General features: G+C 41.9%; 1 protein-coding gene and 1 pseudogene across 1 annotated transcript; one reads left to right on the top strand and one right to left on the bottom strand.

Moving 5' to 3' along the window:
* Window positions 1-49,007: 49,007 nt before the first annotated feature.
* SPTLC3 (serine palmitoyltransferase long chain base subunit 3) lies at window positions 49,008-169,300 on the bottom strand. The gene is made up of 12 exons (XM_061622566.1): window positions 168,883-169,300; window positions 124,628-124,819; window positions 122,507-122,661; window positions 114,639-114,787; window positions 109,058-109,182; window positions 100,853-100,946; window positions 94,784-94,889; window positions 85,454-85,673; window positions 83,122-83,248; window positions 66,099-66,234; window positions 55,967-56,096; window positions 49,008-50,960 (listed from the first exon to the last, which is right to left on the bottom strand). Exons 1-12 carry the CDS (start codon window positions 168,991-168,993, stop codon window positions 50,847-50,849), a joined length of 1,659 nt encoding a protein of 552 aa, XP_061478550.1. The 5' UTR covers window positions 168,994-169,300; the 3' UTR covers window positions 49,008-50,846.
* Window positions 169,301-210,233: 40,933 nt separating this feature from the next.
* LOC133384692 (5S ribosomal RNA) lies at window positions 210,234-210,350 on the top strand (annotated as a pseudogene).
* Window positions 210,351-288,358: the final 78,008 nt, after the last annotated feature.

The raw sequence follows: 288,358 nt of genomic DNA, 5'->3' as shown, positions 1-288,358 counted from the left end.
TTATTGCAGTACATACATTGAGCTTTCTAAAAATAATACTATGGAAGTCTTGTACGTACAAGTCAGGTACTCTTGCACAAGACCTTAATCTTCAGTAATCTTTCTTTCAACAGAAACTGATATTGCTTCCCCCCCCCATCTCAGTTTTGCCCATTGTGAAACATAACAAAGGGTGCTTCCAAACTGTCGCTATTTTTCAGGTGGGATTCAATCTCATACTAGCAAATTCAGGTTGTGCACTTAGAGCTGATTTAGGGGGTCTTGCACAACAAACCTATTTCTTCAAAAGATTTAAAGTTTTTGCAATGATGTGAGGGGAACATGCCCTGGAAAGTGTGAAATGACACTTGCTTTGGTGCAAATGCCATCTAATCTCCCTGCAAACAAATTAGGATGACTGCTCTGTGAACGGTCATCTGGAAGCGCCCTGGTAACACTTCCTATTGCACACTTCCTTAGACTTTGTTTTTGAAAGGTGTATACGTGCACAGGTAGAGAAATGCGTCTGCATATGCCCAAAATGGAAAAAGGGGGGGGGAGGGAAACACATTCTGCCAAGCCACTAATGTGGACAGCAGCCGGAACATCCATGACTGAAAAAGCAGGAATGTGGGAAGCTAATATGCCAATGGTGCCCACAGAACAATGATCCATTTGCCATGTAAGGCCCTCCATGTGGAAGCACCCCAAGAAAGACACCGGTCTAACTTTTCTCTCCTCCTACCCCCAAATCCTTTCTGGCATTCCAGTTTTCCCCAGGATATTTCTCCTTAAACAGTAACAATTCTGAACGGCAATGTTTACATCTACTTTGTTCGACACCATAAAATGTAAGCCCAAGCTCTTATTTCTTCCTTTCTTTTCCGGGATAATAATATATTTTCCCCTCATGGTTAGGAATTACACATCAACAGAAAATCCAAGAACTCTTTACAGAGGTATTAAGTGAAACACAAGACCCTGGAATGCCTTGTACCTGTTTTGGGGGGCTTCAGTGAAGATGAGGGCTCCTTCACACTGACTGGGACAGCCTATGTTTGTCCCAGTAGGCATGTAAAGAGTGAAGAAAAGGCAGGCACATAGGCATTTCCCTTTTCCATCTGCTCTGATTGTCAGTGGTTCTCCAGGCTCTCAGCAGTGGCGCAGCTAGGTAATTTTAGACCCTGAGGTTATGGTCTTACAGGGGCTCCCCTTTAGATGGCCATGTGCATGACTTTCATTGTGAAGAATACAATTAACATTCCCACTCTCCCAGCCCTGCTGCCCTTCCGTGCTTTATAAGTGCTCCTGCAGTCCTGGTGTATGTTAGAACAAAAAACAGTTTGGCAATCCTGACCTCCCCCCCCCCAAGAATACTCTGAGCATGTGCAGTTTTGCTTTTTAAAAAACTCACTTAGATCATTTATTATTTATTAGATTTATATCTCGTCCTTCCAGTGGGAGCCCAGGGCGGCAATCATAGATCATAGCACTATCACAACTACAAGAACAAAGTGTAGTTTGCTTCTGCTGCCCTGATGCTAAACACATTTATTTTGGAATAAGCACAAATTTTGGGGTGGATAAGAATATAATATTTTTTTCTAAATAAGAAAGGATGCTGCAGAGACTAGCGCCAGTCCCGTTGGGTCCCAGTATTTCCACACTGGGCCAAATGTTGGGGTCATCTGCTGCTCTCAATCGGGTGGGGAACATTTTTCAGCCCAAGAGCCACATTATCTTCTGGGCAACCTTCTGAGGGCCACATGCTAGTTGCTCTTGCCTTTGTACAATAGGCTTGTTTCTACACACACTCCTCCATCCCTCTCCATCCTCCATCGCGATAAGCAAGACGCACGATCAGAGTTCAAGGACTCTTGATGTTCCACCCTGCCCCTAAACCCTCAAGGGTGCAAAGCAGGACTGGTGAGGTTTGCTCAGGAGGGCATGTGGCCTGGGGAAGAGTCCTGAGGGCTAGTGAAATGGATCACATTTAGTCCCTAGGGCTGAGGTTTCCCATCCTTGCTCTGGTTGGTCATCTAGGGGCACCTTGGTCTGTGGTGTCCTGGACTTCAATCCTGAGGTCCAGCTCTAGCTGTATCACTGGGTCTCAGGCAAGTCTTTTGCATCTCCTTTTAACTAGAGGTATGAGGGATTGAACTTGGGGCTTGCTGCCTACCATACATGTCCTTGCCACTATCACCGTCCCAAGATCTGTGTTCTCAAACATACAGGGCCAAACGTGATGTGGACCCATGGGGGAAACGTGAGTTGCTCACACACCTGCCATACAATTTTATTTATTTATTTGATTTATATCCCGCCCTTCCTCCCAGCAGGAGCCCAGGGTGGCAGTGTACCCCTACAAATGCCTCAGACGTATGTGCAGATTGAGTTCAGTGGGACTTACTTCCAGGTAAATGTGTGTAGGATTGTAGTGTCATTCTTGTAGAAGTGGAGGAGCTGAATTTTTTTATGTTAATTGCTTGAGAGCATGGGTGAACAGAGAAGTAAGGCAGGCAAGCTGGGGGGGTGGAGGCTCAGCTCCCTTCACCCATGCTCTCATGCAGTTAATGTAAAAAAATTCTGCTCCTCTTCTACAAGAATGACACTACAATCCTATTATTGCAGCTTGCCATTTTCTCATTGTTGCACAACTAAGGATTAAATGCAAGCCTTTAAGGCTGTACATTCATGATGGCATCGCACTTACCTGGAAATAAATACCATTTAAGCCAGTGGGTAAATTTTGAGTAAATATGAACAGGATCAGGCTACTTGGATGTGAATGGTGTTGACACTGTAGCTATCAAACACAGGACAAGCTTTTGAATCCTCCTGGCACCAGCAGTAAAACGTAACTACCATGGTACATAAGACCTGTAAACCATTGTGATTACAGCATATGTGACATTCCTTTGAAAGCTTTGATTTGGGAGAGTAAAAAGATCTCCTTGATGGTTAATATCTAACATATTTACCTGCACAGATCCATGCATGTGAATTAGCGATGCAGTTAGAATTGGCTGACTTGAGTTAAATGTTGTAACAGAAATTGTGTATAGTTCAGTTGGCAACTTGAAATGCATATAGCTCAGTTTTTTAAAGGATACAGGTCTGGAAAAAAACACTCATATGCAAGCCCAATTCAAAACTATTAATCTTTTTAATGGATGGCATGTATAGGGATGAAGCCTGTGAATTTCAATGTCCTCTCACTGATACAAATATCCAGAAATAATTTGGGCAGTCAGTGGATTAACACAGTATAAAAAATAATGGACTGGCTCCTCTTCTCCCAGGCATTTTAGCATGTGTTTTAAATTGCTTTTTTAAAATGTGTTTTTAAATTTGTATATTTGTTTTTAATGTTTTTAATTTTTGTAAACCACCCAGAGAACTTTGGCTATGGGGCAGTATACCAATTAATTAAATAAATAAATAAAACAATGTTTTCCACTATTAATTCTTGGGATCTGATTTGTTAAGCCATCAGGGTCCATTCAGTCCTATGTTTGCATGCCTTTTTAACCACCCTCAGTTTCACCCAAGAATGCTTGGCTTCTATTCTGCAAAAGAACTCTGGTTTTAACATGTTTACTGATGGCTAGTTTTGGAATGCATCTGTAATTTCCATGCATGCAGAAATGGCTAGAACAACACCAAGTCATAGAGGAATATGAAAATGTGAAGGCTGATACTTTCGGGCGGGGGTGGTGGTGATAACCTGTGGCTGTCCAGATGTTGGACCACATCTCCCTTTGTTCCTGAAAATTGGATGTGCTGGCTAGGGCTGATAGGAATTCATATCCTGTAACCTCTAGATGGCCACAGGTTAGCTACCCCTGCTTTAGGGGCCTGACAGAGTCCTCCACTGTAATTACAAACTCACTTCCTTGGAAGTAAGTCTTACTGATTTCAAAGGAGCTTGGTCCTCAGTAATTCTGGTTAATGTCATAGACTTTACAGCACATATGCGCAACCTGTGGGACAGAGGCCGCATGCAACTCTCTGGGCTCTCTGTGACTCCCACATTTCCCTGTCACTGTAAATTGTTTCCCACAATCTTCTCCAACAGCTGGAGCAGCCTTCCATTGAAATCAGTGCCTAACCACTAGCTCTCCCATTTCCTGCTCATTTTCAGGGGCCAAAAATAGATGCTCTACCTGGTGCACTCCATGGTCAGCCCTCTGAGAGCAGATGCCAGAGTAATTTCTAGCTGACACTCCAGGAGCTGCACTCAGAGAGCCAGCCATAGAAAATGCCAGGCAGAGCATCCAATTGAGTCCCCAGGAAATGGGCAGTGCTTGTGGCAGGGTGCTGACTTCTGCAGACAGTCCCTGTGGTTGCCACCCTGTGTCATCCGAGGAGGGAGGAAGGCAGAAGGAGATCTGGCTGGGCTGGCTAGCTGGGGGTGGAGCTGAGAGACTTCTGGGGGCTGGAGAGGGGATCCCATGTGTCTGTGCTTGTGTAAATTGGGGTGTGTGAGTGTGTCTGTGTATCAGAGAAAAATGAATTATATAAATATGGGTGATGGATGAATGAAGGAGAAAGGTGCTGGGGATCGCAGAGGGAGGGTAGCTGGTGGTGGTGTGTGTGTGTGGTGTGTGTGTGTGTGTGTGTGTGTGTGTGTGTCCAATTATACAGCTCCAGGCCACTTTTCAGAGGGAGGCTAGCTGTGTGTGTGATGCTCAACCTCCCCAAAGTTTGCCTGCCCATGCTTTAGAGCATGGAACCACTTAAGATTATGTGAAACAGAAGTGCCAACCACTGAATTTAGTGGCATAAGACTCCAAGATAATTTTGTGGAATGGTGAAATAAGCTATACCTTAGCCATAAAATACAACACAGCAGAAAGAAGATCTTGGTGAAGCTCCTTTCTGGTTCTGGGTTAGCGGGGGGGGGGGAGAACTTGGTGTGTGTTACATTTTATTTTAAGGCTACACATTGGTGGCTAGAATGATGGAAAGATCATAATGTATACCAGCTTAAGTGACAGCATGATGGAAAAAACCCTCCTCACACATATGATGTGCAGCTGGGTTCTGGGTAATGTAAATTCACCATGATGCTATGAATCAAAAAAACATCTTTAATCCATCTGAGGCAGGCCTGTTTTTGGCATGCATTTCCGGATGCAGCATTAACTTTTATGTGTCAAGATGTTGTGCAATGACAGTAAAGGACTGTAGAACATGACTGTGGGCAGTCACGAGCTGGCAGTTCTAAACTGGATTCCCTTATTGGGGAAAAAGTGTGACTCCACATTGTTTCAAAAGTATTGTTATATAGAGAAGAGTTCTCTTGTAGATGCAGTGCCAGCGGCATCGCTAGGGTGATTGGGGAGAAATGGAAAAACACTTAGGCAACCAGAGACAGTATAAACAATAAAATTCTGCTCTGTTGCCTTATTGGATAACCCACACATGGTGGATTTTGACTACGAATCAAAAGCCACAGACATGATGAGTTTATTGACACAAACCAACGGACCAGAGACCATTGTTTAAGGGAGTTGTGCACCCCTTTCCTCTGCAAAAAACAAAACAACCCCCCCCCCAAACAAAAACAAAACACAGAGACCTGTTAAAAGACCCTTGGCTATAGTTTAGTTGATTTGCAGCTGCAATCTGTCTGCATGCCGGTTAAAGCGGAGTACTGGATTGAAGCAGTTTTGCAGTGAATACCAGGCTTGGGGTGGTGTTCATCCGCAGGAAAATGATTTAGCTTCCCCTTGCATTGTAGTCCTGATCTGGACTGGGTCTCCTGCAGCTGCTCCTTCTTTATTTATTTATTTAAGCAGCAGACTCCCAAGAACAGGATCCAAGGATTTGTTTTAACATCACATTTCACTTGATTCTTAAACCAATGGAATTAAAGGGATGGGGACCTGTGGCCCTTCAGATGCTGTTGGACTCCAACTCCCCCAGCCCCAGGCAGCATGGCCAATGGTCAGGGATGATGGGAGTTTTCATTCAGCAGCATCTGGAGGGCCACAGGTTCCCATCCCTTTAATTCCATTGGTTTAAGAATCAAGTGAAATGTGATGTTAAAACAAATCCTTGGATCTAAGGATTAAATTAAGATAAATCCTTGTGTTCCATTGTAATTGGTTACACTGCCTGTATTTTCGACAAAGTTTAGCTGTGAGTTTTCTAGTTTAAAGAGGTTTGTGGCTCTTACACATTTCGTGCTACCTTCTGGAATGCCCCAGAGAAATGTGTTTATATGTGGCATTTTATTACTTTCCTGGGACTCAGAAACAGGTCCGCACCATACATTTAGAGCGCATGAGTTTTCCCAAAGACTAGTTCATGAAGGCTGCTAGGAATTTGTCTGAGGGAAAAACCACAGTTCGCAGGTTTCTTTGAGGGAAGTTGTGTGCTTTAAATATGCATTGGATGTGCTTTAAAAGTATGGCATCCCCACAGTTAGTTGCAGAAGATCTGTTTTGTGTTCATCTTTTACTTGGGAGAACTGGTCCAAAAGGAAATGCTGGGGAAGGCATCCTCATTGGATTAGAATAATTAGATCCTACAAATAAGCATGACCTTCCTCTCCAACTATTCTGCAGTATAGCCTAGTTCCACGGTTCCCAACCTTTATTAGTACAGGACCCCCTTTATAAGCTCAAAAAAATTCATGACACCCCCCGCTAATTGTAATTTTAGCCTCTGTTAATTGAAAAAATGGTGTGTGGGATATGGAAATATCTCTTTCCATAAAAAGCTTCCAGCAGACAGGGAGGTGTTGCTTTCTTTTCTTAATGCAAAGGTTCATCAAATGGGTATCCCCCTTCCCCCCACACACACAGTCTGAAGATGTACAGTTCTGTCTCCCAACACCAGTGGGTTACAGTGTTGGACTAAGAACCAGGTTCAAATCCCCACCCAGCCGTGAAGCCCACTGGGTGACCTTGGCCCAAACACAGTCTCTCAGCCTGACCCATCTCACAGGGTCGGTGTAAGGATAAAATGGAAAGGCGGGGGGGGACTTTGTGCATCACCTTGAGCAACTTGGAGGAAAGGTGGGATATAAATGCAATAATAAATAAATAAATACATTTCAGCTGCAGTATGTGGACCCCATCCTCAGCCAATCTGCTGAACTTTTTAAATAATAATAATAATAATAATAATAATAATAATAATATAAAAAAATAGAAGCAGCAATGTGGTAGTGGTGGGGATCCTAGATTGTGAAGACAGAAGGGTGGACAAAGTAGGAGGGTTAGTGCTTTTAGGCCTTGGGGTGATCATTAGAACTGATGACTTGGTTAGTGTGCACTTGGGGAATGAGAGTGGAGCAGAAGAAAGATCAGCCCACGTGCACACACAAACACACCTACCCCTCCTGCAAGCATTTGCAGGCGTGCATACATTTGGGCAGGTGGGAGAGAGGATGCCCTAAACTGCCGCTGCATCTTGGAGAGAGAAATTGTAGTGTAGGTGGAAGAAAGGGGGGACACTGGCGCACACACTTAGCCTCAGAGATAGGAGCGAGCAAATCCTGAGCTTCCTCACTGCTCCTTGGTTCCGTCTGGGCCGAAGACAAGATCTGGGTGGCCTCACATAGGAATAAATTTTAAAAAGAGATGGCAATGAATCAGGAGCCAAGAAAGGCAGGCAGCCTGGCTACCAGGAAGGAGGGAGAAAGCAGCCTTTCCTTGTAGCCTTGCTTCTTTTTGCTTCATGAAAAGCCCTCTCCTCTCGTTCTGAGTAAGGGTGTCGTCAGCAGTGCGAGGAGACGAGAGTATGTGGTAGTAATTCCCTCTTCTTCCTGGTAGCTCCACCCTCAGCCTCCTTTGGCATCTGCCATGTGTTTATAGGCAGATGCCTGCCCTTGGCTCACCTGAAAAATGCTCTGGGGCTTCAGCAAAAGTCCTCCCCTCTCGTTTGGAGCAAGGGGGAGGTGTTATCTGCAGTGGCAGTGGGAAGCAGACAGTGTTCAGGGAGTGAAGACATTTTTTTAAAAAAAATAATTTGTTTCTTTACTGTTTGTGGCCCCCTCTGGATTACTTTGTGCCCCCCCCCAGGGGTCATAGCCCTCAGGCTGGGAACCACTGGTCTAGTTTAAACCTGGAGCAAAATGAAGTGGTGGAATCCTAAGTGGTTAAGCAGACTGTACTAAAAATGATACTTTCCCATCTGTAATGTTACACCACATTAAAAACTCATTGCAAGGGTTTTGTTTTGGTTTTTTTAAAAAAATCCTAGCACATATGAGAGAAACAATCTAGTCCAGTATCTGGATTTTCTTTGCTCCTTATGGTGCTTGTTTTCTGCTGGTAGTGTGCGTGTGTGCATATCCTTGCTTAAAAGAGAGATGGAGAGAAGGGGAATATTTAAAAAAGCAATCCATCTGTAGCTTGAAGTGGTACAGTCCACTTGACTACCTCATTTTCTCATTCTGCCCTGTGCTTAGATCAGGCCTACATTTCTGAATGCCCTTCTTTCTCCCTTTTCATGCTAGTTTAATATATGCAGGGAGTTTCTAAAATTGGGCTATTAAAAATTATGATACACACAGTATCCACCTGCAGTCTGAAGTGGTACAGTCAAAACTTTTGTTACCGCAGGTTTACCACATGATATAATGTGTGGAATGGCTGTAAGACAGAATATTCATCGGTAATGGGTTCATAAATGTATTTTGCAGGAAGCTTGCATTTTGTTCTCCCCTCCTCCCTGAAGAAAGACAAAAGTAAATGTATTTGGAGTCTAGCCCTGAGACAAGAAGGATGATGAAAGCAAGATTATTGTTGACTATAAAGCTCTTGTTTATTTTGTTTCCTATGATTACTTAAGAATATGTCTCATTTAACTGAGGAGAACAGAGACATCCAAAACATATGGATAGCTAAGTGAATGCTTGGATAAACTCATTATGTACACTTAAGTTACACTTAAATGGGGTACTTTGAGTTTAATGTATCTGAAGTGAAAAGCAAGCTACAAAAGATAGACAAATGAAAAGCACCCTAAGGAGGCTAAAGTTCTGAGAGGAGGAGAAAGACGTATCTGGAACTACCTAAGGGGGAAAGCAGCACATGTGACGTTCTCCATGTGAGGCAGATTTTGATTATTTTGAACATCTGAACCAGAGGCTGTGCACACATAACATTTTATTCTAGAAGCCATGGACACTACTTGCCTATTCTAAGTAGTCCACACACAATCCAGATCTACTGCATATTTTTTGCCCCTGAAAAGCATTTCTTGAGAGATTGGTTTCATTCTGTAAATAAAAGCTCGTTGCAGATTGATTCTGCATTACCCTGCAGGGTGTCCATATGAAAACCATGGAGGGTGTATCCACACCTGCCCAATGACATTGTAGGTGGACATATGCCAAGACTAATCTCCACTTGGTTCTTCATTCACCTGGGGCATGTGCAGGGAGGAAAAGGTGTGGATAACCTAATCAAGGAGAAGGGTTTTCAAAGGTGTGTCACAACCACCCTTGTGGATGGTACAATCAATCTAGACTGAAAGCAGCATGTTGAGCATGAGCATGAATGGTTTCAGATTGAGGAAAAGGCACGTTTTGTGCTACAAATGGGTTCACGTTAGTGTGTACTCAGCCAGAGAGCCAATTCCAAAGATGCGTTGGTACTGCAATACAAACCAGAGGGTTAATAGCAAAGGGGTAACTTATCTGTTTGTTGATTGATCTTAAGTAAGTGCTCCTACAGGCAAGTACTGTAGATCTTTAGAAGGAAGATGCAATCCGGATAATGTTAAGCCCATGTAAATCCTATTAAAATAAAACAAATGGAACTTGAAAGTGTAGAAAAAGGTCAATTGATTTTTTCTTCAAAAATGCTAGGTTACAAGTGGTCATTAATAATGCTCTCTCCCCACACCCATTTAGTGATCTCAGTTTCTACTATAGAGGAATATGCATGAAAAATATTATTTTTGGAATGTGAGACAGAATGGACTTCATAGGAAGATGCATGAAAGGGAACAGTTCAAAAGCTGGTTTTCTTGCCCCTGAAGGGAAGGAAGGAAAATGTCCCATCACCAGAACCAGCACTTTTCAATGTATTTATTTGTTTTACTTTTCAACAAACGTTGTCATCTCTTTTTTTAAAAAATGAAAAAAATTATTTATTATTTATTTATTATTTGATTTATATTCCCCCTTCCTCCCAGCAGGAGCCCAGGATGGCAAATATACAAGGCTCAAATATATGAGATTAAGTACAAATAGAGCTAAACATACAAACCATAAACTAAATACACACAAATAAAACAAAATATAAAATTACTCAACCCAATAAAACAACTATTATACTACTAATCATAGCAGGTGCAAGGTTTAAAGCAAGAATGATCTTGGGGGTAAATGGTAAAAAGTGAAGCGTTTCAGGTAAGCCAGTGTTCTTCATCTATGAAGACATAACTCCCTAGAACTATTACTTATTGTTCCTTATTCCTTTATTCTATGTTCCAAGTGCTCAAACTAAGAAGCCAGCATTACAACACCACTATCCTTAAAGTACATACTGACCAAGGTTGCACGTAGACCTTCAGGGGTGCCCTTGCAGCTGGACATAACTTATATACTGGATAAAAGTGCACCCCACCAAAGCAAAGTGTCCGTCCTTTCTCAATTTAATAGTAATGCCTTTGTTTGATGAAACTAGGGGAGCTGTGGATTTTGTGAGGTATTAAAAATTCCCCAAATGAATCCCTATGTTCTCAAGGGATGAAAAGACAATCAGATATATTTACATGGCGGTGTCCTACATTTTGGTAGACTGCACATATGCAGTGAGGCAGAGAGTGTCACCTTTCCTGCTTCTTTCTTACTTACCTGTCCTTTATGTCTTCTCCTTTGTGCTAAGTTTATTGTTTTGGATGCTTTTCACCACAAAATGACTCATATGTGTGGAATTTAATTCCTATTGTCTCCTCCTCATCTCCCTCTAGCAGCTAGGAGACAGAAGGACAGATTAACTTCAAGCTGTATAGCTGTTGACATACAAACATGTATACTTAATAAACATTAACAGGCAGACATAAGAGGACTTGAAAACTAATCTGACCCTGAATGTAACAAAGCTCACTTTATGCTGCCTCATTTCATTATTACCAGTCGGAGATATCTTTTTGACTTCTCCTATCTCTTTGGTGCCATGGCTGCCTCTGTGAACCATACCCCCTAAATGGTAGGGGCATTCTTGTGTAATGGACTGCTACATGGTAGACATGGATGTTTGTAATAGAGATAAGTCATACAAGTTAATGAAAAGTGTACAAATGTTATTATTTGCATAAAAACAAAACTGGAATTGTTTATTCAGATTCCTGGTGGTTGTTGTTTTACAGAATTATGGAGATGGAAGATACAAGGAAGTGTCATTTATGAAAGTATGAGGAACAGTAATTTATATTATCCAAATATCAAAGCAAAAGTCACGCTGCAATACATCAATATGAGTTACATCAATCATGATTGCAATACATCAATCAAGACCTAAAAACTAATAAAGTTTCCTCTCTTATTAAATCATTGCTAACTTCATCATCATTAGATTAAAGCATCATCAAGTCAGTCCAACTAAGCGAAATAAAGTTAACATTCTATCTCCAGTAACCAAGAAAAAAAATTGTCAGGTCTACTCATCCTTGAAAAGTACCTAGTTTTACCCTTCCTAAACTACCAGGAGGTAACGGCTCTTCCAGACTACTTGTTTATGAAGTTTTCATCTTGATTTATTTGCACAAAATTTACACAAATGTTGGAATATGGGTGGTATTCAACTAAATACTTGCACTAGCACAATTATTAGCACTAGCCCAACAGGATTTTCCCCCTCTTCCCCCACCCCATGCACCCTGCAACATCCCCCAATCTGTTTTGGAGGCTTGCGGAAAAACCCAAAACAAATGTAGGGGATGTGCGGATGTACACCCCCTGAGACTGTAAACACACTTGTAGCCTCATTCATTCATTGGCTATCACTTGTGGCCGAGTAAGATTGTCTTCCAAGATAAGGTCTTTAACGGTGGATCTGTAAGTGATTGTGGAGGCCAATTCTAGATCTGCATAGCCTCCCACAGTGAGGATATAAGTTTCCAGATGGAAGACAGTCACGATGAGGATTTGCTTGACGTGCCTTCCGCTTAGCTCGTTTGTCCCTTTTGCCCTGTACTCGTGCTTCTTCAAAGTCCATAGCACCTTTGATAATAGCCGACCTCCAATTGCGATGCTCATGGGCCAGAGCTTCCCAGTTCTTGATGCTTATGTTACATTTTTTTAGATTAGCTTTAAAAACATCTTTAATCCTCTATTGCAGTGGTTCCCAACCTGGGGGCCGGGACCCCCAGGGGGGCCGCGAAGTAATCTGGAGGGGGCCGTGAACAGTAAAGAAATGAATTATTTATTAATTTTTTTAAAAAGTCTTCAACTCCTTCTACACTGTCTGCTTCCCGCTGGTGCTGCAGATGACACCTCCCCCTTGCTCCAAACGAGAGGGGAGGCCTTTTGCTGAAGTGCCAGAGCTTCTTTCAGGCACACTAAGGGCAGGCATCTGCCTATAAAATACATGGCAGATGCCAAAGGAGGCTGAGGGTGGAGCTACCAGGAAGAAGAGGGGATTACTATCATTGATTCCTGTCTCCTTGCACTGCCGCTACTGGCAACGCCCTTACTTAGAATGAAAGGACAGGGCTTTTTGTGAAGCAAAAAAGAAGCAAGGCTGCAAAGAAAGGCTGCTTTCCCCCTTCCTTCCTGGCAGCCAGCCTGCTTCCCTGGGGGGAGGGGGTCACAAAAAATTTTCAGCTTATAAAGGGGGTCCCATGCTCATAAAGGTTGGGAACCACTGCTCTATTGCTGTCCACCGATACTCCATTTTCCATCCTTAAGTTGGGAGTAAAGTAGCTGCTTTGGAAGACTGCGATCAGGCATTCAAACAACATGGCCAGTCCAGCGAAGTTGATGTTTGAAGGATCATTGTTTCAATACTGGTGGTCTTTGCTTCTTCCAAAACACTAACATTAGTCCAACTGTCTTTCCAATTAATTTGCAGAATTTTCTGGAGACGGGTGGTAGAATTTTTCAAGAAGTTGGGAGTGGCAACTACAGCAAAGTGCTTCCATTAGCCATACCTGGAGGGGGAACAGGTTGATCTGCCGATCAGTTGCGACATCTCTATGAAGCAGCATTTAAAAAAAACACTCAAGCTGTTCCCACCAAGCTTTACTGTAAAAAGAGGTGGGGTTTGAATGGTGTCATGTGTCCCTGTTTTCAGAAGAGAGAGGTGGAGAAACATTGGAACAGGCAGAACTGAGTGTGTTTCTACCCTGAGTCTGGTCTTTATTGAGCATTCATTCTAATTTGCAGGAAGGTTATATGACAATGAACATCCATCATGATTTGATTGTGGAATGTTTCTATGTCTTCCTGTTAATCATTCATTCATCCCACACTTTTCTGTACATTTTCCCATAATTTCCTAGCCACAAAAATTCTGTTTTTTTTTTAAAGGTGGCTTTGTTGTGCAAGGGTGGCACAGTGCTTTAATCCATTTTGATTGTACAAACTTATATTTCCAGGATGCACTTAAATCCCTCCCACAAAATACTGACAGTCTGGAGGCCACCCAAGTCAGTTTTAAACCTTGCATCAATTATAGTTTATTTCCTTAACTGTACATAATTGATGGCGTTTCTGTCGTTTTCTAATGTTGGGCTATCAAAATTCTTGCAACCATTATTAAGTAACAGATTAATTCAGCATCCGTCTCTTAAACCAGCTCTTCTAGGCTACCATAGGCTCTAAAAATGAGATCATTCCCTTTGGGTTACCCTTGCTTTTAGTCAATATTTGAAACCAAAATAGTTGAACTGTGCATGTACCATATCAGCCATACTATGAGTGCAATGCCAATAACCAGATGATTGCTCTGCAAAAAATTGCCTCCACGTTTGATATCATTTAGTAGAGTTCTAATTAAGAGAAGAATGTGACAGAAAGCTGTGATGGAGAGGAAACACTGCAGAATTATGAAGTACTGCCTGCTGAACAAGAGTACAAATTTCATTTTCAAACATTACCTCCATAGGCAAGATGTCTGAAGACTTCCTTTAATTATAAGCCTTTATATAGTGCTTTTTAAGTGTTCAAAGCATTGCATTGTGGCCAAGGCCACTTGTGTTAATGTCTGTTCTAAGATAAACTGTTTCCCCAGTCAGCTTGGTTTTGTTTCTCGGAAGAGAAAATATGGTGGTGGGCCAGGGAGAAAATGATTGTGCATTTAACTTTATGGAAAAACTGAGGCAACAGAGCTGCTTGGAAGGACGGGCACTCCCTGATCCACCCCAACATCCCTTGTTAGTCGCACAATCCAGCTCAGTAACATGAAGACCACCCCAAATAATCTGATTTGCCTCATGACTCAGGGTACACACAGAGCTGATGCACACCCCTAATGTGCACATGTGGGGATTATGTATAGCTTTTAATAAAAAAATTCTGCACAAGTTGATCATCCAGAAAAAAGTTGGTATTCTAAAAATATCACTGTTTCTGTTTTACATCTCGTTCCCTGACTGTGAGAGCTTCAGCAGCAGCAAGGCATGAGTAACTTCAGGTCTGCATAGTCATATGGTTTGGATGTTCCGCAGGCAATTCAGATACATGGGTTTATGCTGCTGCATACTAGTGAGGGTTCGTCACTTTTCATCCTCTCTTCTTTCCACTTAGCTTGATTGCATTAATGTTTAAGAAGCTGCACAATTAACCCATTGGATTTGACGCAACAGAATACTGTCATATCTTTAGATGACTTTAAAATCAATTAGATACATGAGGGGTAAACATGGACTCCCCATGTTCAGAATAATATACATTTGGATTCCAGTGGACACCATGTGGGTACAATTCTTGCATACCTGGCAATGCTAATGTCCTTTCCTCCTATAAACCACAGCAGTATGCAGCATAGTGGTATTCTGAAAATGTGCAAGTACAGCAACTTTTTAAAAAGTAAGGTTTTCCAGACTTACCTGATGGTAGTTGCCCAAGTAGACAAGCAGATGCTCAATAGCAAATGACACCTGTAGCACAATCTGTCCCACTGCAGAGCTCCCACCTTCGAATTGCATGGTAACATCATGGTAGCATTCTAGATATGAAAGTCACCATATAGCTTTAGGGTGCTTCCAGACAGGTGTTTATTGTGGGATTGGCATTCCTTATGCATACAGTTTTTTTTGCAGCATCTGCACAACATCATTGTTGGTAAAATGCCAATCTGCATTTTCTCCTGTTAAATTCACATTTACCCTTTCCACAAAAAATTGGGTAGGTTAAAAAACAAACAAACAAATGCCAGTGACCCTTTTACAATATTAAGACCCCATCTGGAAGCACCTAAAGTCCCATGTTTTTCAACAGAGATGGCTTCTTGCATTATGGTTCTCTGCCACTTGAGCTATGGTTGGAGTATCTCTGCAATTTCAAACAGAGTGCCTCTGCTCAACCAGAAATCTTCCAGCATTTATAGTCCCAGATTCAGAAAACAAACAGCACCATGATGGCTGCCCAGTTGACAGCAGTAATGGGAGTCCTGTGAATGGTGGGTTTTATTCTCCTCCTCCTCCTATGGATCACGTATCCCTGTTATGGCTCAGACTATGGCACTAAATTACTCCAATTACCAATTGTCTCCTCTTCTACCATCTTCTGAAACTCAACAGATGTGCAATCAGCCAACTGAGGTAAAGCAAGGAATGCCGTGATGCAGAGTTTTAACAATAGGATCAGTGCTCTAGATTCTGTGTCATGCATGGAACACCATGGAGGTAATCCCAGACAGTATCTAAAAATGTAACTGCAATTCTATTGGTTAAACGCACACCACACACACACACACACACAAAAGATGTGTATGTAGGCACGCACAAGTGTACTTTGCAATGAGGAGAAGGATAACCAAAATGAAGCCTGGCAACAACCAGGCCCAGGTTGGGCACTGGTCGAGGGCCCCTGTGGCTGAGAGGGGCCCCTGTGGCTGGGGCTGGGAGGGTGGAGCTCCCACTCTGTGATCCATGCCATCATTGGGCCGCAAGTGCGGTCACAAATCATGCCGTGTGACCTGATGCTTGCCTGGATCAAGAAGTGGGAGCTCCACCCTCCCAATCAACACCTCTATGCAGCTGCCGTGGGCTTAAATAGGCCCAGGTGTATGACCTCCTGCCTCACCACACCTGCTATCAGCCAAGATGGCAGTAGGGGCATCAACAGGTGTGTGCATGCACTCAGCAAGCTAGTGCACTGATGCAGAAATGCAGAAGGTGGTGCAGGCTTAAATAGGCCTGGCCTTGTGACCTCCCGTGTCACTGCATCAGCCAGCTAGCGTGCTGCATGCACACACAGTGCACTAGGGCACTGATGCGGTTAAGTGGGAGGTTGAGCAGCTGGACCTATTTAAACCCACGCTGGCTACGTAAGGGATGCTGAGGGCCTGTGGTAGTCTGGTGCTAGCCCTGACTACAACCCATCATGCTCCACTCAAAGGGAAGGGACATAGCTCAGTGGCACAGCATCTGCTTTGCATGCTTAAGGTCCCTGGCATCTCCTGGTAGGACTGGGAGAGATTCCCGGTCTGAAAACATGGAGAGCTGCTGCCAGTCAGTGTGGACAATAGTGAGCTAGATGGACTAATAGTCTGACTCAGCATAAGACAGCTTCCTGTGTTTGGACAGGATAAGGCAGGAAGCACACTGAGAAAAGTGGGGGAGACTATCACCCCTGCTGCAGTGTGAAAGATGCATTGTAATCCTGCATGCAGCCAGCTCCCCCCAACGGAAAAACAATGGATGGGTCTGGGCACACCCTAGGTGCTGGAGGCCAACAAGAGAGGAGACCTATTACCATCTTTCCCTGTTCCCAAAGATGCCTGGCCACAGTTAGCCAGAGTAATGGATTAGAGTGGTCTTTGGTCTTTGCTTTGCTTTGATTATGGAAATCTATTGTCAATAACCATTAAATACACTATGCCTTCTTCAGTCTGTCCTTGTTTTTCTCGTCTACTGATATCAGCATAGGCAAATGTTATCTATTAAACGTTAGCCTTGTTTTGCTCTTCAATTACAGTGATTTATAGGGGTGGGGAACCTTTGACCCATGGGCTACGTTTGGCCCAGCACAGGTCCCATTTTAACTTGTGAGGCCATTTTCCCCAAAACCAACCCACCTACCCCACACCTGACATCATATGTGACATCAGGCGTGGGGCAGGTAGAGGCCTGTCTGGATCAGCTGTGCAACTGAGTTCCTTATGGGGAACTCCAGAGCACAGTCAACACCTAACAGTTGCTAGGTGATAACTTCAAGCCCTGCGTATCAACAGCATTTCAAAACATCTTGCGAGACTCTTTGCAAGCTCTGCCATGGTGCTCTGATGTCATTGTGATGTCAGGGTCACCCACTTGTCAAATTTATGATTGAGGAGAAGGATCTGGCCCATTGACCAAATCTGGTCACGTCCCCCTGGATTACATAGCACAGCTTTTCATGGAGACTGCATGTGTCTAAATTTATGTCATCCCATCAAGCCTAATTTGATGGCATGGGGGTGCATAACTGCCACAAGCTGTGTCTCTCTCACACAGTTCTTGATTAGCATGTACGGTACTAAAACAAACAGTAGCAGAACAAAAAAGTACATGCTCCACTTTCTGTGTCCAGCAGGAGGCTGGTCTTACCTCAGAAGTAATGCTACATATAAAAAGTTCTAAGTAATGTCTTTACCAAGCAAATCCGTTTTAAATGTGTCCAGAAAATCTCTAAGCATCTTCTGAGGGGATGTAGCAAAAAGTGGACCTGTTTCATGCGTTATGTAGAGGTCTATGCACAACAACCCCTCCCCATACAGCTGTCCATGCTCAGTGAATGGGTGTCAGTGGCAGGGAAGCCCCACTGCTCTTTCAACCACATGGAGCTCCCTTCACATGATTACTGCAATTAAAAAGTGGAAGAAGCAGTCCTCTTTTGTTGTGCAATATTCCCTAAAGGTGGTGTGCAGATCACGTATCTGACTGGATCAACTTTCTGCAAAAGAATTAGAAACCACACAATGCATTTGGGATACAGACAAAAGAGGGAAAATGATGGATTAGCCTCACAGCCCAATCTTAACCTGATTTCCTCAGCAATAAATTCCACTTGAGTTCAATGGGATTTACCTCTAGGTAAGTAATATCTGCAGAGGCCTGCAGGCCAAGGCAGGAAATATGGTTGTGGTTGTGGCTAGGCCTGTTTTACAAGGAAATTCTTGGCAAAAATAAGTTCCGTCAGGAGCAGGACTAGACCATGGCTTTGAGTAGATCTTCCTAATTTTACTGTATTATGAAAAATAAGGGGAAAGGGATTAACAAGCTTTAAACAGAAACAGACATGGTAAATGTGGACAGTGGGAGAGAATTAGCCCTGTTCAAATTGCTATGCAAGTGAAATAGAACCCTGAGGGGCTACTCTCTGTACCATGTGACTGAAATTGCTGCATTGATACATGGGGATTTTTCAATATTTCTTTTACTACAGTGAGCTGCTCCACTTTCACAACCGGCAAATAAACATAATGATGTTCAAGACAAAGTGTCCGACTTCTGAAAATGGACTAAAACTCTTTTCCTTCAAGAAGTAGATCCTGTCTGAGAGGATTTTGTAATAACAAAGATACTAATATTGTTTTAAAGTGTTTCATTTGCACACCAGATGTTTGGAATGAGAAGATTCCCCCTGTTAAAACTAAGGAAAACGATGAAAGTGTTATAAAGAAAAGAGGGACAATGGGTGTTAAAAGCATTTGACAAAAGTGGTTTTGGAAGTTTTGAAGTGTGCAAAGTTCTAGTATTGTTTTGTAAATAGTTTTCTTTACTTGTTTGAAGTCTAATGATTTGAGGAATTCTTTCTGCCTAAAGATCAGAGGGTTTAGCAGTTGAATTGGTCCCACAGAATGAAAAACATACAGCAAGTGTGATTATACCTTTTATTAGACCAGTCTGTTAAACTCAGTCCTCTTTTGGTGGTTTGAGGACATGCATGCACAAAACGTTGTAAAATGTGAGCTTACTTTCACTGAGGTGCTGGATCTGTGTCTGGTCTAGACTATATATCATGTCCAACTTCAAGTTAGGGGCTAACATGGGCCATGGCTGAATGCTCCTCCCTCCATCACAGGTAGCTCAGTGGTAGAACCTCTGCTCTACATGCAGAAATTCCTGAGGTCAGTCCCTGCCATCCCTAGGCAGGGTTAGAAGAGATCCCTTGTCTCAATCTCTATAGAGCAATCAGTGTAGACCATGGGTTCCCCAAATTTTGCCTCCATGGGCTACTTGAAAATTGCTAAGGGTCTTGGCAGAACACCTAAAGATTTTTCTGCCTGTTCCTGCAGTTGTAATGTGCTGTACTAGACACTGCCTGATTTTTAATTGTATTTTATTACTTCTTTTGTTTCTCATATTGCATTTTATAGTATTACAATTTGAATTCCATAGCACTCAAATTGTAATGCAATAAAATACAATACAAGAAATAAAAGAATCAATTAAAAATCAATATGAATATTTAATGTGGATATGCTGTGGACCACCTGAAAGAAAGTCGTGGACTACTTGGTGGTCTGTGATCCACAGTTTGGGAATCCCTGGTGTGGACTCTAGTGAGCTAAATGGACCAATGGTCTGATTAGGTATAAGGCAGCTTCCTATATTCATTTGTTCACAGTAAACACAAAACTTTCATAGATGAGAGAACCAGCGCATTAAAAAGAAGGCTAGACTAGAGCCTTCATCCCTGGCATCTAGTTTTCTTTGTGGAGGTATGTGAGTGTATGCGTGTATAACAGCATGCAGTTGTTCAATGAGCCTCTACCTCTTGTTTGAGGTAATACAGACCAGAAAACAGGTTTACCATCTAAACTGAAATTGGAAACTAGGCCTCAGTGACTGGTATGCATTGGTGGCATTATGCAATACTTTCATAAGCAGTCAAACTTCAGGGCTATGTCACTGCATTGTGGGCAAGACATTGATTCCCCCCTTTGCAGAATTTTAGAAGCAATGGAGGTTAACAGATGAGAAAGAACGCTGAACTCTCACCTTTGCTCAAAAGGGAGATTCAATAATTAATATGCCTATATCTGTTTATAAAGCTAAGAGGCTTTCCTAAATAATTCCTGGTACTTTTGAGGGATAAGACCAATGTCAGGTATGACTGGTGAGGGGTGATACATGTCAGCTGAAAGGGATACATTATGCATATAGGAAACTCCACCTTATGTATTGGGTTGCTTGCTATATATGGAATAAAATCTGGAATATTCTGTGTCACACATGTACAACTATATAAACCTGTGTGTCCCTGGCTCATGAGGAAGACTCTCCAACTGTCTCTCCTGATGTACATCAGTGTTCTCTTTATTGCAATAAACTTGTCCAATCAACTGCTTCTCCTAAATTTGATTGGTGACATTATTTTCCTTCCACACAGGGGAGGCAGGTTTTCTTGACATGTTGGAAAGAAGTAAATAACTCTGTTTTACTTCCTAGAAACAGATCAGGATTTAACCTGCAGTAGTACCAAATCCATACAGCTAGAGGGCAAGACTTGCAGGTTTCATTAAACACAGGCAAATGGGCCCTGAAATAAACTTCGAATTGGACAGAGAAGTGTTCAAAATGCATTGGTGGGTGTCTTCTTCAGGCCAAGTGGGATGGGCAATGAGGACAGTTGCCTTATGCAAGAAACTGGCAAAGCATCAATGGCAAACAGTGCCCTTCCCCTGAGCATGGAAGAGTGAGGCAGAGACCAGATGATCACGTCAAAAGACTGCTGTTGTAATCAAGGCTAAATTGATAAAGAAGAGGGAGAGATACAGTCCCCATTTCCTAGGACCCAGCAACTGACTGCAGTCACTGCACCATCTTGCTTTTTGTGCCATGGAAGCAGAGCTTTGCAATGGAGGAGCTTCATACTAATGCATGGATAGATATACAGGGAGACAGAGTTGAGGTGAAGAGTGAAAAGGCCACAGGCTGGATAGTGTGTTTCTGGTTCTGCCATTCTATAATATTCATGAACTGTGTTGTTGGGATCCCTTTTTGATTTAATATTTCATTTAATATTGGTCTGTTCGCTCTTTCATACACACTTTAAAAACACTTCCAGGATTCCTGATGAATGCTAAGTGCACAGGTCTCTCATAATTTTTAAAAGTGCCTGGACTGGATGTCCAGTGAGGGGGAAAGGATATAAAAATTATTGGGTGATGGACACAAGCTCAAGCCCAGCTTACTGGATCCCCACCTTCTCCTGACACACCAAACTAGTTTCTGCACCAATGTGTGTATTTACCTGCCAACCAAATATAAATCTAGTCCTTGAAAGCTTATACCATAATTAATGTGTTGGTCTTTAAAGTACTACAAGACCTTTAGCTAGATATGCATGAGATCATGTATACTTCTCAAAGTGCTGTTTTCTATACAGCCAAATGGCACCATCCATGCACAAGAGGGAGGTATCAGCAGGTTTTGCAGAAGTAGCAAAAATATTAAACGTAAACGCTAAGTATTTTCCCCTCCAAACAGCCAAATGAGGACTGAGCATGCTCAGTGGGCACAGAGAGCTGACTAACTGTGGTGCTGAAAGGGCAAACTAGGAGGGAGGGGAAGCGGAATAGAATATTCAGAGCAGGAGCACTTGGTACTGCAACACTTTGCTACAGGTCCTATTTAGAAATGCATGTTCTTCCTCTTCCCCCATCACTTTTATTTTGTGAATTAAATCACCAGTACTGAGTACTGCTGCATTAATTTTCTATATAAGATTTCAGCAATAATAGCATTCTTTTCTAATTTGTACCCAAATCCTTTCGCCGTCTTTTTTGTGTTGAGTTTTGATGGTTTCCTCTTTAATAACGCATTTGACAACATTCAAATAATGCATTTGATAACATACCAAAACACTCAGCGTGAACTGCTTAAATGGTTTTGTGGGCTGCAGCAGGATTGTAGATGGCCCCAGAGAATGTTGGGTAACATGTAAAGGGATTTTTCCTCCTCTTTGAAATCAGTGGTGCGTTTAAGAGTGGGAAGATATAAAATAGTGGAATGTTGAAAAGGTCTTTATTTGCCATTCTCCTTGGCTGTATTCTTAAAACTTAATGCCATGTAATAGAAAAGTGCATGGATGGTCATTCAGAAATATTTTAAAGGTTTATTGGAAACAGAACTCCTTCAGTGGCTTGCCCAAGTTTGATAGGAAACACAAAGAACTTTTACAAGCAGGGCCGGTGCTGGCGTGTTCGGTGCCCCCCTGCAAATTATAAATCGGCGCCCTTACCTTTTATAATTGTTTTTTGTTCATTTTTCAATTCAAATGTTATAAAAAATGTAACAAGGCAAATAAGGACAAATAAGAAAATCATTATGGAGTAGGAAAATGTTTTGTGTGAATAGTAAAATAAAGTAAAAAGAAAATGACCTTTTTGTATTGCCTTTATGCAAAGATACATAGTTACACAAATTTAGCCTTACATGCTTTCATGTTTGTGAACTTATGAATTTTCATTCATTGGCGAACTTATGAATTAGTTCACTAATCTTTAATTGGGAACACACATCATTTTCACATCCTTTCCTATTGGGAACCAATGGGTTTCTCCATATTCTGTCCTTACAGTAGCCTCTTGTCCAGAGTATAGGTTGCGCATCAGGACAAACAGATGCTGTGGCACCCCCGTTTTTTTTAAAGAATTCCATAGTTTTTTGTGATCTACACAATCAAAGGCTTTGCTGTATTTTAAGAGCAGCTTTCAACTCACATTCTAAAATTTCTGGTTCTTCATAATATGGTTCCTCCGTGAATGAATCTGTCATCCTTGCAACTCTTTTATAGAGTTCTTCAGTGTATTGCTTCCATCTTCCTTTTATTCTATCTCAGTCAGTCAGTGTGTTCCCCTGTTGATTGTTCAACATCCCTACTCTCGGTTTTAATTTCCCTTTCATTTCTCTAATCTTTTGGAATAGGGCTCTTGTTCTTCCCTTTTTGTTGTCCTCTTCTATTTCTATACAATAACTATTGTAATAGTTCTCTTTGTCCCTATGTACTAGTCGCTGTATTGTTGCATTTAGGGTTCTAATCGTATTTCTGTCTCCTTTTGCTTTTGCTTTCCTTCTCTCTTTAGCCATTTTAAGAGTATCTTCAGTCATCCATTGAGGTCTTTCTTTTTAACAAGAGGTATTGCCTTTTTGCATTCTTCCCTGATAATGTCTCTGACTTCACTCCATAGTTCTTCTGGTTCTCTGTCAACTAAGTTTAAATCCTCAAATCTGTTCTTTATTTGATTGTTATATTCTTCTGGGATGTTATTTAAATTGTATTTTGGCATTATGATTGCTTTGTTGTTGCTCTTTAGCTTTACTCTGATGTTCGATATGACCAGTTCATGATCTGTACCACAATCTGCTCCTGGTCTTGTTTTTGCAGAAAGTATGGAACTTCTTTATCTTCTGCTCCCAGTTATATAATCAATTTGATTCCTATATTGACCATTTGGTGATATCCACATGTACGGCCGTCTTTTTGGTTGATCAAAAAGGTGTTTGCAAGAAACAAATTATTGGCTTCACAGAACTCAATAAGTGTTTCTCCTGCCTCATTTCTGTCTCCTAAGCCCCATTTTCCCACAATTTCTAGTTCTTGTCTGCTCCCTACTTTTCCTTTCCAGTCCCCCATGAATTATCAGCACATCTTGCTTTGGTGTATGATCAATTTCTTCCTGTACTTCTGTGTAAAATCTCTCCAGTTCCTCTTCTTCTGTGTTATGCTGTTGGAGCATAGACTTGGATGATGGTTATGTTGACTAGTTTTCTGTTAAACCTATTAATGGGGGGGAGGCAAATAAACTACAGGTAATTGTCTACCATCACCATCCACCTTCTGCTGCTTGTAGTAGCTTCAGGTGGGTGGGAGCAATTTAAGTCAGCAAAGCCACACCTAGAGAGAACATAAGAACTGAGCCCTGTTGGATCAGGCCAATGGCACATCTTGTCCAGTATCCTCTTCTCACAGTGGCCAATCAGATACCCATAGGAAGCCCACAAGCAGGATCCGAGTTCAACAGCACTCCCCCCTCCTGCTATTTCCAGCAGCTCTATTCAGAAGCATACTGCCTCTGGCCATGGAGGCAGGACATAGCTACCATGGCTAGTAGCCATAGGTAGCCTTATCCTCCATGTATTTGTCTAATCCTCTTTTAAAGCCATCCAAGTTGGTGGCCATCACTGCCTCCTGTGGAAGTAAATGCCATAGTTTAACTATGCTCTCTGTGTAGAAATACTTTCTTTTTTCTGTCCTAAACAGGAGTGTAGTTGTCCAGGGTCTCAGGGAGTCTTAGACCCCTTACTTTTTGGGGAGCAGGTTCCCAGCAGGGGCCCTGTATCTCCAGCATCATACGAGCCAATCAACTTGAAAGGGGAATATGTTAGCCAGTGAGAAGAGTCTTCTAACATGCTTCCTTGCCCTTTACTGCTGATTGGAGCCAATCAGAGTGAAAGGAGGCAAGTCAGCTACTGAGAACACTCTTCTCTTTCTTGCTTATTGGCTCCTAGGGACTTCTGTTCTTGTGGGAGAAGGTGTTAACAAGGATGTTGTTCTCAACCCAGCAGCAAAAAAAAAGGGGAGGAGCATGGTTGTGACTAACATGAAGAGACCCCACACCTCTGAATATGCCACTACACTACCGGTCCTGAAACTTCCAACATTCAGCTTCTTTGGATGTCCACAAGTTCTAGTTTTATGAGAGAAGCAGAAAAACTTCCCCTTCTCAATGCCATGCATCATTTTATACACGTCTATCATGTCACCTCTTACTGACCTTTTCTTTGAACTAAAAAGCCCCCGATGCTGCAACCTTTCCTCATAGGGGAGTCCCTCTATCCCTTTGATCGTTTTGGTTGCCCTTATCTGAACCTTTTCCAACTCAATAATATCCTTTTTGATGTGAGGCGACCAGAACCGTACACAGCATTCCAAGCGCCGTCCCACCACGGAGAGAGAAAGGGTTGGCAGATCCTTCCCCAGTGCTGTGACCCTGATCTAAATCCCAACACCGGCTCAAACAGCTGCTTTAAACCAGAGACAAAGCGATTGATCATGCCGGTTCCGTCTAGTTTGGCCCTCAGAAGAAAGCTGGAACCCAGACGCTTCACCGAAACCTGGCTGCTCAACTGACTGTCTCTGCACATGCCCAGAGGCACAGGTTCATAGAGGCACACATTTCTGAGCTGAGGGTCCTGCTGTTTGAAACGCGAAGAGGCCCTGCCCCCAATCTCCCCAAGGTACAGGTCTCTTCCCTCCCCCCCATAACCTTCCCCATCCCTCTCTCCTGATGTCGCCTCCGCTCCTGCCTACGTGCAAAGCGCAAACCAGCCGGCAAGCAGCCTCTGTCGAGTGAGAAAGACAGAGAGGCCCGCACGCCCCAAGGCTGCAGACGGCTGCCGAGGGGACGCGCTCCTAGGGCTGGGATGAGGCACCTCCGGCATTCCGCCCCTCATCTGCTCTGGCAGACCCTGGATAGGCAATGCTGATGTCAGGAGTCTGCCTAGGACTTCCGGGAAGGGTGACTTAGCCTGTGCCTGCTTTTGAGACGGGCTCCTGCCTCAAAAGAAGCTTATTCAGATATATCAGTCAGATTTTTTTTTTTTTTGACTGATTAAACTTCTCCCGGGTAGGGAGAAACGAAGAGATTAACCTCAAAGCCTATTTTTGTTGGGACGACCAGATCTCATTAATTTATGGGACGAGGTCCAGCCGACGAAGGTGGGACGGATTTTCAACAACAAGCTCTATCTGATAAAGCGAACGTTCATCTTATCTTCTAAGAGAGAACGCACTAACAGGCAAGCACCCTTCTTTCTATATTTTTCTTTTACTTGACTTAAATTGTTGCTGTTTAAAAGAGATTTGCCAGATTGATCGGTTTTTGACATCTCACTGGGGAGCCATAACTTCTCTCTGCTACTCACTAATTAATAGCTTATCTCTGTTTTTGTTGCAAAAAGCTGTCCTGGATTTGCATTCTAAAGATATACACAGAAGAGGGATTTCTATTCCAGATTTTTATTTTGAAGAATATTATATTGTCTGAGACTACTCTCTTTTTGGTCTATTTTATTTTGACGAATCTGTTTCCTGACGACCATTAATTGTTTCGATCCTGGGAACTGCATTTTGTTTACTTAAGCATGGAGAGATAAGGCTGTCTGCTCTGTTTATACTGTGATGTCACCAAGTTTGGAGTATTAACCCAATTGTTGCTGAAATAAGAAGTGGTTTTCCTATATTTTTCTTTTAAAATGGCAATTAAGAAAGTGGCTGAGAATCTGGAAATAACTATGTTTCAGAAAATAATGGATGAGATTGAGATAACGAAACAAAACCTGCGACAGGGTTGTAAGGAGCTGAAAATTGAATTGAGTAAAATGAAGCAGGAGATTAAAGATATAGGGGTCCCTGTGAGAGAGGTGACCCTGGAAGGGGTCCCTGTGAGAGAGGAGACCCCGGAGATTGGAACAAACGTGGAACAGGAAAAAGATTTGGAGTCTATGGACTTTAGAAACAAAATCTATTGTTTGGAGACACAGGAGATTAAAGACATAGGGGTCCTTGTGAGAGAGGAGACCCTGGAGACTGGAACAGGGGTCCCTGTGAGAGAGGAGACCCTGGAGACTGGAACAGGGGTCCCTGTGAGAGAGGAGATCCCGGAGATTGGAACAAACGTGGAACAGGAACAAGATTTGGAGTCTATGGACTTTAGAAATAAAATCTATTGTTTGGAACTCAATGTTATCTCTGAAGAAATTAATGAAGATTCTAGAGATAAAGTTATCAATGGCATGGATAATCTTCTGGACTGGAATGATGTGATGGAGCCCAATATAGAGAAAATCTATGGAATTAACTGCAGCCATGTGACAATGGAAAAACTTTCAAGAGATGACCCAGTGTATTTTGAAAAAAAGAACAGAGATATGATTTTACAGCAGTATTTCAGCAACCTATTCAGAATGGATGGCAAGAAAATATTTGGGATAGAGGTAATTCCCATCAGACTCTTACTATATGACTATGGCTTTGACAGCAAGATTATTATGGAATACTGATAATGGAAGATTGGATACTGAAATTACTGGACTTAACAAGACTACTGAAGATGGAAGATGGAAAATGGAACTAATAGGGATAATAGAACAATGGCTACTGAAATTACTGAACCTAACAGATTCTGATGTGATGGATTAATTGAAATGTTTATTTTGACTATGGTTATGACAATAAGATTATCATAATTAGTAATGAGATGGATTAATCGATATGCTTATCTGGAAAAAAAAATGATAGATATATTTCTTAAAGAATTGAAACCTCTCTTTGACTTTTTGTGGAAAGAATAAAGTAATGTTTATGAGATTTGATGATTAAGTAAGATAACTACTGGAGGAAAGTGATTTTATAATATGACTTAAGAGACAGGATTGTTATATATTATAGACTTATAACTGATTTGATCTTTGACAAATGGGAAGTCAATATTTTACTCTTTATTTTTTATTTTTGTTTTTTTTTTCTTTTTTTGTTTTGTTTAACTATTTCTGATTTTGTTTTTTGTCTTTGAATGTTTTATGATTTTGTCTTGTATGTTTTATGAAAATCTGAATAAAAATTATTGAAAAAAAAATGCAGGTGGATTGTCTCATTTACCTCTAGAGGATGAAAAATCTGAGAAATATGCATCAGATGGAGTTTTTTTGACATGTTTTCTCTCATGGAGATTGAGAGTCTTCCTATCACAGCAGAGATGATACAAAGAGAAACTAGGAGAGACCGTACACTGTCACAAGTCTACACAGCAACCCAAAATGGATGAAATGAGCAGCAGAAATCTCTGTTCATGGAGTTCTATCACCGCCATGAGGAACTTACACTTGACAGTGGTTGTATTCTGTGGGGCTAAGGGTCATCAGTCCATCCAAGCTAAGAGCTTGAGTGTTGCAGGAGCTACATGTTGGACATATAGGAGTAGTAAAGATGAAAGCATTAGCGCATAGTTTTGTTTGGTGGACAGGAATAGACCAACAAATCAAACGGCTTGTAATGAATTGTTTGGGTTGTCAGCATGTCCAAAAGATGCGAAAAACAAAAAGAGGAAGAATTGAAAAAGAACCCAACTAAAGTTTCTATTGTAAATCAAATTAAAATGTTACAGAAACAAGTGTCAATGTTGACAGTTAGAGAAATTGAAAGGAAATTAAATTTTGCTAAACAAAGGACTTTTGAATTTGCAAATAAACCAGGGAAATGGTTAGCATATAAATTAAGAAAAGAATGACAAAAAATCTTATTTTAAAGATACAAGAAGAAGATGAGATGTTGACAGATAATGTAAAAATCCAAAGGGTTTTTCATCAATATTATTCAACTTTGTACAAGTGTCAGGAAATTCCATCTGAAAAAATAGAAGAATATATATCTAAACAGAATTTGCCTAAAATTACAGATTTTCAAAGACAAGCTACTAATGGTCCTATTACGTCAAGAGAAATATCTGAAGCTATAAGTAAAATTAAATTAGGAAAGGCGCCAGGACCGGATGGACTATCAGCAGTGTATTACAAATGTTTGGAGGAGGAACTCTTATTACCTTTACAGTATACAATGAATTCTATTTTGCAAGAAGGGAAGATTCCGGATAGTTGGAAAAATGCTAATATAACATTAATACCTAAAAAGGAGCAGGACCTAACCAAAACAAAAAATTATCGGCCGATATCTCTATTGAATAATGACTATAAAATTTTTACAACGATTTTGGCAGAAAGAATGAAAATAATATTGCAACAATTTATTCAGGAAGATCAAGCGGGGTTTCTACCTAAAAGACAATTACGTGACAATGTCAGGAATGTTTTGAATGTGTTGGAATACTTAGAACAACGAAATGATAAACAAGCAGCTTTGATCTTTTTGGATGCGGAGAAAGCATTTGACAATTTGAATTGGAAATTTCTGTTTAAGGTCTTGGAACAAATGGATTTTGGAGATAATTTTATAAAATGGATTAGATCTATTTATACATCTCAGAAGGCACAGATAATTGTTAATGGGGGGTTAACGGAATAATGTGAACTACAAAAGGGTACAAGACAGGGATGTCCATTATCTCCTCTTTTATTTATCTTGGTCTTGGAAGTGCTGCTTAGAGATATAAGGCAAGATAAAAGGATCTCGGGAATAAAGATAAAAAAAGAGGAATATAAATTGAGAGCATTTGCTGATGATTTGATAATCGTATTAGAAAACCCTTTGGAAGGAATTAATGTATTGATGGACAAATTAAAAGAATTTGGACCGTTAGCAGGATTTAAGATCAACAATCAAAAAACAAAGATGTTGGTGAAAAATTTATCTTCAAGGGAACAAAAAGAGTTGATGGACAAGACAGATTTTAAAATAGAGGAAAAGTTGAAATATTTAGGTATTATTATGACAAATAAAAATTCAAAGTTGTTTCATAATAATTATGAAAAACTATGGACAGAGATCAAGAAAGACTTGTTAAGATGGGATAAATTACAATTGTCATTAATGGGCAGAATATCCGTGATAAAAATGAATGTATTGCCGAGAATGATGTTTTTGTTTCAAACAATACCTGTAATATCCTCTGATTTACCTTTTAAACAACGGCAAAAAGATATTTCTAAATTTGTTTGGCAGGGAAAAAAACCAAGAGTTAAATTTAAATTATTACAAAGAAAGAGGAGGATTGGGACTACCAAATCTGAGACGTTATTTTGCTGCCTGTTGTTTAGTCTGGATAAAGGAATGGATTTTATTGAGGAATAAAAGACTTGGATTTGGAGGGCCATAACTTGAAGTGGGGATGGCATGGATATCTATGGTATGACAAAGTAAAAGTTAATGTGGACTTTAACAATCATTTTATAAGACGTCCTTTGTTGAAAATATGGAACAGATATAAACCAAGGTTTTATTCCAAAATACCATTATGTGTCTCAAGTCAAGAAGCATTTTATAGAAGAGAAATGGCTGGAAAAGAGAAATGGTTAACTTATCAAGAACTTTTAGAAAATGTACATGGAGAATATATAATGAAAGAGAGAGAACAACTGACAAAGGAAGGATATAGTTCTCAATGGTTTGCCTATTTACAATTGTTAGAGAGATATAAAATGGATAAAAAAATGTATGGGTTTGAAATAAGTAAATCTGATTTTGAAATAGGTTTGTGTACAAATGATGAAAATATAATTGCAAAAATGTATAAACTCTTGCTGAAAATGGATATGGAAGAAGAACAAGTAAAAGAGTGTATGGTAAAGTGGGCAAAAAACTTTGGTTATAATATACAAATGGATCAATGGGAAAATATGTGGAAAAAAGGCTTGAGATTTACATTATGCTATAATCTTAAAGAAAATTTCTATAAAATGATGTATCGTTGGTACATGACTCCAGAAAAGTTGTCAAAAATGTATAGTAATGTTTCTAATGTTTGTTGGAAATGTAAACAACAAGAAGGATCATTTTATCATATGTGGTGGTTGTGTAAACAGGCAAAATTATTTTGGGCACAGATAGGTAGGATGATGCAAAAAATTCTAAAGATAAATATTCAGTCAAAACCAGAATTTTTTTTATTGGGTTTTATGGATAAACAAATAGAAAAGAAATATGGAAGAATAATATTATATATGATTACGGCAGCAAGATTATTATATGCACAAAAGTGGAAAATGGAATCAACACCAACAACGGAAGAATGGCTATTGAAATTAATGGACTTAGTACAGATGGATAAATTGACATGTTTACTTAGAGAAAAATTGACAGATACATTTCTTAAGGAATGGAAGCCTCTCTTAGACTTTTTGTCGAAAGATAAAAATGAAATGATGACAATGGGATTTGACGATTAATTAAGATAGACTATGGAGAAAAGTGATTTTGTATGTATTAAGGGACAGGTTTGATATATATTATATATTTATAGCTGATCTGTGACAAATCGGAAGTCAATTTTTTTATTTTTATTGTGTTATGTTTTTTGATTTTGTTTTGTTGGTTTTATGAAAATTTGAATAAAAATTATTGTAAAAAAAAAAAACAAAAGATGCAAAAAACAGCCCCACTTCAACCATGGGAATGGCCTGCCTTGCTCTGGCGGATAATTCACATAGATTTTGCAGGACCATTTCTGGGCACAATGTTTTTAGTTGTGGTAGATGCAAGTTCCAAGTGACCAGAAGTGGTTCCAATTACTTCAACAATAGCAATGCATACCATAGTGGTAATGCAAGACCTCTTTATTGTTTATTTATTTATTATTTGATTTATATCCTGCCCTTCCTCCCAGCAGGAGCCCAGGGCAGCACCTCTTTGCAAGAACAGGTGCTCCTGAACATCTGGTGAGTAACAATGGACTGCAATTTGTAGCTGAACAGTTTCAGGCATTCCTGAAAAAGAATGGTATTAGACATATAGCATCAGCACCTTATCATCCAGCTACAAATGGACTGGCTGAAAGGTTTGTTCAAAGCTTTAAAAATGCTTTGCAAGCGATGTCAGGGGAAAACATCACGTTAAACCAAAAGCATGCAAATTTTCTGTTTGCATACTGCAATGCTGTACATGCAACAACAAACCAAGCACTTGCAGTGTTGTTCTTGGGTCTTACTTTGCATTCAAGGTTGGATCTCCTCAAGCCCAATTTCAGAAGAAATGTTCAGGACAAACAACTGAAACAAGTTGAGCAATCTTCTCATGAAGAAACACTGCACTTCTCAATAGGACAACTTGTTCTAGCAAGGGACAACAGAGGAGAACAGAAGTGGGTATCTGAGACAATCAAAGAAAGGACTGGACCACTGTCTTATACTGTAGAGACTGCTCCCAACAACATTTAGAGATGACACATTGAGCAGTTGAGGAAATCGGGTACAGAATAAAAAGGTAGCAGCAGACATGACTGGAGTTCCAACTGCAAATTTCTGAGTCACCGCCATCAACACCTGCCCTCGAAGAAGACATTCCTCCAATGGTTGCTCCACAGTCACCAGTACTACCAGACACATCAAGCATTTCTGCCTCTCACTCGAATAAGAAAGCCACTACAGCGCCTAAATTTGTAGAGACAATATGGATTTATATTCTGCAAGAAGGAATGTAGTGTATTGGGTCAGTGTTATTATGACTGTGATTGTTTGAGTACATCTTTAATCTATTGTTCTGCCAATGATTATTTAGGGCTGCATGGAAAACACATTCAGGCATGCCCCCTGTGGGTTTTTCTTCCTGTTCTTTCTTCTTCTAGAGCAGCCTTTCCCAACCAGTGTGCCTCCAGATGTTGTTGGACCACAACTCCCATCATCCTCAGCCAGCATTGCCAATGCATTGAAAGGCTTGCAGGAAAGCTAGTTTGTGTCATTGTCAGACCCACCAAGTGGGTCTTTCCTAAAAAAGAGATGTCCACAACTGACAGGGTACGAATGGCATAGTCCTGACTACAGAACCAAGCTCCTGAGGTGGAAGGAACAACCCTTGTGTGATGGGTTCTTTAGAAGACATTTGTCTTGCTAAGAAAGACTGAAGACCTATTTCTTAGTCCATGTACCCATCTACTGGATATTTAGCAAATAGGAGCACCCATCCCATTTTGCGGTTCCTTCCCCTCTTATGATAATTAGATGGTCTGTATTCCCATCCAAAAAGCTGTTTCTTTTCCATCCACAAGAGTGGGGTATGTGTGTGTAGTATATATATGGCTTTGCGACCAGCTCGGTGGACTTGGTTAATGGATGGTCTATAAAATATATAAATAAATAAAATAAATATACCCTATCATTTAAACAGAGAAAAGGTCAAAAGATAGATGATGTGGCTAAGGATTTTAGGTGGCTTTTTATTAACTTGAGAAAGATCTAGTGGGAAACATTGGCTTTCAAATGCTGATGAAACTTTGATTTTTTTCAATGTGTTGAGGGAAATTATTCAAGACACTGAAAAGTTTCCACTGAGAAAGGTGTTTAGAACTTTTGTGGTAGCATTGCAGACCTGGCTGATTCTTTGGGCTTCTATATGATTTTTTAAAAATGCCTTGGGAACAGACAATTAAAGTGAGAAAGATTTAAAAGATTAGAATCTCCCTTCTCAAGCAATCCCCCTAATCAAATTACAATGAGAGGAGACTTGTCAAGAGAAAAAATGGTTTGCATTTTATTCTAAATGAATACTCTGCCCTACAATTCACAAATTGACTCATTGTACATTCACATTGCTGTAGTAAGAGGATGCATTCATCACAAATTATGACAATGTCACCTATCTAGAGCACAGTCTAAAATCCATTCTTGACAGTTTTTATCTTTCTCCTAGAGGAAGCTCCGCCTGACCCCTATGGAAGGTCAACAGCTTAATTATCGTACTCAAGACAAAGCTAGTCTGTGCACAGGAAATGAAAGCTAAGTAGAGGCAGTTTGAAAAAAAAAGACATTTTCCTCTCTTGAAAGAAATTAAACTTGCACAATCCAATATTCTTTTCATCCCAAGCAGACCTCCTGACTGGATGCTAACTGATGTGGATCGTGCAAAGAAAGGAAATGCAGAGTCCTTCCTGCCTCTGGAACACAAGAACTGTGGCTGGGTGAAGCTCTTCGGGAGTCAGCCCCATAAAGGACTTTGGACAAGGAAGGGCTCAGCTGGTACAGCAATCATGGTGTGTACAAAACTAATTAAGAGACCAAACAAACTTTGCTGCTGGCATCTGCCTATGTGCAAGGGACCACGTCACGAGGACACAATTGTAAAAATGTGTGGAAAGGGAGCACTCATTCACAGCCGCCCCCCCCCACCCCAACAATGGACATATCTGTTGCTTACATTACTGGGCTGAGGGAAATGCACTCTATACGTGCTCACAAGCAAGCTTTCTCTTATTATTCCTTCACATATGACTGGGGGCATTATTGGGAGGGAACCATACCAGTATCTTAACACAAATGTTCCTTTTGGAATGCAGTCACCCCATTCCTCAGGTCTGGTTCTCACATTACTCGCACAGTCGCACTGCAGAAGTCACCAGTCCCTAAGTCTCCATCACTGAGTCCAGGCATTTTGTGTCAATGTAAATATTAAGCAGCTGGAAGTGAAAAGGGAAGATATCCCAAGATCTTCCAAATGGGAAGTGAAATAGGAAGTAGCAGGGGCATGGTAAGTGGGTAGCCTAGAGGACCCAAGTGTCAGGTCTTTTCCACTGGGCCTTCTTTTTTTTTTTTAAAGTTGCTTACAGAGCAGCTTTTCCTCTGAAAATCAGCCTAAATCTGGTGGAAATTTCTGGGCATGCTCATTAGTGCCTGAAGCCGAGAGGTAAACATCATAGCATTAGCACATCCAAGTTTTTTGAATTTTTATTCCCTCCTTTTGAAGAACATTATGCTTAGCATTATTTTTCTCTGTTATATGACTTCTGCCCTTCTAGTAAAGTGTTTGGTCGTTAAGCATGAATTTGGGCAGATGTGGCCATATGGCGGGGGGGGGAGGAGGAGGAGGAGGAGGGTGAAATCTCCATCATAATAAATTTACAGTTTATTAAACATAAAATTTAACATATACTCAGAATCCACATGTGGGAGGGGATTGTTCTTTACATTGTGGTGCATTGCTGCCGGCAGTGGAAGTAGCTTCTGATCTGGGGAGAGGGCATAGCTCAAGGGTAAAGTTCATGCTCTGCACTTCAGATTCAAATCTGGGATTCAATCTTTGGCATCTCCAGTTAAAATAAGGTACTGTGTGTACCTTGGAGTAGTGATGTGCAAATCTGACAATTTTGACTTATCTCAGTTTCTAATTTTTTTCTACTCTTCAGTTTTCCATATCATTTTGCATTTTTAAAGTCCCCATAAAAATTAATCATTTTACTGTATATTTCTCCCAATATACACATTTTCATATGCAATTTTGCTTAATATACACATTTTTGCAAAGCAATTTCCCCTAATGAAATGCATTTTTGTATGGTATTTTCACCAATATATGCATTTCCCCCCACACTTTACCCTAATATATGTCTTTTTGTACACATTACTCAGCTGGAGAGCTGCACTGCAAAATTTTGAAAAGTGCGAATTTTGAAGGATGGCTGTGTTTCGGTTTGCATATTATTTCAGAAAGTTTGAATTAACTAGAATTAATAGTTAATTATTTAAGCATTTACATTAAATGCAAAATGAATAAAAATTCTTCCCCATCTCTTCCTGTTGGATTAAGAATGAACAGGACTAGCTGAACCCATGGCCTGACCTTCTAAGATGAAGCTTCATGCCATACATGAGTGTTCATGAACTAGTTCAGCCTTTCCCAACCAGTGTGCCTCCAGATGTTGTTGGACTACAACTCCCATCTTCCTGACCATTGGCAATGCTAGCTGAGGCCGATGGGAGTTGTGGTCCAACAACATCTGGAGGCACACTGGTTGGGAAAGGCTGAACTAGAGCATAGGAATGCTCTCTAGAAAAAGCACACTTAAATCAACTTTCCTGCCCCTTATTTTTTTAAAAACACTATTCAACCCAGGCATCTGTGACAACCACCTTGTACACACTTGTCTTGTGGCAGTAAAAGGTGCTAAGTAGGAATCTGGATAAAGCAATAACTTTGAATCCTGCTTGGAGAACTGAGAAGGGCTTCTTGCATTTTGATCCCAACATGTGATGTAAAAAGTATTTCTGTTTATTGGGAGTGCATTAGGTGAAATCAAGTTGGTCTGAGTTTCCATGGTTAATGGTCCTTGATGTGGACACCTCATAGTATAGACATCACTCTATACCAGTGGTTCCCAAACATTTTTCCCCATGGACAACTTGAAAATTGCTGATGGCTTTGATGAACCACTTAATGATTTTTCTGCCTGTTCTAGCAATTGTAATATGTGGTGCTAGATGCTGTATGATTTTTCATTGCATGTTTATTGCTTCTTTCATTTCTTATATTGTATTTTACTGCATTACAGTTTGCGTTCCATAGAATTAGAAGTGTAATGCAATAAAATGCAGTATAATAAAAGACGCAATAAAAATACAATGAAAAATCAATATGAATATTTGATATGAACTTGCTATGGACCATCTGAATGAGGCCCACAGACCACCAGTGGTCCATGGACCACAGTTTGGGAATCCCTGCTTTATACAGTATAGGGTGGCCACTTACACATCAACAAACAAATAGGACAAAAATAAAATAATTTAAATGTATAGCTTAAATTAATTATTTCTAAATTTTAAACAGAAATGCATCTCACCATATTGGGGAAGAATGACCAGGTGATCTGCATGCCTGCTCAGTCTGCTGTTCAGCTGCTAAATGTTGATGGGCAGCTTCAAGGCTCTCTTTGTTCTGGGGTCTTTATCTTTAAAGCAGACTTGGGCTAGGCAACCCTTCAAATAGAGAACACCTTCTAACACAGGACTGTCCTCTGTAAAGTGGGACACATCACTGTCAGTAGCTTGTGCCTGTTACTTCTTCCCCTTACAAACAACTGTAGAGGAGCAATTTTCACAGACCTGTATCTTCCCTGACTTGTATGTGACAAGGTAGAGGGCAAGGCAGAATATACACAAGATGTTCCGAGCTAGCTATAGCAGTTTACCCTTTACTGCAGCAACCACTAACGTCCAGCAGAAAGAGACAAAACATGTTGTGCACTGGTGATAGTAATTTCCCACTGTTCAGATAAAAGAGGAAATGAAATTAAGCTTGCAAAAGCTCACAGCTAGAAGCTATAAAACACTGGTAGAGATCCTATGAGGTCAGAGCCCTCTACGCAGCAGCTTCACACTGCTGTCATTTGGAGGCTTCTCCGTGTGTGCATGTTTTCTAATTACCTTGATCTTCAATAAAAATTTCTTGCATGACCTGGTCTCCAAATACATGGTGGATTTCCAGAACAATTACCTGGTGCCGTGACTCAGATCCCACACCCTCTTATGTCTGGAGGACTGTGGACTGCTTCCCATGGAACCCCTGGTGCGCCAACTATTAAGGTAAGAGACCTGTTAAATCTCTAAAGTGGGGTTTCAGAGGAAGGCTGCCCATAGGCTTTGTACCCATGAGGGAGTGCTGGGTTCGACCTTTTATACAGACAGATCAATGCAAGCCTGAGGTGCCTATAATTAAATCTGACTGACTAACTTTCTGGTAGCCTGTGGAACTGCTTCTGAATTCGGCCTCTCTGGGAGAATAAGTATGCATAAACAGAACACAACGCCTGCTATTCCCATTGCCTGAATGCATGAATGAGCCCTGATTATGTGGTTATCTGGCATTGGTCCAGTGCAAATTCTGAACCCATTTGCAGCCGCAAGGGCAAATGAGGAATGAATAGTTTACTAGAAGATCGAGAGGTTGAGTGAGAAAACAAAATTTATTATTTTATCTTCCTCCCTTCCAATGCATGAGTCCCATAGCTCTGCCATCCAAGGAGGCCTAGTCTCGGTCGAAAGACAGGGCTACAGCTAGGCTTCTGTGACTTTGGGAACTTCCTTGTGGGTCTGTCACATTCCCTTCCATTGTCTCTGAATGAGCCTGGCCTTGGTTGAAAGACAGGCCCAGGACACATGAGATTGGCCTTGGTTGACAGATGAGCCCAAGATAATTGTACCCCTATTCTCAATAAGCCAATTCTTTGTTTGTGAGAGTGGTCTGGTCTAACAATGGGAACTGGACAGTCTAAACAAGTTCCAGTCCCTCATAAAGGGACTCTGGCATATTATATGGAACCAATTACCTAGAGAGGTAGTGGGCTCTCCGACACTGGAGGCTTTCAAGAGGCAGCTGGACAGCCATCTGTTGGGAATGCTTTGATTTGGATTCCTGCATTGAGCAGGGGGTTGGACTTGATGGCCTTATAGGCCTCTTCCAACTCTACTATTCTATGATACATTATTCTCCTAAGGCCTGTAAATTTCTGGAGCAATGAAACTGGTACACCAGGGATGACCCGGTTAAGTGGTTTCCGGTTGAAGGGTCTTTTGATCTGGATGAAATAGTGTACTTGTGAGATACACTGGAATCCCGTGGTTCCAAGACGCCTCAAACTCAGTGCAACACATTTGTTGACTGGTACCAAGAAGCTTCTAAAAGACGCATGGAGTCACAGACGCGTAGTCTTCGAGACTCCCAAGAAAAGTTAAAATTGCAATTGAAACAAGCATGGGAGAAATTGGCCTCTCCCCCAAATTCAAATTGTAACTGACTATACCCATCCCTGATGGGCCCCCCATCAGTTGTTCCTTCGGATCCAGAGGACATCCTTGATTTGTATACCAACTTGGCTGCCATGGGACCTTCCATACCCTGGAACTCCAGCTACCCCAAACTTCAGAGCCAGCTCCTGAACATTCCTATAATTTGAGACCTAGGACAACCGCATTGTTCCCCTTGCAAGAATTGTCCGGTAATGATCCAGATGGGGCAAATGTTATCACTGTCCATGCTCCATGGACTCGAGGAGAACTGTTAAATTTGGCCTACTGCTTTCCAAAGATTCAAGAAGCTCCTGATAAGTTTAAGGAGGAATAAGAGACTGTTATAAATTGTTACAATCCTACGTGGGCAGGTATTAATCAACTCCTCCATTCTGTATTACCCTGAGAGACTGTTCAACACCTTTGTACTGCTGCACAGTGGCCAGAACAGGATCCCAGTACAGGGTAACCATTGATTACTCATAGAAAACCTTTTCTCCAGTCCATTGCCACCATTTGCCCCAGAAAGGCAGACTGGACCAAAATTAAGCCTTGCAAGCAAAATAAGAGAGAATACCGTTCTGACTATTTGCAGCACCTCAAGGACAACTTTGAGAGACATTCTGGCATGGATGATCCTTTGCAAAATACACACCCTGCCTTTGCTTTGTGCTTTGTAGAAGGATTGCTGCCTAAAGTTTCTGATCAAATTAAAAATGTATTCATTACTTGGGAAGGCAAAACTTTGATGCATTATTGGCTGTAGCCATGCACTACCACAAGAAATTTGAAAAAGTTAAGGAAGATGCTGAATGTAAATTAATGGCCCTCCAAATCCAATAAATTCAGCAGAAAGGAAGGGGGCACCACATGGCAGAGGAATTCCAAGAGGCTTCCAGGGTTGTGGCAGGACCAACCCCATGGGGCCCAGCAAATTCAGGACCCAATGCAATTATTGTAAACAGGAAGGACATCCTACACCTCACCCTGTTTCTATTCCCTTGTCTGTTTTTATTGACCCTATCTCTGAACAGCATGAATTTCTTCTTATCCCTTCCTCCCCTGTAAATCTTCTTGGGAACAATTTGTTGTGTAAATTGGGGTGCACAGTCTATTGCTCCCCTGATGGCATCCATTTGGATGTGCCTGAACAGCAGCAATGGAGTGTTTTGGCTGCTTTAACAGAATCTGATGAGTCTCAACCCTACACTTCCTTGTTGCAACAGGAATTGCTGGATAAGGTTTCTCCACAACTCTGGTCTGCACATGTCAATGAAGCAGGCCAGATCTTAAGTAGAGAACCTGTGAATATTACCGTTGACCTAGTCAAACCACTCCCATGCGTACCTCGGTATCCCGAGGAGGCTGGGGCTGGCTTTAAACCTATTGTGGCTTCTCTACTTGAACAAGGAGTCATTGTTACCACTCACAGCCCATGTAACACCCGTGAAGAAGCCAGGGGCTGATATTACAGGGTTTGCTCTGGGCATTCTCACACGTTTCTCATGGAGAAAAGCATCAACCTATAGCTTACTGCAGCTTTCCTCTAGATCCTGTAGCTCCTGGACTGCCACCCTGTCTACATTCAGCAGCCTCTGCTGCTCTCCTAGTCAAAAAGGCAGAGACCCTTGTTTTAGGTCAGCCCCTCGTTGTGGCCGTCCCACATGCTGTGACTGCTCTATTGCTTCAAAGCAAAACTTAGCGCATCTCTAACTCTAGACATACTCGATATGAAAAACTGCTTCTATCTGCTGCTAATGTGACTTTCACCTGTTACTCTGTTTTGAACTGCGACCTACCTGCTCGGATGCAGAACCTCATGACTGTCTTACTGTTATTGAGCAACTGTTAACCCCTTGCCTGAACTTAAAAGATTTATCATTGCAGGATCCTGATCTAATTCTCTATACAGATGGCTCTTGCTTGCAAGATGAGAAGGGACAATTGGTTGCAGGCTATGTAGGCCCTATCCAATACCAGGTCTTAGAAGCTTCCAAAATGCCAAATAGTAATTCTGCCCAGAAGGCAGAGCTTTTCGCCCTCACTCCAGCCTATGTCCTTGTGAAGGACCAGGCTGCCATCATCTACACTGACTCTAGATATGCCTTTGGTGCAGTACATTATTTTGGACAGTTGTGGAAACAGAGAGGATTCCTCACTTCAGCAGGAACACAGATTAGTAATGGTTGTTATATTAACACTTTTTGCAAGCTCTCCTTTTGCCCTCTACTTTTGCCATACCTTTGCTTGTCTGACCCACTCAGTGGCCCACAAAGGGGGATGATAGGTACAATACAGCGTGATTGGTTTGCCCCCAATTTTTCGTCTATGACACAGCAATACTGTAGCACATGCCCTACCTGCTTGGCTCATAACTTTGGACACCAGGTCAAAACCATTTAGATAGCACCCCTCCCCATGGGGCTTGGTTATGAATCTTCAAATGGACTTTGTACAGATGCCTAAGTGTTGTTCCTTTGAGTATATTTTAGTTATTATTGACATGTTTTCAGGTTGGGTTGAAGTATATCCCTGTGTCCAAGCTGATTCCATCACAGTGGCTAAGAAGCTCCTGAAGGAATTCATCCCTTGGTTTGGGTTGCCTTTGATACTGGACAGTGACCGTGGAACATACTCCACAGGCCAAGTAGTTCAACATCTTTGTAAGGCCCTTGATATATAGCAGCATCTACACTGTGCATTGAATGATGAAATTCAGACCTTAAAAAAAGGACAAGCTGTCTAAAATTTGTGCTAAAACTGGTTTGAAATGGCCTGCCTCTTGCCATCATGTATATTTGCTCTACTATGAATTGTAGACATGGCTTAACACTACATGAAATATTGACAGGATGCCCTATGCATATGCCAGCCACCCCTGCATGTGCACAATTTGATTTACAGCTCACTGATGAACTCATGTTAATTATTGCAAAGCCCTAATGATATGTGTCAGAACTATTCAGTCACAGGTCCAGGAAGGCTTGCCTCATCCAGTGGAAGGTCTGTGCCATTTCCTGGAGCCAGGAGATTGGGTGTATGTAAAGGTCCATCAGCGAAAGAATGCGCTCCAGCCCAGATGGAGGGGTCTCTTCCAGATGCTGCCAACAACGAACACCACTGTTAAGTGTCAAGGACACCAGACATGGGTTCATGCATCAGACTGCAAGAAGGTATCACCACCATTGGACCAAGGAGCAGCAGAATTTCGGCGTAGACCTACACTCCCTGAGGCCCAAGATAAAAACCCTCAGGATCTCTCACTGTCTAGTGAGGAGCAGCATAAAGGCACACCTCATTACAGTCTCTGACCCAGGCAGAATAGCACCAAAGTGCCATAGTAACATGCACCAAAGTCCAGCAGTGAGCCTAGTGCCAGCTGATGAAGGTGAAATTTAGGATGAAGACACCCATGAGGTCATCCATCATTTTGTGGCTTCCTGGGTTAGGACTCTTGCTGTTATTCCAACCTAGGAGCACACCAAACATGGAATGGGACAGGGGAAAGGAGAAGTGTATAACAATATTCCAGAATTTATGGAAATTGAGATGCCTGAAGTAGGGGGTCATGCCAATGGCACAAAAGGGAGAACATGTGGAGCAACAATTTCCACATCTTCCCCTGACCTGTATGTGACAAGATAGAGGGGTGGGGTGGGGATATACACCACAAGATGTTCCAAGCTAGCTACAGCAGTCTGCCCTTTACTGCAGTAACCACTAACTTCCAGCAAAAGGAGTCAAAACATGTTGTGCACTGGTAATGGTAATTTCCCACTGTTCAGATAAAAGAGGAAATGAAATTAAGCTTGCAAACAACAATCAACATGACACAACAATCTAGCCAGAGTTAGGAGGACTCCACTGTCTTTCTCAGGGCTACATATAGTTGTTGAGATAGGCAACACATTTAATATTTCCCTACTATTAAAATGGGATAGGTTTTGCAGAAACTCTGTGAAGATTAAGCATGAAGTAAAAGTAGGCGTGTAGTTTTCTGGGGTCTTGGGTTTTTTTAGACCCCTTACCTTTTTGGGAGCAGGATCCCAGCAGGACCCTTATGTCTCCAGTATCCTATGAGCCAATCAGCATGAAATGGGAGTGTGTTAGCCACTGAGAAGGGTCTTCTAGCATACTTCCTTCTCCTTTCCTGCTGATTGGAGCCAATCAGAGTGAAAGGAGATGAGTCAGGCACTGAGAGGACTCTTCTCAGTAGCTAACACTTCCCCCTTTTATGCTTATTGGCTCCTAAGGATGTATGTTGTTGTGGGAGAAGGAATGAACAAAGATCTCATTCTCAGCCCAGCAGCTTGTAATAATAATAATGAGGGGGAGAGAGGGCATGGTTGTGACTAAGATGAAGAGACCCTGAACATCTGAATTTGCCACTACACTACTGGGTGAAAGTTTCTATCCCAATGAAAAATCATTTTTGAAAAGCTGAACAAAGAAAAAAACACATCAAAAATAGGAGTTCATCATTTGTCCTTGCATCCAGTGTAAGAAGTTGTCTTCCAAAGATGTTGTTCTTCATGTGTCATACAAGCAACATTGAGTTGAATTGTTTATTCACTTAATGCAGAACATTATAGATGTTTTGTTTTATGCTTTCCCCTATATGCTATGCTCATATCAACAAAAGCCCTATTCAGGCTTTCAGCTGAATGTGGGAGGCCACAAACAGGCTAAGACTGCACATGCCAGCCCTCAGCCTCTTGCATGCCACTCCCCCATTCATTTCTGACCTTTGTCTATTCAGCATGCAGGGAGATTCTAACCCTGACTGTGCAGAGAATACTAAGAATGTTCACCTCAGCACAGACTCTCCTTTCAGAGCTTCATGTTGTATGATCATACTAATTGGGACTGTCCCAACATGCCATTGGCCCAACACATGTAGCAGGGCATACTCTAGATTTGGTTTTTGCAACTGGACATGGAGATGGTGATCTGAATGTGGGGACCTTACATCAGTCCCTCTGTCATGGACAGATCACTGCTTGCTGAAGTTTAGACTTACAGTGGCTTTTCCCCTCTTCAAGGGTGGGGGACCTATTAAGCTGGTGGATCCGGATGGTTTCCAAAGGGCTCTGGGGAGTTTTCTGGCTGATAGGGCTGGCGCTCCTGTCGAAAACCTGGTTGAACTGTGGAATACAGAAATAACCCAGGCGGTTGACATGATTGCTCCTGAGCGCCCCCTCCTGTGTAGAGCTCATATGGCTCCATGGTATACCCTAGAGCTGAGAGCGATGAAACAATATAGGAGACGGCTTGAGTGCAGATGGAGACGAACTCCTGGTGGATGCAGTTACACACTGGTAAGTGCCTATGGTAAGCTGTATTTAGGGGCAGTGAGGGCAGCAAAATATCCAATATTTTGCTGCCACTATCAAATCAATCTGCCGCCCAGCTGAGATCTTCAGAATTGTCCAGGGGCTATTACACGCTGGCAAGGACATGGTAGAACCATCTGAGGCCCACTGTAATGAATTTGCTAGGCACGTCCAGAATAAAATATTTAGCATCCTCCAGGACTTAGACTCCAGTGTTATAGCAGGTGAATCAAGATGGGGTATCCAGAGCACAGCCTTGTCCCGATTTCTTGGATGAGTTTCAGTTGGTACAGCCTGAGGACGTTGACAAGGTGCTTGGACAGGTTCGTGCAACCACTTTTGTGCTGGATCCTTGCCCTTCCTGGCTAATAAAAGCTAGCAGGAATGGAAGAGCTGGCTGGGCCAGGGAAGTGATTAATGCCATCAGCCCCAGGGATTGGGCTCGTGGGAGTTGTAGTTCAAAAAAGTAACTTTTCCAAGCTCTGGATTCACGTGGTGATGAAATGCCTTGTGCTACCATTTTACTACAGTGAATGTGTTATTACTAGTTAATATACATTTGCCATTTATGAAGGAGTCAGAGTCAGAGTCGGACAGTAGAAAAATAGAGGAGTTGGAGTCGAAGGTCTGGCATACCGACTCCACAGCCCTGCAGGGAAAACACAGATATTTGCACTTCTGGTTTTTTTTTTCAAAGGAACCTACTGCAGCTGGTAGAACAGACTGAGCATGTGCGGTCAAGTAGCAACCAGAGGGAGTGGAAATGTATAATTAGAGGGTGAGGCCACAAAGAAAACAGCAAGACTAATCCTTCCCAGAGGAATGCCTACTTGTGTGAATGGGAAAAACCGATTGGCAGCTAATACTGAGCAAGAACTGCGGATGGTGCAAATCAATAGTGAAGGTAAGTTTACTTGCTATGAAGAAATGTTCCCATGTAGATGAGCCCTAGATGACTTTCAAGGTATCTTCCAATTCTTATCATGCTGGGTAGATAGTTTTGGTTGCCAGGTTCTTAACAACTGTAATTTCCCAGTATTTTTGAGCTTAAATAAACATGGAAAGCCATTATTGTGTTAAACCAAAAGGTTTTTTGTTAACTGAATTTGATTGGTTTTTTTTCCCAATTAATTTTTATTCAGATTTTCAAAACCAAAACAATACAAAAAGAAAAAAAACACAAATCAATAACTAATACAATAAAAAAACAAAAATATTGACTTCCGATTTGTCGTAGTTCAGCTATAAATCTATAATATATAACAAGCCTGTCTCTTAATAGATTATAAAATCACCTTCCTCCAGCGGTTATCTTAATTGGTTTCAAATCTCATTAACATCATATCATTTCATTCTTCCACAAAAAGTCAAAAAGAAGTTTCCAATCTTTGAGATATATGTCCATCAATTTTTTTTCTAAATAAACATGTCAATTAATCCAACTCATCAAGTCTACTAAGTCCAGTAATTTCAAATCGCTCTTCTTCCATTATCCATATTGGTTCCATCTTCCATCTTCCATCTTTACGCACCCAATAATCTTGCTGTCATAGTCATATAATAAAAGTCTGATAGGAATTTCCTTTATCACAGATATTTTCTTGCCATCAATTCCGAATGTATCACTGAAGTATTGTTGCAAAGCCGCATCTCTGTTCCTCTTTTTTACATGATACACTAGCACATCTCTTGAAGATTTTTCCATTAACACAAAACAGGGATTAATTCTGTTAACTTTCTCCATTTCAAGTTCCATCAAATCCTTCCAGTCCAGGAATTTTTTTGAACCGATAATATCTTTATCTCCAATCTCTTCAATTCCTTCAGGGACAGCGCTGATTTCCAAACCATAATATTTGTCTCCAGGATCCATCACAACCAGGAAATCCAAATCTTTTTCCATGTCCATATTTAATCCAATCTCCATAGTTTGAACCTTGCCTTTAATTTCTCTTTCATCCTTTTTTGGTTTTCCAAATCTATCTTTATTCTCCTTTCTCATAGAATCCTGAATTTCTTTCAGCTCCTGTCTCATTTCATCAAATTCAATTCTCCACAATTGTCTATTATTTCTCAATTCTTGTTTTATTGACTTAATCCCATTCATTATTTTCTGAAACATGTCTAAAGATAAAGTCCCTTCTTGTACATCCATGATCTTCTTAATTGTCATTCTTAAAGCCAAAGGAACTAAACTCCTTCAATTTTCAATGTCCCAAGCAAAGAGCAGTTTATTTCTTTATCCAGTTATAAAGGAGTTAATCTTTCAAACCAACTGGCGTCACACTCTAGACAGCCCTTATCTCTTATATGCCCAGAAGTGCAAAAACAGCTTTAGTTCACAGCATCCTAATGACTAGTAGCAACGAGAATGAGCAGATTGATCAAAAAAAAAAAAAAAGATCAGAAAAAATAGTCCCAGACATATATTACACAAAAGTCTTATAAATCAAAAAGATTTTTCTTTTCTCTTCCAATCAGAAACCCCTCATCCGTTGTAATCTTTACAATGCCATTTTCCATGTCAGCTTTTTGCAATAGGAAAAAGATAGGCTATTTTTATTTTCCTCCCCCTTAGTTCCGTGAGTAAAAAAGAAGGAAAGTTTTGTCTCACCCAGGTTTTCTTAATTGCTGATCCTTTGACAAATCTCTTTAGCTGTATAGATAAGAAAGTGATAAGCATAGACAGGAGGATGCTTGTCTGTTAGTCCGTTTTTTTAAAAAAGGAAAAAAAACGGGACACTTATTCAGCTGAGCTGGCTATAAATCCTCGCTCTGTCCGAGCTGCTGGAAGACCTTCTTTCACAGATGATTCTGACGAATTCCAGTCTCCCACAACCACAACAAAGCTGTGTGGGAAATCTCACGTTTCTTCCTTGTCCGGAAGAAATTATCCCCAGTCAAAAAAGACCCTTCTGACTGGATTTAAGGCTGAAAAAGTTTCATCCAAGACGGGAGCCCGTCTCAGAGCTGCACAGGCGGAGGGATCCTCCTGGGAAGTCTGAATTTGATTATGTTTTGAGAAAGCTATGCCTACAATTCTATCATTAAATTAACTTGAAATTGAAAATAAAAAACTCAATTTAAAAAGAATGGACAAAATACTTTCATTAATAAGAAATGGCATACCACTTTGAAGGGCGAGAATTCACATGCAATTTCTCTTGTGTCTTTAATGTATTTGCCAACTTTTACAAGGTGCTGCTGCTTCTCTGCCTGAAACACCTAGTTCATTGGGTGATATCAAGGTGTCATGTTGATCACCCTGGCTGATTTCTGCATGTTGTATGGTTATTAAAGTCTCAGGAGCAGGCCCAACTGGGGTTTTTCAGATCAGTTGGCAAGCCCAGCCTTTAAATCAATCAATTCAATTCAATTATTACGGTCATAGACCAGCAGAGTTCATATAAAGCACATAAAAGATAGTTAAAAGGTAACGTGAGAGCAATACAGTTTTGTAGAAATCTTTCTCAGGAACATAGCAACATTTCCCCCTAATTTGCATTGAGGTCATAAAAAACTTAGAAACCCTTTCAGTGATACAAGAGGAAACATCCCTTAAATGAATTAGAACCAAAGTTGTGGAGTTACTTCCAGAAAAGGCTGTTAATACTAAAAAATTAGCTTTTTTCTGCATTCCTTATACATGTTGCAATACAAGAGGACATGTTCAACAGATTCTATTGTTCCAGCACCACAGGAACATATCAGTTCCTTAATCAGGATCTTGCTAAATAGTTCTTCTAATACTGCTGATAGCAACACATTAAAGCAAACAAGGAAAAATGCTCTTCTGTACTTTGGAATGGTTAATGTACGCAGATATGAAGCTGCAGTGAGTCCATAGTTATTAAAATCATTACAGAGTAACAGAACAAGATTTGTTAGCAGTTCTTCAGTACTGTGGATCTAAGTCTGTCTTCCAATAACAAGAAGTTGGGCCTTCTGAAGCCCATAGTTGTCCACAGCTTCCACCCAAAAGCCTAGCCTAAGTAACATCTTCTCCATCTCTCTCATTCAATGAGTAACATAGGAATCTGAAAACAGTAAGAAGAGATAATTACCAGGAACTGCCAGGAAGTGTAGTCGTAGCCACCATTTGAAGGCAAAGCCCAGCTTTTAAAGGTTACAACAGAAAAAAAATATTAGCGGATAAAGCACAGAGTCACATAGTTGTCCCCTAAATTTTCCTCCCTTTTACTGAAGACTCTCCTGTGCCTTTAAAAGCTGCCCTTCAGAAATCCAACATCTGTGCCCCCCAGAAATATTTTCTTCTCTCCCTATGCCTCTAAAAACTGTATTTATATCCTGTGATTTCTTCTCCCTGTCTCCTTTCACTCTCAACTTCTAACCTGTTGGGATATCTGAACTGTAAACCGTACTTCAAAGCTGAGGCCTGGTCTATCAGTACTTTCTTATCTCTCTCTTCTTCTACCCACTGACCCCCACATACTTTTTTGTCCCTCATACAACCATTCTCTGTCAATATTCCAGTAGATCCTCTGTCATTCAATCTCACTCCATTTTCCATTCAACTCCCCTCCCCACTTAATCGTCTCTCACAACAGGTTTGTACTGAACATGTGCAGGGGACACCCTTCTGAACTCCCACTGAAAAACAGTGGCCACAGAAATGACCTTTTAATAAAAATTGCAAACACTACACTAGAAAAAAGCACATACTAGATATTCTTCTTGATCTAATACAACAAACTTTCCCCCAAAAGATGGTACAATTTTTTTTTTAGGAAAAATCACTCCAGAAAAGTCTAACAGAAGAAAAACACACAGAACCTGTCAACATGCCAGAGTCTCTTGTCAAATGTTTGACTTGTTCAAAATAAGCCATTTCTTAGCCTTTCTATCCCAAATTCAGCAAGGATTATCTTCAAAACATACCTCTTTTACATTGCCAAGTTTCAAGTCAGTCTGTTGAGCCATTTCACAACTATTAACCACAGAACCTACTCCCCCCCCCCCATTTTTCATTATAATGGCAGAATTCCAACCCACCGTAATGCCATGATCATGGATGGGCCTATAATACACACATGCACACGTGGAAGAAGGGGAGGAGACTGAGATGTGGGAAATTATTTTCTTTATAAGAGCAGCACTAGCCTTTTGGCCAGAGCATCAACTTGGCAGCGTGCCTAGGGAGAATTCAGCCATACCTCCTCTAAAATGACCACTAAAACCAGAATGTTCTATGAATCCTGTGCATTGTAGATCATGGCTCCAGATGTTTCCTGTGTAACCCACTGCTATCCATCAGTGGATGAATGTCCCTCCATTCAAATTTCTAAATAGAAATTAAAGTTATATGAAGAAAGAAGCCAACTTCAAAAATTAAAAAAACCAAAAACATATTTTAATCTTTATACAGTAGTTTTAGTATAATGGACAAACATGGGCCTCTATAGTGTTTCTCAAGTTCATTTGCCAAAGTGAACAATCATACAACACTGTACAATTCACTCTCCACCCCCCCAAATACCTTTCTGAAGCAGATATTCGATATTTTGGAATCTGTTGCGGCCCATTCTTAACATTATAGCAGCACGGAATGTTATTAACTTGAACAACAAAAAGGGACCTCATAACTAATCAGCCTTGCTTCATCCTCAAAGCTGCTTTAACAAGCAGGGGAGTCAAATACTGTAATTGCTATTCCACAATTTAATTGTTCTGTTCTAAAATCTAATTTTGCAGCTGTGGGTTAAGTGGATACCACAGCTTTCAAGAACATGAAAGCAAACTACATCTGTGCAACAGAAAGCTACCAATCTCTTGATCGGATGCATTTACAGTGCTATCATATATTCCAGAATGGTTTGCAGCTCTCTCAAAGCTACAGAAATGACTTTCAACCAGTTATTTTATTATTATTATTTTAACATACTACACAAAACTACATCTTAACTGCTTAGACTGGAGAACTTCACATATAACCCAGTTGGAAGAGATTTTCCTCCCTATTTTCCCATTACTTTTGGCCCCATTCATTTGGTGCAATGCAAGTGCTACTTTCACTTGTTCTTTTAATCTTCTATGCCCTTTCCAGAACATTAGTTATGTTCTTAAACCAGTTAACATTTTAAACATTTTTTAAAAATCCACAGATACATAAATCTCATAGCAAAACAAGAATGTTGACCAATTTATCTCCAACTGTGTTAAAGTATACGTATAGAATCAGCACTATAAAGAGGACTCGCATTTTTCAATTTAACAGGGCAGGACCCCAAACAACAAATTTGAGTATCATATATTGTGTAACTCACAGCCAAAGTAAGCTTATCAAGCCTGTAAAGTAGTTCAAGGAGGACATAAAATAGGCTTGTAAATGTCAGTTACATTGTGTGCACCACAAGGGAGGGTGTGTACAGTGTGAGAGTGAAACAGGAAAGTTAAATGGTTATTAAAATTGTGCATGAAAAGCCTATAAATCTGCTTTAAGATCAAACAAGTAAAAATGATTTTCTACCTTTAATTTTAAGAATTCAATGCATCAACTATGTAAGAATGAAAATTGACTTTTTGTGGTTTACACTTTCTTCCCACATTTAATTAAAAACTTAAAACATTTTTTGTGTGCCAACAAACCATCTGGCAAAGAGAAGTAGCTTTTCCCTCCCCCAGAATCTTTTGGCAGTAATAATTAATGTTAAGTGAGTAAGGCCTTGAATGACCACTGTCTCCCACTGAGGCACTTGTTAAACTAAGAGATGTCTACTTGCCATTGCCTCTGCCAAAATTCACATGTTGAAATTGAGGTATGCTGTTCTGCAAGTGAAAGCCAGTTTAACAAGTGAATTTTTTCTTCAACCAACATACTACATTCCAATTCACTATTTAAAAAAGTTTATTGTAATCATAATTAAGAACTATCCAAAGCCTGCTCATAAAAAGGCGTGTAACAAAGGCTGCACAGTAGCAATTGACTTAATGAAGTCTTTTGCATCCAATGATAATACTAGAACTCATATTTCTTGGTAGGGATCTGTAGCAACCATATTCCAGTCTCTTGCACACAGAATCCAATCCGGTGAAACACACACAGTGCTTCTCTTGGTTCAATTACTGTGAAGCAAAAACTGTCCTTAGAAAAGAAGAAACACATTTCTACTGTTTAGGTTCCCCTTTTTCCCCTCTTGTAACATAATGGTTTCTCCATGGGAGGGAAGCTTAATCTTCAAGTTCAAAGCTTGTTTCATCACATAGTTCAGGACGAGATGACCTGAAGTGCTGGGAATATTTCAGCTGCAAAAAATCACCCAGTTCATCTAGAGCATCGAGGACCTGTAAATACAATTGTACTATATTAGAAGAATATAAAGCTCCTCTCACTTCTGCTTAGCATAATCAACGAAGTGTCACACAAGCAAATGATTTCACTAATAAAAGAACTAAGACAACTGGTGAATCCAAATGAAATCCATAGTGTTTTATATTCACAGCACTATTATGAATACAATAGTGACAGACTCTGGGTCTTGTATTAACTAGACCACGTAATGAAGAGGTGAACATTGTTTTTGATTCTGATGTTTTGTCCAAATCAAGCCTATAAATTTTCACTGAGCACTTGACATAAAGAGATGGTCTTCAACTATAACAGAGCCCAACTGCTATCTGGCTTCTCCCACCTGAAAATAGGCTGCTTCTACTTCAGGGGTGAGGAAACTTTTCTGGTCAGAGGGCCAGATCGTCATCTCCCCAATCCCTGGCAGGCCAAAATTGACCACCCACCTGTCACTCACCTGATGTCATAATAATGTCAGGTGATTTCATTTTTGAAGCCCTGATTTTTGAGATTTCATAGTGAGCCTGAAGACATGCTCCAATCTGCCCAGGACTGAAGGCGCACTCTGATCAGACCTCTGTGGTCTGAAGGACAAGGGTGGAGGGGATTGAAGGCATGCTCCAATTGGCCTATCTGCTCATGAGCTGATGGGAGCATATCTTCAAATGCCCACCCTCACTAGTGACATCAGCTGGTGGATGGGTGGGTGTGGTTTGGGGAAAATAGCCTGGAGGCCAGAAGTTCCCCACCCCTGCTTTATTTCTTTATTTATCTATTTCCTTTAAAAAACATCAAAACGGTTTACAACAAATAAAACCCGTATATTAAACACTATTACAAATACAGTAAAAACATCAACTATTGCAAAGAGACACCTTTTTAACTGTCAGCATAAGCCTGGTGGAACTGAAAGATTTTCAGCAGGGGTTTAAAGGTTAAAACAGAAGGCACCTGCTGAATCTCTGCTGGCAGAGCATTCCAGAGAACTGGGCTGATAACACTGAAGGCTCAATTTCGTGTCATGTTAGATGAGCCTCACCAACTTGGAGGACAAGTGCCACTCCTGCAGATGATCTCAGAGATTGAGCTGGTATATAACGGTTCAAGTGGTCCCTAAAGTACCTGGACCTAAGTTGATCAGATAGTCTTTAAGATATCTTGTACACAAGTTATTAAGGGCCTTATAAATTAATACAAGGACTTTGAATCTGGCTCAGTAGTAGACAGACAACCAGTGCAGATGTTTTAACAATAGTGTCACATGTTGTCGGCCATGCCCCCAATTAGCAATCTGGTTGCCATGTTTTGCACCAGCTGGAACATCTGAACCAGGCCCAAGGTCAGCCCCACATAGAGTGCATTGCAGTAATCCAGCCTCAAGGCTATCAACACATGGGCTACAGTGGCCAGGCTATCTCTGTCCAGGAATGGGCATAGCTGTTGAACCAGACAAAGGTGGTAAAAGGCACTCCTAGCCACAAAGGATACCTGAGCCTCTAGTGACAAAGATGAATAAAGAAAAACCCGTAAACTATGGACCTGTTCCTTCAGAGGGACCCCATCCAGGACAGGTAACTTGCCTGTCTCCTGGACATGGGAAACATCTATTCAAAGAGCACAGGATTCAAGCACAATTTATTGGCCTTCATCCAGTCCACTACAGCATTCAGACACCAATCCAGAGCATTCACAGTCTCCCGATTCAGATGTTTTAGAGAAATAAAGCATACTGATGGCACCTTGCTCCAAAATTCCTAATGACCACTCCCAGTGACTTCATATAGATGTTAAATAGCACTGGGGAGAGAATAGTACCCTGTTGAATCCCACACCACAAGTACCAGGGGGGCAAGGAACAGTCACCCAATGCTACTCTCTGGACATGGCTCTGAAGTTAAGAGTGGAACCACCATAATACAGTGCCCCCAATACCACCCCACTGAGTGTTGGAATGTATGAGGTTCAACTCCAACTTGGTGGGTTGAGGCTGCATGGGGTTAAAAAGGGTAGCTAGGGAGGAGACCTCTTGGTTGCTAGGGTATACCTGTCATTTGATCCTTGCCGTCTCTCCCCTTCCTGCTAGACTGATATGCAAAGGATGTTGATCCCAGTTCCTTCCCGCCTTCCCAGGACTCTCTCCCTCTCGAGAGGGGAGCAGACATCTTTCCTTTGTCTCTCCCTCTCAACCAGCATGAGAGCTGCACTGGGACCAGTGCAGACTGCTCCAACATAGCTAGTTAGCTAGATATAGAACTCTTTCCTATCAAGCATGTACTTCCAGAATAAAGTAGTTGTTTCTTATTTTGAAGCTTAAAGTCTCTGTCTGACTAATTTGCAGGGAAGGTAGAATCTTAGCAAAGATTCAAACACACACACACAAGCTCGCTCAAAACTCTCCGTTCTGCTACGCAACTCAATAGAATTCCGACACTGAGTTGATCCAGGAGGATACCATAGTCAATGGTATCAAAGGCCATTGAAAGAATAAGCAGAAGTAGCAGGGTCAGCACTCCCCCTGTCTCTTTCATGATAAAGATCATCCATCAAGGCGACCAAGGCCGATTCTGTTCCAAAGCCAGATCTGAATCCAGATTCTAATGCATCTAGATGATCAGTCTCATCCAGGAATACCTGCAGTTGTTCTTGGTCATTATGATACATGAAGCCACTTGAACTGAGAATTTCATTTTCCTCTCCCCACCTCAATTGCTTCTTTAGTTTGTAGTCATATCTGTTAGACTGTAAACCATTCTCCAGTCTGATGGGATCCTGTCTACTTTATTTCTTGATATCATTTCAGTATGTTTTTCTATTTTAGACTAGATTTTTACTACTGATTTCATTCTAACTTTTGATTGTTCTCCCTCTTGATGTGTTTTTATGCAGTAGCAATTGCTGAACATCATTGAAGATATCACTAACAACAACTTGCATGCAGTATTAAGCCAGATCTTGCCACTACCCATTCCCAAAGCATGATGCTTTCCACACCTTCTTTTGAAAAAAGGAGCAATTATTCACACCTACAAAAAGCTCATGCTTCATTTAAAAACAGCCTCAAAGAGCACGCAACCCTCCTACACCAACCATTCAGTACTAGTCAAGTATAAGTGTGCAGGTGAGATGATATTGCTATTAATTTCAAGTTTAAACTGTACTTGCCTAAGAATCCAGAAGGCTTTAGTTATCAAATTACTATTATTTTTATCAGAGTGGTGAAATGTCTCTGGCAACTGGACAACTCTTTATTGCACTCACGTGGTCTTGCAGTACACACTTTTTCTTTATTTGCACTCTTTGGGGCTATGGTCAAAGTGCTTTCACACCTTACTAAAGTCATTGGGGAAAAGGTCACTGGATACCTTTCCATTTCAAGAACAAGCATAACCAGATCAGGACATTCAACATATTGGGTTATATAATATTACAGCTTCTCCTTTTTTGGAAGTTTGTTGTGTGTTCATCCAAAACAACACAATCACAAGGAAATTTGGTGGCAAACCATCTAATAAATGTTTCCTTTATGGATGCTGCAGTATATTAGCTCATCAAAATATAAATGTAACTTGAAAGCTTCACTATCCTAGCATATCCTATCTTAACACCACATGTTGGACTCTAACCCTTTACCTTGAATAAGTCTTATAACTTTTATTGTCATATTAATTTGTCCAAAATTAAAACTGCAAAACTATAAAACACCCCATTATTTCCCAAGTCTTCCTAATAAGATGAGGGCTGTGCTACTATGGTAAGCAAACTGAACTGCAAGAAGTGTGGCTGACAGGCAGCAACAACATGAGAGCTCAACCAAATAACTGAAGCCCATCTATTCTATTTTGCATGGAGCAGAGGCTGCAGTGTTAGGGCCTTAACAATGTAATGATCAGATACACACAAAATTTAAAAAATAAGCAGCAATTCCTCATAAATGCCGCAATCCAATACACGTCTACTCAGAAGAAAGATCCATTGTATTCAATGGGACTTACTCCCAGGTAAGTGTGCACTGGATTACAGCCTAAGTTTGGGATACAATTCAAATTGTAATAGGGCTGGGGAGATAAACATGGCTCACTGGTATCTTATCACAAGGAGCCAAGAGCTAGGTAAAAATGCTCTCATTCCATTTCAGAACTAAAGGTCTAGATTTAGGAAGTGTAAACAGTTATGATCAAAGACACATTATTACTAGTAACTCAGAGGGTTTGTCGTCCCCCCTCATGTTATGTAATGTCCATAGTGAAAGTCTCTATGCTCTCGCACATATTATTCTTAGAGCAGCACTGTTTTCTTTCCTGGGCATGAAAACCATAGTCCTGCAACCATTTTTTAATAGTGGAGCTGCTTGACTACGCACAGCCCACTCCTAAGCATCTTACTTATAAATCAGTCCCAGTAATCTCAACAAGAGTGGGGCTACAGGTTTCATATTGGAGAGCACATGCATAGCCTATAACGTTAGAATGAGGAGCTAGTATTTTAATCCTCTGACAAAAAGAAGTTCTTAATGAACACTGGACCAAAGTTACACACCTTATATGTACATGCTGAATGCTGTGCCATGAACTCTGCCAATATTTGTAATTTATAATTTATTTTTGTATTTGTAATTTATAATGTATTTATTTACTTGTACTTTCTTTTTTTATCTCACTGAGGACAAAACTCACCAAAACTGATTATCACCAATGTAAGTTTTTTTCCAATTTTGTAAAGCAAATTTTAACCCCACACTCACTCTCTGCATCACTCTCTACATCTCTCTGAGGGCACTATCTACCCGCCCAACATTTCAGCTCTTCTAAGCAGTCATCAGTTCTGCTGTTTCTGACATACATACTGTAAGTATTTATTTATTTTCTAAAACATCAAATCTTCTGCAATCATGTGATAAAGTTCAAGCAAGGCAGAGAGTAAAAAAATAACAGATTGTAAGGCTTCTTCTAGATCCCTCCAATATGTAGAGAGTTGATATTGCAAGGCCACCTGCTGTGCTTACCGTGTCTAACATCTCCCGTGTATGAGCAGCTGACACACAAAACCGAGCCCTGGATTCTGTAAGTGGAGTAGCTGGAAAGCCAACCACAACCACCCCGATATTTTTGGCTAACATGCGTCTTGAAAAAGCCCTGGGTAAAGAAATGAGGTGAAACAGGTTATTTCCTTTAAACTGCAGAATGTTTAAATAGGAAATAAGTCTTTTCAGTGCACACACAGCAGTTTGTGAACATTGCAAAGAGAATATAAAATGATGCTGACATAAAACTAACACTCTCCCGCTGAAATAGTTTATTTAAACACACACTGAAGTCACTAGGATATAAAACACACCAACAGAAGTTACAGGCAATATCAGTGCCCTCTGAAAATGTGCATATCATGAGGTGCATGAATCAAAAACCCATTGTAACATTTACACTTTGAATTGTCTGAAGGTAAGCAAAATGATGGCCAGCAGGTAGATACCGACGATGGACTACAGGGACATGACTGACACTTTTAAGCAGTAAATGCAGAGAAGGAAGCAGGACTCTTCATCCCAGTCGTCAAACAAATCACCAGCTAGAAGACGACATGCTTTCTTCTAAGACTGCAACACAGCACCCACTTTAAATTGTTTTACTATACATGCTTTTCTCCCTGCATGCACCCCTCCCCCCAAGGTAACCAGATGCAAAGAGAGGGCATTTTGCCAGGCACAGTTTGTCAGGCAGAGAGATATCTGCAAAAATCCCTTTCTATGCAATGATTAAAAAGTAAAAGGTGCTTGTTCACCTTTCCATCTCGTCACCATCACAGTCTCCGTGTGCATTTTTCACCTCACAGTTTTTTGGTTGTCTGTCAGAGGGGGTGGGGGACTAAATAAAAAGGAAAATGGTGCAACACACCTAAGCTCAGGGTGTAACTTACTCTTGGGCCCTAACTCATCAGCTGAAGACTAACAGAGCAATCCAACTCATGGGAAGGTGGCGTAAGTGGTGCCAGTGCAAGAGAAGCCAGCATAAAGTTCCACCACATCCAATTGCCTTTAAGGAGCTGATGGGTTGGCTGACTGTCAGCTCAGCTAGGAGCTGCTCTCTCAAATACTCCTACCAGGGAGTAAGCCCTCTCCATTGACTTCTATTGTATTTATTTTTTTAGACCAACCTTTTCCCCAGCATAACTTTTGCCTAAATTGGGACCTGCAGGAGCGCTCTGAACACAAGGTGGATGTGGTCTAAGTCCCCTCCCCTGACACTCCCCCAACACAACCCCAGAACCCCCCTTCTTCAGACGTTATACCAGCTTATGCTGGCTTCACTTATGCTAGCCTCAGTTGAGCTGCCTGAGCTGGGCTGAGGGACTTATGCCAGCAAAGACCGGCTGAGCCAGGACCCAGCTGAAGATCAGACCGTTGGTCTCACCTGAAAGGTAGTTTTCCCAGGTATCATACCATCAGGTGGGTAGTGCCACCTAGTGTCCAAAGGCAGGAATGCATGAGAGTCAAAACTTCGGCTGCTCCTTCTGGCTTGACTCCATTCCATTCTGGACAAACTGTACACCAGATCCGGACATCTCTCCACAGACAGAACACTCTCAGCCAGACATTAATATAAAGAAGCAGACAATAATAAAAGGAGCAGTGAATATAATAATATACAGCTTGATTCCGTACAGGAAGTATGCACGAAGAGTGAAGAGCTATAATTCCAGCAAGAACAGCCTTAGCAGTAAATGTAATACAATTTAAAATAAACTGTATTTATTTGAAACATTTGGAAGAATTATTAAACAATGGACAAAATAAGCACCAGAAAAAGCTAGGCAGCTCCCCAACAGGGAGGGCCCTGATGGTATGCTACCTGGGGAAAACGGACCGTTGGTATCACCTGAAAGGTAGTTTTCCCCAGGTAGCATACCATCAGGTGGGATGCACCAAAGCAGTCCCAGTAGGGTGGGCCAAGGCTGCCTAAGATGAAGATAATACCTGTTGCAGAACTCACCTACCAAATGAGGTGTCTGCCAAAGCGTAACAACCTATCTTACAGTGTCTAATAAAGGAATCTGGTGTGGACCACACAGTTGCCTTATAAATATCTGCAATGGGTGCGTTGGTTGTGAAGGCAGCCATAGTGGCTGCCAACCTTGTAGAATGGGCTGTGATGTTCTGAGGCACAGGTATCTGAAGAGACTCATAAGATATCCTGACTACAGTGAAAGATGGAAGAAACCTTAGGTTGAAAAGTAGGATCTGGACGCAACTTCAGAGTCCTTGTGGAAGATGCAGAGATGGCGGACAATGGACAAGGCTGCCAGATCCGATACTCTCCGGGTTGAAGTAACTGCCATGAGAAACAGGACTTTGTACAAGAGCAAACATAATGATGCAAACTTGAGGCTGCAATGCGCTTAAGGACTTTTGGAAGGCTCCAAGAGGGAAATCAATGAACTACAGGCAGTGACAGGAGAGACGCCCCCTTCAAGAAACACTTGACCAAGGGGTGTGTTCCAAGAGAAGGCTGGTCTGATTGTGTGGACAATATGGATTAGACAGCTGAGGCCTGCCTGCGTAGTGTATTAAGCTTTAGTCCCATCGAGAGACCCACATGGAGAAAATCAAGTAGGTGATTAACTTTAGGCCTGGAGATACGGATTTGCTGTTTAAAACACCATGCAGTAAAGGCTGACCACGTGGTTTGATGTATGCAGACAGTGGAAGGCCTTCTAGAGGCCAAAATGGTAGCTACAATGTCCTTAGAGAACCCTGAACATCTCAAGTAAGACCGCTCAACACTCAGGCTGTCTGACTCAACCAGCCAGAGTCTGGATGGCGAACTGGACCCTGTGTCAGGCCCAGGATGTGACTCAGGAACCAGACCAACGGCTGTAGTTAATTCGTGTTTTATTAGGGTAATGTCCAAACAAAGACTGCGTTTTCTCATGAAGCAATACAGGGATACAGATCCTGCAGCATTGGGAGAAAGTTGACAGAGCAAGGGACTTCTTCCCGCCTGTTCTTTAAGAAGGGGCCAAACGGGCGCGCAATCTTTTGCTCCTCCTTCTGCCCCTCAGGTACTGCCCGCCTTCCCCCCCTTATCTCCTGTCTTTTCAGCTGTCTGCGTGTGCGCGGTGAGGGGGGAAGCATCACCCCCTCCTCTTCTGAAGTTTCCGATTCCAGGATGGGGGATAGGGGAGGAGCTGATGGTAAACTGCCTCCCCGCTTTTCGGCTGTGAGCAGCCCTCCCTCTTTCCCCTCTTGCTCTGAGCCTGAAAGAGGGGGAGGCGTGAGAATGTCCAGGGAGGGCTCAGGCTCCCCGTTGCTAAGCGACCTTATCACTGGCAGTTCCTCTGTTTCGTCTTCGCTCCAAAGGGGGGAAGTTCCTCCCCCTCCCCTCTGCCATCCATCCGAATACTCTTCTCCCAACTCTCCGGGATCCAGCTCCCCGGGATTGGGACCCCAGCTCTGCCTTCCGACACCCTGAGATAGCCGATGATGGTAGATGCCACAGTTCCTGGGTCGAGAGACCCAGCAGATCCGAAAACCATGGCCTGCGTGGCCGGTAAGGGGCCAGGAGAACAATTCAAGCACGTTCCTGATGAATCTTCCTGAATGTGCGTCCCAGCAGCAGAACCGGAGGGAAGTTGGGCATTCTGAGACAAGACGAAGATATCAGCAGTGAAAGGACTGAATCGATGGTGCAGTTGATGGAATACCCTGGGATGAAGTTTCTACTCCCAAGGAAGAACCAGTTGTCTGCTGAGCCAGTCTACTGCTATATTGAGGTCGCCGCTGAGATGGTCTGCTCTCAAGGAATGTAGGTGACGTTTGGCCCAGTTGAAGATGAGAGTCGATTCTGCCTGAAGGGTACTCGACCGTGTGCCCCCTTGACTATTCAAATGCGCCTTCATGCTGACGTCGGTACAAATGAGAACATTGATCATGATGATGGAACCCTGGATGAAAGTGGAGGAGAGCCAGATGCACTGCTTGCAACTCCAGCAAATTTATGCTGAGGCACTGCTTGGAAGTCATCCACTGGCCTTGAATGAAGAGGGAATTGTAATGGGCACCCCACCCCAGGAGACTAGCATCGGTAGTAATCCAAAACCTCTCAGGTTCTCTGAAGGGAGTTCCTTTCTGCAGATTTCTGGCCACTGGCCACCAACAAAACGCTGCCCTCAGACGAGGTGAGAGATGTACCCTCCTGTGTCTGGAATTGGCGAAATCTAGCTGAAAAGGTAGCAAAGCCCACTGGAATGGTTGGGTATGGTGGTGAGCCCAAGGGACAATGTGAATGGAAGAAATGAGGAGTCCCAGCACCTTGGCTAGAATAATAACATCCTCCATCCTTCTGGTCATTGGATGGCGAGTGGTGTGAACGGTGGCAGCTATTCTCTCTAGGGACAGAAGCACCATTGCACAAGAAGCATCCAAAATGGTGCCCAGGTGTTGGAGATGCTGTGTTGGAATCAGGTGGCTCTTCTCCAAGTTCACGAGGAAGTTGTGGTCACTCAAGGCGTCGAAAGTGAGACGCATGCCTGAGGCATGGAGTGTGCCCTGAACAGGAGGTGGTCCCAGTAGGGATAGATGTGGATCCCCTGGAGCCAAAGGTATACCACCAGAGCAACCATCAGCTTTGTGAACACCCTTGGAGCTGAAGAGAGACCAAATGGAAGGGCCCAATACTGGAAGTGAGCCCAGTCATAGGCAAACCTCAGGAATTTTCAGTGGCTAGACAGGATGGGAACATGCAGGTAGGCTTCCTTCAGATCGATAGAAGCCAAAAAGTCCCCCTCCTGTAATGCCTCCACAATCAACGCCAGGAACTCCATCTTGAAGGGTTGATGCCTGACAAAGGTGTTGAGAAATTTGAGATAAAGGATTGCCCTCCATGAATAATTTTTGGGGGGCACTGCGAAGAGAATGGAGTAGACACCTGAGTAAAATTCAGCGGGATCCACCAGCTCTATTGTGCCTATACACAGCAACTGGCTTATGGCCTCTGTCATCAGTGCCCGCCTCTTGGGAGAGGTGAAGAGGGAAGACGGTAGGAACCTTTGAGGAGGAAACTCCCAGAACTTTGTTGAGCAATTTGAGTCACAATATCTAGCACCCATGCATCCATTGCTACACGTCTCCAGGCTCTGGCAAACTGTAGAAGTCTACCACCTATTGGGATGACATGATGATTGGTGCTGCTGACACCCTCCACAGCCAGCGGGTGGAGTACGCCTCTGGTGTCCGGAGAACTGATTCTGGTGGCGGCAGAAGAATCACTGTCTGTTCCGATATCCTCTTGAAGACAGAAAATCGCGGTCCCTACCTGCGGGCTGGGAAACCCAAAAGGACTGCTGATATGGGTAAGATGACGATCTGTGGGCAGCTCTGAAATCATCTCGGTTAGTAGTGGCTAACATGGGCTTCCTCTTATCCTTGGGGTCAACGAACACCACCTTGAGGGTCTCATCCCCAGTAGGAGTAGGGGGCTGTGGCAAGGTTGATATGAGCAGTGTTGTCGGCATCCCAGAGGTGTAGCCAAAGGGTGCAGCAAGCTACCACCCCTGTGGCATAGCCCTATCAGCAAATTGTGTTGCATCAAGCAATGCATCTGCCACAAACGCTGCAGCGTTGTGTAGCTTGACCAGGTCATGCGCAATCTAGGCTGGTCAAGCTCTGGGTTGTCAAGTAATTCATCAAGCCACATCATAGAGGCTCTGGTGATTACAGAGGCCACGCAGGAAGCTTGAATTGCATATGCTGAAGCCTCATGGGTTCTCCAAAGAATGAAGTCCAGTCTTCACTCAGATGGGTCTTTGAATTGTGAATCACCTTCCTTGGGAAGAAGAGATCTGGAAACAAGAGCAGAAATAGGCCCATCCACTGAAGGAACTTTCAAAAATTCATGAAGTCAGAGTCTAGTGAATAAAATTTGTTAGCAAATGCTGTCACACGATGTGTCTGATTCCCCCATTCCTCCTTTGCTATTTTATTGAGAGGGTCGGGCACTGGGAAGGAATGAACTGAAAACCTGGGAGCTTTCAGTATTTTCACCCACTTGACTGGAGCTGATGAAGGTTCAGCTACTGGCCCCTCAAGTCCCAGAGTACTTAAGGATTTGCAGAATAAGGTGAGATATTCCAAAGAGTCAAACAGAAGATGCGAGCTCTCCACATCTCCATCTGACTCCCTGCTCCACTCCTCTTCCTCTCGGGTGATGATTGAGTGGATCAACCTCAGCCTCATGGGCATGACAGATCCTGCCTCTGGAGAAGTCAAATGGGCTGGGAGACAAGGCCCGTTGTTCTGAACAAACCTCAGATGAGGGTGATCCTCATGCCTGATGTGTAGGCCTTTGCATCTCAGAGGACATGGAACCAAGCAGCACACCTCTGAATTGGGAGAGAAGTGTCTGGTTCAAAAGCAGACCTTGCAAGAGGGTCACATATGCCACAGGATCCAACTGAGGCTGTGGTGGAGCTACAGATGGTCCAGGCTGCTAAGGTGCAGGGGTTGGGAATTATGAAAGGAGAACTCCCTGGCAAAGGGGCACCACTGGGGGCTGTTCTGGGAAGCCTTCAAATTCTTCCTCCAAAGACTCAGCAGGCAAATGGAAAGCGGCTTTCAGTCTCTGTTGGCTGTCAGCGGAAGTGGCACGTGAAGACTGATATGGTGAGCTCATCTGTTAGCCATCTGTTTAGTAGAAAGAAGTGACTTCTTGGTACATTTGGAGGGGTGTGTGCTTGGAAAGCCTATGCTTAGATGACTTGGCTGTAGGCACGGCCTGAGCTCTTGGTGGCTGCGAAGGGACTAGCAGCTGTACATCACTAATGAGCTGTGGTTCTGTAATTGATTCTCCAGGTGCAGCGAAAGATAGCTCAGCCATAGTAAACACCCACACGGTAGAGGGGAGTAGTACCAGGCAAGATATAAATAGTCCAATGAAGAAGTCCAATAAAGTCACACACAAACAGACTGCAGGGTGCGGTGGAAAAGCAATCAACACACGCACAGGTGGAGGGGTGCGGTGAATTGAGGGAGGCCAGTAGAACATGCCCATAGTAGAGGGGAACGGTATGACCTCAAAGCAGCCAACTCATTCCTTTTTCTTCTTCCTTCTTCCCTTAATTTATTTTTATAATATATGAACTCCTTATTACTTCTTCTCTGTTGCCTCCATTTCCGTGCTTGTCCCTATAGTTCCTTATTGCTTATTTCCTTTCCACTCTATTGCCTCCTTTTCTGTGCTTGTCCCTTGTCTAAGGAGGGGAGTAAGCAGGAGGGGTCAGGGACAGATAGGCGCTGAACAAAACCAGGGACAGATAGGCACTGGTGACTGAGGAGAAGAAAAAAGGTGGGAAAATGACAGCAAAAATGGCAGGCGGAGGAAAAGAGTGGAAAGACAGCAACACAAAATGGCGGCTCTCTAGTGCCTATGAAGAAGAAGACTGCGCAAAAAATGGTGGGAACCACAAAATGGTGGCTCTTATATATTAATTGCTGTAAACTGCCGAGAGAGCTTTGGCTGTTGGGTGGTATATAAATGTAATAAATAAATAGCGCCTATGAGGGAGAGAATGTACCAAAAAAATGGTGCGAGATGGTAGCCGCAAGCTTCTAAAGGCAGTCTGGGGAGGGAGAAGGGAAGCTGCTGCTTGCCAGCTCCAAGGGTGGTGAATGGTGCGGAACCACCACTGCGAGCTCCGGGAAACAGGTGGGGTGGACGAGTAGCCAGAGATCGGAAAGCTGCCGCAAGCTGGTATGCAGCCGCAAAAGGGCGGTGGGCAGGAGATGGAACTGCAGCTGCGAGCTCCGAAGCAGGCAGGAGCTGCCATCGTGAAAGAGCAGCAGACAGGAGATGGAGCCGCAGCTGTGAGCTCCAAGGCAGACAGGAACTACTGCCACGAAAGGGAGGCGGGCAGAGATAGGACAGTTGGAACCGCAGCTGCGAGCTTCAACAGAAGGAGCAGGGCAAAGCCAGTGATAGCTGGAGCCTCAGGAGCGAGCTCTGAGAAATGGGGGCAGGGGAGATGGGACTGAAAGGTAGTGGAATCAAGCCTGTCCTGGATACAGTCCACCAAAATCTCGGGCCCTGAAAGAGGTCACAGCCGCCCAAAGAGCAACCCTGGAAAAGGGAACAAAAAGAGAAGCCTTTACCAGAGAAAAAAGGGTTTTTTTTAAAAAAATAGTGAAGACTAGAAAAGACCACGTTAAACGGAAGAAAGAAAAGAGGAACGACAGAGCAATGACAAAGAACAGACTCGCTGACAGGGAGCTAAGGCTGAAGGATCCCACTAGGACAAAGGCATGAACAGAATGGGGCCAAGCTAGAAGGAGCAGCCAGTCTTGACTCTCATGCATTCCTGCCTTTGGACACTAGGCGGCACTACTACCCACCTGATGGTATGCTATCTGAGGAAAACTGCAGCATCCAACTCCCCTCAGCCCGGCATAAATGCAAGTTGGACTGCACCCTAAAGCTATAGATTTTTCTCTTTAGAGGAGCAAACTATTTATGTACAATACACCAAATTATTGTGAACACAAAGAACATGGGTACAATTATATATGTACCTTTACTTGGGTGCAGTGATGTGGGGTGGAAAATTTCCCCCAAACAATTTTAAACAAATGTTTAACAAACTTGTGACTGTAATACAATCTAAGTGGTTTACAAATAGAATAAAACATTAAAATTATCAAAAGACAATTTAAACAGGTATTTAAAAAGATTAAAAGCTAAAAAGAGAGCAAAACACATGTGAACTGTCTACATGTCTCTAAAGGCTTGCCTGGACAAAAATGTTTTCAGCAGGTACCAAAAAGAGTACAGCAAAATACAGCCTGCATGATGTCAGTACACAGGGAGTTCTAAAGTGGAGGTGCTGCCACACTAAAAGATTAATTTCTTATGAGCTTGGAACAAAAATGTCCCTGTGCTTATTTTTCCATGGAAAACTTTCTGTTTCACAAGTTCATTAGTAACAATGAATGGATGCCAACTGCAAATAAAATATTAGGCAAGCCTGGCAGTTTCAACATTTGTAGCTTTGTTTACTAAATACAAGAGAAGTAAAATTTAGTAAATTTGATAACTCTGTAGCACATCAGAAAATTTTCCAATGCAAATTACCCTAATGTGCATAGGACACCCCCCAAATATTCCAATTTAAATTTTTCCAGAAACCCCACACCATTGCCTGGGAGTCAGTCCCATTGAGCAGGGGGTTGGACTCGATGGCCTACAAGGCCCCTTCCAACTCTATGATTCTATACAGGAACTTCCTGTAAATATACATCAGGTGGCACTGCATATCTTTTACATATGTCTGATAGAATTGAGAAGAGCAGTTTAGTTCACAGTGACAGCAAGAGGTCCTAGCATGCATGTCACTAGGAGCAAGGCAAATCATGTTTGAGAAAGAATTATAATAAAAGTCATTTAGCAAGGGCCTCTTAAATTAAATCAAGTCCAGGAAAATGGCTTAAGTAGTTTCCAGACATAATTTTTTAAGATTACTATTACGTGGTGGAAGTGTGCATCCAGTAAACTGAGCTAGAGGTTCCTTGTTCAAACCCAGCTATTGAAGGTAGATATAGCAGTTCCTTTGAAAATTATGGACAGGGAATGTCTCTCAGTAGCACGCCTCATGCTCTGCATACAGGAAGGTCCCAGATTGAATCCCTGGCGTCCCCAGTTAAAAAAGAATTAGGTAGTGGAGGTTGGGAAATTTTATTTATTTAGTACATTGATATCCCACCTTTCCTCCAAGGAATTCAAGGTGGTGTACATAGTTCTCCCTCTCCTCATTTTATCCACACAACACCACTGTGAGGTAGGTTATGCTTAGAGACACTGTGACTAGTCCAGGGTCACCTAGTGAGCTTGATGGCTGAGTGGAGATTTGAACCCTGGTCTCCCAGGTCCTAGTTCAACACTCTTCCAGCACTCTTGCATCACACCTCTTTCTATGAGCTTGAAGAACTGCTGCCAGTCATATTAGACAATCTGGGCTAGAATGACACATAGTAAGGTGCCATAACCAAGTCAGACTATGTTTCCTTATATTTAATAAGACATTTCTGTAATAAATTCTCAAGTGAAAATCTGAAAACTTTGCATAGCTACCTGAAGCAGTAATAGTTAACTTACCCAATTTTACCAGGTATGAAAAGGAGCAAAGGGACAACAGGAGAATCGTCATTGCCATAAATAATGAAGCCTAGTTCATGTAATCTTCGCCTGAAGTACCTTGTATTTTCTGCCAGCTGGTGGACTCTCTGAAGTCCTAGAATAAGAACCACGAAATCAGTGAATGCAGAAAAATCACACATCTGCTCAGGACAAAAAACAAGATCCAGATCTTTATGCTTCAGGGATGAGCATGTGAAAAATCTAACTGAGATGACTTCAGAAGCCAATACATTCTCATTCCCATAAATTTAAACATCACTGTTGTATTCCCATGTAATTATTGCTGACAAATATAATATAATGAAGGTAAAAGAGCACCCCACAGGGCCAAATGAGACATGTGTCCACACAGTTCACAATGGATTCTTACCTCAGCAGTAAAAGGAGCATGCAGAAGAGCAGTGCTACTCCCCACCCCAAATCTCAAGGCCTTACCTCCCATCAGTCCATTGCTTTAGGCACTTTTCTCTGTTTTCAACCTGCTTCTGGTTTTGGAGTGAAGAAGAAAGAAAGTGCCTGGAGCAACAACTGTGGGAAGCAGGAGGATTTAGTGCCCCCTCTCCCCCAGACTTCTTAATATTATTTAAAACAGACACACCCATTTTATTTATATGTGAACATGGTGGCTATGTGGATGATGGTTTCATCATGCTTAGCTTGACGTCCTACATACTGCACTTCCCTCTTTGCTTTCCAAGCAGAACATTCACTACTTCTCAGTACACAGCACAGTCGATGTATCCTAATTAAAGTATCTGGCAGGAAAAGGTGCCCGGCTTAGTATAATAAATGTTGTTCTCACGTACAAATCCACCTAGACTCCATTCAACATGGGTGAAAAGAGATCATTCCAAAACAAATGTGAATATCCAGAACTATTTTCTGGTTCAAGGACGCATAAATCCTCATTCTGCATGCCTAAAATCCCTGCTAAACCAAGATAATGAGTTTCTATATGGATTACAAAACAACAGTGACCAGTATGAGGTCTTAATAACAGTGTATTCACTATAATACTATCTTTTTGGAATGCTAAAGAGGAGTTTGAAGGCAAAAGACAAGTACATTTCGCCCACTTCAATGTACTCTGCAGTGCTGCAGAGCAGCCTTTCCCAACCTTTGTGTCCTCAGATGTTACTGGACTACAATTCCCATCAGCCCCAGCCAGCATGGCCAATGGTCAGGAATTATGGGAAATGTAGTACAGCAACACCTTGGGAACCCAAAGATTGAGAAAGGCTGCTCTGGGGGTGGCAAATTTGTGCCCCTCCAGATGCTGTTGGATTACAGCTCTCTTCATCTGTTTTTAGGGTCTGCTTAAAACAATTGTTTAGGCAAGCCTATCAATACACACAGATGTTGAGTTTTAACCTTTTTGGTTCCTGTTGATTTTAAATGTTTTTAATTACTTGTTTTTAACTGTTTTTATTTATAATTTTAATATTTCTTATAAACCACTTAGAGGTTTTGTTACAATCAAGTGGTATATGACTGTTGACCATGAGGGGTGGAGCTGATGGGAGCCGGAGTCAAACAACATCATCAGGTACTGCCAAAATCAACTTGGGTAGGATAAAATGTGACAGATAAGGGGTCATGCGTAAGTCTAATACAGAAAAGCTACACATCTCCTAAATCAGGCTATAAAGCAGTCAAACCAAGATTAAATATGTAGCCATTTGATGTAGTGGGGGGAAAAAGTCAACAGAACAGCTGTCTCTTCAAATTTGTTTTGCGGAAAGGTACTCTGTGAATGGGTCCAATGTAAATTAGGCTCTCCAGGTGTCACAAATGAAGTGTGCTCTAAACCTGGAAGTTGCCAACCCAGGCTTGTCACAAGAGGATGCATATGGCATTAATGCGGCTTTCAAGGATGGCTAACACGTATGGCTCCAGATGTTTTTGGACTCCATCATTCCTGACCATTCCCTATATTAGTTGGGGCTGATGGGAGCTGGGAGTCTGACAACATCTGAAGCAGTACAGGTGAACCACCCCGATGTAGCTAAAAGTTAAAAACACAATTAAAAACCCATTCCAGAATTTAAATAAAGCTAAAGTGGACAGAACAAAATTAAATTGAAGCCGCTTGATCCAAAGCCATTCCTACGCTTCACCAACTCAAGAGCATTACATTCTGCTTTTTCTGATGATGCAGTAACCTTGCTATTTCTAATCTTCCAACAGCCAAGGGACTTTTCACTGGATTACTTCTAATGTTAGTTTGTAAGAGACAGACACAAAGCACATGTTTGCAAAAGCTTGCAGGCTGCCTTTGTACATCACAACATAGCAGATCTTGTGGCGTCTCTGATCTTTTTAACAGCCTAACTGCACCACCATATTTCTTTTTGAGGAGGCCACCATCACAATTGTCATTACAGCATTTCACTCTTTCCAGAGCAGCTATCTACGGCACATCCTGCTCCACCCCGCTGCGAATTATTATTATTATTTTACAAAGTCTCTAGAGTTCTTTGTAATTAGCACTTCTCTTAGGCACCACTTGAAGCCAGACTATTTTGCGTTTCCCTATAGAAAATAAATAAATATATCAGTAATTACCATAATCCTGAGGTTTTTCCCTCCATCCCATTTGGTTTGAGAAACGAGGCATTTTAGCTCCTCTGATTTGCAAAGAACACTATGTTGTCAGAAAACTGAAACTTACAGGACTGTAAATAGATTTAACTCTTGGTGCTCATTTCTTGACCACATCTTTCATATAGACACACACACACACACCTGTTAACAAGAATCTCCTATGCACACAGTTGAGATGTTGTGGCAGAAGATAGTTTTAAGGCCCCCATGCAAAACAGGTGAAAGGTGCTATCAAAGCTGATTAAGTAGTGGTATACATGGAGTGAAACCAGGAAAGAGGAACCTCATGCAGAAGCCTGCTCCCAGCCACAGATTGTCCTTGCTGGATCAGGGGAACCCTCTCCTTCAGGGCTGGCCCTACCATTAGTCAGAGTGAGGCAGCCACTTTAGGAGGCAGATGTTTGTTTCTTACATTTATATCCCACCTTTCCTCCAAGGAGCTCAAGGTGGTGAACATGGTTCTCCCCCCTCTCCTTATTTTATCCTGTGAGATAGGTGAGGCTGAGATGGTGACGGGCCCAAGGTCACCCAGCAAGCTTCATGGCTGACTGGGGATTTGAACCCTGGTCTCCCAGGTCCTAGCCCAACACTCTAACAACTACACCACTCAGAAGCAGAAAAAAGGTCTTGGATAACACAGAAGTCTGATCTGTGCACAGTGTATCTTGCCCCCCCCAAGCTAACCTGTTGCCCTCAGGTGCAGTGGAGGACACTGTCTTTCTACATTAAAATGAAAACCAATTGCCAATCCAATCAGCTTCTGTAGATGGAATGCAAGGGATGAGGAGAGAGTGACAGGTAGTAAGTTGTCCTTTGCTTCAAACAGCAACATGTTTGGGGCTGACCCTAGTCTCCTTTCAGAATTTCTCTTCCTGATCCACCATTTTGGAACTTTCCATACAATAAGTTTTTAAAGAACTACAAATATGAATTTGTTGGGTGTGCTCTGTTATAACAAACACATCTAACAAAGTATTTTGTCAAATTATTGCATTTGTGAAACTTTAGATTAAAAGAACATTTAGCAATTAATTTCTTAATTGTCTGTGAGATAACTCTTGCTTTGCTAAGGCTCCTCTGGCATACTCATCTAGACATACTTTTCTAAAAAAATAAAATGCATGCAGAGTAAAACTGCCTCCTTCTCCAACCCCATTATGTATCTTTATTTATTTCTTCAGTTTAAAAAAATGAGTTATATTTGATGGTATGCTCTTCAATACAGATAAGTGGGAAGTCAAAGCTACCAAAACACACACAGCATGTCTGTCTGTCTGGTGAACAGTATCTGGTTTGCTATAGGAGAGTTGCCCTGGACCTCAATACCTCCACCCCTCCAAATATGGAGTATTGATCTTCCTGAGTTGCTGGATGAACTGGCCTAATACAGCACTTTCCACACCTTGGATAGGTATTTTATTTATTTATTAAATTTCTATACCGCCCCATAGCCGAAGCTCTCTGGGCGGTTCACAACAAGCAAAACAGCAAAAATACAATTAAAACCATTATTTCACAGATGAAAACAGTCATGCTTCTTCTAACAGCTCATACCAAGGATCTCTACACAAGTCCTCCTCTTACTCCTTACCCATCACCATAGATGCATGTATTCTGCAACATCCAGTCTTCCATTGGATTTAAAAGCCAGAAAGATGTTTGTTCTTGTCAAACAGACAAAAAACATTGTCTCAGTAAAGGTTATCTGCAGTTCAGAATAAGCCAAAGTATGTGAAGTGGCATGCTATGTATTGTGTGAGGGTCTTAGTGTTTATGCATATGCACTAGAGATGTAATACATCTTTCCTTCATCCAGAGATTTAACATCTAGAGGCTCAGGGGAGGGAGCTAAGCCCTGAATTTCACATTAAAATTTTATCAGGGCATTCTCAAGAGGCAAAAATTTGGACAAAATTAGAAGCAATGATTTACCAGCAACCAGTACCAGAACAGTTACTCTCCTTAATAAAAAAGTGCATGGACTTTCTAGTTAGGAAATGTTCTTATAGGAAGAGATACTTTGGAAATGATCTCTGTCCTTCTGAATGAATGGAAAGCAAACAAAATCCCTAGAAGTATTTTTTATACACAGATCTGGTCACACAGACTGTTATTCTTTGGGTTTGTCATTCAGTTTCCATTTGACAAATCCATTGAGTTAGAGGGCCCACAAATAGCTTAACCATCTCTCCAGTGGCGCTAAAACAAAAACAGCTGTGCCAGAGTAACACACACACACACACACACACCCCACACACACCCACACACCCTTACTACAAAGCTTTCCAGTTCCTAGTAGCAATAGTCTGGGGGTATTTCCAAAAATATTTTCGGTACAAAGGATTTCAAAAGAACTAGGAAGAAACAGTGGGGGATGGTCCATCCTTGAATAGCTTACAGGAAACTTTTAGAGGCCTAGAACATTTTTCAGTACAATTAATATTAAGCTGGGGACTATCAAATTTTAATGCAGATAATAGAAAAAATGTGTTTTCCTCAAAAAGTTAGCAGCAGTTTTCTACCTGGTTTCAGGAGAAGAAAACAAATGGTTAGTTAAAGCACAGATCCATGTTCCTGGCTGTAATGAGAAATCCCCCAAAAGTAATTTGTGTTTACCAGCAGAACACCCACAGCCCAATATTCTGTCCCATGTGCTCACTTGCTATGTGCTAGAGTGCTCTTCTATATAATGAGCCTAGTCAGGTGTTGTCTTTGACTGTTAAGACATAAAATAAGTCCCATTACCAAGATCAGGTTCTCTTGGGCTATGGGTGTATCAAATATCAGCTAAGTTACGAGGAACTACCTTAAAAAATTTAATACCTTTATCAGTCTGTTAGTCAGAAGTGAGGTCTATTCTCAGATGATGAATTTACAGACAAGACCATGAGAAGCACAGGGAGAGAAGGCATGAGTAGTGCTCCTTTAATACTCCTTTCCCCTTTAGGTCCTTAACAAGAACTTTGCAAAAGAGTACCATACCACAGTCCCAACCCTTTTAGAGTTTTCAGACCAGACCCCACCGTCTAATCCATGTCCATATCAGAGCTTCTAGCAAAGCATTTAGCCTGGAGTAGAGAAGACTAAGGGCAAACATGATAGCACTCTTCAAATATCTGAAAGGCTGTCACACAGAAGAGGGCAAAGACTTGTTCTTTCCTGCTCCAGAGCTAGATTCGATTGGTTAAAGTTGCTGGAGGATAGATCTTGGTTGAATATTAGGAGAAACATCTTCATAGTAAGAGCAGTTCAACCAGTGACCTAGAGGGATGATGTGGGTTCTCCCTCACTGAAGATCTTTCCAGCAGAAATTGGACAGTCATCTACTGGGGATACTCTAGCTCTGGATTCCTTGAATCAAGTAGAGGTTTGGACTAGATGACCTCCCAACACTATGATGAGCACACAGTGTGTTGTGGGTGTTTTTAAATCCTACACCAAATATCTTCAAAATTTTACTACCACTGTGAATTGTGTGAAAGAATTCATTATATGAATACCAGATCATTTGTGTATTATGTGCACAAATAGTTTGTGTGTTTTGAGATTGGCAAGCACTCAACACAGAAAGGAAGAACTACTTCAAATGGATGATAGAATGGTGTAAGCCGTTCCTTACCAAGCCTCACCACGTTCCTCTCATTTCTGAATATGTGTTTTGTGGTCAGACCACACACTAGCCTGACTGCCTCCCAACCCGTGTACATGTTCTGCCAAGCTATTTTAACACACAAGAACAGATATTATGGTGATAGGTACTTTGGAAAAACCTCAGTGTTTGAACACGATTACAGACTCACAGCTTGATGTGACTCCTCAACATCAAATCAAGGTAATTCTCCAAGGAAAAAATAATTAAGACTGCTTTGTCTAAACCAGATTTTGAATGTGTGACTTTTAGTAACTAGGTGGGATGCCTTGTTTTTAATTTCTTAGCTCTCTAAAAAATCTATAGCACATGTAAATAAAGTCAGCACTCAAGATGTAGATTCTCATGGTATTTTCATTTACCACAGATATGTCCCAAGTAAACTTTCAACTCATTCAACATTTTGTTGTTTGAAAAAGCCTGAAAGGATGGGCAAAAAGAAGAACTGAGGTGGAATGGAAGAATGTTGAGTGTTTTAACGCCTGTTGCTATTGTTTTAATTGTGGTTTGTGTGAATGCGTTTAAATGAGTTTTATTTGAATGTGTGAGTTTGAATTTATGTGTTGTTGTGAACGGTGTTGTGTGTGAATGAATTTGTCTGAGTATATGAGTACGTGAGTGTGAGTCTTTGTGTATTTTATTATGTGCCTGGGAGAGAGGACCTTGTGCCGAGCGGGGGGACTTTTGGGGCCCCCAATTTATGTAGTGACAGGTAATGGGAGGTATGGTGTTGTGAGGAGAACATGCCAGTTAAGGGGAACTCGTCCCAGACAAGTTGTGCCTGTGCCTTGTTCCGGTCCTCCTCACATCCACAGGATTGTTGGTTGTCCTATCAGCCAGCCCTCGGATCTCCAAGTGTTGCTTCTGAATGCCAGGTCGGTACATAATAAAATCTCCCTCGTCCACGACTTAATTGTTGATGAGGGCGCCGACCTGGCATGTGTAACTGAGACCTGGGTGGGTGATCAGGAGGAGTTACTCTCTCCCAGCTTTGCCCACCTGGGTATATGGTTCAACACTGTGGTAGATCCGAGGGTCGGGGAGGCGGGGTAGCTGTGGCCTATAGGAGTTCTCTCCCGCTCATCAAGCACCCTGTCCAGGTGACGACTGGCTTGGAGTGCCTCCACCTTGTGCTGGGTCAAGGAGACAGACTGGGAATACCGTTGGTGTACCGCCCACCCTGCTGCCCAACGGCTTCCCTAACTGAGCTGACAGAGGTAGTCTCGGAGGTACTGCTGAAGTCCCCCCAGACTATTGGTACTGGGAGACTTCAACATCCATGCCGAGGCTGCTTTATCTGGGGCAGCTCAGGACTTCATGGCCTCCATGGCAACCATGGGGCTGTCTCAATTTGCTACTGGCCCAACACATGTGTCGGGGCATACTCTTGATTTGATCTTTGCCACTGGACATGGAGATGGTAACCTGGAGGTGGGGAGTTTTTCATCGACCCCATTGTCATGGACAGATCACCACTTGTTGAAGTTTAGGCTTACAGCAACCCTCTCCCTCCGCAAGGGTGGGGGACCTATTAAGATGGTCCGACCACGGAGACTAATGGATCCTCAGGGTTTCCAAAGGGCTCTGGGGGATTTTCCGGCTGATAAGACTGGCGCTCCTGTCGAAGCCCTGGTCGAACTGTGGAATACGGAAATGACCCGGGCCGTGGACACGATCGCTCCTGCGCGCCCTCTCCCATGTCGAGCTCATGCAGCTCCGTGGTATACCCCAGAGCTGAGAGCGATGAAACAAGAGAGGAGGAGGCTTGAGTGCAGATGGAGGCATACTCCTGACGGATGCAATCACGCCTTGGTAAGTGTCTCTACGAAATTGTATACAGAAGCGGTGAGGGCAGCGAAAAAGCAATATTTCGCTGCCACCATTAAATCATCTCTCAACCGTCCAGCGGAGCTCTTTAGAATTGTCCGAGGGCTTTTACGTTCTAGCCCTCAGGATATTAGAGAACCATCGATAACCCGCTGTAATGAGTTCGCTGGGCACTTCCAAGATAAAATCTTATGCATCCGTCGGGACTTAGACTCCAATATTATGGCAGTTGAACCTAATGAGGTATCTGGAGCACGGTCTTGTCCTCATTTATTGGATGAGTTTCAGTTGGTACAGCTTGAGGAAGTGGACAAGGTATTTGGAATGGTGCGTGCAACCACTTCTGCTCTAGATCCTTGCCCTTCTTGGTTAGTGAAAGCTGCTAGGGTTCAAACAGCCGGATGGGCCAGGGAAGTGATAAATGCCTCCTTGAGAGAGGGAGTGGTCCCTAGTCGTCTAAAAGAGGCGGTAGTAAGACCACTCCTGAAGAAACCTTCCTTGGACCCAGATAATTTGAACAACTACAGACCGGTAGCGAACATTCCATTTTTGGGCAAGGTCTTGGAACGGGTGGTTGCCAGCCAGCTCCAGGTGCTCTTGGATGAAACCGATTATCTTGATCCATCTCAATCCGGTTTTAGGCCCGGTTTCGGCACTGAAACGGCCTTGGTCGCCCTGTATGATGACCTATGCCGGGAGAGAGTGTAACTCTGTTGATTCTCCTGGATCTCTCAGCGGCTTTTGATACCATCAACCATGGTATCCTTCTGGAGAGACTCACGGAGTTGGGAGTTGGAGGTACTGCTTGGAAGTGGCTCCGCTCCTACTTGGTGGATCGTCTCCAGAAGGTAGGGCTTGGGGAGCACTGCTCAACACCCTGGACTCTCCATTGTGGAGTCCCGCAGGGATCGGTTCTGTCCCCCATGCTTTTTAACATCTACACGAAGCCGCTGGGTGCGGTCATTAGGAGTTTTGGAGTGCGTTGTCACCAGTATGCTGATGACATGCAGCTCTATTTCTCCTTTTCATCTTCCTCAGGTGAGGCTGTTAATGTGCTGAACCATTGCCTGGCCGCAATAATGGATTGGATGAGAACTAATAAACTGAAGCTCAATCCTGACAAGACTGAGACGCTGTTGGTGGGTGCCTTCTTGGCCCAGACGGTGGATGTTCAACCTGTTCTGGATGGGGTTACACTCCCCTTGAAGGAACAGGTTCGTAGCTTGGGGGTTCTTTTCGATCCATTCGTGTCTCTTGAGGCTCAGGTAGCCTCGCTGGCACGGAATGCGTTCTACCACCTTTGGTTGGTAGCCCAGCTACGTCCCTATCTGGACAGTGACGACCTCGCCTCAGTTGTGCATGCTCTGGTAACCTCTAGATTGGACTACTGCAATGTACTCTACGTGGGGCTGCCTTTGAAAACAGTCCGGAAACTACAGCTAGTGCAAAACGCAGCAGCCAGACTGTTGACGAGGACCAGACAGTCCGCACATATAACACCTGTTCTGGCGCGTTTGCACTGGCTACCTATTTGTTTCCAGGCTAAATACAAAGTGCTAGTTTTGACTTATAAAGCCTTACACGGTGCGGGACCACAATACCTGGCGGAACGCCTCTCTCAATATGAACCTACCCGATCACTACGTTCAACATCAAAGGCCCTCCTCCGAGCTCCGACTCACAAAGAGGCTCGGAGGGTTGTAACGAGATCTACGGCCTCTTCAGTGGTGGCCCTCGAACTATGGAATAGTTTTCCTGACGAGGTGCGCCTGGCGCCTACACTTCTATCCTTTCGGCGCCAGATTAAAACCTTTTTATTTTCCCAGGCATTTTAACATATTTTATTGTTGTTAATATATACCAGGCTGTTAAATACTTAAATGTATGTTTTTAGTGTTTTATTGTCATTTTATTGTATTTTTTGCCTTGTATTCACTTTATGCTGTACACCGCCCTGAGAGCCTCAGGCTTTGGGCGATATAAAAATCGAATAAAATAAAATAAAATAAATAAATAAATAAAATAAAAAAGACAAAATGAACATTTCCCATTACTGAACACAATAACCCAGCTGCAGAAAAGCTAGATGGGAATAGATTTCTATGTTTAAAAGCTGCTTACTACTGAGCAAAGGTAAGTATGGCAAGTAGAAAGATAGTGTACTGGGGAAAACAGACACAGAGAGCAATGATTCCAGGGACCTAAAATGAAACCCCAAAGAATTACCCTTCATTTTTATTTGTATATTTATGGATGTATTATAACACATTAATTAATGAATTAGAATTAATATAGCGCGCTAGAATATTCAGGGCAAGCTTTATAGCACCCATGTTATGTAGGTCAACATTATCCTCATAAAACAATAAAGGGGGAACGAAGTCCAAGATCCATTTGCCTAAAGATGACTAATGACCTCATGGAAAAAATTGTGATTTGCACTGGAAACTTCCTGATTTATAGCACAAATCTTTGCCAATAATCTAAAAACAGTTTTCTAGGGCATTGTTGTTATGTGCCTTCAAGTCGATTTCAACTTATGGTGACCCTATGAATCAGCGATCTCCAGTAGCAGCTGTTATAAACTACCCTGTTCAGATCTTGTAAGTTCAGGTCTGTGGCTTCCTTTATGGAATCAATCCATCTCTTGTTTGGCTTTCCTCTTTTTCTACTCCCTTCTGTTTTTCCCAGCATTATTATCTTTTCTAGTGAATCATGTCTTCTCATTATGTGTCCAAAGTAGGATAACCTGTTTCATCATTTTAGCTTCTAATGATAGTTCTGGTTTCATTTGTTCTAACACCCAATTATTGTTTTTTTTGTGGTCCATGGTATCTGCAAAGCTCTCCTCCGACACCACATTTCAAATGAGTTGATTTTTCTCTAATCCACTTTTTTCACTGTCCAACCATACATAGTAAAATCTGTGCCCAAGCAGTATCACTTCATATTGTAGATTTTGGAGGGGGCGGGGGATGGAAAGATTCTCTCTATAAAAATTAAAACACACATAGAAAAATAGCTTGTTAGGTAGAAGGATTCTAGCCTAGCCTTCTCTTGCACATTTGTTTTCTATATACAGAGGATTTTTTCTTCCTTCTTATAGCGGAGCTTTCCATTACGTGAGCCTCACCTCCCATTTGCAATCTGAACTTGTGCAGCAGAGAGACACTTCTTCTCCCCAGTGAAGATTAGGCCTACACTTTGAGACTGCTAGAAGACCTCTTTATTCAGCCAGAACTTTTTTCTCTAAAAAGGAAAACATATCTTGCCCAGTCATAAGATTATGAGCTGTGCCTTAATTGCATAAGGAAATTAAATATTTCTTCAGCCCTTCTGTCATGGTTAATGCTAGTTGACTATTTTGAAGCTTTCCGCACAATTCTTTCTGCTTGAGCTTTCCCAGTCTTTGTGGGGGTGAGAGACAACCTAAGCGAGTTTGGCTCTTCCTCAGCTACCATCCACAGGTGGACAAGAAGAATGTCAGGAGGCTTATAAACTTTATGCAAAGCCATTACAGCAAAGACAGATGGCTCATCATTCATCTCTGTCTAAAAATCCACATTCTTTGTATAAACTGAAGGAAGACAAATTGACCAAGTCCCAAAAATTTGTTCTGTTGACACTGATGGAAGAAATCCACTTTCCAGCTCATTTTTTAACCTGTGTTAAAACATACTAGATACACAGAATCCAGCACACCAAGAAGTTACATCTTTCCCATGCAGAGGCTTTGAAAAAAACTGCCTCATCCAGTTTTCATTTCACCACTCTAAATCAGAGTCACCTACAATGGATTATAACATTGGAGGCTTGATTGATTATGGAAAGCAGGGACCTGCTTACTGTATCCCTTGTAGAAGCCTTCAAAACCAGAATTCTGTTGAGACCCCAGTGTGGATATGCAATTTCTGCATAAGCAGGCTTCTCCTTTCACTTCTATCGTAGGGACAGATTCCATTATAGTGGCCTGGGTAGCTACATAGGAGCTTGATGAGCAGATCAGAACTCCCAGGTAGGAACAGAAGCTGCTGGATCAGCTGCAGGTATGCCAGTTTTTGATGAAAAATAGTTTCATGCTGTTTTAATTTCCTTCTCCCAGATGCATAATAATATACTGTTGATTCTCCTCAAAGGCCTTTATGTTATTGAGCATGATGTCCTTTTCGACTATCTAGCTGGGATGGGAGTCAGAGGCAGCATATTCAACTAGCTCCTCTGCAGCTCCAGAAGACGGTGCTAGGCGATGCGTGGTGTGTACTGTTCCACTGCACTTGTGATAAGGCGTTCCACAGGGCTCTATTCTATGGATCCAGTGACTACATGAAACTGCTGGGTGAAGTCATCTGGAGCTGAGCTCTACGTCTCCATTTCACCTATTCCAGATGTGGCTGTCCTAAACTGGACAGGAAGGAAGAGGATGATTTGAAAGTGGGGGATATTAACATCAGTCCCTTGTCATGGTCGGATCACCGCCTGTTAAGATTTAGGCTTTCAGCATCTTGCAGATGATCTGTCCTCAGAGGCTGGCGGATTCAACTGGTTTCCAAACAGCTCTGGAGGATTTTCCAGCTGATATGATTAGTGCTCTTGTTGAAGCCCTAGTTGATTTGTGAACCATGTGGATGGCCAGGGGCATTGTCATGATCACCCGAGTGCCTTCTTCCACTTTGTAGAGCCAGCTTGGCCCCTTGGTATACACCAGAGCTTAGGGAAATGAAACAAGATGGGAGGCAGCTTGAACACAACTGGAGGAGAACTCCAGATAAATGCAATCGAGCACTGGTGAGTGCTCATTATCAAACCTACGCAGTGGTAGTGAAGGCGGCAAAGAAGGCATACCTTGCTGCCTCCATTGCATCCTCATTATGCCATCCTGCAGAACTGGTAGTACAGGGCCTTTTACATTCTGGCCCAAAGGATGTGGTAGAACCAATGGTGGCTTGCTGTGACTTGTTTGCAAAGCATTTTGAGGATAAAATTGCTTGCATCCGCCAGGACCTAGACTCCATAGTTGCAGCAGATGAGTCTTAAGAATACTCAGGATGTTGTGTTGGATGAGTTTCAGTTAGTAAGGCTCAAGGATGTGGAAAAGGTGCTTAGTTCAGATCCAGGCCAGATCCAGGCTCTCTTGGATGAAACCAATTTTCTAGATCCATTTCCATGAGATTTTAGGCCTGGTTTTGGCATGGGAACTGCCTTAGTTGCCCTGTATGATGACCTATGTTGGGAGAGTGACAGGGGGAGTATGTCCTTGTTAATTCTCCTTGATCTCTCAGCGGCTTTTGATACCATCAACCATGGTATTTTTCTGCAGTGACTGTCTGAGTTGGGGGCAGGCAGTACTTCCTTGGTTCCAGTCCTACTTAGATAGTCATTTTCAGAGGGTGGTCCTTGAGAAATCTTATTCAGCCAGGTAGAGCCTTCCGTGTGGGGTTCCGCAGGGTTCAATTTTATCCCCCATGCTGTTTAAGATCTACATGAAACCGCTGAGTAGGGTTATTTGGAGTACGTTTTCAGCAATATACTGATAACACACAGCTCTGCTTCTACTTTTTATGTGCCGGTGTAGCAGTGGATGTGCTAGATCAATATCCTTCCTTGGTGATGAACTGGATGAGAGCTAATAAACTGAAGCTTAATCTAGACAAGACTGAAGCACTGTTAGTGAGTGGTTCCATAGACTGGCTGGATAAGATGTGGTCCGCTCTGGATGGGGTTACACTCCTGCTGAAGGAGCAGGTACATAGTTTGGGGATACTTCTGGATCATGACTATCACTTGAGGCTCAAGAGGCCTTGCTGCAGAGTATCTTCCATCAATTTTGACTAGTGGCTTAGCTGTGCCCCAATCCAGACAGGGACAGCCTAATTTCTCTTGTCTAAGCTCTGGAAATCTCTTGGTTAAACCATTGCATTGCTTTATACAGGGGGCTGCCTTTGAAGATGGTTTGGAAATTCGGCAGCCAGACTGCTGACTGGGGCAAGTAGCTCTGAAGATATAACACCAATTCTAGCATGACTGCACTGGCTACTAATTAGTTTCCAGGATCAATTCAAAGTACTGGTTTTGATCTATAAAGCTTATGTGGCTCAGGACCCCAATATCTCATGGACTGCCTTTCTCCATATGAACTGCCCCAAACCTTGTAATCATCATGTTGGTAGGTTGACTACTAGCTTATAAACCAGGGTTGATTTGATTTAAATAATGATTTAAAGCACTTCTCTAAAGGACCTAATTTTAATGATTTAAAACACAATTTAAATCATTATTGATTTAATCATTTATTTAATCATCATTTTTAGTAGAAGTACATTATTGTTTAATGTAACCTTAACACATTTTCAGAGATGTAGGTTTTATTAAAAGGTAGGTACACACTAAGCACTATAGCTCAACGTCAAGAAGACCAAAACAATGACAACAGAAGGTTTATGTAACTTTAAAGTTGACAATGAGGACATTGAACCTGTCAAGGATTACCAATACTTTGGCACAGTCATTAACCAAAATGGAGACAAATAGTCAAGAAATCAGAAGGAGACTACAACTGGGGAGGGCAGCTATGAGAGAACTAAAAAAGATCCTCAAATGCAAAGATGTATCACTAAAGTCAGGATCATTCAGACCATGGTATTCCCGATCTCTATGTATGGATGTGAAAGTTGGACAGTGAAAAACGTGGATTAGAGAAAAATCAACTCATTTGAAATGTGGTGTTGTAGGTGAGCTTTGCAGATACCATGGACCGTGAAAAAGACAAATAATTGGGTGTTAGAACAAAGTAAACCAGAATTTTCATTAGAAGCTAAAATGATGAAACTGAGGTTATCATACTTTGGACACATAGTGAGAAGACATGATTCACTAGAAAAGATAATAATGCTGGGAAAAACAGAAGGGAGTAGAAAAAGAAGAAGGCCAAAGCCAAACAAGAGATGGATTGAACAGGGTACTTCATGACAGATGCTACTGAGGTCACGGATTCATAGGGTCGCCGTAAGTTGTAATCGACTTGAAGGCACATAACAACAACAACAACACACTAAGCAATTATTCTGAATTGTTTTCAGATTAATTTTCATCAAAAAATGGGATGATAATTTGGTCATTTTAGTACTAAAGCAACACAAAATTGTGAAGTCATTCAGGAGATTAACCAGGTCCAACGGTTCAATTAATCATGATGTTTTTGTCATGATGTGCCAGAATCACCACCACCAACAGGCTTTTAAATTGTACTAAGAAGACTGTTGAAAAGGAAGACTACTCAGACACAAATTTACTACCCCTTTGACACTATGATAACAGCAGGTACAAGGTCTAAATAAGGCAATTTTAAAATAAAAATGCTTTTGATGACCTTATTTTGAGTGGCAGGGAAGGAATCAAAGGCATGTTTTATAGTTTCTGAAATTCTTAACATTCAGCTGAAAGTGGATGCTTGTACCTTCAGTTGATGCATTGCCGCCAATATGGTGGTATGGATTAGAGCCACTACAGCTTGAAGCATTTCTGCTATGCTCCTTGCACTGCAACAGCCCTTGAAGCTGAAATAATTGAGCACAAGTTCTGAGAACTTGTATATCTATATAGGCTTGCCTGCATGAGCTCCAAATAGGTAGGAAGTGAAAAGGAGAAGATAGGGTCTTTTCTGTTTTTTCTTAAAGCTGAAAGATACTATCATCTTGATAGCCACTGTGCAAAATTGCCCTCCATTGGCAATAATTATTAAATCAAGCATTCCATAAATCTGTTTTTACCATATGTGTTACAAGTTCATATTTATCATTATAGATTAAACACACACTCTTTGAAACGGCTTTAGAAACTATATAATAGTTCTACATACTATGGTGTTAAAATACTATAGAAACAAGGTACACCTATTCTGTGCTAGCATCTCATAGGCCCTCATCTTCAATATTGAAGACTTGTGCCAGTTTCTCATTATGATGGTGCTGTGGTGGCCACTTGGCACAGTTGGATAAAGCTCTACCAAACATGGTGTTGGCCAAATTTAACCACACCAAGCAAAACAGTTCATTTCCTGGTAGATTTCCAGACATGGAAAATATTGGCTCAAACCACAAGGGTACCACTTCACACAATCATACAGACATACAGTGATCCACAATCTTTGTCCCAACTGCCCTGTCTTCATCCAAGACAGTAAACAAATCCAAAATTCTGCAAGAGTGTTCCCTTTAATGGGATTATTCATAAAGATTACTTAGAATATTTTACTGGGATTTGGGGGCAGACTCTCCTTCCCCCTGTGTACCTAGGCTTATGATGTTATGAAGAACTTGGTGCACAATACTTTAGTGACTTGTTTAGTCAGACTAACATTTCTGCGATGTAAGGAGATCATTATTATGCCTTTTCACAGAATCCAGCACAATGAGTTGGTTAGAACACAGTGACCCTGGTTTTGTAGAACATGGTTTATAAAGCCAGGAATGAGATGTTAGACTAATGTGCACATCAGCTTCAGCACTTCAATCAGGTAAAGTAAACTAGCTTCCCTTTACATCCAAAAATGGGAAATTGTCACTTAACATAAATAATTCAAATTTACAACTAAGATCTGGGAACAGAAATACATGGGACCGATGCTTGTTCCTAGCTTCATAAACCATGGTTTACAAAGTCAGGATCATTGCACCTGAATTGGCTCAACAACATTTTCCAAGCAAAGCATGCTTGCAAGGTGTATGCAGGCCAGGAATTGGGTCCCCCAAATGCAAGGATTTGTGTTTTGCTCATAACATGGACCACAAATGATCAGTTGCATTTATTCACAAACGTGAGCTTCTTAAGGTAAATTGATGTTACTCCCCCTTCCATTCTAAACCACTATAAAATGAAATCTTCACAGTCAGCACAATATCCTACCTTGTGTGGTTCCATCCAGTCCCATGACACACTTCATGGCTCTTATGATTTGTTCTGCTACAGAAGGACACATAGACACTGCATATGTAATATTATGGGAGTGAAGTCGTAAGTAGTCTACCAGTTCCTGAAATCAAAACAGAACAAAATTTCAATGCAGACTTCAAAACCTCCTTATTTCTATTGGAATGGAAGTTTGCAGGTGACAAGAGATTTTTGATCAAGAATTGGCTGTATACCCACAGTAACCCAAAATGCAAAATTTCACGTATAACCTAGTTTCTGAACCAATGGCTAAATCAACTACTTGCCTCACTGTACAAGTGAGAGTTTGGTGGCGGGAAGGGGGGACTCTCTCAAGCAATAATCTTATAACTACCACCAAAAAGGCTACAGTAGAAAAAACCCAGTGAATAGCAAGTTATATTTCCAAATTGCCTTGTAAAGAGAGGAGCAAACAGAAAGGCAGCAGAGGATATCTTAATTCCCTACTATCATTAGAGATGCCCCTTCCCATTCACCTTGTCCTCTGAAGAACAAAATTGTAATTCTATGGGTGCATCTTTTGTTAATTTGTTATCTTAATGAAAATAGTTTGATTTTCAAATCAAAATTCCTTTTCCCTCTTGGTTTATGGATTCAGTGTTCTGTTCAGTTGTGAACCCTTTAAAAGAGGGATGGTACTTTCTCCTTCAAAAACAAGTTATTCAGTCTGGGCCCATGTATGTACATAATCAATATATAGTATGCTATGTTTAAGGCTAGAAAGAAGTATCATACTAAATACATGGTGGTTGTTTTTTCCAACACATCATTTCAAATTAGTTTAGTACTAACAAATCAAACCTGGCACAGTATCAATGCCTAATTAAATGATCTGCAACTCAACACCTTCAACCTCGACCTTTATCATTACAGTGCCTGATCATCTCCCCGCCCAGCCCTGATTCAGAGGTAAGAGCAGGGCTGTGGAGTCGGTACGCCAAACCTTTGACTCCAACTCCTCTATTTTTCTACTGTCCGACTCCGACTCCACCCAAAATTGCTTTCAACTCCATAGCCCTGGAAAGGGCTGTAAATGTCTTTTTAAATTGGAAGCTCTCATAGGAGCATTTTTATCGCTGCCTGAATATGCGCTGATCTTGACATCACAGCATTTGTCTTCATCTGTCCATACCCTGACACACAAAATGTTTTCCATCTTGAGTTATGGTGAAATGCTCAACTACAGCTGACTTCATGGGAAGCTTCTTTGACATTTTGAATTTATATTTTAAAAAATTTGTCAATCAAAATTTATTTTGAAGCTGGAGTCGGTACATTTCTACTGACTCCGACTCCACCCAAAATTGCTTCCGACTCCGACTCCACAGCCCTGGGTAAGAGGTTATAAAACAGTGCTAAATTCAGCTCTGTGATAACATGATGCCAAGGGTGACTAACAGAGAAGCCAGTTCAAGTGGTTTCAAATGAAAAATCTGAATAAAATTTCCCCTGCAGACAAAAATCATGCTCACACACAGTTTTACTAATTTAAGCTCAAGCAACATATGTATTTAAAGTTCACAACCCTAAGCATACCATGTAGCCAATATAAATGCATTGATGGTTAGGTATTACCTAATCCTTTGGCAGGACCTGCAAATAAGCTATACAAAACTACACTTTTTCCTGATATGAACAAGGGAGCGGTTTTCCTAGAAATCACATGACTTTTGAAGGCACAGAACATGCCTGCTGTAGACAGCCATTATTAAAACTTTAAGATCAAAAAAATTCAGAGGCATTCCAAAACTATTTGAGAACTAGGTTACCAGCATGCAAATCACTGCAGCATTTCCCCCTTACATCATACTTTACAACATTAATTAGGAAGTGCTTACTGTGAGATACCTGCATGCAAACCACAGGAATGAGATTATTGATATAGCCATATGAATATCAATGACAGCAGAAGCAATGCTTACTGCCAACAGGAGAATCCATATAGCTGTATATTTGTGACACAATATTCAATCAGAAGTATACAATCATAATAAAACCACCTAGAGAGGGAGGGTCCTCAAAACTGGAACAATATTGTATGTGATTCAGGAAAGGAACCTATGTTATGGATGTGCAATGAATCACATGAAGGCTTTCAAATCTAGTGCAAATAGACACTCAAGGATGCAAAAACATGAGCGCCAGCAGGATTTTCTTAGCACCAGGATAGGACATGTGGTTCCTGATTACTGCGACACAGGTACTGCTCAATTTTTTAAGATAAGCAGTGGTTGTTAAGCACTTGAATTTTTGCACATCTGCAAATGCAGATGACTGGAGCAGTTACCTTTCTGCCAGCTATGTATCCCCCAGCTGCTCCAAAGCTTTTGGTGAATGTTCCCATTAGTACATCGACATCGTTGGGGTCCATTCCAAAGTACTCCACGACTCCCCTGCCTGTTGGGCCAACAGCACCTATGCTGTGGGCTTCGTCCAAGTAGAGGTAGGCTTTGTATTTTCTCTTCAAGGCAACTATCTCTGGCAAGCGTACAATGGAGCCTTCCATACTATGAGGGGGAAAAAGAAAACAGCTGATGAATGAGCACTTACGTGATTGATTCAACTGCAGCTATTGTTGTATAATACAGACATTGTGGCACTGATTGCTCCTAAGCAGCTCAAGCCACAGTAGAGAAAAACCTAAGTACACTCATGTACTTGCGAGCAGCTGCTCACAAGAGAAACACCAGAGTTCAACAAACCAAACCTAGCTCATTTGTGGGCTCCTACTTGATCAATTCTTAGGTGCCAACATGGGAAAGTCTCAAAAGGGAGCTCTCTGTTTTACTGATTCAGCAGTGTGTGCTAAACAGGGGGTCTGGGAAGCATGTAAGGAGGATGCCCACAAAATGGGTATTATTTTGATATATTCTAGCTTTATTTTGGCTGTGTGCACTGAGTGGTTCATTTCTGTCCAGTATTCTTCCTAGTTTATGTTGTTGTAGGCAGGGAGGGAAGGTGTGAGATTAAAGCATAATGCGTGTGTATGTACAAATACAATGTGTATCTGCCCCATTTGAAACCTGCTACTTAAAGAGCCACAGGGCTGCATTTAGGAAAAGTATCCTATCTCACAGGCCAACTGATAAAAACATATATCCGAGGGGTGCCACTGTGCACCACTAGAGGACCCATGTGACAAAATGACTTTATTTAGATGCATATACCACCCTCTGCACAAACCAGAATACAATTTACAACAAGCCAAAAAGATTTTTAAAAAATAACAATCCTTAAAAAAAAATGTAAGCAACAACTAAAGAACTATTACCAATAATAGCCCAGGGGTTCTCATTACTCCATTGTTTCCCACTCACTTGTTAAGGTCAGATAATTATTGTTTTGACAAAGACATGCCACGAGATATAACATGTTGCAGTAATGCTAGAATACTGATCAGTTTGGATGCAACATAACATCCAGGCCAAGTGTGATTCATTATGCAAAGAAAAAAATGAACTGTTGGTTCTCATCTGAAAGGTGATTTAACTGGATGCCAGTCCATCACGTGGGTAGTAGTCTGTCATCTGGTGTCCAAGGACAGGAAATGCACTGAAGCTTGTAGCTTGAGGAAGTAGCCAGACGTCACAGGCTTACAGGCCCCAGTTCATTTTCGGACATCGTCTACCAAGATATGTTACTGGAAAAACCTGTGTGCCAACCTGCAGAAAAGGAGAAAAGCGACAGTGGCCCCTGGCACAGGCCACTGAAATGCACAATATCGTGGCCAGCAATGTCCTAACCCAGCTTAAGTCCACTTATGATCATGACCAAACAACGAAAATGGTTGTGGGGAAACACAACGGGAAACTACAGTACTAAACTTAGCTCTACGGTGCTAACTTAGACCTAGGTATCTACTAAATACATACGAGCACTTTGATCTGCCTCTCGGCAGATCCTCCTTCCCCTCCTAATATGGATTGTCACATGTACTGAGAGCAGCTTGGTCCTTAGAACGAATTAGTGGCAATGCCCCGATAAACCGAACCAGGCGGGCTGTGATGGACTGGCATCCAGTAAAATAACATTTCAGGTGAGAACGAACAGTTCATTTTCCCTGGATACCAGTCCATCACGTGGGACATACCAAAGCCGTCCCAGCTGGGTGGGTCAGGGTGAGCCAACTAATCTGTGGAGACAGCTTGTTGCAGGACCCTTCTTCCAAAGGAGGCTTCGGCCAAGGTGTAGCGGTCTATCTTATAGTGTCTGATGAAAGTCGAAGGGGATGACCAGTTTGCTGCTCTGCAGATATGTCTCAGGGAGGTGTTGGTAGTGAAGGCTGCCGTGGTGGAGGCTGCTCTAGAAGAATGGGCAGTTATGCCCTGTGGTGGCGTAAGGCCACTGGCCTCGTAGGCCAAGTGGATGCAAGTCCTTAGCCAGCACGCTAAGGTTGGTGTCGAGGCCTTTTTGCCCAGAGACCTGGGTAAACATCGGCTCCGTGGATCTCAGTTCTTTTGTTCTATCTATGTACACCCTGAGTGCTCTAGTGACATCTAGGCAATGTAACTCCTTTTCCCTTGGGTGTACTGGTCTGGGGCAAAAGGACAGTAGGACCAGTTCCTGTTCCCTGTGGAAAGTCGTATTGACCTTTGGGATGAAGGATGGGTCTGTTCTAAGGACTACAGAATCCTCATGGAAAATGCAGAGTTGGCGTGCGATTGACAGGGTGCCCAGCTCTGAAATGTGTCTAGCCGACGTGATGGTGATGAAGAACAAAACCTTGTAGGTCAGGAGCTGAAGAGAGATGGTATCAAGTGGATCAAAGCGTGGTCTCTGTAGGGCATATAGGACCTTATGTAGGTCCTATGACGGGAAACAGTGGGCGACAGGAGGCTGAGAGATCGCCACCCCCTTGAAGAAGTGCCGGACCAGCAGGCTGCTGCCAAGTGGCTGACCAGAGGTGGTCAGGAGGAACGCCAAGATGGCTGATGCCTGCCCCCTTAGCGTAGTGACCTTCAGACCTAATTGGAGGCCCCTGTGTAGGAATTCAAGGATCTGCGGGGTGTTGGCTTTGGATGGGCAGATTCCCCTGGATTGACATCATCTGGTGAAAGCCTTCCAAGTAGTCTGGTAAATCCTTGTTGTGGAAGGACTACCTCCTAAACAAATGACGTCAATGAGGCTCAACCATTCTGGATCTGGGTGATGAAGTGACCCCTGGGACAGAAGATCTGGCCTGAGGGGTAGTCTCCATGGTTCTTCCATTCAGAGATTGAGGAGTTCCAAGAACCATGGCCTCCGTGGCCACCAGGGGGCAATTAGCACTAGGTGGGCCCTCTCCCCCCTTAAACTTCTGCAAGGTGCGACCTAAGAGGGGCACAGGTGGGAAGACATAGAGAATGCCCTTTGGCCAACATTGTGAAAGAGCATCTACAGCCTCTGCTCCCGGAGACCAATGTCGTGTGAAGAAGCGAGGCAGCTGGTGGTTGTGTTCTGTTGCGAAGAGATCTATCTCTAACAGACCGTATCTCTGCTGTATCTTGGAAAATATCTGCGGGTGAAAGGCCCATTCCCATGGTAGGATCTGCTGTTGACTGAGCCAGTCTGCCGTGGTGTTGGACTCCCCGCTGAGGTGCTCTGCTGTCAGACATGAGAGGTTGTGTTCTGCCCGCTGCATGAGAAGGGTGGTCTCCACCTGTAGGCTCCTTGAGTGAGTTCCCCCCGCCTGACAATGTGTGTCCTCGTTGAGTTGTCGGTGTAAATCAGGACGTGGCTGAGATGAAAATGCTGGTTGAAGTGAAGGAGGGTGAGACGGGCTGCTCGAAGTTCCAGCCAGTTGATGCTGTGACATGCTTCCTCCTCTGACCAAGTTCCCTGGGTGTAGGCTGTGTTACAGTGAGCTCCCCATCCCAGCAAGCTGGCATCCATGGTAATTATGGTCCTGGTAGGACTGAAAGGGGTACCTCCTAGGTGGTTGTCCCACCTTGTCCACCATCAGAAAGACAGCTGGAGTTCCTTGGACAATGGAATTCGTTTGTGTTGGGACCTCAAGATGTCTGCCTGATGGGGAAGCAGGGCCCACTGCAGGGGTCGTGTGTGGTGATGAGCCCATGGGACTATCTGTATGGTGGAGATGAAGAGACCTAGGGCCCTGGCCAGGCTCATGATGCCTGCTGTCTTGTTTTGGTAGAGGGTGGATGCCGTCTCCTTGATAAGCTTCTACTTTTTGTGGAGAGAGGTGCACGAGGCTGCACTCTGTGTCTATCAGGGCCCCCAGGTGTTGCAGCTGTCGGGAGGGGGCTAGGTGACCCTTTTCATAGTTGACTAGGAAGCCGAGCTGGTTGAGGAGCTTCAGGGTTAGGTGGACATGGTCCCGAGCGTGCTGTAGACTGCTTGCCCTCATTAACAGGTTGTCGAGATACGGATAGATATGAACCCCCTGTAGGTGGAGGTGGGCAACCGCAGCTGCCATGATCTTTGTAAATACCCTTGGAGCTGAAGGGCAGGGCCCTGTACTGGAAAAGTTGTTGACCGAACAAGAACCTCAGGAACCTCCTGCGGGAAAGCAGGATTGGAATGTGGAGGTAAGCTTCCTTCAGGTCCATGGAGGCCAGGTAGTTGCCCTCCTGTAATGCCTCCCTGATGGAGGCCAGGGATTTCATCTTGAACCTGCGGTACTTCACAGACCTGTTCAGGTGTTTGAGGTCCAGAATTGCTCTCCAGGAGAGATCTTGTTTGGGAACAATAAACAAGACAAGAGTATACGCCTGAGCCACGCTGAGACTGCTCAATCTCCTCTACGGCCTGGATTTCCATCAGGTATTGCTCTGCGACCGACATGATGAGTCTTCTCGATGGGCCTTTGGGAACCCTGGATGGGATGAATCTGTGGTGTGGGGGTGGCAAAATTCTATTGAGTAGCCCCTGGTGACTGTATCGAGGACCCAGGCATCTGCCCTGATGGCCTTCCAGGCAGGGGTGAATCTTAGGAACCAGCCCCAAATGTCCATAGCGTCATTGATGTTGGCGCCGGCCGCCTCATTTGGGAGTGGTGTTCGTGTAGCTTGGCCTACCTCCTTGAATGGGTCGTGGTTTAGCTTGGTAGTGGGACTTAGTCCATGAGTAGCAGGAGGAGGGTCCATAGTCCCTTCCTCTTGTTGGTTGCCTTCCCGCTGGAAAGGACTGGGAGGAGTTGTAGGGGACGTATCTTCTCTGGCCGTGTCTGTCCTCCCTTCTTGCAGTCACCAGGTAAGGCTTTCTCTTTACCTTAGGGTCTAAAAGCACCTCCTTCAGAGTCTCGTCGCCAAAAAGCTTTGTTCCAGAGAAAGGTCTAGTAGCGAGGTTGGCCTTTGATGTATTGTCTGCATCCCAAGTGCTTTAGCCATATAGCGTGGCATGCCATGATGTCAGCAGCGATGGATCTGGCTGTGAATTGAGAGGCATCCATTGTGGTGTCTGTGATAAAGGACGCTGTTCTATGAAGCTTTAAAAGAGTCTTTCTGGTGCGTTCCAGGTCCTGGTCAGGATTATCCAATAACTCATCCAGTGAAACCAAGGAGGCCCTGGTGAAGGCTGATGCAGTGTTGGAGGCCCTGAAGGAAATGGCGTTGGTCTCGTGAGACCGCCTCACAGCGTAATCCAGCAGATGCTCTGTGGGGTCCTTGAGATGTGTTTCCCCTTCCTTGGGGAGGATAGATCTTGACACGAGACCCAGGACTGGACTGTCCACTGACTGGACTTGGACAAGTTCCATAAAGTCGGACTCTATGGCGTAGAGCTTGTCGGCCAGTGCCCTCCTAGTACGGGACTGTAAATGTAATGTAATGTTTTATTTCTAGGCCACCTTTCGACCAAATAGGCCCCCAAGGCAGCTTACACACAAATAAAAATACAAATACAAAATACAAATAAAAACAATTTACAAAAAAAATTAAAAATCAAACTAACAAAGTCCTAACATCTCTAAAAAAAACAGGAGCAGCAAACCAAAAGCATTCATCTTCCTGGTAAAGGGCAGTCCCCAGAAAAATGTCACTAAGAGCACGGGTGGGGGGCAAGGCAGGTGGAAAAGCATGCCCCTTGATGGTCCCAACACAGTCTCATCCCTGCAGCAGCACCTCTCAGCCTGCAGCTCCTCCTGATAAGGCCCAGGCAGAGGGGTGGGGCAAGGCAGGTGGAAATGCTTGCCCCTTGATGGTCCCAGCACAGTTGAGCAGCTCGAAGTTGAGCAGCTCGAAGAGCGCACTAAGCGAGCTGTTTGTGGTGAAAGCCCGCTAGACTCACCTTCTCAGGGCTCTAAAATGGTTGTATTGTCCGTTATCTGCCTTGAAGGACCAAGGCCCTCAAGGTGTTGTACTGACTCTGGCACGGGTCCCTGGGCCTGCTCCTCCTGCCCCATATATCTAGCCCTGTTTGAGGACTGACTGGTAGCCCCTTGTGGCATGCCTTCCTTGACTTCTTGGCTTTGGGTGGGTCCAACCACGTCGTGATAGCTGGTGGGGGCTGCAAGGCTTTCTGTCCGGCTGGGGGGTAGAGCCTGGTTCACATTAGGCTGAGACAACTGCGCGACTGACGAACAGGACTGTTCTGCACTGTCCTGCTTAGAAGCCATGTAGGAGGGCTGCTCTGCCCACTGCCACACTTGGCTAGGGAGGGGAGAGTGCGCACCTGAAAGTCACCTGGCCCTCTTTCCTCAGTGAGGACTCTGCTCTGCCCGCTGCCACGATTGGCTAGGGGGGAGAGCATATGAAAACTGGATATAGCCTTGTGGTTGTCATCTATTGAGACTTGCTGTGCCGAGTACCGCAACTGGTATGGGGTGGGAACTCCGAGTTCTGAATTGCAGCTGGCTGAGAAGTCCTCTATGGGGACTCTTGTACTGTGTTGAGGCTTGCTTTGCCCAGTACTGCAATTGATATGGGGTGGGAGCTCTGAGTTCTGAATTGCAGCTGGCTGAGAAGTCCTCTGTGGGGACTTTTTCACCGTAGGCCCAGTCCAAGTGGGAGAGTGGAGAGGGGACAGAAAGGAAGGAGGAAGGAGTCAATACTGTTGGAAGATAGTAAAGTGACTCCTCTCATGAGAACAATGATTGAGAGCAAAAGGGGAAAGGTAATATTTTTCCTTTCGTTTTGTATTTATTTATTTTTAAAGACCAGGAGGGGGCGCTGTGACCCTGACTGCCTGGAGAGAAAGCTCTATGATAGTAATGAATGAAAAACAAAAAGAGGAATTATTTTTAACCAGGAGGGGGCACTATGCGGATAGAGAAAACTGTATGGAGCTCTATTACTCCCACCTGAGCTGCTCAGGAGATCTTTAAAAGAAACGAACTGGGGGGGAATAGAGGGACCTCTATTACCCCCACTTGAGCTGCTCGGAAAAGGAAAAAGCAATGGAGGGGGTGGGGGGCGCCACACAGCTGAGTGCTGGATGGTTGAAAACGCTAACGCAGCGCTGCTCAAGATATGCCAGCCCCAGGAATCAGGACAGCTGTCCAGGAAAAACAAATGTGGCCCTACCGCGAAAAAAGGAGGGGAGCTGCCAGACAGCTGATTGCGGCGCTGCCTGACCGGCCCTGGAAATCAACAAAGGGCTACAGGAACAACAGCAGTGGTAGCTGCAGGGGTGGGGGCGAGTGGATGTGGCAGCCAGCCCCAGGAAAACCAAGGCTGCAGGCGACCTCGCCACCCTGCAGGGGATGCCCGAAGAGGAGGCGGCCAGGGAAAAGGGAAAAACTGGCTGTAGTGAATGTGAGGCTGAAAGGGTTCACTAGCATGCGGCCCCCCGGGGCTCCTGAAATTTTGTAAAAAATAAAATGGCGCCCATTTGTGCGAAAAGGAAGGAAGAAAAAACCCTCTTTAAAAAGTGCAAAGAGGAAGAGGGGGCGGGAAGACAAATCTCCACAGCCCACCTCCCAAGGAAAGAAAGAAAGGGGAAAAACGGGAGAGAATGAAGGAAAAGAGTTTAGTAAAAAACTCACGTAGGGAGCAGGACTAAGACATCTGCCTTGGACCAGGACAGGAAATGAACTGGGGCCTGCAAGCCAGCAACGCCTAACTACTACCTCAAGCTACAAGCTTCAGAGCATTTCCTGTCCTTGGACACCAGACTGCTACCCACGTGATGGATTGGCATTCAGGGAAAATATTCATTCATAGCATGTTATTAAAAAAAAGTCAAAACAAAATACCCCAAGCCATGTCTTTCTTACAAGATGGGTTTGTTCTTTTTTATTTTAAGACTCTCAGGATCAAATTACATGTTACAAGATCCCAGATATTTTAGTAATCTGAAGCAGAATGCACAAGCAGGGACAAAGGTACTGACCCTGCTTTCCGTGGGCTGGAGTGAGACTGTCTACAGTGGGAAACCTTTTGCATTAGCGGAAGCTGCGTGTGAGATGTAGAATCCTGAAAAACTCAGGGTTGTACATCACACAAGGAGCCTATAGAAGAAGCTGAGGACAAGTTGTTGCCCTCTAAATCATGAAGTGGGGTATGAGAAAGGAAGGGACAGGGAAGCGGAACCAGCATGCTAGTCTCTACTCCCATGTTCTGTTCCTGGATTACATTTAATGGGTGAATAAGGCTTTGGAGTTCTACAATTCTTTCCTCTTTTTTTAAAAAAAGAACAAAAACAAAGAAAAAAACGATCTGGGGCAGGCTACATCTGAGCATGTGAAAAGTAGACGGGGAAGAAGCTGCTCAAGTCTTTCTCCTTAAATTTTGCAGATCAAAATTGCCCTCCCCGAATTGGTCTTTGCCTGTGGGGATAACATAAGCACTGTTCTTTCCCCCCCAGTACAGGCAACAAAGCAGCTTGCAGATACCAAATTTGATCTAAAAGTGACTGGTTGGCAGAAGATTATACAGCTTCTTTGCTCACCTGCTCAGATGAAGCCAACTTCAGGGTGCTTGGGTTTGAAAACTTCCCACTGAGAAATAACAAGTTCAAGCTTCAGACACTTTTAATAGCCCTCATTCCTTAAATTTTCCAGAAGAGCAACTTCCAGCACCTAGTATCTTCAGCCAGATTTGTTACTTACAGCTTTAGCTCCCCCTCTGAACAACATACACGTTTATTTTGCTAGCCAAAAGGCAGACTGGTACACTTTTTAAAAAAATATTTGTAACATATGTAATCAGTAGTGTAATGGCAAATTCAGAAGTGAGGATCCCTTCATGATAGTCACAGTCACACCCCCTCCCCACTTTTTTTGCTGCTGGGTTGAGAATGAGATCCTTCTTAATGCCTTTTCCCATAACAACAGATGGCTCTAGGACCCAATAAACATGAAAAGGAAGTGTTCACTCTAATTTGCTGGAAAGGGCAAGGAAACATGTTTGAAAACTCTTCTCAGCGGCTAACACTCTCCATTTTCATGCTGATTGGATCATAGGTTGCTGCAGACATAGGGATCCCGCTCCCAAAAATGTAAGGGGTCTAAGACCCCCAAGACGCTGGATGACTACATCCCTGTATGTAATCTCAATACCTTATGTCACTGGGAGAAGAGAAACTACCTAGCCAACAGTATTCATGTTTGCTAAACTTTCATTTTTAATTTTAGCAGTTTGTTATTTTGTATGAACCATCAAATAGTTGTCAATATTAGCTACTGTTTGTTTGAAGCAAGCCAACCTGGAGTCGTACTGGAGTTACAACTTCTACATACCTGTAAATGCCTTCTACAAGAATTAGAATTTTTTTCCATGCTCTCCGGGTTCGAGGCTGTCCATGAATTACTGCGTCCTTCAAAAACTTTTCTAAGTTCTGTACATCTAGTTTTAAAAACACAAGAGAAGACTGTCAAATATTTAATTTCTTTGGGGGCATCTTTAGCCCTCCTTCCTATACTATATTCAAGATACCAACGAATACAGCATGATCAGAATCCATTTTATCAATATTTTATTTCAAGCATATAATGGTAAGGAAGGCAAAATCAAGCATCTGTATAAAATACTCTTACGATCGAATTTGATATTTATTGTAACAATATAAACTAGAAGCCTTTTCTATCATAACCTCTCACTTAGGGAAAAAAATCTGTCTATCAAGCATTAGTTATGTATTAACCTGATGTAATGTGTTTTGGTCATGAACTGGCGAGGCTCTCATAGTCAAGTAAAACAGCAGACTTATTAGACAGTATAGGGTTTGCTGGTTTCTGTCAGACACTGCAGTCGGAGTGGGGAATATTTGGCCCTCCAGATGTTGCTGAACCCTAACTGTTAGCAGCCCCACCAAGCATGGCCAAGGATGATGGGAGCTGTACTTCAGTAACTTCCAGAAGTTCCCACACCTTTACAAGAAAAGACTTCTAAAAACACACACAGCCATGAACACTATTCCAAACGCTGAAATTCTTTCAGGAAAGAAAGTCATTCTTTCTTACAAGTCAATGGAATTGTTCAAATACTTTAGAGGGTGAATGCTTTGCTAGTCTCCAAATTTTGGAAAGCACAGACCGCGCTTCTGTTACTTAGAGTGACAGAGTTACTATCATCTACTCCATGCTCTCTCCCTCACACGCACACACGTAGACGCAGAGCTAGCGTTTACATCTTCTGCACTCCTCCCTATTAGAAGGATTGTCGCCAGGAGTGTAGACGATAAAATGGACTTTGGAAAACTCTTCAAGCTGGTGGTAGCCACTGTCTGAAGTAACATGTACATGGGACATTAGAGAACATTGACCATTCTGCAGTATGATAAATTTGAACCATCTAAGCCCCATCTTTCTTTCTTCCTGGAGCTCAGAGAAATATTTTAGCCTAAGAACCTTGCAAAGTAGGTTAAGCCTGAGACACATTTATTATTATAGGTGTTTTTAATATCACCATTTGTATGAAATTATGAAATATGAAAACGAACAGCATAGTAAGACTAAAAGGGCAGCAAGATCTCAAAAATCAACATAAGAACTATTTTAAAAGCTTGAGAATTTTTTTTCTTAGCATCAAAACCTCATTTGGACAGTTGGGGCATTCCATCAGAGGTAACATTTTGCCTAGGCCAGGGGTCCCCAAACTGCAGTGTGTGGACCACCAGTGGTCCACAATCTTCATTCAGGTGGTTCACAGAATGTCTGTAGATTTGTGGTTGAAGACGGGAGACAGGACATCCATCATATTAAATATTCATATTGATTTTTCATTGTATTTTTAATGCTTTATTTCTTGTAATGTATTACAATTTGCATTTTATGGAATACAATATATAAGAAATAAGAGCAGCAATAAAAGTATGATTTAAATCATACAGCACCTAGCACAGTGCATTACAGTTAGGCAGAAAAATCATTAAGAGGACTGCCAAGACCCTCAGCAATTTTCAAACAGAGTAGGGAGGGGAAGGTTAGGCAACCACTGGCCTAGGCCACCCACCCACCTTCATAGCCAAGCAGAGATTTCAACCCATTTCTCCACAGCCAAATGCAACATGCCAGACGCTATACTACACTGGCTCTATTTGTAACAAATCAATACAATTATGGGAATATTCCATCCTAATACTCCTCATCTCAATATTATCCTCTGCTGTGCACAATTTTTCAAATACCGACCAGATGCTGTACAAAATATTTTTGCTAAAAAGGACAGCATTAGAGTGCACTAAGAATATTCAGCAAATGAATTCATGAATATATAGAGTCTTAGAGCAGAAAGGATTCTTTTGAAAGGTTCTGCCTATGTAGTGAGAAACACTGGAAACTTTTGATTTATAATAAAAGGCCAATTCTAACTATGAGGTATGTCAATATGTTTATTTAAAAACTAGAAAGGATCTTGTGGTATAAACCTTTGTTGACTAGAGGCTAGCTAGCTAGCTATTAGGTGGATTGCACCTCTCAGGAACAAGGAACACCACATGAAAACCTCTAGTAGTATTTTACAAAAGTGAGTAATAATGAGTAAAACTTTACAGCCAGTATTATGGTTTCTATTGAGCCAGGCAGTCTGGTATCAACTACACCTCATACGAAGGCTGCAACCCTACCTTCCTGCTCATCAGCTCCCCCTGGTAGTACACGCCCTGGTCACCTCTCGTTTGGACTACTGTAATGCGCTCTACGTGGGGTTACCCTTGAAAACGGTCCGGAAATTACAACTTATACAAAATGCGGCGGCTCGACTACTTACGAATAGTCGCCACCGGGATCACATCACACCAGTGTTGTTCGATCTACACTGGCTTCCAGTTGTTTTCCGGGCCCAATTCAAGGTGTTGGTATTAACCTTTAAATCCCTATACGGTCTCGGCCCAGTTTATCTTATGGAGCGCCTTCAACGCCACCAATTATACCGCCCGACAAGATCAGCCACTCAAGGCCTTCTCTCAATCCCGCCGACAAAAACAGCTAGATTGGCGGGTACAAGAGAGAGGGCATTCTCAGTGGCGGCCCCCACTCTCTGGAACTCCCTCCCACAAGATCTCCGGCACGCCTCTTCCCTAAATGTATTCCGTAAAGCCTTAAAGACCTGGCTCTTTCAACAGGCCTTTGGGATCTCCGGGGAGGGTTAATTACTGTGACTGAAATGCCTCCTACCCTGTTTTAATATTGTTGCTGCTATATTATTCTCATACTGTTTTTTATTGTATTATTGTATTTTATCTCATTGTGTTTTAACTGTTTTGTACGTCGCCTAGAGTGGCCTTTGGCCAGATAGGCGACACAGAAATTAAAATTATTATTATTATTATTATTGAACTAGCAAGCTATTTTTAGTTTTGGTTTAACATTATTTACTAGGACTATTAACTCAAGCTTTTATCAGAGTGAACTCATGATAATAGTTGGGTGGGAAGGATGACTAAAGATAGTAGCACTATTAAACACCACAAAATTGGAGCTCCAGCACCTGTTCAGCGCTTGGCACCTAGTGGCCTGGTTTGAATGAACATTCCAAGGCTTGGGGGGGGGGTGTTAATAGGAAAAGTGGCACATATCTTGTAGTGCCCTCATGAATTCTTTAAGAGGATTTCTATGCTCTAATTGCTATAAGCACATAACGTATTCTGTAAGATACGGTATGTTATTCAGAAAAGTGTCTGTATTTATGAACAGGAAAGATGGCCCCATGCATAAAGTCATCCTTCAGAATGGCATCCATCAGAATGCTCAGATGAATGTAGCATACGAATGCATGACATTTTTCCTATACAGTGTTAACTTCTACAAGAAAAAAAGGTGCTTGCACTGTCAAACATGAAGCACAAGTGTTTTACTAAGAGCATATTGTTTGTGCATTTAATACACAAAGCAAATGCAGAACAATGCTTTATTTTCAGCAGAGATTATTGGGGGGGGGAAGACAACTTGAATTCTACAGAATTCATTGTTTTCACTTGAGTCCTTTCTGTGTGAACTCTTCTCTTGGAATCTTGTTTAATAGTTGGCCCTACTTTCAATCTCTCATAAGGACAGAGAAAAACTGAGCACAACCAAGCTCTATGGTTGTCATCAGCTGGATATTAATGCAAGTGTCTGGCTCCCAGGTGCAGTTCTGATAATGATTTAAACCACAAGATATAGGGGCTACTACTGAAAGATTTCAGAGAGTTTGCTATCCTAAACAAATGTAAGATGTGTCCCTCAAGGTGGGGTCTTAAATCTACTACCTTGATTTAAACTGGGTCTTGGATTAGACTACACCTACTCCGGCTTACTAAGCACATACATTTGTAAGTCACAGGGTTTTGTAACAGTAAGGTCACAGGGAAATGAAAGAATACAGACTGAAATAATTGCACTAAAGCTTAATGCCATTCAGTCAGTGCTGATGATAATACACACACACATACCCCTGCCAGCTAGGGATAACTTTCCATGCATGACATGGATTCTAGTCCACAAAAAAGTACAGTAGGGCCCCACTCATATGGCAGGTTAGGTTCCAGACCCCTGCCAAAAAGCAAAAACCGCCGAAAAGCGGATCAGCTGTAGCACGAGCGTCTGGAACCTAACCCGCTGATCGCACCAGAGGAGGAAAAGATCAGATCTTCCTCTCCTCAGGTACGATCAGCTCCAGCAGGAGTCTGATTGTGCCAGAAGAGGAGATCAGCTGTAGCACGCTACAGCTGATCTTCCCCTCCTCTGGCGCAATCAGCTGGAGTGGGGGGAGCTCCAGCCACCCTCCAGCTGATCACCCCGCTGGAGCCAAGAAGCGGGGCCCTACTGTACACCACAATAAATCTGTTATGCTTTAAAAATGTGTTATAAGACTTTGCCTTCAGGCAGGTAGTTCAGTATACAGTTTTCAGATGTGCTCATGAAGTTTTACCTGAATCACCAAGTATATGTCACTTTTGAGTGTTTTTTTTAGTTATTTTTGAGTTATTCTTCAGTACAGATTTTCAAATAACTTCAGAGCACAGGAATTATGTCACAACACAGAAGTGCCTTGGTAAAGCCTCATCCAAAAGTACTTTAGGGCTGGCCCTAGAATAAATAGTTGATTGCATGAAGAGTGCCTTTGCCCCCCCTCCCATGGTCAGCCTTGCAGGGTCACCCAGAGGGTTTATGGGGTTTGGTGCAGGTGTGATGGTGTGGGCCACACATCCATGTGTGTACAAAGCTCGAGGCCACATGCGAGAATGACTGCATGCACAGACTACATGTGAGAATTCTCACTTGCAGCTCCTCCTTGCCCTGGGTTCAAGCAGAATGATAGATGTGCCTCATTTGTTTCTTACACGGGGCTAAGGGAATAGGGACTCGATTGTGCTTCTCCTGAGTATCTCTTCCAAATTCCAAACTCCTTCTGTCAGAGCTTCTTTCTGCTTCCTGCGGTTCACTCTCACAGGTCTGATTGTGGCCTGCTGCTGGCCTTCTCCACTACTCACTCAGGAAGGATTCGTCCTGTAAGGCCTGCCTTACACCATTACAACACTTTCCCCTGTAGTAACTGCCTATCAACTGAGAACAACATTATTCAAAATCTTGATCTCTCAGCCCCTGTGCTACTGTTCACACAAGCCAAAACTCGAAAAGCCACATTCTGAGCAGTAGTAGTGCACAATGCAACACAGAACTATCACAGATACGTTTTTTTTTGTTTGGTAGCAGGTCCTACCTTTTGGCAAGTATTCTTTATTTTAAAAAATCCCTTATTTTTATTTTTCAAAATAAGTTATAAAAAAAAGTATCCAGGTGACCTCTTGCACCTTACACCTTTATTTTATTCTTATATTGTGTTTATAGTATTTGAAGTGCTAAGAGTTCAGTAGTGTTCTCTCAAAATAAAATGTGTTCCCCTGATTTGTTCCTAGCGCGAATGACATCGAAGTGGAAACTAGGGGGGAAAAAACTTTAAAGCTAATTGAAGGAAGATCATTTTTATAGTTAGTACCCAAACAACCCATAGAACTTTGAAAAAGGGGTTACAGACACTTGATTTTTGCCACCCTAGCTCACTGCAGAGAGTACATTCAACAAACACAGCCATTCAAGTCAGCACTCCTCTCCTGCTCAGCATGATGCCCTGAGCGATTGCCCAGCTCACCCACCTCCAAGGTTGGCCCTGACCACAGATGATAGTAAAGCCTCACCATGGGTAATTTAAGGACTGTTGTGCAAAACAGCAAAGGTTAGAAGTACAAACACATACTTTAATATCACTAGACTTATTATCTCCAGCAAGTTATCATACATTAATTGACAGAAAATGCCTTGAGTACACCCATCAGTTTCATTCCACTTGAATATCTGTTATCCAACATACCCAGCATTAATACTCACTGTTGTGTTTGAAGACTCTAATTGTAGCACCTGAGAGTCTCGCACCAAGAACAAGTGAAGAATGATTCAGTTCGTCACTTAAAATAAGACATCCCTGTGGAAGTAAATAGTGAATCACAAGGAGTTAGAATAACATCACCCACATCACTGAATTAGCATATTATTAGTAAAAGTCAAAAACTGGGTATTGTTGATCGTCACCTATAGCAGATTGGTACATCCACTGACCTATCTGGTGTATGTAATTGTCATCAATGTCCAATTTTTGACCTTTGATTGACTGAGACTTTGTTAGATTCAGAGGAACCATCTATTTTTGTTATCTAAAATAATGCAAGCAGGAAAGAAGCCAGCTCTGAACATGATTCTTCATGAAGGCAACAACTTAACCTTCTGGCCATCAGGTGACGGCTGAAACAAAGACAGACTGAAAACGTAAGCCGTCTTGTTCCAACCATTCATTCTTAACAGAAATGCAGGCCATACAAGTCTATTTCAAGAGTCCCTTGTGCCCATTCTAAATACTCCTTGGTGGGTTAGTTTTCACTTTAAGTGTGAAAAATGAAAAAATATTGAATGGTCTCTTGTTCATGGATAGCCAATGTGACACCTCCAGATGTTGTTGGACTGCAACTCTCATCAAACCCAGACAGCATGCTCAGTTTTTGGGGATGACAGGAACAGTAGTCCTGTAGAAGTTAAAATACTATCTCCAGCAGTAGTTATTGTCCTAAGTACTAGCAGACAAATAAGAACTAAAGAGCTCAGCAGGATCAGACCAAGTGCCCATGGTCCAACAACCTGCTTCCAAGAGTGCCCATCCAGATTCCTCAGGGAACCATATAAGCCATCATACAAAAATATTCTGCAATGTGCTAAATTGTACCATTGGTCTCACCTGAAAGGTGATTTTCATAGGAAGGGGCCATCACTGTGGGGAATAGTTCCACCTATCGTGCGAAGGCAAGAATGTTTTTGAAGTCAAGACTAGGGGCGTCATGCCCCTCCCACTCTCCAGTTCATTCGTAGCGAGTCTAAAAGAGATATCTAAAAATACAAGAACAAGGCCAACAGGCCCGCCAGGAAAATAACATAATAGTCACATGCATAACAACATGACTCTAACCTAACTACATAACATAACAGAACTAAAAGTCTTGACTTCACTCTTACATTTAAATATAATATGGAAACAATAACATGTAACCCATTGATAAAATCACTAGTCATCCTCCAACTGGGAGGGTCGTGATGGCCCCTTCCTATGAAAATCACCTTTCAGGTGAGACCAATGGTACATTTTCCATAGGAAGTGGGCCATCACTGTGGGATGTACCAAAGCAACCCATATAGGGAGGGACCACCCACATGTTAATCCTCATTAAGAACCTGTTGCAACACTCGTGTGCCAAAAGAAGCATCAGCAGAACCTGTTGCAACACTCGTGTGCCAAAAGAAGCATCAGCAGAGGCATAACGATCAATTTTATAATGCCTTATAAACGAGTGTGGGGTAGACCAGACTGCGGCCCTACAAATATCGGCAACAGGAGCATTAGTGGCAAAAGCAGCCGAGGTGGCAGCTGACCTGGTAGAATGAGCCGTTATACTAGCTGGAACTGACAGCTTCAGGGACTCATATGCTAAAGTAATGCATGCCCTTAACCAACGAGATAAGGTAGAATTAGATACTTTATGCCCCATAGACCTTGGATGAAAGGATACAAACAGAGACTCCGTTCTTCGAATCTCTTGGGTCCTAGACAGGTATGTCTTGAGAGCCCTCCGAACATCCAACGAATGCCAAGCCTTCTCGAGCGGATGGGTAGGATTCGGGCAAAAGGAAGGTAAAACAATGTCCTGGTTGCAATGAAAAACTGAATCGACCTTGGGACAAAAGGAAGGGTCAGTCTTCAGCACAACAGAGTCCTTATGGAAGACGCAGAGGTGTCTAGCAGAAGACAATGCGCCCAACTCTGAAACGCGTCTGGCAGATGTGATTGCAATCAGAAACAGGACCTTGAAGGACAGTATGCGTAGGGGCACAGTCCTGATGGGTTCAAACGGAGGGCGTTGCAAAGCCTGCAGGACTTTCGGCAAACTCCATGAGGGGAACCGATGGACAACAGCCGGAGAGCATAGGGCGACTCCCCTCAAAAAATGTTTAATGAACGGATGTGAGGAAATATGATCTCCAGGAGAGGACACTGAGAGAATGGATGACAGAGTAGACGCATGTCTACGTAGAGTGTTGGGTCGAAGTCCCATCATAAAGCCACTATGGAGAAATTGGAGTACCTGGTGCACATTGGCCTGGGATGGATCGTGGTGGTGGGACTGACACCACTTGGAGAAAGCCACCCAGGTATGTTGATAAATTCGAGTGGTAGATGGTCTTCTCGAGGCCAAAATAATATCAATCACAGCGTCAGACAGTCCAGCTGACCTCAAGTGTCTCCGTTCAAACGCCACGCTGTTAGATTGAGCCAAGTAGGGTCCTGGTGCAGTACTGGACCCTGGGATAGGAGGTCTGGCGTTACTGGAAGTGTCCAAGGATCCATCATTGACATTGCCAGAAGATCTGAGAACCACGGTCGGCGTGGCCAAAATGGTGCTATCAGAACCAGCTGTGCCCTTTCGGTTCGCGCCTTCCTCAAGGTTTTGGCTAACAATGGTATGGGAGGAAAGGCGTGCAATAGACCGTCTGGCCACGGTGTTGTCAGAGCATCCACTGCTTCTGCTGTTGAGTCCAGGTATCGGGCAAAGTACCTTGGAAGCTGGCAATTGTGACTGGAAGCAAACAGGTCGACTGAGAGGGTGCCAAATCGACACTGGAGACGATGGAAAATGGCTGGATGAAGTTTCCATTCTCCCGGGAAGACCTGTTGTCTGCTGAGCCAGTCTGCTGTCACATTCAAAATCCCTCTGAGGTGCTCTGCTTTCAGGGATTGTAGATGTTGTTCTGCCCAGACAAAGATGAGGGAGGCTAAGTCCTGCAGAGGACGAGACCTGGTGCCCCCCTGTCTGTTTAAATGTGATTTTACACACGTGTTGTCTGTTCGAATGAGCACATGATGCAAAGGGAACAGAGACTGAAAATGACATAGAGCCAAGTGGACAGCCTTTAGTTCCAGCCAGTTGATGCTTCGAGATCGCTCTGCGTTGGGCCAAACCCCCTGAACGTACTGGGAGTTGCAGTGGGCTCCCCAACCTATGAGGCTGGCGTCTGTGGTCACGACGGTTCTGCGGGGTTCTCTGAACGACGTGCCCTTGGAGAGGTGTTGAACCTTGGTCCACCAGCGGAAGGAGAGGCGCAGAGCGGGGCTCAAACGAACTTTGCGATGGTTGGAGCTGGCAATGTCCTTTTGAAAAGGCAACAGAGTCCACTGAAGGGGCCGAGTGTGAGCTCGAGCCCAGGGCACAATGTGGATTGTGGAGATAAACATCCCGAGCGCTCTGGCGAGAAGCATGACGTCTGCGGATGTTTGTTGCATCAGGGACCTTGCGATGCTTGTGATGGCAGTGATGCGATCTGGAGACAGGAAGACCATTGCCTGCAGGGTGTCCAACATTGCCCCAAGATGTAGTAGCCGTTGGGTTGGTTGGAGATGGCTTTTGTCGAAGTTGACAAGCCAGCCGTAGGTCTGCAAAACATTGAGGGTGATCATTAAATGATGATGAGCCAGCTCTTCAGATTTGGCCCGTATGAGCAGATCATCCAAATATGGGTAGATATGAACCCCTTGGGTCCGAAGGTAAGCCACTAGGATGAGTAGCACCTTGGAAAATACTCTTGGAGCAGAGGAGAGGCCAAATGGCATCGCTCTGTATTGAAAATGTTGGTGGCCAAAGGTAAACCGAAGAAACTTTCTGTGGGCTATGCAAATGGGTACATGGAGATACGCTTCCTTAAGGTCGATAGAAGCCAGGAAGTCTCCTTCATGCAGACTCTCGGTAATGGAATGGAGAGATTCCATTTTGAACCTGCGGTATGTTACAAAACGGTTGACAAACTTGAGATCCAATACCGCCCTCCAAGATAAATCTCGTTTTGGCACAGCAAATAGGAGGGAGTACACCCCTTCCGATCTCTCAGTTGTGGGAACTGGCTCTATTGCCGCTATGTGCAAGAGGTGATGTATAGCTGTCTGCATGATGTTGTGCCTGGCTGGTGCCCTTGGGCAAGGAGACGGGTGGAATCTGTCTGATGGGGTTGCCCAGAACTCTATGGTATAGCCATAAGTGAAGAGGTCCCTGATCCAGGGGACCGTAGTAAGGCGCAGCCATCGATCTCCAAAATTAAGTAATCTGCCACCTATGGGGATGGCGTTAATACTACTTGTGTAGGCGAGGACCTCCCCTATATGAGGACGATGAGTTGCCCCTGCGCCCTCGGTACTGACCTCTGCCCTGGGGGCGTCGGTTCCAGGAGCCCCTGAATGCGTTGGAATCATAGGGTCTGAAATCGCGGCCTCGTCCTCCTGGTCGCGTTCCTCGAAAAGGAGGGAAATCGCCTGAAGGGCCTGTGGTCGATGTTCTTGACTGTGGCTAGAACCGGTTTGTGGGCGTCTTTTGGATCAACCAGAACTGCCTTTAGAGCTTCCTCACCGAAGAGTAGAGATCCGGAGTAAGGAGCCTTGGACAGGTTTAATCTGGCCGCTGAATCAGCTTGCCAGTGACGAAGCCAGAGGGTGCGACGAGCGACTATTTGAGTCGTCATGGCTCGTGCCCCTAATTGGGTGGCATCCAAAGTGGCGTCGGCCACAAAGGCTGCTGTCTTACGTAGTTTCAATAGTGCTCTTTTGAAGGCGACAGGATCAGGGTTATCATCCTCTAGAAGGTCATCCAGCCACATCATAGATGCTCTGGAGAAAATGGAGGCTGAAGCGGAGGCACGCATGGATAGGGCAGTGGCCTCGTGGTTCTTGCGGAGGGCGAAGTCTATTAGACGTTCAGTAGTATCTTTTAGGTGGGATTCCCCTTCCCTGGGCAAGATAGATCGCGAAACGAGGAGAGCGATCGGTTCGTCTATGCCAGGGACATCTAACTTGGTGGCGAAGTCTGGGGCTAGGGCGTAAAGTCTGTCAGCCATGTTCTTGAAGCGTCGAGCTTTGAGTGGGTGGGCCCATTCTTCGGAAGCTAATTTGGCAATTGGGTCCGGCACCGGGATGTAGTGTTCAGTAGGTGCAGGGGATTTGAGGACCTTGGCCCCTTTGAGAGTTGGAGCAGACGAAGTTGAAGGCGCAGTCTGGAGACCAAGGGTATGAAGTACCCTACGTGCGAGCGGTTGGTAATCTGAGGTATTGAACAAGCGATACGATGTATCCTCCTCATGATCTGAATAGTCGCTCCAGTCGTCTCCTTCAACATGGTCAGTGAAAGTTAACTCCTCCGCATACGAGGCTTCGTCCGTACATCTGCCTCTGGCTACATCGAAAGGATCTGGTGAGCAGGAAGGATGAGCAGCATGGAACGCACGTTGGTCCATGTTGAGTGGGGGTATGGCAGGAACCTGTGGTAGTGACTGCATTCGTGTGAAATAAGCCAGCATGGCTTGGAGTTGAGAGAGGAAATCAGGAGACAGCTGCAGACCAGATGTGTGAGATGTATGTGCCTGGTGGGCTATTGGAACAGATGTCTGAGGCGGTAAGCCAGAGGTAGGTTCGTTAGGCGAACCGTGAGGGGGAAAGCCAACAAACTCTTCCTCGTCAGAGGCAGTAGCAGGAGAATGGAAAATATCACTTATGTGTGTCTGTGCTGTGGTGGTTGTTGGCACAGAGACATAACGAGGGCGCTTTGGTTTACTATGGCTGGAAAGATGTTTTGTCTTAGCCAGTGCTTTGGCATGTCTGGTCTTAGACGTGTTAGTATGTTGTGGCTTGGCTGATTGTGGCATGTCTGGCTGATCTGGCACCATGTGTGTTGATGGTGACATGCCTGGCTGTTCTGCCATCTTATATGAACCTGGGTGCAGTACACTGCCACGGAGGGGGCAGGATGTAAAGACCCGAACTGGCACAGCGTATTACCACGGAGGGGGTAGGATACACTGGCAGATGGCGAATGCACTGCCACAGAGGGGGCAGAATGCACAGAGGTATCAGCGTTAATATAATATAGGCTGTTTAGAGTAGGCACACTCAGATTAGTGCTGTAGGCTGGGTTTTTTTTTTTTTTTTGGCTTGTTCACGGCCCCATAGGGGGCAGGATATGTAATGTAAATCAGATTTAATACAAATCAGCCGCTGATATTAAAGCTCCAGCCTTGATAATGTAATCCAGCCACTAGGATTAAAGCTCCAGCCTTGATAATGTAATCCAGCCACTAGGATTAAAACTCCAGCCTTGATAATGTAATCCAGCCACTAGGATTAAAGCTCCAGCCTTAATAATACAATCCAGCCCACTGGGATTGGAGCTCCAGCCTTGATAATACAATTCAGCCACTATGATTACAGCCACAGTAATGTGTGTAAATCAGTCGTGTGTAAATTAGTCAGCAGCACATATACACAAACGTACGGATAGATAGTCTGCAGGGGAGGTATCCGATAATAAGGGGAACAAAAAGGGCGGGAAATTCGAATTCTGAAAGAAAAAAATGGCGCCCGGAAAAAAGGAGCGGGAAAAAAAATGACAGAGAGGGAAGAAGCAATGGCGGCCGTCGGAGGCGAACTGGGGGAAGGGCTGCCCAGCACGATCTCGCCAAAAACCGCAGTAGCGGCTCCAAAAAATCCCTGGAGAAAACAGGTAGGGGAAAAACGGCCACCACCGCAGAGAGAGCCGCCGTCGCGGTCTGAAAAGCCCTCAGTGGGATTTAAGCCACGTTGCGAGGGCGATCTGAGGCAGAGGGTTAACGGCGGGAGCCGCAGCTGCGAGCTCCCGCTGAGATCGGATAAGCCGCAGCCGCGGCAACCGATCGGGGGGGGGGAGGTTAACAGCGATCAGAAGCGATCAGAAGCGATCAAAAGGGGAGAACCGCAGCCGCGGTCCTTGAGGAAGCCCCCTGGCTAAAGAGACAACTGAGCGGGGGGGGGGGCTAGAAACTGCCAAAACGAAGAGAGCCGCAGCCGCGGTCTCAGAGGGAGCCCCCAATCAAGTCAATAAAATGGACTGAATAGCTCTGAGGGAAGGGTGAGGAAGCCGCAGCCGCGGTCCCTGAGGGAACCCTCAGAGGCTAAACACACACAGAAAAAGAGAAAAGATTTAAAGACAAATACGAGACTTAGCTAAATGCTATGTGAAATTCCAATCTTGTTCGTACGAAGGCAAGAATGAACTGGAGAGTGGGAGGGGCATGACGCCCCTAGTCTTGACTTCAAAAACATTCTTGCCTTCGCACGATAGGTGGAACTATTCCCCACAGTGATGGCCCACTTCCTATGGAAAATGATCGACATGACATAGTTAGATGCACATGGAAGACATGAAACAAAGAAAGACCACTGGATAAGCCATTGCAAACTTTTTGTGCTGAAGGCCCAATCAAATGAGAGCATTCTTGCACATTTATTTATTCAGAGTATTTATAACCAGCTCACAATTACTATCAGTTTCAGCAGGACTTAAATTGGAGAAGTTCCTGGTGGATCTACAGCTTTGCCTATTCATTAAAGTAAAGGCAGGCACTAAAGTTGAATAAGTTTATTAGATCAGCAAGCTCTCAAGCCACAAGTAGGTTCTTCAGGAGAGGTAAAATAAATAGGATTCTAAATATTTCAGGAACCCCGGAGAGCACACTCCTATATAGGTCTGGTTACTATCCACTGCTCACCTTGCCAAAGATCACCACCACTAATCCTTCTTCCTTGAAAGGCTATCCACCCTCCAAATTATTATCACTATGAATTGCATTTGTTATTCACTTCATACAAAAGAAGTGTATCAAAGTGACTTACTAAGATAAAAAACAGACAGGTAAAATCAAGTAAAAGCCAAATTAAAACACACAAATTAAAATACACAATTTCTACAATCATCCAACAATACAGTAAGAACAAGTCTACTTTACCCCCCTGAAAGATGAGCAGCATTGAAGAGGCCAACATAACCATCAAAACCTCACTAAATAAAAATGTCTTAGCCTGGCACCTAAAAACTGACAATGATGGTGCCAGGCACGTTCTCTAGAGAGTGCTTTCCACAAGGCTCTAAAGTTTCTCCGGAGATGAACAGAGCAGTGTCATTCCATAAGCTATTCACTCACCTTCCCAACCAACGCGGGAATGTTCATAGAATTTGTAGCAAAGCCCATGCCAAATGCCAGACATGCATCAACACCCAGGAACTGTGCCACCAGATTTTCTAACTCGACAATTTTATCAAGGTTTCCTGTTGTAAACATTTAAAAATAGTTTTACAGATCAATGCAGACTGTTTGCAAGAAGTAGATTATATCCAGCAGATTACTCTACATATTACATGGGAATTAAGCAACAGAGAGAAAATACAAACTATACTAACTGCTATAATTTAAAAGATCCTGCATACTAACATATCCAAGTGTTCAATTTCAAGTGCTATTCTTCCTCACATAGATGAAGTAGTAGCTATGAGATAATACAGCCTAGGATCTGGTGATGGAGAGGAACCAACTCTGATAAAGTAAGCCAGCAAATCTAGTAATTGTAAGAAAACTGTTCTTTTAGGAATTATCAACTGATAGAATGGGGCTGTGCCTTTAGTCTCACTCTTCCTCCCCTGGAGTTGTATGGCTCCTCTACTCCCTTTCCCTCCTTCAGAATCTTTAAGAATTTCCCACTTATATAGGGAACCTCCACGGTCCCTTTTCCTCTGTAGATGTTCACTATAAAACATACAAAGAGGTCAGAGAAGTTGGGTAGCTAAATACATATCCACACAGCCTGGCTCCAGCCAGAGAGCTAGTAGCTCTACTTGGAAGCAGAAGTGTGCCAGTGCCTCTGATGTCCATGTACTGAGGGTGAATGTACACAAAAGGGATGCCTATGTTGTAAAGAACTTGCTGGGGTCAACTCCCAGGCACTTGAACCCAGCCAAGCACAAACCATGCTTCTCTTACCAGGACTGGGTTAAGCCAAACGCCAACCCTGTAAGGTAGACTGCCACCACCCCTTAAACATGCTCAGCCACTCTGGGCCAAGGGGAAACCCAAAGTGCTTGAAATAGACTTGCCAAGGATTCCAAAAGACAAGAGCCAAAATGCTTGTCTTGGAGCCTTAAGGCAAAATACCCAATTATACGGTAGTCTGCGGCTAAATGGCCAAGATGCTGGATTCAGAGCCAAAATCTCCCTTGCAATGAACACACACTGGTAAATAAGAGTTAGTCTTTATTAAAATAAATTTATAAGTGCAAAAATATAGCAGCAAAGTAATTCCTTACACCAAACACCCAGAAGGTTAGGTAAAATACAAAAACTACAGAGAACTCAATCATAGGACAAAAATAACAGATCTGTCTAACCTATCTACACTCACAAATTATAGGAAGACATGCAGAGTAATTTCATGGTTCCACATCTCCTGCAGAAATGTATGGCCTGGATAGCATCGGGAAGATGGAACCTCAATATCAAGTAACACTGGGATACGGCATTAAGCATTGAACCTTGAGTGTTAGCATCAAGCCAAAATCTTGAGCAACAGACCAACCTCTCAACTCCGCTTTTATGAGAAAAAGCTCAACAATAGCCAGGAATTAATTACCCAATCAGAGGGCTTTCCGATGATGAAATCTTGTAGAGCTCTCGCACCTAATTGGCCTGTGGCCTTGAGGTACCAGTCTCAAGCTGATGTGTTCTCACTAACTGCCTAATTAACTGGATTCAGCTGTGAGAACTGATGGTCTCACAGCCTGTTAGAGGCCCTAATTCAGGCAAGATGCTTTCCTCACATTCTTTGCCACACAACCATCTTTATGAGCAAAACCAGGCTTTATTTACAATATATGCTTAGCTAACTGTGTACGTGCACCCCTTTGCAGACATCCATGCGCAACATATGGACATTAGGGGACAGGGCTGATATGGACATCAGGGGACCTTGTACACATGGATAACTCCTAAATATGGCTATCGAGCATCTGGAAACTGACAGGAGAAAGGAGGTTACAATCATGTTATTATAATGCAAGTTTTTAAGCAATGTAAGGGACAAAGATGGAGCAGAGATTAGCAACTCCTCTTTGATATATGACAAAGCAAGATGAGGAAGACTAGGCCAGAGGACATAACTATAAAGCTACTGGACTCTGCTCTTGGTTTTATTCTGTGGCTATTTTAATTAGTTTTAAATTTTATGTTATGTTTTATTGCTATATTCTCGCATTTTATGTTTTTAACCTTTATTTTGTGAACTGCCCAGTGCGCTTCAGCTATTAGGTAGTATAGAGGTGTAGTAAGTTAATTTAAACAAAAAAAGTTTTCACCAGTTGACAAAATAAATTCGGATAACTTAAGAGACAGCTGTTTGCCAGCATCAAATAATGGTAATTATTGTTTGAACAAAATGTTGTTTAACTAAAATGCAAACAGCATTTATACTTTTAATTTTCATAAAGTGTACTAAATAGCTACTATTTCCAGGTGGATCCAGAGATCCCATGAGCTAAGTTCTACTCACAGATTACTCTGTTCACAGAATGGGGTGTATAATGATTTTTGCTGATCCCCCTTTCCCCTCTATGAAAATCTGCTCCAGAAAATTGGGGGACCCTCCGGAACAGCAAGAAAGGTGGTGCGGGAGGCCACAGGGGGGGAATTAATGAAAACCGCCTTCCCTTCTTCTGTAAGCCTCTGCAGGATTGCAGCCCTATTTGCAGAAGACTCTGGATCCAACCCAATGTATTCTTGAAACTGTATACACAACTTTATAGCCAAGACTTCCCCCTATAGCTTCAAAAATGTAACACCTTTGGCTTCTGGTCCCCACTTTAAATTGGAAAATATGACATGTCCATTGAATTATTGTATGACAAATTAGATAACTGAACACTCCAGGCTGTTCAAATGAATTACCATTTCTGGTAATTAGCAAGGTCACTTTCATCAGGTTAGGAAAGCATGATCGTCTTTGTCATAGGCAAAACCAGTATGACAAACTGAACATTCCCTAACAAATATGTTTCAGGCAATATCAACATTCAGCTACATCTGCATGACAATGGCTCCTGGACCATAATGAAAACCAATTCTTGATTCAGCTTTGCAAAAGCCAAACCTGATTGACAAGGGTGTGCAAGACCAGCCCTTCACTTTGCACATTTCTAATTACAGTGGAACCTCTGTGGGTGGTAGGTGAGGTGTTCAAGAAAAACTATGAGGCACCAATGAGATCTTATCATTGGGGAGTTTGTGACAAGATACACTGGGTGGGGATAAAAAGCCCAACTGAGTTTCATCATATTTCTATGTCCAATTTTAATGCAAAGAGGACAGAACTAACTGAAGTGTGGCTGTTAACAATTTGATTCGATTTCCAAGTCTTTCTAAGGAGAAATCTGCATGATGGTGGGTATAAAACTTGTCACATCCACCAATATTATACTTAGTGGAAGGGTCATAGCTCAGTAGCAGAGCACAGAGTTTGCAAGCAAAAAACCCCCACAGGTTTGCACCTAGAATCTCCAGGTACAGCCAGGAAGGACTCCTGCCAGAAATCCTACAGAGCTGTTGCCAGTCAAAGGCAGCTTCATATGTTCACTGGAGTTGTTGGTTACATATACAAAGAAAGTACTGGGACTAAAACAAGTTATACCAGCTTTCACCAAGGTGTTTGGGGATGTCAGGAGTTACAGAAAGCCAAGGCTTGGAAGACTTTGCCTCATCTTTTCTCCAGGCAAACTAGCTCTCAAAAGGATAGTGTCAAGCAATGGTGGAGTGCTATATTTGTGCTGAAAGTCAAGTCTCTTATAAAGCTCTAGGAATTTCACAGCTGGCAGATTGGGAGTCATATGAACCATTTTTCCCAGTCAGATGAATTATTCATGAGACACCATGGCACATTCACAAATGTAATATTGTTATGTTGTGCAGCAGCAAGAATCTGCTTTCTTCTGATAGTGCAGCAAAAAACATGTTGTCAGTCTAAAGCACCCAGCTGCTGTAAGGAGCTTATTAATTCTTATCTTTGTTAAAAAGCATAGTAGACATGCCACATGACCTTTCCTGACCGATCCTTCCATGTTAAGTGTGTGAAAAAGTAAAATGCTAAATATAGTGTGGATGAGTGAGAGGACTTTAACTCTCTAAGCAAGTTCACACTATGAGGTTAAGATGAACTGATCAGACTCAAAACAGGTCCACGCCAATTTTGCATGTGACTGATATCAAGTCCATTCAGTCCTGTTCTCACGAGCAGATTTTTTTTTTAAAAAAACCATCTGCGTTATCTTATTTTAAAAGGTACTTACAAGTACAACAAAGTAGTCTATGGGCTACTTTTTAAAGGGTATAGTGTGGTTTGACATGGAAGGTCTCTGACAGATGGTACATGATAACCTGCTATTCCTCACAGGGTCACTGTATAGAAAAGAGATTACTATCCTCTTATAAAATACAGAGCTGGTAATAGTCACATTCATTTGATGCATCATTGGGAGGGAGCAAACATTTGATTATACGGCCTTGCAGACAAAGGCAGCTGCAGCAATAGATGCAACATTAACAATGGACTTTTAGATGGTTATACCAGCATGAGTTTGTAACCAATTGTTAACCATGTTAATCATCCCAATGATTTCTTTTACTTTTCTCCAACCTCTCTGTAACACCCGTTAAAACATTTATGTGGCCGTTAAGTCGGCCAGATAGGCGGCTTAGAAATAAATTTTTATTATTATTATTATTATTATTAGGTGGCAGCATTTTAAAAGCTACCTTGATGATTTCCAATTGGATCCTTACTAGAGAACTTTTTTGCTTTGCTAAACTGCATAAAGCAGCAACTTCTGGAACCGGAGGTGGCCTTGTTTTTCAGCCCCTTCCTCCTGGCAACCTGTCACAAAAAGGCCACATGAAATTTAAACTTCTGATATGCCAAAAAGCCAAAAATGACCTACTCAAATGTAGAAACAGATTGTAGCCTCAACACACATGCGAAGAAGGCAATTTCCACAACTGGCATTGACTCCTTTTGGATAGTTAGTATATCATTCATATTGCTATGAAGTAGGATGCAAACCAACCCACTACAATGGGTCCTCAGGAGTTACTGATAACCCAAGAGCTCATTTAGACATACCCTTGAGCAATCATTAGCACGTTATCAGATCACAGCTATTGCTAGTCTGCAGCTATTGCTCCCAGAGTGGTGACTAGAAGAAGAGCTGCCATGAGTGAACAATTATTTCTAGCTATACATCTGTGAATTGCCTGGTTCATATCAACAATTCCGGAATGCAATCATGTGTGTTTCAGTGGATGATGGGCTGTAGCAAGTAGGTGAAAGTATCACTCAGAACAGACCATCAATTGTGCCATGAATGGGGACAGGAAGGAATGTTCAAAGTCTTGTGCCCCCAGAATTCAAACACTATAATCCTGGCAAACTATAATCCATTCATAAGTAGTCCTAGTCGATCAAATGATTAACCACAGTGTAATAGCTTTTGTTTAAGCAATAGGTAGGTTGTTGTAAGAAGAACAGGTAAGAAGAGGAAATAGCCCAAGTGGATTGTTTTCAGTGTATATTTCCTTGCAGTGAGAATAACATTTCAGATCTGTAATCCTAAATGGATTTTTAGCTATTTCTAAAGCAGAGTCACCAAGCTAAAGATCATGATAGAAACTGAAAAAATATTCTCCTTACCCATTTCTTGTCTAGTGCTACATACTCCTGTGCCATATTTATGCAACACAGTGCTCACAGTTTTCAAAGCGTTGCACTCAGTTTCTGCAAAGCCGAGGTAGTTATAGGAACCCATATTGATCACATTCTTCACTGTCCTTCCAGTGAACCTACAGTCAAAGGAAAAACTTGTTTAATATATATAATGTTTATATAATAGATAAAACTATTTTTAAAGTCTAGACCAACATGAGACTATTGTGTTATTAATGCTTGTTCCTATTGCCCTTGCCATTGTTTTGCCCTTTACTAATGATCTATTCTATTAAATAAAGTATATGTGACACACTTTCAGGAAGGGATGACATTTCAGGTAATGAATACGAAATCAGTTTTCACCGACATCAAATGCTCCATAGGTATCCTTGTCCCAGTCTCTTGTGGATAGCTACATGTATAGTTTCCTTGGAAAATGGGTTTGGGGTTTTTTTTGGAGAAGACCATGCACCATTTTTTTGAGCAATGACAGTTCCCTCAAGTTTGAAAAGTAATCTATGAAATTTATATATATTTTAAATAAAAGAGAAACATAACAACAGTGGAGTACACCACTGAAGCCAATTTACATGAGTAGTTACTTCAGAAGTGAAGTCGGAAGCATGAGATGGATGGATCTATACTGAGAGCGGGACAGGGGGAAATCTGTCTTTCCTCCTGCTTCTTGATCTTTCTGTGGCTTTTGATACCATTGGCCATGGTATCCCCCTGGACTGTTTCTGTGATTTAAGTATTGGGAGCATTGTTTCACAGTAGGTTCCATTCCTAATTCAAGGGCCATGTCCAGAGAATAGCATTGAGGGATTGGGTCTCAGCCCCACAGTCTTTGTACTATTGTATGCCATAGGTCACAATCCTGTCACCAATGCTGTTTAATGTCTATATGAATGCTGGAGCTATAATGATTGTTGGGAGCAGTGAGTAGGAGTGTTGGGGCAAAGTGTCATCAGTACACTCTATTTCTGCTTAACATCTGAGTCAGGAGAGGCTGTGCATGGTCTGGACTGTTGTGTGGGCAAAATTGTGGAATGGATGAGGGTTAATAAACTGAGCATGAATCTCAGGAAGATGGAGGCCCTGAAGGAGTGTGGTTCCATTCTCCAGGAGATTGACCATTTCCCTGTTCTCCCTCAACAGGTGAGTAGTTTGGGGGTGCTCCTGGACCAATCTTTCTCAGGTACCCGCAGTGGCTAGGAGTGCCTTTTACCAGCTATGGCTGGAGTGACCAACTAGGGCCATTCTTGGACAGGAATAGCCTGGCTGTAGTGATTCATGCACTGGTAACCTCAAGACTTGATTATTGCAATGAGTTTTATGTGGGGCTACCCTTCCACCTGGACCGGAAGCTCCAGCTGGTTCTAAACGCTGCAGCTAGATCGTTGATGGGGAGAGACTACTGCCTGCATGTAATTAGGTGCTTAAAAGCTTGCACTGGCTGTCTCTGTTGGTGGTTCCCCCATGGCTCAGAATCAATGTTGTGGGCCCAAGACTGTGGAAATCCCTCCCAAATGAGATTAGATAGGCACCCTCCTTGTGAACTTCAGGTGCAGGATTAAGCTTTTTTTGTTCCATTTTAAGGTAGTGTTTGGTTTTTTTGATGATTTTATCGTTATTGCTTATTTTATGCTATGTATGTCTCATTTTTATGCATACCACTTAGAAATGGAAATGATTAAGCAGAATATAGGTTTTTTTAAAAAAAGAACAAAAATCTAATGAGTTACCAAGTTATAATTATAATTTATTAGTTTTATATCACGCCCTTCCTCTAGAGTAGGAGCACTAAAAACACTCTAACAGAAGCACTAAAAACACTCTAAAACATCATAAAAACAAACTTTAAAATGTATTAAAACAAAACATCCTTAAAAACATATTAAAACAAAACATCTTTTAAAAACCTTTTAAAAAAGCTTTAAAAACATATGAAAAAGCAATTCCAACACAGATGCAGACTGGGATAAGGTCTCTACTTAAAAGGCTTGTTGAAAGAGGAATGTCTTCAGTGGGCGCAAAAAGATAACAGAGATGGCACCTGTCTAATATTTAAGGGGAGAGAATTCCAAAGGGTAAGTGTCACTATACTAAAGGTCTGCTTCCTATGTTGTGCAGAACAGACCCCCTGATAAGATGGTATCTGCAGGAGGCCCTCAACTGCAGAGTGCAGTGATTGACTGGGTATACAAAGGGTAAGACGATATTTCAGGTATCCTGGTCCCAGGCTGTATAGGGTTTTGTACACCAAAACCAGCACCTTGAACTTAGCTTAGTAGCTAATAGGCAGCCAGTGCAATTCTGTCAGCAGCAGGGTGACATATTGGCAATACCCTGCCCAAGTGAGCAGTCTCGCCACTGCATTTTGCACAAGCTGCAGCTTCTGGACCAACCTCAAGGGCAGCCCTACATATAGAGCATTATAATAATCCAGTCTGGAGGTTACCAGTCCATGGACGACAGTGGTCAGGCTATCCTGGCCCAGAAACAGTCACAGCTGTCTTACCAGCCAAAGCTGGTAAAAGGCACTCCTAGCAACTGAGGTAACCTGGGCCTCTAGCGACAAAGATGGATCTAGGAGCACCCTCAGACTACAGACCTGCTCTTTCAGAGGGAGTATGACCCCACCCAAAGCAGGCAACTGACCAATTATCTGAATTTGGGAACCACCAACCCACAGCACCTCCATCTTGCTAGCATTCAGACTCGGTTTACTAGCCCTCATCCAGCCCACCATCGAATCCAGGCAGCACTCCAAGGCTTGGATGGGCTCTCCTGATTCAGATGTTACAGAGAGCTAAAGCTGGGTATCATCAGCGTACTGCTGACACCTCTCCCCAAATCTCCTGATGACCGCTTCCAAGGGCTTCATATAGATGTTAAACAGCATGGGGGACAAGATTGTACCCTGCGGCACCCCACAGCACAACTGCCAGGGGGCCAAAAGACAATCACCCAATGCTATTCTCTGAAAAAGACCCTGGAGATAGGATCGGAACCTCTGTAAAACAGTGCCTCCGATACCCACCTCACCAGGTCAGCCCAGAAGGATACCATAGTCAATGGTATGAAAAGCTACTGAGAGATCAAGTAAGAATAACAGGGTCGCACTCCCCATGTCCTTCTCCCTATAGAGGTCATCCATCAGGGTGACCAAGGCCGATTCAGTCCCATAACCAGGCCTGAACCCAGACTGGGATGGGTCAAGATAATCTATTTCATCCAAGAGTACTTGTTATTGCTGTGCCACAACCCTCTCAATCACATTCCCTAAAAAGGGGGTATTTGCGACTAGTCAGTAATTTGCAGACCAATGGGTCCAGGGTGGGCTTTTTCAGGAGCAGTTGGGTCACCGCCTCTTTCAGGGCGGCTGGAACCACTCCATCCCACAATGATGCATTTACCACAACCTGCATCCACTCAGTCAAACCCCCTCAGCAGGATTTAATAAGCCAAGTAAGGCAAGGGTTGAGAGGACATGTTGCTGGCCGCATCATCGCAAGCACCTTGTCTACGTCATCAGGTCGCATCAACTGAAACCATTCCCAAGAAGTTGCAGCAGACATTGCACTGGACACCTCATTGGGGACTACAGTAGATGTGGAGGGGACATCAAGACTGCTACAGAGGCGACTTCCGGGAAGGGTGACTTCGCTTGTGCCTGCTTTTTGAGACGAGCTCTTGTCTCAGAAGAAGCTTTTTCAGTTTTAAAATCAGTCAGAACGTTCTTTTTGACTGGTAAAGATTTTCTCCCGGGCAGGGAGAAACGTAGAGATTAACCACAAAAGCCTGTTTTTGTTGGGAGGACTGGATTTCATTAATTTATGAGAGAAGGTTCAGCCAGCAATGCCGGACGGACTTCCAACAAGCTCTAACTGATTAAGCGACACGTTTATCTTTTCTTCAAAGAAAAACGGACTTTAACAGGCAAGCATCCTTCTTTCTATTTTTTTCTCACTTGGTTTAAATCGCTGCAGCAAAAAGATTTGTCAATGAATCAGCTATAAAGAATTTCTGGGTGAGTTATAACTCTTCTCTTTTATTCACGAAATTAAGGAGGAAAGAAATTGAAAAAGCTTATCTTTGTTTTTATTGCAAAAAGCTGGCCTGGAAGTGCTTCTAAAGATACAAACGGAAGAGGGATTTCTATTTCGAGGAGGGAAAAAAAACAAATAAATTTGATTTATGAACTTTGGAGTATTATATGCCTGGGACTATTTTCTTTTTGGTCTATTTCATTTTGATGAATCTACTTGTTCACGACGCCACTAACTGTTTTGAAGCTGGGAACTAAATTTGTTTTGTATTCCTGAACAAATAAGAGATAAGGCAGGCTGTACTGTCTACGCTGTGATGTCATCAAGCCTGGAATATTAACCCAATTGTGGCTGAAATAATTTTTGTTTTCGTGGATTTAAGAACGGCAATCAGGAAAGTGGCTGAGACCATGGAAGAAATTATGTTTCAGAAAATAATGGATGAGATTGAGATAACGAAACAAACCCTGAGACAGGGTAGACAGGAGATGAAAATTGAATTAGGCAAAATGACGCAGGAGCTTAAAGAAATAGGGGATCTTGTGAAAGAGGAGATTGATGAGATTAGAGATGAGAAAAGAAAAATTAAAAGGAAGATACAAGCCCTGGAGATTGGAACAAATGTGGAATTGGAAAAAGATCTGGAGTTTATGGATATTAGAAACAAAGTTTACTGTTTGGAATTCAACGTTGTCTCTGAAGAAATTAATGAAGATATTAGAGATAAAGTTATCAATGTCTTGGATAATTTTCTGGACTGGAATGATATGATGGAGCTTGACATAGAAAAAATCTATGGAATTAACTACAGATATGTGACAATGGAAAAATTCTCAAGAGATGAGCCAGTGCATTTTGTAAAAAAGAAGAACAGAGAAATGACTTTACAACAATATTTCAGCAACATATTCAGAATTGATGGCAAGGAAATATTTGTGATAAAGGAAATTCCCATCAGACTCTTATTATATGCCTATGGCTATGACAGCAAGATTAATATGGGATACTGATAATGGAAGAATGGATACTGAAATTACTGGACTGAACAGGACTATTGAAGATGGAAGATGGAATTAATATTGATAATGGAAGAATGGCTATTGAAATTATTGGATCTAACAGGTTTGATGAGATGGATTAATCTATATGTTTATTTGGACTATGGCTATGACAACAAGATTATTATGGGATACTGATAATGGAAGAATGGCTACTGAAATTACTGGACTTAACAGGATTATTGATAATGGAAGAATGGCTACTGAAATTATTGGACTTAACAGGATTATTGAAGATGGAAGATGGAATTAACATTGATAATGGAAGAATGGCTATTGAAATTATTGGACCTAACAGATTTGAACGAGATGGATTAATCGACATGTTTATTTGGAGAAAAATTGAAAGATATATCTCTCAAGGAATTGAAACCTCTCTTTGACTTTTTGTGGAAAGAATAAAGTAATGTTTATGAGATTTGATGATTAATTAAGATAACTACTGGAGGAAAGTGATTTTATAATATAATTTAAGAGACAGGATTGTTATATATTGTAGACCTATAACTGATCTGCGACAAATCGGAAGTCAACATTTTATTTTATTGTTTAATTATTTTTGTTTTTTGTCTTTGAAAATTTGAATAAAAATTAATGATAAAAAAAGACTGCTACAGAGGCGAGCAACTTTACCTTCAAAGTGCCTTGCAAACAATTCACGGTGGGCCTCCAAAGGGTCTAAAACTCCATTTCCTGGAGCTGATGTCAACAGATCCCTGACAATATGGAAATATGGAAATCCCAGCCCCATCTACACATAATATGTATGCATGCGAGCATATTTGTGTACTCTACCACCTTCATGCCCCATTCCCCTCCTTTTTTTTGTTAGGCGCCCAGAAATAGTGTGGTTATATCTTCCTGTTTGGTTGTGGGTAGATCTGTTACTTGATAACATTTACACTTTCTGTCTGGAATCTACTACCGATTTTTGTTCTTCTCCCAACAACTCGGGGGGAGTAGATGTGCCCTGTGTGAAAGTTATTGAGGAGGTCTTACTGTTTCCAATTCAGGGGCCCTCAGCTAGGGCCTGACCTGTATCTGAGATCAGGAAGTCCCTGGAAGTTATTTTCTGCAAATGCTCCTACACAATAAATGTGGGTGGATGTTAAAGAGTCCTCCTCATCCCCCACCCCAAATGGCAAATGTATCCCCCACCCCATCCTCATCCCCCACCCCAAGTGGCAAATGCAAAATGTGAAAACTTTGCAAAGAGGCTTAGGCATGTCTCCTGCTGTGCAGGACCTAAAGCCAGGTACTCAGCACAATGGTATACAGAATGGTATACAGAAGTAAGTCTTTTTGTGTTTAATAGGGCTTACTCCTAGGTAAGTGGGTACAGGATGGCAGCCTAGGATTTAGTTTAGGATTAGCATTGGAGAAAACAGGCTTCTTGTGCCTTTAACAGGAGTGTCTCTACAACCAGGACTGACAAAATATAGCCATGAGAAGCATGAGGTTGTCGGGGGGCGGGGGTGGAGAGGGTGAGAAGCAGCAATGATTTTACTCTTTCCAGTTTTGGGCTATGCCATCCCCCCCCCAAGCTTTGTTGTGTTATACCATGCACCCCATGGCAACCATGCTGTATTATGCCACACCCCCATGGCAGCTCAAAATGCGCCCACTGGTCCAAAAAAGTCTCCTGGCCTACTGTAGATTTAAAACTGTAACTCTCTATATAAGGTTAGATTTTTTTTAATATAAAAGCTGTCATTCTCTTGAGGATGTAAACAAAACCCATGTTGCTTGAAAGAAAATTTAAATTAAGACTTCAGTGAGGTGGAGGAAGTGGCATGTCCTAGACTTGAGTGTATGCGCTACTCGTGTGGGGCACTCATGTGTTGAAGGAGGAGCAGGGCTGCACTCTTGGCTCCACCCTCAACATTGCATGCACTGGTATGTTGACCACTCACATCTGAAAAGGAACCTGTGTGCATGAGCAGCTGATCATGCATCAGGACTCCATGTGATCAGGACATCCAGTTGCATGGACATATTTACTATGTGGAGCTCCCTATGTGCAAGGGGATGGTTATGCATAGAGGTTCCTTTTTAGACATCCATACACTGGGGCTAGCAAAGGGACATAATAGCCTGGTTCACATATCACGCTAAACCACACCATGGCCGAGTGTCAGTTTGCAGGCTCCAGAAGAGATCATGGCTGCTTTGCTCCTACCCAGTTGTACTGCTGCTGTGCTGAGCTAAACCATGGTTTGGTTTAGCACGTTGTCCAAATCCAGACTCATGGCTTAACTCTCTTCAAATTAACCACAAGCTGTAACCAAGATTTGTCCTATGTTTTACAGGTCATGGTTTGTTTAGGAGATCTAACCCACATGTCCTGGTTTGGATGACATGCAAAGCCAAACCATGGGTTAGCTAAGCGTTACACAGCCGCAGCAGATGACTGGGGAGCAGCAGCAAAGTGGCTGTAATCTCCTCTCTGGGAGCCCGTATGCTTGCATTAAGACGCTGCTTGGCTATGTGGCCTCGCTCCTACTTCAAATGCGAGTGCTATACAAGTGAGTAACACATGACTTTGGTTGAAACCATTTTCAGTTTTAGGCTTGAGTTGCAATTCAAAGACACTTCATAAAGACAGTATAAAACCTTTCCCAAAATATCTGGCCAGACTTGTGTGTTATCAAGAAATAGATAGTTACATTGACAGCTATAAAAAAAGAGAGAAATGAACATTTTTCTTCAGTGATCATTACCTATACTTACTAGCCTGACCCACCTAAATGTCCAGTTGTAGTCATCTGAAACACGTTCCATGAGGTCAAATTTTGGTCCAGGAGCGCTGCAGATAGGACGGTTCCAATTGTCTCTTATTCTCATGTAGAGATTTCTTGTAAAAAAGTTCTCAAAATCTTGATAAAGTGGTACAAAATCCTAGGGGGGTTTTTTTACAAGGAAAAAAGAGTGTAAAGTTACATCTCTAGGACATCTGCATCTTGTGTTTTTTTAAAAAATCGCTGCACACTTAATTGCATGTGGTCTAATGGTCACAGTGTCAAAGCAGGATCAGGAGGTTCAAGTTTGAATCCCTACCTACTCAGCTTATGAATATCCTTGGGACTTTGCCTAACCTTTCACAGTGTTCTTGCAAAGGTAAAGTGTTTTTTATGTTGCTATATGCAGCTCTGATGTTTTGTGGAAGGGTGGTATATAAATATTTTTATAAATAAAATAAAATAAAATGGGGGTGGGAAACATAGTAAGTGAATTGGGTTCTTAGCCCTGAGTTCCTTGGAGGAAGGGTGGGATAAAAAACAACCAACAACAACAGACACAGTCAGTCTTGTGGTAATTCTGTACTGAAAAGTAAGATGTCTGTTAGATGAACTAGGCTGCTATTTCATTCACCTGAAAGCTGATTTGAATAAGCAAATTTGGGCATTTAGAGTTTGGCAAGAAGCTCTCTTACTTGCTACATTTATATATACATAATATACCTGCCCCCGAAGCAACACTGGTTCATCACTGCTCCCCTATGCTGGAAGCATTCCCTGCCTGATCCATGTACTTGCAAAAGAAAGAACCATTAATACTTCAGCCTACATAAGACAGATGAAAAGGCAACAAGTTATGTAGTCTTTTAAATCATCCTTATTTGTAACTGAAAGGAATGACATACAGTTGTTTGGGTCGAGGTCCATTAGGGTGGTAAGGGGAAGAAAGGAAAAGAGCACATGCATCGTATTCTATTCAGATACATCCCAGATTCACACCTCCATTTTCATCACTGCTAAGCAGAATATGTCAACTGTCCTTGTATCTTAAGAATTATTTGTGGAGAGATACTATGATGGCTATGGATATGCACTCATAGGGTGGCACTCAAAATACAAGCTTAAAAGAGGCCAAAAGCCTTGTAGTTTTGAGATTACAGAAGCTTTCCCCCTAGAACTTGATGTTCCATTTGCAAAATGAATACAAGGAAAATAGGAAGTTGGATTATACCAGGTCAGACTATTTGTTCATATCAACAAGTACTGTTTACTTCACTGGGCAGTAGTTCTCCAGGGTCTCTGCCTGTGGTCATTCTGTTCACTCAAACATTGGAAGCTGCTTTATACAGAATCAGACCATTGGTCCATCTAGATTAGTACTGTCTGCACTGACTGGTAGCAACTCTCCAAGGTTTCAGACAGAGGACATTCCCAGGCCTACCTGGAAATCCCAAGGACTGAACCTGGACCTCCTGCATGCAAAGCAGATGTTCTACCATCAATCTATAGCCCCTTCCCTAGATTCCAAATGCGTCTCAATGGTCACTACTACGATCATTGACCAGTGCAAGAAAAGAGTTCACTTTGGTGTCACCTAATTCTTATGGATACTTGCAAGCAAACACCTGTGTCCTTTGTTTCTTACGAAGATCCAATTTAAGTTGATTAAGTTTTTCTTTTTTAAAAAACAGCTTTACATTCACATTATGCACACAAATTGAAATACTATCCTAGTTCACGTCATACTTTTAAGGGTCTTGTTTTTGGGGGGGCTATACTTTATATATTCCTCCACCTTATTTTAACTGCATTTAACACACTAATCAGATCAATTGAACATTTTAGATGATATAATTTTTTCCAAAAATGAAAAAGGCAAGCATCTAAAATAGGGATAGTGCACTGTCAGTCAGTCATCTCTCTTCAACTGTAGTCTGCCACATGCATAGGATTCCTGCCACCCATGCTTCCTGAGACAGCCTGCCGGGGGGGGGGGGGAGAGAAAGACGGCAAATGAGATCTGAAGCACAAATGAGTGAGAAATCCTCCTCCTGCAAGCCCTTCCCTTCGTGCTTGGCTTCTTGGGAAGGAATTGGGGCATTCACCAATTTTAAAATTCTATATACCTTTTGTTGTTCCCGTTCTATAGCAACAATAGTTTTTTGTAGTCCACAGGATCTCAAGAAGTCTCGCAGGTAGCCAAAAAATGTTGCTACTGCAAAACCCACAAATGTAAGGACAGCAACATACATTGGTGGTTGTTCAAAGGATTCATTAAATGGTCTTTTGTAGAAGCCTCCATTTGCAATGCCATTTTCCTGAAAATGAAAATAAAGGAAGTTAAAACCAGTGTCCCTTAAAAAAACTGGTTCTAAATATAGAAATACATCAACTGCCCAAGTTCCTGCCATGTTGCTGGTTATAGTGTGTCTAACTATACCTTCCATCTGTTTCAAATTGGGAGTCATGGCTGGGATTTGAAGAGATAAGACCTAGTATACTCCTTTGGCGAGCCTTTTTTGCTGCACTAAGATACACATGGAGACCCTTTGACCCCAGAGAACGACTGTGGAAATACATGAGATATACTAGGCAGTATTCAACTACATTTTTACGCTAGCACAAGAGGATTCTCCCCTCTTCTCCTCTTACGCTGTCCAAATCTGCTCTGGAGGGTTGGGAAAACTCCCAGAGCACATTTAGGGGGTACACGGGGAGGGGGGAAAGAGTAGGAGATCATTCTGTTGTGCAAGGAGAAATCCCTGCACTGACGAAGTAGTCTGCTTAGCACTGTTGCACGCAACCCACTGTTCTTAAAATAAATTACTGCTTTATTTATTTATTTATTTAATTAATTAATTAATTTGTATCCCACCCTTCTAGTACCAGCTTGAGGCTTACCTCTCCATTTGCTCTTTTGGTCTGAATGTTACCTAAATCAGAAGCCAGCTATCAATAATCTGATTCTTTCAGATAAGACAAACCTCGAGCCTCCGCACGGGGCGCTAATTGTGGGGTGGAGCGCACCTCAGGCAGCGATGGGAGGGAGGAGTTAGAACCCTTCCATCTATGACCTGGCTCTTGCGAGATCACCCACAATCCTGGGCAGTCTCACGGGAGCAGCCAAGGGGTGGAGCCAGACCTGGGCCTTTAAAGGCCCCAGTCTCCTGAGAGCCAGCCTCTTTCTTCATGTGCTGGTTTTCCCACCCACCCTGCCTCTGTCTTAGGGCATCACTGAGCTGTGTTTATCTAGGTTGCTGGTTGACAGAGCTGGATAGGAATTTTTCCTCTCAACGAATCTGGCCCCATAGTTGAGCAGGTTTTTTCGCCTATCCCTCAGTGGTTGGCTATGCAACTGTTAGGCGTTTACTCAATTCTGTCACAACTTTAGGCAGAAATGGCATTGGGCAGGATCAATCATAAGGGGGACTCCCATAAGGAGTCCAGTGGGGGTACACGATGGCCACGCCCCTAGCTTGGGAGGGGTGCCACCTCATCCAGCTCACAACCCCTCCCACTGGTTGGTCAGCAGGACCACAGGTGCCTTGGGTTCACATCCCACCTGGGTCTAAAGTGAGCCAACTCCCAAGGGTAGTTTCCAACTGCTTGTTGGTTGATTCAGCATTCCTCCAGCATGGGCTGCCAGAATGAAGCGGATCCTTGCCCTACTGCCATGCCAACCCCGCTTTACTTACTCTTATCAATAAAGTTGTGGCCTTACTTCACCCATAAATCTGTGTCTGGCTGTGTTATTCCCGTTGCTAAAGGGGGCGCAATATGCTCCTACCACACAATAACAGCAAATCTATAGGGAAGAATACACTGTACTAAACATAGTTATTGATGAAGGCAGTATTTAGCATGTCAGCAAAAGTAAATGGTTCAATGGCACTGATGGCTAGTGACTAACATAGGACGTTTGGGAACTTACTTCCTCATCATATCAGACTTCAGAGTATAGCCCTTGCAACATTCCAGTTTTGGCAACTCCTGTTAACAATCTCAGTTTGGGCAACAGCATTTGGTAAATGTGCTACCAACTTAATTCTAAAGTGAGCAACTTCCATAAAATACATGCAATGGTAATAATAAAATAAATATTAGTATTAACATATACTGCTTATTATTTATGCAGTCATTTGGATTACTACAATTGATTACACTGATCTAAAGTTTATGTAAAGTAATGCAGATTAATGTGTATGTGCACTCTGATGTTGAGCAATATGGATAATTCATTAAAAATGCCATGTAGGTTAGAACAAAAAATCTTATAGCAGAACTCAAGGAAAATTAACAATTACAGACATGGAAGGAATCCTGCTTAACCAAGTACATTAGATATTCCCTCAAGCTGTCTAGTCACATAATGTCTGTAAAACAAGGGGTCTCTTCAGGTGAAAGGTAACAGGTCTTTTATTGGTTGATTTTCAAAGTAAATCTGAATGTGCACTTTAAAGAGAGGTATAGTAATCCTGAAATATTGATCTATACAAATGTGTATATATGTAAGTATACACACACATATTATATTTCAATCAAATCCTAAAGCAACCAAATCCCAATCAAGTCAATCTACAAAGGCAGGGGGAGGGAGGGAGATGTTGGAATAAAGAATGTCCACAGACTTTGGTATTTGCCTAGCTATTTTTGGAATTACCCATTGGACATATGAGCCCACACACAAGTTTGAGAAATTAACACAATTAAATCTTTAACCTGACAGAAGGTATATACCCAGGCAAAGCAATCAAACATCTAGACAAATCTTGCTGAAGTATCTTCTAGAATTTATTATTTCAGTGTTATACTGAAATAGTTAATGCCTTGTTTTAAAACTTCCACATAAATCAATGGGCAAATAATTGTGAGGGCTTTGTAGCTTGCCCAGGAAGTCTAGATTCATCCATATTTTTACAGACTGTTGCAAGCCACACACACATTCCTTGAAGAGCAGTCAGCAGGCAAGACAATGCACAATCATTAGCCAGTGTAGGATTCTTCTCTAGTTTCATTATCTTCCATTGTTCTCCAGAAACCCCCAAAACTTTAGAGAACAATCTGAAAGCAGTTAAACTCTACATGCCTTTCTGTCCAACCATCTCCAAAAGCTCATGAAAGTATGAGCTTTTGGGCTTCAAAGAAGACTGCTATGGATTGTATGAAATACCACTGAGAAAGTTTCCTAAGATTTTCCTCTAATGCTTGCTGAGATAGAGTATTCTCAGCGGCTGCACCATCATTATGGAACGCTTTCCCCTGTAAATCACCCTTTTTGACTGGTTGGTAAAGCCATTTTTATTCTGGTAGTTTCTGTTTTATGTAAAGGTCATGCTTTATCTATGCTCTCTGCCTTCTTTGTATTTTAATTGTGATTTTAGGGTTTCTTAATAAGCTGCTCTAAGTAGTGTGTAGATAATAGAAGAGGGGTAAAGAAATGACTGCCCATTAGCCAAGTTCAAGGTTCTGGTTTTGGTGTACAGCTTGGGACCAGGATACCTGAAAAACTGTCTTACCCCTTATATACCCAGTCGATCACTATGCTCTGCAGGAGAGGGCCTCCTGCAGATACCATCTTATCAGGAGGTCTGTTCCACACCACACAGGAAGCGGGCCTTTAGCATAGTGGCACCTACCTTTTGGAATTCCCTCCCCTTAAATATTAGACAGGTGCCATCTCTGTTATGTTTTTGGCGCCTACTGAAGTCCTACCCCTTTCAACAAGCCTTTTAAATAGAAATCTTATCCCAGTCTGTGTCTGTGTTGGAATTGCTTTTTAATATACTTGTAATGCTTTTTTAAAAGATGTTTTTAAAAATGTTTTGTTTTAATATATTTTAAAGTCTGTTTTTATGATGTTTTAGAATGTTTTTTGTGTTTTGTTTGCCGCCCTGGGCTCCTACTGGGAGAAAGGGCAGGATATAAATTTAATAAATAATAATAAATAACAACAATAAAAGGCAATGCCTTTTGGGTGAGAAGTAAGTGTTGAAGTGTGTGCATTGTTGCGTGAAACAGCATACGTTACATTGGAGTTAAGTTGAGCAAGAAACATCACAGAGGCATTAGATCAGGTTAAGAGTCTTTACTACAAGACATTATGGCTTAAGGCTTTAAGATTACATGTAGAGTTGCTCCCCCCCCCCAGGAGAGAAGTTCTCAGTTCAAAGACATGACACAGAAGACACAGCTCAACACAGATAGCTGCTAGAACTCTCCCAGTCTATCTTGATGCTACCATGGCAACGGCCTTGGCAGTACATTCCCAGACTGGGCAAAGACATAACTCCTGCTAGCTACAGATTTCCAGACTTGCAGACTTGATGGAAAATAAACTCAGTGACAGTACAGTTCAATGGTCAACAATCCCCCCTTTTCCCCATCATGTCTGTAATTCATGACAACAATAACAATAATACATTTCTACAATACATCTTGCAATACAGTTTACATTTCAGTACAGTTCAGAACATCTCTGTACATTTAGCTAACACTTTATTCAATCAAACTTTGGCTGTACACAAGTCAAATACAGTGTATCAGGATCCATTTCAACTTGTTTATGCATACCTGGGCTGGTAATTACCCCTACAGTAATTCTTTCAGGCGGTTTCCCTATGTTTGGTCTTGTAGAACGTCTTAAAGGCACTAGGGCTTCTGCTCTCTCTGCCCCCCCATTTGTGCTTGTGCTTGGCACAGCGTGCCCAGGATCCTCCATTTCCTCAGCCTTACGTTTCTTCGATCTTCGTTTCCCACAAAGGAGCTCATTTAACGCATCTCTGAGTGGAATATGTGTGCCCTCCACCTTTATGTCTAGATTTGGCTTAAATGTTTGTGCTTGTGTGTCATCTGACCCTGTAAGAATGACTGTTTCCCTTTGATCCCAAGGCTTTTCTGAGACTTTAATGCTTCTGCTCAGAACTAATTGCTGTGTTTCTGGACACCAGACTCTGAAATATGCATTCTCTTGTGCTCTAGATGCACGTTTGCCACGTCTCTTACCCTGTGGCTTGTAAATTCGGCTGCGATGCACTCTTTCAGGCATCAGCCTGACTGCATTACATGAATACTGTGGCTGTGTGCTTTTAACAGCTGTCTTTTTACAGCTCTGACCGTCATTCTCTTTCCGCCTCATTAAACTCAAGGCATCAGCACACTTCACACCCATGGTCATTTTAAACTGCCCTTGTGTCATGAAACCCTGACAGACAACTTTGCCTCTTCTTTGCACAAAACATTTCCCTCTGTCAAACGTCACACAATACCCAGAATTCACCAGTTTTCTTACTGACAATACGTTATGAGCCAATTCTGGTACAAACAAACAATCTGACAGTATTCCAAGTTTATCAAATCTCACCAGCCCTCGGGCTTCCACGTTCTTCTGTGATCCATCCGCAAGTAAAACAAAGTCCTGCTCATCTGTAGACGTGTAAAACAAACTCCTGTCTTTGATTAATATATGGCTTGCACCGCTGTCAAGAAGCCAGTCAACAGGTCCTAAATCTTGAGACTTCTGTTTACAAACAAAGTTCACACTTCCCTGCTTCAAGCCTCCTTCCCTGGAGTTGCGCTTGACTGCACAGTCTCTTTGAAGATGCCCACGAGCCCCACAGGCATAATAAGATTTCAGCCGCTGCTGCTCCAGCTTGTTTTCCTGTCTGCAGCTGCTTTCTTCTTTCAGCTTGGCTCTTTGCTTTTCCTCAGCACTTTTCGCCTCTTGTCTCCGCTGCCATTCCTGGGACAGTTTTTCCTCAATAAACGCAACGTTCAGACCTCCGTCAGGCATGGCTTCGATTCCCATAACAAAATTATTCCAAGACCCATCGAGTGAAGCCAGGATCAAATAGGTCTTCTGAAGGTCAGAGTGTTCCATGCCTCGATCCTGCAACTCAGCAAATAGGCGCCTGAATTCCGTGAGATGTTCACTCATTTCGCACTCACCCGTGAAGCGCATCTGGTACAGCTTCCTTGCCAAACACAATTTAGATCCCGCAGTCTGTTGCACATGTAGGGCCTCCAACACGTCCCACATCTGTTTGGCGTTTGTAACATCTCTCACGTGTAACAGTTGAGAGTCTGATAGAGCCAGAAGTATAAAAGCTTGCGCCTTCTGATCTCTACGCGTCCAGGCCACGGTCAGTACTGCCGGAGGGGGTCCATCTATAATGTCCCATAAATCCTCTTTTATCAGCAAAGCCCGCATCCTCGGCTTCCAGCTGGCATAATTCTTTTCCGTCAATCTTTCCATTGGCAAGCCTCCCCCAGACAGGTTTACAGCCATGTTGCTCACCTCTGTCTGGTACAATCGATCAAGCTGCCTTCTGAACTCCGTCTGCCGTTCAGACCAGCAACTTACTCTTGTGTAACGCGCTGTGGATCTGGGCCCATAACCCTGTTGAAGTGTGTGCTTTGTTGCATGAAACAGCATACGTTACATTGGAGTTAAGTTGAGCAAGAAACATCACAGAGGCATTAGATCAGGTTAAGAGTCTTTACTACAAGACATTATGGCTTAAGGCTTTAAGATTACATGTAGAGTTGCTCCCCCCCCCTAGGAGAGAAGTTCTCAGTTCAAAGACATGACACAGAAGACACAGCTCAACACAGATAGCTGCTAGAACTCTCCCAGTCTATCTTGATGCTACCATGGCAACGGCCTTGGCTGTACGTTCCCAGACTGGGCAAAGACATAACTCCTGCTAGCTACAGATTTCCAGACTTGCAGACTTGATGGAAAATAAACTCAGTGACAGTACAGTTCAATGGTCAACAGTAAGGTCATTTTATACATTTCTGGCTCAGAGAAATAATACTTGGGCACTGCTGCAAGGTAAGTCAGATCACACATGTTTAAGCAGCATATAAAAGCCACAACAGTTGCCACTAACGATGCACCACAGGACTGCTTGAGGTCTCTAAAATGATTTGTTATCATTTATGATGCTTATTGTCTAGAGAAAGGTAGGACATACACACTGAGCAGGCAAGAGCTGGCAGTTCTCCTAAGACCTGAAAATTTCTTTATCATTTATAAATTGTATTTTTATACGAACTTTCTGGCCTATCATGGGCCCTGAGGAGGGCAGGAGACTGGACCATCAAGGGGCAAGCATTTCCACCTGCCTTGCCCCACCCCTCTGCCTGGGCCTTATCAGGAGGAGCTGCAGGCTGAGACGTGCTGCTGCAGGGATGAGACTGCTGGGACCATCAAGGGGCAAGCATTTCCATCTGCCTAGCCCCACCCCTCTGCGTGGGCCTTATCAGAAAGAACTGCAGACTGAGATGTGCTGCTGCAGGGATGAGAATGTGCTGGGACCATCAAGGGGCAAGCATTTCCATCTGCCTTGCCCCACCCCTCTGCCTGGGCCTTATCAGGAAGAGCTGCAGACTGAGACATGCTGCTGCAGGGATGGGACTGTGCTGGGACCATCAAGGGGCATGCTTTTCCACCTGCTTTGCCCCCCACCTCTGCTCTTAGTGACATTTTTCTGGGGACTGCCCTTTACCAGGTAGATTAATGCTTTTGGTTTGCTGCTCCTGTTTTTTTTAGAGATGTTAGGACTTCGTTAGTTTGATTTTTTTTATTGTAAATTGTATTGTTTTTATTTGCATTTTGTATTTGTATTTGTGTGTAAGCCACCTTGGGGGCCTATTTGGCCAAAAGGCGGCCTAGAAGTAAAATGTAACGTAACGTAACCAGCCTTTCCCAACCAGTGTGCCTCAAGATGTTGTTGGACCACAACTCCCATCAGCCTCAGCTAGCATTGCCAATGGTCAGGAAGATGGGAGTTGTAGTCCAACAACATCTGGAGGCACACTGGTTGGGAAAGGCTGCTGTAGAGGTTTAACCAGGCAGCACATCTCTGGCATGATGGTATTAGAAATTGGGTACACACAATTCCTGGCTTAAGGAATTCCTGGTTTATTCCTGGTGGTAAAAGGATGGTCTAGACATACGAAGAATGGAGGACAATGTCTGACAGACACATCTTTGTACATCTTGCAAAGGAAAATCATAAAGGTGAAGGGAAGGGAAAGAGTCCAGATGAGTCTAAACATCTGCTTTGTACAAACCTTGACAGAACAAACCAAAATCCTTGCAAACTGCCTCACTCTCAGGAAGAGGGCTGGATATGAAAACAGTAGCAGACAGTGCGGTGGGGAGCCATTGCTCACCTAATCTCTACTCAAATTGCATCACTGCTGCTTACCAAGAGGTAGAGAGGCAAGAGGGCGGCAAGATCGGCATGGTGTAAATGCTGTGGCAGGAGCACAGGATAAGCTCTGCCGGTATCTTTGCACCATGCCAACCTTGCCCTGCCACCTCCTAGTAAAGAGCAGCAACATAATCGTCCAGAGATCAGGTGAGTGGTGCCACCCCACCGTGCCATCCACTACCGTGTAAAAAGTATGCCCAAGAGTCAACAGATGCTCTGGATGTTGAGAAGATGCAAGATGGATGTTTTACTTCCACTTCCTGCATATGTCTTTAAAGGTACAAGTACAGAATTTAAAACACCAAATCAAGCACTGAAAAAAAGGAAATATATAACTTGAGATGTGATGAAAAGCATGTTGCAACCTTATGTACATCCTATGCAATGTTTTCTGGAATTGGAAGGACAGTGATGTGTGGTACAAGATTTTCTAAAATGGAAAAATTGTTAATGCTTTATTTTCTGCAGAAAAAATTCTACTTCATAAGTTCAGTAGTACCAATGAATGGATGGCAATTGCAAACACAAGCTTCACATTTTCCAAGTTTTTAGCTTTGTTTACTAAATAGACGTAAAACGAAGATACCAAATTAGATTTCTAGAGCATCAGAAAGTTTTCCAATGCAAACTGAAAATTATCTGATGTAAAATAACCTGTGCAAATGACCTCAACTTCCTTAATTTGCATGGGAATTTTTTCCTGAAAACCCACATCACTTGAGAAGGACAATTCAGGAGAGATTTGACAAATACAATATTGGCAAGAAACAAAAGTATTACTTTAGAATGTCCATGCTTATGGAAAGCACTACCAGCTTAAATATGAAAAACCTTATTTGAAGTTGAGCATTCAGTGGGTATAATTATTAAAGCTACTTGTTCACCTTCGTTGTCCAAGGATGATACAATTTCATACACTTGGATTCCATCCTTCCTCCAAGACTTCAGAATAAGGCACATGGAGGTGGGAGTTAAAGTGAACCTGTACCCAAAACCAGAACAAACTTTATTTTTTCCTGAACTGAAACAGCCCCAGAATCATTATATTAAAGCCTCCACTGAACCAAGCAAGCACTAGATTTTTAAAAATCAATCCAGAATAAGGACTGAACAAAAGCAAAACACACTTCATGCAATACACTGATTGGCTCAACCATAGTCGGAACAAACGCATAAAATAAATATCTGGGAGAATTTATATATTTTGGGTTAGTACAGGATTCTAGGGTTGGGCCTAGAATCATAAGCATAGTTTAAAGGGAAAGCAAGCAGCTACTCCAAACAGGAATTCGATCAACATACAAGTTACAACTTGGAAGGGATGAAAGCGCAAGATGTGAGATGTTACAATACAAGTGACATGGGCCATTTGGCATCTGTCAAATGGTCTTTTATATGTACAGTGTAATGAGTATATGTAAATGTAAAGTGAACTAGGAATATTTTTGAAAAAGAGATGTCTTTGAACCCCAAAATGGGGCAGGAAAAACAGGTAAAAACATTATGGGGGATAGGGTGGGATGGGATCAAATAGGGGCCATCCAAACAAACAGATGTGAAGACAGAATCTTGATGGGGATGGAGGTGACAAACCTGAAGATTTGCAATGTGCCTATTGGAAGAAAGGACACTATTGTTCTGCACTATGGAGTACCTGGACCATGCTGCAGTTCTTTGCCTGATTCTGTTATGTGATGGGTGCACTGTTAATGTGTCTGTTGTGGCCAAGCCTTCAGGACCCCAGGCATTGCTCAGTGAAGCAATGTATGAACCTAATCCCCATGCTCCAAGCATTGGACAGATAAGTAAGATGGCTTTCTGAGGCTCAGGAAGCCTGAACGAGCCATCAACCCAGATAATGGGGAGTGGTGTTTGTGTGTATATAGTTTCAATAGGGAGGGTGTTCCACTTTTAGGCTGGTGCTGGGGTTCCCTGATCCCAGGGGAATAAAAAGGTTTTGAACACCCTTAATATTAATGCCAGACACATAATATATCTAGAAGAGGGAGCTCATACAGCAACAGGGTGGTACCTGTGAATGCTGCTAAGTCACTGAGACAGAGGCTAAGAGGTATCAGCCTCCAAGATTAGAGGGGAATGTCAGGCAACATGGGGTCTGTGGATGTGACTGAGCAAGATTTTTTTTGGGGGGGGGGGAAGAATCCCTTCCGGTCCCATGATATGGCTAGTAGTTGATGTTAGAGTGTGGGGGGGGAACAATTTGTGATAGGAGAGAGCATTTGAGGAGGCAATGGTGGTTTGGGCTAAACTCATGATCGTGTGAAGTTACCAGAGTCCTCCTCTTGCTTATTAAAAATCAGCATTCCATTCCCAACATAGGTAGGACACAAGTCAACCCTGAAAGGAGATATTTCAAATTGATTCTTTAGCCCTCATGGAAGGGAAGATGAGACGCAAAATGTGCAGGGAAGTTTTCTCAGCAATTTCTGTTGGATAAGTTAGCCTGGCTGCTTCCACCTTTCAGTGTTTTTAGCTAGTAAATGAAGTCAGAGTTGTGACTGATGAATGAATTGTTTGGACATCAGGCAATAGGAATCCCTGGGGTTTCAAAAGGCTGCTGGTTTCCCCTCCCCTTACGTGCCCTTTTCTTTCCTGCTTCTGTCTCATTTTCTAGTCCTTGGAATATTCAATGTGCGAAATACCTACCAGATTTCCCCTTTGCCATTCCTAGCAACTAGGATGCATCTTTCCTGTGATGGGTACATCTGAGATCAGATATTTCCTACCAGTTATTTTCTGCAAACACTACTACACAGTAAGTGTAGATGGATGCTGAACACCATCCCCCAGCCTCCCCAAATGGCAAATATACAATGTGAAAACTTTGCAAGGAGGCTTAAGGCATGTCTCCTGCTATGCAGGAGCTGGTCCAGGCACCTGTTAAGAATTCTCGGTATAGTTAACTTACAGTACAATGGTATACATATCTTTCAGAAGTAACTTTTTTTTTGTTTAATGGGGTCTATTCCCAGGTAAGTTAAAGTAGGTACAGGACCGCAACCTAAGCTTTCATAGGCATCTAAGTAAAACATGCAATAATTCTGGCCATGGTGAGTAGGGGGATGCCTGCTTTCATGGCTTTTGTGTGTATATTTATTGCTAGCATCTCACCTCTTTTTGCCTATGAATGCTACATTACATTTATGTTACAATTGTTTGTTTTTAATATACGCATTTTAAAATACATTATCAAATTGCCCAGAGGTGCTGATTTTACTCTTATTTATTTGATTTATATCCCGTCCTATCTCCCAACAGGAGCCCAGGGTGGCAAAGAACTTGAGTTCTTTACATGATTTAGGGTTGGCATCGAGGGAGAGTAGGCTCTTGTGCCTTTAACAGCTGTACAGCAGGCAGAAATTGAACAGGGTAAGCTTTTTTTAGTAAGGAAATACAATTATAGGAAAAGTTTCACCTACAGACATCAAATGACTTGTGTGTAGCCCCTCACTTATTTGTGGGCTCTACACCTACAAAACAGGATACACAGTTGCATAAGACATGAAGCAGATGCAAATCTGTGTCTTTTGTGAGTGCAGCAGTGGGTCCAATTGACACACAGTGTACTGGGCTCAGAACCCTGCCCACAATAATACATTCAACTTTTGCTTTCCAAAAGAATGAGAAAGAGAAGAATGTGTCAATCTTCCTAGTGCAAAGCATTTCACAAGAAGAGAGTTCAGCTCAATATTGATTAAATGAAAACTTGCAGATATCTGTGTGGAATTTGTAATATGCAATGGAAGGTCATTCACCTTAATGGAAGATGCAGGATGTGGGAAGATACATAACTGAAGGTCCTTGAGGGAAGATACCAATCAATACCAAAAATGTGAGACAAAAAGTTGTGGAAGCAGCCACCATTATACATTATGTGATCAGTGACAAAACAAGGCTCATCTACTTAAAGGCAATTTGTACAACTGGACAAAATAGATCAAATCTTGTAATAAAAACCTAGGTCATTGCCAATGGTCATGTTCTTCTGAGGACTCTTGCAAGGAGGGAGATTAAAAAGGAGGCATACCTCTGAATCCTTGGAATCTTTCTGGACATTATCACTAATTAGTCTTGAGCTGTACAAAACAGTTGTAGCATCAGCTGCTGGTATGAGATATTCAACTGATGAACATAATGACCATGATAATCTTTTCTAACTACATTTTTGAAGTTATCACATATGAAAATGAAGGATAGCTATTAATTACCTCTTGGTCTACTCTGCCCCAGTATCATAAATAATGAGCACTTGTTACACATGCATATGGAATCATTTGGCAAGATATGCTGAGAATTTGCATTACCTCTGAAAGGTTTAGATCATCATGAAGTAATTTATGATCACTCAAACTACCCCAACTACTTATTTTAACAGCCCAATCCTATACAAACAAGTTTGTGTTTCAGAGTAATGATTACTCCCAAATAGCAATGTCCAAGTATTTCCCCAAATTTGAATTTATGCACCAATTTGTGATGTTCTGGCACTCTGAAGTCTGTCCCAGAACAAAATCCCCCATTTTGTACACTCTGTTAAGTTTTTGTGGTGAATTAATGAGTGACCTTTGTTTCTGTAAAAAAGGGATTTTTTAAGGGAAAAGAGGGAATAAAAGGGTAATGATAAGTCTTTACCTGGTGCCATAAAGATGTCAGTGAAGGTGACAGGTGGACCTTATTGGGAAGCACATTCCACAGATGGGGATGGAGAGCCACAACTGAAAAAGCCCGCTCCCTTGTCACCACCCTCCAAGGCTCCCTCACAGGGGGGACAACCTCAGCAAAGATCTCAGGGTTCAGCTAGGTTTATACAAGGGGAGGCATTCCAGAAGATATTGGAGTCCTGAGCCATAAATACCTTTATAGGTCAAAACCAGCACTTTGAATTGGGCTTGGAAGGGCTGCCAGGGTAATTGGATCAGAATTAGTGTTATATGATCTGTTCACCTCGAACCCATCTGCAGTCGGGCAGTTGCATTCTGTACTAATAGACGCTTCTGAACCATTTTTAAGGACAGCTCCATATAAAGTGCATTGCAGTAATCCATACCTGAGGTTGCCAGAGCATAGATTACTGTAACAATGTTATCCCTGTCCAGATAGTTGTAGTTGGGCCACCAGGCTAAGCAGATGGAAGGCACTCCACGCCTCTGAGGTCAATTGTACATCAAGTGCCAGCAATGGATCCGGGAGAACCCCAAACCCGCTCCTTAAGGAGGAGTGTAATGCCATTTAGAGCAGGCCGCACACCACTCAGCCGGTCAGAGGAACCACCCACCAACAGCATCTCAGTTTTGCCTGGATTAAGCTTCAGTTTATAGGACCTCATCCATTCCATTATTGCAACCAAAGAATGATTCAGCAAACCACTACCTCATCAGCAAAATATAAAAAGGAGAAATAGGGTGCGTGTCATCCACATACTGACAACACACTCTAAAACTCTGTATGACTCCACTCAGGGTTTTCATGCAAATGTTAAACAATACAGGAACAGAACCGACCCCTGCAGGCCTCCATACTGAAGAACCCACAAAGCCAAGCAACAATCCCCAAGGACCACCTTCTAGAGCTGGCCATCCAAGTAGGAAAGGAAACACCACAATGTGGTGCCCCCAATATCCAACTCAGTCACCCCAGAAGGGTACCAGGGTTGATGGTATGAAAAGCTGCTGAGAAATTAAGAAGGATTTACAAAGTCAAACTCTGTCTGTTTCTCTCTTTCAACACAGTTCACTGTACAAGGTGGCCAAGACAGTTTCTGTACCAAAACCAGGCATGAGTCCTGATTGAAATGGATCTAGAAAGTCTGTCTGCCAACCAGATCCAGGGTTTTGGAGCAACCACCCTTTCAACAATCTTGAGCCTATCTACTTAAAAAAAAAAAGAAACTGGATGGTGAAGTAGGATTTGCCCATCTCTATTCACAAATAAGCATGCATAGAACTGCACTCTAAACAAGGCAAACACATCATGATAAGGAGTTCTAAGTAATGTATCTGTGTAAGGAGTTTTTGAGAAGTCAAAAAAACCATATATGCAAAACAATAAAGCACTGAACCATGAATCTGCCCATTCTTTGTATATGAGGCTACTTTGTCAGTGATCCTCACTAGTTTCACTCGTGATCCTTACTCAAAACTGTGAATGCAATCATACACACACACCATTTAATGTGTTTTAGTATTTTAAAATTATTAACTGCCTTGGCAAACAGGTGGTATATGAATGCAATAAATAAATGAATATATAAAACAGGATCTTGAAAGAACAGTATTCAGTGTTGCCATCTTCCCACACCCATGTTATTATTATTACATTATCATGAATAATAATCAGTGGAAAGGAGAATCTGGCTGAGCTGACATGATGTCTGGAAGTGTTTGAACACTGAGCACTGGAAGAATGGGACCGACAACACAGAATATTCAGACTGTGAAGTAGTGTCAGCTTAGCCAAGACTTAATGCAGACACTGGATCCATGGACAGCCAAGTAAGAGGTTACTGGAGGTGAGGAAATAAATGAGTATGGATGAAAAAGGGGCAGCAGCAACGAACAGTTACCTTGAGGAAAGAGCGCAGAGAAGATACACCTTCCCAAGGAAAAGATTACCAGCATAGTGAACCCAGGAGATATGTGGTATTATAGTATAAGGTTGAACACAGGACCTATAAGATGGTACAAACTATGGATCACCTTTCTAGAATGGGAGTGAGGAGGTGCTATACTCTGGCAGGAGAGCCAGTGTGGTGTAGTGGTTAAGGTGTTGGACTAGGACCTGGGAGACCAGGGTTCGAATCCCCACACAGCCATGAAGCTCACTGGGTGACCTTGGGCCAATCACTGCCTCTCAGCCTCAGAGAGAGGCAATGGTAAACCCCCTCTGAATACCGCTTACCATGAAAACCCTATTCGTAGGGTCGCCATAAGTCAGAATCAACTGGAAGGCTGTCCATCATCATACTCTGGCAGACAGACTTTAGATAAATTCCCAGAAGGCATGAAATCCTCCTTGTACAAATGTTAAAGACATCTTCCTACACTTACACACAACATTTGCCTTTAGGGCAATAGTATTGCTCAAGGCACTTGCAGCAGGCTATTGTGCTTGTTTTCACACACCCATGCCTGATGGAAAAAATATTTTTTCTGCACAAGTAGCAGTAAAGCTTTTGGGGGAAGAAAATATGTTTGTTCCTTCATTATTTATATCTTGCTTCTCCATTAAAAAGCTAAATGCAACAAACAAAGCAATACATCTTTAAAAGAGAACAGTAACAAGAAATTAAGGGGAAGCAGTAATGAATCTTTATCAAGATCAGGAGTGGGGAACCTCAGGCCTAGGGGACAAATGTGTTGCTCTAGGACTCTCCCCAACCATACCCCCTCTCCAAGACCACAGCACTACAGACCCTGCTTTGCACCCTCTTTGGGTGTTTTTGCCCACTTAGAATGTGCCTTTGCACTCTGATGCCTGCCTACTTGCCTGGATGGAGAATATAGAGGGGTGTATAGGTATGTGTGGAGACTAGGCCACTGGAGAAAAGGTAAATTTCACATTTGCTGCTCCACCCACCTTTGTTTGTGACCATGGCCTTTTTTGCCTCTGACCCTGCCAGCATACAGCCCCTGAAGCTTGCCTAGAAGGGAGTGTGGTTCTCTCTTTCCCCAATTCAAGATCATAAATATATGAGGTTACTGATTAAGAGCTAACCTAAATAATAGCTCTTGCCATCCATCTAAAGACCAAAAGAGAAGCAGCCTGGGAATCTCAAGAGACCACTGTGGTGGAGCAGGACCCACATCATCCCGGTAAGTGGCAGCAACACAGCACTGCCCCATACTGGTTCTTACTCCTAGCAGGGAGCTCCACAGTTGTGGCACCACCATTGAGAAGGCTCCAGCTCTTGTCTCTGTCTGCCAGAAACCGCATGCATGGGACAAAGAAAAGGGCTGCTGTGGCTGATCTTAAAGACTGAGTAGGTTTATATGTGAATAGGCCAAGGACAGCCAAGGTGATGCTCCAGATATATTTGGACTCCAACTCTCACCATTGGTCATGCTGGCTGGGGCTGATGGGAACTGGATTCCAACATCATCTGGAGGGCACCACCTTATCCCCTGGAGGAAGCCGCTTCCAAGCTGGCTGTGTAGGGCTTTAACAACTAATACCTGTACTTTAAATTGAGCCTAGAAGCAAAATAGAGAGAGAGGCTCCAATATTTGGGTGCTTGATAATAGTCTGGCAGCAGGGTTTTGCACTCAGTGACATTTCAGGACTGTTTTTAAAGGCCTGTTAAAGATTACCCAATGTAAGATGTTCTGGCTGCACTCGGTATAAGCTGTACCATACCAGTGAAGACTTTGATGTAGCAGAATACAGAGATACTTCTGAAGGTTCCGCCTATTGTGTTAATGTTACTCAACTGTAAACTAGTTTAACATTGAAATCAGCACTATGTTCTGAAACAAATCTGGCAACTATAAAGCAAGTATTCTGAAAATTAAACACAGTATGTTGACATCCAGGACAAAAGCTTGCTTCAAGTCCTTTCTTACACACACACACCCCCATTTTTAGTTTTGCTCTCATATTCCTGAAGACAACGGGGTAGTTTATATTGGATTGGTAAACCATGGCTTACTCTGAATGAGTGCTAGTGCACACTACTGAATTATTGTAAAATGCTTCCCATGAGGCTGAGATAGATTAGGCACGAGATCCACCTACCTTGCCTACTGAAAAACAACAAAATCTTGTAGCACCTTAAAGACTAACAGTTTTATTATGGCATTAGCTCTTGTTTGCTATAGTCCACTTTATCTGATGCATGAAGTGCAATCCTGAGTTGGTAAGCGCGCACACATGCACACACAGTGGTGTGAGGAAATGAAATGCAAAAAAAGACAGACAGTAAGAGTTATCTGAAGGCAAAATAGTTAGTAACCAATTAACAAGTTAATTTAATTAACACATGTAGAGTGATTAAATCCATCATTCCTGCTGGAATTTCCCTCTGAGGTTTGTTTGTTCAAGTATGGCCATCTCAAGGTCAGTCACAGGGTGTCCTGGTAGGTTGAAATGTTCTACTGGTTTCTGGATACTGCCATTCCTGATGTCTGGTGTGTATCCATTTATTATTTTATGGAGAGACTAACCTGTTTCTCCTATGTAAAATGAAAAAGGGTATTGCTAGCAGATAATGACATACATCATACAAAGAATTTAGCTTCATTCATGGATCACAGATTTCCCAAACCATCAAACACCTGGGTTTTCTTATAAGGCAAAAGCAACATCTGGAGGGCCACACATTCCCCATCTCTGCCTACAGATCCAAACTCCATGTTACATTAATCACATGGTTAGTGAACAGGTCAGGAAATTTTAATAGAATTAATACAAGGTGCCGAGGGTGGCAGTGGCATTTTCATTGGAACTGTAGCATGTGAGGTTTAACCCTTGCTGCAATTCAGATGAAAGTCATGCATGCACAAACAACAATTACGAAAGAAAAACTTCCATTGATACCAGCTATGATAATTCTTCTCTCATACTTTCTTTGAACTCCTCTGCCTGCCACTTGTCCAGTAAGTAACTTTGTGTGGGAGCACTTATCCTCTTTCCTCATGGGCCATATTTCTCATTAAGGTTGCCCTCTCCAAGTTGCTTTTTGCCGAGAGACTTCAAGTATTCCATCATGCACCTGACAGGCCACACAATACATAGCTGATGGGTTTATGTCTAGCATTTGCAGGTCACAAATAGGACTGTCAATGAGATAATACAGCAATAAAATAAAACCAAAAATAAAAAAAACTTGGGCTTGAGTTACAAAAGTTCAGCCCAGCCCTCAAATGAAAATATTCAACGTTGAAACATAAATTTATATTTTCATAAGTATTGCATTTTATATTATTTGACATGCAAAACTGTTTCATCTTAAATTAAATAAATATACTAATGTATAAAGTGTAATTTTAATAAAATGAAGGCAACTGTTAGAGATTAAACTTCAAGCTGCTACACCCTAAAAACCAATGCAGATCTTGGATTTTAAAACTTGTCTTAATCGGCAATATGCTCTATGTGGGGCTGCCTAGCAGGCTGGCCCAGAAGGTGCAGCTAGCGCAAAATGCAGCAGCTCAACTGCTCACTATGGCAAAATACCACCATCCTGTTATGCTGCTGCTGCAAGAATTGCACTGGCTGCTAATTGGGTGGACCTTATGAATAGGGTTTTCATGGCAAGCGGTATTCAGAGGAGGTTTACCATTGCCTTCCTCTGAGGCTGAGAGGCAGTGACTGGCCCAAGGTCACCCAGTGAGCTTCATGATGTGTGGAGATTCAAACCCTGGTCTCCCAGGTCATAGTCTAACACCTTAACCACTACACCACACTGGTTCTCGGATGCTAATTAGCTGTTGGCCTAAGCTCAAGGTACTGGTACTGGTATACAAAGCCCTATACAGCTTGGGATACCTAAAATATCATCCCATCCCTTACATACCCAAATGATCACTGCTGCAGATATTATTATTATCGTCATCAACATTTATTACCCTCCCTTCACCTAAAGGTCCGAGGGTGGGTTACAACAATTTTAAAATACAGCATTAAAAACAATTAAGAACAACCTAAAATCACAAAATAGGATGGGTCCTAAAAATATACATCTCAGGTGTCAAAGGCCAGAGTAAAGAGATGCATCTTCAGCATTTGCCTCAAACTGTACAATGAAGTTGCCAGATGCACCTTGGTACCATCTCATCGGGTCTGTTGCATATAATGTAGGAAACAAGACTTTAGTGTGGCTGCACCTACCCTTTGGAACCATTTCCCATTACATATAAGGCAGCCTGGTACGGTCTTTATAGAGCGTATTAAAAACCTTTATTTTCCAACGAGTCTTTTAAGTGGAGGTTTTCATCCTATTCTGTTTTGGACTTAAAACTTTTTTTATACATGTTTTTATTGTTGAATCGCTTCTGGATGTTTTATGGGAAGTGATATATATATATATGTATGCTAAACAAAGATTTTAGATTGTACTATAGACTTACACAATCCTAACTGTGTCTACTCAGAAATCAGTCCTATTGAATTCAATGAGGCTTACTCACAGGTAAGCGATAAACGTCCCTCTGCTCTTAGTGAAGAACAGTTTGAATGTCTAGATTAACTTAACAACTAGGAGTTCAATATTATACCATCACACTGCATAGTAAACCCAGATTTTTAAAGTATATTAAGGAAAGCTAATAATATTCCAGTCCAATAACAGGAATCTGAAGAACATTATTGAAATTTATTTCTCCATCCCAGAACCACCATTTGAAAGATCTGTATTATATTTACTATTCTGAATTTCCACCTTGAGCTTTATGAAGAGGAGTAGCCATCAGACACCACGGAGGGTTTTATGACATAGAACAATATTAGCTACACAATATTGTATTTATTTATTTATTAAATTTATTAGTCGCCCATCTGGCTGGTTGTCCAGCCACTCTGGGCGACATACATGATAAAAAAACAATACATTAAAACGTTAAAATTTAAAACCATAACAGTAAAAACCTAACCCACCTCAAAAGCCTGCCTGAAGAGCCAGGTCTTCAAGGCCCGGCGGAAGCTCATCATAGAAGGGGCATGGCGGAGATCATTTGGGAGAGAGTTCCACAGGGTGGGGGCCACTATTGAAAAAGCCCTCTCTCTAGTCCTCACCAGTCTAGCTGTTTTAAACGGTGGGATCGAGAGAAGGTCTTCTGAGGCTGATCTTGTTGAGCGGCATCCCTGACGATGCTGGAGGCACTGCTTCAGATAGACTGGGCTAAAACCGTATAGGGTTTTAAAGGTCAAAACCAACACCTTGAATTGGGCCCGGTAAACAACCGGTAGCCAGTGCAACTCCTTCAGCACTGGAGTGATGTGATCTTGCCGGCAGCTGCCTTTAATCAGACGAGCCGCCGCATTCTGTACCAGTTGCAGCTTCCGAACCGTTTTCAAGGGTAACCCCACGTAGAGCGCATTACAGTAGTCTAGGCGATAGGTGACCAGGGCATGTACCACCGGTGGGAGCAGATGGTTGGGAAGGTAGGGGCGCAGCCTCCGTATCAGATGGAGTTGATACAGTGCCGCCCGGCTCACAGCCGAGACTTGAGCCTCCATGGACAGCTGGGAGTCAAGAATGACCCCCAGGCTGCGGACCTGGTCTTTCGGGGCAATCGTACCCCATTGAGCACCAGGTCCACATCCCCCAGCCTTCCCTTGTCTCCCACAAACAGTACCTCGGTTTTGTCAGGGTTCAGCTACAGCTTATTCCTTCCCATCCAGCCACTCACCGACTCCAGGCACTTGGACAGGGTTTCTACAGCCAACCTCGGTGAAGATTTAAATGAGAGATAGAGCTGCGTGTCATCCGCATACTGATGACATTGCAGCCCAAATCTCCTGATGATTGCCCCCAGCAGCTTTATATAGATGTTGAACAGCATCGGGGAGAGGATGGAACCCTGTGGCACCCCACAAGTGAGAGGCCAAGGATCCGAGACCTCATCCTCCAATGCCACTCTTTGGTACCTACCAGAGAGGAAGGAATGGAACCACTGTAATACAGTGCCCCCCATGCCTAACCTCTTCAGGCGGTCCAGGAGGATAACGTGGTCAACGGTATCGAAAGCCGCTGAGAGATCAAGGAGGACAAGGAAGGTGCATTCGCCCCTATCCCACACCCTCCTCATATCATCTACCAAGGCGACCAAGGCTGTTTCAGTCCCATGTCCAGGCCTGAAGCCCGATTGAAATGGATCCAGATAATCCGCTTCCTCCAAGTGCGCTTGTAACTGCTTTGCCACCACCTGCTCAACCACCTTGCCTAAGAATGGCAAATTTGAGACCGGGCGAAAGTTGTTCAGATCTTGGGGATCCAAGGAGGGCTTCTTTAAGATTGGTTTTATTACTGCCTCCTTGAGCGCTGATGGCATTACTCCCTCTTCGAGAGATGTATTTATGATCTCTATTTAGACATCAGGTAACGGCACGGTGTCCCCCAATACTGAATTGCATATAGCCAGGGCCAAGACATTTTTGCTGCCCGTTTTTGGTGGCCTGAGCACTGGTGATAGGATAGCGTCCTTCATTGCACCTGAGGGAGCAGGCCAGATCAGTGGTGCCCGAAGTTGCAGCTGCTGCCACCACTTCCCCCAGCAGCTGCCACCTAAAGTGGTCACCTCACTCTATCTAATGGTAGGGATGGACGTGCCGATGTTGCTCATTTACTCTCCTGCTTCCACTTCTGCCTGAAAGTTAGTGCTAAATGACTAATTCTGCCCCTCAATGGTTGCCAGCACCCCAATTTCTTTGATTAGATTTTTTCTATAGAAACCTTCAACACTACACCAGTTTACATTAATCGGAGATTTAAAAAAATTAGGACAGTAATTATTGCTTACCTTTGCAATAAAACACTACTGCTACCAACAGTTGGAAGAGTGCTACTGAAACCTTAGCTATCAGCATAGATTAATTATTGGAGCACACACAGGAATGTTTGGTTTCTCTTTCCTTTGCTCACTCGTGCGTTAGATGTCGGTTCCCATGACATCTCTCTTTTCAAACTAGCAATGAATGAAATTCCCTGCAATCTCCCCAACTTTCACTATAATTCTCTATCTATGCCCTATCCCCTGTTGATTCCACTGGAATAAAGAGCCATTTAAAGTGCCAACATGCAATTCTGTTGTGCCTACGTCATGCTTATCAAACCCTCACCATCTATAATTATCATGTTGAGGTCCTAGTCATAATGATATAGCTTGCAATCACCGTAAGTGGCTTGTGCTCCCTTTCTAAACATATAAATGACCTCTAGCCATACAAAAGTACCTTATTAGCAAAGTTGTAGAAGGGGGCCCTAGTTAAAAATCACATGTGTTGGTTAGTTTCACTGGGTACCTTTCCTTGACCTTCATTCTTTTCCAGAGGACCAACTATTTGGCTTAATTTTTGCCTATTGCACTCTGTCTCTTCTCTCTGCTGTCTTCAAATTTTAGTTCCTTATTCTGCGTTTTTTCTTCTTCCTTTGGTTCAGTCCCAGGTATCCATCACCCTAGTACACTTCTTCTAGACTCTTCCTTTATATAAACACACAACTCCATGGCTACACAGACACTTCCTTATGGTAATTGTGTTTATCAAGGTTACATAGGTATTACCATTCTTCAACATATAATCGACATACTAAGGGGAGTAATAGCTAGTCATGGAACAGTGCTTGGAGAGCCTTCTTGTTGGTGGAAACAGAATCTCCCCAGACACCTTTGTTAAGATCTTTTTAGTGCCAGGCAGAGACCCTTTTTTCACCTTTTAAAGAGTAAACATTTTAAAAATAAAATATGGAATCTCTCTATATAAGACAAGCTGTTTTTATTTTATTGCCAAAAAAGAATAAAGTTTTATGCTGCATTTGTCTTTGTTTATGCTTTTAATGACCTTGTATTTAAATATTACATTTTATTCTCTGATGGCCAAGGATTGTGTGTTGATAGGTGGCATCCAGATCTAGTCATATAATGAATAAATAAGAATGGCTGCATAGAGTGAACATAATGAAAGATATATAAGGGTAATCGAAAGTTAGGGGGAGTCAATTCTTCAAAAGTATGGTAAGTTTCCTATTACTAATTTTCAGCCAGTGTTCTAGGTTTGAAAAAAAATCAAGACACATTCTGGATGAGACCTATTCTTCTGCTATGCAAAATGGTGCCTCTCTAGTCATCATCTATATAGTTAAAACACACGGTTGTTGACAATAGGGTCCCACCATTGAGCTCTGATGATCAGGTGCCAGCAAGAAGTTAGGCCCTGTACTGGTAGGGCCCAAAACAGTTTATATCTGGTAGGAATGAGGAACAATTCTTATTTTCTGCAAGGTTGAGCTTAAATGGTGCAGGCACTCTTTGGCACAGATGTTGTTCTGGAGCTACCTGCTCAGCTTTATCTTTGTGGACATACATGTTATGCTAGTTAGATCTCCAGAACTTTCGCCACTGAATGAGTGAATCTGTCTTCCTACCACTCAAGTGGGAAATATAGATAGGGCTCTGCATTAAAATTCCAAAACCCAATTCCAAAATCCGTATTAGAGCAACACATTTACCTGCCAAAGTATATACAAAAAATAGCTTCTGGATTCTCCAGAGTTTTTCATCAGACTAAATAGTAAACAGAGAAATGGGGTTGATGGGGGCAAGGAGAAGAGGAAAAAAGTTAGCTGATGTTGAAGCCATGGAGTTTCTATCTAGTTGCTGTCTTAAGATGGAATCCCCCTTTCCCTTCCAAGACTGAGACTCCATAGCTTAAACATTAGGCAACTTTCCCCCCTCTTCTCCTCACCTCTGTCAGCCCCTACCCAATGCTGTTTACCATCTAGCCTGATGAAGACTTCTGGAGAACTTGAAAGTTCACTCACTCACACACTCACACACACACACACTTTCTCTCTCTATATATATATAGGGGAGAAAAAGAAGTGGGAAAAAGAGAAATTTAGGTTCACATGATAGAGGGATATGTGCTGTATGAGAGTCCCAGTTTTTAATTTAGTGTTTACTCTCTATTACCCGATTCATTTTACACTGTACTTGTATTTTGATGTGTTTGGATTGTACTGTATCTTAATATTTTCACTGTAAGGTGCCCAGAGAATTCTGGTTGTGAGGTAGACTATGTCACTAGCAAACATTAAATCAGAAATTGTTGATAAATAAATGTTAAAGTTATGATATACATGGCGAGTTAAGAACAGAAGAACAGCCTGCTGGATCAGGTCAAAGGCCCATCTAGTCCAGCATCCTGTTCTCACAGCGGCCAACCAGATGCCTACGGGAAGCCCACAAGCAATTCCCAATTATTGGGAATAGAAGAATGGTTTTGGATAAATTCACCACATAAACCGGCCAACACTAAACCCCTCCAGTGCCCTTTGCAACCACAAACCAGTTGTCTCCCCTCATTACCTTTACCAATTCTTCCAAGGCCAAAGATATTCTACTTCTGCCATTTGATAGCCTCTCTTCCCTGCCTTTGTGCTCAGGTTGCTCATTGTCATTTTCCCTCCTCAGCAAACTCAATCCATTCTTCTCTTTCAGAACGTCAATCACTTGACCCTTCCAATGTCGCCTGGACACAACTTGGCATTCTCTTCCATTCCGTGAAGGTGTGCGTTCTCTCTCCACATATGCAATTATCTCCCTCCACATTTCTCTGGGGAGGGGCCCCATCCATTTCTCTACTCCTCTCACCCCCATGAAAACACAGTTTCTAGTAGGAGAAGCTGGTGCCTTTGGATTCTGTTCTTTACCTTATCAGGTTTTTTTGTTTATATACCTTTCCCCTCTAGGAAGTTTTTAGTGTTTCTTCCAATCTCTGTCAGGATTCAACTAAGCTCCTTCATTTTAGAATCTATGATCCTCATTAAAAAGAAAAGAGCAGGCCTCCAATCAATCCCTTTTTACTTAGTTATAATCAGAATACAAAGGGTATGCTGAATATTATCTCCTGATACCTAAAGGAACAGCCTCTTGGGAGACAAGCTGAACAAAATGGAGAATTCACAGCACTCCTTTTGGTGGGAAGCCTACAAAAGGCTACTAAATCCTGAGGCACAAAGGTAGGCCCTGAGGGAAAATAGGAGGAGCACTTTGTTCCCATAGTAACAAGCCTACTGGCTGCCAGTGGATCAACCCTTCAGAAAGACAGACATTTTATACTTACTTCAGATGAGATGTTTGCTCAGAGAGAATTCTTCTAACTTTCGCCTGCTATACTGTTAACTTAAATCTACCCCAATCATATCAGAACAGTCACAGGTCTACAGAGGAATACAGGAGTGGTGGTCAGGGCATGACAAAGCTGTACCTTGAAGGTTTTTGTGATCTTGCTGGATATGAATCCATGAGATGTTAACTTTGAATAATTTGGACTAGTATTTATTTATTTATTTATTGTATTTATATACCGCCCCATAGCCAAAGCTCTGTGGGCAGTTTACAGTAACTAAAAATATTAAAACAAATATACAAATTTAAAAATACATATTTGAAAAACAATTTAAAACAATTAAAAAATTTAAAACATGCTAAAATGCCTGGGAGAAGAGGAAAGTCTTGACCTGGCATCGAAAAGATAACAGTGTTGGCACCAGGCACACCTCGTCAGAGATCATTCCATAATTTGGGGGCTACTATTATTAACTAAATATTATTATTATTATTAACTAATTAATTGTGGTAGCACAAGAATAAGATCTGGCACAATCGAACGTCTTCCTTTTCCCCCTGCACTCTCCCCAGATCTGCTCCAGAGGGTTGGGGGAACCCCCAGAACAGATTTAGGTAGGTGGGAAGGGGGGAGAACATTCTGTTGTGCAAGGAGAAATCCTTGCACTCTTGTAATGTTCACCTTAGTGCTACACTGAATACACTCCTAGGGTATTAACAGATATCCAATATGCCCATTTTTATATTATGATGTATGTATGCCACATGCCCCTTAACATATTTCTATTCAAAGACTTTTTAAAAATGATTAGAGACTTTTGTGCATTTTTTAAAAAGTGATAAGCCTGTGTGTTATATGCCGTCAAGTCGATTACAACTTGTAGCGACCCTATGAATCAGCTATATCTCTGAAAATGTGTTAAGGTTACATCTGTTTGTTCAAAAAGAAAACTACTCAGAAGAATAAATAGTCTTATTAGTACAATTTAGAAGCCTGTTAGGTGGTGCTGATTCTGGCACATCATGACAAAAATATCATGAGTAATTGAACTGTTGGACCTGGTTAATCTCCTGAATGACTTCACAATTTTGTGTTAATTTGGTCGTTTTAGTACCAAAGCATCATCCCATTTTTTGATGAAAATTAATCTGAAAACAATTCAGAATAATTGCTTAGTGTGTTGTTTTTATGTGCCTTCAAGTTGATTATTTATATAGCTTGGGGTGAGAATGTGGGTTACACACATGTTCTTTTATTTGATTTCTGAATATATTTAACATACTCCAGGTCTACAGAAAGTCTTGAAAAAAGTGTGTGTGTGTACACAGTTGCAAATATTAGGGTATTCTGTACAGTCAAGGAAAAGTGTTTCACTGTCCTAAAAAGCATCAAAGTATGATGTGGGACAGAATGTTTTCCACTGCTATGTTCTTCCACAGACAGCATTTTATTTTGAAAAATGCATTGTTCCATAAAATTAATTAGTAACATAATGATTAGATACAACAAGTTAATGTTTCCAAATTCTAATTAACTTTTGAGGAAATTGTTCTAGGAAGCATGCATGCACATGCATACAGTACACACATGCCCAGTTCTTGAGAGGTACTAAAATTAGCATGTGCTTTCAGTTTTTTTTCAAACTGTAAACAATGGAAGGAAAGTGTATGTTATTGAGTTGTGGTGTCTCAAGGAGTCAAAATATCCCAATCAAATTTTTTTTTGAGTTAAGCTGAATTTGTTTGAATATAGCATTTAAACCACACAATTTCCCCATTGAATAAGTATAGTCATTCAGCTACTTTTAGCTATTGATCTATTTACCATGTGGCATTCTTGTATTAGTAAATACAACTGAAGTCCATCATGTTAACTCAGATTCCAACAGATTTTTTTTAAATCAACTACATCCAATTCAAGATGTTCTGGAAAACCCACAGTGCTGATTGAGGGAGTGCATACCTAACATCCTCATCTCATTTTTGGTGGGTTGCCAAAATGTTGTAAAATAGCATGTCCTATGAATAAGCTGTGTTATCAGTCATGGTCCTATTCTGCACATGCAAACGTTAGAACAACACAATGGTGACAGTTTGTTGTATTTGTTGGCAATGTTATCCTACTTATTTGCTGCAGGGTACTGGAACTATACAGATTAGGGCTGCAGAGTAACCAGAAGTTCCTAAAAATGTTGATGAAAAACAGGTGTGCGATCCACCACAATGCAGGAATCTGGATATTGGTATAATTTTACTGGCAGAAACCACATTCATGGGTTTTGGAAAAAGCCATGAAGGTGATATAGGTATAAAATGTAAAGCTATTACTAAGAGACTGCTGTTGTCATATAGTATGTAATCAGATGACTAAAGACACAAAGAGCATGCTAAACAGATGCAAAACTAAACAAGGAAAGTAAACTATAGATTGTTGCAGAATCACCACAAGATAAAGTTTTGTCCTGCTTCCCCCCCAAAAAAAATTAAAATTAGATGTATCAACAAATAAAACAAAGGGATACAGCCAGTTTCAGAAAATAAAAAGCCTCCACCACCAATGTAAACAACACAAAGAGAAAAAGATCTTAACCCTTCTCCTAAGAACATATCAGCTGGCAGACAGACCTGTCCTAGAACCAAGTTCCAAAGGGAACATCAAATAAGAAAATGTCTGGCCCAGTTTGGAGTGTCTCCAGAAAACCTCAAGTTGCCAGGCAGCAGGTGGAGGTTGGGATGAGAGGAGCAGTTTGCACACATTAAGAGTTAAGCCTTCAAACATCCAGTGCCCCGACAATTTAAAAGCTATTAAAAGCTCAAAACAGCAGAGAAAAGAGCAGCACTCGGAAAACGTTCACCATGTCTCATGCTTTCGATATATCCCTAATCATTTACCAAGTGCTGCATATGAATGGGTGATATAATTATTATATTTGGGTGTGTAGTGAAGGAGTTTTCACTGTTACTCCCTGTCTCCTCTCCCATCAACAGCACAGTTCTATAAAAGTTTTACTTAGAAGTCCCACACTTTTCAATAGGACTTGCAGATAAATGTATATATGATGTTTCAGAAACATTTGTTGGGAAGCAGTTTATAAATCCTTAAATAAATATTGGTGGTCAAAGGCTGACTATCCATTCACCATCGCTGGGGGTAAGGGGAGTGAGATTACAGAAAGAGGTAGAAAGATTATATTGTTCAGTAAGTACAGTACTGCAACCAGTGGATGCTCTTAACCAGTCCCTGGCAGCATTGTGGTGGAAACTGACTTTTACAACTGGCTAGCAGAAAATATTGGCTGGCTACCATATAACCCTTGTCTGCATTGTATAGCTGTGTTGAGCTGGTACGAGTTAAACAGCCTTAGCACTGCATTCTGGAGTGTTCAGAGTTTCCAAATACTTTGCCCACGGAGTGCATTGCAGCAGTTTCCAACCTTGAGGTTACCAGAACATATGAACCAGTTGCATCCATTGTAGTATCACGGAAAGACCATAGATGCCACCTGGAATTAAGCAGTAGAACTGGTAATGTTGTAATACAGTATGAAGTAATATACAGCAAGATGAACATAAACCCTTTCAACATTGCTGCACAAGTGGGTGTTGAAGTTAACTTATATATATGATTAAAGAGCCACATGCATATCATCATCAGTGGGTAATTAATTTTAAAATACACTGGCCAAAAGGATTTTCTAGATCCTCGATGAAAATATTCAGCACTGTCTTTTAGGTTTAACAGTGTTATAAATATGGGGTCCTAAATGTGACACCCAGGGGTCCTTGCCATTTTTTAAAAAAAGTATGGGTTTTTGCATTGTTGCCTCCTTTTTTTCTTGTGCATTTTTGGGGGTAATTATTTTGCCTGTTTTGAGTGTTCTTAGTACCACCAGTTTTTCTTGTCTGAAATGGGTACTTTGTGGTCCCACAAAAGTTTCTTTGATTTCAAAATGCACCCCCGGGGCCCCCAAAAGAGTTAGGGATCTCTGTTACGTGGATAATTTTAAATGGTTTTATATTCGCTTTGTATTTTTATTTACATTGCAAGCAGCTTCGTGAACCATGTGCTCAAGAAGATTACAAGTATTTTACATTGATAAAATAAGGTACACAATTCAACAAACATAAGACTTAAGATAGAGCAAGCAAAAAAAACTACAGCATTGAGATTGTTTATGCACTGACAACTCCACACACGATTTGAGACCTTGCAAATATTGTAAGGTATGTTACCTACTGTTCTTTCACCCAATGAATAGTGTACTGATCATGGGCCATTAAAGTTTAAGCCAATGAAGTGAGCTGCGAATCCAGGCACTGAAGTTGAAATTTATTGATACAAGTGGCCTCCTGTACCATGTTCATCAACCAAAGAAGGCAGCTGTAGAGACCTATATTGAAAATGTGATGTGGGTTGTCGCAAAGCATTTGGGAGAGCTGTCTAGTGTTGATAGGTTCAATGGACTTCAGTACAAAGAGCAACAGATGAAGGTGAGGAAGATGACAAAGTAGGTCTCTGCAGCTCACAGCAACTACACCAGTGTTGCGCTAGAGAAACAGATTGATTATATCATAGAAGATGCAGCTGACAGACCTTCTATACCAGTATTCATCAACCATTTTAACCCATGCCCTCTTTTATCCAATATAAAAATCCCATGCCTCTTTCAAACATGGCTCCTTTAATAATGCCTTACACTTGCGCACCCGTAATGACGTGCAGATCACATAATAAACTGTGTATGATCATCTCACCTTCTGAACATATTTCATAATTTTATATTTTAACATTATTAATTTTGCACTCAAATTGTACATATATTTGGAAACACTAATGCACCCCCTAAGATTGTCATAACCCCCCCTAGGGAGGCATGCCCCCTCTGTTGAGAAATACTGTTCTACACAAGCATTTGTTAATCAACCCTTACCAGTTGCTCTACAAGTTTTATGGTTACAGAGCACAAAGAATTCCTGCTCCGCTGAATTAAAAATGTTCCCCATGTACCATGGAAACTTAAAATGAGGAAGCAAAGCAAGCTTTAAAAGAGGCATGTTGTCAAGACACATTAAGAAGTTTTCAGTTCACACAAGCATAGAAGTGCTTTGTGCATATTTTACAATAGTGTGGGCTAGACACATTTACATGAATGCAATCCCTTGAATATCTGGCATTGAGGTGCATAGGCCATGTTTTGGAATAAAGCTCTAGTCATTCAGTTGAGTCATGCCTAGGGGGTTCTAAGAAAAGCTATAAGGACAGTGACATCTAGAGAAGCTCATTATTTTAAGGGGAAATTCTCTCATTTGCTACTCAAAAATTGTTCCATGCGTTGGGGCACTGCCTGCAACTCCAGAAACCTCCCTAACAACTCATAACACCCACACCAGCTTACAAGAAAGTGAGCTGTGAGTGAATCATGCAACACACATTTGTGTCAGTAAAAGCATGGGTGCAGATCCCTAATAGCACATCCAGACTGTAGAAAGCTTTTTGCTCCAAAGAATAAGGCTATGTACATACTAACCTATTTGTAGTGCAAAAATTTAGTTTTTCTCAGTATGGAATAGTTCATACTCATCCTCAGCATGCTGTTTTCAATAGATTGATTCTAGAACCTGCTGTCAACAAGGGTGGGTGGTTACTTGATATGTGTTTGAAAAACATCTCCTTGATTAGGTTATTTATCCCTTTTCCTCCCTGCACTTGCCCCAGGGAAATGAAGAAGGAAGCAGTGATTGCGATCTTGGTATATGCCCACCTACAAGGTCTTTAGACAGGTGTGAATTCACACACACACACACACACACACACACACAATTGCCAGGACCAGCTACATCAGTTTTCAAATGGACCCACTGCAGGATAATGCAGAATCAATCTTTTATTTTCAGAATGAACCCAGTTTCTCAAGAAGCACTTTTCAGGGGCAAAAAATATGCAATAGATCTAGTCTGTGTGTGGATGACATAGACAAAAAAACCCTCAGGCCACATTCATACCATTCATTTATTCCACTGTTATTCCACTGTAAACAGTCATGGCTTCCCCCAAAGAATCCTGGAAGTATGGTTTGTGAAGGGTGCTGACAGTTGTTATAAGACCACTATTCCCCTCAGACAGCTACAGTTCCCAGAGCTCCCTGGGAAGAGGGACTGACTGTTAAACCACTCAGTGAATTGTAGCTATGTGAGAACAGGAATATCCAAACAACCCTCAGCACCTTTCACAAACTACACTTCCCAGGATTCTTTAGCAGAAGCCGTGACTGTTTAAAATGGAACAACAATGGAATAAATGTATTGTGTAAATGTGGCCTCAGTCTCCATTGATTCTAAATGTGTATAATAAAATGTGTGCATACAGCCTAATTCACTCACTATTTAACAGATAGGTATAAAAGCCTAAGCTACTAGTTTAAATTTAGATTACTAAGCATGCTTTACACACCAGGTTCACAAAGTTCACAAAGTTACAGTATATAAGATTTTGGTTACAAGCAGAAACTGCTTGGAATAGCTACCTTGAAGTTACCTAAAATTCAAATGGCCATCCAATTAGACAGTTTATTAAGTAAGGGTTCCACGTAAAGATCCAAGGAGTGTTGTTGTTATTCATAAAAGAACTTAAGACTGTGACAACATAGGCCTTATCCACAGACATACAATCTATTGGCCATACTGAAAAAAGGGATGGGGAGGGGAGAGGGGGGGAAAGCCAATTTAGGTACCAATCTAACTATATAATAATATTTTGTAAGTGTCACACTTCAGTTTGCTTGGCTACAGTTATGTGGCCCTGCAAATTACAGCTTGACAACAGGGAGCATTCCATGGTGGCAGCCAGGCACAGCAGAAGAGTGAGCATACAAAGCTTGGGCCTGAGGAATGGGAGAGAAATGGTTATAGGTGGTGGACGAGAGAAGATTTAGTAGAGAAGAGAAATGGAGACATGGGGCAGTGGAGGAGGAACAGATGAGGCAAGCAAGCGAGGAGCATGAGTGGACCAATGGCCGCACCAATGTATGGAGGCACTGGGAGGTTGGCAAGGGGTGTGTGTGGGTCCAGCATGTGAAGTACACATGCAGGGGCAAAGCCCCTAGTACTTAAACAATGTTAAGTAATTTCTTATGATGACCAAGTAGAACAACCACTGAAAGACAGCAGAAGCCATACGGCAGCTGGTTCCAGCCAAGCCAGTGGAAGAGGCCTGGCTTCCTCCCACAACTCCTCCTATAGTACAAATATTACTCCAAATTCTAGTGCTACATTACTCATATTCAATACGCAGCAACTGACTTTTTATTTGTCTGTTGCTTGCAATTTTCTGGTAGCATGGTTTCTCTTCTCTTGAGCTATTAGAGTGCTTAGATGGAGGAGCAGATACCCTCAGTGGGCTACAGGACAAAGAAAGACAGGGGAAAAGAGAGGAAGACAAAAAAGTTCAGGTCTCTGCAGCTCACCCTGAGAAAACTGATGGGAAGTTGGGGAATATGAGAAACAACCCTCCCCCCCATCTCCAGCTCAGAAATGGAAGGGGGGGCAGGCACACATTGACTAGATCTGCTCTGCACCTGGCGTGCATTCTAAGCTCAGAATGCCAATCAAGCACAAAGACAAGCCAACCGGCCTCCCACTTCTGTTTCTGAAGAAAGAGATGTATGGGCTTGCCACTGCCCCTTGCAACCAAAGCATTCTTGTTGCCATGGCCTTTTACTCCATGTGGCAGGACCTTGTGCTTGTTCCTGACCTTGTGTTACTTCTCTGAAATGCGATAGGAGGGGGAAACAACCTGCTTCTCTCCCAGGTGCCAAGCTTAGAGCTGGAAAAAGAGGGTGGCAGTAAAAAGAAAAAGCTCCCATCCTGTAACAGTTCAAAGCTGGAGAGGGGAAGAGTGGGGTAGAAATATAGATGTTTTCTCTGCCTCTGCACTCAGTGCAGATTCCAACATAGGAATGCTCGAGTGCAGAGGCAGAGCAGGCTGGATTTCATAACATTACTGTCACCCACCAGACCCATTAGTCCCAAGAAAGCATACACCACATTCTCAGCCCAGAGTGGTGCCAGGAGGGTCAAGGGAGCCTTGCAATGGCATGTTTGGTAAACAGATTTATGGTTCCCTGTATAAAGCCACCAATGCAGCAGGCAACAGCTGTACTGTCATCGCATCACATTTCTCCAAGAGGCAGAGAGTATGGGTACAAAAAAAAGGCTGAAAGGAAGGCAATCAGCAAGAAACAAATAGTAAAAGTGGGAGGGGAGAAAGAGATAATAGTCTCTTCACATCTGGCTTACTCCCCTAATCCATTTCAGTTTCCTAAAAGGACAGGCAAGTACAAAGAATACATATTAACAATTGTCATATGCATTGTAAATTATCTTTAACAAAAAGTGTGGCATATGGAATAGGAGAGATGAAGAGCTAGTCTATGTAAAGCAATTGCCTGGTCTCTTCACATTTAATGATGGCTATCAGCCTTCTGTTTTGTACACTGTTTTCCACATAGTTCTTGTGAAATGAAAATTAAGAGGTTGTGGTTCTGAAGGTTATGCTTTCCCTGCAGTTTCCAGAGTCTGAAGAATTGGTTCTATAACTGTAGATACCCTACATAAATATCTAATACTTCCTCAATTTTGCCAAACCGTCAACGCAAAATGACCTCATGCGGGGGCAAGTTCCATCTGTAATTGCACAATGCAAAAGGAGAAAAAAAAATATTTGTTCTATTTCAACATACTACTATCCCAACTGAACATGCCCACTGTTGCATATGCTATAAAAAGACAGAAGCAGCAGCAACAAAGATAATGGATGTAAAAAAGGCTACTTAGTGGCCTTGTTCAGTTGCCATGCTAAACCAAACTATGGCTTAACAACAACGTGCAGTTCCTGTAGAGGAGCTCACATCAGCTTTGCTTCTCTCCAGTAGTTTCGCTTCTGTGCTGAGCCATAAACTGTAGGACCACCCTTGGTTACAGCTCATAATTTGTCCAGAAGAACTAAACCATGAGCCCAGGTTCAGATGACATGTTAAGCCTTATCTCAGTACAGCAAAAAGCCACCAGGGAGGAGCAATATGGCCACAGTCTTCTTTCCTGGAGCCCACATATTCACACTAAGCCATGGTTTCACTTAGTACGCCATGCGGACCAGATCAGTATGTGGCAGTGGTAAGAGGCTAATTTCACAGTTGAGATTAAAAATAAGACTTCTGGTTATCATGCCATATTACAAGTCTGCATTTGGAATACTGTATGCTAGGGGTCGCCAACCCATCACTCATAGGCACTACAGCACCCACAAAGGCCTTCAACGGCACCCTGTCCTAGAAAGAAAGTTATGAAGCAAAATGTGCAGGTATCCTTCTAAGCAATTTCTGTGAAATGAGCCACCTTGGGTGCTCCTGCTTGTCAGCAGGGCTGTGGAGTCGGAGTCATGGAGCAATTTTGGGTAGAGTCGGAGTCGGCAGAAATGTACCGATTCCAACTCCTTCATAAATGGCAAATGTATATTAACTAGTAATAACAAATTTACTGTAGTAAAATGGTAGCACAAGGCATTTCATCACCACCACGTGAATCCAGAGCTTGGAAAAGTTACTTTTTTAAACTACAACTCCCATCAGCCCCAGGGAACCCAAGCTCTGGGTTCACGTGGTGGTGATGAAATGCCTTGTGCTACCATTTTACTACAGTAAATGTGTCATTACTAGTTATACATTTGCCATTTATGAAGGAGTCGGAGTCGGACAGTAGAAAAATAGAGGCGTCGGAGTCGAAGGTCTGGCATACCAACTCCGCAGCCCTGTGTTGTCAGTGCTATTATCCAATGAGCAAAGTCAAAGCTGCAACTGATGACTGAGTTGTTTGAACAAGACAACTGGAATCTCTAGGGTCTTAAAGGGCTGCTGTTTTGCCTTCCCTTTTAGCGTATGTTTACTGCTTCTGACTGTTTCCCTAGTCCTTGAAATCTCCAGTTTGCCCTTCTTTTTCTCCCTAGCAACCAGGATGCATCTTTCCTGTGACAGATTTACTTGAGATCTGGTAGCTCCTAGACGTTTTTGTTGCAAATACTACTACACAATAAATGTAGGTGAATGTTAAAGAATCCCCCCAAGAGGAATTAGGGTTGTCAATGGGGGAAAAAAACAAGGTTCTTGTGCAGGGAGCAATTCAACAGATCAAGCATTTTCTTTTATGGAAATACAATTATGGGAAAAGCTTCACTATGACTACTCTCCAATTTTATGTTATGCCATATCCACTATGGAACTCATTTTGTGACTGGTGCCCCCAGCACTCTCTCAAATTTTGAAATGTGCCCTCCGGTACAAATATTTGGCGACCCCTGTTGCATGCAGTTCTGGTTGCCTCATCTTGAAAAGGGAATCAGAGTGGAAAAATAGAAGGTGGCAACCGACAAAATCAAGGGGTTGGAACATCTTCCCTATGTAGCCAAAGCATTTGGGTTTTGGGGGGGCAGGCAATGGATGATGAAGTGTGTTGTGTGGACATTATATAGAAATTTAGGAAATTCTGCACTGTGGGGAGAGAGAAAAAGGATTCTGCCCCCCGCCCCTTGTAATACTAGAATTAGAGAGTCGCCAACTGATATCGATTGGCTGTAGATTCTAGAACACAAAGGTCTTGTCTGTGTGTAACAATAAGCCTATAATAACCAGGGGTCATGATTTGTTGCTCCCTCATAAGCCACATTAACCAAACAGACAATGAACCATGGCTTCTGGTTGGCTAGCAGTTGTGACTTGTGACATAGCACAATCCCTTGTTTGAACAGAATGGGAATCCCAGGCTTCCTGGTTTGTTTTATCCTTGCTGCCACTGGGAGGGGGGAGTGAAGCAGTAGTGATCAGGCACCACAATGCTTGGTCTCAATAAGCCACAGTAAGCCAGAAATTCTGGCTTATTATGTATAGACGCGGCCAGCATGTGCTGACCATCACATTACTTGGTAGGGGTGGTAGAGACATTCATGGAAGGTAACTTAATCTATAAGTATCAGTGACAATGGGTAAATGGAACCTACTGTTTGCACATCACTTGCTGGGAAGCAAACAGCGTGGGGAGGGCTATTGCCATCATGCAACGATTGTGGGATTTCTAAAATAATCTTGCTAGCCACTTTGGTCTGTGTTTCTGGGACTCTTGTATATCCTCCAGTCCCTGGTGATAGCTTATGATGTATATCACTCAGGGAAACCCTTCCTTGCAGTCTGAACCAAACACTGCCTGAATGAACCAAGACACTTGTAGACATCTGCCTATTTCTTTGTCACAGTGCAGGTATTCAGCAGAGGAAAGTGAGCAGAACGTGGACACACATTATTTTAGAAGTAATCTTAAATTTGTGTTTAGGCCAACAAAGAGTAGATGGAGAAACAAATAACTGGGATCTGTGAAGCAAGAATATCAGAAACATAAGAATGGGCAGCAGAAAAAGGACATTTGCTTTTAAAAGTAATTCTGTATTTGTGATTTAACAAAATTCCATGGAAAACCATTAATTTATATTAAGATGGTGGTCAACTGGATGAGAAATTCTGAAAGAAGTGATAAAGGAAGTACAAATGGCCAACTACACTGCCCATGCAGAAAAGAAAACATAGAAAGTACCACCAAATGCATTGAAATAAGGCAGGATAACTTGATAGGTAGCAGCAGCACTTCCAAAGGGACACAAAATGTTTTTCTGTAGGTTAAACATCTCTGGGTAGATAGAAAGGAGCTTTACCACATGTCTGTACTGGGTTCATGGTAGAAGATTGTCTGTCTCCATTGGCAAAATAAATATTAGAAAAAGCACTGGAATGGCTGACAGAAAGCTAAACAATATTAGTCACTGGCTGAAAGATGATCAGTCATGAACATCTGAGTTTTGTCCCTAAGTTCCAAGTGCCCAACAAGACTTCAGGAATAGCAATGTCAGAAAAAAATAGATCCACAGCTTGTTTGACTTGGTCTTTCTGCAGCTGTAACAGAATATCCATAGCTATATCATGGCGATTCTTGTCAATATAATATTTTGCTGCAGCAATAGTAATAAACATGACCTATTTTGTAAATTCTTAGTAGCACTTACACACTCTACACACATTATAACAAAGCAGCACCAGTGAACCAATTCCTGAATTCAAAGTAAAGAGGTTTTACAAGCTCTCAAATCCATTGTAGACTATATCCTACAGCTGAGCCACACTGCCAGCCTTTCCTTCTTTCCTCTTCCCTCATCCTCCTCTGTTCTCAGGCAATAGCAGCACTTGGGCACAATTATTCCCACTCCCACTCCGGACATTTCATCATTAAGCAAGAAAAGCTGGGATCCAAATAACTGTTCCACTAGCTATGCTCAACCAATAGAGCTTCAGTTCTGTACCACATGGCAAACAAGTTTAAAAAATGAGAGGAATTTCAAAAACAGTTTACAGCAATGCAATTAGAGTCTGCAGTTTAAAAAACAAGCAAAAAATGCCACGATGGGCATGCAAAAACAGCTCTTTGGAGCGTAGCCATTACATACCATGGTAACAACTTGTTGGCATCATACAAAGCAAAAGTATTTTTGAAATAAAAATATGGCTATTCTTATTTTCAAGTATATCTTCTTTAATGGGAGATTCCAGATCTCTGGACTAAGGTGCTAGAAGTACTTAACAGAACAAAAACAAGTGGAACATGTAACAAAATGTTGCGGTATACCATCCATAAAAGACTCATTCAGAGCTCCAGCAAGTCTGGAACATACCTATGCTGTGCTATAAAGGAGCAGATATCAGTCAACGCTAGACCTTGGCGTAAGACTCTATACAATTGCTGCTAGTCTCAGTAGACACAACACTGAATCAGATGGACAAACTGCATACATAAGGCTGCTTCCTATGTTTCTACAGTGAGGCTATCAGCGCCAAACCACTAACAATTAGCTTTCAATGTAGCAAGGGCGGGGATGGGGTGAGGATGGATTCCGCAAAGTGTGAAAGGAGAGAAAAATTGAGCCCTTTTCTTCTGAAGTATCCCTGTACAGAGCAACAGTTTAGACACCCACTCACCACAGTACACATTCCCCAGACCCTAATCCTCTTCCTCTAAGATACTTACTACAGGCATTTGAGCAGGTTTTCACTTTTCTTTTCTCCACCTCCAGTTTTCATTCCATCACCATTCCTCAATGAATACCTCAACATTCCATCCATCCTGAAAGCTCATAGGTCCTCGCTGGGCTATATTGCTTGCTGGGTAACAATTTACAGACATATACCTCCGCGTACCAAAGGAGTCAAAGTATATAGAAATCACTGTCTTATTTTTGGGTAGTCCTGTTTGGCCTCCGGATTTAAAATGGTATTGGTTCATTGCGTCTCAGAGCAAACTACTCCAAGTTGGATGAGCAAATATTTCCCTGGGTAATTGGTAGTGAGAATCATTCTACATCCACATATAGCTTCAAGCAAAGCTATAAACAATATTCTTTCATCACAAGCCCAATACTATTGAAAGTTCAATACTGTAAGGATTACACTGCTATAATCGTAATCAAACCACATGCACTTTAGCCACATGTTTTCCTTTATGCAATATTTCTACAAGCCTCAGCCTTGCAATGGTAGCATTGTAGCCTAGCCACAAATTTCTAACAGGGAGGGAGAACTTTGCTGTTATTTCTTTTCTTTGCTGTTATGTCTAATTGCTCTTAGGTCACATCCACGCCATACATTTAAAGCACATGGCTTCCCTCAAAGAATCCTGGGAGCTGTCATTTGCTCCTTGCTGAGCTACAATTCCCAGCATGCTTAACTACAGCTCCCAAGATTATTTTGAGGAAGGCACATGCTTTAAATGTATGGTGTGGATGTAACCCTACTCTTCCCTACTGTTTCTGAAAGCATGCTTCATCACAGGCAGAGTACACAAACAATAGAATTAAAAATAAAGTATCCTAAAGGTTCACAAAATGGCAAGGGGACACAAATCGTGAACAAAAGGGTTCAGAAAGTGTTCTAGGCTTAGCAGGAGGTGGATGAAGAGTTGTGTTACTCACTGCTAGTAACAGGGAATACCCAGAGGAATAGTTGGGAATACCTATCTTGTCCGCAAGACCCTCTCCCTGCTTGCTGGCCTCTTTCCAACTGGCCTGGAAGGGTGGGGCCTTGACTGACTACAGCTATAAAAGGTATCACTACCTGAAGATTCCAGAGATCACCTTGACTGTGAGGTGTTATTTAGGGGCTTCTGTTTGGGTAAAAGTTTAATTTCTGGTCAGTTTTTTGTTTTGCTGTTATTGGGATTATGCTTCTGTATTTTACTGTTGGATTTTATTAGGAATTATAAGGATATGTCAATTTATTGTATGTTTTTTAAGATGTTTTTGTTAACATTGACCATTTGAATTTATTTCTTACAGTGAATTGTGTAATTTTTTTCTGTTCATGTTGTGAGCTGCCTTGTGCATAAATTGTTATGGAAAGGCGGCATACAAATAAACAGTGATGATGATGATGAATAGTTGTTTTTGCTTGGACAGCATAACACAAAAATCCTTGTGACACCTTAAAGAATAACATATTAAGCCATTTCATGGACTACAGTCTTCTTCATCAGATGCATGCTTATCCTGAGTTGCAGATATATATAGATATAGACACAGACACACACACACAGAGACACACACACAGAGAGAGAGACACACACTGTGGAGAACCCAAGGTCCTCCACATATTGCTGGATGCCAGCTTCAATCACCAATGATTATTAGGCACACTGGCTGGGGTTGATGAGAGTTCTAACTTGACAACATGGGGGGGGCGCACAGATCACTCAGTCCTGATAAAAATGGTTGGAGAGGGGGATAGTAAACAATGAGGACAGAAATAAATTAAATACAGAAAAGTATAGACAGTGACAATTATGTTATACTGGGAATATGCAATAGATGCTCATGATACACGCCTAGCCACCTTCTGTTCAGCCAGCATAACAGCTATTGGGGCACCCAAAGAGGCAACATATTTTCCCAGGTTCAAAGCATAGGGCTAAAGAATTGAGATATGCTTGCAACAGAAGTACCAGCAGAGTTGTGAGCTGTGATTAAAGGGTAATGAAACAACATTTTTGCACAACAATAATGCAGTGGAAGTATGTAGTCAGCAGCCAGTAGTAAATAGATAGCATATGCAATTATTCTTCACACAAATCATCATATGATCAACATTTGGAGCTCACAACAAAAATCAAGTGAAGAACAGATACTGATATGCATGATGAGGTAAAGAGAAAGAAGCCCAAACATACAGGTATGAATATTATTGATTCCCTCATTCCCATCACAACATTTCTATTCCCAACTTGTACCCATAATGCTACTCTCACAGGAGGTACCTGAACTCCAGTATTTATCTTCTAAGCTTGGTTCATACTTATCTTAGGTGAGAAATCCCATTTATTACTTCCATATATCTATCACTTGTATGAATTAGGGAGGAGTTTCAGAAAACAATACTTGCCAAACCTAATCTATGAATGTGGATGTCTTCAAAAAACCTTAGTAACTCCTACAGAAGGACAGCAGTTCAGGGTGCCCCTTGGGGAAGGTGAGGAGGAGGTCAGGAGAGCAAATGATAGACAGAGCCAGGAGTAACAGTAGGCAGTGCATTATAAAGCTTCAATCCTATGCACACCCATATGAGAGTAATCCCCACTGAACATGGTGGAATTCACTTTTGAGTGAAATGCATAGGATTGTGTTAGTAAACACAGCTAAGTTAATCCTCATAGTTGTAACTAATACTTACATTTAGTGACAATACCTCAGTCCTATATGAGAAACCAACAACTATTACCTTCCGGAACATAGTTTATTTTACCATAAGCATCCCAATACTATGCATGTTTACTTGGAAGTAGGTACTGCTGAATACAATAGGACTTGCTCCCAAGAAGATATATGTATATCGAATGCAGTTTGGATTCCTAATTTTTTCTACTGGTCCCGGACCTGTGCCTTTAACAGCAGCCAGATATGTAGGAATGTACACAGGTGAAGGTCTTGATGGCATGCCTATATGATTGACTGGATGACAGTTCCCAGCCTGAGCATCTGCATGTATACTTAGAAGTAGACAAAATTTATAGAATGTCAGCAGCCATAAATCAGTTGCAAGACCCCATTCCAGGGCATACAAAAATTGCAGGACCCAGAGGGAGATATAAGGTGATAGGAGGAAAGGAAGTTCACTTGGGAGGCAGTGAAAAGAAAAAGAAAAAAAAACCTTGCATGAAGATCTCAAACACTTCAGATGGCAACTCTCAAGGATCACCTTCCTCAAAAGCACAGTACGCAAAAATAGTATTTTTCCCTCCAACAAACTCATCACCCAAAACACGTGTGTAGACGTCACACTGAAAACACATTTAGCTGGAACCAAGTGTGATAAATTATGTGTCTATTCCATGGATTTACAAGGCAGTTTTAAAACCCATGTCATATTTGGAGTAAGGTTAAGAAAACAAAGTATTACTACAGAAAGGGCGTTTAGAACACCATTGTCTTCTAGATTGATTTTTCCAGACATTGTTAAGAAGTGCCCATGTGTTCCAGAACAGTATTAACAGGTACTCCAAAAACGGAAAACTGGCAAGTATTCTGATCTCTTATACTTTTAAAATATTATTTTACTGGCTGTCTGTACCCTCTTAATGCAAGTCACTACATTTGTCAAATGATCTCTTCTCCCGAATGGATTCTTATCTTCGCTGCAGGGATGAGACTGTGCTGGGACCATCAAGGGGCAAGCATTTCTATCTGTCTTGCCCCACCCCTCTGCCTGGGCCATATCAGGAGGAGCTGCAGACTGAGAGGTACTGCTGCTGGGGTGAGACTGCTGGGACCATCAACGGGCAAGCATCTCCATCTGCCTTGCCCCACTCCTCTGCGTGGGCCTTATCAGGAAGAGCTGCAGACTGAGATGTGCTGCTGCAGGGATGGGACTGTGCTGGGACCATCAAGGGGCAAGCATTTCCATCTGCCTTGCCCCACCCCTCTGCCTGGGCCTTATCAGGAAGAGCTGCAGACTGAGATGTGCTGCTGCAGGGATGAGACTGCTGGGACCATCAAGGGGCAAGCATTTCCATCTGTCTTGCCCCACTCCTCTGTCTGGGCCATATCAGGAGGAGCTGCAGACTGAGAGGTGCTGCTGCTGGGGTGGGACTGCTGCGACCATCAAGGGGCGAGCATTTCCATCTGCCTTGCCCCACTCCTCTGCGTGGGCCTTATCAAGAAGAGCTGCGGACTGAGGTGTGCTGCTGTAGGGATGGGACTGTGCTGGGACCATCAAGGGGAATGCTTTTCCACCTGCTTTGCCCCCCACCCCTGCTCTTAGTGACATTTTTCTGGGGACTACCCTTTACCAGAAAGATTAATGCTTGTGGTTTGCTGCTCCTATTTTTTTTAGAGATGTTAGGACTTTGTTAGTTTGATTTTTTTCTTTTGTAAATTGTATTGTTTTTATTTGCATTTTGTATTTGTATTTTTATTTGTGTGTAAGCCGCCTTGGGGGCCTATTTGGCCAAAAGGCGGCCTAGAAATAAAACGTAACATAACATAAGTACTCTTCCAGCATTCATCAAGGAACTACTGCTGCAGGTAGAGCTAATCCTCAAAATTGTGAACCTCTCAGATTGAATGGGAGTCACTAACGTATCCCTTTCCTTAAATTACACAAGTAATCACACCAAGGTTTTATGCCAAGCAAGCAAGAGCCACCCACAGACACTCCTTGGGCCAGGCTTTGGGTGTGTCTGCTTAATAAGCATAGCAGTGTGTGCAGTTCATGATAGGAAGAGACTCAAGATAGGAAGTTCTTGTTTGGAAGGCCTCCAAGTCTGACAATTCAATCAACAGCTGTTCCATCATCAGAGTACTTTACCACACATGGAAAAGTCGAAAACAAGATACTATTTGACAAAGCAACGCTAGCTTATAAATGAACACTTTGTACTTCACTCAACAAAACCACAGCTTTTAAAGTCTCACAGATAATCAATTTCTATCCTCTTGAAGCTTTTTAATGTAAGAAAAAACTCAGTTTTTACCTTAGGGCAAGGAAGGAGTAAACAGTGCCCCTCCAGATTCTGAGCTTCAACTCCCATCATTCCTGACCATTGGTCATGCCTGCTGGAACTTTTGGGAGTTGTAGTCCAGTAACATCTGGAGGACTACAGGTCCTCCATCACTGCCTTAAGGGGAAAGATCTGTAGTTCAGTGTTAAGAGTATGTGCTTTTCACAGAATGGATTCTAGGTTCACATCCATGGCATCTCCAGGTAGGGCTCAGAAAAACTCCTGTCTAAAGCCCTGGAGAACTATCACCAGCCAGTGCACCAGTAGTCTTCAGCCTTTTCAGATCTGGGCTCCAGCTTTAACCCAAACATAAATTTGGGGATTTATTTCTTATTTAACTTTTTTTAGCCAGATATCCGTATGGTGGTAGTGCTGCCATTGCAATCCACTTTAGGCCATGCTACAACCCATTAGTGACTGATAACTCACCAGTTGAAGACCAATGGCACATTGTAGACAACACTGAGCTGGATGGAACAGTGGTCTGACTTGGGAAGCTTCCCATGTCCAGCTTTCACCACAAGCATACATTTCAAAGTCAAATAATGTTTTTTTCCTATATGCATAAGAGCCACCCCCCCTTCTCAAACTTTGGCAAAGACCTGTTTTGCAAGCTTGTCACCCAGTAACCTGCCAGGAAGCTTCCGAGAGGTGTGATGGCCAATGAGAAACTGAATCAGAGGAAGATAAAGTGATGGAGGCAGGATGAGACATCAGATGAGGAGGACAGTATCTTCACTTGGTATAGTTTAACAAAAATACTGAGCTTGTACCATCTATGAAACAGACAACATAAAAAATGATACACCTGGCTCCCACTTTGTAAATTACACTCACACAGCATTTATGAGAACGGGGAGGAAGCAGTGGGTAGTAATTCAAATTGCTATATGAGCTGTGCTGAGAGAGGCTTCTAGACAGATAACTATATATTCACAGCATGCATAACCTAGTCAGCTATAACTTACTAGAAACTAATTAGAAGGGGGGTGATTGAAGTAGCAACAACCCAGGTATGGCTTAAGCAATCTAGTCTCTCTGACTTGAGGACGCTGACTTGTTAGAAAAGATGGACTAGCCCCGTGCCTAGGCATTTCGATTATATATATAAAGAGGGATAATAAACTTCCCCATACACATACAAGTAGAACGCTTCTTTCTTTTTTTAAGTGGCTTAAGTTGGTTAAAGAAGCATTCAAGGTACTGAACCTGAAATGCAAAGCTTACCTTGATTTCTTTAACAACTCCATTTTTCTTGTGGATGTCATGCTTTAATAAATTATTCCTTTTCTGATGGCAGCATAAATGTCCATTGGAGACAATTTTAGGATTAGCCATTTCTTTAAAAGAGCAGTTTCCCAGCCCTTTAGGAGTGTCTCCGTACTTTAACAAGCCAAAGTGGGATGAGCAGATGAAAGTTTCCTACAGAGAGAGCTGTAGAAAGGCATCCAACTGGTCTGGCTGGCTTTTCAAGGAGGTAGCTATCGCTTCACAAAATCTAGGCAGCTAAAAAGCAAACTGTTACCTTCAACCCCAGTGAGCGACAATGGCAAAAAGTTGCTTTTTTAAAATCACAAAGCAAAGCATACAGCCCATGCTGGGTACTGAGCATCTAATTGTGATTCAATTGGATTAGGAAAGGAAGGAGAAAGGGGGCGGAGAAGAAGGAGGGAACGCTTAAAGGCACACTCCCTTCTACTCGTCTGACGAAGTGCAGCCCGTGCGTGCCTGTTGAGCGTGAAGCCAAGGGCGTATGATAGTTATAAGTTTAATTTTAAAAGTGGGAGAACGAATGCTTTGTATGTACCATCAGGCTTCTACAGCAAGGAAAGTGAACCTTTTAACCCGCTTTAAAGTTTACACTAACCAGTGTTGTAATTGGCAGCATTAATACTGGCCCTTTTTTGCCCTCCACTACCTCCCAATCTGCAGCGTCGGGTTTTGTCTTTTCTTTTTCGCCCTGAGAAAAAAACCTGCTTCGATAACTTAATTGGCAAGATTGTTAAGTAAACACCTCAATCCTTTCTCAGGCAAAGATACTGAGTAGTGGCTCTTTTTAAAGCTTAGGAACAGGAGTTCAGTTTCGGGTTTTTGCAGACAATGGGATTAACTAGATTTCGATGTAAATCGAATGGCTGGGAGGCGGGAAGCAAATAAGTTGGTTAGTTTTGTGTATACTGTAATGCGTTACTCTTTTATGAGGCTGAACTCGGAGACCGCATCTACAGGCTTGATCAAGTGTCAAACGCTATTCATACCTCCATGTAGGCCCCACGTTGGTCCCATGTATGTACTCCTACCAACTGTGTTAAGGAACGAAGCTTTTACTGCTTAGCTATGAACAGACAACCTTTTTATGTATTTATTTTAAGCAATGTATACTCCAGGGACGTATTTTCCTATGTTTATTTAATAACACTAGCCTAACAGTTCTGGCATGTGGGTTGCAATTTCTCCCATGTAGCACTGTAAGGAAAACTGCCCCTAATAAAATTCCCCATTCTTCTTAAAAACAACAACGGAACACCAAATTTTAGTATGTTAATTCAGCAGTTACTAGTTATATGGAGATTTGGGAAAGACGGTTGAAACAAACGAGATGTGTGCCATGATCCTGCACACGTCTCACAAAACACATCCTTCCTGCTGAGTCTAGCGGGAAATACCTCTAAGCTTAAGTGTGCATAGTTAAATGCAGGGTTGCATCCTGTGTCATCATTAGAAAGCCAAATACTTAACTTCCATCTATGGAATGGATGAAAACAGAAGATTGGATTTTTAATAATTCCCCAGTGGCCCAAGACTTCAACTCCAGGGACATAAGTTAATTATTAAAAACTTGTTTTCTTCCCAGTTGTTTTGTATCACCCAAAGGGGACAATATATTTGGGTTTTTCCCCTGAAAATGTTTTACATTTTTGCTCTAATTTTCATCATTCTTTTCAATTTCTCTTCTTATTTTTGTTAAAACTTGTTAATGAGCTATGGATAATAAAATAGTCAAAGTCTAATAAAACATGTTATATTCTGAAAAATATGCAGAAATAGTGGGAAATATGGCTTTATGACTTTATGTGCTCATTTATTTTCCACTATTTCTGCATTTTTTTTAGAATATATCACATTTTTTAGACCTTGACTATGTGCTCATTTGTCTTTGGTTACTGGTGAAGGAATAGGTTCTCTATAAGAAACTAGTAACATCTGGAATTGCCATATCCAGGGAGATGTGGCAGGCCTATGCAAATCCCTACTGTATCTTGAAAATGTTGTTGTTGTCAGCGTTGTCATTGGGTGATAGCCAACTAAGGTCACGTCCAGACGGTCAGTATTTTATGTGAGGTATTCAAGAGTATGCCAGGAATTTAGGTTTGCACAATTAAAGTAAATTGAAGCACTCTGATGTCCTAACACAATCAACCCACTTTAAATACAAAAAAACTGACTTTTTGTAGTTAGGAAAGTGACAGGGAAATATACTGAAAAGTTTGGGGTGAATGAATGATGAACAGGAAGACATATAAATACCATGCAAACAAATCAGGATGAAAGCTTATAGTCATATATAACCTCCCCACAAACAAATCAGAATGAATGCTCAATAAAGACCAAACATAGTCTAAACTTCACATTAACTTGGTAAAACAAGTCTGGATGAATGGTTGATAAACTAGCCACTGGAAGAACCCTAAGTTATCATCTCAGTAGACCTATTGACAGCAATGGATTTGAGTTAAAGTCATTGATTTCAATGAGTCTACTCTGAATATGGTTACTGTTGGAGATCACCCATTTTTATTAGCACCTACAGTAAATAAATCAAAATCAAGACAGGGGTATAATCCTCCAGGATTACAATCTAAGGTTGAAATCCTGTCCATACGTGTTTGGGAGCAATTGCCATTGAAATTAGTATGACTGAGTAAAGATGCATAGGATTAGACTGAACATAGAGGCTACGCAAAGCAGGACGTATGGAGGAAAAAAGCTGAGGTGGGAGATTGGTTTGGAAACATCCAAATGAGGAGAAAAGGATGCTTCCTCCCAGAGACCTCCTCTGGCTGGTAACTGGGCCAAACTGTACTGCCCTTTGCTTTTGTAGCCATACACAGAAGGCCAAATTAGACATTTCAAGGATAATGAAGTTTCCAACCCTGTTTTTCATCATAACTCTCATGCAGGCTAGGAGGGGAGGAGGCATTTGCAAGGTAGAAGTTGTAGGCCCTGGGAATAGGGGTACCAAAATACTCTCTTCCCTGCTAATTTTCTTCTGCAAATGTCCCCTCTGGGTAACTGCCTTCCCAAGCTGAGCTCTAAAACAAAAAATAAGACCACACAGTTTGCCCATGTTATTTTATTGGGTATGTAGTGTCCTAAAGTTCCAGCTTCTGCAGTGCCAAAGTATAGCAGGAATGTAGTATTTACATTAGAAATGTTATGCCTTGTGCTTTTTTGTTATTGTGCCCTTGTTGCTGTTAGAAGGGAAGAAATGCCAAAGGTAAGGGCATTTCAAAAGTCAGGGTTGGGCAGATGTGAAGACACAGATTCCAAGGTACATTACTTTTTTACTTAAAGTATCCTGAAAGTACTTAACAGTGGGGATGACAAAAGCAAACAAACTCTGTGGATGTGAATCTTTATGGTCCTTTCCTGTAGCACAGTCACTCTTAATGACAAGTGATGTGCCATGACAAGTAAGTGCCTAGAAACATCTGCTGGGCATCTAGGGCACTCCCATCTAATAACTGTCTTAAAATATCCCATGGCTTCATTGTTGCTTGTTGCATTTCTCATGGATTGACAGCATCCAGGCTGATGGGATGCTGATAACTGGGAATCTTGCTACATAACATTCCATGCCACTATAAAAAGCTGTATCGCTTCATACTTTCCAACGTTCACTCCCTAGATTAATTGTATTCAGGTTCATATGAATGCCAGGATCTAATTCCTAGACTTTTCAGGTAGTTGGTTCTTCCATTAGATATGCAGTTGTACAATTTTAATTCAACTTAATTTTACATAGTTTAGTCCCACTTTTCAAGAAAATATTCTTGCAAATTAGCAATCATAATATATGAACTAAACAACATATGACAATATAAAAATAAAACACCCAGTAACCTTAAAATAGCCATAAAAACAGCCAGCCCAGTACACTTAAAAAACAACAATATAACAGAATAAAAGGAGAACCACCATCTCCACAACCCAGTTAAAATCATTCCATAAAAGCAGCAGAGAACAAGTGTGTCTTCACTTAAGAACGTGTAGGGATAGTGCTTTTCTGATCTCATTTGGAATTGGACATGGGGCCACTGCTGAAAAAGTTGTCTCCTGCCAACCTAATTGCTCTCATGGGTAGTTATACAAATTGTATCTCATAGATCTAAAGTGCTACAGTGGAGGAACCTCAGAGTCTGGTCACAACCATAAGCAGAAAAAAGGAACCAACGCCAACATTTGACATAGGATGCCTGACCACAGAGAAGCACAAGAAAAGAAATGTCAACAGTCAGCCCACCTGAGAAATTGACAAAATACCCATAACCCACTGAAAGACTGTTTGAGGTAATCATGGGTTACCTCTGTGTCCACAGATAACTTTTTTTTAATTTAATGGTGGAGTTCTATGAGGACCAATATTTTTGTGGTCCTGACAAGCACCAGATCTGTGGTTTTCACTGCACAGTCTACCAATATAAGCTTTGATTTGACGGTGGAGTTTTTGGGGGACCACACGTAAAATCATGCAAATTCAAGAGGATATGTTTTAATTCTACCGGATCTGACTTTTACTCAAATCCCATGGAAAAGCATTGTGGGTGCACTCTCTGTCTCTCTCAGGGGAGAGAAGCAACCAAAGAGGGTGATGCCCACAGCATTTTTAAAAAATTCCAGATGTGCCTACAGGACCAAAAAGGTTGGCCAACTGAAATAATTCCTCCTGAACTGGAAGATCACAGTCCCTTCAGCAGATGTTCTGTTCACCAACTAGAGGGTGGTATTATTATTATTATTATTATTATTATTATTATATCCTGCCCTTTCTCCCAAAGGAGTGCCCAGGGGGACAAACACACAAACAAACAAAAATCTAAAAACATCTAAAAGCAATTCCAATACTGATGCAGACTGGGAAAAATAAACACACAAAAGGCTTTGAACATGGTGTTGGTGGAAAATCAAGGCCACGTGGGCCTCCACTTCCCTAGTCTGATGGGCATAGAGTGGTGAATGTACCCAACATGGCAGATTAATTTCCCAAGGCTCACTTCAGGGCCTTTTGTGTGTATCCTCTTGGCACGCTATTTGGGAATCACCAGGACAAATGTCATATTTTTAGGGGGTTGTGAAAAAGACCGCCTCCTTTCCTAAAGACCCTGTCAAGTGTATAAGATCAGCAGAGGGAGCCCTCTTGATAGTTCCACCACCCTCAGTTTACGGGGGTGGCGGCCCGGGAGAGGGATCTGACATCTTCATTGCATAGTTTCCAATGCATGCTGAAGATGTACCTCTTTGTCCTGTCCTTTGACACCTGAGATACACTGCTTCAGGACCAACTGTATTTCTGTGATTATAATTTCTGTTAAACTGTTTTTTAATAATGATTTTTACATTATTGTAACTTGCCCTGGGATGTTAGGGTGAAAGGTGGGTAAAAAATCAAATAAATAAACCATAATGGCAATGTCAGAAAATGTCAGGTGCAAAAATGAGATTTGTGTATAGTACCTAATAAAAATGAAAGATGCGGAGCTCTTACATTCCAGGCATAAAGTGAGAATAATCTTTTTTAATTATACCAACAGTGACAAGGGGAGCCACTGCTCCAAATGCTCTGATTTGATGGAAATGTTATTTCTCCTTGTTGTGTGCTTTAGGTAGTAGAGTTGAGCTCTGTTTGTCCCCAGATGTTGAAACTAGTGATGTAAAGGATTTTGTTATCTTCTGCTTGGGGTGCATAAGAAGGACTGTCCATGCTATCACTCATTTCCAAATTAAAATGCCTGTTTAACCACAAAGGTCACTCTGTAGCCTTAGGTGAGCATAAGAACACAAGAGTCCTGCTAGATCAGGCCAATGGACCATCTAATCCAGCAGCCTGTTTTCACAGTAGCCAACCAGTTGCCTATGGGCAGTCATTGTCCCTCAGCTTAACTTACTCCACAGTATTGTTGTAAGGGTCAAGCAGAATGTGGATATAAAATTATTATAGCCTGCTGTTGGGAAATTTGTATAGAAATCTGAATAAATGAATAGTGCAGGAAGGCACAGTGAAGGATGTGAGTCAATTGTGTGCCTGAGAAATGTAACATCAAAAGCAGCCATAAAGACTGACATAACATAAAGAGCAACCTGGAGCAGGAAGGCAAAAGTAAGGAAGTGGAATGCTGTGCCCCCCCTCTCCCCCCCTCTCCTCCCCTGGTTCAGGCCTTCTACCTTCCCCAGCTGCTGTTATCAGTGCCTCAAATCTTACATTTGAGACAGCCTCTGTGTTTTAAACACTCGTGCTGACTGAACAGCACAGGGGCAATAATTTACAAAGTTTCTGCTCTGAGAGAACCACTTTCAGCACCTGTTTTTCTGCTGCCATGGAATACCAGTTCAGCCACGGAATGGCTACCATGGTATACCAGTGCAGTGCAGTTTAAACATTACACTGGCCATTTCTATTGGCCTGCAACTATGTGGAGAAAGCCAGATTCATTGCTCTTTCACTCTGTGTGTATGTGTAGATTTTATTAGAAAAACCAGTATAATTGGACCTGCCCATGGGGTTGTGGACCTTATAGTTGTTCTATGGAATGAATCCATAGAAAAGGTCTCCCTTAGCATTCATGTTAGAAAGTAACTAGTGTTGCAGGAGATCCTGGATTCTAACCTGGACTCTGAACTTTGGTAGAATGTTAGTGTGGCCTGTTAGGGCTCTCTGTGGCCCCATTACCCGTGCCAAATGAATGTCTGAAAACAAAACAAACACTCAGGTGGAAGATGAGTCATGGTGGACACAAGCTGTCCCTTCTATCCATCATCTTCACAGACACCTATCTTTAATATCCACTACACATTTAAAGCACTCTTTTAATAGTAACGGTTTCTTCCAAAGAATACTGGGAACTGTAGTTTGTTAAGGGTAGGGTTGCCATATTCCAGTTCCACAAATCTGGGCAGGCTAATTTGCATATTATGCATATTATTTGCATATTAATATTTAGATTGTCCAGTTGTTTTGTTTTTGTGCCTAGGAATTGCCACCAAAAACTGGGGAAAGATGTGAGAAATCTTTTTAAAAAGCAACATTTTCAGCCTTAAATGCCTAGACTCTAGTTTCCAACACTATGGAATGTTGATTGATTGATTAAGAGGATTTATATCCTGCCCTTCTGCTGTTAAAAACAGAGCTCAGCATAGCTTACAAATATAATAAAAACAATAAAAATACACAATCAATATAAAAACATAACAAAAACACAAAATAGCAACAAACATAAAGTAAGTCAGGGCAGCAGGTCGGTTAACCATTACATATACAATATATTTCAGAGATGTGGTGGGTGGAGAAAAACAAGAAGCCAAAATGTTAGGAAAAGGAGTCTTTCACACCACATGCTCAGTTCTAAATACTGTTGCAGCAAGTTTTACAAGTTCCTCCAGTATTCCCCTGGTGCAGGCACTCAGATATTCAAAGTATCTGTATGCTTCTTAGGTTTTATAAAAGCAGAGCTTTGCTTAACTCAAAATTTCTTCTCCCTTTGATCAACCACATCTACACAGGTTCCACCTCCATACTCAAAATGAAACTGGGCCTGGAAGTGTGCAACAACCCCACACATACCTTGCTAATTAGATTACCAATGCCAGGATGTCTGTTTTATCGACTACTCTCCTGCTTCCCCCCCACACACACACCGGGCATCATGCAAGACCCAGTCCTGGGCTCAGAAAGAAAATAAATATCTGGTCCTCTTCAAAGTACTCATAAGCCTTTTGTTTTAATTAAAATAATAATTATAAATTCTTGCTCTTATCACTAATGGGAGTTAATTACCTTGTATATGCTGCTGTTGCTTCTATGGCTGTAACGGAGTGAGGTTAAAGATAAGTGAAATGCAAATAGGAAAACAATAACACAAAAGGCAGTAACACTTTCCTAAATGTAATACCATACCAACCACAACAAGATTCCTATGAGTAAGGCAGAAAACTCAGCATCCCACAAGCAGTCAGGATTCATAACCAAAAACCCAAACTAAAAAAAATCCTAGCAGCCAATCAGCCAAGGTCACAGAAATCCCCATGCAGCACAGCCTGACCTGGGGACTGCAATTAATGCAGAATGCTGCAGCACAATTGCTGACATGAGTGAGATCCTATCAACACATAATACCTCTGCTCTGAAATCTGCATTGGTTGCTGATTTGCTACCAGGCCAAGTTCAAGCTGTGCTTTCCATGTTATGGGTGCCACATAGTACTTGTTCTGCTCTTATAAGAAATCAGTCCCGTAAAGTGGCAGCACCTACGCTTTGTAACTCCTTGCCTATTGACATTAGGCAGATGCCTCTTTTCAGCACCTGCTAAAATCAGTTTTCTTGAGGCAAGCCTCTCCAGGCATGTGGAAGCTATTGTGTTTTTAAATCTGTTTTTAACTCATTGTTGGTTTTATTATTTTGAATGTTTTTAAGTATCTGTCCTTAATGCTTTTGCAAATAATTTCATTGTTTTAATTCTTTCTGTAAACCACTTTGAGATTTTTTACAATAAAGTGGTATATAAATGTTGTAAATAAAAATACATCAATAAATGTTGGAGTCACTGTGGCCCTTGAGTCTCTTCCCACTTTTAGGAACCAAGGAATCTGCCTTATACTGATTCAGGCCATTTCATACCATGATTTCTTAAATGCAATACCATACCAACCACAACAAGATTCCTACGAGTAAGGCAGAAAACTAAGCATCTCACAACCAGTCAGGATTCCTAACCAAAAACCAAAAACATGATAAATGAAGAAATATTTATATAAGCATGACTATCAAATATATTTATTATTTACACAAACTGTAAATATATTTATAGTGTATTCCTAGGTTTATTTATTCAGAAGCAAGTCCCAGTGTATTCAGTGGGGCTTACTCAAACACGGACAGAAATGCAACCTCAAGTGATAAGCAACTTCATTCACACAACCCAAAATTCCGAATCATGCCACTTTACGCTGTTTTGCAACTGTTTATACTTGTTTTTATGGTTATTGGATTTTAAATGGCTTTATTTCTTGTTGTGATCTGCCTTGGTTTCCAACCCTACCTCACAGGGGTGTTGGAAAGACTCCATACATGCACACACACACACACACTGCAGATGTATAAATACATACACCCCATGGTGTTTATTGTCAAACCAGTTGGTCATTGCAGACAAATCAGTATTAGTTTTAAAAAAATCAGTATTAGTTTCCTACAGAATAAAAACTGTAATACCTAAGTAAGCCCTGCCAACTTTCTTTAAAATAGGACTGGAGAGAGAGACAGAAAGAGTTAGAACACAAACACAATTCTTTTTTACATTCAGTCCAAAGTCCCATTGATTTTCAGCACATTCATAACCATGTCTACTCAAAAGTAAGTCCTATTGAATTCAATGGGATTTACTCTGAGCATATGGGATTAGCATTGCTTTTACAAAAGCAAGTATTGGGAAGGTTTTCAGAACACTGCCTAGGATATGACTCCTGCACACAAGAGGGAAAAAAACTGAAATGTATATACTTACCTAATTTATGAGATTTTCAGATAAACAGGGGGGGGAACCACCATTTTCTGGCATTGCAATGACATTTTCTAGGTCAATCAAACTGAAACACAACCCTGGCTTCACTGATTGGCTGCAATCCTGAATGGGCGGGGTTAAAGCTACGAAGTGCTATACAGTACTGTTTAAAGAAAGATTTAACAGTCGGGGTAGCGGCTGACGTTTTTATGTATATCTCAAGAACCAGACCACCTAGAAACTTAATTTTTAAAAAAATTAAAGCTGAGAATCCGGGCCACCTAAGGGGCTATATGGGTGCCGGGTGGCATGCAAAGAATCCGGGTAAAACCCAGCTAACCGGGCAATATGGCAACCCTAGTTAAGGGTGCTGAGAGTTTTTTGGAGACACACACCTCCAATTCCCCTCACAGAGCTACAATTCCCAGAGTAGTTTAACAATCCCTCTTCCCACAGAACTCTGAGAATTGTAGCTTAACAAACTACAGGTCCCAGGATTGTTGGGGGGAAGATGGCTTGTTAAAGGGGTATCACAGTGCTTTAAGTGTATAGTGTGGATATGGCCTTGTAGGGAATCACACTTTTCTAGAGTCTGCCTGGTCTTTCTAGGGCAAAAAAGTACATCTGTGAGTACCATTCTTTGGTTATTGAGACACTGCTAGAACAGCAGGCTGTGATGGAGCAAATCACTTACCTGACATTCTTGCCAGGCTAGTGGACTTTCCTGCTCATTGCAGCAGCCAAGGCCCAGGGAGATAAACTGATTGTTATCATACAGGCAGATCTCTCAGAGCCTGTTCATGGCAAGGTGTGTCATAGTATTGCACTACTCAGTGTCTGGGCTGGAGAGGCACCTGCTACAGGGAAAATGATTTTGAGGTTACTTTGAGTAGGCAGAGGAAAGATAGCAACCTTCCCCAAGGGTTATTTGCCTTAGATAAGCTGGGAAATGCCAGTACCCTTGCCATTAAATGTACCTGTATATTTGTTTTAGTTTATAGGGTGCTGTTGGGTGGCTTGAGGGCAGCTGGTTGAGAAATAATGGGAAGCAAGCTCAGGCTTGAATGTTTATACTCCCGGCCTGTTTAAGTAGTGCTTCTTTAGTTAATCAGTCCCTGTCTGTGTTGGATTTCTCAGTTTTTCTGCCTGTCTTCAAGGGTGACTCAGGTTACCCTACGAAGAAATGCACCTTTTTTTACTCCCCACCTCACCCGCAACGTGTTGCCTTTTGCTTAGCTACAACTTTCATCTAAGAATGACAGCTCAAACATTTGTTACAAACATTGACATTTTGTTGACATCAACAGGTTTCCCCTACAGGTTTTATTACATTATTTTTACTGCTTATAGAACACTAAGGGTCGCTCTGCAATCTGAATTTATGCTGCTGCAAATGGACATTTGTTTCTCGTATTATGTGCATAGGCTGCAAGCCTTCCCTCAAGACTGTACTTTTGGGGGAGGTATACTGCATTTTCCAAGAAAGTGAACTTTTAAAAATTTTAATATTTCAATTTTTAATCCATTCAACCTCTCCCAAAGTGTCATAGTAACTAACAATCTGAAAATAAAACCCAAAAAGAAAAACAAATACACTATTTCCACGTCTTTACAGTTTTAGAAAGAATACAGGAAGCAAAACTTTTCCCACAGAAATGTATGTTGTTGTTGTTGTTATGCTCCTTCAAGTTGATTATGACTTATGGTGACCCTATGAATGAATCAGCTACCTCCAGTAGCATCTGTCATGAACCACCCTGTTCAGATCTTGTAAGTTGAGGTCTGTGGCTTTCTTTATGGAATCAATCCATCTCTTCTTGGCCTTCCTCTTTTTCTACTCCCTTGTTATGTAGGTCAACATTATCGTCATAAAACAATAAAGGGGGAACGAAGTCCAAGATCCATTTGCCTAAAGATGACTAATGACCTCATGGAAAAAATTGTGATTTGCACTGGAAACTTCCTGATTTATAGCACAAATCTTTGCCAATAATCTAAAAACAGTTTTCTAGGGCATTGTTGTTGTTATGTGCCTTCAAGTCGATTTCAACTTATGGTGACCCTATGAATCAGCGATCTCCAGTAGCAACTGTTATAAACTACCCTGTTCAGATCTTGTAAGTTCAGGTCTGTGGCTTCCTTTATGGAATCAATCCATCTCTTGTTTGGCCTTCCTCTTTTTCTACTCCCTTCTGTTTTTCCCAGCATTATTATCTTTTCTAGTGAATCATGTCTTCTCATTATGTGTCCAAAGTATGATAACGTTAGTTTCATCATTTTAGCTTCTAGTGATAGTTCTGGTTTAATTTGTTCTGACACACAATTATTTGTCTTTTTCGTGGTCCATGGTATCTGCAAAGCTCTCCTCCAACACCACATTTCAAATGAGTGGATTTTTCTCTTATCCACTTTTTTCACTGTCCAACTTTCACATCCATACATAGAGATTGGTATGAACCATTCTTTCAAATATCTCACCTCTTCCCCCAAGCACACCTTCCTCCATCCCCTTGACTCCACACCAATTTAGAACCTTCCCCAATCCCAAACATCCAGTGTCACAGCATATTCCATGTATTCCCATGCTACTCTTTTGTTACTTAGAGCCAGGGATACATAGAGAAGCAGAGTTTACAATACAATTATACGCATGTTTACTCAAAAACCCTATTGAATAATTGGGACTTACCCCGTAGTATGCCTAAAAACTGTAGCCATGAAACACAGCCCTATGCATGTTTACTTGGAAGTAAAGTATCACTGTGTTCAATGAGGCTTACTCCCAGATAGGTGCGCTTAGGATTGTAACTCGGCAGCTCAGTCCTGTGCATATTTACTCAGTTACTCCCAGATAAGTGTGCTTACACCTTAGTTCCCAATATGAATTGCGGAATGAACAGAGTGCTGTGGTCTAAATGTTAACTTCCTACTGTCATTGTAGTCTAAATTTCTCCCTTGGCTTTTATTTCTTTAGCTGGTTTGCAAATGTATCACCTCTTAAGTTTTTAATCAGAATGGTACATTGACTTCCTGGAAAGCTGTTAAACCCACAGTAGGAGAGAGTCAGGCAGTTGTGAGAGGTTGTAAATGCCTCTTACAACAGCATTTCCTGTGAAACACCAGTTTGAGCTGTATGTTTGTTCACTAATGTAGCTTGTAGGCATTGCAGCTTCTGGCATTCTGGATGCATGACTGCACTGATAATAGTCTTGGAGCAATATTGATTCTGTTGTCAGCAAAGCTTAGTATCATGCTTAGGGCACGGTATGCAAAATAAATTTGTTGAAAGGCTACAAGAGTCCAACTAAGTCTAGGGCCAACCCTTATTGGGAAAGCACCTTCCCTTAGTAGTATAGTACCAGCCTTACATATGGAACGACTTGGGTTCAATTCCTGGCATCTCCAGGCAGGGCAGGGAGAGACTTCCTCTCTGAAATCCTGGAGTGCAGCTGACAGTCAGAGTAGACAATACTGAGCTAAATGGACCAATGGTTTGATTTCTTATAAGGCAGCTTCCTGTGTTCCTGTGCTTTTTTACTGCTGATAAATGAAAAGGACAGGATTAAAAACCACATGAATACTTGTCTCCTGTGTGTGCCAGTCAGGTTAATTGTCTAGCTGAGTATTGTCTGGTGAATCCATTTGTAGAATTACTGATTTATACCCACCAACGTTTGAGAAAAATAGGTACACGTTTTATGCTTTAAATAAAGGGATTCATCAGGACAGACAGCAAGGCAAATGGCAGAGTCATTTCTATGGGGTCTAATGGAATGTTCCACTGAATGATGTTTGAAATACTAATTCCCAAATATACATTCTTCTGTAAGCCATTATGTGCATTACACATTTACACAGAGAGCCAGTGTGGTGCGGTTAGAGTGTTGGACTACGACCTGAGAGACCAGGGTTCAAATCCCCACACAGCCATGAAGCTCACTGGGTGATTTTGGGCCAGTCACTGCCTCCCAGCCTCAGAGGGAGGCAATGGTAAACCCCCTCTGAATACTGCTTACCATGAAAAGTCTATTCATAGGGTCGCCATAAGTCGGAATCGACTTGAACGCAGTCAATTTCCATTTCCCCCACACACATTTACACGCCCCTCATCTTGTGTATTTTACTCTACCTTTTTCAATTACACTCAAGCCACAAAGAAAAAGAAAGGGGGCAAGGCAAAGATGAGGATTCCCCCCTTCTTTTACTCTTCCTCTCCATCCCCATCTATGCTTCCTTGCCCAGTCCAACTAAGGGGATCTGTGTGCAGCATAGAAGCAGAGGTCTGCCCATGTATCATTTGATGGAGCAGAAGCCACAGACCTAATTCAGATGCATAGGAATGAGATCCATTGGCTGGGGCTGGTACAAAAGCATTCCATTGACCTAATGGGCTGGTATCAATTCGAGATCTTTCTTTGTTTGCAATCCGCTGCTTCTACCGATCTGGGGCTTTTTTCCCTTGAAAAAATATTAGTATTCATATCAATATTTCCCAAGGAAATGGAAGGATATTAATATCAATATTTTTAAAGGAAATTGAAGGATAGATAAAATATACAGTAGATATTAATATCAATATTTCAGATGCAGTTTTTTTTTATAAATATCAATTTCAAAAATCCAATTCGCAATGATAGCAAATAAGCATATTAATGGAAAATTTGGTACCAATTCTGAATTGGGTGGAATTCTAGGACATCTGAAATGCATTCCCAATATCTGAATGCAGATGCTGTTTCTCTGCACTGCCTTGCTTTCAGTGGAATGAGCACTTACATGAGCATTCAGATGTGCATCTCAGTATGGATGAGGCATGCATTTAAATGCACATTCTGTTGAAAACAATTCAGTATGGGTAAAGCCCACCTGCACTCAGAGGCATATTCAAATGTGCATTTGATTCACCCAGTTCCTCCATTCCCACTTTCTGCTTCAATCTTTTATCTGCTTTAGTCATTTCCCCCTTTGGAATTGACCCAGTCCACACATCACGCTAAGCTCTGGGACCTTAGCCCTAGATCCTTACGGTGAAGAGTGGGTTATTTTTATTATTAATATTAATAACAATAATAGCCAAACCATGATTTAGCAAGAATGTGTAGGCTCCCTTGGTCCTTTTTCCTGTTGCGCTGCACTGCTCTAAGCCAAGGTTTGTTTTGGCCTGCTTGTTGTTAAGAGCTCTCCAGGCTCACCTTGGCTTGTCTCAGCACACGGGGCAGAAGAAAGAGCCAGGGAGGAGCATAGCATCTGCAAGCCACTTTGTGGGAGCCTACACACTTGTGCATTGGGGCCAAGTTAAAATTTGGCTTAGTGCGATGTGTGAAGCGGGCCTGTGACTCTTCCTGTCTTTGATAGTTCTGAGCAATTCTAGCACTGTAGACAGAGACAAAACTGACAATGAGAGGATTGGCAATCAGAGGGCGGGTGCGGAATTCATCCAGGATGTTGCTAATTACAAATCTGCATCTGTACAGTTGCCTACACATTCAGTACACACACCATCAAACAGAATGCATGATGAAGAAATAAGTACTGCAACTTTGTAATCACAGGATTGTGCAGTTGGAGCAATAGGAGGGTATGCTGATTCACTACTGCACCCTTTCCTTCTCATTTTGCCAATCTTTTCATAGATTTTTGAGTTTTGTTTTAGCATTTTAAATTCAGGGAGTACACAATGGGGCAGGAGCACTGCCCTTTCATGTCATTTTCATTCATTGGTGATCACTCATGGCCGAGTAAGATTGTCTTCCAAGATAAAGTCTTTAACAGTGGGTTCGTAAGTGACTGTGGAGGCCAATTCTGGATCCACACAGCCTCCCACAGTGAGGACATAGGTTTCCAGGTGGAAGATGGTTGCGATGAGGATTTGTTTGACATTCCACTTACCTTGTTTGTCCCATTCGCCCTGTATTCATGCTTCTTCAAAGTCCACAGCACCTTTGATGATAGTCGACCTCCGTTTGGGACGTTCATGGGCCACGACTTCCCAGTTGTCGATGTTCATGTTACATTTTTTAAGATTCGCTTTTTTTTTTTTTATAATAATTTTTATTCAAATTTTTCCAAAAACAAACAAAACAAAGTCAAAAAAACATAACAATACATCAACAAAAAATGAAAATAAAATAGTTGACTTCCGATTTGTCGCAGATCAGCTATAAGTATATAATATACATCAAACCTGTCCCTTAATGTATACATACAGGATCACTTTTCTCCATAGGCTGTCTTAATTAATCGTCAAATCCCAGTATCATCATTTTATTTTGATCTTTCAACAAAAAGTCTAAAAGAGGCTTCCATTCCTTAAGAAATGTATCTGTCGATTTTTCTCTAAGTAAACATGTCAATTTGTCCATTTCTACTAAATCCATTAATTTCAATAGCCATTCTTCCATTGTTGGTGTTGATTCCATTTTCCACTTTTGTGCATATAATAATCTTGCTGCCGTAATCATATATAATATTATTCTTCCATATTTCTTTTCTATTTGTTTATCCATAAAACCCAATAAAAAAAATTCTGGTTTTGACTGAATATTTATCTTTAGAATTTTTTGCATCTTCCTACCTATCTGTGCCCAAAATGATTTTGCCTTTTTACATAACCACCACATATGATAAAATGATCCTTCTTGTTTACATTTCCAACAAACATTAGAAACATTACTATACATTTTTGACAACTTTTCTGGAGTCATGTACCAATGGTACATCATTTTATAAAAATTTTCTTTAAGATTATAGCATAGTGTAAATTTCAAACCTTTTTTCCACATATTTTCCCATTGATCCATTTGTATGTTTTGACCAAAATTTTTTGCCCACTTTACCATACACTCTTTTACTTGTTCTTCCTCCATATCTATTTTCAATAAGAGTTTATACATTTTCGCAATTATATTTTCATCATTTGTACACAATCCTATTTCAAAATCAGATTTACTTATTTCAAACCCATACATTTTCTTGTCCATTTTATATCTTTCTAACAATTGTAAATAGGCAAACCATTGAAAACTATATCCTTCCTTTGTCAGTTGTTCTCTCTCTTTCATTGTATATTCTCCATGTACATTTTCTAATAGTTCTTGATAAGTTAACCATTTCTCTTTTCCAGCCATTTCTCTTCTATAAAACGCTTCTTGACTTGAGACACATAATGGTATTTTCGAATAAAACCTTGGTTTATATCTATTCCATATTTTCAACAGAGGACGTCTTATAAAATGATTGTTAAAGTCTACATTTACTTTTACTTTGTCATACCATAAATATCCATGCCATCCCCACTTCAAATTATGGCCCTCCAAATCCAATAGTCTTTTATTCCTCAATAAAATCCATTCCTTTATCCAGACTAAACAGCAGGCAACAAAATAAACTCTCAGATTTGGTAATCCCAGTCCTCCTCTTTCTTTGGCATCTTGTAGTAGTTTAAATTTAACTCTTGGTTTTTTTCCTTGCCATACAAATTTAGAGATATCTTTTTGCCATTGTTTAAAAGGTAAATCAGAGGATATTACAGGTATTGTTTGAAACAAAAACATCATTCTCGGTAATACATTCATTTTTATCACAGATATTCTACCCATTAATGACAGTTGTAGTTTATCCCATTTTAGCAAGTCTTTCTTAATCTCTGTCCATAATTTTTCATAATTATTATGAAACAACTTTGAATTTTTATTTGTCATAATGATACCTAAATATTTCAACTTTTTCTCTATTGTAAAATCTGTCTTGTCCATTAACTCTTTCTGTTCCCTTAAAGTTAAATTTTTCACCAACATCTTTGTTTTTTGATTGTTGATCTTAAATCCTGCTAACGGTCCAAATTCTTTTAATTTGTCCATCAATACATTAATTCCTTCCAAAGGATTTTCTAGTACAATTATCAAATCATCAGCAAATGCTCTCAATTTATATTCTTTTTTTATCTTTAATCCCGAAATTCTTTTATCTTGCCTTATATCTCTAAGCAGCACTTCTAAGACCAGAATAAATAAAAGGGGAGATAAAGGACATCCCTGTCTTGTACCCTTTTGTATTTCACATGAATCCGTTAAATCTCCATTAACAATTATCTGAGCCTTCTGAGATGTATAGATCGATCTAATCCATTTTATAAAATTGTCTCCAAAATCCATTTGCTCCAAAACCTGGAACATAAATTTCCAATTCAAATTATCAAATGCTTTTTCAGCATCTAAAAAAATCAAAGCTGCTTGTTTATCATTTCGTTGTTCTAAATATTCCAAGACATTCAAGACATTCCTGACGTTGTCACGTAATTGTCTTTTAGGTAAAAACCCTGATTGATCTTCCTGAATAAATTGTTGCACTATTATTTTCAATCTTTCTGCCAAGATCATTGTAAAAATTGTATAGTCATTATTCAATAGAGATATTGGTCGATAATTTTTTGTTTTAGTTAAATCTTGCTCCTCTTTAGGTATTAATGTTATATTAGCATTTTTCCAACTATCCGGTATCTTTCCCTCTTCGATTCGCTTTAAGAACATCTTTAAACCTCTTTTGCTGTCCACTGATGTTCTCTTTTCCATCTTTAAGTTGGGAAACTGTGATTAGGCATTCGAACAACATGGCCGGTCCAACAAAGTTGATGTTGAAGGATCCTTGTTTCAACACTGGTAGTCTTTGCTTCTTCCAAAACGCTAACATTAGTCCGTCTGTCTTCCCAAGTAATTTGCAGAATTTTCTGGAGGCAGCATTGGTGGAATCTTTCAAGAAGTTGGGAGTGGCATTTATAAATGGTCCATGTTTCACAGGCATCCAGTAAGGTCGGTAGTACAATGGCTTTGTAAATAAGCATTTTGGTCTCCCTGCGACTATCCTGATCCTCGAACACTCTACGCTTCATTCAGGAGAATGCGGCACTCACAGAGCTCAGACGATGTTGAATTTCAGCATCGATGTTAGCTTTTACAGAGAGATGGCTGCCAAGATAGGGGAAGTGATCAACGTTCTCCAATGTCACACCATTAAGCTGGATCGATGGTGCTACAGAGGGACTTGTTTGCACTTGTTGATGATGCACTTTGGTTTTTTTAATATTAAGTGAGAGCTCAAGCTTTCCATATGCTTCTGTGAAGACATTTAGGATAATTTGAAGATCTTTCTCTGAATGTGCAGAGACTACATTATCATCGACATACTGAAGTTCTACGACAGAGGTTGACATTACCTTACTTTTTGTTTTCAGCCTACTGAGATTAAAAAGCTTTCCATCTATTCGATAAATGATTTCCACACCAGTAGGAAGTTTCCCCTCAATAAGGTGTAGAATCATAGCAATGAAGATATCAAATAAGGTTGGAGCAATGATGCATCCCTGTTTTACGCCTGATCCAACTCTGAATGGATCACTCTGAAAGCCATTGTTGTCCAAAATTGTTGCTGTCATGTTGTCATGAAGGAGTCGCAAAATATTCACAAATTTATCAGGGCATCCAGTTTTCAGAAGGATGGTCCAGAGAGCGGTTCAATTCACAGTGTCAAAGGCCTTGCAGAGCTTGGAAAAGTTACTTTTTTAAACTACAACTCCCATCAGCCCCAGCAAGCATGGCCACTGGATTGGGCTGATCGGAGTTGTAGTTCAAAAAAGTAACTTTTCCAAGCTCTGGGCCTTAGTCAGATCAATAAACACCATATATAAAGGTTGATTCTGCTCCCTGCATTTTTCTTGAAGCTGTCGTGCAGTGAAGATCACGTCCACTGTCCCCCTGGAAGGGCGGAAACCATTTTGAGATTCAGGGAGGACAGCCTCCAAGATCGGCAGGAGGAGATTTGTGAGGATCCCTGAGAGGATCCTTGCAAGGATTTTACCTGCGGGCCTTTCATATAGGAGGATAGCAGTTAGGTTGCAAAAATCACCTACTGCCCTAGGAAAAAATGTTTTGCATTCTAACAGTGTTCATACCCTGCAGTAAGGATGGGGAGTCTCCAGCATCCAGGCTAATCATGACTCCCCCGGGGGGTCCCATATAGTCCCCAAAGTAATTTTCCCCAAACCACACCCATCTGCCCACCAACTGACATCACTAGCTGATGGGCGGATGGACAGGGTTTTATCCTTCCTTGGCTGCACAATCCTGTTCCCAGTAGGGAACAAGATCACGCAGCCAAGCCAGCAGGATTTAATGCCTGCTCATCAGCTGAGCAAGGTCTAAAGCTCAATGCAAAAGCGCTCTTTGAAGCAGCCATGCGCACAAGCTTTAAAACAGCTCCTGTGCTCCCATTTGCTTCACTCCCTGCGATCATGGACTTGTCCCTGATTGTGGAGACTTAAGGGAAACACAAGGGATTTTGACAGATGGGCGCCCCCACCCACCTCCTAATCATGTGATGTCATAATCATGAGATTGGGTGGGGCTACTCACTTGTCAAATTTGACCCAAGGTGCAGATCTTGGTAAAGCTCTGGCCCATGGAGCCAAACACATTTTCTACCTCTGCCCTGCAGAATCTCTCTGTAATATTTTCTTAATGACCGTTAAGGAATTAACCTTTGATTTGTAAATGATAACTGTGAACAGCTCATTTATCTGCAGAACAGATTATTATTAACAGCTTCAATCTGCGAAACTGGCACTTTTATAAGTGCCACATAATGTTTGTTCTGCGCTTATAAGGTACGGCAGCTCTTCCATGCTGGAACTCCCTGCCTATTGACATCAGGCAAGCACCTTCGCTGTATTCTTTTTTGGCACCTGCTAAAGTCTTTTCTATTTAGGCAAGCCTACACGAACATGGAAAGTTGACAAGTATTTTAATCTTCAAATTTAGCTTATGATGTATATTTTTTTTTATGTTTTGATTTTTTAAACTTGTTTTTAACTTTTACTTTTATTGACTATTTTAATGTATATTTATAGTATTTGTAAATCACTTAGTGATTTTATGTACAATTAGCAATATATACATTTTATTAAATGAATGAATGAATCTCTGGTCTAAATGGGTGCCTCCAGACTGTCAGTATTTTGTGGCAGGGATTCAGGTGCATACTGGAATTTTAGATTTCTGCATTTAAAATGGATTAAAGTACTCTGCCCCTGACACAATAAATCCAATTTAAAAAAATTGTTTTAATTTTTTTTTTGGATGGTTTGGAAAGTGATGGGGAAATGCACTGAAAAGTATGGGATTAATGAATGATGAATGGGAAGATGTGTACAAATGTGGGTTTTTTTAAGTAAATCATGATGAATGCACAATGAATGCTCATTGTCATATAACTGACCTATCAGCAAAGTTTCTTAAGAATGAATGCTCAGTAAAGACCATCTAACCACCATATAAGCAAATCAGTGTGAATACTGAATAAACAGGTTGTCTGAAAGAGCCCTAGTAAGGCTAGCTCTGTTCTAGATTTTTTCTTAGACTGCGTACATGCTAACATGTTTGTGTTAATGTAGTCAGTATTCACTAATAGGCAAAAAACCTTGCGGTTTAAGAATGTATCTATAGCCCACAAATATTTCTACCAAATTTTAAAAAGCAGGGAAATTGGGCAGCTATAGTGAATGCACCAGGGGAGCAGGAGACCTGAACTCCTCTCTGAGATATTGTACTGCCCTACAAATTTGTCAAAATGCAAACACAATTTGGGTTGGTCTTTCACAGTCCAATCCACTTCCTGTGTAGCTTGGAAGAATTTGGTAACATGTGCCTCTGAGCATACGGTGAGTGGTGGCAACACCTGTAATCTCCAAAGATGGAGAATTATATTTTTGTATGTTTGTTGCTGTTCTTCTTACTTTGCTTCTTTCCTGTGTTACTAATGTTTCTACAGAGAATCTAAACAAGAAAATTTTATTTCCCTCATTATTCATCTTAGAAATCTGTGTCAAATTTATTTTTATTAATTTCAAAGCCTTTTTATTGGTCAATGTATAGTCTCTTTTGTTTCAAACTGGAGGTTATGGTCTATTTCTATTTTGGGTGCATTAACAGTTGGACCTGAAACTGCAGTTTAATGTAAAATCAGACTGATCACAATATGCTGCTACTTTAGCAATGACTCTAGTTGTTGGAAAAAAGAGGATGCATGTTTCCAGCCTGCTATGTTTCAACCACTTTATTTAAGTCAAGGTGTTCACGATCAATTAAAAACATAGAGCACACCTAGAATTTTGCTAGAATATATTTCACCTCCCACTGTTTTATCTTGTGCAAATTGAGACACTTCTGAGGTCCACTGGAGACTATTTTGCAGAAATCAGTGCCATTATTCCACAATTATGTTTGGAGTTTTTTTAGTATAAATTTTGCAGTGTTGCTGTACTTCACATATTCATAGAAACAAAAGCAAAAGAAAATGATTTCCTATAGAAAACTTCACTAAAATTGCAAAGTAAATCAGACATATTTAAAGTGACCATCTGAACTATATCAACTGTCTTAACAATGTTGCTTCCTCCCGGCTAAAACAAGATCAGCACAGGACATATCTTCTTTCTATTATTTGGGCTGATTACAGGTGTTGCCACCACTCACTATATGCTCAGAGGCACATGTTACCAAATTCTTCCAAGCTACACAGGAAGTGGATTGGACTGTGAAAGACCAACCCAAATTGTGTTTGCATTTTGACAACTTTGTAGGGCAGTACAATATCTCAGAGAAGAGTTCAGGTCTCCTGCTCCCCTGGCGCATTCACTATAGCTGCCCAATTTCCCTGCTTTTTAAAGTTTGGTAGAAATATCTGTGGGCTATAGGTACATTCTTAAACCGCAAGGTTTTTTTGCCTATTAGTGAATTTCCCTGCTTTTTAATCCGGGAGGTAAGAAATGGGATCCTGTGCAAGTTTGCTGAGAATGGATTGATCATTTGCATGCTTATTGAGTTAAGTGGGATTTACACACACACACCAGGCAATCATGCTTAGGATAGGTGAAACTGACCACAAGGGATGGGGAAGGGAGGAGGGGGAGAAGGGAGGGGTGGAAAGGCAGAGGGGAGGACTGGGATGGGAGCAGGCAGGAGGGGGAGGGGAGAAGAAGGACAGATGTGGTCGTTTGCATGTTTATTGAGTTCAGTGGGATTTACTCCAGTGCAATCATGCTTAGGATAGGTAAAACTGACGGGGGGGTAGGGATGGAGGGCTGGAGTGGGCAGGGAAGGTGGAAGAAGGAAGAGGGGAGGAGAAAGGGAGAGGAAAGGGGAAAGAGGGGAAAGGCAGGTCTGATCATTTGTATGATTATTGAGTTGAATCGGATATACTCCTATGCAATCATGATTAGGATAGGTAAAACTGACCAGGCTGGGGCTGCCAACCAAGACGTCTTCTGTATCTTTCACAGTTGGGCAGGGAGAAGGGACAATTCTACCTTGTGGTTTTTCCCATTACAATGTTGCAAGAACACCAGCACTTGGCTGACTTTCTCTTCTCCTAAAGATACAGGATCAGTCTCAGGCCCTGAACCTGGCAACCCTACCTCCCACCCAAATTTAAAACAAAGCTGTCCCTGGCCACATCCACACCAGGCCTCTATTACACTTTGGACAATCATTATTTATTTATCTATTTATTTAGTGTATTTATATACTGCCCCATAGCCAAAGCTCTCTGGGCGGTTTACAATAACTAAAAACATTAAAAACAAATATACAAATTTAAAAACACATATTTTAAAAACAATTTAAAACAATTTATCATGGCTTCTCTCAAAGCCATGGCTCAAAGCCAATCATGGCTTCTCTCAGTATCCTGGGAAGTGTAGTTAGTGAAGGGTGCTGAGAGTTGCTAGGAGATGCCCTGTTTCACAGACCTTTAATCAGAGTGGCTGACTGTTAACCATTCTCTCAGGGGAATAGGAGTCTCCTCTCAGCACCCTTCACAAACTACACTTCCCAGGATTCTTTGAGGGAAGCCATGACTGTCTCAAGTGAAATCAAGTCTGGTGTGGGTGTGGCCCTCTGATTAGCCAAGCCCAGCAGCTGTAAGGCTTTTAGAACACTGACAGTTGGTCCTTACTGAGCATGTCCCGCGTTATAATAGGCTTCCAGCCAAAATTTCTTAAATTAATTAAAAATCAACCAGGCATTTTTTTAAACTTTTAAACTGCAGTAGATGAAGGTCAGAGTATGGGGCAAGGTCAGTACTAGGATTACAGGTACTCTGTGAACATGGCTGATTTTTAATGAATTTCAACAGATTATGATAACTCGCAGAAAAAAGTCCAAAAGGGCTCTGAGTTTTTTTCTCTCTTTTTAGATTTTGAACTCTCGATTCTCTCTGGCTGTTTTGTGTATCGCCATGAAAATTGACAGGGTTGTTAAGCAAGCATTTCTGAGTTCAGAACTATAAGTTTTGTAAGGTTTTGTTTTGAAATGAGCTTGTGGGAAGCCTCAGAATGGCATGGGGGATATTTTCCGTTTAACATTGCGGAATGAGAAAAATCCCCACTGACTATAGTATACAGCCACTCTCATGGCTGTATAATTTGACTTGTACATGGCCTGTATATGATCTACGTATGGAAGGCAGGTTAAAAGTGGATGCAGAGACTAGAGCACTGCTGAAGCCATGATAAACCATGATGGACGACACTTTCTGCTATGTGTGTCATTTTTGTTTGGAAAACCTCTTGGATGTCTATAAAGCATTGTTACTTAGTGCTGCCAGAGAAGTTGCTGCCAAAGTTTCTGATAGGAAGCAAGTACAGAGCTGCCTGATAGACAAAACAATATTTTAGTGAAAGAGTAGAATATGTGTGCCAAGATAATACTATGCAAAAAGATGCATCCAACTCAGAGGAAGGCAATGGTAAACCACCTCTGAATATCTCTTATCATGAAAATCCTATGCACAGAGTATCCAAAATGCAACACGAGATAGTGCTGGAAGATGAGACTCCACCAGGTCAGAAGGCACCAAACTCCTGGGGAAGAACAAAGGACAAGTACGAGTAGCACTGTGACTAATGATGCAGCTGGGTCAAAGCCAAAAGGAAGCCCAGAGGCTGATGTGCACAAATGCGAAAGGAGAGTCTGGAGTTGTACGACGCACACAGGAACATGGAATGTGAGAAGCATGAACCAGGGAAAGTTAGAAATTGTCAAGCAAGAAATAGAATGCATCAACATTACAATACTTGGCGTGAGTGAATTAAAATGGATGGGAATGGGACATTTTCAATCAGGCAACTACAAAATATTTTATACAGGAAATGAAAAATTAAGAAGAAATGGGGTTGCTTTAATAGTGAGAAGTGATGTAGCAAAAGCAATTAGGAGCTACAATGCAAGGTCTGAGCAAGTGATATCTATGAGATTAAATGGGAAACCTATTAACATAACCATTATCCAAGTATATGCTCCAATAGCAACCACAGAAGAAGAGGAATTGGAGAGATTTTACGCAGAAGTACAGGAAGAAATTGATCACACACCAAAACAAGATGTGCTGATAATTATGGAGGCCTGGAATGCAAAGGTAGGGAACAGAGAAGAACTAGGAATTGTGGGGATGTGAGGCTTAGGAGACAGAAATGAAGCAGGAGAAAGACTTATTGAATTCTGTGAAGCCAATAATTTGTTTCTTGCAAACACATTTTTTGAGCAACCAAAAAGATGTCCCATCCAGAGTCGATACCAGGAGACTGAGACGCTGGTGCAAGTAAATCTTGTTTTATTAGAGCAATGGATACATCAAAAGCAGTGCGCTTCATAGAAAACCCTACATTAACTCACTAGGAATCCCTAACTACACTCTTGACATGCTCTGCGACGTAAGAAGAAAGTTGACTCAACACCCCCCTCAATACTCAGCAGACTTATATAGGGAAAGTTTTTGAGCGCAATCTCTCACTCCTTCGCACACCTGCCCTCTGCCCGGTACAATTTTCCCGCCGCCGAGAGCGAGGTGAGGGGGGGTGAGCCTCCATGGGCTCATCAAATGAAACAGGGTCCTTATCAACAGTCCAGGAAGTAGAGGGCTGAGAAGCGTCAGGCGTATCTAAGTTACTGCGGGACGAAGGGGGGGTTACTGCTAATTCATGGCTTGGTGAAGGAGGAGTTACTGCTCTTTTGGAATCCTCCCCTAACTGATCCGTTGGGATGGTTGAAGGCTGAGCGCTGTCACCAAGGGGGGCTGGGTCACCCGTGGGAATTGGCAGAGCATCTAACACACTCCTTTCCCTAATGTCTGGAGTAGACACAACAGCTGGATCTTCCACACCTTCTGGCAGTTGAGGCATCTGTAACTCATGCCTTCCCCCTCCCTGCCCTTCCAGAGAGAGCTGGGGCTCGACAAAAGATGACTGTACACGTGGACATCACCAAATGGTCAATATGGGAATCAAACTTATTATATAATTGGTAGCAGAAGATGGAGAAGTTCCAAGACCAAGAGCAGACTGCACTACAGGTCATAAACTGGTCGTGTCAAAAATCAGAGTAAAGCTAAAGAAGAACAAATAATAATAATAATAATAATAATAATAATAATAATAATAAAATTTTATTTTTGAGTCGCCTATCTGGCCGAGTTAACGGCCACTCTAGGCGACGTACATAAAAGAGTAAAAACACAACATTTAAACCAAAACCTCAGTCAATAGATAATCTAAAACCGCCTGTCTATAACAGATAGCATTAGTCTACCCCAGCAATCCTGTAGGCCTGCCTGAATAGCCAGGTCTTTAAGGCTCGGCGGAAGCCTACCAGGGAGGGGGCATGGCGAAGATCATACGGCAGGGAGTTCCAGAGGGTGGGGGCCACAATTTTTTTTCCATTAATTTTTATTCAAATTTTCAAAGACAAAAAAACAAAACAAAACAAAACAAAAACAATTAAACAATAAAATAAAATGTTGACTTCCGATTTGTCGCAGATCAGCTATAAGTCTACAATATATAACAATCCTATCTCTAAAATTATATTATAAAATCACTTCCCTCCAGTAGTTATCTTAATTAATCCTCAAATTTCATAAACATTATTTTATTCTTTCCACAAAAAGTCAAAGAGAGGTTTCATTTCCTTGAGAGATATATCTTTCAATTTTTCTCCAAATAAACATGTCGCTTAATCCATCTAATTCAAATCTGTTAGGCCCAATAATTTCAATAGCCATTCTTCCATTATCTATATTAATTCCATCTTCCATCTTCAATAATCCTGTTGTCCAGTAATTTCAGTAGCCATTCTTCCATTATCAGTATCCCATAATAATCTTGTTGTCATAGCCATAGTCCAAGTAAACATATCAATTAATCCATCTAGTCAAATCTGTTAAGTCCAATAATTTCCATAACCATTCTTCCATTATCAATATTAATTCCATCTTCAATAGTCCTGTTAAATCCAGTGGTTTCAGTATCCATTCATCCATAATCAGTATCCCATGATGATCTTGCTGTCACAGCCATAGTCATATAACAAGAGTCTGATGGGAATTTCCCCCATCACAAATATGTCCTTGCCATCAATTCTGAATATGTTGTTGAAATATTGTTGTAAAGTCACATCTCTGCTCTGGGTGCATCTCTGCTCTGTCACATATTTGTAGTTAATTCCATAAATTTTTTCTATGTCAAGCCCCATCACATCATTCCAGTCAAGAATTCTGAATATGTTGCTGAAATATTGCTGCAAAGTCATATCTCTGTTCTTTTTTACAAAATGCACTGGCTCATCTCTTAAGAGTTTCTCCACTGTCACATATCTGTAGCCAACTCCATAGATTTTTTCTATGTCAAGCTCCATCACATCATTCCAGTCCAGAAAATTATCCAAGACATTGATAACTTTACCACCAAAATCTTCATTAATTTCTTCAGAGACAACGTTGAATTCCAAACAGTAAACTTTATTTCTATCATCCATAAACTCCAAATCTTTTTCCAATTTCACATTTGTTCCAATCTCCAGGGCTTGTAGCTTCCCTATCCCATCAAACTCCTCTCTCACAGAATCCACTATTTCTTTAAGCTCCTGCGTCATTTTATTAAATTCAATTTTCATCTCCTGTCTACCCTGTCTCAGGGTTTGTTTCGTTATCTCAATCTCATCCATTATTTTCTGAAACATAATTTCTTCCATGGTCTCAATCACTTTCCTGGCTGCCATTCTTAAAACCACAGAAACAAAAATTATTTCAGCCACAATTGGGTTAATATTCCAGGCTTGCTTATATCAGTGTAGACAATACAGCCTGCCTTATCTCTATGTGTTCAGGAATACAAAACAAACTTAGTTCCCAACATCAAAACAATTAGTGGCGTCGTGAACAAGCAGATTCGTCAAAGTGAAATAGACCAAAATAAAATAATAAAAAAAATTTTTTTCCCCCTCCTCAAAATAGAAATCCCTCTTCCGTTGGTATCTTTAGAATGCACCTCCAGGACAGCTTTTTGTGATAAACAAAGATAAGCTTTTTCGATTTCTTTCCTCCTTAATTTCGTTAGTGAAAGAGAAAAGCCATAACTCACCTAAAAAGTTCTTCACAGCTGATTCATTGACAAATCTCTTTTTTTTGCTGCACCAATTTAAATCAAGTGAAAAAAGAAAAAAGAAAGAAGGATGCTTATCTGCCTGTTAAAGTCCGTTATTCTTTAAAGAAAAGATAAACGTGTCGCTGTAATCAGCTAGAGCTTGATGAAAGTCCATCCAGCATTGCAGTTTGAACCTTCTCTCATAAATAAATGAAATCCAGTCCTCCCCACAAAAACAGGCTTTGTGGTTAATCTCTTACGTTTCTCCCTGCCCGGGAGAAAATCTTTACCAGTCAAAAAGAGCGTTGTGACTGATTTTATAGCTGAAAAAGCTTCTTCTGAGACAAGAGCTCGGCTCAGAGGCAGCACAGGGAAAGCAACCCTTCCCGGAAGTCCCCCAGGGGCCACAATTGAAAATGCCCTCTCTCTGGTCCGCACCAGCCTAGCTGTTTTAACTGGTGGGACCGAGAGAAGGTCTTGCACGGCTGATCTCGTCAGGCGGCATACTTGATGATGTTGGAGGCGCTCCTTCAGATAAACTGGTCCGAAACCATATAGGGCTTTAAAGGTTAACACCAACACCTTGAATTGGGCCCGGTAAACAACTGGTAACCAAGAACAAAGCAATCATAATGCGAAAATACAATTCAAATAACATCCCAGGAGCATATAAAGATCAAATAAGGAACAGGTTTGAGGCTTTCAACTTAGTTGACAGTGAACCAGAAGAACTATGGAGTGAAGTCAGAGACATTATCAGGGAAGAATGCAAAAAGGCAATACCTCTTGTTAAAAAGAGAGGAAGACCTCAATGGATGACTGAAGAAACTCTTGAAATGGTTAAAGAGAGAAGGAAAGCAAAAGCAAAAGGTGATAGAAACATGGTCAGAACCCTAAATGCAACAATACAGCGACTAGTATGTAGGTACAAAGAGACCTATTACAATAGTTATTGTATAGAAATAGAAGAGGACATCAAAAAGGGAAGAGCAAGAGCCCTATTCGAAAAGGTTAGAGAAATGAAAGGGAAATTTAAACCAAGAGTAGGGTTGTTGAATAATCAACAGGGGAACACACTGACTGACCGAGATGAAATAAAAGGAAGATGGAAGATGGAAGAACTCTATAAAAGAGATGCAAGGATGACAGATTCATTCATGGAGGAAGTGTATGATGAAGAACCAGAAATTTTAGAATGTGAGGTGAAAGCTGCTCTTAAAATACTTGGAAGAAACTGATGGCATACCAATAGAGTTGCTACAAGCTACTGAGATGGAATCTGTCCAAATTTTGACAAAAATCTGTCAAGAAATATAGAAAACTAAACAATAGGCCACAGACTGGAAGCGTTCAATATACATCCCAATTACAAAGAAAGGGGATCCCAGGGAATGCAGTAATTATCCAACTATTGCCTTAATATCCCGCACAAGTAAAGTAATGCTCAAGATTCTACAACAAAGGCTCTTACCATATATGGAGCCAGAAATGTCAGGTGTCCAAGCTGGATTTAGAAAGGGAAGAGGCACCAGAGATCATATCGCAAACATACAAGGAATTTCAGGAGAAAATCACCCTGTGCTTTATAGATTATAGCAAAGCCTTTGACTGTGTAGATCATGAAAAACTATAGAATGCTTTAAAAGAAATGGGGGTGCCACAGCATCTGATTGTCCTGATGTGCAACGTATACTCTGGACAAGAGGCTATGGTAAGGACAGAGTATGGAGAAACTGTTTGGTTCCCCATTGGAAAGGGTGTGAGATGGGTGTATTTTATCACCCTATTTATTTAATCTATATGCAGAACAAATCATACGGAAAGCAGGATTTGACCAAGATGGAGGTGTGAAAATTGGAAGGACAAATATCAATAATTTAAGATATGCAGATGATACCATACTACTAGCAGAAACCAGTAATGACTTGAAACGAATTCTGATGAAAGTTAAAGAGGAAAGCACAAAAGCAGGACTACAGCTGAACATCAAAAAGACTAAAGTAATGACAGCAGAAGATTTATGTAACTTTAAAGTTGACAATGAGGACACTGAACTTGTCAAGGATTATCAGTACCTTGGCACAGTCATTAACCAAAATGGAGACAATAGTCAAGAAATCAGAAGAAGGCTGGGACTGGGGAGGGCAGCTGTGAGAGAACTAGAAAAGGTCCTCAAATGCAAGGATGTATCACTGAACGCTAAAGTCAGGATCATTCAGACCATGGTATTCCCGATCTCTATGTATGGATGTGAAAGTTGGACAGTAAAAAAAGTGGATAAGAGAAATATTAACTCATTGGAAATGTGGTGTTGGAGGAGAGCTTTGTGGTTACCATGGACTGCGAAAAAGACAAATAATTGGGTGTTAGAACAAATTAAACTAGAACTGTCATTAGAAGCTACAATGATGAAACTGAGGTTATCATACTTTGGACACGTCATGAGAAGACATGATTCACTAGAAAAGACAATAATGCTGGGAAAAACAGAAGGGAGTAGAACAAGAAGAAGACCAAACAAGAGAATTATTTATTCCATAAAGGAAGCCACAGACCCGAACTTACAAGATCTGAACAGGGTGGTTCACGACAGATGCTGTTGGAGGTCATTGTTTCCTAGGGTTGCCATAAGTCGTAGTTGACTTGAAGGTACATAACAACAAGAAACGGCAGCTGGTAAAATAAACTGAGCATGCTCAGATCCCTAGTGACCAGAAGGAGTGGAAATGTAAAATTAGAGGCCGTGGTCATTAGGAAACTGCATGATTGATCCTTCATAGAGGGAGGACTGCTGAAAAAAACATATTTGCAGCTAGCATTGAGCACTCACTGCAGATGGTATAAATAGAAAATGGGGATAAAAGCATCAGCCATACCCTGTAATGCTCCCTTGTGTCTTCTCAGCTCTACTGAAATAAATGGGGTTTAGAAAATTATAAGTTGGGTTTGATGAATCATATCAATGGAGAGCATCCGAAGAACCTCAAAAGAAGCTTGTGTTTCATAAGTGCATTATTAGCAGGCAGGTGATGGTTTTATTGTTGCTTGGTTTCAAAACATTGACACTTAGGTATTTTTCCTTTTAAATCAGGAAAGTGAGATCATCCCGTCTCCTGATCATGTGACTGTGACTTTAAAATTAAGTTTGCCAACACACACACACACGGTAACAACTGATTGTTTTTCTTTATTTTCAGGCTCTTTCCTTTTTAAAAAACATGTTTTTATGCCATTTTACATTTGAAATGTTAAGTTGGTATTCCGTGTTCCCTGAACTCTGGTGAAGGAGCTGTCAATCTCAATGAACAAACATCTCTTGGGGCCAGATCATCCTTTGGCATCCAGAAGATATTTTCTTTTTTATGCACAGTAAATATTCCAGTTGTTACTGTATGCATTGTGGAAGATGTGGAGAAAAGCTCTTACCTTTTGTCCACCATTGCAACTGAAGTAAGCTAAGCATGTCCTTCCTGCCAAGCTCCCCAAATACATGAGCACAGGATTGGTTGTCTGGCAGCAACACTTGAAATCCCAGTGTTGCTTAACACCGTTTCCCCAGCTCTCACAAGGGTGAAAGGGCTACCTGAGGTATATGAGATGGGATATAATTGGCTAGGAGGAAACAGATGGCAATCTAAGGCCATGTAGGTAAGATGCCCATTAAAAAGGACTGTAAAGGTGGGCCTTTGTCCTTTATTGACCATTAGAAAACCAGCAACCAGGGGTGTAACCATATGGGGTCACAGGGAGTCTTAGACCCCTTACTTTTTTGGGAGCCAGGTCTCAGCAGGTTCACTAAGGGCTTATCCAAACAGAGCGGGATAATCCACGGTTTCCATATTCGGTTTGTCATCTGATAGTCCTCACTTTGCCTTTTAGTTCGCTCTTTCCCAATTAAAAAAAATGCTTTTTTGCACCCGCACATGCAGCGGTAAGACCCCTACATTCTTTTTGCTTTTTCCAAGCTCCGCCTCTAAAACCTCCCCCTATCAACCAATTGGTCAGCAAAAAAATTACATATACTCCTCTCCCCCTTTGCAATGAAGCACAATATGGCTGTAAAGGAGTTCTCGCCTGGGAAGGAAAGGCTGCTGGTCGGTTTCACGCCTTTTCTTGTTTGCATTTGCGATATTACACTTAAATGAATGTATGCTTTTCTGCCTTTATCGATATTTAAGGAGATACACATGCTGGCAATGCACTTATTTCTCCAAAAAAGCAAGAAACATATCTCCCCCCCTCCTTCTCCCTTTCCTTCCCACGGAGAATGATATTTTACAAAGCTTTCCGGAGCAGGCTTGAAACCGACCAGAAGCTCTTTTCTTGTTTGCATTTGTGATATTACGCTTAAATTATTAATGTATGCTTTTCTGATTTGAAGCAAAAACCCCAGCAAGTAGAATGAAATTGACAAGGCTTTCGGAGGCAGGCTGAAACCGACCACCCCCCCTTTCTCGCTTGCTGTGCATTGCAGATCTCACCCAGAGCAGCCACCCAGTTTGCAGGCTGGCAAAAAATAAAATGCATCTGCGCAGTAATTGCAGACACCCCCCCAACATCCCACCATTGCGATGATTGGTTCAATTTTCCCGGGCTTATTTTCACACATGCGCAAAAGTGCAGATACGTGATTGGCTGGAATGAGGAGAAGGGGCAAGGGAAAACACCAAGAACCGCCCATCAGCTGTAAAGTCCGCGGTATTGCATCCTAACTCCTGAAGGCACAGCAGATGATTCCTGATTTTAAACAGCAAATCGCATTTTTGCCAGTATTGCAAGGAGCGGATTTAACCCATAAAAATGCGTAACAGCGCAAGACGTCATTTGGACGACTGAAAAATAATGAACACACATTGCGGGCGTGTCACACATTTTGCAGTCGTCTAGATGAGCCCTAAGTCTCCAGTGTCCTATGAGCCAATCAGTATGCAAAGGGAGTGTGTTAGCAACTGAAAAGAGTCTTCCTTGTTCTTTCCTGCTGACTGAAGCCGATCAGAGTGAAAGATGACTAAGCCACTGAGAAAACTCTTCCCAGTAGCTAACACACTTCCCTTTTATGCTGATTGGGTCCTAGGGATATCTGTTGTGGGAGAAGAATGTGGGAGTGGTGCAGCCAATACCAGAGGTTAGGATCAGGAATTTCCATGCTTTCCCCTGTAAAACTCATAAGCTTGCCCAAATGCAGTTACTCTGAGTCTTAGTATTGCGGCCAAGAAGGGAAACTTAGCAAAGGAAGTTTTTTACCTTACAGCATGATGATGATGAAAAAGAAAAACTGCCTGAATGGGCTAAAACCTCTCTCTTTTTTCCTAACATTCTAGGCATGTGTGGAAGGAAGAAGGGGTAACACAGGGAAATAGGAGAAGGGAGTGGAAATATCCCTTCATACCTTCTGTAAGGTGGCAAAGTTCAAAAGGTTATAAATTCCTATACAAAATGAGTGCCTGGCCTGCTCAGAGAGCGTGAATTCCTTCATTTAGGAAAAACAAGCATTGTCTTAACCCAGCAGTAAAAAAGCCCCCAGAGAAAGGGATTGGGGAAGCATTAGGGTTGCCAGGTCCTTGGGCTGAGACTGATCCTGTATCTTTAGCAGAAGAGAAAGTCAGCCAAGTGCAGGTGTTCTTGCAACACTGTAATGGGAAAAACCACAAGGTGGAATTCTCCCTCCCCCTCCACAACTTTTAAAGATACAAAAGACCTTGGTTGCCAGGCCTGACCTCCAAAAGGTCTTCTGTATCTTTAAAGGTTGTGCAGGGGGAAGGGAGAATTCCACCTTGTGGTGTTTCCCATTAGTGTTGCAAGAACACCTGTACTTGGCTGACTTTCTCTTCTCCTAAAGATACAGGAACAGTCTCAGGCCATGGACCTGGCAACCCTATTATACATATAGTGTTTTTTTAAAAGTTTGTGTTTTTCTTTATTGCTATAGGGTTTTATGAGTCAGTGATATAGGCCGCAATGAGTGTCAATTGCAAGCAAACCTTTATTAGTTCCACTTTAAAAAGCCAAGACAAGTTGTGGAGAGTAGAAAATTCTATAATTACAGGAGAAGAGATAGTGAATCCTGATATCTTTTGACAGTGAGAAAGGAAAGTCAAATAGTGACAGTAATAGAGAAGGAGAAAACAGTATTCAAGCCTGGCCAGAATATTCTATAATATTAGAAAGTTGTAGAAGGGGACATGGCTATGAGGCGGTATGGCTGTGACTATCATGAAGGGTCCCTGCACTTCTGGATTTGCTACTACACTACTGCTGGCAACTGACCATCAATGATGTGTTACTCATGGGGAGACCAGAAGCCTGCTTTGTAAGTAGCAAGGGTAAATAGATTTGAGCTAAAGAGCTCCTTTTATTTTGAATATTCTGCTTTGTCCATTTGTCTGCTTCCTTCCCCTTTTTTGTTCTTAATAAGCTTCATATAATTTGGCTGTTAGGGCCTTGTGTGCATGGTGGCCAAACTCAAGGGTTGTTGTGAGCATCCTCCCTCCCCCCAAGCCTAAGCCACTTGGTTCATTCTGCAGAGTTACAGGTTCAGGGTTGAGAGAGAAAAGCAGGATGATCCGATCTCTGGGACAGACAAGAGAGTTGGGTGCAGCTCTGCGTCCCTTGTAAACTTGCTTTTGGAGTAGAAAAGCAAGTTTCTTTTGTCCCAGGGAAAAGCAAGTAAACTGGATGCTATTGTATTTTATTCTGTAATTATATTGTATTTTATTGAATTTTAATATGTACGTCGCCTAGAGTGGCTTCGGCCAGATAGGCGACACAAAAATTATTATTATTATTATTATTATTATTATTATTATTATTATCTCAGGGTCTGCGTCTAAGTGTTTATCTGAGAGCCCCAGAATTCCCTTCTGTTTGGGAGCTGTAGGTACTAAAAGGGGGAATGTGGTGGCAGTGATTACTGGATAATTTGGAACAGAACTAGCCTACCATACAAGGCAGGTGTGTAAGAAAGGGCGTAAACAGGCTCTCCTAGCCTCCCCCTTCTTTTACAGGAGATACAGGCTGGAGGCAGTGCTTATGCTTCAGATTCATCACATTTCCCTAAATATGTCAGTGTTGTGCTGCTGAGGAAATGTAGCCACAATGACAGCAACTAGCAGAGGCTGTAACATCTGAGCTGGGGTAACAGGGTTTCTTGTATGTTGTACTGGAATGTTTATTATGTTTGTCATTAACTGATATGTTTCAATTGATTGTTTTATGTGGACTTTAAATATTATAACATGAGCCAGTGTGGCATAGTGGTTACAGTGTTGGACTACAATCTGGGAGACCAGGGTTCAAATCCCCACACAGCCATGAAGCTCACTGGGTGACCTTGGGCCAGTCACTGCCTCTCAGCCTCAGAGGGAGGCAATGGTAAAACCATCTCTGAATACGGGATCGACTTGAAGGCAGTCCATTTCCATGTAATCACAGTGAGTTATCTGTTGGATTTTTATGTTTTGAAATGATTTAGTACTGATGTAGTGATTTGCATTTTTGTTCTCTTGTGAGCTGCTTTATATGAAAAACCGGCAAACAGATTATCATTATTATTAACAACAGTAATAGAAATAATTCAGCGAATGCATCTGTTGTTTTTGAAGTTGTTGTGTACAGTAGAAGACATGATTCATTAGAAAAGACAATAATGCTGGGAAAAACAGAAGGAAGTAGAAAAAGAGGAAGGCCAAGCAAGAGATGGATTGATTCCATAAAGGAAGCCACAGACCTGAACTTACAAGATCTGAACAGGGTGGTTCATGACAGATGCTCTTGGAGGTCACTGATTCATAGGGTCGCCATAAGTCGTAGTCGACTTGGAGGCACATAACAAAAACACCTTACATATTAGTTACACCACTCCTAAAGGAGTTGCAATGACTGCCAATAAGTTAACCAAGCTATATTTAAGGACTGGGTTTCATCCGAAAGCCCTAAATCACTTGAAACCAGGTTACCTAAAGGAGCTCCTTCTTTCTTACTGGCCTAATGTGTCACTGAGAGCATAAATATGTTTTTAATAAGCACTGAAACACTACTGATGTTGGAGCTTGCCTAACCTCAGAAGGGAGGGTTTCCATAGACAGGGTGCTACCACAGAGAAGGCCCTATCCTTGGTTGCCGCTAAATGAACCTCCATAGGTTGCTGCAGAACCAAGAAGTCCTCATCAACCAATCACAGCGACAGCAGCAGATTGCAATCACATGCATTAATGACCATCGTAAAGGATTTGTCCTCCTTCCCTCAGCCCCTACACTTGCATAGATACCAGGTGCATGAGGATATAGGAGGAGCCCTGATATGAAATGACTAATGTTTTACATGTTGGGTAGGGTTGCCAGGTTCGATCCCGTAGGAGAAAAGAAAGTCAGCCAAGTGCAGGTGTTATTGCAACCCTGTAATAGGAAAAACCACAAGGTGGAATTCTCCCTCCCCCCTGCACAACCTTTAAAGATACAGAAGACCTTTTGGAGGTCGGGCCTGGCAACCAAGGTCTTTTGTATCTTTAAAAGTTGTGCAGGGGGGAGGGAGAATTCCACCTTGTGGTTCTTCCCATTACAGTGTTGCAAGAACACCTGCACTTGGCTGACTTTCTCTTCTCCTAAAGATACAGGATCAGTCTCAGGGATCGAACCTGGCAACCCTAATGCTGTGGTCTGTGGTTTGAATCCAAGGTACATCCTACACTAGAACAGGGGGAAGGCTTCCTACAACCTGGCACACCTGAGCCTATCAGCAGGCGCTACATCGACCAATAGCCTGATCCCTGCATGGGCCAACTTGCCCTTCTGGCCCACCCTGCTTCATAGCAATCTATATGACCAAACACCCTCCTGCTATGTTGTCTGATAGGCCAGCCCTCCAAACAGGCTTCACCATCTCCCTTCTCTCTTTATTTTTAACTGTTTCATTGCACTTTTAACATCACTGTTGTTAGCTGCTTTGGATGTTATATGTAGAAAGCTGGGAGACAATTTGACATAATAAGTTTGGAATTGGCTCAATGGGAGCATTGGGCTGAAAACAACAGAATGAAATTCAAGAGAGATAAATGCAAAGTTCTACACTTAGGAAAAAGAAACCAAATGCACAGTTATAAGATGGGGGATACTTGGCTCAGTAATTGGACATGTGAGAAGGATCTTGGAATTGTCGTTGATCACAAGCTGAATATGAGCCAACAGTGTGATGTGGCTGCAAAAAAGGCAAATGCTATATTAGGCTGCATTAACAGAACTATACTTTCCAAATTGCATGAAGTATTAGTTCCCCTCTATTCAGCACTGGTTAGGCCTCATCTTGAGTTCTTTGTCTAGTTCTGGTCTCCGCACTTCAAGAAGGATGCTGACAAACTGGAAGGATGCTGACAAACAGTTCAGAGGAGGGTAACAAAGATGATCAGGAGACTGGAAACAAAGCCGTATGAGGAGAGACTGAAAGAACTGGGCATGTTTAGCCTGGAGAAGAGAAGACTGAGGGGAGATATGATAGCACTCTTCAAGTACATGAAAGATTGTCACACAGAGGAGTGCCGGGATCTCTTCTCGATCGTCCCAGAGTGCAGGACATGGAATAATGGGCTCAAGTTGCAGGAAGCCAGATTTCGACTGGACATCAGGAAAAACTTCCTAACTGTTAGAGCCATAGACAATGGAATCAATTACCTAGAGAGGTAGTGGGCTCTCCGACACTGGAGGCATTCTAGAGCTAGCTGGACAGCCATCTGTTGGGAATGGTTTGATTTGGATTCCTGCATTGCGCAGGGGGTTGGACGTGATGGCCTTATAGGCCCCTTCCAACTCTACTATTCTATGATTCTATGACTTATTCCCAATTTATCATGAATAGCATTACAGCCCTAACAGTTTTTTTTTAACCAATGTATATAATGGGGAAATAATCTGTATTATTCCTAATTTAACACCTACAGTATCATGAAAATAAAGAAATCCAATGAATCAGTTTATGTTGTGGTTTGTAGTTAATTTCCTTCAAGAATTCATGAGAGGAATTTCATACAAGTGCAAATTGTGCAAAAACTATATGCTTGTTTTTTGGGAGGAATCTTTTAGGAAATATATGGGCTCCTTGAAAGCCCGTTTTTCATGCTGAGAATATTCACCCCTGGAATGTTGCCCAGAAGACAAGGTGGCCCTCAGGCTGAAAAATGATTCCTTACTCCTGCTTTAGCCCATGCTGTTGATCTTCTGTGTTGCATACACAAGTATCACTGTTTTCAACAAGCAAAGAGCAGGTCAAGAGACATGTTGTCAAGACAAGCAGCTAGCACATTTGTGGAACACTCTAAAGAGAGCACTGTTCCATGAACAGGAATTCACAAGGTTATTATCCTAATTTAATAATCTTAAATTACACATGCAGGGAATTTTAGGGTGGCTTAATTACATCTCTTTGCCAATCTTACTGAGCCATCCTGACCTAGGTTCCTTATGTATGTCATGTTGAAGCTGGAGTTCTTCCCTCCCTTATGCGTACACAAAACAATGACCATTCTGTTGACTATCTGGGTCCCCCACCCCCACAATTAACAATTGTGTGAAGAGAAGAATGGGGCTGCATAAGGGGGAATGCATGATTAGGGTAAAGGCTGCAGTCCTGTACATGCATGGAGGTTAGCCAATGTGGTGTCCTTCAGATGTTGCTGGACATCATCTCCCATCTGTTCCCATCAGCCAGAATGGCCTGAGATCAGGGATTTTTATTTATTTTAACAGAATTTATATACTGCGTAGTCATCCATAAGTGGTTTCAGCTGATGGAAGGTGTAGTCCAGCAGCATCTGAAGGGTACCATGTTGGCTGCCCCTCCCATACTGCGTAAGGAACTCTGGAGTCCTGCTGAAAGAGAACTGCCACAGACCCATCCCAACCCTCAGTAATGGTGTACATTCAATACTTACCTACCAGGCTCCCACCGAGCATGTTGCCAGGCTCCAAGGTGACAGGCATTTTCTATTATTAGAAAGAATAGGTCAGTCTCAGGACTAATCCTTTTAATCTTTTAAAAAAATATTAACTGTGAACTACACTGCAACCTGATAACAAACCAATGTTCACAGGCATTCTGCCTGCATTTTCCCATTTAATTCAGTGAGGCTGCAGTCCTGTACCCACACATCTGGGAGTAAGCTGCATTGAACGGAATGAGATTTGCTTCTGAGTAGATATGTAAAGGGAGCACAGATGTAGGCTGGAAGCCATCACTGGCAGCATCACTCCACCAAGCCTCACCATTGTTAGGATTAACACCTGGCTGGCAGTGGTGGGGCTTGCTGGAGTGATGCAGCCAGCACCACATCCCCTGATGCAGTCCCTGATGCTTATGCCGGCCAGGGCTGGTGATAGTGGTGATGGGAGAGCAGGAAATGCCCCTTAATTGTGCCAGCTCCCAGGCTGGTCCAGTGAAGAGGCCCAAAGTGTGTCCTGTGCTGGCTCAGCCTCACCTCCTCCTTACCCCCAAAACACCTAATCTATGGGGTGTTTTTTTCCCCCATTGGCTACTGTTTGGGATGCTGCCAGTAATGGCTTCCAACCACTGCTTGGGCAAGCACATTGGGGCACTCCCCACTGGCAAGGTTTCCCTGCCAACGGTGAAGTCTGGTGGAGCTAGGCAGGGCTGAGCAGAGGGACATCTCTGTCCCATCCAAACCCATTCCAGCATGGTGGATTAGGGGCTTGGAGTGCTCTGCTGTGGTCCTGCCTCAAAGGGTAGTAATATATGTTTTCCCCCTGACTCAGCCTGCATGGACTGAACCCTATTTATGCAAATGCATGACTCAGGTACTATGGGGCTAGCCCTATTCATGCAAATGAATGGAGTAACATGGCTTTGAGGGAGCAACCTGTGCTTTCGTTTCAGCTTGCAAAGCTGGTTGGTTAAGTTTCACCAATGGTGCTGCCAAATGTGTCAGAACATACCCACAACTCCCAGCCCCTGAGGAGGTATGCAAAAGATGAAACATTGGGCCAATCCAAATGATTGAGATGGGTGACTAAACTGTTTATTTCCGTACTTCAAAGCTTGGTGCATTTCTTAGCCAAATGATGGTGAAATTAGAAACTAAGGGCAGTGATATTTGCTTACTCACATGCCTGCTCATTCATGTATATAACAGGGCAGAATGGTGTCTGATTGTCAACATCAACAGGCAGGGGCATGTGGATAAGAGTGGCTCAGCTATGAAGCTCAATGGGTCACTTTAGGTCAGTCACTATCTTTGAACCGAACCTAACTCAAGTCATGAGGATAAGGGAAGGGGGGAGTACCCCACCTAGAGCTCCTTGAAAGAATGAAAACAAATAAATAAAACGTCAGTTTTCAGAGTCAGAATACACACACAAAAGAAAAACATCATTCATGATATTTCTTTATAACAGCTTCCTGAATTTTTTAAGTGCATATATCTGGAAATGTGTAGATATGTGAATACAATAAACATGTATTTGCAGACACATAGGGTGGCCAGATTAAAAAAAAATGTCATGCCAGCTACACATGGCACAACTGTTAAAGGTGAAGGACTTCTGTCCTTTTTCACCTGGACACCCTCCAGACATATGTAGCATATACAGAACCACTCCCCAGAGGGGCTAGGACTAGTTGCAGTTCCCTGCTGAGCAGGCACTTGGTATAAGTGTTTCTGGCTTGTAAAAAGATTTGGGTGCAAGCCTTTCCAAAGTTACTGTTTTCACTCTCTGGGTAATTTCTGATGATAATGGAGAGAAACTGCCCTAGTTGGCTAGGTGGCTTTGACTGGTATTTGGCCTGGACAGTTTGTGCTGTCTCTTCAACATTTTCACAATTCCCTAATCATCATCATCACTGTCATTTTTCCAAGGCTACATCCTCTTGCACAGACCTGAGTCGTAATCAGTGGGACTGCCTCTGCATTAATGTTTCCATTCTGTAAGCTAGGCATTTGCTAAGGGTATCACAGTTATGGAGAAGGAGATGGCATGTCTCTCGGTGCAGTGTTTTTCGGCTTAGCCCTGTTGATGATGGCTGAAGCCCTGCCCTTTTAGTGCCACCTCCTTCCTTCTTTTTGCTTGTAGTGGAGCTGAAGGAAATATCAGCTCTGGAAAGACTATGTCTAAATCATGCTATTCCGTCACTGGTTCTATTCCTTAATGCCTGCAGCCTGGGTGGCTTGCATGATGCGCTGACATTTCCAGTCAGCAGCAGGAAGCCCATTGGGGGAGTCTGTATTACTAATTTTATAACTGCTGTCGGATGCTCTGTATTTTAAATTCCACAGCTTTGTAGGGCAACACATATTTAATATTTATTTATTTATTTTGGGGTATTTATACCCTGCCTGGCCTACATATACTACCCTGAACATTCCCGATCTTGTCTCATCTTGGAAGCTAAGCGGGATCAGGCCTGGTTAGTACTTGGATGGGAGACCGCCTGGGAATACCGGGTACTGTAGGCTTAGAGGAAGGCAATGGTAAACCACCTCTGAATACCTCTTACCATGAAAACCCTATGAATATATCCAAAAAAAGATTCATCGGGTCGCCATAAGTCATAATTGACTTGAAGGCATATAACAACATACCCTGCCTACCAAACTGAAGTTCTTGTGGTAACTTACAGTATATTTCTATCTATCCAACAAGGGGTTTCGTTTATTACGGTCAATGACCCATCAAGAAAATAAAATTGCAAACAGTTACATTCAGGTTAAAAAAGTAATAGGCATTACATTGTGGGGTTAGATAACATACGTTTGCGTTGTGTTGTATAAAAAAACTTAGCAACTGGAATCAAATGGGGGCTATTTTTGCCAGATAGAAGCCATGTTATCCACTGTTCTGAAGATCTGTTGGATTGTTTTTGTATAAGGGGTGCAATATATAAGTCCCTTTCCTCGATATAAAGTGGACAGGCAAACAGGACATGGTGAAGTGTTTCTAGGTGTCCTTTTCTGCATATACAGAAAAGTTGGGCTAAGGGCATGCCCTTGAATCTGCTCTCCAAGAGCGCAGACTCTAGGCAATTGAAACAAGCCTTAGTAAAGGCTAGTTGAAATTTAGGATTCGTTAGGACATCTAGGTATGGGGCGTGCTTTGGAAAGTGAAAACCGAGATTATGCTGGGAGGGGAAACATACTTTAGCTGCCGCCTGTGTTGTAGATTGTCTGTCAATATCCTTAAGCCTATCCTTAATGATCTGTCTGGCCTTACTAAACTCTATAGAAGAAAGGAATTCTATTGAAAGGCCTAAATAGGGTAGTTTGTCCAAAAAGCATTTCATCCAAGTGGATAGGTGCCCTTCTTCCCCAAGAAATGAAAGATAACCTGGTGGGCATGCATAAGTGATTTTGGTCCAAAAATTAAAAGCAAGTAACCATGCTAAGCATTCGACTGAGTATGATCCCGCTTCCATTCTTAAGGCAGCGTTAGCAACACAATTTTGGACTCCGAAAATTCGGCGTAAGAAGATAGATAGCACTGACTCCACTTTAGGGTTGAAATCATGTATCCAAATCTGGACACCATACAAAAGTTGGGGTAATATTTTAGCTCTGAACACCTGTAAGGCTGCCGGGATGTATTGCCCCCCGTTATTATAATAATAGTGGACAATGCTCTTCACCGCTGTTCGGGCCGTCGCTACAGCCGCACGGATGTGAGGCACCCAGGAAAGGGAGGAATGGAATAAAATACCTAAATATTTATATGCTCTAACTTGCTCAATAGCATGGCCATTGATTTTCCATTTGGAAGTTAATGATGATTTTGCAAAGACTAGAATTTTAGTTTTTGAGAAATTGATTGTTAATGCATTCTCTGAACAATATTTCATAAAAATTCTAATCAAACGTTTTAGGCCAACTTTAGAAAAGGAGAGCAAGGCTGCATCATCAGCATAAAGCAATATGGGACAACTACTTCCTTTAATTTTAGGCAGGTGAAGATCAGCAGAGAGACAATTGGAGGCCAAATCATTAAGGAAAAGATTAAAAAGGAGCGGGGCCAACACACAGCCTTGTCTGACCCCTTCTGATGTGGTGATTGAGTTGGAGAGATCACCATTTTGGCCGCAGCGAACGCGGAGGGAAGTGTTCTGATGTAACTTATATATCTATCTATCCATATCCATATAATATTTTTATAAGCCATCACTCTGTCACACAGCGTGGCGGCAGCATTCCATGGGGGTGGGGGGGCGGTGGGTGCATGGCGGGTGTGAAGCAAGTGAGGATGGCAGACCAGCGGATGATGTCAACATCAACAGGCAGGGGCATGCGGGTATGAGTGGCTCAGCCATGAAGTTCACTGGGTCACTTTAGGCCAGTCTCTATCTTTTAACCTAACCAGCATGAGGTGAGTGAGCAAGCTAAGTGGGAGAGTGAGGCGGTTCAAGCAAGCCACAGAGGAACAGGCAGGACAGCCCGGGGTAGCTCCTTATCTACCGTCCTTCATTGCTATTGCTGTCCCTCCCACCTCAGCAACAGCCTCAGCAACAGAAGGCAACGAGGAGGGAAGCAGCGGGAGAGCAGGATGGTTGTGGAGGCACTGCCCTGGCCACTCCCCACTGTTCCTGTGCAGCTCACCTCAGCAGGCCGTCTTCCTACTCCTTGCAGGAGAAGGTCTAACGGGGAGGAGAGGAGCAGAGCTGAGTAGTGTGTCTGCCCTACATTTCCTTTCATTTGTTCCAGGTTTCTTTCCTTTGGTATTTGCTTCCTTTATAGTTGCTGTGTTTTAAAACTGAATACCAGCCAAATTTAACAAGAACAGCTTTTACAGTCTCTTTTCCTTTAATACTGGGGCATGGAACCCTTTTCAGCCCAAAGGCCACATTCTTTCATGGACAGTCTTGCAGGGCCCGCATGGGTGGGGCCAAAGGCAAAAGTGAGTAGAGCAACAGATGTGGCTCTTGCCTTTGTATGGTGGGTTACATTCTGGCCATGCAAAAGTGAGAGGTTCTACACAACACACTCCACATCCATCTTTCCATTCAGGCCAACAACAGATATTATCACAGTTCCAGAATATGGTCCAGCCAGGCAAAAGCATCCAAGATGGGTTTGATGCAGGGAAGGGTGAGAGGTACAGCCTGGGGGGTGTCCTAAGGACCAGACAGAGAACCTGGAGGGCCACATTTGGCCCGTGGGCCTAAGGATCCCCACCACTGCTTTAATATGAGTTAAGTCACAGCTGTTACAGGGAATGGGACAGAGGGAAGCCATTGGTCTGCCAGCTGCTGATGTCATAATGGCACATAAAGGAGGGAACCTTTTCCTTACTCCTGTTTCTAGGAAGATGTAGCATTTGAGGGTCTCCTTCTTGTATGAAATGCCACAATTTCCCTAAAAACAAGTCCTTTTTATTCCTTAGATTGGATGTTTGGAGAAAGTAGTGGGATTTTCCATGTGATCCTGCTTTCCCCACTCCATGTGTTCAATGCAATCTGTGAAAACAGGCAACTGTCTATTGCTTTCCTCTCCCAGCTTTCTGATGGAATCTCTGTTGCCTGCGCTGAGGAAGCAGTTCAGCAGGAAGCAAGAAGGAATGAATTTGCTGTTGTCTTTCTAGTTATTATAATAAACATAAGCATCTTATGATGACAACTGATGAGCCAGTGTGGTGTAGTGGTTAGTCTAGGACAGCCTTTCCCAACCAGTGTGCCTCCAGATGTTGCTGGACTACAACTCCCATCTTTCCTGACCATTGGCAATGCTGTCTGAGGCTGATGGGAGTTGTGGTCCAACAACATCTGGAGGCACACTGGTTGGGAAAGGCTGGACTAGGACCTGGGAGACCAGGGTTCAGATCTCCACTCAGCCATGAAGCTTGCTGGATAGCTTTAGACCAGTCACCATCTCTCAGCCTAACCTACCCCCCAGGATTGCTGTAAGTATAAAATGGAGACGGATGACAACCATGTACGCCACCTTGAACTTCTTGGAGAAAAGGAGGGATAAAAGAAAGAAAGAAAGAAAGAAAGAAAGAAAGAAAGAAAGAAAGAAAGAAAGAAAGAAAGAAAGAAAGACTTATGATAATACAGTAGAAAAATGAGGATTGGCTCCTGAGATAGCAATTTTGTGGCTTTGGTCATAAGCTGTTCAGTGTACGGGGCTAGATGCCTGATGTACAATATTGGTTGCTGTGTGTCCTGAAGATGACCTATGTTTATGCTAACATAACATTCTTCAGTGAGAAATTGTACCTATGTTTATCAGAGGCTGAAGTGCAGGTGATGGAAATGTGTCACAATTTAGCACGTTTAGCTGCAAATGTGTCACACTTTAGTGGCAAAGTATTCCATTATTCAAGTTTTAAAATATTTTTCACATCCTTTAAACCACAAAGAAGCAAAGGTTTTGATAACAAAAACCAACAGTCTAAATTACAGAAACTGGGCTATCATGACTGTTAAGAATGAAAAAGATGTTTGACTGTGTCTGTGTCTCTCTTTTTAACAGAAAACATTAACTTTGCTATGAAAGAAGTTAACATTACTGAGTTTATGCCGACCTCTTCTGGTGAGTATAATGCATATGCCTAGTTTCTCTTTAACGAAACCTGTATGCTTTGCCTAAGGAGATAGACATGAGTAAATGCTGGATTTTATACTGTCAAGAATGAAAAATCAACCACTGCATGTTTCTTTATCCTAGCAGTCCTAGGTGCAACCTGAAACCTGCAAAGCTGCCTAGTGGAGCCTCATTAGTCTGTGACCAAATGCAGACTCCAGTGCTTCAACAATAGTCAACTTTTTTCCTCTTCACCCCTACTTTGTTTACCATCTAGCCTGATGAAGAGTTATGGAGAGCTCTAAAACATGCACACTATATTGTGTGACATTTTGGCTGGCCTAATTAAAGTATTGCCCTAATATGGATTTTGGTTTTCTTTCCCCTTATGGCTAATCCGGCTACCTTTGTTTTTTAAATAATGTATATCACTGTTTTATACATGTTAGGACACAAAGAGAACCATAGTGATGTAGGTGTCCTTGAAGTCCATTTTGTCCAACCCCCTGCTTAATGTAGGGAGCCCAGATAGTGCGGGTGCCAAAGAGATCTACATGGAATGTTGGTGTGCCAAATCTTTTTAAATTGTTTTTATATCTACTTTATGTGCATATGCCAAAACCAGATAATGCCACTCTGTAACCTTTGGGCAATTTGAGATATTTGATTCCAGTGTTTCAGTAACTGAGAAAGCCCAAAATGCTCATGTGGAAAAGCATATAAAGAATACATGACAATTTACTGCTACAATTTTTAATTTGCCCATGGATTGTATGGCCTCTGTTCTGCTTAAATGGTTTTGTATTTTTGTTGCTTCTCATTCTTATTTTTGTTTCAAGGACATTATCTTTTTTTTATATTGTATTTTATGATCAGCCAGTGCCCTGGAATCCACTGGATGAGGGGCTGTCCAGAATATTTTTAAGTAAATAAAAATAAATAAATCAACTGAAAGCTATAAAAAAACCTAATATTAAGAGGAAAAATGCTTGTTGCTGAGCAAGGTTGCTAAGTAATGGTGACATGTCCCCCATTGTGGCACGTCTCCCCTGCTGGATGACTTCCCAGAGGTCTTGGTAAGAGCATGTCTTTGAGTGGAGTCGGAGAGATGGGGGTGGGAGTTACAGAGCAAGTTAAGGAGTTACCTACTAGTTTTTTTTTTTTTTACAATAATTTTTATTCAAATTTTCATAAAACAAACAAAACAAAATCATAAAACATTCAAAGACAAAAAACAAAACAAAACAAAAATGATTAAACAAAAAAATAAAATGTTGACTTCCCATTTGTCGCAGATCAGTTATAGGTCTACAATATATAACAATCCTGTCTCTTAAATTATATTATAAAATCACTTTCCTCCAGTAGTTATCTTAATTAATCATCAAATCTCATAAACATTACTTTATTCTTTCCACAAAAAGTCAAAGAGAGGTTTCAATTCTTTAAGAAATATATCTATCAATTTTTCTCCAAATAAACATGTCGATTAATCCATCTCAATAATAATAATAATCTTATTGTCATAACCATAGTCCAAATAAACATATCGATTAATCCATCCCATCAAAATCTGTTAGGTCCAATAATTTCAATAGCCATTATTCCATTATCCATATTAATTCCATCTTCCATCTTCAATAGTCCTGTTAAGTCCAGTAATTTCAGTGTCCAATCTTCCATTATCAGTATTCCATAATAATCTTGCTGTCATAGCCATAGTCATATAATAAGAGTCTGATGGGAATTTCCTCTATCCCAAATATTTTCTTGCCATCGATTCTGAATAAGTTGCTGAAATATTGTTGTAAAGTCATATCTCTGTTCTTTTTTACAAAATGCACTGGCTCATCTCTTGAGAGTTTTTCCATTGTCACATGGCTGCAGTTAATTCCATAGATTTTCTCTATATCAAGCTCCATCACGTCATTCCAGTCCAGAAAATTATCCAAGCCATTGATAACTTTATCTCTAATATCTTCATTAATTTCTTCAGAGATAACGTTAAATTCCAAACAGTAGATTTTATTTCTAGTATCCATAAACTCCAGATCTTTTTCCAATTCCACATTTGTTCCAATCTCCAGGGCTTGTATCTTCCCTTTATTTTTTCTTTTCTCATCTCTGATCTCATTCTCCTCTCTCACAGGATCCCCTATTTCTTTAAGCTCCTGCCTCATTTTGCTCAGTTCAATTTTCAACTCCTTACTGCCCTGTCGCAGGGTTTGTTTTGTTATCTCAATCTCATCCATTATTTTCTGAAACATAATTACTTCCAGATTCTCAGCCACTTTCTTGATTGCCATTTTTAAAACCACGAAAACAAAACAAAACAAAAATAAAGAAGAACCACTTCTTATTTCAGCAACAATTGGGTTAATATTCCAGGCTTGATGACATCACAGTATAAACAGAGCAGCCTGCCTTATCTCTCTATGTTCAAGAATACAAAACAAATTTAGTTCCCAGCATCAAAACAGTTAGTGGCGTCGTGAAGAAGCAGATTCGTCAAAATAAAATAGAGCAAAAAGAGAATAGTCCCAGACAATATAATGTTCCAAAGTTCATATTTTTTATTTTTTTCTCCTCGGAATAGAGATCCCTCTTCTGTTTATATCTTTAGAATGCACTTCCAGGACAGCTTTTTGCAATAGAAGCAGAGATAAGCTGTTAATTTCGTGAATAACAGAGAAGAGTTATAGCTCACCCAGAAGTTCTTTAAAACTGATTCATTTGACAAATCTCTTTTTGCTGCAACAATTTAAACCAAGTAAAAAAAAAAAGATAGAAAGAAGGGTGCTTGCCTGTTAGTCCGTTTTCTCTTTGAAGAAAAGATAAACGTGTTGCATTAATCAGATAGAGCTTGTTCGGAAGTCCGTCCGGCATTGCTGGCTGGACCTTTTCTCATAAATTAATGAAATCCAGTCCTCCCAACAAAAACAGGCTTTTGAGGTTGATCTCTATGTTTCTCCCTGCCCGGGAGAAATTTCATCAGTCAAAAAAAAAAATGTTCTGACTGATTTATATCTGAAAAAGCTTCTTCTGAGGCGGGAGCCCGTCTCAAAAGCAGGCACAAGCGAAGTCACCCTTCCCGGAAGTCGGAGTTACCTACTAGTTTTTGTGTGTGTTTCAGTTACAGAGTTATAGCATTAGCTAGAGAGGTGTACTTTTACTTAGAGAGGAAGGGAAAGTGATACAGAAAATCATTACATCTTTTAAAATGTAAGTAGAATTTCTTAGTGTTTTCTGTATTTCAAATTTCAAAAGATTATCCTCAGGACCACAATTAATGCTTCAAAGTCTTGCACTTTCTTTTGAGGGCAAATTCAGAACAAAGCCATCTCCAAGTTTTGGAAGGTCTTGCTGCACTCTCTATAAGTTGCTCATGACAGCAAATTTTGGTCAAGCCTAAGACAGGGGATGCTTCAATTTAAAGGGTGAAGACCCTACAACCTCATTTTCTCACTTTCTCCTCACTCTGTCCTAGATTGCAAAAGCTTCAGAACCTCTTTAAAAAGAGATGTGCCAAGGATGACCACATAAAAAAGAAGAAGAAACACCTCAGAGATGGTGAAGAAGAAAAACAATTTCTGGTATTGCTGCTGATGGTATAAAGTCCATCTCCTGAACTGGAAGAAGCAGCCCAAAGTCCATGTCACTTTTGAGTGGCCAGTGCCCTAGGGATGGATAGGATTGGCTGTGGTTCTCCAGGAAATGACCTATGCTGATGAGAAATTGATGAGGCCAACAAGAATTTGGCTAATAGGGTGAGAAAGGGTAAGAAAGAGGCATGTCTCTCATTTAAGAAGAATTCCCAGCAGAACTTCATGGCATTGCGTTTGAAGAAGGGAGATAATTATAATTATAATTATAATTTCTTTACTTCTGTCCTTTTCCATAGTTTCATGAACAAGGTTGCTCAATTCATCCATTAATTTGCCAGAGAGGGGGACAGAGAACAAATCATCCATCAAAATCATCAAATATCTTGAAGCCTGGAGAAAAAGTACCACAACTTCCTCACTGCTTTTCAAGTGAAAGAGTCAGTTGTGCAGTAGTTAGAGCATGGGTCACCAATGTGGCACCAGCTGGTGCCCATGTGCCTGGTGCTTGCAGGTCCCCCTCCCTACTCCTCCCGCTGCTGAAATTAGGCTTGAAACAAGCATTCTATTACAGTCAACAGAACAGGTTGCATTGTGCTGTGGTGCCTGCAACAATCTGTCTGGTTTGCACATGTGTCCATGGGCCCAAAAGATTGCCGACCTCTGAGTTGGAGTATTGGACTAGGACGTGGGAGACTATCATTCAAGCTCCACTCATGCACGAAGTTGACTGGGTGACCTTGGGCAGTTATTGCCTCAGACTAAACTATCTCAGGGGGTTGTTGTGAAGATAACAAGGGGAGAGGGAGAACCATGTGTGCTACCTTGAGGGAAATGTGAGATATAAATGAAATTATAATTGTTAGACTTCTTTATTATTTATAATTGCCATAGCTCAGTGGTAGAGCATCTGTTTTTCATGCAGAAGTCTCAGGGTCAATCCCCGGCATCTCCAGGTAGGGCTGTGAAATGTCCTTTGCTTGAAATCCCAGAGAGCCGCTGCCAGCCAGTATAGACAACACTCAGCTAGATGGACCAATGGTCTGGCTTCGTATAAGGCAACTTCCCCTGTTCCTTTCTCTTACATCTCAATGATCTTATAAGTGAGGATCTTTAGGCAGCAGAGAAACATCCCATGATAACATCAAGGCAGGATATATAAGGGCGGTTCGGCAATGGAACCGACTGCCTAGGGAGGTGGTGGGATCCCCTTTGCTGGATGACTTCAAGCAGAGGCTAGACGGCTGTCTGCGGGAGATGCTCTAGCTGTGGATTTCCTGCTGTGAGCAGGGGGTTGGACTCGATGGCCTACAAGGCCCCTTCCAACTCTATGATTCTATGATTCTATATTTTATTTTTAATATAGCTTTTGCCCTAAAACTACATGTGCACAAAAGAGCTCTTAGTATGAGTACCAAATGCTGTGTTTTGGGTCAACCTGGAATTTTGGTGTGCCAAATATGTTTTCATTGTTTTTATATCTCCTTTATGTGCAAATGCCAGAACCATATGATGCCACTCTGTAACCTTTGGGCAATTTGAGACATTTGGCTACAATATTTTAGCAGTAAGGGAAATGGAAAATACTCAACAAGTGTTACTACTTTTAGAAAAACCCCTCTTCAGGCAAAATTAAACAGTTAGAATTCATGGACTACAAGCTAGGAGCATGTACAATATATGGCTGTCTAGCCTCTGTGAGGAAGAGCCCACCATCCCCTATCAGAGGGGACTGAAGAGTACAACTGTCACCATTCTTGACTATTGGCTATGCTGGTTGGGGCCAAATGGACCTGGAGTGCAATAACAGCTGGAAGGCCACTAGCTCCCAGTTCCTGGACTAAAGCAAATTCCAGAAGTGGGGGGAAAGGCCTGGGTAGGAGGGAAGTGGTGATAGTGATCCAAGCTGACCACCAGGCTCCTAGAGTGCAAGACCCAATACACGAACCCCTGCAGCTGCCTCTGTTCAATTATCACAACTTGTTCCTCATTGGATGCTAGGCAGTGCCCTTTCTTGTCAGCATAAATGGAAGCTGTATCACATCTAGAGGATTACTGCAATGCAGTTGCATATCAGCTTCCAGCCTGTGTCCATGGTTTCAATCCAGGAAGGGAATATGTGCAGAAGCAACTTTTTCAGGCTAAAGTATCCATTGGTCTTTTTCCAGTTCACAGCTAAAATGTCAAGGAACGTAATCACCTTGAGGGCACATAATAAATTCCAAGAGAAGACCAGGAGGGGAAAAAGCATTTACTCCTCAGGCCTGTGAGGAATAAATGATTTGTGTCTCATCTGCTGTTTCATGCTCTTACACCACAATCCTATACATGTCTTTTGACATTTTTTTGGCATGTAAAATATATTATTATATATATTTTAAAAAACTGCTGATTTTACTTATATTCTGAAAAAAATAGGTCTAGTTTTCAACGTCTGATTTATGCGTATTTTTAATGAATATTTTATATAAACTGCTTAGAAGTTTTATGACTAAGTGTTATATAAATCCTGTCAAATAAATTAATAAATAGGTAATAGGCTTCATTGTCGAACCACTCTCACTGTTGTTAGCTGATTTCTCCTAATGTTCATTCAAAATCTACCCTCCTACAGCTTAAGCCTATTAGATCTTGTCTTGCCTACTGGAGCAGCAAAAACAAGTCTTTGCCCTCTGCTGTGTGACAGCCCTTCAGGTGTTTGAAGAATACTATCATCTGCTCTCAGTATCCACATGTTCTTCTTCAGATGTCTTCAATCCCCCCCCCCATACCTCTGATAATCTTTAGGTCATTCAGTCCATTTGAAGCCAATAAGACCTAGCTTCATGGAGGACAAGGATATGAATGGCTAGTAGTCATGATGGCTATAATACCTCCAGTCATGGAGGCAGCATGTCTCTGGATAAGAGAATCCGGGGATCCCAAGTGGCAGAAGGCTATTGTGCTCACGTTCTGCTTTTGTCAGATTCTCGTAGGCCACTGTAAGAGCAGAATGCTGGACTAGATACACCTTTGGCCTGATCAGGCAGCACCCTTCTTATATTCTGCACAGTTAAAATGATTTATTATCATAGACCTCAATGGCACTTAAGCACACTTACCTTTTTTTAAAAAAATACTTGCTATACCAGATGGTAATTATATTAATCACAGGGATTTTTTTCATGAATGCACAAGCTTATATGCACACCTCTGGACCTTTGCACTAGAGCACATATATGGTCTGTAATATTGTTCTATTCAGCATCTGTACAGGTGTGAATGAGTTGGGTCAGATTTTGACACATCACATTCCCGATATAGAGTGCTATTTGAATCCACAACATGATACAGAGTTCCATGAAAGTGCTTTTTGAAAGCTGATTTAGCTTTTCACCAGTAGACATTTCAACATACCTTGTATATATTTTGTATAATAAAAACTTGAAACGTTCAGTCAGCCTGAACTTTTCAGTCACCAGAGGGAGGGGGCATACATTGGCAGAAGCAAGGTACCATTTGCTTCTCTCTAGCTGGATAAAGAACTATGCACACAAATAGGTCTTGGTTGTGGGATTTCTTTCCCAAATTAGCTCCCAGGAATAAGCTTGCATAACCCTATCAAGAAATTGGTAGTAGGGACAACAAGGTATTTCAGAAGTGGAAAGGGGGAGGGGATTTGTCCTATCATGGATTATTTTATCTGGGCTATGTGCATAGAACTTCAGCTGCACATACCGCTATATTGGGACTTGTAGTCTGCTGCAGAAGTAGAACACAAAAAACTACATATAGATATTCTTAAGGACCAGTATATTCTCTCTGTGGGACAAATAGCAGCTTTGTGATTATTTGAATTGGGGAAGTAGTGCAAGAAAAAGGGTTAATTCTCTATCACCATGCCATAGTACCAATCTGAATGCCCCTCCATGACTATATTAACCTTAAAAAAAAGTAGGAGATCCAATTATGGATGTCTCACCATCTCATTTAGTTGTACTCTTAGTGTTTCAATTCAGTGTGAAATCTGAACCTAGGGCCAATAAATCATTTACAGCCCCTATACTACTCTTTGTAGAAACCAGGAAGCAATAACCTCATCTTTTCCCCCTAGATATTATTCCAGCTCTATGATAGTTGAGGCCTGCATAATAGTAGCTCACCTCAACTATATCCAGTCAATGCTAAATGGCTAAAAGAAAAATTAAGAACTGAGGAACAAATTCTCCTGGAGCCAGCCCTGGGCCCAATCCAGTGGCCATGCTGGCTGGGGTTGATGGGAGTTATAGTTCAAACAAGTAACTTTTCCAAGCTCTGTACCAGATCCATCAATGTAAGTTCCATTTGCACAAAGTAATGCCATGCATATGTGCAGTTTACCAGGCTGTAAAACAAATCAATCATGAAGACAGTGTTGAGACATTATTAGTTGCTGTTGGTGCAAGATGGTGCAAGATATGTTGGGGCAAAAGGTATGATGGGCAGAACACATACACGTGTTATTTGCTTAGGAACTTCTTGCAATGCTGCATTGAAAGCTGTCCAGGTTAGAATGTTTGGATGAGCACTTTGTTGCTCAGCTTCTTTAAGAGTTTCTGTAAAAATTGCATCTTCATCCTCCCTGTTCATATACTGTGTACTCTCGATATGTACCATTCCCCCAAAAAGTCTGCTTTAAACTTGCTCCAAACCCCTGTGGCATGTAATTAATAATAGTTGCAGTCACAACTGCAATAATAAAATAACTTAACATTGCTCAGAAATGATAGTTATAAATAAATAATAGAAACTTTGGGTAATAGTTATCTCCTTGATCTTAACAACACAATCCCAAGCAGGTTTACTCAAAAGTAACTTTTACTGTTCAATGGATCTTACTCTCAAGTAAATGTGCATAGGATCGTAGCTTTAATTTTATTGAATACCTTACGTCCTTTATATCTCACCTTTCCTCCAAAGAGCTCAATGTGGCATACATGGTCCCGCACCTCCCCAATATATCCTCAGAATAACCCTATGAGGTAGTTTAGTCTGAGAAGGTGACTAGCTCAAAAGTCATCCAGTGAGTTTCATGGCTGAATGAGGATTTGAACCCAAGTCTCCCAGGCCCAAGCCCAACAGTCTTATCACTGTACCACACTTGCTTTTGCAGAACCTGCACACTACAGTATCAATATAAATCACAACATAAATTACTCACTACACTTTCCTTCCTTGGTCTTTGAAAACCTATTGAAAGCAATAGTAATGTAAATTCTGTTGTGTGCTTTACATTTCCTCCTAAAGGTCAAGAGAGAGAAATATAGCCAGGACTCTTCCAATAATTTGATGGCATAGGTCAGCAGTGACACACGTGGAGGGGGGCAGAATGGCAATGGCACTGAGATGGCAAGGTTGGGGGTACTTTGGCACAGAACTTGGAAGATTACTTTTAAAAAGTAATAAATTACAATTACTGTTACATGACCTCAAAAAGTAGTAATTACTGTTACAATTACAATTGCTCTTAAAGTAACTGATTGCTTTTTCTCTTACGCCTTATATATCCAGCCGATCACTGCGCTCTGCAAGTTCAAGGTTCAAGGTTCTAGTTCTGGTGTACAAAGCCCTATACAGCTGGGGATCAGGATACCTAAAAGACCGTCTTAGCCCTTATATACCCAGCCGATCACTGCGCTCTGCAGGTGAGGGCCTCCTGCAGATACCATCTTAACAGGAGGTTCGTTCTGTACAATATAGGAAATGGACCTTTAGTGTGGTGGCACCTACCCTGTGGAAGCCCCTCCCCTTAAATATTAGGCAGGCGCCATCTCTGCTATCTTTTCGGCACCTTTTGAAGACTTTCCTCTTCCAACAAGCCTGTTGAGACCTATCCCAGTCTGCGTCTGTGTTAGAATTGCTTTTAATGTCTTTTAATATCTTTAACCCTTTTTTTAAAAGATGTTTTAAAAGTTTTTTTAAAATGTTTTTAACATTGTTTTGTTTTAATGTATTTTAAGGTCTTTTATGATGTTTTAAAGTATTTACAGTGTTTCTGTTTACCGCCCTGGGCTCCTACTGGAAGGAAGGGCGGGGTATAAATAAAATAATAAATAAATAAAAGTAATTGTTGGAGAATTTTTCTCCTTGGGATCTTTACCTGGGGGCCCTTGAATAAATTGGAAGACACAGGCTTAAAGCAAAAAGGTAGGCCTTTTATTTGGTACAAGCATGTGCAGGGTCAGTCCCCCAGAAATTCTGGGAAGGATTGCACTGAGGCACTGTGTGCAAGCTCTTTTATAGAGTACAGTTACAGCATTTGACAATGATTTCACCAATCTCATGAGTCCTTGCCCACATAACATCACAGTTCCTCCTCTCTACAATCGTTCCAAACCAATCAGAAAGTATTAGCTAACTCCAGTGGTGATTTCAAGAGTCTGTCCATAACATTAATGTCTCCATTGTCCTACTGTCTTTTCAAGACTAATGAATTTTGGTTCTAGTTGGAACAGTTACTATTGTGAATATGCTTTCAAGCATACTTGGTACATTCCATATGCCATTGTTTCTGATCAGACAGGCTGACCCAGGTACACCTGGAAATATTTGGACAAGTTCCCTGAGTTAAGTTTGCCTCAACTCAGGGTGTTTGGGAATGTGTGAGCACCCCCAGTTCTATTCCTTTGCCATAGGGGTTCTTATGTCCTTATACTTTTTTCAGAAATCCCATTTCCTTACTTATAAAATACACAACTCGTAGACGATTTTGTTTAAACCCCTGAGCTACATTGTGAAACCACACAGAAAACTGGGTGACTCTGGCTAACTAGTATCTTTTCAGCCTCAGAAATATAGAGGAGGCAGGCCACCCCTTTTTCTTAATGAAAACACCACCTTTTCTCTAAATGAAAACACACTTATAAAATTATAAATACTGAGTTGTTTTAAAATTATTATAAAATCTCACGATTGCTCTTCATTAAACATTTAATAATTATTACAGATTTTCCCCCTAGGTGGCATTATAACTTTACCCAAGAATCAAATATTGGCAATTCCTACTTATTACATCAATCACAGCTTCTCTCACAATTTAAATGCTCCTTGATTCCAAACAATAGAGTAATCAATTATCTGTCAATCAAGCATCGGCCAGGTCTTGGCAAAGAAACAGAAGGTCTCTGTGACTGCTGCCATTGTAACAGATTTTGCTTACAGATCTGATCGAGGCCTATGGAAATTTAGGGTGCTCTCTGAGCCTGAATCTCAGGTCTTAATAGGCCTACAAGCCTATGCTTAAATCCTTATGATTATAAAACAAATACCTTCTTAATAGCTATGATCATATATGTATGGACATATAAAATTCCCCATTATAATCACTACAATTACATTTCAGTTACTTTTTAAAAAATTGCCTACAAGGTGCTGGCCTTGGCTGCTGCACATCTAAGTAGCCTAAAACAACATTAAAAATAAACACACACAGAGAGAGGGTAGTAGAATAATTTTTTTATCCATAAGATTAACAGAATGGCACAGCAGAATCTCACATCACTCCCCAGCAATGATGATACCCCAACACACATATAATTCACTTGAAATCAAATTTTACACTTGAAATGCTGCTTTTACATTTCTGTTATGTCTCAAAAGAACAAGATGGTCAAAGAGCACGTCAGACAAGGAATGTATTTTTACAGTCATTACATTGCCACCAGTACTGAACAGGCATTTTACTGTGGCGCTTGAAGGCATTCCTGTGTTGTGTTGCAAAAAACACCGCAGCAAATGTGGAAAGCCATGGAGTGATGACACTTCCCTGCTTGGAGACCTCAGGTACCCCAACAATTCCTCATCAGCAGTGTCCACTGTTGACTTCTTGCCCTGGGGCTGAATGTTAAAGACGTCATTTTCCAAAACATCTCCTTCCTGGTCTTTGTCTGAAGACTGATCACTGTCCTCATTAAGTGCACCCATCTTTATTTCAGCTTTCAACAAGGCTTCCATTGTGTATCTCAGAAAGAAAGAGGATATGTTAACACATATATGTCAGGAAACCACCATCTTCTCTTGCTTTCCTGATGCTTGTCATGTCCCCTGATTCAGAGTCCAACTGTCAGCCTGAGCCTATGGATGATGATATGGAAGGTAGGAAGGTCACCACACCAGAGATTGGAAAAGTTACTTTTTTTGAACTACAACTCCCATCAGCCCAATGCAGTGGCCATGCTGGCTGGGGCTGATGGGAGTTGTAGTTCAAAAAAAGTAACTTTTCCAAGCTCTGCACCACACACATGGGGCAGCACAGCAGGCCCTTAAGGATTACCTGCAGCAACCAAAGTTGTGATGAGGAGCCCCGAAGAAAAGGCCCAGCCCCTGCCTACCACCTTAAGCCCTTTGATGCCTTCCTTGAGACAACATTTCCCTTGGAGTAATCCACCCAAACAGCTTCCCTAATGTTCTTGTTGGTATGAGTGGTTGCCTGGCACGATTCCAACCACTCTAGTTTGAAGCGAAGGTGTAGGCAGGCTGCCAGAAGAAGCCTCTTGTCCTCCCAGATAGCTGCAAACCGCTTTCTCAGGGCTTCGCACACACCTCTCAACAGCTGAAAACAGTATGTGTACCTCACAGGTTTGTTTTCCAGCCTTTCTAACTTGCAGTCCAGATTGTAGAGCATTGGTAGCAAATACCCCATGAATGTGCCATTCTCTGTTGCAGGATGTCTAGGACTAGGCTAGTGGCCCCATGATCTCTGTATATTCCTGCACCACTACAGTCTCAGCAGCTGAGAAACTGGACATTATGATAGTTACAGAAGTCAGTATTTTATTTTCAAAAGTTGGTGTTTTGATTTTAAAAACTTAAGAATCTGTAGAAAAAATAAAAAGAGTAAAGCTATGTCCTCCTTTCTGCCCAAACTCTATTGAATGTAAGCCTTGACAGGAAACAGTTTCAGGAAGTATAACAGGCCCAGCATGCCTTGTCTTACTGTCAGTAAAAGGGAATTACTTTAATGGCGCATGTAATAAGTGTCATTGAAGCCATTTTCTTTTCCTGGCAGCAGATGTGTATATAATGGAGAATGACTTGTACCAAAAAGGAAAGAAACCTAAATAAGCCTGGAAGAAGTCAATTGGGCTAGCTGATTAATCTGTTCAAATGTTACAAGTGATTTTGTGATGTTAGATGGCTATCTATCAGGGGACATCATTAAAAAATTCTTGTATCTATACAAATCTGTGTAGTAAGCCTAATACATTAAAATTTATTATATATAAAATAGCTAGCATACATAAAACTTTATATAAAACAATCATATGTAACAATAACATGTCTTGAGACTAAACAAATCCCATCTAATACATGTAAATAATATATATTTTAAAAAACTAACAATCATAAAACCTTGTATAAAACAATCACGTATTATAATCAAATGTCTATTTGCTGAACAAATCCCAAATGTGTTTCAACCATTTCTGGTCTTCTTCAGTGGCCGTAATGAATTTTTATCACCTGAGTGCTATTGTGGTCCTTTGGCATTCCTGGGTTATACAAACAATAAGTGCAACCTACAGACAAAGTAGAGAACAAATGTGGCCAACTATAGTACAGCATACCCAGGTACACAGACTGTACTTTCATTGAATGTAACGTGTGAACAGGGCCAAAACTCACAATCACAGTAGCTATTTCCCCCCCTTCTTTTTCTTGAGTACTTGATGAGAAAGGATAAAAACAGCCCTAGAGGAATAGAAATATTGTTAGTTAGCTAGCTGGGTACCTGGCCGCCTAAGTTGTAACCCAGGCCTAATTTCTGATTTTCTGAATATGTGCAGCTCAGCATGAGGCCTTTTCAGATTTATGTACAGAAAAATCTACTGAGCAACCTGTAAAGAAAATCCAGTTGCTTTCCACAACTAGTTTCCAATTGCTTAGTTAGGCCTTTATATAATTCCACAATTAGTTTCCAATTGCTTAGGCTGCAATCCAATACATGCCTACTCAGAAGTAAGTTCCATTGGGTTCAATGGGACTTATTCCCAGGTATGTGTGTATTGGATTGCAGTCCTTTATATAGCAGCCGCGTGTTCCCTTGATTGTCCAAATAGGAAGGAAAATCTAGACTAGAAGGAGGGACTCTCAAGGAGGCATTAACAAACACACTCTAAAGTATTTCTCTCTCTGCCCTTCCCTAAACTTGTAATATGGGCAGATTTGTTTTCAGGTGGAATCTAAAACTGAGATATGTAATGCAGCATCAAAGCCAAGCTCAAGAGCTCACTGTCTTTACCAAAGTAGTTCAGTTCATGAGAAATCACAACACAGGGACAGACCACAGGTGAAAGGGGACTGTGGCTATAGACAAAGTCAAGCTTTTGAGTCTGGTATTCCTGGGGATCCCTCAAAGAAGAATGAGACAATTGAACAGATTAAACTTCATTCATTTAAGTTACATGATGCTATTGGAGGTCACTGATTCATAGGGTTGCCATAAGTCATAATCGACTTGAAGGCACATAACAACAACAACAACAACAGCTACAACAACATGTAAGTTAACATACTCTCTGGATGGAGGAGTGAGGAGGAAGGTTATTGCCTTTTCCTTCAACTGGCCTGGCCCTCATGTCCTTTCCACCAGTAAGGGGGGGGATTGGCTGGTGCTGTGCACTTCTCCCCCCCCAATGCCCCACCTAGAAATGTGGCTGTCCCACCTAGAAATGTGGGGGGCTGCCCCACCTAGAAATATGGCTGCCCCACCTAACAAGGAAATCTAGCTACAGAGCTGCTATGCACTGCATCTGTGCTATACTTGCAGCATGCCATGGCCTGGACTATATGTGTCATTCTGAGGTGGATGATCCTAACCTTGGGTTAAGCATTTGGACTGTGTGCCTTCAAATGTGGTCCTTTCTAGGAATCTTTTATTGTCTCTTGGAAAAGGAGCAGCCCTTGGTACACTGTAGTACATAAAAACATTCCAAATTATGTGCCAAGGAAATTCAAATTCTGTGATCAGAGCCAGCTTTTTAAAAAGTGCAGTAACTCTGTGTAGGACATTGTTTTTTATAAGTTTCAGATTTTTCTCTGTTGACTGTAGGATAGAAATGAAGGTGTTTCTGTATAAAAACCAAATGAAATAACATGCCAGACATTAGATTTCATACCTATCAATGTAGCCTAGTCAGAGGAGAGGAAAGCAATGAGGATCAAAGGCTCAAGTCATGGCTCAAGGACAATCCCATTCACATATCTTGGCCCAGCTACACAGTGCTGCCACCCCAGCTCTCATCATAGACAATCAGACACATTCTGGCTTTGTTTTGTACCTTAAAATGAATATTGGGGAAAACAAACAGGTTCTGTATCTCCCTTTTGCAGTGGCCTTAAATCTTTCAGAAGAGCACCCCCTGGTGGCTGATATCCTATTTACAACTACTGCCACTGACAAGGGCACTGCAATACCCTTCCCAATATATATGGGCCAGTTACTTTCAGTAACAGGTTGTCAGGCTTCCTGCAATCTAATGCTCTTGGTTTTGAGATCAAAGAGAAAGAAGCCACCACCTCCTCCTCCAAAATATAGCTTTATGAGCAATTTCTACAGCCTCAGAATATTCAGGGCACTGTTATCCTTTTGTGCAGGTTTTCCAAGGCTCTGGAGAGTTCCCCTTCCATATCTCAACCAACTAATAAGGCATTTCCAGAGATAAATCTTTGCACTAATCTTTGGTTAGCTGCAGAAACAACCCAAACCAGGCAATATAGGGTCTCAAGGGTTGCTTCTGCTAGTAGTGGCCCACTGCCATTTGGATTATGGGGATAGATCTGTATAATGTAAAAACTAGACCAGAGCTTGGAAAAGTTACTTTTTTTGAACTACAACTCCCATCAGCCCAATCCAGTGGCCATGCTGGCTGGGGCTGATGGGAGTTGTAGTTCAAAAAAGTAACTTTTCCAAGCTCGACTTACCACTTTTTAAAAGGCATAGTGTCAGTGTTTTTAACACCTGCATGACATGGAAAAAATCAACAGGTGAAATTTTCCACATCCTTCCACCCCCCTATAGGAAAATGTGCTTCAGCCTGCCATTTTGCTGTTAAAGGCACAGAAACCCTGCACATCAAAAGTTGACCACCCTATGCAGGGAGATTTGTATGAAGGGAATCCTGCCAAAACACCATGTTGAGCTTCATACCATTCTGGTCACTTGCAGCCATACAGTTGTATGAAAACACAAGCCATGCAGGCCAGACTCTAATACTGGGCAAATTAATAAACACCTTATTACTTTATTCCACATCTTCAGATATGGTTCCCATTTATTTGACCAGTGAAAGCCCCTCCCCCACAGAAAAAGCATGACAGAAAGTACAAAGAGACTAGTAGAACCTGCAACAAAATGTTGCAGTGTGGAGTTGAGTGTCACGGCCGGTGTCAGGCATCACTGGGTCCTTGGGGACCAGCCTGCCCTGGGTGCATAGTTCCTGCCTGTTCCACCTACCTCTCTCCTGTCTTCTGCTGCTGTGCACACTGCGTGCCAGGGCTGCCATCATCCAAGATGGTGGTGGAGGTTTCTCTAAGGGGCTGATGCCCCCACCGCCATCTTGGTTGATGGCATGCATGCGTGATGGTACACTATGTGCGCACACATGCCTGCCATCAACCAAGATGATGGTAAGGGTATCAGCCCCTTAAAGAAAGCCTCTGCTGCCATCTTGGTTGATGGCAGCCTTGCGGGCAGCATGGGCAGCAGCAGAAGACAGGAGAGAGGTAGTTGGAGCGAGTGAACAGGCGGGCGGCTTGGAAGCTCCATCCCTGTGATCCATGGCAGGGATCCACAGTGCTATCCTCCCACCCCAACGAGAGACCCTTCAGGGGGCCCCCTGGGCCACAGGGGCCCTTGGCCAGAGCCCAACGTGGCCACTCTTTGGCACCGGCCCTGTTGAGTGTCTTTATTTTTCCCCTTTCTCTGCTATAACTAAATAGCTGGAGAAGTATCTTTATGGTTTTTTTTATGGAAACAGAATTGTGAAGGAGGGAGCTGGTTTGTTCTAGATAATTACAAACATTGTTGGGGGAGGAAGTTTGGTAGTAATGATTACAAGAAGGCAGTGCAGCAAAATATTGCAATGTGAAGTGTGTTGTGCAGGCTCCCAGCCAGGCAGGAACACTGTGCTGAATTAGTGTGTGTTGAATTAATGAGTTGTGTGTGTTTGAATGTGTGCACTAAAGGTCATCCACCACTGGCCTTGCTCTTTGCTAGCCACACCCACTGCCATGCAGCTCCTGAGCACCTACCCAAAGCCATATGTGGCCCTTGGGGTAAAAATGGTTGCCTACCTCTGGTTTATAGGATCTATACAACTAGAAAGCATTTAATAGTATATTTTGATTTTCAAGACATGAGGCATCTACCTGGGATCTCAGTAAATGACCTGGTAAATCAGCTAAAACCAGGTAAGGCACCAGACTGTGATTATATCCCTCCAGAACTAATTAAAAGAAACATTGATTGGTGGGCCCCAATCCTGGCTAATCTCTTCACCTATATAGACAAAAACGCTTATATCCCCCCGTGACTGGGGCTTGGCTGTTATTATCCCCATTTTTAAAAAGGGAAAGAAGGACAATCCAGCAAATTACTGCCCAATTACTCTATTGACTATAATCAGCAAACTTTATGCCAGAGATCTTTACTGGAAACGTTTAGCCTGGATGAAAGCATTCTAGCTGACCAACAGGCTGGATTTAGAGCAGGTCGATCTACTATGGACCAGGCATTAATTTTGCAGCACCAAGTGGAGAAATACATCAGCAAACCTAAAACATACCTGTTTGCAGCTTGTGTTGACCTTAAATCTGCCTTTGATTCCATTTCCAGAAACACACTCTGGCATACTACAGTCGACCGTTGCTTGTTACTTCTTATATATAAATTACATGATAGCACCTCCTTAAAAATCAGGTGCAATTCAGAGGGCCTTCTTTCAGACCCTGTTCCTACTTTTAAAGGTGTAAAGCACGGATGTATACTAGCTATGTTTATTTTTACATAAACTCACTGCCCACAGTCCTTGACTGCCTCAATACTAACCCTCCAAAGCTAGTCCATAGGCACTTAGTGCTTCTATATCTTGTCCCAGATACCTATAGGAATGAAGATAGCCTTGCGAGCTCTCGCCCAATATTGCCATGATGAACAGCTACAAATAATTTACCAAAAAACAAAGGTCATGGCTTTCGCTAAAAGACCAAGGATGTACAGATGGTCTATAAGCGGGCATAAGATTGAACAGATAAAGACCTTTAAATATCTGGGTGTTTTCAGGCAAATGGCAGCCAGAAGGCACATGCAGAGTATGTCGCTCAGACAGCTCAAAGGAGTGCTTCTGCTATATTAATTTTTATCCGCGCTAGAGGGGGTCACTATGTACCAGCAGCCAGGGCTGGCCCCAGACATGCTGGGGCCCTTGAGCACAAGCCTGCCCCAGGACCCGGCGCTCCCCTTCCGTGATTCATGGCAGGATTGCTGCCGCGGATTGCACGGCCCGCCATTTGCTTGCTTAACCTACCTTGTTCTGGGGTTGCACACGCAGTACTGCCCTTAACAAAGATGGCGGCCGAGGTTTCCCTAAGGGGCTGAAGCCTCTGCTGCCATCTTGGTTCATGGCAGGGATGCATGCACGCAGCACGCACGAGTGTTATCAGCCAAGATGGCAGCAAAGGCTTCAGCCCCTTAGGGAAACCTCAGCCACCATCTTTGTTAAGGGCAGCGCTGCGTGTGCAACTGCAGAACAAGGTAGGTTAAGCAAGGGAATGGCAGGCGCTCGAAAGCTCTTGCCGTGCGATCTGCGGCAGGGGAGCAGAGGGACCCCTCAGGGGCCCCTGTAGCCCTCGGGCCAGTGCCCCACCTGGCCACCCTTTAGAACCGGCCCTGTAGGGCTGCTTCACACGGGTGGGAGACACACTTTCTTAAAGACAGATACACATTCCAGAGAAAGGGTACCTCTGGTGATCTTTTATATATTTTGAAATCTACATGAGTCTTTCTCTTCTATTAATTTTTAGATAGTGCATGCAAAGCTACTGACGGTCTCCAGATCCCTTCAACCACTATAATATGTTCCCACAGTCCCTTTCTCCCAGATTCCTAAAACTTCCAAGTTAAAAGAGGAATTTGGTATCGGGCACAAGAACTGTTTCAGAAGAGGGTTGCCAATGGTGCTCACACAATTCTTCCTCCCTCATTCTATCCTTTAAAACAGCTTTTCTGCAAAACCCTCACACTTGTTCATTAATTTCAGTGGGTCTATTTTGAGTAGGACTTAGCTGAGTACAACCCATTGTTTTTACTATTCAAATTCTGGGATTTTAGTTATTTTTAAAAATTTATATGGGTTTGTAAAGCCCTGTATAAGCAGTTTATAATTTAACAAATAAACCACTGTGTGAATAGTATATCCATTTAACAAAAACAAATAAAACAGGGCAACTTTAGGTTACTCAGTCAGTTTCCACTCCTCCCCCCTCCCCATCTGCAATACTGGCATAATAATACTGGTCCTCATTACAGGGTTGTTGTGAGGATTACAGAACACATCTGAAGTAGTTTGAATATTCACAAGCACCACTAACAATGTTAAGGTTCTTTCATTCTTGCAGAGCAGTTTCCTTTAAGCTACACTACAAGTTACAGAGGTCAGCAACATTATAACTACAATACACAAGTCAAGATGGTAGTTTGTGTGGCCCTGTTCCCAGGGCCGGCTCCAGGAATGCGGGGGCCCTTGGGCATTAGTACGCGCATTGCTGCCATCAACCAAGATGGCGGCAGAGGCTTCAGTCCCTTACGGAAACCTCAGCCGCCATCTTTATTGATGGCAACCCTGCGCGAACAGCAGAGAAAGGTAGGTGAAGCGCGGGAGATGGCAGGCGGCTTGGAAGCTCGTCTTGCGGTCTGCGGGATCGTGGAAGGGGAGCGGAGGGCCCCTCAGGGCCCCCCCAGGGGCTCCTAGAGCTGCAGGGCCCTCGGGCCAGTGCCCAACCTGGCTGCCCTTTGGAACCGGCCCTGCCAGCAGCAATAAAGCTATTTAAGATCAAATCATTAACTCATGTTTTATATGGAGCACAACTTGGATCCTATTCCAGCTTTATGCCCCTGGAAGTAGTACAATCTAAATTTTTGAGGGCTGTCTTTCAGGCACCCCACTGTGTCCCAAATGTCATTCTACGGTTAGAGGCTGGCCTCCAGAAGGCTGAAACCAGGGCCTGGCTCGTTACTCTCAAATTCTGGCTGAAATTAATCTTTTTCCCAACTGGTCGGGCTCCATTAACATTACAGGATGAGTTCCAGTCAGTATGGAAACAAACTTTGCCTCAAGAGCTCCAACTATATGGACTCTCCCTGGGTCATCTTACCTCTCAAGGATATGATATGGCTAGATTGATACTCAATCAACGTATTGCTGATATTGAGCTCCAACAAGATCTGGGCCTATCCTCCAACTATGCCTCAATTGATAGAGCATTACAACCCAACAAACCTGCAAACTATCTTTTCACACTCCAGGTTCAAAAACATCGTAGAGCCTTCACAATGGCATGTTTTAATGTCCTTCCCTCTGCAGTTCTGGAGGGTAGATTCAAAAAAACCCACAAACTGACTCTAGCCATCTCGTAACTTCTGTCCTTTGCTGGGATCTCATAATTATGTCTTTGACAACTCTATTTTATAATACCATGTTTTAATATAACATAACATAAGTCTATTCTGCAATGTTTGTTTTTAACAACCTTATTTGATTTTACTCTGTCCCGTTTTATTGTATTCTACCTTTGTGTATATTGGGATAATTCCCCCCCCCTTCCGATAGTTTTATGATCTATACATTTTCCCTTTTCCCTTATGCTGGTCACCCACTGTAACATATCTATACCTGGGATCTCAGTTTATTTATGCATGTTATTATTGCTAATTCTGATGGAAGGGGCTCTCTCCATGAAGACTGTGTGAATGTGTGCAAAGTGTGCTGGAGGAAGGAAGATCTCCCTGGAGAATCTGCCCATCCTCCTCCAAGAGAAATCAGCACTATGCCTTGCAGGTGCTGAAGAGAGGTGGGTGAACCAGCAGGATGAGAGCCTTGGTATCTGGTAGGGATGGAAAGATCTATTAATTTCAGTTTGGTCCTCTCCGTTTCTCATGTTTCCAGTCTTAAATTCAGGTCTCCACAGTTTTGTGGCAATTTGCAACAAAAGCCTCATGAAAATTCTCCAGCATTTTAGTTCAAATTTCTCCTAATAAACATATTTTTGTAGGCAATTTTGACTAAAAGACACACTTTTGCGAGCCATTTCTTGTCGTACCATGCATTTTTGCATATTATTTTCACTCATATATTCATTTTTATGCACACGTCCCCCTAGTATATGCATTTTTGTAATCAATGTTTGGTTGGTGAACTGCATCGCAAAATTCAAATAAGTGCGAATTTCAAAGGATGGTTGTGTTTCACTTCTCATATTGTTTTGGAAATTGAAAATTTGATAGATTTGGCTTGAAATGCAAACTCAATTGAAATTTTTGCCCATCCCTACTATGTGGCTCACTGTCATCAGCTGAGCAACAGATTGACTATTGCTGCTATTTCTGGGAATGTCTTCGTGGTCACTGTGCTGTTCCACACTTTTATGTTAAAATGTTTTATGCATTTATATTATTTATGGTGAGTTTTAGTGGGTTGGCAAAGTATGTGGGGAGTGTTGGGAGGGGGGAATGAGTGAAACAGAATGTTGGGACAGGCTGGTTTATGATTGGTTGAGTGAATGGGGGTTGAGAGTTTTGTATTTGAGCGTGTGGCAGTTGAACAGCAGGTAGGGAATTGACTTGGAAGAGGTAGTGTTTGATGTTGGCTGGGATAGAGAGGGCTGGAGGGTGTGTGGGTGTGAGGGGGTTGTAGAGGGCAGAGCTTGGAAAAGTTACTTTTTTAAACTACAGCTCCCATCAGCCCCAGCCAGCATGGCCACTGGATTGGACAGATGGGAGTTGTAGTTCAAAAAAGTAACTTTTCCAAGCTCTGGTAGAGGGTTAAAGGCAGGTTGATATCAACTGGCAATTCAGACTGTTGAAACTGTAAGTAAGGAACATATCTAGAAACCACATGCTTGAGAACTTGAAACGTAACCAATCTTGCTTAAGAACATCTATTAAATAAATAGACTTGTTTGTACTATAAAAACAACCCTGCTTCAGCCGGAGATCCGCCTATTCCAAACTCAGCTCATCCCAACAGAACATGGGTTTAGATGACTCCCTAAGTTGTGCTTATTGCTATATAGGGGGCTGGGAATGTAATTGGATTGGTTTTGTTTAGTGGCATGATTGATTGATGTATGGTGGTTAGGAAGTGAGAATTTTTTTGCCTACTGTTTTTGCCTACATATTTTTTTAAAAGGTTTAATTTATACTTTAAGTTTATTTTTATTTGTAACATTGTACTTCCTGATGTTTAGAGGATATTTTGTTTAGTTGTTTACTATGTTCATTTTGAATTTTCTCTATTTTTGTAGCTGATTTTTATGTGTAATGTTTATTTTGATATTAAAAAGAATGTTCTATTTAGTTGCTAATTGTGTTTTATAGAATGAAGAAATTCCCTGGTATTTTTGTATTAGCTGTTTATTTAAGATTTTTTAACATGTCGTAAACCGCTTAGAGTTTTGTTTAAATATAAGTGGCATATAATTGTCCAAATAAATAAAATAAAGTCTACATTGTGGAAGAGACAAAGGGCAGATCTGCACCGCAAATGTATGTTTGTTTTGCACCAGCATAATTCTTGCGGCTTCCCCAAATAATCTGGAAATTGTAGTTTGATGACAGTGCTGAGAATACTCTGCTGGAGATCCCAAGTCACACCCCATTACCGAAAGCTCTGAACAGTAGCGTTCACGTGTTGAATCAGTGTATGAGTGGAACCTTGCCTATCATCCCACTCACATTAATTTTTATTTTTATTTTTTATTATTTGATTTATATCCCGCCCTTCCTCCCAGCAGGAGCCCAGGGTGGCAAACAGAAACGCTAAAAACATCATAAAAAGACCTTAAAATACATTAAAACAAAACAATGTTAAAAACATTTTTTAAAAGCTTTTAAAACATCTTTAAAAACAAAAAAAAGAGTTAAAAACATATTATTAAAGAAAACATATTAAAAGGTATTCTAACACAGCCGCAGACTGGAATAGGTCTCAACTTAAAAGGCTTGTTGAAAGAGGAAAGTCTTCAAAAGGCGCTGAAAAGATAGCAGAGATGGTGCCTGCCTAATATTTAAGGGGAGGGAATTCCATAGGGTAGGTGCCGCCACACTAAAGGTCCATTTCCTATATTGTACAGAACAAACCTCCTGATAAGATGGTATCTGCAGGAGGCCCTCACCTGCAGAGCGCAGTGATTGGCTGGGTATATAAGGGCTAAGACGGTCTTTTAGGTATCCTGATCCCCAGCTGTATAGGGCTTTGTACACTGAAACTAGAACCTTGAACTTGGCCCAGTATGCATACCAGCTGGCCTTGGGCCCTGACATCTGCACTTTCAGCAGTGCAAATGTCTGCTGGCAGGAAGCATTTACATCTACAGGTGCCCACTCACATGTTTTTTCAACACAGGGGCATTACTTCTCAACAGGACTACCCTCCTCTGGGGAAAGGGGATAAGTATGAAGCCAGTTTAAGTTAGTGATATAGACAGGGACCTCTTTTGCCTGGATGATTCAGGTATCAGGGAGACTCTCAGCTTTGCTGGGGGTTAAAGAAGGTAGGATTCCCTGAGGTGGGTTATTAGATCTGCACTTGTGTTAAGTATTGGAGGGGGATCCACCACAAACCTCTGGCTTGTATGCACTGGTAGAGAAGGGAGAGCCAATGGAAACCTCATTGTTTTGCATTGCAGAGTAGACAGATTCTCTCTGTCTCTCTCTGTTTCATGTCATAGCAGCCAAAGCTGACAGAATGGTCTACAGTGTAAAAGAATTGATGATAGGATACAAAGACATTGTGAGGGGGCAAAAGCTAACAATATGCTTAATAGAAGCAGGCTAGCCTGCAGTGAATACATGTCCTCTGACACTGTTTCTAGCTGCCATTTAAAACATATGTAGCTTTCCACAGCTACTGATTCAACTGGGGTGGAGCCAAACAAATATTTGTTCCAAAGCTTTCAGATGTGTTACTAGCTTCCTTATTGAAACTATTCCTATTTCTGTGATTTCAGTATCTGCTGAAGCTGCTGCAAATGAACATCCCCTACCCATGGATGACCATATTCAGGGCTGCTGTTTGAGTAATATTTGAGTTGGGATGACGTGTGAGGACCAATTCTGGGGCAGATTTTGGACTCACAATTAGTTTTCTTTTGTGTCAAATGCTAAGTCTCAAGAGATATGAAATGGTTCAGTGTGTATGTAGCAGAGTTTGGAAAAGTTACTTTTTTAAACTACAACTCCCATCAGCCCAAGCCAGCATGGCCACTGGATTGGGCTGATGGGAGTTGTAGTTTAAAAAAGTAACTTTTCCAAGCTCTGGTATGTAGATGATTACTTTGATCTATTTAGTGTTATCCTGCACAGGGCCATTGCCTAAGACATCATTGCAACAAAATGTTGCATTGCTCTTGGTCAGGGTTCCAGCCAGCCCCATAGCCAGCCTTCTTTGTTAGGTGGGGCAGCCACTTTTCTAGGTGGGGCATTGGGGGGAAGAGGCATATAGCACCAGCCAATTCCCCACCTTGTTGGAGAGGATGTGAGGGCCAGTCCAGAGGAAGGGAAAGGCAGTGACCCTCCCTGCCACGCCTCCTCCATCCAGAAAGTATGTTAATTTACATGAATAACCTTTAATCTGTTGAATTGTCTCACCCTTTTCTGAGATATCCGCAGGAATACTAGACAAATGCTTGACTTTGCCTACAGCTAGAGTCCCCTTTCACCTGTGGTGTGTCCCTGTGTTCTGAGTTTACATGAACTGAACTACTTTGGTAAAGACAGTGAGCTCTTGAGCTTGGCTTTGATGCTGCATTACATATCTCAGTTTTAGATTTCACCTGAAAACAAATCTGCCCATATTACAAGTTTAGGGATGGTCAGAGAGAAAATAAATACTATAGGGTATGTTTATTAATTCCTCCTTGAGAGTCCCTCCTTTTACTCTTGCTCCTGGTCTTTAGATTTTCCTTTCTGTTGAACAATCAAGGGAAAGCTTTTTGACTGGCTGCTATTCGAAGGACTAACTAAGCAATTGGAAACTAATTGTGGAAAGTAATTTGATTTTTTTTTTATTGGTCCCTGGTTTGATTTTTCTGTCCAGAAACCCTGAAATGGTCTCATGCTGGGCTGCACATATTGGGAAAATAAAAAATTAGGCCTGAGTTACAGCCTAGATGTCCAGCCAGCCAGCTAGCTAACTGTAGTGTACTCAGCAGTATTTCTGTTCCTCTATGCTGTTATCATCCTTTGCCATCAAGTAATCAAGAAAAATAAGAAAAGAAATAGCTACTGTGATTGTGAGTATAGTGAGTGCTTTAAAAGAGTAAAGGCTAATGGTTTTTTTCAGATCTTTATTTCAACCTTTAGCAATAAGCAGCCAATCCTACTCTACTCATAATAACTGCAGAATAAACAAGCTCTTACTTCTTACTGAAGAGAAACAAACATGCTTCTTTATTGCTAACTGGGTTGACAGCACAACTGAAACTGAAACTGAAAAGCAGAGCAAAGAAAAGTCCAAGGGATGTGGTCTAACTCTAGCTCATAATACAAAGTTCTAATATTTAACTCTTCATTTTACTATAGAGGCTGTTTTTTCCAGGATAAGTAATAATAGGGTGATTGTGACCATGAAAAAGCCACCCTCAGTCAGAGAAAGCCTTGAGTGAGCAGACTTTTGTGGCTGTTTCAGATGAATGTTTTGTTGTGCACTCACCCTGCCTTATTCACTGCATTTTTCAGAGGGTCCTATTCTTAAATTGCTTCTGTTCTTAAAACAAGCTATCATTCTTGAAATGGAGGTTGTAATTGTGAGTCATGTCACAAATTAAAAAGAAGACAATATCCCCCAAAATCCAAAAACACAGCTCTAGAGGTGGGATGGCACCCCCACCCCCAGGTACAGGCCTGGTGCCAGGTGACCAGCCTTGTTTTCTTTCTATTCCATTTCCTGTTTGCCTGGCCCCCTCTCCCAACAGTAAATCAATATTCTATGCCCACTTATGCAAGATCCTTATTCAGCTGCCCCTTTTACGTTTTTCCTGAAGCCTGCTGATCTCTTCCTCTTCATATATATGAATGGTGTTATTTTGGTTACATAAGAATTGGCATTCTGAGAAATGAATTCTTTATTAGTATATAGGATGCCACAGGATGTGGTCAGATAAAAGTTAATTTCTCATATTCATGTAGTTTATTTATTTATTTATTTATTAAACTTGTATACCGCCCCATAGCCAAAGCTCTCTGGGCGGTTTAATTACATATAGCTTCAGAATGCATAGATTTAGGCACAAAAGCTGATAATTGTTGTCTGTCTTATTTAATTATCTTTATGCCAAGATTGTAAACAGCAGAAATAAAACATTTAACTGCAATGCATGAATGAATATAAAGGTATTTCTCTTTCTTATACCAGTGTCTCACAGGAGAGTTGAAATGAATTTGCTTGGCTCAAGCAATGGGCATCATGACCGCCCATTATAAAAGGAGAGCATGTCCTACAATACAATTAACATTCCCTTGTGGAAGTATAGTGCACAGCAGCTCCAAACACACCTTCATGCAGCAGAATAAAAACTTGTGATTGTGACACATGGTGGTTGATGGTGTACAATTTTTTCATACATTCACCTGGAAATAATATCATGATGATGATGTTCTACCTCCACTGTCATAGGCAGTATGCTTTTGAATACCAGTTGCTGGGAACCACTTGTGGCAAGAGTACTGTTGTGCTCAAATTCGGCTTGTGTGCTTCCCATGGGCACTGTGGTTGGCCACAGTGAGAACAGGATGTTGGACTAGATGGACCTTGGCCAGATCCAGCAGGGTGCTTCTTATGTCCTTATGTAATGTATGAAGCAGCCCTTGGGTTACAAGTGCACTGGGAAGTGGCCATGGCATCTCTCTGCTATGTAGCATGTACCATACTGTAGACGCTAAAGGTTGCATCTCTACTGCTTTTTAAGTAACTGGATATGCATGCATCTGATACCTATCTGGACCCCACAAGGCAAACTTTGTCAAACTCTCAGCCTGTGTTTTTCACCTGATGTTAGATGGAGGTGAAAACTAATACAGGTCAGGCCATGCAGACAGCATGGGATTTATTCACTAGAAAATTACAACAGGTTGTAACTTTTCAGTTTAGCACTAAAATGTTGAGTCAAGAGTGCAGGAAAGAAATTACTATGCAGCTGTTAAATATTAATAATAATGGTTAAATACTAATAATAATCCAATAATTCATGGGTGGTTGATTGGAGATCAGTAATTTTAGGCAGTTCACTATATTTGTGACAGCATGCCTAATTGGACATAACAGCGCAATTCGGGGTATCATTCCCATATAGGAAGGTGCCCCAACATTGAGTTTCTTTTACATAGCAACTTTCAGTCCTGGTCCCATATCTTCTTCTAATGTCAGCTTGCCCCATATATGTACAAAAAATACCAGATGCAGTTTAAGGACAATGCAAACCTTACACCAGAAAATATAGAACTAGTCCACACCCATATATCAGCCATAAATAAAGCTATAGAAGCAAGACTAAAAGTGGCTTTTTGGTACACATGCAATCCAATCCTATAAGCAACTGAATTTATGCCCTGTTGAGTTAAATAGATCTTTCTCCCAGGAAGTGTACTGGAACGGGTGGTTGCTCTTGGATGACACTGATTATCTTGATCCATTTCAATCCGGTTTTAGGCCCGGTTTTGGCACCGAAACAGCCTTGGTCGCCTTGTACAATGACCTTTGTCGGGAGAGGGACAGGGGGAGTGTGACTCTGTTGATTCTCCTTGATCTCTCAGCTGCTTTTGATACCATCGACCATGGTATCCTTCTGGGAAGACTCACGGAGTTGGGAGTTGGGGGTACTGCTTGGCAGTGGCTCCGCTCCTACTTGGTGGGTCGCCACCAGAAGGTAGTGCTTGGGGAACATTGCTCGATACCCTGGACTCTCCATTGTGGAGTCCCGCAGGGATCGGTACTGTCCCCCATGCTTTTTAACATCTACATGAAGCCGCTGGGTGCGGTCATCAGGAGTTTTGGGCTGCGTTGTCATCAGTACGCTGATGACACGCAGCTCTATTTCTCCTTTTCATCCTCCTCAGGTGAGGCTATCGATGTGCTAAACCGTTGCCTGACCGCGATAATGGACTGGATGGGAGCTAACAGACTGAAGCTCAATCCAGACAAGACTGAGACGCTGTTGGTGAGTGCCTTCTCTGCTCAGATGGTGGATGTTCATCCTGTTCTTGATGGGGTTACACTCCCCTTGAAGGAACAGGTTTGTAGCTTGGGAGTTCTTTTCGATCCTTCCCTGTCTCTTGAGGCCCAGGTGGCCTCGGTGGCACGGAATGCTTTTTACCATCTTCGATTGGTAGCCCAGCTACGTCCCTATCTGGACAGTGACGACCTCGCTTCAGTTGTTCATGCTCTGGTAACTTCTAGATTGGACTACTGCAACGCGCTCTACGTGGGGCTGCCCTTGAAGACTGTTCGGAAACTACAGCTAGTCCAGAATGCAGCGGCCAGATTGTTGACGCGGACCAGACGGTCCGCTCATATAACACCTGTTCTGGCCCGTCTGCACTGGCTTCCTATTTGTTTCCGGGCTAGATTCAAAGTGCTGGTTTTGACCTATAAAGCCCTACACGGCATGGGACCGCAATACCTGGTGGAACGCCTCTCCCAATATGAACCTACCCGTACACTACGCTCAACATCTAAGGCCCTCCTCCGAGTACCATCCCATCGAGAGGCTCGGAGGGTGATGACTAGAACCAGGGCCTTTTCAGTAGTGGTCCCCAAACTGTGGAACAGTCTCCCTGATGAGGTGCACCTGGCGCCGATGCTACTATCTTTTCGGCGCCAGGTGAAAACCTTTTTATACTCCCAGGCATTTTAAACAGCATTTCCGTATTTTGGATGTTGTTTGGTTCATTATTGTTTTTTTATTATTATTTATTGTATTTATTGTATTTATATATTGTGCTTGTTTTTATCTTTTTGTACACCGCCCAGAGAGCCTTCGGGCTTAGGGTGGTATATAAATTAAACTAAATAAATTAAACTAAATAAATAAATTATAAGATTGCTGCCCCAGAAAGGCAGCAGATAGCTGCCTATTCCATTAGATGGCTGTGTTGCATTGCTTTTTATGAGCTGTCATGTTTCCCACACTGAAATACAGCTGTTACTTTGATCTGCAATCCACTTCTAAATATAGTCCCAAAAGCAAGCACAGAGTTTTCACAACAGCCGTTACAGACAGAATGCTTTTTGTGGAAATGTGACATTATTGGTTTATTATTAACTATGGTGTGACTATATCATTGGTTATAGTGCTTGGGCTGCAGCACATTGTGTAACTTTCCTTACTTTGTTGTTGCTGACTATTGATGATACAGTTGCTGTCTTTACTTAATTGTAAAGCTCAGAATTGCCCAGCAAAATAAAAGACACAATCTAGCCAAATGGAAAAACTTATGGGACCCACTGATTTCAGTGGAATAAGTGAGCAGATACTTGACTATTTTATACTTAATTCTTGAGGAGACGTGGTGGCAATTGGTGACTTCCTACTAAGAGGAGCAGAGGCAGCCAGGTTTTCATAGGAGGTGTGTTGTCTCTCTGGTGCATGTATCCAGGAAAGCTTTTCTAAAATGTTTTTAACATTTTGTTTTAATGTATTTTAAGGTCTGTTTTTATGATGTTTTAAAGTGTTTTTAGCGCTTCTCTTTGCTGCCCTAGGCTCCTGCTGGGAGGAAGGGTGGGATATAAATCAAATAAATAAATAAAGACAGTTCCTTCCATACTGGAAATGAAGTGAGATTATGTGTTGGTTACACACACACCAGTTTCAAACAAATATTCTGTTCAGCCTTAGTATTCACCACCACAACGAGCGGCTTCGAAATTATACTTAGACTATAGGCCATTTCCCCTGATTCAGCTAAAATATTGCAAGCCATCTACACACACATTTTCATAAGAAGCACATGAATATAAAATGCATAGCAGGAGTACATTTGTCTTGTATTTGTATAATTGAAACAGTTATGGAAACCTGTTTAAGAGAACTGATAATGGGGCAAGATAGTATTCCATGCTGTAGCCCAGGGTGAATGATATTTATGTGTAAAGTATGAATTCCAGAATAATGGGATTCAGAAATGAAATGCTGGCATACTTTTAGCTGAAGCAAGTCTGTTCACCCCCTTCTTTACTTACATCTGAAATTCTCTGAATAAGTGTCTTGAATACTGATGTCTCCCCCTTTATTTTCTCCTCACATATGCTGAAGGGTGCTTCCATAGATTTATATTGGAGACTTTTTCTGCAAATCACCTGATATGCTGGCAATGGCCCTAGGTTCCCAAGCAATATGGGCATGTCTTAACTCTTTTCAAGGATCCATTTGTTGTACAAAAGTATATGCTGTTCTCCCAGGAAATTGGCTATTATGACACACTAAGGAATAACGGCAAATCCAGAATGCCCCCTTAGCTGTTCTGTCCATTATCTTCAAAGTCATCTTGCCAATGGGTGATGGTTCATGAGGGAGGAAAGAAGAATGTTGATGCCAGAGGTTGTGCTGAATTTAAGGATATGAAGTTGTATTAAACTGTGGTGCCAGAGCTACTTTGAGGGCCTTGAAGGTAGAAAAGCAGCACACACATTTAAATACATAATCATCATCATATAGTACACCTCAAACCATACCATCTATAGGGCTGGCACAACTAAGTCAGATGAGCAGTTTCTCTAACTGTTTGGAAGCGTTGCTTGGTCCCCAATTCTCGGAGGGATGAGATGTTTGTGGGGCAATGCTGTTACAGTTCGTTTTCTTTGGATGAAACAGCATCTTTGGCATCTTTGCATTTCCTTTATTTATAAGTATACAAGCAGAGGACACAGTAGAGGCAAAAAAAGGCAATCCTACAGCCCATAGCAGATCCTCAAAGAGCAACCTGTGTGGCCCTTCCAAAGCTGCATCTCAGTTTTAGGTAATTCCATCTAGAAAAGCCTCAGTGTCTCCCTCTTTTGCTTTCCATTCAGAATTGCAAGCTACTGTGTTCTGTGTCCCCCCACCCTAATGCTCACCCTGTAGAGGACTGATCTGAGCTCTTACCATTTCAGGTGAATGACCTGAAATACACAAAGCCATTAAAAGAATATTGAGGTTATTTGGTCAAATCCTTGATCCCCACTAGGGAGGCAAATTTAGACAAAACCACACAATAAGAAAAACACATTCATAATAATCAGATGACCACATTCACAGTAGTATAATGTTGCCAATGTACACCTGTCACTTCTAACATTTCAACTTTGTAGATCAAAAACTCACCCATCTCATCTACATTAGGAGATATTGGCTGCCTAGTGCCAATGTGAACAAGAAGCCATACTTCATAAATATTATAACTATTTGGTCAACATTCTTACCGCTTTTATTAAGAAAAATAAGTAATAATCTCTCGCCCGCAAATACACTCCTCCCTGAATGCCCTACATGGGAGACATGAAATCTAGCCTCCTTTTGGTAAAGACAAAGTTGATTGCTTCTCATATTAGATACACTCAATTCAGTCTGATGTGGACAATATAATAAGAATATTTATCGTTTGCCTTGTCCATTTAGAGTGTGCAAAGTTCTACACACCCATTGTTTTATTGTAATCCTTACCCTAAAACTATAAACTAAATCACTATTATTGTCCTCAGATTACAGATGATAGCTGAGACTGAGAGTGTGTGTCTTGCCTAAAGCTACCTACTTAGTTCACGGCTAAAATGAGATTAGATATGTGGACTTTCTGATTCATAGCTCAGTCTCTTAACCACTGTACTATGTTAACTTCCTACATTTGTTGACTTTACGCGGTCATGTCTGTGGTTTTCATTTGTTTACAGAAGGGGATGGGTAACTAGAATACAGCTGTGCTATGGTGGTTTTGGAGAAGGAACCCCAAGTAGGTGAAGGAGTCCTTTAAGATATTCCCAAGCCAAGTAAAAAAACAAACAGCATCAGTTATGAAAGACACATTAGTGTATAAATTACGGCTTTCCCATGTAAAATGAATGTGAGTGGCAACCAGGAGATTAATGGGCTACATACTCACATATATTTTGATGAAGAAATTGCAATTCCTATAGCTGTGTGCCCTTTTTAAGTGGTCCTATGTGAGTTACTAGATGTGTTTCAGGACCCGTCTCACAACCAGAGGTACATCCTATAGAGTTTCCTGGTTTTTTGGTCAGACTTTGGTTTGCAGAATCCTACCTGAATAGGGTGGTGCAGACTTTCTAAGTCCTGGCAGAGTCAAACCCCTGGTTGCCCCCAAACACACATTGACTATAGTAGGAATTAACAAAATAAAACTAGCTGGAACGGAGTCATAGCATTCTGTCCAGAAAAGCAACACAAAATGATTAACTATGGGAAGGAGCTTCCTTCAGCCTTTCTTTTGGTTTCTAATGTTCCTACACCACATTCCCTTCTGGCTGTTGGACTGAGAAGTTGTTGGAGTGCTGGCATTCTCCCAAGTTGTAGACCACCAAGGTATCAGCCTCCAAGATGTCCCAAGGGGAGCTTTCAGCACAACACTTACTGCCTCTTTGTCAGTGGTGGTTCCTCCTGAAGCCCCAACTTCCTGGAGCTACTGTAATGAGATGGACACTATGTGTGTGGACACCCCAAAATAGTGTTGCTCTGCCCTGTGTTACAGTTGCTGGTGGAATAGTCTAACATTGTTACCAGTATGGCTGATGGTGCGGCACAACTCTTTAGACCTACTGCACCTTAGAATGGGCCAGCATAGGTTGCATAGGTCTTTGTGGGACTGGAGACACAAGGACCCAGCGCAATGTGTATTTTGTTCTTGAGAATCAGTTACCAATACGGAGGTCTCCTATCAGTTAGCCCCTATACAACTGCAAACAGATAAAATGTCCTCATATTCATTCTTATTTACTGAATGCTTATTTAAATAAAAACCAAAGCAGCATAAAATTAAGCAGTTTGAAAGCACCTGACTAAATGCTAAAAGTGAAAATGAGTAATAGTATGAATATGAGCAATGAGTAGTAAAAAGTGAGTAATATAATAAATAAATGAACTAAAATTGAAGTGCCCGCCCTGGGCTCCTACTGGGAGGAAGGGCGGGTTAAAATCTAATAAATAATAAAAAATAATAAATAAGTGAGCTTTATTCATTTGTTTAAGTCATCAAAAATTTGTTATTTTGGTTTTAAATTTGTATACTTGTTTTTAATGTTTTAATTGTTGTAAACCACCAAGAGAGCTTCGGCTATGAGGCTGTATATAAATGCAATAAATAAATAAACACAGCAGGCAGCAGTTAATCTAAAGCAGTAGTGAAAGTATCAAATTCTCATTGTGGCTACATTGGAGGAGGGGGAGCCCATGAACTGAGAAGGTGGGTGGGAGAAAGGATGCGCCCACTCTTAACACGAAACTATGGTTTAGGGTTATGTCCAAACCAGTCCAATGCATTAGCCACTAACACTCTGTAATAGCAGGAGACATATATAAAAAAATTGCTGTGCTAAAAGTCACCTCTGAAAAGAGGTTACTGTTTGTCTCTACCTCTCTCTTTATGCAAATGCCAATTTTGCTGGCACTTGAGACTTGCTGACAAAGGAAGTTTATTCACTGGGCAACAATACTATTCATTGCCATTGATTCAATAAGATGATAGTCATTTCAAGGTCAACTTTATCCCACGCGTGACTCAGCGGAGCTGGCTTGTCAAAGCAGAGCTAAAAGCTTAGAGCAGTTAACATTGCTTTCAGTTTCAGGCTATCGTTTTCACTGTCCTTGAAAATTTTGTCTCTTAGCTAGATGCTAGGTGTGAAGATCTCTCTCCTCAGGATCAAGGTCAAACAGACAACCACATCCTAAGAGGTCTAGACCTCTCTTCTCCAAAAGTTAAACTTGAGTATAAAAAAACCACAAAACATAATAGTTGAGTGCCAATTCATACAACACACATTCCCATCTGCACATGGCAGTTGGTTGGAGAAACCTAATGTGTGAACTCGTAGGTCACACACATAGTCTGCAACGACTCCTGAATTGCTGTGGATTAAGGCTTGCAAGCAAGTGGTGTGAGAGTTACCTGCAGTGAGTAGGGCTATAGGTAGCTGCTGTGTTGGGGCTGCTTCTGTGCCACTGCTCATCATGTTTAGAGGTCAGCAATCACATGACTGAGGCCAATGATATTGCTACTTCCCGTTGCTCAGTGGTGGGATTTAGCCTGATGTAGGGATGGAAAGGTCTACCAATCGGATTCTCCCCGTTTCTCATTTTTCCAGTCTTAAATGAAGTTTTTCATATTTCTGCAGCAATTTGTGATTTTTTTAAAAAAAATCCTCATGAAAATTCTCCAGCATTTTAGTGTGAATTTCTCCTAATGAATACATTTTTGCATGTTATTTTCATTCATATTTATTTTTATGTACACTTTCCCCTAATATATGCCTTTTTGTAAACATTATTTGATTGGTGAACAGCATTGCAAAATTCAGATAAGTGCAAATTTTGAAGGATGGCCACATTTTGGTTCTCATATTGTTTTGGAAATTGTGAATTTGATCGATTCGGCTTGAAATGTGAACTGAATCAAAATTCTCGCCCATCCCTACTCTGGTATGGGAAGTAACTGTGGCACCAACCCCACCCACATGAACACCATACTTTGAACATCAAGAGTATGGAAGAAGCTGCATTGCAGTGCCTTTCATGTCTTTACAGGCAATGACTGCAGTGAGTCCATATCCATGGTCTGCTGGTTGACGCATTACATTTCATATGAGCATCTATTTGGGAAAAGCCAAGATAGCTCATGTTGGTTACAATGCACTATTTGGACTAGCTCTAATTTGAGATAATGCCAGGACAAAAACGAGAGAGAGAGAGAGAGAGAGAGAGAGAGGAAACAACCAAAACTAGAAGGCTATAGAACAACTGGGACACAAATAGGGTTGCCAGGACTTGGGGTTTGGCCTGAAGCTTCAGAGTTTTAGCCTCATTCTCATGACCTTTAAGAAAAGAATTCTGAAGGAGTTCTCCAAAGGAGAAGGCGGCTCCAATAAGCTCATACCTGTTCCACAGGGCACCACCCTTAAGTGTTATTAAGGCTCTGCACTTCCTAAGTCTCAGGAAACCTGGTAACCTTGGACAAAAAGGAAGAAGCAGCCAACTAGTTGTGACAGTGTAAAGTCCAAGAGCTGACCCCTGACCTCCCAAATCTTCTTGAACAGTATGGAAATACACCACATCAGGTTCTGAGCTGGATCTGCATTCCTGTTACGTAAACTATAAATTCTGCTAGGATGCTATACTGGGTACTAGAGCCCTGGTATTTGAAGGTGACTTGTGGAGAGATTTGTATAGAAAACAGCAAGCAATCAAAGATGGAAGGAACTGACTGTGACTCAAAGTATCTAGAACATTTCATGGGTCTAAATGTGTGGAAGGTTTATCCAAGAGGAAAGAATATTGGTAGTGGATATAGTAATCAATACTCATACAAGGCCTAATTGAGTAGTCAATTTCCAAGATGATGATAGACATTGTTAGGGATAAATTGAAAACCCCAGTGCTTGCAAAACTATAATTCACTTGTCCTACCTAAACCAGCTTGGGCTTCACGGGAAATAGAACCAAAGTGGCCTTTATTTGACTTTTGATATAAAATGTCGGTTTATTTCCTGGTGACCTGACCCTTACCTACATTCCAGTGGCTCGCATAATAAAAGCCGGTTTAAGCTGGAAACTTCCCTACTATGCATTTCTATATCACATTTATGCTTATGGCCTTGCTTATTGTTACTAATGTGCCTTGCATAGGAATGTCAAACGCTGTTCCAATGTCCCACAAACCTTGACTTGTAATACTCCTTTGATATGTAAGCAAAGTAATATCATGTCTGTCTCCAGTTTAGGGGGTGCCCGGCTGCAGCTGGGCCTCCCCTCAATAGTTGCCTTTGTCTGCTCCTGCATAGTGCTTATCTCAAGGACATGCGAAATATGCAGACATAGAGTCTAAGAGATAGTCTTGATGTTTCTACTTTGTCCTTCCCCCTGTACCCCTTTACCTCCTTGCATATGCCCCAAAGCTATGACAGTTAGCAATTGTTTCTTTTGTATTTTATGACGTGAACCCGATATTGTAAACTTCGGGGTAAGCCTATATAAACCCTTAAACACCAATAAACGAGGTTCCCATGCTGGCCTGCTTCGGCTTGTAAGTATTGGGTCCCCTTTGCAAAGGTTTTTGTCTCGTGTTACTTGATCTCTGATAGTGGGTTCAATTGCACTCAACTCTGCACTCTTCCTGGGTGTAATAAGCGAGTTGGGGTTGACAGGGCGACTTGCGTGTTGGGTTTGGACCTAACAATTGGGGGCTCATCCGGGATCCCTTGTGCGGACCCCCTTTTGGCCATTGCACCCCTTAATTTGATAACAGGCGCCACGAGAGAATTTTCTCGGTTATCAATAAAAGCGGGCAGCTTTGACACTTTGGGGATAAAGCACAGTTGAGGAAAAACCCGTTATCAGACATCATGGGAAATAAAGGGAGTGTGCCGGTAAAGGACAGCCCTTTGGGAATCATGTGTATGCTGTGGCAAGAGGAGAAATTGCCTGTGCGAAGAAGAGGCCTGAAAAAGAAAAAGATGATAGAGCTCTGTGAGGAGGAGTGGCCGCGGATGACTGCAGTGTCGGTGCCGGGTGAACGGTGGCCGAGGGGTGGGTCCTTTGAAACCGCTCCGCTTCTGGGAGTGCGGAGACGGATTGGGGATACCCACCCGGATCAATTGGAATTTTGGCTCCTATGGAAAATAGGGTCGCAAAAATGGGATAGTCTTACTTTGATGGCAGTGAGAACTTTGTCCATTGAGGAACCCCCTCCTCATTATTTTAATGATGACACGTCAAGTAAAAGAACGGTCTTGAATCGTTCTATAATACCCTCTGCTCCGGATCCGCTACCAGCTCCCGGGGGCGGAGATCCCAATCCGGAGGAAGGGGCCTTTTCATTTGTATCAGATGATGAGACAGACGAAAAGGGGAAAGAGAAGGGGGCCTCAGGGGGCATGGACACGCACAAGCGAAAAAAGGAAAAGAAAAGAAAAGAGGCAGAAGCGTTGGAGATGCCTTTGCTTGTACATGATCAGCCATACGTGGATGGCCACGGGTGTATCCAGCGTACTGAGGTGGTTGAACTAAAAAGTTGGTTGGAATGGGACTTAATCCAAGAACCCAGACTGTCCTTAAACATGCAGGGGCACACGGTGACCTTTTTGGTGGATACGGGAGCCACATATTCCCTGATAAATGTTGCATCTAATAGTTGGTTAAGTAAAGAAGTGAAAATGACAATGGGGTAGACGGAAACCCCACACCTATGTGCATAATGTTACCATTGCAAGTAAAATACAATGATAAAATGTTTAACCATGTTTTTCTTTATTCTGCTTCATGCCCTATTTCTTTAATGGGCCGTGATATGTTATGTAAACTGGAGGCTACCTTAACCTGCACCCCTGACGGGGTGGGTTTGTTGATGAGTGTATTGGGGGTGCCTGCGGGGAACACAATTAAACACAAACATATCGGTCACAGCTTACCAGAAGATCTCGCTGACCTGCCACCCGACTTGTGGGGTACAGAGGATACGGATGTGGGATTGTTGTGATCAGTAAGCCCTGTCAGAATTCAGGTAAAGCCATTCCTACCGCCACCAAACGTTGCCCAATATCCTCTGTCGTTAGAAGCAAGAGAAGGCATACGCCCCATAATTGAAGGTTTTATCGCAAAAGGAGTCATCCGGCCGCAGCAAACCCCCTGCAACACGCCTATTCTACCTATAAAGAAACCTCCAAAGAAACCCGGAGATCCAGTCCGGTGGAGATTTTGTCAAGACTTGAGGGCGGTAAACAGGTATGTGATCCCTTTACACACTGTTGTTCCAGACCCAGTGACAATCATCAGTCAGATTCCATGGGACGCAAAGTGGTTTACCGTCATTGATCTAAAAAATGCCTTTTTCAGCATCCCTCTCCACCCAGATTCGCAGCATTTGTTCGGGTTCGAATGGGACCAGCGCTCTTTCGTTTGGACCTGAATTCCTCAGGGATACTGCGACAGTCCCGGGGTGTTTAGCCAGTGTCTACGGGATGACCTCGAGGGGTTCACCCCAAAAGGGGGTTCAGTTCTTGTTTTGTACGTTGATGACATCTTGATTGCAAACGGACACCAGGGGGCGCTGCGAGAAGACGGTAAGGCTTTTCTGCTATACTTGCATTCAAGGGGTCATAAAATCGACCCGAAGAAAATTCAGTGGCTATCAGAAAAAGTTAAATATTTGGGGTTCATTTTAACGCCAGAGGGGCGACAAATGGATCCCGGGCGCGTTTCCACCATACAGAATTGTCCGCTCCCAAAGACAAAGAGACAGTTAAGAGGGTTCCTGGGACTGATTGGGTTTTGCAGACCATGGCTGCCATCCTGTGGAGAATTGAGCAAACCGCTACACGCGCTTACTGCAAGTAAAGCTCCTGATTTGATACAATGGAGCTGGGACAATGAAAAGGTGTTTGAATTACTAAAACAAAGTGTAGCCACGTCTATGTCTTTGAAGCCGCCGTATTATGGTAAACCCTTTCATTTGTTTGTTCATGAAAGGTCGGGGGTAGCTAGTGGAGTTCTGACACAACTGTATGGTCCCAGTCACTTCCCAGTGGCGTTTTATTCACAGAAAATTGACAATGTGGCTCGTGGAATTCCCACATGCACACGCACGCTGACTGCGGCGGCTTTACTTTTGACCAAGGTGAAAGGATTGACCCTTGGTCATTCCACTACTGTCTGGACTTCGCATGCACTTTCGGCTTTGTTGCGAAAAGGTACAACGCAAGTGTTTTCAGCACAGAGGCAGCAACAGCTGGAAGCAGAGCTATTAGAGGATCCTAATGTGCGGTTTGAACGTTGCGGACCATTAAACCCAGCTACCCTCCTGCCCGAGTTGCCTCCGCCCTTCCCGGACCATGACTGTGTAGAAGTTTTGCAATCCACCTTGCAGATCAGACCCGATCTGTCTGATGAACCGCTACCGGAATCAGATGTCATTCTCTTCACGGACGGCAGTTCCTACTACCAGAATGGGGTAAGATACACAGGTTTTGCAATAACAACACAATGGGATGTGGTAGAGGCGGCAGCACTCCCAGGACGGTGGGGAGCGCAAGCAGCAGAAATCTACGCGCTAGCCAGAGCGTGTCAATTGTCAGCAGGTAAAAAGGTGACCATCTTCACAGATAGCAGGTATGCTTTCGGGGTTATACATTGTCACATTCATTTGTGGAAATACAGAGGGTTTACAACTGCAGGGGGTAAACCAATCCAACATCTGGAACTCGTGCAAAAGTTGTTACAAACTATTCTTGAACCTTTACAGCTAGCGGTGGTGCATTGCAAAGCACACACCAAGGAGCAGGATCGTGTGACACTAGGAAATGCCCTGGCAGACCAAACTGCGCGCCAAGCGGCACTGCTTCCTATAAGTATGCCGACTTTGGCGCTGGCAACCACTGCTTTTGTCCCGGCTGTATCTGTTTCAATACCCCCACAGGAACTGAAGCGATGGACGGAGCTAGGAGCGATCCTGAAACAGCAGTTATGGACTATGCCTGACGGTCGAGCATGCCTTCCCAGAGCTTTGTACCACACAGCAGCGAAATGGTTCCACGACCATGGGGGCCATTATGGTAAACATCCGCTAGTGGATTTGATAACGCGCTTCTGGTATGCTCCCAGAATCCAACCAGTATGTGGTGCAATAGTGAAAGCATGTCACATTTGCCAAGCAAACGGCCCAGCCTTACCAAATAGGGCCCCGCAAGGGGGCAGACCCGTACCGGCTGCACCATTTTTACATCTTCAAATTGACTTTGTTGATCTCCCTAAAGCAGAAGGAAAGAAACATCTTTTGGTCATGGTATGTCCTTTAACAGCATGGGTAGAGGCATTCCCAACCACAAATGCCACCGCCACAACGGTGGCCAAATTGCTATTGAAAGAAATAATACCGCGGTTCGGGGTTCCAGAGGTAATAGACTCAGACCGAGGAACACACTTTACAGGACAGATTTTGGCAAAAGTCGAAGAAGGTCTGGGAATCAAACATCTATTTCACACTGTTTATCATCCACAATCGTCCGGGGCGACGGAGAGACAGAACCGGGAACTTAAGACGGCATTGGCTAAGTATACTCAGGAAACAGGTTTAAGGTGGCCTCAGGTACTCCCTCTCGTTCTTTTCCACTTGCGCACCCGCCCTACCCGAGCCTTAGGGCTCTCGCCGTTTGAATTAATGTATGGCAGGCCTCCCACAAAAGGGGGGAGCTTGCCAAATGTGGATGTTTCACTATTGGGGGGGGATCACATAACTGTATCCCAGTATCTTTCTCCGCAGAATAGACTCCGTGAACTGTGGAAAGCTGCCGGATCCACCAAGACGGTGCCCCTTGAGGACCAGGTGCATCCATACTGTCCTGGGGACTTTGTCTGGGCAAAGAAATTCGTGAGGGGCGATTCTTTGCAGCCAAGATTTACAGGACCACATCAAGTCCTTTTAACTACACAAGCAGCCATCTTCCTGGAAGGACGGAAGTCGTGGATACATCATTCCCACGTAAAGCCTGCTGTGGTAGCGGCACCTCCACCTCCCCAGGTCCCCAAAATACGTTTGCAGAGGAACAAAGAAACCGGTCAGTGGCAGGCGGCTCAACTCCCTTTCCAAGACGCAGACATCGAGTAAACAGCAACGCAGGAATGCTCCGATACGAATGGAGGATGTCTGCCTATCTGTGGGTCGCGGGTGTTTTGATTCACCATGCCTGGCCCTTATGTTGCCCCCCAAATGTGAAAATATGCAGTGACAATGACTATTATTATCTGAAAGATTTTGGACGAACAATTCTGAAAACCCAGGACTGTCCAGATCCCTTCCTGTATGATGTGGACCAGATAAAGGAAGGGATGGTCAAGGCCGACATTGCGGGACGGTTGTGTCATAAAGCAGCTGTTATATTGCAACACAATTATACAGGCAGCTGGGTAGTACATTGTATCCGTGTGGAAATTGAATGGCCCATCAGACTCGCACTTCGGTGCAGACAATATCACCCTATGCCTAACTATGGTTGTCCCCCAAATGTGGATGTAAAATCCATAAGAGCAGAGTATAACATGCTTACCTTTCTGACACAAGATAATAGAATTGCTTTTCAGCCCAGGACAACAGAAAAACAGAAGTTTTGTGTGGGTATCGGTATACCATCTTGTTATGCGTGGCTGAATGATAAATTGAACGCTCAGAAACCCGTACAGAAGCAGGTAACACAAGCTACACATAACATAAAGACATTAGGCGGGTTTAAACAAAGAAATACTAAAATAGGCGATGGGTGGGATGGAAATACGTTTGTTGCCTTAATGGAAGAAACAGCTCCTAAAAAGGGCATTTGTTATGTTTGTGCACACACACCACCACATGGACAGGCTGGAATCCCCTTGACTGGGGCCCCTTTGCCGTTGAAAGAATATCTTTCCTTTGCCTCACATTCCAGCTCACAGGAACTAGAAGGGGGGCTGGTTCTAAGCGGGCCCATCGCCAGATCAGTCTGTGTAGGCAGCGGAAGCCAGCCAACGGGTGGAATGATGTGTGATGGCTTGATTTATTCTACAAATCCGGGTAATTGGACATTTTTAAATGGAACACACAGAGCAGAGGGCTTGACTTGGTTATCCATCTGGCAGCATCTGTTGCGGCTGACTTTCGCAGACCATCATCTGGTGCCTTTCCTCACGGACTTAGTGGACCACCAAACCCCAGCTGGACTCTGGTGGCTTTGTGGACACTCAGCGGTAAGGAAACTACCAGTATCAGGCTCTTGAACCTGCACTCTGGGAAGGGTGGTGCCAGGGCTCCGGGTTTCCCCCACACTGCCCACTCTGCACCGCCGCAACAAGAGAGGCACAGGGGAGGCAGTGCTGAGAGGATTTTTTCCAATGTATGGCGCAGCCAAAACATACCAGGAACTCATAGAACTTTCTCAAGCCTTTGAACGTTTTATGAATGATTCGGCTATTTCCTTTTCAGATCTTACAAATGAACAAGGACAAATTAGAACTGTAGTTTTGCAAAACCGGCTCGCCTTGGACTTTTTATTGAGCTCTCACGGGGGGGTCTGTTCGTTAATAGGGAGCGAATGTTGTACCCATATTACGGACAGCAAAGCTGACGTCATTAAACACATCAATGATATCGGGAACATTTATCATGAGGTAGAGCGCATTGGGAATTTCTCTTTGTTCTCTGGGTTTTCTGACTGGTTTTCAGCATGGCCTGACTGGCACAAAATTGTATTTTACATTGTTATGGTACTTGCTTTGTTGATTTCTGTTTGCTGTTGTTTGCAATGTATTCCTAATTTGATGCAATTGGCCTCGGTCTGTTTGGGCAAGCTCACACTGTCCTTTTCCCGAAAACCACAACCGACTTACATGGAAATGGCTTTGAGACCGATTTGGCAACCCAAGCAAGGAAATACAGCTATCTGAGAGACTAGTCAGTCTCTCAGGGCTGAAAGGGGGGACTGTTAGGGATAAATTGAAAACCCCAGTGCTTGCAAAACTATAATTCACTTGTCCTACCTAAACCAGCTTGGGCTTCACGGGAAATAGAACCAAAGTGGCCTTTATTTGACTTTTGATATAAAATGTCGGTTTATTTCCTGGTGACCTGACCCTTACCTACGTTCCAGTGGCTCGCATAATAAAAGCCGGTTTAAGCTGGAAACTTCCCTACTATGCATTTCTGTATCACATTTATGCTTATGGCCTTGCTTATTGTTACTAATGTGCCTTGCATAGGAATGTCAAACGCTGTTCCAATGTCCCACAAACCTTGACTTGTAATACTCCTTTGATATGTAAGCAAAGTAATATCATGTCTGTCTCCAGTTTAGGGGGCGCCCGGTTGCAGCTGGGCCTCCCCTCAATAGTTGCCTTTGTCTGCTCCTGCATAGTGCTTATCTCAAGGACATGCGAAATATGCAGACATAGAGTCTAAGAGATAGTCTTGATGTTTCTACTTTGTCCTTCCCCCTGTACCCCTTTACCTCCTTGCATATGCCCCAAAGCTATGACAGTTAGCAATTGTTTCTTTTGTATTTTATGACGTGAACCCGATATTGTAAACTTCGGGGTAAGCCTATATAAACCCTTAAACACCAATAAACGAGGTTCCCATGCTGGCCTGCTTCGGCTTGTAAGTATTGGGTCCCCTTTGCAAAGGTTTTTGTCTCGTGTTACTTGATCTCTGATAGTGGGTTCAATTGCACTCAACTCGGCACTCTTCCCGGGTGTAATAAGCGAGTTGGGGTTGACAGGGCGACTTGCGTGTTGGGTTTGGACCTAACAACATGTTAGGTAACCCCCCTCCTCTTATTTCCCCTAATATTTTTTTGATATTCCAGCCAGTCTCTGCTTCAGCCCAGAGAAAGTGGGGCAGAGATAGAGTCCCCCTTCTCCTATTCACTATTCTTCAAAGGGTAAAAATCCAAGTATTTCAGCTGAGTTTAGGGCTTAATAAAAAATATGGTCCCATTGATCTGACAAACCCAGATAGACTTGATTAGGCACATGTTGCATGAGCAAGACCCTAGCTAATGGTCTTACTTCTAACCAAAGCAGGATTTGGGGAGGAATGAGTGGCTTTGGTTTGAACCTATCTATTTAGCATTTTCAAATTCAGAAGAGGTTTGAAGTGCCTACTCACAAACTATCATTCCATCAGATTATGGAGGTCTGGTCAGATTTAATTTAAAGAATACTACAAAGGAACCATTATGGAAGTGAAGAACTATATGAAAGGCTGCCATAGAGCAGAGGCAGAACTGGTTTCAATGGCTATTCAGTCAGAAAGACAAATGCAGTGGAATCAAAATGAGGAAAAATCACATTTAACCTGGATGTCAGAAAGGGGTTTCTAATTTTAAGAGCAATGGGGCAATGCAATCAATTATCCAAGGAGCTTGTGTGAACCTCTCCTTAGGAATGGTTCTAATGTAGAGAATCCTGCCAACGAAGTGGTTGGTGTAAATGATCCATGATGCAGTCCTTTATAAATCTGTGATTTTCAAACTGCAATTTTAGCTTAAATCAGGAGCTTCTGATTTAAGCGGCACTTCTGAGGATTAATCTGTTTCCTTGCTTGACCTTGGCTGATTAAATTAAATGTGAATATACAGCATGAAAAGTCTGAAGGTTATGGAAAAAGCCTGCTGTGGGGGACTTCCAGTTTGTCAGTGGTTTTGCTCCCTGCCCATATAAAAGGATTTTAAAAGTCTGAAAAAAGATTAAACTAAATTAGATATCTATTAAAAACAAATTAATGGTGACAGAAAATCAAATTAAATAATAGATAATCAATCTAATTGTAAAGCTCTCTGGTGAACATTAATGCTTAATTCTTCTTGTGTTTGATGAAGGCACGAATTAATTAAAATATTTGTACAAGGTAAAATCTTGATATAAGTACCTGGAGCACTCGTTCTGAAAGGAACCAGCGCCTATTTATCAGCCAATGTAGCAAAAGATGACCTGACTTTACAATGAAGGCAAGTTGTTGGTTCAATAAATCTTATTTAGAGCTCTTGCTTATTAAACATACTTCAAAGGTGGTGCTAAAAAGGGAAGTGCAAACTTTCTAGAGGATGATGGAATCCTTCATCGTCACCCCACAACGGCAGTTAATCGAAAGAGGGCCATTCACCACCCCATTCCTGTTGGAAGTGGGGCAAGAGCAACTCCTGTTTTGTTATTTTGTTTATGTTCCAGAAGGGAGATTAAGTTAGGGTCCTCCAGATGGATAGGCTTGACTACCTTTACCTGTGATGCTCTGACTTCCTTCCGTCATTAGACTGATATGCTTAGGGAAGCTTATCTGCCCCTCCTCCTTCCGCCCTTTCCTTCCTCTCTTTTTCGACTGTCTGAGAGAGAGGAGACACCTTTGTCTCTGCTCTCTCCTTCCTGAGCCATGAGGGCAACTGCCAAACTTGGGTGTTGCGCCTCCAACTTAGTTAGTTAGAACTAGGTATGCCTCTCCTATCTACTATGTATTTCTATAAATAAAGTAGCTTTTCTTATTTTACTGTTAAGTCTCAGTGATCTCAATGCAGGGTAAAAGCCTGCTTTCTTAGGTAAATGCACACACTTATACACACGCATCTCAGACCGCTGACTATCTCTGCTAACATTTATACAAATTTACATAACAATTCCCAGCTTTTTGCTTTCCTTTGTTCTAATCTTCTCTTAAACTACCAGACAATCCAGCATCCCAACCTGATCTAATCTAGTTTTAAGGATTCTAGACTCTGCGGACCTTCATTCTGAACCAGCAAGGCACTTATGTTCTAATGATCCTTTATCCCAAATTGATCAAAACACAACATTTATATACCACCTTACTTCCCTCACGGAACTCAAGGTGGCATTTATGTGGTTCCCAGGCACTTGTACCTGCTTAGCTTCACCAACATGCCTCATGTGCCTTCAGACCACACCTCAGGACTATTAAGGTTGGGTCATAATTCAGAGCTTGGAAAAGTTACTTTTTTGAACTACAGCTCCCATCAGCCCCAGCCAGCATGGCCACTGGATTGGGCTGATGGGAGTTGTAGTTCAAAAAAGTAACTTTTCCAAGCTCTGGTCATATTACATAACTAGTGAGCACATGAGAAAAAAATAACGGATTCACATATTTTTGTACCGTATGTACAAGCCAGGCAAAGGCACCGAGTACAACACCATGTCTATGCACAGGGTGCCCATCAAGCTGTAATGTGTAAATGTGAAGTGCAAGCGAGCTTATGGCTGCAATCCTAGGCAAAATTACTTGGGATCAAACTGCACTGAACAGCATGGGAGTAAATGCAGCATTGTGCTCTAAGGCCATTTTCACAAGTGATTTGGGAAACCCAAATCTATGCATTTACTCAGAGGTCCCACAGCATTGGATGGCATTATTGTCTAAGGCAGGCTGTAACTCAGTAGTACATGCTTTGCATGCAAAAGGTCTCACTCCAGGATGGAGTGGAAAAAACCCCCATCTGAAAACATGGAGAGCCACAGCCAGTCAGTGAGCAGACTATAAGGATGGCACAATGGCCTGACTCAGGATAAGGTTTCCTATATTTGAATACTGCAGTTATGAAGTGCCCTCTCCTATTCGTGTTTACTTAGAAATAAATAATACATTCTGTTGAGTTCAGTGGGGCTCCCAAGTATAGGATTGTGCTCTCATAGTGCAAACCTATACATGTTTACTCAAATGTAAACATTGTACTCAATGAGGCTTACTCCACTGTAAGTGTGCACAGAGCTGAAGCCTTACAGTGCAAGCCAATGCATATTTGTTTAGATGTAAGATGTAAATGAGGAACCAAGAGAACCAACACTGACAGATCCTTTCATCCCTACTCCCAAGTAAGAGTGCACAGGACTGCAGCCTTACAGTGCACACCTATACATGTTTACTCAAATGTAAGTCTCACTGTGTTCCAAGGGCCTTACTCCTAGGTAGCTGCACAGGACTGCAGCCTAAAGCACCTTTTCCCCAAGTCCTGCTTCTGGAACTGAAATGTCAGAACTCACCTGCTGCATTTGGCTGGGCTTTTCTTCTTTTGATCTTTGTGTATGTAACTCCGGGGTCAGCATGACTGGGCACCCCAGCAAATGTCTGCCTTCTCCCAGCGGGCCCTTGAACCAAAAATGGTGCAGAATGGTAGCACCACCTGCTGCACCATACAATCTTGCCATAAACCGAGTGAGGTACGATCAGCTCCCTCCTTGCCGTCTTTTCGGCGACAAGTAAAGACTGTTTTATTTCAGCGGGCATTTGGGACAGAGAACGACCAGGATTAATGTCTTATAGGCTTGGTGATCATATTATATGATTTTATTATTTTAAATTGTTCGCTGTTTTAATTTTTATCTTATAATTTTTAATTTTCCCTTATAGTTTAATTCTTTTTTAATAATATACTCTGTATGTTTTAATGATGTTGTTTTTAGTTGTAAGCCGCTCTGAGTCCTGCTGGAAAAGGGCAGGGTAAAAATAAAGTTTTATTATTATTATTATAAACATCTTGTGCTGGTAAGAAGGCAAGGCTGCACCATTTCAGGTTCAAGGGCATGTTGGGAGAGGGGAGACATCTTTTGGGGCTTTTGGTAACACTGAGATTAAAAGCAGAAGAGCCCTGCCAACTGCAGCAAATTTTGAAACTGCAGTTCCAGATGCTGGATGGGGGGGAGTGATTTAGGCTGCAGTTGTGTGCACACAGCCACCTGGGAGTAAGCCCATTTGAACACAGTGAGACTTGCTGCTGCGTAAATACGTCTTGGAGTGCACTGAAAGGCTGCCGTTCTGCTTTCGAAGCCGCCTACCTCCCCCAAAGTCCAAGCCCCAGGCAGCCATTCCAGCCCCCTGAAACGACTATTGGGGACTCAGATGCCTCTTCCTGGGGAAAATGGCAGGTTAAAGTTCAGGAGGGCTGTACCAGGCGCAAGTCACCGGCTTTGTGAACCACCACCGACAGGTTTGTGTTGTTGGCTCCCGCCGCCATCGCCACCTGCTTCTCTGTCCGTTGAGGTGATGCACCTCAAAACAATGCACCCCCTTATTGCCTGTGCCCGGGGTGGACCACTCTCCCCGCTCCACTGTTGGAACGCCACAGGCTGCACTGAAGGGAAAATTCTGTCATGTGCAACTTCTCCTAGCATTCCCTCAATACGGTGGGAAAAGCCACACCTGGCCAGAGACCAAATGGTTTAACTGGAGGTGTGGTTAAGGTTTTGAATTTTTCAAACTATGAGCTAAGCAACCAAATGTACCAAGAGGGGAAGAAAGTGATGCCAACCCTAGGCTGGCTGAGTCAACAGAGAGTGAGAGATTGACATTGTGGCCGGCAGCAGCATTTTATTTTCATTCCATAGCAACAGCATCACTCCCTCCTGAAATGCAGGGTCTCATAGATTAACAAACTATTACATGGCATAAGATTTATTGTGGACTCTGCATCTGATGAAGTGGGCTTGTGTCCCCAGAAGGTTATGCCATGATAAATTTGTTAAGTCTTTAAGGTGCCATACGGCTCTTTGTTGTTTATGCTACAAGAGACTAATGTGACTACTTTGCTGAAAACTTTGCAATGCAAAGGTGTTTGAGGCACGGAGAGATCTTGGGCTAGCACAGGCTTTGCCTTGCTTCTTTCTTTTGGTTTTTACAGGCCACAGCTGTAACCGTGGCAACCTTAGGCCCACAGGGATAGGGAACCCCAGCCAGCACGGCTAATAGTAAGGGATGAGCTTCGGCTATGGGGCGGTCTATAAGTCTAATAAATAAATAAATAAATAAATAATAAATGATGGGAGTTGGAGTCCAACAACATATGGAAGGCTGCAGTTTCCCCATCCCTGGCCTTGTACCACTGTACAACCCCTATAAAGTGCAGTATCCATTCAGAAGTGAAACACAGGATCTGAATGTTCAAACTGAAATTATGATTTTCAAATGTCACTGTCTTAATGTTGACTCTGGCTATTAGGATTAAGAGATTATAGCAAGCAACGCCTTTTATATACCAAGGCAGGTTTGGAGTTCTACATTTGTTACAGCCCTTGTTTTAGTATTAAGTGGGGAGAGTAGGCATCCCTTTTCACAGATGAATCAAAGGAGGCCGAGTACAAAGTATTTCAACAAACTCGTCTACAGCTTGATGTGAAGTGAGCTGGATCCCAGAACAGAGGTTAATTTCAGAAATCCGCTGCTTGTATCACCACCATCATCTTTTTGCCAAATCACAGGTGCTGTTTCAATTGCTGTTATCAGTTAAACAAATCTATGGTTGAAACCTACAGATACTGCTTATGTACAGTAGGGCCCCGCTTTGCAGCACTCTACTTTTCAGCGTTCCACCAATACAGCGGAATTGCAGAAAGGCCCCGCTCCTATGGTGCTTGTTCCACTTTTATGGTGTTTTTCAGGCATCGGGCACCATTTTAGACAATGTTAGTCAATGCGTTCCGCTTTACAGAGGATTTCGCTTTACAGCGGCGGTCCGGAACGGAACCTGCCGTATGAGCGGGGCCCTACTGTATTACCTGCAGTATGGGGAAAGCAGCATTCATTGTCAGTTCTTCAGGGAAATAAAATGGGGGAAATGACCAATAGCTTTAGCCTGTCATGAAATGATGTATGTTGTTTAGCCCAACATGATGGATCTTGTAGGACTGTGGGATGCAAAATACCACTGAAATTAATTGGGCAAATAGGAAAAGGATAAGAGGAAAGAGCAAGTTTTGAGCAAGTAACTATAGCAACATGTTCTTCCATCTTTTCTTAGCACAAGATATTGCCTGAGCCTGCATGTGTGCCCTGTAGCCTTTGCTAAGATCCCAACAACGTGGTGGGGGTGGAAACAAGAGAAAATAAAGAAATCATAGTAGTTATGACTGTTCCTGGATGAGACTGTCCGACACTTTGAAGTGCAGTGCCATCAACATGCTGGTGATTCTGTTTTTCTGTTTTACGTTCTGTTTTTCATTTCTATCTAAGCAGCAGTTGAGTCTTCAAACTAATGCCTAAATCAGTTATAGGCTGGATGAGGATGAATAAACTGAGTTTAAATAAAAAAAACCTGGTTATGTTACTTATTTATTAAATATTTGTCTCACCTTTCTGTTCATTTACTCATGGTAGCTAAGACAATCACGAATAAAGGTATTACACTAAACTAGGGGTGGCTAACCCCCAGGTCAGGGGACTGATCTGCCTCCCCAAAGCAAATGTTTATGCTTTCCCCAAGACCATTGATCATTGGGTGAGTGGAAGATAAATTCATAAAAAGATGGGCTCTTTTCATTATAATATAGCTCCATACAACTTTTGTTTTCTTGTCTTCATTTAACTCTGTCCACAGGTCTAATTTCTCCTCTTCCAGTTATCTAAACAAAGCAAATAAGAAAAGAAAGGGAGAGAAGGAATTCTGTGATGAATCACTCAAGCTATCTGAAACTGCTTATGCAGAAAACCAGTGTCATTTCTGAGCTTTTAAAAACCCATGAGACAGTGTGGCCCAAAGATTTGCTCTGTTCCTTTTTAAAACCACCAAATAAGTGGAGGATCCAACAGTGCGGCTTCTCTCGGCTACTTTCCCCTAGTTCTTTTGTCCATTCTTCTCTTTCACCTGCTTTGTGGCACTCCTGGAATCCTCCTTATTACAGCAGTGGTGAAGTGATAGGATGGCAGAGAGGAGGGGGAATGGGCAGGAGAAGGTGCAGCTGCTGGTTTTCCTGCTCAATAAGGGCACAGGAAGCGAACAGCACAACACTGCACCAGCAACATTTTGTACTAGCTGCAGCCTGCAGACCACCTTCATTGGCAGCACCAGGAATGGCAAGTTACAGTAGCCTATCACTGAGATTATCAAGATGTGTATGAGAGTAGCTAGATCCTTGATTTAAGGAAGTCTGTGTCTGTGTTAGAATTGCTTTTAATATGTTTTCTTTAATAATATGCTTTTAACCCCCCCTTTTTAAAAAAAGATGTTTTAAAGCTTTTTTAAAAAAGTTTTTAACGTTGTTTTGTTTTAATGTATTTTAAGGTCTTTTTATGATGTTTTAAAGTGTTTTTAGTGTTTCTGTTTGCCGCCCTGGGCTCCTGCTGGGAGGAACGGCGGGATATAAATCAAATAATCAAATAATAAATAAAAAAGTGTTACTACTATTCAATAAATGAGTAAAATAAGCAACATTTAATAAAAGACAAAAGTAATCAACAAACCACTTTCCCCTCCTAGATTCGGTCTCGTCAGATGTTATTTATAAAAGACACCAATGGCCACAGCCATAGCACCAGAATCTGGAAGCACCCCTAAGCTGAGGACCTGCTTGTGTCCGATGGAGAACGAGTAAGCCCATATCCCTTCCACCATGCAGATCACCAACTGTTTGCTACCTTCCTTCTGGCATAAGAACATCTGCCAAAGTAGAGGAGGGTTCAAGGATTGCTCCCCATTTTCTGTTGCTACATCTAGAACAGGAACTGCCAGCAGGAGAGAGAAACTAAGGATTGCCTCCCTCCTAGGGCTAATCTACAGCAGCAGAGGGAGAGTCCAGCATACCATTTTCTGTTTTGTTTTTAAAAAATGGTTTATTGTTGTATATTTCAACCTTGAGTCCCCGTATGTTGTTGGACTACAAGTCCCATCATTCCTGACCATTGGCTAAGCATTGGGCTCCTGCTGGCAGGAAGGGCGGGATGCAAAATAAATAAATAAATAAATAAATAAATAATAAGCTGGCTAGAGATGACAGAGTTGCAGTCCAACAACACCTAGAGTCCTAAGGTCAAAGAGCACTGGCTTAGTGCAGGAGTGGCTAACCTTTTTTGGCACAAGGACTGCATTTACCCTTGGTCAACTCTCCAGGGGCCACATGCCAGTAGTGGGTGTGTCCACACAACACTCTTTCACACACAGGACACACAAGTAGACAGACACATGGATGGGGGCTATATCTCTCTATCCATTCATCCAATGATCAATCCAATGACAAAATAACAAAGATGTTAATCCATTCACATCTTGTGTTCTAGTAGTGTCTTGCTTTCTGGCCTTTCTGTTTCCCCATCTCCAACCTCTTTTGTCTATCTTTTACTCCACCGCTTGTCTTGTTTGTTCCTCTCCTTACTTCAGCCATGTATCACTCCTCTTCTCCCCTGTTCTCCACTTCTCTTTTTCCACTCTGTTCAACTGAAGCTCCCTCTTTTTGTGTACACATGATTGAATCCCATTGCTCCTGATTATCTTTCATTTCTTCCTTTCTTCACAGTAGAGGCCAGGGTGTGGATAAAGAATGAGATTAGAGATAACCAAGAGCAAGTCTACCAGTTTCAAGTCCTTTTCTTTGGATTTTTCTCCCTTTTGGTATTCTAACAGCCATGTCACTTAAAGCAGGGGCGGGGAACATGTGGCCCATCAGATGAAGGTGGACTACAACTCCCATCATCCCTGACATTGACCATCTTGACTGTGGCTGATGGGAGTTGTAGTCCAACAATATCTGGAGGCCCATTGGCTCCCCACTCCTGGATCAAAGTGTGTTAAAATGCACCTCCTGTGCCATGCCTAGGCCTACCCCATCCTAACCAGACTGACCTCCAGCCCTTTCTGTCTTGTGTATGATTTTACTGCATCTATTTTATGTTTCAAATATTTATATTTTTAGTTTTACAGCACACTCCATCCTGAAGGGGCAGTAAAAGTAGTAAAAGCATAAAATGCCCAGCATAAAATTCCATTACATTATCACACAGGGTTGAATTCATCTAAGTCCTACACAAAGCAGATCCACTGAAATTAATGAACCTAAGTTAGTATTGTCTATTAACCAATGGATCTACTCTGAGTAGGACTAGCACTGACTAGGACTAACACCCTAAATGTTCCTATTGCTCTGTCTCAAACATGGGTTCAACAAGCTGACTTTCTTTCAAAAGAAGGACTTAACAGCGCTTTCAAAATAGCCTTGGCCTTGGATCTTGGCTAGCTTTAAGTGGGGAGGTAACAGCATACTTGGAGGAGGACCATAGCTCAGTGGTAGAGCATTTATTTTGCATGAAGAAGGTACCATGTTCAATCCCTGACATCTCCAGGTAGGGCTGGGAATGCCCCCTGCCTGAAATCCTGGATAGCCACTGCCAAGTCAGTGTGGACAGCAAATGGACCAGTGGTCTGACCTGGTATAAGGCAGCTTTTTATGTTCTTATGACAGCCAGTAAGAATGGCCCTCTTTGCACCCTTGCCTAACTGCACAGATGGTACCATTGAGAGAGGGGCCTATAATTGATTCTAGAGACTGAAACTGACACATTGGGAACTGTGCTCTTGGACAACGCTTAACATTCAAGGCCCTCCTCCAGGTGCCTACTCTGAGGGAAGCTCGGAGAATGGCAACAAGGGAGAGGGCCTTCTCAGTGGTGGCCCCAAAATTATGGAATGATCTCCCTGATGAGGTGTGCCTGGTGCCAACACTGTTATCTTTTCGGCGCCAGACTTTCCTCTTCTCCAAGGCATTTTAGCATGTGTTTTTAAATTGTTTTTAAATTTTTTAAATTGTGTTTTTAATTTTTTTTATGTTTATTTATTTATTTATTATTTAATTTGTATCCTGCCCTTTCTCCCAGCAGGAGCCTAGGGCGGCAAAAAAAGCACTTTAAAACAGCATAAAAACAGATCTTAAAATACATTAAAACAAAACAGTGTTAAAAACATTAAAAAAACTTTTAAAAAGGGTTAAAAACATTATTAAAAACATATTAAGCAACTCTAACACAGATGCAGACGTGTTTTAAAATTTGTAATTTGTTTTTAATGTTTTTAATTGCTGTAAACGGCCCAGAGAGCTTTGGCTAATGGGGGGGTATATAAATGTAATAAATAAATCTAGTAAGAGCTGGTTTTTTTCCACTCCAGAGAAAGCCCTAATATTCTTTGATTTTACCTGGCATAGAAAAATATAAGCTATGTCCAGAATGATGTAGGAGGTGAAGAACAGATATTTTCTGAAATTGCATAAAGATTTAAAAAATTCTGGAATTCAGTTCTTGATTCAGTTCAAGATATTACAGGATATTTTTTTTAAAAAAAACGAAGACTACCCTTTTATGCATGATAAAATCAGAAATGAACGATATAGACTTACAGTTAGTTGCCATCAGCCTACTCACAGGAGTAAGGCTGTGTATTGCCCACCGCTGGGAAAAAAAAGTTCTAGAATTAAAGGAGTGTCTACAGAAGATATAGGAAATTAAAGCATTCACCACAGTTTTCATAGAAGAAAGATGGTAGGAACCGCCACAGTTTAGAGAGATTAAGAAGCTGAAAATGACAAGACGTGAGAGTCACCTGGTTAAGAGAAGATAAAGACAGAAGAATCTATAATAACAAGGAGAAGGGCTGATTACACTGCAAGGAAAATACATACATGTATAAGTACGTGTGTACATAGTGTCCTGCAGTTGCAATTAATATGCAACAATTTTGGAATTTGGGGGAGTTCCACATAGAATTTTCCCAGTTCAGAATGCCTTACCTGATAACTAGATCAACTGAGACTTCTCTGAATTCAGGTCTTGTTCATAATGGGGCCTCAGGCTGTCTGCCTGTCCCCCCCCTTTATCAGCATCCCCCTTTAACCTTCAGAAGGTAAATGGGGTAGCCAATGGTGGGGGAGGTCTCAGTAAAGATAGAAGAGGACTACTTGCTGGCTTCATCCTTAACTGGAAATGAAACTTGTAAGCATGCCCAGTTGTAGCAGTTTCTTTGGGAAGCACTGGGTTATGTTTTCCTCTGCCTCTGATTATATCCCATACTCTCTAGCAGGAAAGGACTCTTGTGAGCGTGCTTAGGATTGTTATCTCCAGTTTCGGAGAGAGTGGCAAGACTAATCCTGTGTCTTTTCTGGTTACCCCCTCCTGAACAGTAAATTTTCAGAAATATTTGAAGTTTTTTTTAAGGGGATCTCAGAAAAAAATTATTAAGATTTTGAAGCAAACTGAGGGGTGTTTGTTCATTACAGTATATCACAGAAGTGTTGGTATTCTCATGGGAAACTTTCTTTTTCTGCAATTTCTGTTCCAATTTAATAGAAGCAAGAGATCTGGAAGAGGTCTGAATAAGCACCCGGAGTATACTTTCATAAGCCTTTGAAGCATAACCATCATGAACACTAATATTTTTATTTATTTATTTATTTATTTATTTATTTATTTATTACACTTATATACTGCCCGACTAGCAAAAGCTCTCTGGGCGGTGAACAACAGAGAATATAGTAAAATACACATATAATACAATAAAAACATATAACATATAACAGTAAATGATCAAAAATCAGTTACAACAAAAAAGAAATCAATAACTTAAGTTAAAAATGCATTGGGAAAAAGGAAGGTTTTAACCTGGCGCCGAAAGGACAACAGTGTCGGCGCCAGGCGCACCTCCTCGGAAGACTGTTCCACAGTTCGGGGGCCACCACTGAGAAGGCCCTAGATCTTGTCATCACCCTCCGGGCCTCCCTATGAGTCGGAACCCGGAGGAGGGCCTTCGTAGCAGAACGTAGTGAACGGGCAGGTTCGTAGCGGGAGAGGCGTTCCGACAGATAGCGTGGTCCCATGCCATATAAGGCTTTATAGGTTAATACCAACACTTTGAATCTGGCCCGGAAGCATATTGGTAGCCAGTGCAAGCGTGCCAGAACAGGTGTTATATACTCGGACCGCTTGGTCCTTGTCAGCAATCTGGCAGCCGCATTTTGCACTAGCTGCAGCTTCTGAACTGTCTTCAAAGGCAGCCCAACGTAGAATGCATTGCAGTAATCCAAACGCGAGGTTACCAGAGCATGTACCACCGATGTAAGGTCCTCCTGACTCAGATAGGGACGTAGCTGGGCTACCAACCGAAGTTGGTAGAACGCATTCCGTGCCACCGAGGCTACTTGAGCCTCAAGTGATAGGGAAGAGTCTAAGATGACTCCCAAGCTCCGAACCCGGTCCTTTAGGGGGAGTGTAACCCCATCCAGGACAGGGTATGTATCCACCATCTGATCAGAGAAACCATCCACCAGCAGCATCTCAGTCTTGTCAGGATTGAGCCTCAGTTTATTAGCTCTCATCCAGTCCATTGTCGCGGCCAGGCAACGGTTCAGCACATCGATAGCCTCACCTGAAGAAGATGAAAAGGAGAAGTAGAGCTGCGTGTCATCAGCGTACTGATGACAACGCACTCCAAAACTCCTGATTACCGCACCCAATGGCTTCATGTAGATGTTAAAAAGCATGGGAGACAGAACCGACCCCTGCGGAACTCCACATTGGAGAGCCCACAGAGTCGAGCAATGTTCCCCAAGCACTACCTTCTGGAGACGACCCGCCAAGTAGGAGCGGAACCACAGCCAAGCAGTACCTCCAACTCCCAACTCCGCGAGCCTCCCCAGAAGGATACCATGGTCGATGGTATCAAAAGCCGCTGAGAGATCAAGGAGAATCAACAGAGTTACACCCCCTCTGTCCCTCTCCTGACATAGGTCATCATACAGGGCGACCAAGGCCGTCTCAGTGCCAAAAGCAGGCCGAAAGCCCGACTGAAATGGATCTAGATAATCGGTTTCATCCAATAGTGCCTGGATATACAGAGTGTTGGTCTTTCCTCCAGTCATTTAGTAATAATTACTTGTTGGCAGGTACTCTCTGGTCTTAAAAATCTGGTTTGCTACATGAAAGAAGAAGCTCCATTAATCTGAGACTGGTTTAATAAAATATGGGAGACAATATTAATGTTAAAACTGACATACCTTGTGTATAATGTGCATTTTTCTTCCTTCTATTCATTGATTGTATTGTTCTAGTACTCACTACGTTGTGAAAAACTATGTTTCTTTTGTCACTTATGCATAAATAAAATTCTGATTTTTAAAAAATTCGATTTCTCTCTGTTTTTATATCATAATTGCTGTTCTCAGTCCTCCTTGCCTTTTTCCTTCCTTGTCTTTGTGGTGCAGCAGAGAGTGTTGATGGTAATTACACAAATAAGGTCAATAGGATGGGGTTGAAAATGATTTTCACATTCTTTCCTTCTGCTGTGGAAAACCTGACAGTACTGATGCAATGTAAATGAAAAGTTTTATTGTAACGTTAGAAATAGACACAAACTATCTGCCCTCATTGAAATAGTAGGTGAAAACTAGATCTCAAAGCATGATAATTCTGGACAAAGTAGATTTTGGGATTGTATCAAAAGACCATAGAGGCTTCGTTGGCCATTTTAGAAACCTTGTGCTTGACTTGTTTTCTTATGAAAAAGTTTGCCAAGGAACTTTTTTTACAATAGTGACATATGAACAATCTGTTGTGGCATATTGTAAAAACCAAATCTGTGCTGCTATAGTTACAAGACTTTTTTTTTTTTTTGCATATTCATGACTTAGTTCCACAAATTCTGAAGAGAGAGGTAGTGGTTTTGGCATAAAATATATTGTTTTGGCCAAAAATATTTTTATAGCTCTACAAGCAGATCCTTCACAAATAAAGATCATAAAGGCATGCTATTTGGTTAGTAATTTAAAGTTAATAGATTTTACAGATAGTATGTAAAGTGGCATAATGCCTATAAACTCAGTGTGCACTGGAATCTACAACAATGTACACCGTGTGGGTTGCTAGAGCTATATGAAAGTGATAGGATTTGGATCTCTGGTGTGATAGGAAGAACCTTGCACGTGTGTGTATATATGTGTGTGTGTGTGTGTGTGCGCGCGCATGCGCACAGTGCATTTAATATGCCAACAGCATGGAGAGAAGATCCCACACAGGGGACCCCAGCTGGGCAGCAGAGAAAAACAAGGAATCAGCTATGTAAACATATGGAACTGTCTTATTTTGAGTCGGACCACTGACCCATCTAGTCCAGTATTGTCTCTTCTGAGCAGGGATAGAAGGATGCGTCAATTTTGGTTCTCTCCGTCTATTTATTTTCATTTGTAAATTCAGTTCTCCAGGTTTCTGTAGCAACTTGCCATTTTTTTTAAAAAAAAATCCTCATGAAAATTCTTCAGCATTTTAGTGTGAATTTCTCCCAATGAACACATTTTTGTCTGCAGTTTTAACTAATGTACACATTTTGCAAGCAGTTTCTCCCAATATAGTGCATTTTAATGCTATTTTCACTACTGCGTTCATTATTATACACATTCTCCCCTAATATATGCATTTTTGTAAACATTGATTGGTTGGAGAACTGCACTTGCAAAATTAGGGTAGGTGTGAATTTTGAAGGATGGCTGTGTTTCAGAAACACGTTTTGGGAAGTGGGAATTTGGTAAATTCAGCTTTACATGTGAACTGAATTGAATTTCTCCCCCATCACTAAGTGGCATTGGCTCTTCCAGATCTTATGCATGTGTCTTGCTACTGTATTATGATCCCTTCCAGTAGGAACAGAAAACAAGAATGGCTGAGGGAAAATGTAGCAGATGTAAATCTCGAACAGATCTAGGACTACTTGGTTCTGATTAGAAGCCGAGTTTTGAGTCCTATTCCTTGCCCTCTATTAACTAATCAGCTCTAATAGAATTTGAAAAACTTGAGAGATGGGCAATAAAAAATAGGGAACATTAAATAGTCTAGCTATAGAGACTTCTCCTTTTAAAAAAATGAAAGTATGGTATACAGTGTAGTGCAGGGAATTGTTGCCCCAACTTACTCAACACAGGAGAATCTACTTAAAATTAAAGCAACTGCCCTGGGCTCCTTCTGAGAGGAAGGGTGGGATATCAATCAATCAATCAAACAAACAAGCTTACCAAAATTTCCTCCATACTGTCATATGGCATATTATGTACAACTGTCATGTAAAATTCACAACTTTAAGAAGTTGTACAGGATATTAACTGTGTTTAAAAATTGGTTCATCACTAGTAATTAGCCAAGATGGTCTGGGAACACAATCTTTTTATCAGGGTTCCTTTTACTGCTAGATGCTTGGAGTGAATAAAGAGACAAACCATTACTTAATGGATATCTTTCTTGTGCACACTTGCATCTGATATTGCTCACAGCAAGAGTCAAAAGCTATGGCAGTAGGGATGGGTGAGGATGCAGCGAAATTCTCATATGACTCCAGATTCCCAATAGTTTGCATATTTACTATCACTAGCAGAGTAATCTTGAATGCTGCGAGCGTCTGTGGCTGTTCATGATACTGGATTTATTTTTTAAAAAACACTCACACAGATAATATGAGGTTAAGTGAAACTGACAAGCATGTCTTGCAGGCTGTCTTTGCTTTGCTGTTTGGTAACAGTCAGTGAAACTGACTAGCCTGTTCTTTGCTTTCTGAGGGGAGGATCAAATATGGAAGCAAAGCAGGGGAGAAAGGAGTAAAAGAGAGAAAGAGAGAATGAATGGGAAAACACTTGGGCTCAATTTTATTATTCTGTGAAGGCTGATTCCTCAGATGTTTCTCTGTCCCCCTCTTCTCTTGCTCTCCCCTTCCGTCTCTCCATGTGTGTGAGTAAAAGTGCCCTCCATCAAAGGAGGAGAAGGCGATTGGGTGGGTGGGCAGGTATCTGCTTTCCTTTCCTTTCTTAAAATAATAAAACATTGTTATTATTTGGGAGAAAAAAAATCAAACTGGGAACAGCACTAACAAATATGGAAAGGAACTGTCAGTTCTGCAGTCAAAACGGCAACATGCAGTAGATCCCATCCCTATATGGCAGATGAACCATTTTCCTGCCCTGCCCTGGCAAGATGCTTTGTCTTAAGTCCAGTTATAAAAGCAATATCTGAAATCTAAATTTTAACATCCATTCAACATTATGACTGGAGACAGTCAGTAGATTCTTTTTCTCCTCCAGAGAGCTCATAATGATATGGCAGAGAAATCTTTGAAGGTAGTGAATGTACTCACCCCACGATCTTCTCTGACATACAAACCAGGGCTGGCACCAGGTATGATTGGGCCTTTGGGCACCAGCCTGACCCAGGCCTGTGGTGCCACAGTCCAAGCCTCCCCGATACAGGTGGTGTGGAGCTAATAAGCTCATCTGCTCCCCATATGCCTCTTGTGTTGTGTGAATGACATGCGCACACAGTGCACACAACATTCAGTCTGACAGGAGAGGTAAGTGGGGTGTGCATGTGGGTTTATTGAAGCCCATGCTGCCTGTATTGGGGGGGGCTGGAAGCTCCCTCTCTGAGATCTGCGGCAAGGTCAGGTTGCAAGATGTGACATGGCCACGGATCATGGAATGGAAGCACCACCATCCCACCCTAAGGAGGGGCCCTTCAGATGCCCCTGTGGGCTGTGGAAGCCCTTGGCCAGGGCCCAACCTGGTCACCCTCTGGCGCTGGCCCTGATACCAACTGCAGATTCTTGAAGCATTTTAGAAACCTGCAAAAAAAAGTTTAAAGCTGCATGTGATGGCTTCTCAAAACTCTATACTCTTATAATATTATATGCAATAATATAGTATAGATAGGGAAGGGCAGTAGCTGAGTGGTAGAGCATCTGCTTTTCATGCAAAAGGTTCCAGGTTAAATCCCTGGCATAACCAGCTACAGCTGGGAAAGAGACTGAACCCTGGAGGGCCGCTGCCAGTCTGCATAGACAATACTGAGCTAGATGGACAAAAGGTCTGAATTAGTGAAGGTGCAGTGCAGTATCTGTCTGTCTATATTTCTGTCTCTTTCTGTGTCAGGTATCATAAAATCGCAGAGAATATTTTGATAAAATTCTGCAGAATGGCTTCTTTTTCTAGGGGATGAGAAAAAAGGAAAATCGGATGAATTATCTCAGTTTTCTTCTGGAAAATTCTGGCTCAGCACTAGTTTGACCAGAGATGACAGTGGGAGAAATGAATGTGAATACCTCCATCACAATACTTTTCATCTGTCTTTAAAGTGTATTGTTAGCTTGCAGCCTACCGGTATGACTAAGCAGGCCTAAAAATCTCATACTTGCTCCAACCAAGATTTCCTTGGTTGACTTCAAAGTTTTGTTGTTTCTGCAAGACAGGAATCCAAATTAAACTGTCTGTGACTTTCTGCAAGTTCTTTAACTGTGATCTAATCACCCCATGAAGATTCCATGTGGCTGGTCTACATTCATGTGTGAAACTGTGCTAACGCTGGAAAGGTTGAGAGAGCATTCGCAAGAGATTTATGAAAAGAAATGCTTAGCCAGACAACAGCACAAAGTGGTGCATTAATGTGTGTATACACATTTGATCACTGCAGGGGAAGCACTCAGAAGGCATGCTGAATGAGGACAGGGCAAAAGAACTCAAAGCAGTCAGGGGCAAAGATGCTGTGGAGTAATGAAGCAGAACAATGGAAGTGAAGCACGTAAGCCTATTGTCGCTTTAAAGAAGCAGCTGTGTGGATCAAGAAGATGATAGATGACAGAATTAGGGAGCAGGGGAACATCAGACTGATGGAAAGAAGTGAAGGAAACAGAAATTGTTATTGGAGAGAAAGAAACAGTACCACGGAGAGGTATATAGCAAGAGCTCAGTGAACTCAGTGCATCATTGCATAGGGAAAAGGCACATTGAACATAAGAACATAAGAACATAAGAAGAGCCTGCTGGATCAGGCCAGTGGCCCATCTAGTCCAGCATCCTGTTCTCACAGTGGCCAACCAGGTGCCTGGGGAAAGCCCGCAAGCAGGACCCGAGTGCAAGAACACTCTCCCCTCCTGAGGCTTCCGGCAACTGGTTTTCAGAAGCATGCTGCCTCTGACTAGGGTGGCACAGCACAGCCATCATGGTTAGTAGCCATTGATAGCCCTGTCCTCCATGAATTTGTCTAATCTTCTTTTAAAGCCGTCCAAGCTGGTGGCCATTACTGCATCTTGTTACATTGGTAACTCGGGGTTACATTAAGGATTAGGCGTGTAAGTGTCTCAGCCTGAATGTGTGGCTAGCTCCCTACAATGAGTAAAAGCCTGTAGAAATCATGTCCCTGAACTCATGAAAAGCATTATAATCTCCTCTGACGTGTAAGATTAATGAGACATTTGGCAAGGCATAACGAAAATGTGTCTGCTCCCAAATGTCATCATGCATCACAACTTTGCAGCCATTGTTCTGACACATTGAACTTTCCAGACACTTGTTTGAGAAAAGAGAGAAGAAAGGGGGAAGAGCCGGAAATATGAAGAACATACGTCAAGGTTTTATGGGGACACACCACTTGTGAGATGAAGTTGGAGCAAACTTATTTGTACAAAAAAAGAAGAAAAATATATTCCTGGATTTAGGAGGAGCTGGCACACTTCAACCTGTGTTGTATAAGTGGATCTAGAGAGAGCAACGGGCAGCGATGGATGGTTTTGCCTAGTGGCAGAAACCTTAGATTACCTTTCTGGCTCCATGAATCCATCACTTCAGGTAGGGTAAAACCAGACAGGGTAAAATGAGAGTAAACATATTTAATATCACTGGTCCTGAGCACGCTGCACTGACTGCCAATGAGCTACTGGACCCAATTCAAGGTGCTCATACTAATGTACAAAGCCCTAAATGACTTAGGACTCAAGTACCTAAAAGATAGCCTTCCCCAATATCAATCATCTTCACCTCTACAATCAGGATGGGGGAACTCTAGCAGCTGTCCAATTGGCGTTGATCCATGACAGGGTCTTCTCAGTGGTGGTTCCCTGTTTGTGGAATGCCCTTCCTAGTGAGGTGCATCTGCCTCCCTCATTATTAACCTTTAGGAAGAATCTAAAAACATTCCTGATGTCGAGGCATTTGGTGGCTGAAAGATCTGTTTCTGGCAACCATGAAATTATTAGCTGTGAGAATAGGTTATTGTTTTAAAGACATTTTAATATGTTTTTTAGAAGTTCATAACTGTTTTAGAAGGTTGCTTCTCAAGTGTTTTTAGATATTTTAATTGTATTCTTTTATTGATGTGTGTGCTGCCCTTGGTTCAGGAGAAAGACTGGGACGAAAATTTGAAAATAAATGAATAAATATGGTAAAAGGGTTTGTGAGATATCACCAATGAGTAATTGGCAACAGGTTTTTCCAACATCTGATTTCCCCAAGAAAGGAGAAATCCAGATTAAAGGGTGGGAGGCATATTAGCTATCATATTAGTGACAATGGTGTCATGCGGATGCTGCAAAAAAATAAATAAAAATGCATGCATGAGAAGCACTCATCCCACAATAAACACCTTTCTGGAAACACCCCAAATCACATTAAGCATTCTGTCCTATATCAGTTCAGAGCTCACAACTCCTGACTTTCAAACGGAGCAGGACCGCATGACAATCCAGCAGAATAATACAATTGGCAGCATACAGATCACAGTATATTATCAGGCTAACATTAGCTGCAGCAGTTTCTCCCGACAGTGGAAGCCAATTTAGGCTAGAAAATCTTACATCTGGAAATTAAGATTCTTATTCTCTCTCTCTCGTGCATGTTTCCAAGAGAGTTCCAGTTGTTCTAGAACAGCAAGCAACATTTTTTTGTCTATATACTATTCATGTGCTGAACAGACTTCACACAAGAATGGCATAGTTGTCCAGCAATTCTTAAATACTTTGTGGTATTTATTCTGGTTTCTTCTTTGCAGATTATCCTATTTTCTTAGTTATGGTCATCATAAGTAGGAATGCTTGAGGAATTCAGTCTTTGTGAAATCCTCTAGGACATGGATGGGGGAACTGGTGGCCCTCCAGGTGTTGTTGGACTCCAGCTCCCATCAGCCCATGCCAGCATGGTTAGGGAGATGAGGGCTGGAGTCCATCAACACCTGGAGGGCCATAGTTCCCCACCTCTGCTCCAGGAAGTGGTTTTGATCTACACTTCTCAGACTAATGTGTGTATTGGAATGTTGCTGTCTGACAGATTTTATGCTTCCCTGCATGTTGTGACACAGCTCCTCAGTTTAAACATATCTAAATATGGTTTTAAATACATATTTTGAGAGAAAATTACATTGAAATACTTATTTTGAAAGAAAATAATGTTTAAATACATATTGAGAGGTTGTTTGTAAAATCACAGATCAATGCAAAAATGGAATGGAACAGAATGAGTAAAACATATAAAAGTGACACTGACTGGAAATCAGCAGATGCCTGTGAATACTTCCATAGCCCTCTCTTGACATCTGTTGCAGAAGACGCAAAGGTGCCTCCAGGAATTCACAGGGCTAGCTCTGCTCCCTGGATTATGTTGTACAAACTGGCAGTGCTTATTTTGTGATGTACAATCTGTTGAGTCTGGGGGTGGCTGGTACAGCACACAAAGGTTTTCCATCATGGGAATGGGAACTCTGGTGGTGAGGGTTCCCTTCCCTGTGTTGAAAACCCTTCATGCAATGAACTGTTCCCCTTCAGTCCAGGGATGGATGAATGGGTCAGTTTCAGTTTTTTTAGTTTCTCATTTCCCCAGTCATAAATTCAGTTCTCCATAGTTGCATATCAGTTTTCAATTTTTTAAGAAAATGCCTCAGCATTTCAGTGCAAATTTCTTATACATGTTTGTAGGCAATTTTGCTAATATTTTTGCAAAGCAATTTTCCCTGCCATAATGCATTTTTGTTTGTTATTTTCACTAATACATGTATCTCCTCACTTTACCCTAATATATGCATTTTTGTTCACATTACTTGACTGGAGAACTGCAATGCAACATTTAGAGAAGTGTGGATTTAAAAGAACGGCTGAGTTTCAGTTCGCATACTGTTTCGGAAAGTGCAAATTAGGTAGGTTCATCTTTAAATGTGAACTGGATTGAATTTCTCCCCCATTCCTACTTCAGACTCAACTGAATGCACATTGGCCCAGGCGTATTGTCACTGCATATGGTTTTTGCAGCATATGTCTGAAGAGGGCTTATGTTGGGAGGCCATTTAAAAGCCTTCAACATTAGAATTCACGTTCTTTCTCCTTAAACTAGATTCCTTCTGTATGTCTGCCTGCACAGCTATATTCTGCCACTAAGAAGATTGTTAATCAAGTTGTGTTATCCAAGGCTGATTTACCTGATTGACTGACAAATATCTCAATGACATGCAGGGTGTACAAATCTGGCAACACTCATTCTTCTCCTTCACCTTGTGCATTTGGTATAGTTGCATCACAATGTAGAACGAACTGAATTTTAATTCGGTGTTTTTTATGGAAAAAAACCCTGCATAATTTTCCTCTTTTACAAACCTAAAAGTGCACCTAGGAGTACTGGTAGTTCACAGAACACAGTCATTCGTGTAGTGAAGTGTATTGTCTGATTGTATTAGGGATGGCAATGGAACGTGGAAGTGTGAGCTCTAATCTACAAAGCAATACCTTGTGCCTGGCAATTATGAGTACGTATCAGATTCAGATGACTCCTGAAAGGAAGCTAGTCAGTTTGGACAGATTCGGGGCTTGTCAAGCCAAAAGAGGTTAGTGCCCCAAAACCACAGTGGAGACTTCTGAAACACTTCAGGGAGCTTCAGACATTTTTTTTTTTTAAAAATGTATAGATAGTGTATCTGTAAAAACGGAAACATTTCTCTGTTACACATGCCCACACATCCACTCCTATTAAATAGTTTTGCACTCTGTTTCTGTAACATTTGGTGCCAACTGAGCAAAATTCAAGCCTGAAGCTGTTTTATTTTAAAAAAATTAATCATAACTGCATTGGCCCTGCACTCATCCTTCTAAAATGATGCAAGTTACATCCCTAGGGGCACCTGTACAACATATGCAATTTTTCACAATAAAATGTCTCACAAAGCCACAAGGAGGAACTAATCCCTTTTAGTTCTCCCACCTCAAATAAGCCTTTAAAACCCCTGGACTCATTTGTCTGTAATTTGGTAGGTTTCTCACCTAATGATAGCTCTATGGGGTATGCTACTTCCATACAAAGTGATGTTCACAAGGAGATCTTCGGTAAAATCAAATAAGATTCATGCCTGTTGCAGTAGGTAAAAAGCACTTTTAACTGTCTTACCAACCTGCAGATCTAAGAATTGCAGTATAAGTGGCATCTTTACTAACACACGCACAACTATCTGAAAAACCTATGAAACAGAAAGATTCTAGAATCTTGTATTTTATAGGATTCTGAATGTTTGCTTCCTTCTATAGCAGGGGAGGAACTTGTGGGCTTTCAGATGCTCTTGGACTCTCTAACTCCAATCAGCCCCAGCCCCAGTATGGCCAGTGTTCAAGGATGATGGGAAATGTGGCCCTACCTTTGTCTATAATGTAATCAAATGTTTTGCTTTATTCAAGTGTTGAAACATGATACTGTTATGAATTCTTCTCTTTTCCTCTTCTGACATCTGCCAATTCTTATTCTGGATCTGATGAGGAGACATTTTTTATGGCTCTGTATGCATATTTACTCACAGAAAGTCCCACTGTGTTCAGTGGGGCTCACTCCCTACTGAGTATGTTTAGAACTGCAGCCTAGCATTTTATGAAGTCATCCAAACATCAGCACAGGCAGCAGTTCTGAAAGTGGTCACCAGGTACATATGAAAGGATATACCATATAAACAAAAGGCAAATGTTTTAGACAGTTTTAGACAGTTTTTAGACAGTTAGGAATATCCACAATTTCCCCATTAATGTGCATAGGCTTACAGCCAACTACTCTAATAAAGTGACTTAAGCACACTTTAGGTTGTCATGATTGATACTTAGAGATTTTAGACACAGGGATAATATGCAGAGATGAACATTTTTCTTATTGAGTCCCTGTTTCCAATTTATTTTACAGGATAGCACAATTTTTTTAACACAGATCCTTAATAGAACATTTTAATCAGAGGAAGTGAAATGAACCTATTCATTTTTTTCACAGATTAATAAAACTGCAATGAAATCCAGCTAAAACTGGACTCTAGACAAGTAGCTGTCATGCACCCTGATATGCAAAAGCTATACTATGTGAGGCATTGCTCTTAAGTTTAACTTCTTGTTTAATTCACTGCATATATCATGATATCTTCAACATTCAGGGAAAGTTAAATTATTTTGCAGTTCCATACCACGACCACCATGACCCAAAAAACGAGAGTGTCTCCATTTACACTTTGTGGAAACTTCTATCACTCAGTTGGAGGATCACTTTGGAGCTAAAGACACTGAACATTTTATTTTTTAAAAAAATGAAATGGTTATATTATGGGAATTTTGTTATTACATCAAAACCTTGAAAATACAATGCTACTGAAATTGATAAATGATACAACAATTTGGTTTTTTTCTCAGGGTGGTACTCAAGAAAGCATTGGAAGTTCCAGTAATATTGTCCTGTACTTCTAGCGGGTACTGGTGATAGGCAAAATCCCTCCATTTTAATTCAGAAGGGTTTAGTTAGTTTTATATGAGGTATTCTGGAAAAAAAATCATATTTTTTTAAACATTGCTTGTATTATTTCTTACACCATTACAAAATTTGAATGCACTATTGGGAGTCTGAAGGGTCTTGAATGCCTCCATCCAGCCCCCAATGAGCCCCTTATCCCCTCTGATCCCCCAGATCTATTCTGCTGCTCCTTCCCTTTCCCCCATCCTGACATCTGGAACATTGCAATGGTAGTGTTCTGGGAGCCAGCAGCCCCAAGACCTATGATCTTCCTGAGTACCTGACTATATAATAGAGAGGCCAGATGCCCTGGAAATGACATGTCCTAGAGTTCTTATGTCAGGGACACTATTTGGTTGTTCTCATGACAAATCCCAGTGGCAAGCAACTCTAGGACATGTAGTTTCTAGTGTACCTGATGTTACTACTAAATACTCAGGTGCCATGGAACCCTATATATGTCCAGGGTCCATCTGGTATGCTGCCATTTCAGTATTCCACATGCCAGGGAACACTAGAGGCCTTGCAGAGAGGATTTCTTTGGGGTCTCCGCAGTGCTGCAGCTTCTGCCAGGTGAGTTTTATAGGAAAAGAAATAGGATGTGTGGTGACCAGGACAGATAGCGAGCTCATTATGAGCTGGGCCCCCATTTTGGTGGAATTTGAGTACAATTCATCATGGTGGTCGGCGGCATATTCATAAGTTCATAATTACAATCTCCCCCCTTTGATCTTCCTTGCAATTACTAGACTCTATACATCAGGAGTTGGCAACTCTTTTGGTGTAATGGTTGCCAGTCACAAAATGGCTGCTGTGGGATGTGGCATAACACAAGATGGCTGCCACATTTAAAAGAGCAAAAAAAGAGTTAGCAACACACAAAATGGTGTGGGCATGCCTTCTATCTTGTGCATCATGGATTTTTGAGGAGATATTTACTGAGATCTTTTGCAGGTACCATAGGAGGTGCTGGAGGGTCCATTGTGATCCATGGGCATTAATTTGGTGACTACATTTTTCACAGGAAATAAACTAGTGTAATCCCAGAGAGAGAATGAGTCCTAGTTCTCACTGAGATGGTCAATCTGTGTCTGGGCTGTTCCACTTTAGACTGCAGGTAGGGTCTCCCATGACTGAATGTTCTTCCATACAAAATGATGTCCAAGGTTCTAGTCTAGCCTTCTCCCTGACAAGCTAGTTTTCTATGAGTAAGGATTTTTTTGTACAGAGTAGTAGTCAATCATGGGAAATGACACAGGCTAGCCTCCTGAGTGAGAGTTAAGTCAGAAGCTCAGGGCTCACTCATATGATTTGTAGAGGAGAAGTTTCAGCAATCTGATCCCATAGTGGACATGTGTGGTACACTTCGTCCTATGCAAGTCTTTCACTGGTCCTCATGGATTACACGGGTCATCATGAGACCTGTATGAGCTGAAAGTGACTTCCTGATTTTAATATGTGGCTGTATTGGGAAAAGTTACCTGCTTTTTCTAGTTACTTTTCTATACTCCTAGGTGTTTACAATTGTGTGCTACAGAACCAGACTAGAAAAACAGGTATCTCTCATCTGAAGGTATCCTTAGGCAGACACTCAGAATTTAAATCCAACTCAGCAAAGGACTGATGAGAATTCCTAGAGGGTGTTTCCACACAAATAGTTTTGCTGGTAATTGAAAAAAACAGCACCAACATACAAAGTGCTCCAAGTGGTGATTCCTGTTCCACTCATTGCTAATTTACATGAACAGCAGAATTGCCACTCAGTCAGTGCTACCATTCCACCAAAATAGCACCAGCTATTTTAAAGCCATACAAGAAGTCTCTTAAAGGATGTACTTCTTATTATACTTTTTGTGTGCTAGCTACTGTTGTTGATCAGTCACATGTGGAAGCAATCTAATTCAAATCAATTTCTCTTGAGCTCAGTTTCTCTTCTGTAAAACTGGAATAATAATAATGATCAATATTTTACAGTTGGGAAGAGGACTGAAATGAGGATCTTTTGAAAAAAAGTTTTAACACTGTAAATATTCTGCCACCTTAACTAGATTCCACCCTGGATTTTGAAGTTTGGTACTTTCTGAATGATTTCTAGACTGGAATTCAATGGGGCAGAATCAGTTTGGATTCTGAAAGACTGTTTTGCAATGTTTCCGGGGGAAACTGAATTGCTAGAATGTTTAGAATGTTAGAATAAGGATATTTTCTCCAAACTGCTAACAGCTCAGTTTCCCCCTGCTCTTTCCTATTCTTTTTCAATTTGTAAAGTTTTCTAGTGGTACCATGGTGCCATAATGCACTGCCATCATTGGACAATTTTGCATTTTTTTTAAAAAAAGAGAGAACTTAAAGAAGCTGGTCTTCAAAATTCTCTTTATTTAGGATTTAACAGAAAGTCAAGTGCATCAGATGAAGCCTCCCCACACCCTAAAAGAAAATCTATGGCAAAAGCCAAAATAATGGTGGGGCAGTTTTTTGCACAAATTCACCTTTGCACATTTACAGGGTAAAAAAGAAAAAGAAAGACTAAATGAAAAATTAGATATATAATTGAACTGGAGCAGAACTATTCAGGTGCTGGAATCTGAGAATGATTCTGGAACAAAAGTGCTCTGTTCCACTCATACCTTCAACACACACACCCCCCATTACATGAGTAGAATATTTTAAAATCAAGCAAGTTTTTTCCATTTGTAGCTTGTTCAATGTGCAGAAACATGAATTCTGTAATTTGTCTATTGTGTAAGAGCTCTCAACCAGAATTAAGATACTGAAACAGACATGTCTGAAAAATGTCAGATGAGAGAACACATGGGAAAGACCCATGTTACAAAACATGAATATTAGACATGCACCAGTTCATACACTGAACTCCTCTGCGTGCCTGGAGTGAAAGATGTTAGACTGACAGGCATGCGGGAGAGAGCCTTTTCAGCTGTGGCCCACAAGCTTTGTAATACCCTACCCCAAGAAGCCCGTTCTGCTCCCTCCCTGATGGTTTTCCAGAGACTTCTGAAAGTGAAGAGCCTTTGGGAGGGACTGAAGAGCCTTTCGAAGAGCCTTTGGGAGGGACTGAAGGTAGAGCCTGACACTGATTTTATGCCTTCTATGTTAATTTTTACCGCAGTAGTCCCTTCAGTACCGCTCCCTATATATGCATGTGTGTATGTATATCTATTATTTTATGTATTTTAATTGCATTTTATGTATTTTAATTTATTTTAATGTTTTTGTGATTTTTATTGTGTACAATTTTATTATGTACGTGCTCGATCTTATTGTAAGCCACCCTGGGTGCCCTGTTATAGGGTAGAAGGGTGGGATAGAAATAGGGTTGCCAGGTTCAGGGCCTGAGATTGATCCTGTATCTTTAGGGGAAGAGAAAGTTACCCAAGTGCAGGTGTTCTTGCAACACTGTAATGGGAAAAAAACAAGGTGGAATTCTCCCTTCCCCTTGCACAACTTTTAAAGATACAGAAGACCTCTTGGTTGCCAGGCCCGGCCTCCAAGAGTCTTCTGTATCTTTAAAAGTTGTGCAGGGGGAAGGGACAATTCCACCTTGTGGTTTTTCCCATTACAATGTTGCAAGAACACCTGCACTTTGCTGACTTTCTCTTCTCCTAAAGATACAGGATCAGTCTCAGGCCCTGAACCTGGCAACCCTAGATAGAAATATTTTGGATAAATAAATAAATACACCATTATTGCCATAAACTGAGAACAAGATCTTGCCCTAGAGGCCGATGCTGATCAAAGTCAAAGGAAACTCTATCCCAGGCAATTTCCAAAACAATTTGTTCAAATAGATGGATAAAGGTTCAGCTCAGAAATTACATGCCATCTGTTGACAAAAGTAGTATTAGTGTCATACATGCAGCTAGTTTTTTACAAGAAGAAAATATAATGTGCACCTTATTAAAGTATATACATAAAAACACCTTCGCTTAAATGGTTGGGCAGATGTTATTTTCTTAATTATGTTATTCCCTCTCCACTTCTATGAGTGGTTAAAAGTAGTACTTGTGCAGGTTTAGTTTCCTTTGAAAAGAGGTTACTAAAGAATTATGGCTTTTCAAATATCTGAGTTTAATTTACATATAAACATGTTGAGCCTAGGTGGAGGCACAGCTTAAATAGACTGCTCCCACACCAGATCTTCAGAAACAGGGAGCTACCAGAAAAATGCTATTATAGCTTAAAGAGCCCAAACTCACTTCTCCCTCTCTTTGTGTCCCTCTTCAGTCTGTCTCACTCTCCAACTCAAGCTTTCTATTGTTTCTTTTCACACACCAGCCTAGATTATTCTCTCCTTAAGCAACACAAGGAAATGTTATGATAGCACAAGAACATCCAACCCAACCCATCTTTTCAGCTTGTGCCATTCCTTGCCACCCTGGAGGAAGAAGCAGCAGGAGCACTTGGGATGGTGGGGTGCTGCTGCAGAGCTGCCCTCCCAACACTACCATCACTGTGGCTTACTGGGATGGAACAGGGGTTGGGCACAGCAATGGTGAGGTTGGGCCTGCATGGGTGCATTGCCAAAATCAATCTGATGTTTCCATTACATGCCGTTCAGCCCCTACCTCAGCCCTGCCCTGCCCCATCCGGATAAGTGGCAATGATGCAGGTATCAGGTTGGCTCTGCAGCACCGTGGGTGCTGGAAAAAGCAACAGTCTTTAATTAATACCCACTGTACTGAGAGAAAAAGCCACTAAAGGGTTAATATATTTGGGCCCGGGAATCATAGAATAGTAGAGTTGGAAGGGGCCTATAAGGCCATCAAGTCCAACCCCCTTGGGTGACCTTTCTGAGAAGTGAGTTTAGATTCTCTTTCCTTCCTTCCTTCTCACTGTCACAGAACTTGTTTAAACTTTACATACATGTCTGTGTCTGCTTTCCTTGTGGTGAGACACAGAACCTAGTCTGCAACAACAGGAAGGGATGGAATGGGAAGGAGTATTAAGGCATCACATGATCTTAGGTAGTTGGAGGAAAATGGCACCTGACAGCATTTGACCATAACTGAAGCAGCAGAATCAAAATCTCGAAATGCTTTCCCTAAATGTATCACATCACCTGCTTTGCGTGCAGAAAGTCTCAGGTTATTCGGTAACAAGAAATACCTATTTCTGTGAAAGACCCTGCAGAGGCACTCACAGCCAGGGAGATAATTCTGGGCTAGATGGTTTGACCTGATATAGTTGTAAGGGGAACCAAAAATACGTAGGATAACAAGGTGCAAAGGAGGACAGGATTTTTGTGGCAGGTGCTGCTTGTCATGCAGGGGCAAGAAAGGCTGTACCTATAGAAAGGCCATAGGTCAGTGACAGAGCATCTGCTCTGCATGCAGACAGTCCCAGGTTCAATTCCCGGCATCTCCAGGTAGGGCTGGGAAGGTTCCTTGCCTGAAACCCTGGAGAGCCACTGCCAATCAGGGTAGACAATACTAGGCTGGACAGACCAATAGTCTGACTCAGTATAAACAGCTACCTGTGTTCCTGTGTTGTGCACAGCTATTGAAGATACAGGGGCCCAGGGCTTCCTTTGCATTTAGTCACCTGAAAAATGCATGTGAAGTAAAACTATGCATTAAGAAGCAAAGGCTGATTACGCATGTAATAGGATAGGAGTAAGAAGCCTGCTTAGACAATTCTGAATCAAGAAAGAGTGTAATATAGGACAACAGAAAAATGAGGACCTGCAGTGTGATTCCATAGAGAGCTCATGCTTTTTGAACCATTTCTTTCCTAGAGACATGAAAATGGTCTATTCTGCCTGTGTACACACTAACCTGTTTGTAGAAATAAAAATGCAGTTTTTCTCAATCTGGAATTGTTCATGCTCATCCTCAACATGCTGCTTTCAATCTAGATTGATTCTAGATCCTGCCATGAACAAGGATGGGTTACTTGATGCATGTTGGAAACCCTCCCTTTAATTGTCTGTGCCTTTTCCTCCTTGCACATGCCACAGTTGAATAGAGAAGGAAGTGCTGATTGTGATCTTTGTATACACCCATCTCAATGTCATTGGGTGGGTGTAGATACCCCACCCTTGACCAGGACCACCTACATCTGTTTTCACTATTTTCAAATGGACACACTACAGGGTAATACAACCAGCTTTTATTTTTGGAATGAAACCAGTTTCTCAAGAAGTGCTTTTCAGAGGCAAAAGTTTGCAATAGATGTAGATTATGTGAGGACTACGTAGAAAAGATAGGTACTCTGTTTCCATTGATTCTAGAATGAAATGTGTGTATGCAGCCTCTATGTGGTAGCCCATCATTCCATAAAACAAATGGCAATTGCTGAATCAATTCTGGGGTGCTTTTTAAAATGACTAGTAATGTCAGAATAATGCAAGCCAGCCAGTGCAAATACTGGGTATATATCAGCTTATAAAATAGTTCGTTGAAAGCTGGATTTAATTTCTTTGCAGTAAAATTAGAAGAATACATAGTGTAAAAAAATGTATTGCTCTTTAGCATTCTTGGAATCAACATTATATCTGAAGTCATGCAATCATTGCCAAGAGAAATGGAAATACAATTCCAAAGGTGCAAATTGTTTTTCAAGATTACTTCTCAATTGTAACATAAGCTAATGCCTTCACAGTGTTCCACTCTCTTCTTAAGATGAAGAACTCCAAAACTGCTGAAAGAAACAGTGAATGAACAAGCGACACTGCCGTTTAGAAATGAGAATGTATGAAGTCTTAGATAATATATTGGTTTTGTAACCAATTTAATCTTAACATGGGATACTAAGGGAGGAAAAGAAAAGGCAAGATGTGATATTTCAATTCTAATATTATTCTGCCAGTGAACATTATGCCTACATTCTGAGTTGTCATACATTGAGATAATTCAATACTTCGTGTAACTAAAATTTATTTATTTATTTATTTATTTATTTTATTTTATTTATATTTTTTTTTACAATAATTTTTATTCAAATTTTCATAAAACATAGAAAACAAAATCATAAAACATTCAAAGACAAAAAACAAAACAAAACAAAAATGATTAAACAAAAAGAAATAAAATGTTGACTTCCCATTTGTCACAT

Source organism: Rhineura floridana, chromosome 4, assembly GCF_030035675.1.
Source record: "Rhineura floridana isolate rRhiFlo1 chromosome 4, rRhiFlo1.hap2, whole genome shotgun sequence".
NCBI classification, from domain to species: domain Eukaryota; kingdom Metazoa; phylum Chordata; class Lepidosauria; order Squamata; family Rhineuridae; genus Rhineura; species Rhineura floridana.
The sequence above is the reverse complement of the archived record's forward strand: the minus strand, read 5'-3'. Positions and strand labels throughout refer to the sequence as shown.

Excerpts from the sequence above, each read along its gene's own strand:
- SPTLC3 (XM_061622566.1), bottom strand. The coding sequence starts at position 168,993 with ATGGCTAATCCTAAAATTGTCTCCAATGGACATTTATGCTGCCATCAG. Across the intron at positions 94,890-100,852 it reads TAGAGTCTTCAAACACAACA|ATGTACAGAACTTAGAAAAG; the intron begins GTGAGTATTAAT and ends TTTTAAAACTAG. Across the intron at positions 66,235-83,121 it reads ACTGGATGGAACCACACAAG|GACTTCAGAGAGTCCACCAG; the intron begins GTAGGATATTGT and ends TTCTTATTCTAG.